This window comes from Coregonus clupeaformis, unplaced genomic scaffold, assembly GCF_020615455.1.
Source record: "Coregonus clupeaformis isolate EN_2021a unplaced genomic scaffold, ASM2061545v1 scaf0125, whole genome shotgun sequence".
In the NCBI taxonomy this organism is placed as follows: domain Eukaryota; kingdom Metazoa; phylum Chordata; class Actinopteri; order Salmoniformes; family Salmonidae; genus Coregonus; species Coregonus clupeaformis.
Window position 1 is genome coordinate 493,946 of NW_025533580.1, and position 226,584 is coordinate 720,529.

Consider the following 226,584-nt stretch of genomic DNA (forward strand, 5'->3'; position numbering starts at 1 on the left):
GTGCGGTAAGTACTACTGTATGATTTGATGTGTAGAGTTTCATCTGATAATGTTCTGTGTAAATCAAGGAATGCAACTTTAGTAAGTCAGCATCCCTGTCTAAATACCTACGTCATCCTCTTACACGTGATGTGCTCTGTATGAAACATGTGACAGGCACAGAAACCCAGGCCAAGTCAGTTTACGTCAGTGTATATATCCGAATATGAGGTGATACTCTACCTGACTGTTTCCAATCCATTTTATAAACTGGCAGTATGCTAGAAAACAGTGTGTGTGTGTGTGTGTGTGTGTGTGTGTGTGTGTGTGTGTGTGTGTGTGTGTGTGTGTGTGTGTGTGTGTGTGTGTGTGTGTGTGAGTGTGTGTCAGTGGGCTTAGCAGGGGGAGAGGGGGACATGGGGGAGGGGAAGGGTGGTATTTGCAGGAGCACCTGTTCTGTTAGTTTGACAGACAGGTCGGTGTGTGCTGGTTCAGCAGGTCAGAAAGAGAGAGAGAGGGGGGAGAAGGAGAAAGGGGGAAGGAGAGAGATAGAATGATGGAGTGGTGGGAAGAGAGGGAAGTAGGGGGAGAGAGTGGACGAGAGAGAGGTAGCGAGAGAGAGGGAGAGAGAGATGTAAGAAGTCAGGACTACAGGAAGAGAGGGGGAGAGGAATGGAAGAGAAGAGAGGAAGGGAAGACAGGAGAGGAAGTTACAGCTAATTAATTATATTATCTGTACGGTAGATCCAGCTGTAGGCTATATGCCTCAGTCCCTTTAATGATTTTTTAATTGGCAAGATTCGCAAACTTAGGCATGACATGCCAGCAACAAATTCTAAACCTACAAATCCATGCATAACTGACCAAATTATGAAAGACAAGCATTGTTATTTTGAATTCCGTAAAGTGAGTGTGGAAGACATTAAACAATTATGGTTGTCTATCAACAATGACAAGCCACCTGGGTCTGACAACTTGGATGGAAAATTACTGCGGATGATATTGCCACTCCTATTTGCCATCTCTTTGATCTAAGCCTACAGGAAAATGTGTGCCCTCAGGCCTGGAGGGAAGAAAAAGTAATTCCGCTACCCAAGAATAGCAAAGCACCCTTTACTGGCTCAAACAGCCAACCAATCAGCCTGTTACCAACCCTTAGTAATCTTTTGGAAGAAATTGTGATTGACCAGATACAATGCTATAATTAACAACAGATTTTCCACATGCTTATAGGGAAGCGCATTCAACATGCACGGCACTTACACAATTGACTGATGATTGGCTGAGAGAAATTGATAATAAAAAGATTGTGGGAGCTGTTTTGTTAGACTTCAGTGCAGCTTTTGACATTATCGATCATAATCTTCTGCTGGAAAAACACATGTGTTATGGATTTACATCCCCTGCTATATTGTGGATTAAGAGTTACCCGTCTAAAAGAACACAGAGGGTGTTCTTTAATTGAAGCCTCTCCAACATAATTCAGGTAGAGTCAGGCATTCCCTAGGGCGGCTGTCTAGGCCCCTTACTTTTTTCAATCTTTACTAATGACCTGCCACTGGCTCTGAGTAAAGCCTGTGTGTCTATATATGCGGATGACACTATACACGTCGCTACTACAGCGAGTGAAATTACTGCAACACTTAACAAAGAGCTGCAGTCAGTTTCAGAATGGGTGGCAAGAAATAAGTTAGTCCTAAATAATTCAAAAACTAAAAGCATTGTATTTGGGACAAATCATTCACTAAACCCTAAACCTCAACTAAATCTTGTAATGAATAATGTGGAAATTGAGCAAGTTGAGGAGACTAAACTGCTTGGTGTAACCCTGGATTGTAAACTGTCATGGTCAAAACATATTGATGCAACAGTAGCTAAGATGGGGAGAGGTCTGTCCATAATAATGCGCTATTCTGCCTTCTTAACAACAATATCAACAAGGCAGGTCCTACAGGCCCTAGTTTTGTCACACCTGGACTACTGTTTAGTCATGTGGTCATGTGCCACAAAGAGGGACTTAAGAAAAGTACAACTGGCCCAGAACAGAGCAGCAAGACTGGTCCTTAAATGTACACATAGAGCTAACATTAATAATATGCATGTCAATCTCTCATGGCTCAAAGTAGAGGCGAGACTGACTTCATCACTACTTGTTTTTGTAAGAAGTATTGACATGTTGAATGCACCGAGCTGTCTGTTTTAAACTACTAGCACACAGCTCGGACACCCATGCATACCCCACAAGACATGCCACCAGAGGTCTCTTCACAGTCCCCAAGTCCAGAACAGACTATGGGAGGCGCACAGTACTACATAGAGCCATGGCTACATGGAACGCTATTCCCCATCAGGTAACTGATGCAAGCAGTAAAATCAGATTTAAAATCCAGTTAAAAATATACCTTATGAAACAGCAAGGACTGAATTGTCACACACACACAGGTACAAACACACACAACATGCACACTATACACACACGTACACCTGGATTGTGTGTTGTAGTAGAGTAGTGGCCTGAGGGCACACACTTAATGTATTGTGAAATCTGTTGTAAAATGTATTTTAATGTTTGCCGTTTTTATTATAGTGTATATTACTACCTTAATCTTTGCTGAACCCCAGGAAGAGTAGCTGCTGCCTTGACAGGAAGAGCAGCTGCTGCCTTGACAGGAAGAGTAGCTGCTGCCTTGACAGGAAGAGTAGCTGCAGCCTTGACAGGAAGAGTAGCTGCTGCCTTGACAGGAAGAGTAGCTGCTGCCTTGACAGGAAGAGTAGCTGCAGCCTTGACAGGAAGAGTAGCTGCTGCCTTGACAGGAAGAGTAGCTGCTGGGGATCCATAATAAACACAAAAACAAATGGAAAAGAAAGGCATGGTCTAAGTTGCACCATTTTAATGATTACTTTCATGTTCAAGAAAGCATGTCAGAGTGCTCTGGTCTGTCTCTCTTTATCACTCACTGTCAATCCTGTGACAGACACACACACACACACACACACACACACACATATACACACACACACACACACACACACACACACACACACACACACACACACACACACACTGATGGCATTGGAAAAGAGATGATGTAATCGTTGTTTCCTCTGGTTGCCCCCTCCCCCCGTCCGGGACTCCCTTTTTGATTATCACCTGTTACCCTCCTTCTTTTTCTCACTCCCTCGCTCCCTCCCTCCCTCGCTCCCTCCCTCTCTCTCACATTCTGAGTGTTAATCCTATACTGTGTCTGGTGCAGGCTTGGTGCAGGACGTAACCTTTCTCTGTTCCTGGTGACGTGAACCTTCTCTCACACACACTGACACACACACTGACACACTGACACACACTGACACACACACTGACATACACTGACACACACTGACACTCACACTGACACACACTGACACACGCACTGACACACACTGACACACACACTGACACCACACAAACACACAATCAGAATCACACACACTTAACAGACACATACACAAATACATGCATGTGCACAGACCTAATTGTGCACTGTGGTAACCTTGTCGTGCCTCTGAATACAGAAAGGCCTTCTCTCTTTCTTTCTCCACCGCCCCCCCCCCCACACACACACACACACACACACACACACACACACACACACACAGTCTGCAGATGTAAAGGAATCCTTTCCTGAAGCCCTCACTGTCCTTAGCAGAGTAATGCATAATGTGGGTACAGCACAGTGCATTATCAGAATAAGTGTGCCCACAAGTGGCCACAGTCTGCAATGACAGGTATTGCCAATATGCTATCACCGTGGCAACCTACACCAATTCTGAAGGCACTGAGTAGAAGACAATCAGCTAAACCTTGCCCATTCTAACCTCAACCACATGGCCATTAGTGGACTTTAATACATAGTAACAGACAACCTTCCATCCTGTGAGTTCTATCCATAGAGCCTGGTCCTTCTGTTCATATATTTAATGTGGAAGAAGATAAAGTAACAGAAGAGGCTGGTGGGAGGAGCTATAGGAGGACGGGCTCATTGTAAGGCTGGAATGGAATCAATGGAACGGAGTCATACACGTTGTTTCCATGTATTTTATGTGTTTGGTACAATTCCATTAATTCCATTACAGCCATTACAATGAGCCCATCCTCCTATAGCTCCTCCCACCAGCCTCTTCTGGTAACAGTGTATGTGCTGCTGCTAAATCTTTTAAATGTTATTTTGTTTGAGTTTGTGAGTGGTAACATAAAGAGCTTTAAAAGGCAACTCTTTCATCCTCCTCTTCCGCCATGTCTACCTCTTCAATCGCTTGGCTTTGAGCCCTGGGCCACTCAGAGGCCACAGCCTGAGCCACTTCACACTCCCTCCCTCTCTCTCTCTCTCTCTCTCTCTCTGTCGCACACACACACACACACACACACACTAACAAAGACACACACACACCACCCCCACAGCTCTCTGTGTCCATCAGTCCATCTGTCTGTCTGTCACTTCTCTTTGAAGCTCTGTCCAAACTGGATGGGGGGACCAAACACACACACACCCACGTGCGCGTGTGTGCATGCACGCACATGCACACAGCTGCACTGAGGCTTTCACACACCCATCCAGCAAAAAAATCATCATCATCATCTCCATCATCATCATCAGACTTTATAAACTGTCTGATTAATTCAAAAGCGTTGCAACAGCCCAATGGCATCAACAAAGGGAAAGAGACTCTTTTGAATTAATTAGTCATTTTTATGGTAGAGTCACATTTAATTAATGACCACATATGACCTCAGTTAATGTACCTCACAGTGGCCTAACATCAGAGAAACTGCAGTACAGCGTGTCTCCAAAATGGAGGGTCAGGAGTCAGGACCCATCATTGGCTCGTGCCTTGTGGGTAAATACAGGGTCGTGACTCGAACAACATTGATTCTGTACTTTGTACATTTGGTGAATCACCAGAAAGGTTAAGGTGGATCGCAGAACAGAACACACATCAAAAGAACACTGCTGTAGTGTAATAATCTAGTAGTAATACAGTATTGGAGAACAATACTGTAGTATAATAATCTAGTAGTAATACAGTATTGGAGAACAATACTGTAGTATAATAATCTATCACTAATACAGTATTGGAGAACAGTGCTGTAGTGTAATAATCTAGCAGTAATACAGTATTGGAGAACAGTGCTGTAGTGTAATAATCTAGCAGTAATACAGTATTGGAGAACAGTGCTGTAGTGTAATAATCTAGCAGTAATACAGTATTGGAGAACAGTACTGTAGTGTAATAATCTATCAGTAATACAGTATTGGAGAACAGTGCTGTAGTGTAATAATCTATCAGTAATACAGTATTGGAGAACATTACTATAGTGTAATAATCTATCAGTAATACAGTATTGGAGAACAGTACTGTAGTGTAATAATCTATCAGTAATACAGTATTGGAGAACAGTATTGTAGTGTAATAATCTATCAGTAATACAGTATTGGAGAACAGTGCTGTAGTGTAATAATCTAGCAGTAATACAGTATTGGAGAACAGTACTGTAGTGTAATAATCTATCAGTAATACAGTATTGGAGAACAGTATTGTAGTGTAATAATCTATCACTAATACAGTATTGGAGAACAGTGCTGTAGTGTAATAATCTAGCAGTAATACAGTATTGGAGAACAGTGCTGTAGTGTAATAATCTAGCAGTAATACAGTATTGGAGAACAGTGCTGTAGTGTAATAATCTAGCAGTAATACAGTATTGGAGAACAGTGCTGTAGTGTAATAATCTAGCAGTAATACAGTATTGGTATTAATAATGAACCAGTAGCTAGCGCTGTAACTTGCTACTAAGGCCATTCATATGGCAGGTTCCATACTCACATACAGGACTCTGGCCTCTCCTCTCTCTCCCTTTTCTTCTCCTGCACAAGAGTGTTAGGGAGATCAGTGAGATCAGCCTAGAGATCAGTGGCGGCGGCCAACCCTGGGCCTGGAAGGCTGCCATGTGTGCAGGTTTTTGTTCTGGCCAAGCTCTAACTTACCTGTTAGTGCTGTGCTGGAACAAAAACCTGCACACATGGCAGCCCTCCAGGATTGAGATTGTCCTGGTCAGTAGTAATGATATGGTCCTGGTAAGTAGTAATGGTATGGTCCTGGTCAGTAGTAATGGTATGGTCCTGGTCAGTAGTAATGGTATGGTCCTGGTCAGTAGTAATGGTATGGTCCTGGTCAGTAGTAATGGTATGGTCCTGGTCAGTAATAATGGTATGGTCCTGGTCAGTAGTAATGGTATGGTCCTGGTCAGTAGTAATGGTATGGTCCTGGTAAGTAGTTATGGTATGGTCCTGGTCAGTAGTAATGGTATGGTCCTGGTCAGTAATAATGGTATGGTCCTGGTCAGTAGTAATGGTATGGTCCTGGTCAGTAGTAATGGTATGGTCCTGGTAAGTAGTAGTGGTATGGTCCTGGTCAGTATTAATGGTATGGTCCTGGACAGTAGTAATGGTATAGTCCTGGTCAGTAGTAATGGTATGGTCCTAGTCAGTATTAATGGTATGGTCCTGGTAAGTAGTAATGGTATGGTCCTGGTCAGTAGTAATGGTATGGTCCTGGTAAGTAGTAATGGTATGGGCCTGGTCAGTAGTAATGGTATGGTCCTGGTCAGTAGTAATGGTATGGTCCTGGTCAGTAGTAATGGTATGGTCCTGGTCAGTAGTAATGGTATGGTCCTGGTCAGTAATTGTCACGGTTTACTAAGCCAGAACCCAGAAGCAGACCAGGACAAGGTAAGTGGTGTCAAAGGTGAGTGTTTATTTAACTGATCCACGAGTGCAGCTGAATAATCCAGGGAACAGAGCGGGCGGCGTGGATGAGTTGTTGAGGGTGCAGTAGTTGGTCCAATGATGGCTCGGCAGCCGCCGACCATCAGGCAGAGGTGGGGTGAAGGTTCCGGACGAGTGACTGCAGGGAGAACAAAACGGAGGTAAGCATACACAAGCAACCAAGGTGCAAAACAACAAAACTAATGCTCTAAGCTCTAAGACTAGATCCGCTGATAAACATACTGTTCATGGCTAACGATCCGGCAGGGAATGGATGTTAGGCCAGAGCCTAAGAAGGGTGATGATCAGGACCAGGTGTGCAGATTGCTGATGGGATGCAGGTGCGGAAATCAAGAGAGCTCCCGCCTAGCAACGTTGCCCGGCAACCAGGCAGGGAGCGTTCCAGAACCCTCGGGAAACTGGAGATCACGAGCAGAAAGACTAGTACACAGACAGGACCCGACTCAGACTGCCGGGATCGTTACAGTACCCCCTCCGGAACGCCACCGGGCGGACTCCCGGAGCGCCAGGATGGAGGCGGTAGAAGTCACGAATGAGGTCAGCATCTAGGATCTGTCGCCGCGGAATCCAACTCCTCTCTTCAGGACCATACCCCTCCCAGTCCACGAGATACTGGAAACCCCGGCCCCGCCGTCTGGAATCCATGATGCGTCGCACCGTGTAGGCAGGACCACCTCCGATCATCCGAGGAGGAGGAGGAGGAGGCGGAGGAGGCAACAGAGGACTGAGGAAAACAGGCTTGAGGCAGGAGACATGAAAGGTGGGATGGACTCTGAGCGTCCTCGGTAGTTTGAGTCGAACTGCCACCGGATTGATCACCTTCTCCACCACAAACGGACCAATGAACTTCGGTAACAACTTCCTAGACTCAGTCCGTAAAGGAAGATCCCGTGTAGCCAACCAGACCCTATCTCCGATGGTATAGGTGGGAGCGGGGATCCGGCGACGATTCGCCTGGAGCTGATACCGGTCCGAAACTCTAAGGAGTGCCTTTCTGGCCCGATGCCAGGTCCGGTGGCAACGACGAATATGGGCCTGAACAGAAGGCACTGAGAGCTCCTTCTCCTGAGAAGGGAACAAGGGAGGTTGGTAGCCATACAGGCACTGGAAGGGAGACATCCCAGTGGCAGATGTAGGGGAGAGTATTGTGGGCATACTCAACCCAAGGCAACTGAGAGACCCAGGAGGTGGGGTTGGAAGAGACCAGGCAGCGTAGCGTGGATTCCATCTTCTGGTTGGCTCTCTCCGCCTGACCATTAGATTGGGGGTGAAAACCAGATGTGAGACTGACTGTAGCTCCAATGGCCAAACAGAAGGACTTCCAGACAGCAGAGGTAAACTGAGGGCCACGGTCGGAAACGATATCACTGGGCAAACCGTGGACCCTGAAAACCTCCCTAACCAGGATCTCGGACGTCTCCGAGGCAGAGGGAAGCTTGGCAATAGGCACAAAGTGGGCGAACTTGCTGAATCTGTCCACGATAGTCAGAACGACCGTGTTCCCCTCAGAAGCGGGCAACCCAGTGACAAAGTCCAGGGCCAGATGCGACCATGGTCGCCGGGGAATAGGAAGGGGGTGAAGTAGTCCAGAGCTGGGCCGATTGGTACTCTTATTCTGCGCACACACTGGACAGGCAGCAACAAAACCCCGAGTATCCTCGGCCATGGCAGGCCACCAAAAACGTCTGCGAAGAAACGCCATCGTCCGAGCCACGCCAGGGTGACAAGCCATCTTGCTGGCGTGGGACCATTTGAGGACAGCAGGACGAACCGACTCAGGCACAAACAACCGACCGGGTGGACCGTTACCGGGACCGGGCTGCGTCCGAAGGGCCGCCATCACCTCCCTCCTCAATCTTCCACATAACTGCTCCCACGACGCAGTTCCGGGGGAGATTGTCTCGGTCTTGGACCCACTCTCTTCCGTCTTGGAGAACATCCGGGACAAGGCGTCCGCCTTGCCGTTCTTAGATCCAGGTCGGAACGTCAGGGAAAACTTGAATCGTCCGAAAAACAACGCCCACCTGGCCTGGCGGGAGTTGAGACGTCTAGCCGATTGCACGTGAAGCAAGATTCTTGTGGTCAGTCCAGACAATAAACGGTTGCTCCGCCCCTCCAACCAGTGGCGCCACTCCTCCAAGGCAAGTTTCACCGCGAGAAGCTCCCGGTTACCCACATCGTAATTCCTCTCCGCAGGCGAAAGGCGACGAGTAGTAGGCGCAGGGATGGAGTTTACTGTCCGTGGAGCATCGCTGCGACAGGATGGCGCCAACTCCCACATCAGACGCGTCCACTTCAACGGCGAACTGACGGGCCGTGTCCGGTTGAGAGAGAATCGGTGCGTTGGTGAATCGCCTCTTCAAATCCAGAAACGCTCGATCCGCCTCCGGATTCCACTTGAAGGTCCTGATACTGGAAGTCAAGGCAGTTAACGGAGCGGCCACACGGCTGTAATCCCGGATGAATCTGCGGTAGAAATTCGCAAACCCCAAAAATCTCTGGAGCTGCAATCTCGTACCGGGCTGGGCCCATTCCAGAACCGCTCTAACCTTCTCCTGGTCCATCCTAATCTCTCCCCTGGAGATGATGTACCCGAGAAAGGATGTCGTGTGGGCGTGAAACTCGCACTTCTCGGCCTTCACGAACAGGCGATTCTCCAACAATCGCTGCAGAACCTGCCGGACATGCTGGACGTGGTCGGAAGGTTCCTTCGAGAAGATCAGAATGTCATCCAGGTAAACAAACACAAAGAGACCGATCATATCTCTCAGGACGTCGTTCACCATACTCTGGAATACCGCTGGAGCATTGGTCAGTCCAAACGGCATCACCTGATACTCGAAGTGACCCATCGGTGTATTGAAACCCGTCAACCACTCGTCCCCCTCTCTGATCCGGACCATGTGATACGCATTGCGTAGGGTCTAGCTTGGTGAACACCGTAGCACCCTGTAAGGAGTCGAAGGCAGAACTCATCAAGGGCAGGGGATACTTGTTCTTGACCGTGATGTCATTCAACCCCCGATAATCAATACACGGTCGAAGAGAGCCATCCTTCTTACCCACAAAGAAGAATCCTGCCCCCAGGGGGTGATGACGAGGGACGAACGAGACCAGCAGCTAGGGACTCCTTGATGTAGGTCTCCAAAGCCTCACGTTCAGGTCGGGAGATACTGTATAACCTTCCCTTAGGGTAGACAGCTCCAGGGAACAGGTTGATGGCACAATCATATGGTCGGTGGGGAGGGAGTGACAGAGCCTTCTGCTTACTGAACACTTCCCCCAAATCGTGATATGTCTCGGGAACCAGGGACAAATCTGGGGGTTTAGCCTCAATCACCTGACTGGGAACCGAATGGGGACAGGCAGTCTTGAGACAGTTAGCATGACAATCAAGGCTCCAACTCGTTACCTTGCCCGTCACCCAATCGAACGTGGGATTGTGTTCCTTCAGCCAGGGGTATCCAAGGACCAGAGGAACATGGGAAGACGGCAGAATGAAGAATGAAATCATCTCAGAATGATTCCCCGACAACAGCATCTTAACCGGTTCAGTCCTCATCGTGATACGTGCCAGACTACTGCCGTCCAGAGTGGTAGCTTCAATGGCTTCCGGCAATTGCTCCTTGGAAAGCCCCAGCTGTTCCACCAACTCGGCATCAAGAAAGCTTCCATCGGCACCTGAATCGATAAAGCGTTAATCGCTAAGCTCTGATTCCTGTTCTAAGGGTAGCCGGAAACGGGGTCTGACAGAGGTATTGAGAGGTCGAAACTGGCTCGCTAAAAGTCCTCCCAACTTTAGCGAGCCGCGCAGTTTGACGACCGCCGGGAACCAGTGGCGAGGTAATGTCCCGAACCACCACAGTAGAGGCAACAGTTAGTCCTACGTCTGTGTTGGCGCTCCTCCTTGGTTAACCCGTGCCGCCCCACTTGCATGGGTTCAGAATCGGGGAGACAGGACCTCTCCACTAATCCTGTGTGGTGGACGATGATCGACGTATTCTGGTCCAATCCCCGACCCGACTGGCACCTGAGAAGCTGATCGGTTGGACGGGACCCATTGCTTCTCCCTCCTTCGCTCTCGGACTCGATTATCCACCCGAATAGACAAGGCTACCAAGCTGTCCAGGTCACTAGGCTCCGGATAGGAGATCAACTCATCCTTGAGCTGCTCCGACAGACCCTGGTAAAAGGCCGCTTGCAGAGACTCCTCATTCCACCCACTCTCCACAGCCAACGTCTTGAACTCGATCACGAAGTCGGCCACGCTGCGAGTTCCTTGGCGAAGCGAAAACAGGCGCCTAGCTGCGTCCCTCCCTCGGACGGAATGGTCGAAGAGCTTCCTCATCTCGGCCGTGAACCCCTGGTATGAAGCCATGCAGGGATCCTGTCGTTCCCAAACGGCTGAAGCCCACTCCAGCGCTCGACCACGCAGCAACTCAATCACAAAGGCTATCCTAGCTTTGTCTGTGGCATAAGAGTAGGGCTGTAGATCGAACACTAATCCACACTGCATAAGGAAGGAACGGCATCTTCCCAGCTCCCCCTCATATTTATCCGGCGTCGGAACCTTGGGCTCACGGAAGGGCACAGCTCCAGACGCGGCAGGCGAGATGGGTGAAACCGGTAGTGGATCCTCCACCGGAAACTTGCGCTGGTTCTGGACCTCCGTCAGACCGGTAGAAAGGTTCCGAACTGACAACGCGATCTCCTGTAGTACCGTGCTATGATGGCCCAACATCTTCTCCTGATGGGTAATGGCATGGCGAACAGAGTCCAGGTCCGCTGGGTTCATTACTGGCCGGATCGTTCTGTCACGGTTTACTAAGCCAGAACCCAGAAGCAGACCAGGACAAGGTAAGTGGTGTCAAAGGTGAGTGTTTATTTAACTGATCCACGAGTGCAGCTGAATAATCCAGGGAACAGAGCGGGCGGCGTGGATGAGTTGTTGAGGGTGCAGTAGTTGGTCCAATGATGGCTCGGCAGCCGCCGACCATCAGGCAGAGGTGGGGTGAAGGTTCCCGGACGAGTGACTGCAGGGAGAACAAAACGGAGGTAAGCATACACAAGCAACCAAGGTGCAAAACAACAAAACTAATGCTCTAAGCTCTAAGACTAGATCCGCTGATAAACATACTGTTCATGGCTAACGATCCGGCAGGGAATGGATGTTAGGCCAGAGCCTAAGAAGGGTGATGATCAGGACCAGGTGTGCAGATTGCTGATGGGATGCAGGTGCGGAAATCAAGAGAGCTCCCGCCTAGCAACGTTGCCCGGCAACCAGGCAGGGAGCGTTCCAGAACCCTCGGGAAACTGGAGATCACGAGCAGAAAGACTAGTACACAGACAGGACCCGACTCAGACTGCCGGGATCGTTACAGTAATAATGGTATGGTCCTGGTCAGTAGTAATGGTATGGTCCTGGTCAGTAGTAATGGTATGGTCCTGGTAAGTAGTTATGGTATGGTCCTGGTCAATAGTAATGGTATGGTCCTGGTCAGTAATAATGGTATGGTCCTGGTCAGTAGTAATGGTATGGTCGTGGTCAGTAGTAATGGTACGGTCCTGGTAAGTAGTAATGGTATGGTCCTGGTCAGTATTAATGGTATGGTCCTGGACAGTAGTAATGGTATAGTCCTGGTCAGTAGTAATGGTATGGTCCTAGTCAGTATTAATGGTATGGTCCTGGTAAGTAGTAATGGTATGGTCCTGGTCAGTAGTAATGATATGGTCCTGGTCAGTAGGAATGGTATGGTCCTGGTCAGTAGTAATGATATGGTCCTGGTAAGTAGTAATGGTATGGTCCTGGTCAGTAGTAATGGTATAGTCCTGGTCAGTAGTAATGGTATGGTCCTAGTCAGTATTAATGGTATGGTCCTGGTAAGTAGTAATGGTATGGTCCTGGTCAGTAGTAATGGTATGGTCGTAGTCATTAATAATGAACATTACCCTGATGATGCAGAGTACAGAGCCAGGCAGTTCATTTAGGAGATGCACTATTTAATGATGTATCATCAGCGAGGTTCTGCTGGCCTAAAGAAGGCTTCATGGGACAGAAAATGGTTGAAAGGAGAAAAAAACTGAAGCCTGCCTTACAAACCCAATTAGACCCTGGAGACATTCCAACTCTGCAGGTCACAAACCTAGCACATATATCAGCTACCATAGAGACCAGGACAGAAAGACCTGAGTGGATTTCACTGTGAATGATGTCAACGTCATTAAAAAATAAAATGCATTATCTTAATAGATTGACAATTGGCCTGAAAGTATTCAAGTTAATCAAGTATTAAACTTGTATTTAACTTGATTAACTTTATGACCTTGTTTCCATTTCTCCATGACCACTGATCTGACGGACTTGATGGATGGTCCTGAAGGAAAGGAGACTGGTGAAGGATGCCAGAAGGATGCCAGGCACACCATGTACAAATCTTGTAATATACAGTGTAGGTACAGTGCATTCAGGAAGTATTCACACCCTTTCACTTTTTCCACATTTTGTTGTGTTACAGCCTGAATTTAAAATGAATTAAATTGAGATTTTGTGTCACTGGCCTACACACAATATCCCATAATGTCAAAGTGGAATTGTGTTTTTAGATTTTTTAAAAAGTAATTAAAAATTAAAAGCTGAAATGTCTTGAGTCAATAACCCCTTTGTTATGGCAAGCCTGTCACACCCGGATCTGTTTCACCTGTCTTGTGCTTATCTCCACCTCCCACCAGGTGTCTCCCATTTTCCCCATTATCCCCTGTGTATTTATACCTGCGTTTTCTGTTTGTCTGTTGCCAGTTCATCTTGTATTGTCAGGTCGTCCCAGCGTGTTTCCTGTTTTTCCCTGCGCTTCTGCCTGCCCTGACCCTGAGCCTGCCTGCCATTCTGTACCTGCCTGATTCTTACCTGGTTTATGAACTTCTGCCTGCCCTGACCCTGAGCCTGTCTGTCGTCCTGTACCTGTCCAACTCTGATCTGGTTACAAACCTCTGCCTGTCCTCGACCTGCCCTTTTGCCTATTTTCCGTGTTATAATAAATGATCTGAGAACTGAACCATCCTCCTCTGGGTCATATCCTGAGTCGTGATAAAGCCTAAATACGTTCAGGAGTAGAAATTTGCTTAGCAAGTCACTAAATAAGTAGCATGGACTTACTCTATGTGCAATAATAGTGTTTTACATGATTTATGAATGACTACCTCATCTCTGTACCCCATACATACAATTATCTGTAAGGTCCCTGAGTCGAGCAGTGAATTTCAAACACAGATTCAACCACAAAGACCAGGGAGGATTTCCAATGCCTCACAAAGAAGGGCACCTATTGGTAGATGGGTAAAAAAAAAAAAAGCAGACATTGAATATACCTTTGAGCATGGTGAAGTTATTAATTACACTTTGGATGGTGTATTAATACACCCAGTCACTACAAAGATACAGGCGTCCTTCCTAACTCAGTTGCCGGAGAGGAAGGAAACCGCTCAGGGATTTCACCATGAGGCCAATCGTGACTTTAAAACAGTTACAGAGTTGAATGGCTGTGATAGGAGAAAACTGAGGATGGCTCAAGAATGTTGTAGTTACTCAGCCTGGTCTCATAGACTAGACGTAACATAGTAAATGTAAATCTGGGACACTCACAATAGTATGATATGTTACGTTCGGTATGGTTACATAAGACAGAAGGTTACTGAAGGCAAAACCAAAAGGAGGGTGGTTGGTCGGGGTGGATGGGTAGGCATACAATGCGAACGTCTAGCAACGCAAACGTTTCGGTTTCGAATCTCATCACGGACAACTTTAGCATTTTAGTAACTTTTCAACTACTTAGCATGTTAGCTAACTCTTCCCCTAACCCTAACCTTAACTCTTTAACCTAACTCCTAAACTTAACCTTAACCCTAACCCCTAGCCTAGCTAACGTTAGCCACAACAAATTAGAATTCGTAACATATACGTTTTGCAAATTAGTAACATATTGTACGTATTGCAAATCCGTGACATATTTTACATTCGTAAATTCGTAACATATTTACGAATTGTAATTCGTAACATATCATACGAAATGGATGATGGACATCCACAAATGTATACATACCATACGAAACGTAACATATGATACTAAATGAGTGTTGCAGATTTACGTACATAATAATACGAAATGCTCTGAGACCGGGTTGTCTAAATGAGTGGGGGAAAAGGAAGCCTGTACAGAATAAAAATATTCCAAACATGCATCCTGTTTGCAATAAGGCACTAAAGTAACATTTTTAAAAATGTGGCAAAGAAATTAACTTTATGTCCTGAATAAGAAATAACGTTATGTTTGGGGCAAATCAAACACAACACATCAGAGTACCACTCTTCATATTTTCAAGCATGGAGGTGGCTGCATCATGTTATGGGTATGCTTGTTATCGGCAAGGGCTAGGGAGTTTTTTAGGATCAAAATAAACGGAATAGGCAAAATCCTAGAGGAAAAGTCTGCTTTCCAGCAGATACTGGGAGACAAATTCACCTTTCAGCAGGACAACCTAAAACACAAGGCCAAATTTACACTGGAGTTGCTTACCAAGACAACATTGAATGTTCTTGAGTGGCCTAGTAACCGTTTTGACTTAAATTGGCTTGAAAATCTATGTCAAGACTTGAAAATGGCTATCTAGTAATGATCAACAACCAACTTGACAGAGCTTGAAGAATTTTAAAAAGAATAATGTGCAAATGTTGTACAATCCAGGTGTGCAAAGGTCTTAGAGACCCAGAAAGAGACCCAGAAAGACTCACAGCTGTAATCACTGCCAAAGGTGATTCTAACATGTATTGACTCAGGTGTGTGAATACTTATGTAAATTAGATATTTATGTTTTCCATTTTCAATAAATTTGCAAACATTTCTCAAAACATGTTTTCACTTTTTCATTATGGGGTATTGTGTGTATGATAAAAAAAATATATTTAATCCATTTTCAATTCAGGCTGTAACACAACAAAATGTGAAATAAGTCAAGGTGAATATACCTCCTGTAGCTCAGTTGGTAGAGCATGGCGCTTGCAACGCCAGGGTTGTGGGTTTGATTCCCACAGGGGGCCAGTATGAAAAATGTATGCACTCACTAACTGTAAGTCGCTCTGGATAAGAGCGTCTGCTAAATGACTAAAATGTAAATGTATGAATACTTTCTGAAGGCACACAGGGAGGTTTAATTGAAATAAATTAACATTTATCAAAATCTTGAATTGAGTGTCATCAATGGTGCAATCAACAACAACAAAAAATTGGTCAGAATTCTGCATTTAACAAATTAGGGCACCTTGTTTTGAAGGCATAGGCAGCAGAAATCACAATGTAAAAACCATGTAAAAAGGACAAATTGGAGGCTATTGTTCTCAAATTTGAACACAAAATCCAAACTACTCACAGTGTCTTTAATAGTAAGAAAGTTAAATAATCTCACTTAATTATAAGTACAGCTCCCACAAGAGAAGAAACATTTTTAGTAATAAAGAACAATGTTACAATAAAACATAGTGACAGCGCTTTTTACAACATAATTTTTTGTACTTTGGTAGTGCTAATCTATTGTTATAGCAGAATGTCAAAGGGTGACCTTTTTAGAATGTCCATGAACATTTTCTGCCCTATAGTTGTGGAAATGACGAAAATCTAAGGAATACTTGATGGGAAATGGTTTGTGAGATCAGTGATCATTTTCGGACCATGTAAGGGAATGGAAATAAAATACATTCAAGAGAAATGTATAAATAAATATAACCAATGTTCTCATTGGAAAGTACCATTCACATACTTATCATTAAAAAGTCAGTTTCAGTCCCTTTCAGTGTCAGAGTTGTCCAAGTTGGACACAGTGAAGCTACACCACCTTTGCTCTCCTCCTCCTCTCCTCCTCTTCTCCTCCTCCTCCTCCTCCTCCTTTCCTCCTCCTCCTCCTCCTCCTCCTCTTCTCCTTCCCTTTATTCAAGAGGATCAGCATCAGGAAATGACCTCAGAATCTGGTTCAGAGTCAGAGTTGTCCAAGTTGGACACATTGGAACTATACCACTCTTCTGTACCCTCATCTTCATCCCCTCCTCCCCCTCCTCCTCCTCTCTCTGTCAGCATCTCCATAGCTGCCTGGTGGTAAGGGTGTTTGCGTTTGGTGTGTCGACGCAGGGTGTTGCGCTCGGCGAAGCGTGTGTGGCACAGCGGGCACTGGTAGGGCTTCTCTCCTGTGTGTACCCTCTGATGGCGCTGCAGCTCGCCCGCCTCCCTGAAGCGCTTGGAGCAGATGGGGCACACAAAGTTCCTCTCGCCCGTGTGAATGTGCTTGTGTCTCTGTTCAGGGTCAAAGGTTGAGGGTCACATTTGTTAGATAATACTATACATTCATGTTAATATATTATGATATGTTTATACCTACTTATTACATAGCAGTCATAACAACATGAAATCTGACACAAAGGACCTAGTTCCACTTCAAACACAATCAAAACAATATGTCATCATGAGCCCACCAAATCACCACACCACAATTCAAACATTTATGAACAACTGAGCTCACCTGCAGATGGCTGGAGCGTTTGAAGGCCTTGCCACACTGCAGGCAGACATGGGGCTTGTTCTGAGAGTGGGTGATGGAGTGACGCTCCAAGTCAGACAGGTAGTAGAAGATCCTGGGGCAGAGAGGGCAGTAGAGGACCCTTCGTGGCCCAGAGGATGGAGAGGAGGCTGGGGACAGGGGGTCCAGAGGATCCAGGGGGTCCAGGTTACCGGGTCCGCTGGAGGGGAAGATGGGGGCGAGGGGAGGGGAGGGAGGAGCGGTGGAGGAGGAGAAGTAGAGATGGTCGTCCCATGGGAGGGAGGTGTGCTTTGACTCTGGGGCTTTTGATTGGTCGGATGCCTCCAAACTGAAGTCAAAGGACAGAGAAGGGGATTGCGGGTGTGTAAGGGGAGGGGCTTTAGTAGGAGATGACCCATTTGGAACAGACTCCATTTGAGTTTCTTCAGTAGATAGTAACTGATGATCAGGGTTGGGGTCACAACAGTTTGGTTCAGTGTGTTTGTGAGGAGGTGAGCTGAGTGGAACTGCTTTAGAACTGCCATCAGCACTGGACTGCTTGTAGGGAAGGGAGGAGACCACAGAGGGGGAGGTCAGGGGGGTGGGAGGGTTAACGCTGGGACTCTCTCTTGATAGGATGGTAGGGGAGTTGTTGGGTGTCAATCTAATAACTGGGTGGGAGGGATTGGAAGGGAGGGATGACCTTGATGTGGCGATCTGACCAGAAGAGAGAGAGAGAGAAAGAGAGGATGAAAGAGAAAGAGAGCATGAAGAGGAGGCAGTGATTTGGGAGAGCTGACCGGTGGAGGGGTCAATGAGAGCGATGGGTGTGGAGGTAGAGAAAGACTGACCGGAGGAAGAGGTAGTGGAGGAGGAGAGGAGGAGGAACATAGAGGTGGAGGTGCTGGGGGAGTTCTGGGTGAGGGAGAGGGGGAGAGAGAAGGACAGGAGGCCTGGGTTGGTATCAGTCTTGGTTAGGGTAGTGGAGGAGAGCTGGGGGGAGGAGGGGAAGAGGAGGATGGGGGTGTTGGAGGAGGGGTTAGTCAGGATCTGGATGGGCTGAGGGGGTTGGAGGGGTACAGCAGAACTAGAAGGTTGGGAAACAGCAGCACTAGCCTCGCTAACAGCTTTCACACCTGAATCTAGAACCTTAGGGGGTTCCACATTCTGTAAGAGTTCTGGGTTCTTTGAGTGTTCTATATTTTTGATAAGTTCTGACTTCTGTGAGGGTTTCATAGACGTAACAGGAGCGGGACATGTGTTTTTCTTGTGAGTGTGTGGAGTTTTTACTAAACTTTGGCTGAGGTAAGTGACCCCTGCTGTGGTTATATGAGACGACCTGTCATCCTCTACCGCCAATGAGCTGGACTGCACCATTGGCTGGCTTGAGGGGGGGTTGTCTGGCCTGGAAGAGTCTATTTGGGGCACTTTGTGCCCTTCAGGGGTGAGTGTGTATGGAATACCCTGGTCATCTATCAGGAGAAGACCTTCACTGTCACAGTCTATGGAAGAGAGGGAGGTGAAAACGGAGGTAGAGAAGAACGAGGGAGACAGGAGAGGTCCCCAAAAAATGTCAGCTCCATCCCCTCTCAATATAGAATCCTCTTCATCATCACCATCATCTTCCTCTACTATGTCCCTATCTCCATCCCCCTCTACCTCATCTACCTCCATAAGCAGTGAGCTCTCATGCCAAAGGCTCCTCTCCTTGATCTCTCTCTTTTTAGGCAAGCTCAAATCCAATACTTCTCCCTCCTCTTCCTCTCTTCTCTCCCCTCCTCCTTTCCCTGCCTCTTCCTCTCTTCTCTCCCCTCCTCTTTTCCCTGCCTCTTCCTCTCTTCTCTCCCCTCCTCCTTTCCCTGCCTCTGTTCTCCCTTCTCTATCCTCTCCTGGTCTCTCTTTCCCACCATGACATCGACTAGGGGGAAGAAAAAGAGGGATCACTCTCTCATCCTCTCTATCTTTCCTTTCTTTCTCCCCCCTTATCCCTCCATCCCTCTCTGCCTTGGCTGTGTCGGAGATGAGAGGCGCTTCAGGGACAATGGGACTACCATTCCTGTCCTGTCTTACATCCCTCTCTCCATCTCTCCTCTCATCCCTCTCTTCTGTCTTCATCCTGTGGAGAGGCTCTTCACTGTGTTCTATCTCTTCAACACACACATCCTCCATCTCGCCCACACCAGTCACCGTAGTGGAGGTTAGGGCATTTGAACTGGTCCCAGACGAAACAGCTCTGGGTTCTAACCTACTCCCTTTAGAATCAGAGTTAAGCACGTCTTTGGTAGAGCTGAGAGCTGCAGAGTCTGTGATTGGCCTGTTGCACAATCCAGGAACGTCTGATTTGATTCTGATTGGTTGATCGCACACACCAGGAAGTCCAGTCTTGACTGCGATTGGTTGGTTGAGCCTGCAGGGTTCAACTGCTTCCTGTAATGCTGGCTGTGTCCCGCCCACATCTGGCGCTCTCCCAGCCCCTCCTCCTTGTTTGGCCTCAAAAGGTTTTGATTGGACACCTGTACTGGAGTACACCTGGGAGCATTATTGGAGGTTACCTGGTGGGCAGGATAAGATCAAGGAGTCCACTGGTTCCTCATGGATCTCTGGCACAGTCCCTGATCTCTTCAAGGATTGGCCGATGCTCCTGTCATCTGAGCCACCATTGGTCAGAACCCCCGTCTGTTGAGAATCCATTTTGGAACATGCCTAAATCTGTAAAATAGGGATAAAATATTGTATAATCTTAACAAGAGATTAATTATTCAAATCAAATAATAAGAGGACTTGTCAATTAAATGACTATAGGCTTCATTGATAAGGAAGATGTCCTGAGGTGGGCAGGTGTCTTTATGCTATTTCACAAGATATCAGAGCAGCAACATTAGGAAGTTGATTCAATTAGTGTTATGTTGTTAGAATATCTTCCTTGTTCTTTCATTGTGCATAATGATATATGCCTAGACTCAAACTATTCAAATAGACTAAATAGGCTATTATGAATTTATTAAACTCCTATTCTTGTTTTACTATAAAAACAGTGCCTTCAGAAAGTATTTACACCCTTTGACTTTTTCCACATTTTGTTGTGTTACAGCCTGAATTTAAAATTGATTAAATATTTTAAAAAATGTGTCACTGGCCTACACACAATACCCAATAATGTCAAAGTGGAATTATGTTTTTCAAAATGTTTACGAATTCATAAAAAATGTATTGAGTCAATAAGTATTCAACCCCTTTGTTATGGCAAGCCTAAATAAGTCCAGGAGTACAGGTCACATAATAAATTGCATGGACTCACTCTGTGTGCAATAATAGTTTTAAACATAATTTTTGAATGACTACCTCATCTCTGTACCCCATCCATACAATTATCTGTAAGGTCCCTCAGTCGAGCAGTGAATTTCAAACACAGATTCAACCACAAAGAAAAGGGACATTTTCCCACACCTCGCAAATAATAGCACCTATTGGTAAATGGGTTTTATTAAAAAATCCCTTTGAGCATGGTGAAGTTATTAATTACACTTTGGATGGTGTATCAATACACCCAGTCACTACATTTACATTACATTTACATTTTAGTCATTTAGCAGACGCTCTTATCCAGAGCGACTTACAGTTAGTGAGTGCATACATTATTATTTTTCATACTGGCCCCGCGTGGGAATCGAACCCACAACCCTGGCGTTGCAAACGCCATGCTCTACCAACTGAGCTACATCGCTGCCGGCCCTTCCCTCCCCTCCCCTACCCTGGACGACGCTAGGCCAATTGTGCGCCGCCCCATGGGTCTCCCGGTCGCGGCCGGCTACGACAGAGCCTGGATTCGAACCAGGATCTCTAGTGGCACAGCTAGCACTGCGATGCAGTGCCATAGACCACTGCGCCACTCGGGAGGGGAGGCCACTACAAAGATGCGTCCTTCCTATCTCAGTAGCCGGAGAGGAAGGAAACCGCTCAGGGATTTCACCATGAGGCCAATGGTGACTTTGAAACAGTTACAGAGTTGAATGGCTGTTATAGGAGAAAACTGAGGATGGATCAACAACTATGTAGTTACTCCACAATACTAACCTGATTGACAGAGTGAAAAGAAGGAAGCCTGTATAGAATAAAAAATATTCCAAAACATGCATCCTGTTTGCAACAAGGCACTAAGGTAATACTGCAAAAAATGTGGCAAAGCAATTCACTTTTTGTCCTGAATACAAAGTGTTATGTTTGGGGCAAATCCAATACAACACATTACTGAGTACCACTCCCCATATTTTCAAGCATTGTGGTGGCGGCATCATATGTTATGGGTATGCTTGTAATCGTTAAGGACTGGGGAGTTTTTCAGGATAAAAAAGCAACGGAATGGAACTAAGCACAGGCAAAATCCTAGAGGAAAACCTGGTTCAGTCTGCTTTCCACCAGACACTGGAATATGAATTCCCCTTTCAGCAGGACAATAACCTAAAACACAAGGCCAAATCTACACTGGAGTTGCTTACCAAGAAGACAGTGAATGTTCCTGAGTAGCCGAGTTACAGTTTTGACTTAAATCTGCTTGGAAATCTATGGCAAGATCTGAAAATAGTTGTCTAGCAATGATCAACAACCAATTTGACAGAGCTTAAAGAATTTTGAAAAGAATAATGGGCAAATGTTGCGCAATCCAGGTGTGGAAATCTCTTGGAGATTTACCCAGAAAGACTGTAATCGCTACTAAAGGTGATTTTTAACATGTATTGACTCAGGGGGTTGAATACTTATTTAATCAAGATAGTGTTTTATGTTTCATTAATTTGTAAAAATAATAATAATACAAAAATGTTAGAATTTTTCTTCCACTTTGACATTACAGAGTATGTAGATTGTTGACACAAAAAAAAGACAATTAAATCCATTTTAATCCGACTTTGCAACACAACAAAATGTGGAAAAGTCAAGGGTTATGAATACTTTCTAAAGACACTTTAGGTTAAATCATCCTATCCCCTTCATAACATCCCCACCACCACCTTCCACATCATCATCGTCATCATCATCACCATTACATTGTCATCATCATCATCATCATCATCATCATCATTCAAACCAGTTCCAATTCCTGCTATTATCTCAATAACCTGAGGCGAGATTTTTTTTTAAAGGCTACAGTATGTGGTTTCATGCTCTACAATCAGTGATCACCTGATATGCTTAATTGCTATGATTGTCAATCTTAAAAATGTAATGCAGCATGAGTAAATGACGCACATATTTGCATTACATTTGCTGTTATTATGGACTTCACTGGTTTTATATAATTTGCTTACCGGGCTCTAAACAAAGTCGCCAATTTAACACAGCATCAACGCGACAGTCTGCAGCGGAGGGTTCAAGAGAGCATGATATCAGCGAAATCAGACTATCTATTTTTCTTTCGATTACAGAATTTCGTTTGTCTGGCATAGTCTAATACAAAATAAGACATTCGTTAAATATTTGGCAACGGGTTTGGGTCGATATCATATTGACAGTATTTGTTTTCCTCCATTCGAACCTTTATCCACCCTCGTACTGTATTTATGTTGGAATAACAAGTGTCGCTGTTCATGGGAGACGCCATTACGCGCAGTCCGAGGTCCGAATAGCCAAACCCTGTTTCATATCAGTGGATGAACTGCGCATCAATGGACACGACACTCGAACCTGGGACAATGTTTGTTAACGGCATATAATGTAATATATTCAGCTCCCTTATTTTAAAAAGACGCCGCGGTATTTGTCTCAATTATGTTGATATTTTTGCCATAATAACTGCCCTTGCTGTCTATGGACCCACAACCAGCCATTTTACAAGTCGAGGGTTCGAGCCCTGTAGGGAGCGCAGCCCGATAGCTGGCAGGAAAAGCGATGTAGGAAACTTTACCGGCATATTGTAATTTATTTCACTAACTTAATTGTATGGACATACGCATGTCAATATAACAGGTGTGGGATGCGTCCGGTATACTGTCCATACATTTAAAACTGGATAATAAACTACATACTCCACCCATAAGACTCACTCGCTGCATAGACACTGGCTTACCCGAGCTGTGGATACTTCCGGAGGACCAAATATGAATGAGAGGCGGAGAAGAGATAGGAGGCGAGATTCTGCGCTCAGCCTGCTGCGCGAGCAGAGAGAGGGGGGAGCTCATGGCGTCGCAGCATTCTGGGTTGGTTAATGCTATCAAGGATTCTTGGGACGTCCCTACCCTAACTTTAACCCCTACCCATACCATAACCCTTACTAAACCCTAACCTTAACCCTTACCTTGATCAAATGTAAACTTCAATGGGGTAGGGACGTCCCAAGGATCCCGATTAGCAATGACATTCTGGGTCCGACTAGAATCAATCCATGTTGAGTAAACAGTGGGCAGCTACTGTATACGGTATGAGATCAGATCAGATCACCATTTAATCCAAAGACATGTAACCTTAGAAAATGCAAAAGATGGATGTGTGCGCGTGCGCGTGCGCGAGCAAGATATCAGGGTGTCCTAATTGTTGTGAGAATCAAGTGTTTATCTCTATTTCATTTCAATTACATGAAATATCATGAAATATCACAATCATTACATCACAAAAAAACGTTGTTTTTATTTCAAACCTTCACATCAATAGAACTTCCAAGCCTCAGAGCTTGGTGTGTCAACAACATAAGGAGGAGGAGTATCCTGAGGGCCACCTTGGGGCAGGGACACACTATGTAAAAACAAAACAACAGGTAAGGTCAGTCAGATCCCACAGTGGGAGGAGTCAGAGTCACACCATAACAACACATGAAGTGAACATTTGAACACAGGAGGCTGCTGAGGGGAGGACGGCTCATAATAATGTCTGGAACAGTGCAAATGAAATGGCATCGAATGGAAACCATGTGTTTGATGTATTTGATACCATTCCACCTATCCGCTCCAGTCATTAACATGAGCTTGTTCTCCCCAATTAAGGTGCCACCAACCTCCTGTGCATTTGAACTATATGAATGATTATTATGACTATATTTTACTTCTGTATTAATGCATGTATTATCATGAACACACGTATTATTAAGACATGTAGAGCCTATCATTGGTACAGGCTGAGAGAGAGGGGGACAGGCGATAGGGATAGGGCTGTTGGGGTATTACTCCAGGTCTGCAAGGGAGCAGGTTTCGATCTCCGACACCAGCCGATGAGGGAACAGTTTGTACTGCAGCCAGGTGGGTTCTGGGACACAGAAGGAGGGAGGTGACAGACATGTTACATCAAATGAAGACAATATAAGTATACCCAGAGGTCTCCTGCCCACTTAACAGTCACATAGAAAGACGAGGAAGGCACCAAGGGTTTACCATAGATAATGGTAGACAGGGCACCAGTTCTGGGGTCCCAACTCACCCAGGTAGCAGAAGGGGGGGTTGAGCCTGCCGTCGAAGCAGGTCTGTGTGTACGGGAAGCTGCACTGCTTCCTTGAGTGTTTACAGTAGAATGTCACGCTCTCCCCGTGAGGAACCACCGAGTCTGTCACGTCATAGGGCCAACGCTTCAGCCCACCAATCAGAACACGGCTCCGCTCCGCTGGGATTGGACAGCGCGCTAAGAACAGGAAGTACAGGATGAAGAACAAAGGTCAATATTCTATCTACTCTCTCTCTCTCTCTCTCTCTCTCTCTCTCTCTCTCTCTCTCTCTCTCTCTCTCAATTCAATTTCAACTTCAATTTCAATTTCAATTTAAGGGCTTTATTGGCATGGGAAACGTGTGTTAACATTGCCAAAGCAAGTGAAGTAGATAGTAAACAAAAGTGAAATAAACAATAAATATTAACAGTAAACATTACATTCAGAAGTTTCAAAAGAATAAAGACATTTCAAATGTCATATTATGTATATATACAGTGTTGTAACAATGTGCAAATAGTTAAAGTACAAATGGGAAAATAAATAAACATAAATATGGGTTGTATTTACAATGGTGTTTGTTCTTCACTGGTTGCCCTTTTCTTGTGGCAACAGGTCACAAATCTTGCAGCTGTGATGGCACACTGTGGTTTTTCACCCAGTAGATAAGGGAGTTTATCAAAACTGGGTTTGTTTTCAAATTCTTTGTGGATCGCTGTAATCTGAGGGAAATATGTGTCTCTAATATGGTCATACATTTGGCAGGAAGTTAGGAAGTGCAGCTCAGTTTCCACCTCATTTTGTGGGCAGTGTGCACATAGCCTGTCTTCTCTTGAGAGCCAGGTCTGCCTACGGCGGCCTTTCTCAATAGCAAGGCTATGCTCACTGAGTCTGTACACAGTCAAAGCTTTCCTTAAGTTTGGGTCAGTCACAGTGGTCAGGTATTCTGCCACTGTGTACTCTCTGTTTAGGGCCAAATAGCATTCTAGTTTGCTCTGTTTTTTTGTTTGTTCTTTCCAATGTGTCAAGTAATTCTCTTTTTGTTTTCTCATGATTTGGTTGGGTCTAATTGTGATGTTGTTGTTGTTGTTGTTGTTGTCCTGGGGCTTTGTGGGGTCTGTTTGTGTTTGTGAACAGAGCCCCAGGACAAGCTTACTTAGGGGACTCTTCTCCAAGTTCATCTCTCTGTAGGTGATGGCTTTGTTATGGAAGGTTTGGGAATCGCTTCCTTTTAAGTGGTTATAGAATTTAACGGCTCTTTTCTGGATTTTGATAATTAGCGGTTATTGGCCTAATTCTCTCTCTCTCTCTCTCTCTCTCTCTCTCTCTCTCTCTCTCACACACACACACACACACAACAGTGGGCACTGTGTGTATCAGGTAGGTCTCACCTCGGCAGTAGGGCACTGCGCTCCAGGTGCCGTTGGACTGGCAGGTGACCCGGTTGGGTCCATCCAGCAGGTGGTTCTTCTTACAGAGGTAATAAATGGCATCGCCCACATCGTACTCAGTCCTCTGTACCGCCACCAGGTACCCCTGGTTCACCTCCTGGGGGGGCGGGCACCACACCCCTGGAACAGGAGAGAGAAGGTCACTGTATATGCACATTTACCAGACCAGGATTGAAGAAAATTGCTGAATGAATTTGCGAGAGATGTTATTCTCTGTTTAGGCCAGAAGGTGGCAGTAAAGTACTATGAAACATAACAACAGAACTTGCAGTCTCTCACTCACACACATAAAAAGACACACACACACACACACACAAAGTAGAACGATTTAGAAGTGCAGAGTACAATAACCTCCTCCGCAAAATACACACACACAAACACACAACCACACATACACACACTCACACTCAAAAGTCCCAATCCATCCACCCACACGCCAACCATCATTTTCCATGGCTCTGATGCTCTCCCTCTGCTTGCCTGCTCGCGCTCTCTCTATCAAACACTATACATTATAAAACACACACACTTACTTTGACAGATGGGGTGAGGGTACTGCCAGGTCTGGTCAATATTACAGAGATTCTCACTGTTTCCCACCAGCTCCCTGGAGAGAGAAGGTGGGGGGGGGCATGAGAGAGAGAATGAGCAAGAGAGACAGAGAGAGAGGGAGAAAGAGAGAGGGAGAGAGAGAGACAGAGAGCGAGGGAGAAAGAGAGAGGGAGAAAGAGAGATACAGAGAGAGAGGGAGAGAGGGTGGTTATATGACTAATTGACTGGTAATAAACTAAGTGGTTCACCTCTCTGTTGGCTCTGTCTCAGAAGGTGTGTATAAGATACATGATTCCAACTGACATACGCATTCGGATGTGATTTGGATGTGACTCCTCTCTCTCTCTCGCTCTCTCTCTCTCTCTCTCTCTCTCTCTCTCTCTCTCTCTCTCTCTCTCTCTCTCTCTCTCTCTCTCGTCTCTCTCTCTCTCTGTCTCTCTCTCTCTCTCTCTCTCTCTCTCTCTCTCTCTCTCTCTCTCTCTCTCTGTCTCAAACCTCTCATCCTGTCTCTCGCTCTCCCACCGTGCCTCTTCCAACCGCTCTTGTTCTCATCCCTACCTTCTCTCCTTCCCTCCCTCCCTCCCTCCCTCCCTCTCTCACCCAGACAGACAGGTGTAGCGGATGGTTGTTCCAGCGACTGCGGATCCATGGACGCTGAAGGTGTCAGTCACCTCCTTAGGTAAAGGACATGAGACCTGGGGGGAAGTGGGGGCTACAGAGGGGGAAGATGTAGAAGCACATGAGGGAGGGAGGGGGGAAGAGAAAGGTGGAAGAGAGGGGAAAAGAGGTTAAGAAGAAAGGAGAGAGGAACAGAGAGAGGGGGAGGAAAAGGGAGCACAGCACAACAAGGACAAAACATCTGTAACAAAACACATTTGTACATTCTGTTCAATTGAGTCACTAGGTTCACACACACACCCACTCAGACACACACACATACACACACATACACACACACGGTGCTGATGATGTTTTGCAGTGCCTTCAGAAAGTATTCACACCCCTTGACCTTTTCCACATGTTATGTTTCAATTTAAAATTGATTACATTTAGATGTTGTGTCACTGATCTACACACAATACCCCATAATGTCAAAGTGGAATATGTTTTTAGAAATGTTTGCTAATTAATAAAAAAAATCTAAGCTGAAAGGTCTTAAGTCAATAAGTATTCAACCCCTTTGTTATGGCAAGCCTAAATAACTTCAGGAGTAAACTTTTGCTTAACAAGTCACATAATAAGTTGCATGGACTAACTCTGTGTGCAATAATGGTGTTTATTAACATGATTTTTGAATGACTACCTCATCTCTGTACCCCACACCTACAATTATCTGTAAGGTCCCTCAGTCGAGCAGTGAATTTCAAACACAGATTCAACCACAAAGACCAGGGAGGTTTTCCAATGCCTCACAAAGAAGGGCACCTATTGGTAGATGGGTAAAAATGAAAAAAGCCAACATTTAATATCCCTTTGAGCATGGTGAAGTTATTAATGACCCTTTGGATGGTGTATCAATACACCCAGTAGCTACAAAGATACAAGCGTACTTCCTAACTCAGTTGCCAGAGAGGAAGGAAACCGCTCAGGGATTTCACCATGAGGCCAATGGTGACTTTAAAACAGTTACAGAGTTAAATGGTTGTGATAGGAGGAAACTTGTAGTTACTCCACAATACTAACCCAAATGACAGAGTGAAAAGAAGAAAGCCTGTACAGAATCGAAATATTCCAAAACATGCATCCTGTTTGCAATAAGGCACTAAAGTAATACTGCAAAAAATGTGGCAAAGAAATTAAAATGTTGTCCTGAATACAAAGCATTATGTTTGGGGCAAATCCAACACAACACATTACTGAGTACCCCTCTTCATATTTTCAAGCATGGTGGTGGCTGCATCATGTTATGGGTATGCTTGTCATCATCAAGGACTAGGGAGTTTTTTAGAATAAAAAGAAAATGAATAGAGCTAAGCACAGGCAAAGTCTGAGAGGAAAACCTGGTTCAATCTGCTTTCCAACAGACACTGGGAGACAAATCCACCTTTCAACTGGACAATAACCTAAAACGCAAGGCCAATTATACACTGGAGTTGCTTACCAAGATGACATTGAATGTTCCTAAGTGGCCTAGTTACAGTTTTGACTGAAATCGGCTTGAAATTCTATGGCAAGACTTGAAAATTACTGTCTAGCAATGACCAACAACGAAGTCGACAGAGCTTGAAGAATTTTAAAAAGAATAATGGGCAAATACTGTACAATCGACATTACAGAGTATTTTAAGTAGATCGTTGACAAAAAATGACAATTAAATCCATTTTAATCCCACTTTGTAACAACAAAATGTGGAAAAAGTCAAGAGGTGTGAATACTTTCTGAAGGCACTGTATGTCATTCACTGCTGGTGCCTATAATGCGATTCATTAATATGCCATTTAGCAGACGCTTTTATCCAAAGCGACTTACAGTCATGCGTGCATACATTTTTTTTTGTGTATGGGTGGTCCCGGGGATCGAACCCACTACCTTGGCGTTACAAGCGTCGTGCTCTACCAGCTGAGCTACAGAGGACCATTCATAGCCTACACACATACAGAAACACACACATTGTTGAAAGACACACACACACACACACACACACATATCAACATGTAACTAAGGTGCATAATAGAATTCATAGAAAAAACAGGAACACAACACAGCAACATAAAAATACACACACAGACACACAGCCACACACATTCACTCTCACACACACACACACACACACACACACACACACACACACACACACACACAGCCACACACATTCACTCACACACACACACACACACACACACACAAAGTAGTGTGTAGCTAATGTGAATTATGGGATTGAGAGCAGGAAACACAGTAAACAGGGATTAGTGGAATGGGGGGGGACTCCTCTTCAGGATACATAGCGGTCAACACCTCACATGTCCCTTTAACTGGCCAGGTCACTCATATAACAATAACCTCTGTAGGTTATAGGTGTTGCAGGTAGTCGTAGCTATGAGTCAGGAAAATGAATATCCTCCGTGGAAAAAAGGAATCTGAAAATAGATGATTGTAACTAGCTGATAAGCATGCATACTGCTGCAGAGAGAGAGAGAGAGAGAGAGAGAGAGAGAGAGTGACAGAGAGAGAGAGTGACAGAGAGAGAGAGAGACAGAGACAGAGAGAGAGAGAGAGAGAGAGAGAGAGAGAGAGAGAGAGAGAGAGAGAGACAGAGAGAAAGAGAGAGAGAGAGAGAGAGAGACAGAGAGAGAGAGAGAGAGAGAGAGAGAGAGAGAGAGAGAGAGAGAGAGTGACAGAAAGAGAGAGATGCGGCATTAGTTGTATAACCGCATGGATTGCTCATTCCTGGAAGTATGAGTGCCTCTCGTTCATGGAAATATAAATATCAAGAGAGGCTCTTTGTAGAGGTGTTGAAGTGACCTCAGATTTATAGGGATGGATGTTGGATGGGTAGTTTGATATGCAGACTAACTACAGCAGGTAGAGAGAGGCTCTCTTCTGTGTAAAACTCTCCCTTAGACACACATGAGCAACATCAAAAGGGGTCAGTTCACTGAGTGTTTTTGAAACATATCTAATCCTATACGTAGCTATATAAATCCTGTGTGTAACTAAGTATGAGCGGGGTGAGTGAGTTGAGTGTGTGGCTGTATGGGGAGTGTGTGTGAGTGCCTGGAGCTGGGTTGGTTCAGTGTTCTAACTGTGGCCCTCTTCTCTGTGCTCTCCAGCCAGCCTGCCTGCCTGCCTGCCTGCCTGCCTGCCTGCCTACCTACCTACCTGCCTGCCTGCCTGCCTGCCTGCCTGCCTGCCTGCCTGCCTACCTGCCTGCCTGCCTGCCTGCCTACCTGCCTGCCTGCCTGCCTGCCTACCTGCCTGCCTGCCTGCCTGCCTGCCTGCCTGCCTGCCTGCCTGCCTCCCACACAGCCAGGGTCCAGTGTGAAACTACTGCTGCCTGACAGGTACATCTGTCTTAAAGGAGTGGTAGTGAAAGCAGAGAGATGTCCAGGTAGCCAAGCTGTGCACCTCTTTCCCAATCAAGTCCACCACACACACACACACACACACACACACACACACACACACACACACACACACACACACACACTGCACACTTCTCTCTACAGCCCAGTTCTGCTTCACCAAACAAACACAGTAAATAGCCCAGAGCTGCTTGCTTGTCCTTGGCTCTCTCTGAGGGGAGAGACCTTATCAGGGGCCTCTCAGATGGAAAAGGATGAGAGGAGAAGAGGATGAGAGGAAGAGAGGTTGAGAGAGGAGAGGAGAAGAGGGAACAGCATGGCCCAGAGCTGCATGAGCAAGAGAGCTCTCTGACTGTGATCCGTCGCCCACACACATCACACACACACACACAAACACACACACACACACACATCACACACAAACACACACACACACACATACATCACACACACACACACACACACAAACACACACACACATCACACACACACAAACACACACACACACACATCACACACAAACACACACACACATACATCACACACACACACACAAACACACACACACACAAACAGCTCTTTGACACTCTATCTGTGATCCACCTCCCACACACATTCAATGTATATACAAAATATCTTCCTTTCTCTCTCCCCCCCCCTCTCTTTCTCTTTCTTTCTCTCTCTCTCTCTCTCCCCCCTCTCTCTTTCTCTTTCTTTCTCTCTCTCGCCCCTCTCTCTCTCTCTCGCTCTCCCCTCTCTCTCTCTCTCTCTCTCTCTCTCTCTCTCTCTCTCTCTCTCTCTCTCTCTCTCTCTCTCTCCCCCTCTCTCTTTCTCTTTCTTTCTCTCTCTCTCCCCCTCTCCCCCTCTCTCTCTCTCGCTCTCCCCTCTCTCTCTCTCGCTCTCCCCTCTCTCTCTCTCTCTCTCTCTCTCTCTCTCTCTCTCTCTCTCTCTCTCTCTCTCTCTCTCTCTCTTAAACACACACACATACACACAGCTATTTGACACTCTGACAGTGATCTACCGCCCACTGCCTTTCAATAAGCACGAAGGAGCACAGCTCAAATAAACTCATAGACAAATGTACAGAATACACACAGGAAGACACCCAGCCAACCTAGTGCCAGTCTGTGTGAAGGAGCTCTGTGAGACTGGGACACGGACACATACACACACATACAAACGCACACATATAACACTATAAGTACACACCCACACACTCACACAATAGTGCACAGAGGACACAAATTCATGCAGACCTTCACACTCCTAAAAGACACACTTGACTCACACGCTGAAACACACAAAGGTTAAATAAAGGTTAAAAGAACACAACCAGGAGGAGATGAACACTAGAACATGCTCTTTCACCCTATCTGGCACGGACACACTGTGAACTAATCAAGCCCTGCCTCTTTCTGGACTGCAGTCCTAGTATCAACAGCTGATAGTCCCGTTGCTAAGGCAATGTAGAGAATGGGCCCTGGTTACACAATGTCTCAGTCTACGCAAGCAGACAAACTGCCAACAAAATAACACCATCACAGAGGCCCATTCCTGAGGTACACACACACACATAAACACACACACACCGCACGCACACCTCACACACAGACACACACACACACAGACGCCCACACACACACACACACACAAACACACACACACACACAGTGCCTTCATTCCTGATTCACCAATACACTCTTAGAATAGAGAGCCCCATAGAGGGTTCTACATGGAACACAAAAGGGTTCTACCCGGAACCAAAAAGGGTTCTCCTATGGGGGCAGCTGAAGAACCCTTTTTGAACCCTTTTTTCTAAGAGTGTGTCACAGATTCAGCCGAGGCTGCACCTCCTCCTTGCTCGGGCAGGCTTCGGCGTTCGTCGTCACCGGAGTACTAGCTGCTACCGATCTATGTTTCTGTGTTCTACTTGTTTTGTCTTCATTGTACACACCTGGTTCCCATTATGTCTATAATTTGTTCCCTATTTAACCCTCTGGCTCCCACTGTGTTGTGTGCGTGTTTGTTCTATGTTTGGTGTTATCGACTGGTGAGCGGGATTGTCCTCCCTGCGTGGAGTTTATGTTCATTTGTTATTTACGAGTAAAGTACGTTGTCTACTAGCTCTGTGTCCTGCGCCTGACTCCGTCCTACCGCTACACACTGACGCCTGACAGAGTGAAAAGCTACCTCTGGGAAAAAATATCAATAGAATAGAACATGATGTAACAGATAGAAACAGACTGAATAGAACAGAGGGGGTTCCATTCCATTCACTGTGCAATCTACAGTATGTGCATTCCATTCCATTCTTTGGGGGCGGCAGGTAGCGTAGCGGTTAAGCGCGTTGGGCCAGTAAACTCCATTGAGCAAGGCAGTTAACCCCCCAACAACATCTGCTCCCCGAGCGCCGATGACATGGACGTTGATTAAGGCAGCCCCCCGCACCTCTCTGATTCAAAGGGGTTGGGTTAAATGCGGAAGACACAGTTGGGTTGAATGCATTCAGTTGTACAACTGACTAGGTATCCCCCTTTCTCTTTCCTATTTCCAGGGTCCTTCCAATGAGCAGAGGTAATGTTATCTAAATTGCATCCAGAACATTCTGCCTCTCTGCACTGTTCTTGTACCCACCTGTGCAGTTGGGATCATCACTGCTCCATTGTCGGTCGCCTTGGCAACGACGGATGGCTGCATCCAAGCCGTTGGGCAACATGTAGCCTGGGTCACAACGCACCTCGAGGAGGGCAGAGAAGGAGGGAGTGGGAGAGAGGAGGGAAGCAACAAAGTTGTTCCCGGAGGGCAGGGGCCAGGGACAAGTACGACCTGGGGAAGGAAGAGATGGAGGAGTGGAAAGGTTGAAGAGGAGAGATAAGATAATCAAGAACAATTTAGAATGGGCCTAGTACGTTTTTGGACAGCTAAACTGAAAAGGAGGCACTTATAGATGGGGCATCACTGGTGATGATGTAAAGCCATGTCGAGTGCCTCATTTCCTCATTTGGAACACACATGAACATGTGCAATGATTTTAAAAAGAGTCCCTCGCAGCTGAGACCCAACTGACAAACCAGAACACACACACACTTACCTGGAGCCACACAGCTGAGGCCACACTGGCCGTCACACAGGCACTGGCGCTTGTTGCCACAGTCCTTGTCCTGTGTACAGGGTTTTGGACACGTCCTTCTCCGCTCGTTACCCAGCAGCCTCTCTGGACACGCCTCAGATGCCTCGACTAGGAGAGAGACAGAAGTGGAGTGATGTGGTCATCTAGCTCAGTTGGTAGGGCATGGTGATTGCAATGTAAGGGTGGTGGGTTTGATTCCCGGGACCACCCAAATGAGAAAGCTTTTTTATGTCCGCATTACTTTAAGTCACTTTGGATAAAAGTGTCTACTAAATGGCATATATTACCATATTATGTCAGGGGTCTTCAACCTTTTCTTGCCCAGGGACCCCCTCCCAGGCAAACTGGCAACCCAGTGACCCCCATCATACGTTAGCCCCCCCAAAAAAATCACGTCTTGTCTTATCATCAGGTGAATGATAACGGCAAGGAGAAGTAATCAACATTTTAAAATGAATAGATTTGGTAGATAGTGTTTCATTATTTTGACCTCCCCACATTATAATTGGAAGAGGAAGTGTAAACTCTAACATAGCCTATAAGTAACTCCAAACACATTTTCGCTAAGAGCAGCTGTTTAGCTGGTTAAACAAAGGTTAGCCATGTGTTGGCAAAAATGGGTGTCCAAGTCAAGTAAGCTTACCAGCAGCCAGCGGCACTTGCCACACCAGTAGCCTATTCACGGGTGCTTTTTCAAAGCCTATGTCAGATACTCCAGCGTAATTGGCTCCAATCATATATATTTTCCCCTCAATATTAGGAGTTGAGAAATAAAGTTGACATCATTAGAAAGAAGATATTCTCCTCTTTTCTACTGTTGATATGTAATTCAAAATGTGTTTATTCTGTTGTTGCTAGCAATATTAATAAAAACATTGAGAGAATATATATATTATTATTATTATTAATCATATATTTTTTGCAGACCGCATGCATTATCTCCGCGGACCGCCAGTTGAATACTCCTATATTATGTATAGGGCCTTCAGAAGGTTTTCACACCCCTTGACTTTTTCCACATTTTGTTGAGTTACAGCCTGAATTTAAAATTGATTCAATTTCTGTCACTGGCCTACACACAATACCCCATAATGTCAAAGTGGAATTATGTTTTAGACATTTTTACAAATTAATTAAAAATGAAAAGCTGAAATGTCTTGAGTCAAGTATTCAACCCCTTGGTAACGGCAAGCCTAAATAACTTCAGGAATAAACATTTGCTTAACAAGTCACATAATAAGTTGCATGGACTAACTCTGTGTGCGATAATGGTGTTTATTAGCATGATTTTTGAATGACTACCCCATCTCTGTACCCCACACATACAATTATCTGTAAGGTCCCTCAGTCGAGCAGTGAATTTCAAACACAGATTCAACCACAAAGACCAGGGAGGTTTTCCAATGCCTCACAAAGAAGGGCACCTATTGGTAGATGGGTTTTAAAAAAAGCAGACATTGAATATCCTTTTGAGCATGGTGAAGTTATTCATTACACTTTGGGTGGTGTATCAATACACCCAGTCACTACAAAGATACAGGCGTCCTTCCTAACTCAGTTGCCAGAGAGGAAGGAAACCGCTCAGGGATTTCACCATGAGGCCAATGGTGACTTTAAAACAGTTACAGAGTTGAATGGCTGTGATAGGAGAAAACTGTGGATGGATCAACAACATTGTAAAGAAGGAAGCCTGTACAGAATACAAATATTCCAAACATACATCCTGTTTGCAATAAGGCACTAAAGTAAAACTGCGAAGAATTTGGCAAAGAAAATAACTTTATGAAATTAACTTTTTGTCCTGAATACAAAGCATTATGGTTGGGGCAAATCCAACACAACACATCACTGAGTACCACTCTTCATATTTTCAAGCATGGTGGTGGCTGCATCATGTTATGTGTATGCTTGTCATCATCAAGGACTAGGGAGTTTATTTGAATAAAAAATTAACAGAATAGAGCTAAGCACAGGCAAAATCCTAGAGGAAAACCTGTTTCAGTCTGCTTTCCAACAGACACTGGGAGACAAATTCACCTTTCACCAAGACAATAACCTAAAACACAAAGACAAATATTCACTGGAGTTGCTTACCAAGATGACATCTAATGTTTCTGAGTGGCCTAGTTAACGTTTTGACTTAAATCGGCTTGAAAATCTATGGCAAGACTTGAAAATGACTGTTTAGCAATGATCAACAACCAACTTGTTATAATAATGTGCAAATATTGTACAATCCAGGTGTGCAAAGCTCTTAGAGACTTACCCAGAAAGACTCACAGCTGTAAGGTGATTCTAACTCTAACGTATTGACTCAGGGGTGTGAATACTTATGTAAATGAGACATTTCTGTATTTAATTTTCAATACATTTGCTAACATTTCTAGAAACCTGGAATAAGTCAAGAGGTATGAATACTTTCTGAAGGCACTGTAGATAGCTTAACCAAATCAGACCTGGAATTGAGTACATTGGCCAGGAGAGAGAAATGGAGAGGTGGGAACATGAAATCAGAATGGAAATGGTAACTGAAGTGTGAATCAGATAGGGATTTTTTTCTATCAAACCTGGTACCCAGGTTTTCAAAGAGGACAATTTTCTTCTGGCACATTTGTAGGGATTCATGTACTCAGGTGAGCAAAGGTTACAGTGCTGTGCAGAATGTAAACCTGGTTATAGTTTGATTGAATAGGGGCCTAAATCTGATTCCAATTTGGACATCTAGTTCTATGATTCCATCTCTTCCTAGGAATCCACTGTATTTTCCTTCCATGTGTTTAACATAAAACACATAATTAATTCATATTCTCAACACAGCATGGACTGTAGCCCAGCACACACACACACACACACACACACACAAGAGAGAGAGAGAGAGAGAGAGAGAGAGAGAGAGAGAGAGAGAGAGAGAGAGAGAGAGAGAGAGAGAGAGAAAGAGAGAGAGAAAGACACGCCCTTAATATACATCACATCTGGAACAGAGAGAGAGGGGGAGAGGGAGAGGAATAGAGGGGTCCCCCAACTCGTGTTCTCTCATGCTGACAGCTGCACATGTGTGACCAATCAACGGCATACATTCATATACTGTACACACAGGCGGACGGGACACACACACACACAACTGTGCAAACACACACATACACACACATTGGCTCTCATACACCTGCAGTACACTCCCCTACCATAGCTGCGGGAAGTAGAGGTCCTGAGGGTGAACATTTTAATTAATTAATAATAATAATACACAAAATTATTACTTCTGTATGAGCGGGGGAAAATAGTCATCAGCAGAGCAGAGAAAAAAAAGGTATTCACTTAAAGTGTATTACATTTAGTTCAGTATTCCGTCCCATATTCCTAGCATGCAATGACTACATCAAGCTTGTGACTCTACAAACTTGTTGAATGCATTTGCAGTTTGTTTTGGTTGTGTTTTGGATTATGTTACGCCCAACATACAGTGGGGGAAAAAAGTATTTAGTCAGCCACCAATTGTGCACGTTCTCCCACTTAAAAAGATGAGAGAGGCCTGTAATTTTCATCATAGGTACACGTCAACTATGACAGACAAAATGAGATTTTTTTTTCCTGAAAATCACATTGTAGGGTTTTTAATGAATTTATTTGCAAATTATGGTGGAAAATAAGTATTTGGTCAATAACAAAAGTTTCTCAATACTTTGTTATATACCCTTTGTTGGCAATGACACAGGTCAAACGTTTTCTGTAAGTCTTCACAAGGTTTTCACACACTGTTGCTGGTATTTTGGCCCATTCCTCCATGCAGATCTCCTCTAGAGCAGTGATGTTTTGGGGGCTGTCGCTGGGCAACACGGACTTTCAACTCCCCTCCAAAGATTTTCTATGGGGTTGAGATCTGGAGACTGGCTAGGCCACTCCAGGACCTTGAAATGCTTCTTACGAAGCCACTCCTTCGTTGCCCGGGCGGTGTGTTTGGGATCATTGTCATGCTGACAGACCCAGCCACGTTTCATCTTCAATGCCCTTGCTGATGGAAGGAGGTTTTCACTCAAAATCTCACGATACATGGCCCCATTCATTCTTTCCTTTACACGGATCAGTCGAAATGCACTCTAGCAAACTTCAGACGGGCCTGGACATGTACTGGCTTAAGCAGGGGGACACGTCTGGCACTGCAGGATTTGAGTCCCTGGCGGCGTAGTGTGTTACTGATGGTAGGCTTTGTTACTTTGGTCCCAGCTCTCTGCAGGTCATTCACTAGGTCCCCCCGTGTGGTTCTGGGATTTTTGCTCACCATTCTTGTGATCATTTTGACCCCACAGTGTGAGATCTTGCGTGGAGCCCCCAGATCGAGGGAGATTATCAGTGGTCTTGTATGTCTTCCATTTCCTAATAATTGCTCCCCAGTTGATTTCTTCAAACCAAGCTGCTTACCTATTGCAGATTCAGTCTTCCCAGCCTGGTGCAGGTCTACAATTTTGTTTCTGGTGTCCTTTGACAGCTCTTTGGTCTTGGCCATAGTGGAGTTTGGAGTGTGACTGTTTGAGGTTGTGGACAGGTGTCTTTTATACTGATAACAAGTTCAAACAGGTGCCATTAATACAGGTAACGAGTGGAGGACAGAGGAGCCTCTTAAAGAAGAAGTTACAGGTCTGTGAGAGCCAGAAATCTTGCTTGTTTGTAGGTGACCAAATACTTATTTTCCACCATCATTTGCAAATAAATTCATAAAAAATCCTACAATGTGATTTTCTGGATTTTTTCCCCTCAATTTGTCTGTCATAGTTGACGTGTACCTATGATGAAAATTACAGGCCTCTCTCATATTTTTAAGTGGGAGAACTTGCACAATTGGTGGCTGACTAAATACTTTTTTCCCCACTGTAAATGAATGCCAAATAATGTATTGTGTCATTTTTGAGTAACTTTTATTGTAAATAAGAATAGCATTTGTTTCTGAACACTTTTACATTAATGTGGATGCTACCATGATTGTGAAAAATCATGAATTAGGATGAGTGAGAAAGTTACAGTAAATATCATACCCCCCAAAGAATGCTAACCTCTGAGAGGTTAGTATGTTTTGTAGGCATGATCTTTGTGCAAAACACAACCAAAACAAACTGCAAATGCATCCAATAAGTTTGTAGAGTCAGGAGTGTATCAGCATGCCCCAACCATAACACACAACCAAAACACAACCTATGTCAATACAACAAAGACAGGAATAAATATTAAATATACAGTACACTCATTGAAAAACAAACGCAAGCTCTAGATTTTTAAATTATCTGAAATAATCAACAGATTTACTAATCTATCCAAGGGCCAATTCAAAGCCCAGCTCAGCCTAGGTGTGACAAGCTCTGTCTAGGCATCACATACAGTTACATAGTGTCATAGACAATGTGTGTGAGAGAGAGATAGAGGAGGTCTGAGCTGAACTTACCTGCAGTCTGCAGAGGAACAGAGCCAGCCAGAGCCCACAGCGACAGCAGCAACAGCACAGAGTCCATCCTTCCAGCCCTGACCCTGGTCTCAGCCGTTATGAAGGAGGCACAACAGGAAACAGAACATTTTGGGGAGATGGGAACAAAGGGGAAAAGGGGGGCGAGAGGGAGGGATAAGGTACAGCCCGGGAACACACATCTGGTTTGCGTTGAGTGTTTAGAACGCGGTGCAAAATTCCATTGTAAGAGACCTTTCACCCATTTATGTTGATAGAGCTGAGAGAAGGGGGTCAAGGGGTCAAATAGAGCAGCTGACATTACCAGTGTCCCACTCACACACATACAAAGACACACACACACACCTGTAATCAACAGGGTCTACAGATCAAACAGTTACAGGTTCTATTATTATTACCTGAGCCAGATAACACACACACCCACAATGATAAAGGTCCATGGACATCTTCTGATGTCATCTCTGTTGGACAGTTGTTTTTATTGAGTCACTTCAACAGCGTTACAATCAAAGAAAAACTATACAGTTTTACAGTTACTACTATAGTCGTCTGTCTGTATAATTTTTTTACATTGAAAGAAAATACATATTTTGATAATAATTAATATCATATTATTTTTATTATTATATGATTATTATTATTCATATTATTATTGTTATTATTATAACAAGTGACCACAAAGCACATCCATCCAAAACAATGTGTGTGTAAGGGGGAGATGTGATACATTAAGTAATTGTCTTGTTTTTATATTTGGCCAAAAACACAACGCCCCAGCACTGAACCATGCATGTTTGGACTATCTGGCTTGATTAGAGAATGTTAGCTATGTGAAACTAAATGAAGATTCATGGGGACTGCTGTTTCACCACATTACATTGTTGAGTTTTAGTTCAATCTATCAAGTGGCGACAGGACATCCCATCAAGAGTAAACAGGTTAGAAGTTCCAAGTTTCACAGTTGATTCGCCACATGCACAGGATACAGCAGGTGTAAAACAGTACAGTGAAATTATTTCCCAACAATGCAGTAATAATAATAATAATAATAATATAATTTAAAAAACACAAGAAGTAGGATATAAGTTGAAGAAACACAAGAATGCAAATATATATATACAGGTCAGTGCCAGCACCTTATTCAGTGTGTAGCGGTAGTGGAGGGGTTGAGGTGGTTTAAACATAAAAAGTGACTAGTAGTAGGATATACATGTAAACAGGGCTGAAAAGTGACTGGTAGTAGGATATACATGTAAACAGGGCTGAAAAGTGACTAGTAGTAGGATATACATGTAAACAGGGCTGAAAAGTGACTGGTAGTAGGATATACATGTAAACAGGGCTGAAAAGTGACTGGTAGTAGGATATACATGTAAACAGGGCTGAAAAGTGACTAGTAGTAGGATATACATGTAAACAGGGCTGAAAAGTGACTGGTAGTAGGATACACATGTAAACAGGGCTGAAAAGTGACTAGCAGTAGGATATACATGTAAACAGGGCTTAAAAGTGACTGGTAGTAGGATATACATGTAAACAGGGCTGAAAAGTGACTAGTAGTAGGATATACATGTAAACAGGGCTGAAAAGTGACTGGTAGTAGGATATACATGTAAACAGGGCTGAAAAGTGACTAGTAGTAGGATATACATGTAAACAGGGCTGAAAAGTGACTAGTAGTAGGATATACATGTAAACAGGGCTGAAAAGTGACTGGTAGTAGGATATACATGTAAACAGGGCTAGAAAGTGACTGGTAGTAGGATATACATGTAAACAGGGCTGAAAAGTGACTGGTAGTAGGATATACATGTAAACAGGGCTGAAAAGTGACTGGTAGTAGGATATACATGTAAACAGGGCTGAAAAGTGACTGGTAGTAGGATATACATGTAAACAGGGCTAAAAAGTGACTGGTAGTAGGATATACATGTAAACAGGGCTGAAAAGTGACTGGTAACAGGATATACATGTAAACAGGGCTGAAAAGTGACTAGTAGTAGGATATACATGTAAACAGGGCTGAAAAGTGACTGGTAGTAGGATATACATGTAAACAGGGCTGAAAAGTGACTGGTAACAGGATATACATGTAAATAGGGCTGAAACGGGACTGGTAGTAGGATATACATGTAAACAGGGCTGAAAAGTGACTGGTAGTAGGATATACATGTAAACAGGGCTAAAAAGTGACTGGTAATAGGATATACATGTAAACAGGGCTGAAAAGTGACTGGTAGTAGGAATATACAAATACTTATGGTAATATACTAATGGTAATATGAACATGTAAACAGGAGTAATAGTGACAGGTAACAGGATAAGTAGATAAATACTAATGGTAATGGCAAACAATAATCAATGAACAGCAGCAGGTAGTAATAAATCTAATCAATAATGATTTTAGCAGCAGTGTAGGTGTGTAGTTGTTAGCCATTTAACAGTCTTATGGCCAGGGGGTAGAAGCTGTTTAGGAGTCTGTTGGTCTGGGCCTTGATGCACCGGTACCGTCTGCCGGACGTGAGCATGGAGAACAGCCCATGTCTCGGTTGGCTGGAGTCTTTGACAATTTTTTGGGCTTTTCTCAGACAGATAGTGTACGTCCTGGATGGCTGGGAGCTCGCCCCCAGTGATACACTGGGCCGTCTGCACCACCCTCTGTAGGGCCTTCCTGTCGAGGGCGGTGCAGTTGCCATACCAGACAGTTCTACAACCAGTTGTAAAAGTTCCTTGTGATCTGAGGGGCCATGCCAAATCGTTTCAGTCTTCTGTGGGAGAAGAGGCACTGCAGTGCCTTCTTCACAACTGTGCTGGTGTGAGGGGACCATGTTAAGTCCTCAGTGATGTGGACAAAGAGGAACTTGAAGCTCTTGACCCTGTCCACTACAGCCCTGTTGATGTGGGTGGCCCCCCTGTTTCCTGTAGTCCACGATCAACTCCTTGGTCTTGCTGATGTTGAGGGAGAGGTTGTTGTCCTGGCAGCGTGTCCTGAGGGTCAGCGTGGTGCAGGTGTTGTTACCTACTCTCACCACATGGGGGTAGCCCGTCAGGAATTCCAGGATCCAGTTGCAGAGGGAGGTGTTCAGTCCCAGGGTCCCGAGCTTGGTGATGAGGGCACTATGGTGTTGAACACTTAGCTGTAGTCGATGAACACCCAGGTGGGACAGGGCAGTGTGTACAACTGAAGATCTGTTGAGGCAGTATGCAAATTGGAGTGGGTTTTTAGGGTGACTTGGATGATGGAGTTGATGTGTGCCATGACCAGCCTTTCAAAGCACTTTATGATTACAAACAATGCTATTAACACTGATAAAATACTTGCTTTCCTTTAAGCCACAAACATCTAGTTCACCTTAAGCCACCTAAATACACAACCACCCACCCTTGCCACCCAAACAGCCCCAGACCATTATTCCACCTCCACCAAACTTTACAATTGGCACTATGCATTGGGGCAGGTAGCGTTCTCCTGGCATCCGCCAAACCCAGATTTGTCCGTCGGACTGCCAGATGGTGAAGATGATTCCTCACTCCAGAGAAAGCGTTTCCACTGCTCCAGCTTTACAACACTCCAGCCGATGCTTGGCATTGCGAATGGTGATCTTAGGCTTGTGTGCGGCTGCTCGGCCATGGAAACCCATTTAATGAAGCTCCCGACGAACAGTTCTTGTGCTGACATTGCTTCCAGAGGCAGTTTGGAACTCTGTAGTGAGTGTTGCAACCGAGGACAGACGATTTTTACGCGCTACACGCTTCAGCACTCAGCAGACCCATTCTGTGAGCTTGTGTGGCCTACCACTTCGCGGCTGAGCTGTTGTTGCTCCTAGACCTTTCCACTTCACAATAACAGGACTTACAATTGACCGGGACAGCTCTAGCAGGGGAGAAATTTGACGAACTGACTTGTTGGAAAGGTGGCATCCTATGACGGTGCCACGTTGAAAGTCACTGAGCTCTTCAGTAAGGCCATTCTACTGCCAATGTTTGTCTATGGAGATTGCATGGCGGTGTGCTCATTTTTATACACCTGTCAGCAACGGGTGTGGCTGAAATAGCTGAATCCACTAATGAAGGGGTGTCCACATACTTTTGTCTATATAGTGTATCTTTAGATGAATGCACTCATGTAAGTCGCTCTGAATAAGAGTGTCTGCTAAATAACTAAAATGTAAATGTAAAATGTGAGTAAATATAAAGAAAACAGACAAGCAGTAAGTAAGAACAATCTTTTATTTGTGTTTTCGGGAAAGTTTGACTACATCCCCATTACCAGCACTGAGTGGGCTGGAACAGTGGACACCACTGGTGCAGATGGGTAGTTGTAGTTCAATAAAAGTCACTATAAGAATTATCATCATCCACGTCAGGGAGATTAGGAACAACATCCAGTTGGGAGAGCATACGTACAGTCACTGAGGTGAAAATAGGCTGCAGAAAACCAAGAGGAAAACTGTGGCTAGTGTGCATAGTCTATACACAGCTAGAGAACTGAACAGACCTGTACAGTCAGAAGTGAATGGGATTCTACCACTGTCATTCTCCAGGTATGAGATGAGCCAGCGAGATTGTGGAATCCATGATCAACAGAGAAACCAAGATGGCCGCCATCCTCTGGGAACTGTGTTTCAGAGAAGTCCGGATAGAAACTGTCCGTAGGGGTTATGAATAAACCAGTGGACCTCGAGGGGCCAAAACAGGATGTACATGGTGCAGGGCAGGAAGTGACATAAAAACAAGGATGCATTTCTGAATAGTTTCTCTGTGAGGGTAGCTTGAGATCAAAGATGCTTCAAAACGCAACAGATCATGTTCATCCAAAGAAATAAAATCATTCAATTATATATAACGGCAACATTAAAAGGGGGTAACAATCATCATAATAATAACAATAATAATAGTAGTGGTAGTTATTTATAACATGGTCGTTGAGGAAAAGAAGAACACTATCACTGGGTTGACTGGGACCTTTTTCTCCCCTGGGTTTAGTGAGTCCGTAGTGAACCATGACACTATGTGGATACTAAGACGATGCTCAACAACACAGAAATGCCGGAAAAATGACAGAAAGTATCAACAACCTTAATAAATCAACATTTTTAATTTTGGCTTTTTTATTAGTCCCAGAAATCTGAGAATTTAACACCATTCCGATCAACGAAGAGAGTAATAATAGCATAATCTCAAATTATAACCTATTCCCTAGGTATAGGGGGGAATAGGGTATAATTTGACATGACACCCTACCACAAACCCCATCTCCTGGAATACATTTGCATATACGCAGTCATACACGCATCTAATCTCTGCAACATTCACACTTAGCATATACCTATGTAAAATAAACAAACTGGTATATTCAATATAGACAATATTTCTCTTCTACCAATAATATAAGAATGCTAACTAAAATCATTAATATAGTACAGTAACACAAGTGTGCTTTTTCCTGGGTAGTTTGTGGACTATTTAGGAGGGTGTGAAGACATTGTGGTATTATGTATACAATCTACAACCACAGAGACCGGTTGTTGGGATTGGTTAAAGGTAAAAGTAGCCTTTTCGGGATTGGTTGTAAGTGACATTAACCGTGCTGGGATTGGATCAATTCGATAAAAAAAACATAGGAAGGAAGAAAACATCACAACGCAGAGAAGATCAAAAAGGTCCACTGTAACCTGGGGCAACAGAACAACTAAAAAATCCTACCAACCCAGCAGTTAGAACTGACAGCAATCCAAAAGGACAAAAAGTGACAGAAAGAGAGCGAGCGGGAGAGATGGCCAAGGGCTCAGCAATATGAGTTCATAGTATACATAATAAAAACGAACAGTCGCCCCATCCATTAGCTGTAGTGTCATTGAATGCCCTGCTTGTCTTAGGGTCACATAATACAATTCTCTATATGACAGAGAAGATAGTGCAGCTATAATCAAATGTGAGAGCTGTTGCACCAAAGCCCAGACATCTAGACAACTCCTAAACAGTCCAAACTGTTAGTAAAGGTTGCAAAAGTTGTGACAATATCAATGACTTGTTATTTACAAGCACAAACACAGGACAAGTGCTGAAGATTGTGCTGAGTTAATAGTGTTTCTCCCATTTCTCTCTCTCTCTCTCCCTCTTTCACTTTCTTGCCATTTCAGCCTAAACCCCATCATTTAGAAACACAACAAAGAAAACAAATTAAGTGCTTGAGTAAAATCCACAAAGAAATGTTGAACTGTACAATTTTAAAATCATTTTGCTCTCTATTTTACAGTTTAAAATGGCCGCCTCGCCTCCCAGTCCCTGACTCTGAATCCTGTCTAAAAATCCCTGTCTAACACCTGACCACCTCTAAAATAGCATCTCCTATATCAATCTACTTTAAAAAGATATTTTGTCATAGCCCTCCATATCTTACATCTTTCCCATTTATATAGAAAATATACAAAAATTATTTCCAAAATTTGCTCCCCCTCTAGCCTTATTTCAGTAATATAAAAATATACAATTCTCCGATATCAAAATCCTCAAAGTCACGTCTTTTCTTCTTTCGTCTAAAGGGGCAACAATCCTCCCTGTCCCTAACCTTTAACCCTGCCCACTCTGACATCATCAAAATGTGACACCTGAGCTTCTTTATATCACCCTTCTCATCGTCTCATACATTCATCATCATCATCATTGTCATCATCATCATGTCGCTTCCATTCCACCCATCAGTTCCTTCTCTTTCTCCTCCTCTTCTTCACTGGTCTCCATGGCGATTCTCATATTTGTTGAGAATGTTGCGGCAGCGACCGAGCTCCTTCCTCATGTCAGCCACTTCCTGTCTGAGTGCCTGGTTCTCTCTCTCCAGGAAGGCGGCGCGGACCGAGATCTGGTTTTCCTTCAAGCGCCGTGCGTCACGAGAACGCTTGGCTGCCTCGTTGTTCTTACACCGCCGGGACCAGTACTTATCATCCTGAAAGAGGGAGACACCGTTAGATATAGTGCTACTGACATTACCTTGTAGAAAATGATCTGACCCTGGACCAGAGGTCAGGGACAACTTCTACCAACTCTTAATACTTCTACCTACTCTCTGACTACCAACCTTGAGGTCTGCTGGCACCAGCATCTTGCGGGCCTTCTTGATCATGGGCTGTGGTTTGAGTTCGTCCTCACTGAAGCGGTGTCTGCGGGGGTCGAAGGCGTCCTGGCCGGGCACGCTGGACAGAGCCACGTCGGCCGCGTCGGGTTCAAAGCCACCCATCACGTCTGGCCCGTTGGATGTGGGCGTCATGAGAGGAGTGCAGGACGAAGAGGAGACAGAGGAGCCGGGCGAGCCGCAGTCGTCATTCATGCTCGACTGACTGCCTCCTGAAAGAGAGAGAATCGGTTGTTCTTTTCTTATTAAACCTTTATATGAACCAGGTGATTCCATGTAGATACATTATGACTCACTGACCTCTCAGATCCACCAGAAAGCAATAACACACAGCAGTGGTCTAAGGCACTGCATCGCAGTGCTAACTGTGCCACTAGAGATCCTGGTTCGAATCCAGGCTCTGTCGCAGCCGGCCGCGACCGGGAGACTCATGGGCGGCGCACAATTGGCCCAGCGTCATCCAGGGTAGGGGAGGGAATGGCCGGCAGGGATGTAGCTCAGTTGATAGAGCATGGCGTTTGCAACGCCAGGGTTGTGTGTTCGATTCCCACGGGGGGCCAGTATAAAAAAATATGTATTCACTAACTGTAAGTCGCTCTGGATAAGAGCGTCTGCTAAATGACTAAAATGTAAATGTAAATGTAAGTCAAGTAAAAGAGCTGTAGAGCTGTTAGGCTGCAGTTACAGTCCCTGTCCACCAGGTGGTGGAAGGGAGCCCACTTTCTGCTCTGAGAAACTAATTAACACAAACGTTTTTCTCCTTGCTTTCAAGTGTGAAATCTACAGCCCAATGTCTTCCCAACTATCTGTTTCAGGTGCTGGATTTCTGTGTGAGCGGCCGTTTCACTTCAATATGAATAAATTATCATGGACAAATTGAACTCAAATGGGAACTTTGCATATGCAAGAACACTTTTCTCAATTTATCTTGTGTATAAACATTCAATATCACCCTTTTAGTAAGAGTATATATTTCAATTATGGTTTAATATTATTATCAACATTCCCAGACTCCTATAAGGCTGGTTTAGACCGTTTTCTTGAAATGTTTTTAAAACTGTTATACAACCGTCACCCCACCCCTTGAAGTCAGTTCCCTGAGTTCTATAGAGCTCACTCACCCCCTTACGGCCTAATGCACATAACACCTTGACTTTCCTATCATAAAGACTCCAAACAGCCTTTTCCTCTTCCTCTTCCTCCTTTAAGAGAACACAATCAGAACACAGCCTACGCTACACCCACCTCGGGTTAAGTCAATGGTCAGGTGTCTGAATGAAAACTCAAATCAGATCATTACAGATACGTTCTCCTGTCTTGCTTCATAATTTGTGTTACACTGTAACGACTATGTAACAAACACAACATCCAACCCGCAATATCAATTTTGGCTTCATCAATGCTTCTTTTACATAAATATCTGATTTGTATTGATAAATGTGAGTGCGTTGTATTTAACTAATGTCTAAACTGGCTAACGTGCATTATTGTGAGATGTGACATTGGAATACAACTGAAATGCAGCGAAGAAACAACCAGTGTATGAAGGGTTAAATACAATGGCTACTGACATTCCCTATCTACTGTATGGCACCATATCTTAATCATGACTCTCTCTGTACTCAATCGCTCTCTTCTGCATTCAAACATTCCATTTGAACTTCAGTATCAGCAGGCAATGGGAACCTCTTCCTCCCCCTCCTTCCCTCCCTCCCTCCCTCACTCTCTCTCGCTCTCCCTCCCACCCTGGTGTGCCTCTCCGCTCCTCCCAGTCCTCCGCTTGGCCCTGCCTCTCTCGTTCTCTTGCTCCAGTGCTCACAGCCTCGGCACGTGAAGGGACGCTGCACGTGCACATTGCTGTAGCGTGTGAGTTGGGGAGAGATTTAAAGACACGCGATCACAAACACTCACTACACTCACCTCCTTCTTCTCCCTCCCCTCCTTATCTCTTGCTCGATCTCCCTGTGTACAGTAAGAACTTAGTGTTCTGTAAATGGCTGGTTGGACCTGAATTTAACATAAAACCGACCAAACCAAACCCCTTTGTCAGTGCTGTGAGATTAATTTGTCAAATGTCACTCCTCTCTTTCTCTCAGGCAGCCTAAATGTTAAACCTAGCTCAGTGTGAAGGGTAGTTTGTAGCCTACAGGAAATTCCTCTCATTGTTTTCTCAACCCCTCCTTGTTGTTCACTCTCTGTCAAGTTAACTCAGCGTTAAGGGATTCCATTTGGCTCCTAAGAAAATGATGCTTGGTCACCATAGGAGGAGTTCAATATGAGGACTGAGGACAACTTAAAGAGCTGAATCACATGATAACTCTGTGCAGACTCTACAGCCTTCTCTCTAAGGACATGGACGTCCTGTATTGATACAGGGTCACCATGGTATCTGACATATCACTGAACCTTCATTTTAGTCATTCATCTAGTTGCCTCTCTACAAGGCCAAAACAACATGGCACCATAATCCTTGCTACATTTGGCCAAACTGGACCACTGAATACATTGCTGATACCATGTAAACAACGATACACTGTGATACATTCACCAACCCCCCACCACCCCCACAATCCCTTTCCATAGAATCACCATAAACCGTCTCAACCTCCACCCCTCTCCCCATTCTCCTATTGAAGATGTGTACAATAAACAGATGTACACTGTTCCGTATCATATTCCATGGGATAAAATCACCACAGAAATCCCTGCATGTTGCCCTCCCCTCCTCCTACACCCGGTTCAGGTAACTCACCATAGTCAAGTCCTCCCTGCATGTTGGATTGGGCCACCTCCAGGCCGATGAGCGATGGGGAAGATGAGGATGACGAGGAGGAGGCTGAAGAGCAGGGTGGGGGCGATGAGGGGGGGCACTGGGAACTCTGATTGGGCACCGCCGACTGGGAACTCTGGGACGGGATCTGGGCTGTACTGGAACTGTTTTGTCCGTGGACACCGCCCATGCCGTTCTCTGTGAGGAACTCCTCCAGGTCCATGTACTGCAGCTGGAAGAGGCCTCCTTCCACCGGCAGGGTCCTCTCCCACAGGAGGGGTCCCAGGAACGCAGACTGGTTAAATCCTCCACCTGATCCTCCACCTCCTCCTCCACTGCCACAGCCGTTACTGCTGCTCACCCCGCTGCTGCCGGTACGCATGTTGCAGCCGCCGTTCCCGCCACCCATGGAGTCCTCATCCATGTCTGTGATGGTTCTGTCTTTGTCTGTGATGGTGGGAGGGAGACAAAATGGAGGATGTTGGTTAGTAACAGATGGACAGGGGTTGGGACATCACGGGAGTTGTTGTTGTCGCATCAAATGTTTGACCCTGGGTGCTGTCAGAGGTGGTTTTGGGATAATTGAAATGTTAGTGTTATGGTATCCCACTAGATCCACTCCCTCAAGTCTGGTTCCTCACAGGGTTGCTTCTGTCTACACTCTTTGCTTTTTAGTTATTTGGGGGGACTTTTTTAGGGTCATATGACAGGATATAATTATCTTACGTCCAAAGCTGTAGGCGTTCTTGTAAACCTATTTCATTTAAGTCAATGAGACAAGAGGCCTCTATGGCCCAAGCCTCATGGCTGTTGAGGTCCAGAGGCACAATTCCACTATAGATGCGTCAACTCAACAGAGACTGAGAGATAGATGGATATCTGTGGAATGGTGTGACAGTTGGATGCATCAGCTGCACTGCTATGCGCACAAACACCAATGAATGCTTCAGTCAGACCGTAACAGATGGTCATACACTAAACTGCACAAGAATCAAAATGAGAATGCTGGATGAAAAGCAATATGATTTTTACTAAATCTATGTATGTCTATGTCTATATTTGGTGAGACAGATTAATTTGTGAATATAGGCATCCATACCACAGGCCTGGCTGGTACTGTTTAGCATGTCAGATATTATACCAAAAGACGTCATCTTAATCTGCATGCTAATCTAAAACTATGCCAGGGGATTGGAGGGGCGGAGATTATAATCCATATGAGAACATCATGCTCAGCTCACAGCAGAGTGCAACGTGGGATGGCACCATCATTCTATTGGACATTTGAGGGTCATAATTGGACAGTGAGTGACCTTTGTGTTTGGATAAAAGTATTTGTTACATCTAATGACCACGTAATAACGTGTTACAGGGATAATGGCATATTGGTTTCCATACCCTTTAAACTGTCTATGGATAAGGTATGACAGCAGTTCATGCATTGGTTTAGTTTCCCTGGCACTGTTTCCACATGCTAATGTTTTAGCATTTGTGGCACAAATCCTATTCAAGTCATGGGACCGATATTAGCATGTCCAAATCATCCAAAAGTATCTCAACGTTGATTGTGAAGCTCAACAGAGTCACTTATAGCTGATTTGAACAGGATTACTATCCCATAATTTCCTTTCTGGTTTACTGCTCTATACTATAGGAGTGGTTGGATTCAATTAACATTTTCCAAAGAGCATTTGATCCTAAACTCTTAGAAAAAAGGGTTCCAAAATGGTTCTTCGGCTGTCCCCATAGGAGAACCTGTTTTGGTTCCAGGTAGAACCCTTTTTGGTTCCAGGTAGAACCCTCTGTAAAAAAAAATTATTATACATTGAACCCAAAAGGGTTCTACCTGGAACCAAAAATAGTTATTCAAAGGGTTCTCCTATAGCGACAGCCGAAGTACCCTTTTAGGTTCTAAATAGCACCTTTTTTTCTAAGAGTGTAAGTTCTGTTCTGAGACAAAGTTTCCCTATTGTGGTTCTGACCAGTATTATCAGAAGTAAAAATACAAAACTGACCCTGAATCAGTTCTAAAGGTCAACTTCCACCATCATGTATATCCTATGGTGTGTGTTAGTTGCAGAATGTCAATCATTAATCATTATTCAGAGCTTAGTTCTGTATTGAAGCACCACACCAGTATACATTCTCTGTTTAGTTTCCAAACAACAAGTCAGACAGTGGTGCATGTGTCATGTCATGTGTGTGTGACAATGGCAGGGCCAGATATTAAGTTATGCAGGTGAACACAGCTGTCTTCACTGTACTGTACTCAATGGAGACAGGCAGGCAATGGAGACTGGTAGATATGATTTCAATTAATGTCACAGGCAATGGAGACTGGTAGATATGATTTCAATGCATGTCACAGGCAATGGAGACTGGTAGATATGATTTCAATGACTGTCAGTTACAAAATATGCAAAATAACAAAAAACGACATAGGCATGCAGTGTCTGTTAGCATAAGTGCAGCAAACTCCATCAGCAACATTGTTGCACTGTAGAGCCGTCAGTTGTAACAGCATAATAACAATGTAACAATCAAATGAAATCAAAGTTATCTTCTCACCTTTAACGTCGCAGCAGTCTTTGACACTTGCACGGTCTCCCTTCATCGGATGCTGCAGGAGGGATTTCAAACTAGTCATGGAGTTGAGGTGTCCACCGCTGATAGAGCCACCAGACTGGTTGCAATTCCCGAACTGCGGGCTAGCGCCGGCTGGGAGGTCCGGGGTCAGGAGCTGGGTGAGCTGCCTGGACATTGTTGGCCGGACCTGGTTATTGATTAGGATCCTTGGGCGCAGGCGGAGTCGAGATGACTGGCAGATTGATATCCGCTATTCAATGAACGAGAATATTGAATTAACATATATTATAGTTAGAATTGGGTACAAACCAGGTGCAATGAACAGTCTGTGATTTGATATGACATTACAAACTTGTTGAAATAATATAAAATGCATATGTGAGTGCATATCTCGACAAGATATGAGAACATTTAATTATGATTCCAAGGCTCAGCATACCAGAGTGTAGCCTAATAATAACATGCAATATTTGCAAAACATGTCCCTTTTATTTGTTTTGAATGTCAATAAACATTTTCTTACCTTTCCCTCTATTTAGGCTATGAAGTGTTCTTAGATCCACTGTTGTATCATTCTCATAGACAGTATTCCAGTCGATTTGTTGCAGCACTATATTATTTTAATTCCTCGGTTCAGATCAAGATGTTATTCTCCAATAGAAACCAGTGGTAAACGTCAAACTAATTGAGTATGACTGGTGCCCATGGTCAATTCAAAGGTGGACAAAATAAAATCCGAGCTGGAGATCAATAAATTGTTGTCGAAAAAATATCCTGATTTGATCAACACCAAAAAAAAATGACGATATGATCTAAATGAAACTCGAAGGAAGGAAAAAGAATATCCTGCTCCAAAATGCCAAATAAACAAATAATGAAGAGCGAGAAGCGGAGAAGGCTGAGTACGCGCGCTATTGGTCGGGTGACAAGCTGTATTACTTTCTTCTTTCGGCTTTCCTGTCTCTCTGTCGTTCTTTCTGGATGGGGTGGGGGGGGGCTCCTCTTTTCCCCCGCGTACTTTTTGTAGCCAATGTACTGAGGCACGGGCTTGGATTTGAGCTGCGCGACGGCTGTCTTCTCAGCTGGAATGAACACGGGCAGTTCACGTGACGTCACAACTCATAGGGCAAGGCGCGAGAGAAGGCATGATTGGCTTATTTGTTCAATATGCATGACACAACACACAACCCCCCTCGTGCCACACCTCGAGGGGGCACGCCACGCACTTGTTGTTTGTGTGCTCATGCACAGAAGGACCAAAACAAATGGACAGTTATCAATCACCCGCCACCGTTATCATCATGACTTTGAATTAACGTCTTTAAATGACACAAGCAACTGAGGGGGCCTTGAGACATAGCCTCTATAGAAAATTAATCTAGGCATAAAGATTATTGCCCAAAATGAGTGCCAATATTATCATTTCATTATAATAGCAATGGGCCTAGCACCATTCTAAGTACAAGCAACTGAGTGTAAACTATAGTTTTCCCAGTCCGCTTGTAATCCAGAGAAAACGTGAGTGGCTGCCGGGTTTTCAGGCGAAAGGAACACAGCAGCACGTTGCTTCCTAAAAGCAGAATAGCTGTTATAGCGCACATGGCCCAGTCACGCGGAGGTGCAACCCTTATGCATGTTGCTCTAGCTGCGATTGGTTGGAGAAAATACTGTCTCCTCCCCTAGTGAGCGCTTATTGGAAAGAACTAGGCCACCCGCCCCGCCCTACGGATTCCCCCCATGCTACGGCCGCGTGAGACCAATTCAAAGCAGAACAGCGCGAGGTGTCTGCAGTACAGTATTTCAACCCACAGCCAGAGCCACAGGAAATTGTTTTCTTTTTTTACTTCTAGTCGGACATAGGAAAAACAATATTTAGACAGATCCCAGGAACAATATACATCCTTATGAGGTTATTACTGTGTGTACCACTCACTTGTTTTCTTTACAAATAGACATATGCCAACAGCATGAGTATAATTAATGGGGAAACAATTGATACATTGATTGATGATAAACTATCACACATTTGTGTTTACTGCAGAAGTATACTGCAAAACCAACCTTGCAGGCCTTTATGCCTGACCTATTTATGATAATGAATCGGTTAGTACAATTTGAGTAGGTTTGAGAGAGCATAGAACAGGCCTACAGAACAGGTAGTTAGACTAGAGAAGAGACTGACAATGACCTTAAATTACATTCAAATTTTCTACAAATTGTTTTCTATTTTAAATCATAATAAATGTTGCTTTAAGCTATAGTACTAAATATATATTTTTGTCTGTATACTCTGTTTATTGTGGCAGCACCATCTCACCAGGTCAAATTCCTGTTGCATGTAAATGTCCTTAGCGAACAAAGGTGACTCTGATTTTATAGGTAGCCTATAATATGCTTCTTCAGCTATAGGCCTACATGACGTGGAGAACGCACTAGCACACGAACAGACCATGGTTTCTAGAAATTAAAATGGTAGTGTTAGCATTTCATGTTTATTTTTGTATTTAGACATTAATTATTGTTGTTTAGTAGCATTTGGTGTTGATACAGTGGGAATATGCATAATGAAGGGAAATGTGCATATCCCTCTATAGCAGTTAGTGTGACAGTGCTGCTGCCACATAAAAAATACTCAAGTCACACCAGAACAACAGACCATAGCTGTCATGTTACTGTAGTCTACGTTACAATAGCCTATATTCACACAAACTAACAGAACTAGGTCAGTAGGACAGCCATAACTGCCTAGCAATTCTGGATGTAGACTATGTATGTTTGTATGTATGCATTTATGTTGATGTTCTATGTGTAGTACACAAATAGATTTATCTCACACTCGCATGCAAGCATGAGTCTGCACACACACACATTTGTACACACTAGGTCACTCAGTCACATTCACACAAGGCTCAGACATGGACACTGCACGTTCTGCCTCTTGAATCCACCCCCTATCGGTGTAAAATCCATGTGACTCCCACACTCTACCACACAAGGGCCAGAGTACAGTGAGCAGAAATGAGGTGCCTAATGCCATCTAGTGGATTTAACATAGTACTGTAGGCTGCAGAAGTCCATTCATTATTTATTTTGGGTGGTTGTGAGTTGTGGCCATTTCAAATTGGGGTCATGGAAAACAAAGCAAAAAAAAATGCATTTCTAGTCAAATATACAACATGAATTGGAATGACCTGCCAATAAGTGGATAACCATAGTTGTGCTAAGTTGAAATGTATTTGTATATCCATGATGACATCCTCTAATCCATCAGGGCCACACAGCTATTCAACTATATATCTTCAAAACTACTATACTGATTTTGGTATTTGTAACATTTTACTCATTATAGAGTCAATACCCACATGATTAGTTATCAGTAAGTATCCAGTTCGTCATCATTAGAATTGCATGATACATGGAGAAAAAGCACAGCGGAGAACACTTATGTTTTATTCAATGCTGAAGTATAATCAACAACTATCTTTGTTTTAAGTAAATAAAGTGATAGAAATGTACTTAGAACTATTATTTTTCTTTAGAAGATAAAACAAGGCTTGACAGGGGTATGAACATGATTGCAACTCAGCAAAAAATAAGAGCAGAGGAAAGGATGAAATCCGTGTTTGGCAGGTAGACAGATGGAGTTACACACATTAATACATGTCATCAGAACCGTTTTTGCTACTATGACAGCTCCTAGCCTTTAACCCATTATAAAGAAGGAACAGTAAAAGCGAAAATAAAGTACTTTGTGAAAAGAAAAACACAGCAGTGATAAGATATTAACACAATATACGTTACAGTAAGCATTTTTCATCCTGTCTTGATCTCAATCTCTTGGTATAAAAGCTACAGTTGTTTCCACAGGCATGAAATTAAATAAAGTGATCATGATTAGCAAGGCTTTTTGTAAGATACACTTTTTTGTCTGAAAGTGGTATTCACTTCAATCTATTAAGATTCTCAAATTTATTTTTAAAGATGTGATTAAATCACTGGGGAAATTTTTCACGACTTTGTTAACTTACGCTAAAAACACATCCTTTTTGGATGTACTGAATTAACCGTTACATTCTGAATTCACAACCTCTGCAACAAACTGACCAAAAAACACACATGCACCGACAGACAGACTGCCTCTCTACCAACCAGAAGTCTGTGTCCCCCCCCTCTCCCTACTCCTACTAAATGCACTTTTTACATTTAAAAAATCCCCAAAAGGGCTCTAGGTGAACATCAACAAGACATAGTACACAGCAGAGACAGAGTTATCGTACAGCTAGGGATATAGCAGGGATGCTAGTAAGGCGGAGGGGGTAGAGTTAAATTAGCAGGTCAAATCACCTAAACGTGTCTAATAACTGCACAGTGTCAGCCAAGCATAGTGTCAATGCACTTAAGGGTTAATGATCATGTGAAAACAGCAATGTCTTTCAACATCCTCCCATACAGTTTGGATGGAAGAATTCCAGGTGATCCTTGGTTGATCTACAGTAGTTCATGTTGTTAAAACACTCGTTCTAACAGTCAGTGAGTTGAGTTGATGAGGTCCAGACAGACACCAGACCAATTCAATGCCCCCACCCCCCACCCCAAAGGCTTTTTAAAGTCCATCTTCTTCTATGTATAGTCCAAAACTGATAACCTCTCCCTTTCCTATCAATTAAAATTTAAACGCCACTACTTTAGAAGTCAGCAAGCTCAGTATCTGTACTCTGTAAGCAGGGAGTGCGACATCTCTCTCCGCTCCTCTCCGCTCTTCCTCTCCCCCGCCCTCTTGGATGACTTCAGGCTGATAGCACCACCTCGTGGCAGTCCCTTGGCCCTATGTCGGCAGGTCACCTTGTGCCTGCGGAGGAGGGGGGCGTTCCAGAAGCGAGCGGAGCAGCGCCTGCAGGAGAAGGACCCCCGATGAGTCGCCCGGTGGATGAAGGATTCCAGGAGCCTGTGAGACTGCTTCCCACACACACCGCAGCAGAGACGCTCCTGGGTGGACAGGACTCTCTGGGTGTGTTTAGCTGCCCTGTGGGCTAGCAGGCCAGCCTTGCGAGCGAACATGGCGTGGGGACAGATGGAGCAGGCAAAACGTTTCACTGGGACTTTGAGAGATGACAGGATTTGTAACTTCATCCCTCTTGTTGTGACCAACTCATATCCTCCCCCTCCCGCTTCCCCCCCTCGTCTAATCTTCAACAGCAGCTTTTTCTTCCTCAACTGTTTTTGGAAAACAGACCTCCTCTTCCTCTTGTCTTTCCTCCCCTCGTCTCTGAGGAAGCCTGAGGACTCCCCCCACATGTCCCCCCTCCCCTCGCTCCCCTCCCTCCTGTCTGACTTTTTCTTCTTCTTCTTGTGCCTCCTCATGTCATCGTGTGATTGGATGTTCCTGTGGTGTTGTTGCTGGGACTGGGGCTCTGAACGGTGGTGGTGATGTGAAGAATGGTGGTGGTGGTGGTGGTGGTGGTGATGATGGTCGGACGGCAGCTCCGTGAGGGGCTGGAATGGAGCCGTGGTGTGAAGGGTGTGACTACTGGACCCAGCTGGGTAAATGTGCTCCCCTTTAACCCTTGCTGGGGAATGCTGGTGCTGAGGGGGCATGATTGTGGAGTTTGGTGGCAGGGGCTGAGAGTAGGGAGGGACGCTGGAGGCTGAGGAGTGGGCCGTACCAGCATCATAGAAAAGGGGGGAGTAGCCAGCTGGGGGCTGAGGTGGCTGTTGTTGATGACTGTGGGTGACAACACTGTGACTCTGCTGCCCACCGTGGCCCTCAGTGGAAGGTGCCATCTGAAGGAGGGCGTTGGTGGCTGCCTCGCTCTCTGACGCAGTCCCACTCACTCCACCACCAGCTGCACTGTTTCCCCCTGACCCACTGGCGTCCCCTTGTGTGTTGTCAGGGCCGGTGCGCGCCAGGCCGTGCTGTGACAGCCTGTGTCGCGTGAGGCTGTTGGAGTAGGCAAAGGCCTTCCCACACACCTCGCAGCTGAACAGCTTCTCACCTCCGTTCTCATGGACCGTCTGGTGATGAGCCGTCAGGTGGAAGTGATGGCGGAAAGACTTCCAGCATATCGCACAGGTGTAGAGCCTGGGTGGGGGCTGGCTGTTGGAGCCTTGAGGCTTGACATCTTGGGGGTATGAGTAATAGGAGGAGGAGGTGTTTCCTTGGTTCTGTTCCCTGTCTTGGCCCATACCACATGAGGGGTTTGTGTTGAAGTTGTTGAGGTTCTCCCCTCCTGGTGTTGTGGGCACCTCTTCCAGCTCCCCTTTCTGATGGAGCTTCCCGTGCCTCTTGAGGCTCTGGGAGTAGCCAAACTCTTTCCCACACAGGCTGCACTTGTAGTTCTTCTCCCCAGAGTGAACTGTGTGGTGCTTGGTGAGGTGGAAGGCCTCTCTGAAGTACTTCCCACATGTACTGCAGCGGTGGGGCTTCTCCCCAGTATGGACGCGGTCGTGCCTACGGAGGGTCTCGCGGCGTGCAAACCCCCTGCCGCAAACACTGCACAGATATGGCCGCGGGATGTTGCTCGACTCTCTGGGAGTTCTGGGGGTGTACTGCCTGCGTTTAGGAGGAGCGTTGGGGTCTTTGGGCTTTCTGGGTTTCCGGGGACGTTTTGGTTTGGCAGCAGGGTTCTGTGGATCACTCCCCTGCTGTTGGTTGTGGTTCATATTACCACTCATACCATCCTGGTTCCCTGCTCCTCTATAGGTCTTATCCATCCCAGATGTTGATGAAGGGGAACCCAAGGGGCCTAAGTCCAGCCCCCCCAACAGCCCTCCGATGATATCCCTCCTATCGTCGCCTCTGTTCCCACTGTTCATATCACAGTTGGCAGCAGCTGCGGCGGCGATGGCTGAGATGGCGTTGTTGACAGAGCTGGTGACGTCGTCTTCAGAGTCATCCAGGAGAGAGGACAGGGGGAGGTGAGGCTGCTGCTGCTGGTGGTGATGTTGGGTTTGACTCTGAGGGTGGGGGTGCAGCGTCGGGGCCAAGGGCGCCTTCCTCAGCGCCGGGCCCGCCATCCCGCTGCCACAGGGGGAGGCTCCAGAGTAACACGGAGACGGGTTACCTTGAGAACGGTGGTCGTCATGGTAGCCTGTGTAACGATTCCGAGAGTAATCAGTGGGGTATTTACCATCTGGCCTGTCCCTGCTGTTAGCATTCCCTCCCCTCTCTGACTGAAACAGACCACCATCACACCCTAGCCTTGACTTCTGAACCCCCTCACCTCCCATGATCACACCCTCTTCCTCTTCCTCAGTTTTCCCATAAATTACCCCTCTACCACCCTGGTAATCCCCCACTCCACCTTCTCCTCCGCCCCCTCCTCCCATTCTGCTCTCACCTACAGCTCCTTCCTTGCTGCTGCCCTGTGGTTTTGATGTCCTACCTGGCTTGCCGCATGTGCCAGAGGCAGCATGGTTGAGTAGAGAGGTGCTCTCACGGAAGCATCGACCGCAGGCTGGGCAGCGGAAGGGCTTGTCCTGGTGAATCTTCTCGTGTCGCGTCAGCGACTCACGGCGGTTGAAAGCCCGGGAGCAGATGCTGCACCCATACGGGCGAGCCTCTGAGTGGATGACGCCATGTTGGAGGAGGTGCCCCTTCTTCTTGAAGTGCTTGCCACAATCTGAGCAATTGAAGGTCTTGTCAGGGCTGGGGCAGGAGGAGGAGGCCTGGACTGAGTTGGATGATTGTTGGGAGGACAGCGAGCTAGATTGAGAGTTCAGATCCTGGGTGGAGTGTGGGAGACTGGGGTCAGTTGGTGGTTGGATATGAGTCGGGTTTGGGTTAATGCTGGCATTATTGCTAGTACCTGCTGCCGTAGACTCATGCATGCGCAGGTGCCTGCGAAGGCTGGAGAGGTGAGTGAAGGTTTTGCCACACTCACCACAGTTATAGAGGGGCTCAGTGTCATCCTGTGTAGATGCAGATGGCATGGAGCCCATGTTATCAGCTTTGGATAGGTGAGAACCATTAGTAACCAGGACTGATGCTGCAGTGGAGGAGGGGCCAGAGGAAGAGGAGGATGAGACAACTGATGATGATGAGGATGATGAAGAGGCAAGGAGGGATGGATCTCCTCCCAAACCTGACATGCCAACCCCTCCGCCCCCACCCCCAACCAGCCCTGGGGATGGGTCGTGGCCCAGACCCCCTGTACTGCTGCTAGCATTGGGGTTCCCACTGCCCTGGCCGCTGCTGCTGTTACTGCCGCCATCTGACTTCCTCTGTGGTAGGTAGCCAGCCATCGCTTTCTTCCTCCTACTGCTGCTGCTTCCGCCCCCACTGCTGTCCCCCTTGCCGTCATCCTTGGAGAGGGACAGATGAAGCGGCAGGGGGAGCGGCAGGCCTGCTTCCTGCTGCATCAGAGAGGCCAGCTGGTTGGAGGAGAGCACTGGGATGCCCTGGAAGTCAAAACCACCCAGGGAGGACGGCTGGGATCCTGGGTGGAGGGGGTGGTGAGGGTGGGAGTGAGAGTGGGGGTGGGACAGGGTATGGGGAGGCAGCTGCTGCTGCTGTGGAGGCTGCTGCTGCTGTGGCTGAGCGGTAGAGAGGCCATGTGAATGAGAGGAATGAAGAGCTGGAGGTGGAGCAAGGCCTGAGCTGGATCCCTCACTCTGACCTAAACCTATCCCCAGGTGGTTGTGGGTTCCCTGCTGAACCAGAAACTGCTCTAAGCTAGCATTAGCAGGCACCCCAGAGAGAAAGTACTGATTAGCAGCTAGCATGCAACTGAACTGCTGGTGAAGGCTCCGTGCATCAGATTGGGCCCCAACCAGCTGGTGTCCCAGAGAGGTGACTGCACTGCTACTGGGGGGATTGTTAGATACCACTGAACTAGAGGGGGAGGGGGAAGAGGATGAAGGGCCAGGTGATGCTTGGGGGACAGAGAGGCCTGGATGCAGAGGGGGTGGTGGAGGGGGGCAACTCCCAACCCCCGGCACCCCCACCACTGCTACCCCCAGCAAAGTGCTCGGGCGGCCGACCCCAGAATGCAGTTGCTCCTGTGCCAGAGCTGCCTCTGTCGGGTGGAAGGAACGCAGGAACTGTGGGTAGCCCGACACATGGCTTGAGCTGCTGCTGCTACTCATCTTGCTTGACTTGGATCTTGAGCTTTGTGAGGACGAAGAAGGTTGCTGTTGTAGAGGGGGTGGAGGAGGGGCGCTCATTTTGGCGAAAATAGAGGCAGAATCGGAAAAGGCGTTGCTTCTGGCCCCTTGGAGGGACCCAAGGCCTAGCCCAGACAGGAGAGCTCCTGAGGTCTCGGCCTGTTGTTGTTGCTGCTGCTGGAGCTGGTGCTGGTGAAGCTGCACTTGCTGCTGATGCTGTAACTGTCGTTCTAACCCAAGGCCTTTGAACTGATGGGCCTGGTGTCCGCTTAACATCTCTATTATGTCCAGATTGTATTTTCCAAATTGGAACATCTCCCACTCACTGGCACATGGGGGTGCAGGAGCCACACCTCCAGCGCCAGGAGCAGCGACAATGATCCCACCACTGCCGCCAACAGATGAGCTTCGGCCGAGGGATCCTGCAGTGCCACTGTTTGACCTGGAATTGCCTGAGTCGCCTCGGCTCGATCCCGAACTCCGCCCGATAACACTGCCGGTCCCCCCTGTTCGCGCACTTCGGCTGCTGCTACTTCCGCCCGATCGCCCACTGCCCCCACTCTCCATCCAAGAGGAGAGGGAGCAAGTGTGTGGAGAATGGGGTTATATAGTGTAAAGTTGGGGGGGGTGTCTTTTTTCTCAAACGCAAACAGTTCTTACAGTTATTTTCAACGTGGATACCGTATTCTCTTTTTATCTTGATGGGTTGGTGCCATTTTATTTAGTCTTAAACACTTTGAAATGTACAGTTTCATGGGGAGAAAATGCCTTGTTTTGGTGTGCAATTGTTGTTGGTCTGTTGTTGGTTGTTGGTCTCGGTGTTTTATGGCACAGAACAATCTTTATTAAAGAGCAGCTCAGTCAACAGCTGTTGTTTGGCTGTTTCAGTTACAATGTTTTCATCCATATCATTGTTTCCCTCATCCACTCATTCTCTGGGAAGAGATGATGTTTCCTTCTTCTCACTGAAAAACAGAGACTACATTAGTCAAAATACAAATTTCTGATTGATAAAAACTGCTAAATTGAACGGCTGACATTTGTAAATACACCAACATTTGTACCATGATGATACACCAAAGTATGCATGATCAAATTACATTTTCTTTAGCTTAACATAAAACACTATATACAGTACCAGTCAAAAGTTTGGACACACCTACTCATTCAAGGGTTTTTCTTTATTTTTAATATTTTCTATATTGTAGAATAATAGTGAAGACATCAAAACTATGAAATAACACATATGGAATCATGTAGTAACCCAAAAAGTGTTAAACAAATCAAATATATTTTATATTTGAGATTCTTCAAATAGCCAACAATTGTTTACAGTCAGATTATTTCACTTATAATTCACTGTATCACAATTCCAGTGGGTCAGAAGTTTACATATACTAAGTTGACTGTGCCTTTAAACAGCTTGGAAAATTCCAGAAAATGATGTCATGGCTTTAGAAGCTTCTGATAGGCTAATTGACATCATTTGAGTCAATTGGAGGTGTACCTGTGGATGTATTTCAAGGCCTACCTTCAAACTCAGTGCCTCTTTGCTTGACATCATGGGAAAATAAAAAGAAATCAGCCAAGACCTCAGAAAATGTTTTGTAGATCTCCACAAGTCTGGTTCATCCTTGGGAGCTATTTCCAAACGCCTGAAGGTACCACGTTCATCTGTACAACAATAATACGCAAGTACAGTGGGGAAAAAAAGTATTTAGTCAGCCACCAATTGTGCAAGTTCTCCCACTTAAAAAGATGAGAGAGGCCTGTAATTTTCATCATATGTACACGTCAACTATGACAGACAAATTGAGGAAAAAAAATCCAGAAGATCACATTGTAGGATTTTTGTTATGAATTTATTTGCAAATTATGGTGGAAAATAAGTATTTGGTCACTTACAAACAAGCAAGATTTCTGGCTCTCACAGACCTGTAACTTCTTCTTTAAGAGGTTCCTCTGTCCTCCACTCGTTACCTGTATAAATGGCACCTGTTTGAACTTGTTATCCGTATAAAAGACACCTGTCCACAACCTCAAACAGTCACACTCCAAACTCCACTATGGCCAAGACCAAAGAGCTGTCAAAGGACACCAGAAACAAAATTGTAGACCTGCACCAGGCTGGGAAGACTGCATCTGCAATAGGTAAGCAGCTTGGTTTGAAGAAATCAACTGTGGGAGCAATTATTAGGAAATGGAAGACATACAAGACCACTGATAATCTCCCTCGATCTGGGGCTCCACGCAAGATCTCACCCCGTGGGGTCAAAATGATCACAAGAACGGTGAGCAAAAATCCCAGAACCACACGGGGGACCTAGTGAATGACCTGCAGAGAGCTGGGACCAAAGTAACAAAGCCTACCATCAGTAACACACTATGCCGCCAGGGGACTCAAATCCTGCAGTGCTAGACGTGTCCCCTGCTCAAGCCAGTACATGTCCAGGCCCATCTGAAGTTTGCTAGAGTGCATTTGGATGATCCAGAAGAGGATTGGGAGAATGTCAAATGGTCAGATGAAACCAAAATAGAACTTTTTGGTCAAAACTCAACTCGTCGTGTTTGGAGGACAAAGAATGCTGAGTTGCATCCAAAGAACACCATACCTACTGTGAATCATGGGGGTGGAAACATCATGCTTTGGGGCTGTTTTTCTGCAAAGGGACCAGGACGACTGATCCGTGTAAAGGAAAGAATGAATGGGGCCATGTATCGTGAGATTTTGAGTGAAAACCTCCTTCCATCAGCAAGGGCATTGAAGATTAAACGTGGCTGGGTCTTTCAGCATGACAATGATCCCAAACAAACCACCCGGGCAACGAAGGAGTGGCTTCGTAAGAAGCATTTCAAGGTCCTGGAGTGGCCTAGCCAGTCTCCAGATCTCAACCCCATAGAAAATCTTTGGAGGGAGTTGAAAGTCCGTGTTGCCCAGCGACAGCCCCAAAACATCACTGCTCTAGAGGAGATCTGCATGGAGGAATGGGCCAAAATACCAGCAACAGTGTGTGAAAACCTTGTGAAGACTTACAGAAAACGTTTGACCTGTGTCATTGCCCACAAAGGGTATATAACAAATTATTGAGAAACTTTTGTTATTGACCAAATACTTATTTTCCACCATAATTTGCAAATAAATTCATTAAAAATCCTACAATGTGATTTTCTGGATTTTTTTCCCTAATTTTGTCTGTCATAGTTGACGTGTACCTATGATGAAGATTACAGGCCTCTCTCATCTTTTTAAGTGGGAGAACTTGCACAATTGGTGGCTGACTAAATACTTTTTTTCCCCACTGTATAAACACCATGGGACCACGCAGCCATCATACCGCTCAGGAAGGAGATGCGTTCTGTCTCCTAGAGATGAACGTACCTTGGTGCGAAAAGTGCAAATCAATCCCAGAACAACAGCAAAGGACCTTGTGAAGATGCTGGAGGAAACAGGTACAAAGGTATCTATATCCACAGTAAAACGAGTCCTATATCGACATAACCTGAAAGGCCACTCAGCAATGAAGAAGCAACTGTTCCAAAACCGCCATAAAAAAGCCAGACTACGGTTTGCAACTGCACATGGGGACAAAGATCGTACTTTTTGGAGAAATGTCCTCTGGTCTGATGAAACAAAAATAGAACTGTTTGGCCATAATGACCATCGTTATGTTTGGAGGAAAAAGTGGGGGCTTGTAAGCCGAAGAACACCATCCCAACCGTGAAGCACGGGGGTGGCAGCATCATGCTGTGGGGGTGCTTTGCTGCAGGAGGGACTGGTGCACTTCACAAAATAGATGGCATCATGAGGAAGGAAATTATGTGGATATATTGAAGCAACATCTCAAGACATCAGTCAGGAAGTTAAAGCTTGGTCGCAAATGGGTCTTCCAAATGGACAATGCAAGCATACTTCCAAAGTTGTGGCAAAATGGCTTAAGGACAACAAAGTCAAGGTATTGGCGTTGCCATCACAAAGCCCTGACCTCAATCCTATAGAAAATGTGTGGGCAGAACTGAAAAAGCGTGTGCGAGCAAGCAGGCCTACAAACCTGACTCAGTTACACCAGCTCTGTCAGGAGGAATGGGCCAAAATTCATCCAACTTATTGTGGGAAGCTTGTGGAAGGCTACCCGAAACGTTTGACCCAAGTTAAACATTTTAAAGGCAGTGCTACCAAATACTAATTGAGTGTATTTAAACTTCTGACCCACTGGGAATGTGATGAAATAAATAAAAGCTGAAATAAATCATTCTCTCTACTATTGTTCTGACATTTCACATTCTTAAAATAAAGTGGTGATCCTAACTGACCTAAGACAGGGAACTTTTACTAGGATTAAATGTCAGGAATCGTGAAAAACTGAGTTTGAATGTATTTGGCTAAGGTGTATGTAAACTTCCGACTTCAACTGTATATACACTACCATTCAAAAGTTTGGGGTCACTTAGAAATGTCCTTGTCTTCGAAAGAAAAGCAATTTTTTTGTCCATTAAAATAACATCAAATTGATCAGAAATACAGTGTAGACATTGTTAATGTTGTAAATGGCTATTGTAGATGGAAATGGCTGATTTTTAATGGAATATCTACATAGGCGTACAGAGGCCCATTATCAGCAACCATCAGTCCTGTGTTCCAATGGCACGTTGTGTTTGCTAATCCAAGTTTATCATTTGAAAAGGCTAATTGATCATTAGAAAACCCTTTTGCAATTATGTTAGCACAGCTGAAAATTGAAGATCTCGTACAACGCTGTGTCCTACTCCCTTCACAGAACAGTGCAAACTGGCTCCAACCAGAATAGAAAGAGGAGTGGGAGGCCCCGGTGCACAACTGAGCAAGAGGACAAATACATTAGAGTGTCTAGTTTGAGAAACAGACGCCTCACAGGTCCTCAACTGGCAGCTTCATTAAATAGTACCCGCAAAATACCAGTCTCAACGTCAACAGTGAAGAGGCGACTCCGGGATGCTAACCTTCTACGCAGAGTTGCAAAGCAAAAGCCATATCTCAGACTGGCAAAAGAACATAGACACTGGACAGAGGAATATTGGAAAAAAGTGTTATGGACAGACTAATCGAAGTTTGAGGTGTTCGGATCACAAAGAAGAACATTTGTGAGATGCAGACCAAAATAAAAGATGCTGGAGGAGTGCTTGATGCCATCTGTCAAGCATGGTGGAGGCAATGTGACGGTCTGGGGGTGCTTTGGTGGTGGTTTAGTGGGAGATTGGTACAGGGTAAAAGGGATCTTGAAGAAGGAAGGCTATCACTCCATTTTGCAACGCCATGCCATACCCTGTGGATGGCGCTTGATTGGAGCCAATTTCCTCCTACAACAGGACAATGACCCAAAGCACAGCTCCAAACTATGCAATAACTATTTAGGGAAGAAGCAGTCAGCTGGTATTCTGTCTATAATGGATTGGCCAGCACAGTCACCGGATCTCAACACTATTGAGCTGTTGTGGGAGCAGCTTGACCGTATGGTACGTAAGAAGTGCCCATCAAGCCAATCCAATTTGTGGGAGGTGCTTCAGGAAGCATGGGGTGAAATCTCTTCAGATTACCTCAACAAATTGACAACTAGAATGCCAAAGGTCTGCAAGGCTGTAATTGCTGCAAATGGAGGATTCTTTGACGATGTCACGATCGTCATACACAGTGGACCAATGCGCAGCATGAATTGCGAACATACTGTCCAGGAGCCAACGCCAGAGGTAACTCTAGCGGATATCCACTTCGACTGGGTTAAGCAGCGTGTCCAGGAGCCAACGCCAGAGGTAACTCTAGCGGATATCCACCTCGACTGGGTCAAGCCGCGTGAGGAGGAGAGAGGTTGGACTTGGGAGCAGAGGCTGGAGAGTCTGGCGAGAGCCATGGAGGCCATAGCCACGGGGGAGAGACGAACCCAATACATTTTTAGGGGGGCTCACACCGTGGACGACGGGACTGCTGGAGGCAGATAAGGGGCAAGTTAGTGGACGAGGAGAGAAGGCCACCGGGTTACGGGAGCCATTGGCGAGTAGAGGGAAGGAGAATGTAGAGGCACGGCGAGAGGTACTGAGGTGTGTTGCTAGTCCGGTCCGGCCTGTTCCTGATCCCCGGGTAAGGCCAGTGGTGTGTGTTCCCAGTGCGTCCGGCCTGTTCCTGTCCCTCGCACCAAGCCTGTGATGCGCGTCGCCAGCCTGGCCTGTTCCTGCCTCTCGCACCAAGCCTATGGTGCGCGTCGCCAGCCCGGCCCGGCCTGTTCCTGCTCCCCGCACCAAGCCAATGGTGCGCGTCGCCAGCCCGGCCCGGCCTGTTCCTGCTCCCGCACCAAGCCAATGGTGCGCGTCGCCAGCCCGGCCCGGCCTGTTCCTGCTCCCCGCACCAAGCCTGTAGTGCGCTTCGTCAGCCCGGTTCGGCCCGTCCCTGCTCCCCGCACCAAGCCTGTGGTGTGCGTCGTCAGCCCGGTCCGGCCCGTTCCTGCTCCCCGCACCAAGCCTGTGGTGCGCGTCGTCAGTCCGGCACAGCCCATGCCTGGGTCACCGGTGCCTGGTCAGGTACCGGTCAGCTGCTCCACATCGGAGCCTAAGCAATCCGCTCCACCGATGTCCAGTCCAGCTCCAGCCAGCGGGGCCAGACCGGACCAGGGGCGCTACGGAGGGTGGTGGTCAAGCCCGGAGCCGGAACCGCCTCCGAGGAGGAATGCCCACCCGGCCCTCCCCTGTTCGGTTTATGTTTGGCGCGGCCTTTGGGGGGGGGTACTGTCACGCCCTGGCTCTGGGACTCTGTTATGTTGAGCCAGGGTGTGTTGTTTCTATGTGTTTTGTGTTCTAGGTTGATTATCTAGCTCATGTGTTTCTGTGTTGGCCAGGGTGGTTCTCAATCAGAGGCAACGAGTATCAGCTGTTGCTTGTTGTCTCTAATTGGGGACCATACTTAGGCAGCCTGTTTTCCACAGTGTTTTGTGGGATCTTGTTCCGTGTTGGTTTTGTATTGTAACCAAGGACTTCACGTTATCGTTTTGTTTCGTGTGGAATAAAATAAGTATGTTCACTCATCACGCTGCGCATTGGTCCACTTCCTCCAACGATCGTGACAGACGAAAGCAAAGTTTGAAGGACACAATTATTATTTCAATTAAAAATCATTATTTCTAACCTTGTCAATGACAACATTTCCTATTCATTTTGCTATAGTTCCTATTCAAACTCAGTTCATGTATGTTTTCATGGAAAACAATGACATTTCTAAGTGACCCCAAACTTTTGAACGGTAGTGTATATATATATATATATATATATATATATATATAAACTTGCGGTCAAAAGTTTTAGAGTATTCAAGGGTTTTTCTTAATTTTTACTATTTTCTACATTGTAGAATAATAGTGAAGACATCAAAACTATGAAATAACACATATGGAATCATGTAGTAACCAAAAAAGTGTTAAACAATTACAAATATTGAGATTCTTCAAATAGCCACCCTTTGCCTTGATGACAGCTTTGCACACTCTTGGCATTCTCTCAACCAGCTTCATGAGGTAGTCACCTGGAATGCATTTCAATTAACAGGTGTGCCTTGTTAAAAGTTAATTTGTGGAATTTCTTTCCTTCTTAATGCGTTTGAGACAATCAGTTGTGTTGTGACAAGGTAGGTGTGGTATACAGAAGATAGCCCTATTCGGTAAAAGACCAAGTCCATATTATGGCAAGAACAACTCAAATAAGCAAAAATAAACAACAGTCCATCATTACTTTAAGACATGAAGGTCAGTCAATACGGAATATTTCAAGATATTTGAACGTTTCTTCAAGTGCAGTCGCAAAACTATCAAGCGCTATGATGAAACTGGCTTTCATGAGGACCGCCACAGGAATGGAAGACCCAGAATTACCTCTGCTGCAGAGGATAAGTTCATTAGAGTTACCAGCCTCAGAAATTGCAGCCCAAATAAATGCTTCACAGAGTTCAAGTAACAGACACATCTCATCATCAACTGTTCAGAGGAGACTGTGTGAATCAGGCCTTCATGGTTGAATTGCTGCAAAGAAACCACAACTAAAGGACACCAATAATAAGAAGAGACTTGCTTGGGCCAAGAAACACGAGCAATGGACATTCGACCGGTGGAAATTTGTCCTTTGGTCTGGAATCCAAATTGGAGATTTTTGGTTCCAACCGCCGTGTCTTTGTGAGACGCGATGTGGGTGAACGGATGATCTCCGCATGTGTATTTTCCACCGTAAAGCATGGAGGAGGAGGTGTTATGGTGTGGGGGTGCTTTGCTGGTGACACTGTCTGTGATATATTTAGAATTCAAGACACACTTAACCAGCATCGCTACCCCAGCATTCTGCAGCGATACGCCCTCCCATCTGGTTTGGGCTTAGTGGGACTATCATTTGTTTTTCAACAGGACAATGACCCAACACACCTCCAGGCTGTGTAAGGGCTATTTTACCAGAAAGGAGAGTGATGGAGTGCTGCATCAGATGACCTGGCCTCCCCAATCCCCCAGCCTCAACCAAATTGAGATGGTTTGGGATGAGTCGGACCGCAGAGTGAAGGAAAAGCAGCCAACAAGTGCTCAGCATATGTGGGACCTCCTTCAAGACTGTTGGAAAAGCATTCCAGGTGAAGCTGGTTGAGAGAATGCGAAGAGTGTGCAAACTGTCATCAAGGTAAAGGGTGGCTATTTGAAGAATCTCAAATATAAAATATATTTTTATTTGTTTAACACTTTTTTGGTTACTACATGATTCCATAAGTGTTATTTTATAGTTTTGCTATCTTCACTATTATTCTACAATGTAGAAAATAGTAAAAATAAACAAAAAGCCTTGAATGAGTAGGTGTTCTAAAACTTTTGACCGGTAGTGTGTATATATATATATATATATATATATATTATTTTCATTTTTTTTTTTTATATTATTGAAAAGGGATAAAGTAGGTGATGGAAATGCAATCATGAACCTTGAACATCACATTCATAGATGCCACAAAACAAATTACACATGGTTTTGTTAACAATGTGTATATTTATGTTGTAATATCCAGGGCGCATTTCAAAAAGAGACCTAGGTCTCAATATGTCTTCCCTGTTAAAATAAAGATAAAATAAAATAAAACTTTGTAATGATATTTTTTTCAAATGTCAGTCTCACTAAAATGTATAGTTTTCCAAATATAAGTATAGTATGCCGAATTACTATTTTATTACTACTGTTATTATAATGTATTTATTGTTTATTACTAGGGTATTACCACTGCATAAAGTTTCCTATGAACTGAGCACTGTGTCACATTTTTTAAGTCCCCCTAACTGTAAATAAAATATATTAATTATTATTGCATGTTTATAAGACGTCGGAGATATATTGATCACGTTATGGAAAATCTTACCTTTGAAGTTTGACAGATGTCAATTAGTCAAAATATGTGTTCTCCCAACAGCGGAGGGAGATAGATTTTATTTCACAATCGCATCTTTTTGATTGCCTTTCACATTATGTAGATGACCAATCCTGTGGAGGACCGAAATTCAGAATCAGCAACTGTTATTCAGCCACTGCAAAAATTGCATAATGGCTCGTACTAGCTAGCTACGGGAACTACTAACTTCAGGTTGCACGATTGCTTTGACAAACATTTGGGTTTTTGCAAAAACGAGCTTACATGCCCTGACTGACAGCTTTTGGTATAATATTCTGCTATTTAGCTAGCAGATTTCGCATGCAACCCATACAAATACACAACACACACTGCTTGCTATCTATAGCATCAAAAGAATATGCATTCAAAAGACAATGAATGCCTCTCGGCAGAATGAAATAGAAAAATGCTTCTTTACCTACACATCAAGTACACGCTCAGGATGCGGCCTGTCACGCCTTCCTACCATCTAGCTACCATTCGCTTAGCTCTCCATTTCTGCGTACTGTTTTCGACTCGTTAGCCATAGCCATGTTCACTGATGCTGAGCTAGGTGAATGCTCGGCTCCCTTTCGCTCAAAATACTCAGTATTTGAGGCTGCAACCTTTTCCACGCCATTTGACAGCATCAATTCCCATTAGTAATGATGAGTTGGTGATGTTTTTGTCGGCTTAAATGTTTTGGACGGTCGGTTATAATTTTGGGGGGTAAAAGGGAATGACGTGTGCTCACTTAACATTGGTCCTTTCCGGCCCGTGTAATATTTCCGGGTAGCATAACCTGTCGTTCAGTAGTTGTTTTGGATAGCAAGCATGCTATCTATATCTAACTGATATTTTGCATTGAAATATTCTTATTTCCATTTGGTAAATATTTTAAATGATATATTATTGTCAAGTCGTCACCCGTGTAGGTATCCGAATGACAAATAATGTGATACAAATCTGTCAGAAATAGATTCCGACTCTGCGTGAGGTTGAAGCCATTTTAACTGGCTTCATGCTGCAGCTGGGCATAGCATTCACCAACCAGACTTGTTAAAATGGCTGCCGTGTATTTGCTAACTGTTGCATTTCATTGGATTTCATATAAAATATTTAAAAAATGCCTAGATGTTTGGACACACAGTTGTATGCTTGTCATTCTGGCACGTGCGGGGTGACAGGCTTTGTCATGCAAATTTGTTGTTTCATTGAAATGGCAATGTTTCCCTGGATAAACGGTAACTCCTGAAGGCTACAGGTGCAGGCTTCTACTCCAAACCCGTGGTAGCATACCTGATTCAGTTAATTATGGTCCTGGGGAACAGTTAAAATTTCGTTGAAATTAAGGCTTGCAGGACGGTATCTCTCCAGGGGGGCGGTTGCCCTATTAGTTAGTAATTTAGTTGTAGCCTACTGTAGATTTAGGAACAACTTCCCACAGAATGTCTTAACATTTATTCAATCTTACCTGTCAGGAAAGTCACTTCATATGGGAATAGTTGAGTAGGATGGCTAGTTTATCACTCCCAATATTATACAATTTATTCAGTACTTGAGTAAGACCCTGATGAAGGAAACAAGTCTGACAACCTTTTCCACCAACTTTATTTTACAAATGTAGTGTTCGATCACTGCTGTATCCAAGGGGATCAAAATGCATTGGATAAATTAAAAGTAGGCATTTATATATGAAAATTAATAATAGTCATGAAAACATTCATGAAGTTCACATGTAAATATCATCCCATACAAATCTATATAATCTCATACAAATCTAGATTTAGATTTATCCTTCCTCGTTCTACATAGGTTTAAATGAATTCATGATGGTGTCGAAACATACACCTATTCATTCATCTCTTTGTGTCTTATTTTATTCACCATCTATTACATGTGTTATTTGTCATTACTCATCAAAAATATCCCTGTTGCCACATAATAGGCTATATAGAAATATGTTAAATGTTAAGCATTTGGGTGGTCACTGTACATCCACTAAATACTCACATATAATTTGTTGAAGCCTCAAATTAATGTGTTATAGAAGAGAGCCACAACCCATTAGAATATTCTGATTGTACTAGCTATACAAAATACAATATACTTACACAAAAAAGGTTTACCATGTACAAAATAATGGAAGAAGTGTATGTAATGACTGTTTCGATGGTTATGGCTTGTGGAAATAGTACAGACATTGCTACAGACTTTCTGTGACTTTAATACAAATCTAAAACTAGGTTAGCTGTCCTAATTCCCTGAAAAAAGACACTGTTACTGAACATTCAGGTAGTTACTGTTATACCCTTTTTACCTACCTGTGTTTGAGACATTCATGTAAACACATACATTGTGACATAATGTGTTGTTAACCCTTTGGGTTTTATTGGGTTAGGCTGTGGTATTAGCAAGTGTTTCAATTTGGTCCCAGACCCAGAACCTATCCCTCCCTAGTCCCTATCAATATTGTATGACCTTGTGAACTGTGAGTATAATGATTCCACCCCAACATGTGGAACGAACACAACTTTTGTTAATACCTATGCAATCTTTTCAAATAGTCTAGATAGAAGGCTCCATCTAGGGAAAGGAACTAGGGATAGGTTTGTAATTAGGCCATTGTCTCAAAACCTACTGTAATAAAACCCTGTATTCAGGAATATTGTCAATGCATTGCCAAGCCATGGAGTTGACATGCATCAAGATTAGACAGTGTTAGTTTTAATCCCCATTTTGTGTTCAGATGTAACAAAAACAAACAAAATGTCATGAGAAAGATAAGTATCTAAAAACAAGTAAACACTTAAAATCTCACTAAGAAAAATAACACCAACATCATAACTATAAGATAACCATTAATTATAACAACAATTATAATAATCATTAATAATAACACTTGTCGTAATCATGACAATAACCGACACGGACTACCCAGTGAGCACCGTTTGACGCCGACATCCATGGACGTCTAAAATATGTAATTTTGCTCACTGGGTAAGTTACCATTGTGTATAGGAAGATTGTCAAAAGAAAATCTGTATCAACATGTCAGTAATTTCATCTCCTGAATTATGTCAGATTTGTTTCTTCTGTCCATTTGTAAGCAATATGAGACAAGTTGTATACTGTAGATGATATATACAGTTATACTTCTCTCTTAGTCTAATACAAGTCTCTTAATTTTCTTAAGTCCCTTAAGTTTATCACACATACAGCCTCGCGCATTACCAGTGACAGTGAGTGTCCTTTTTTGCTGAATGTAAACCGCGAAGACGTGATACAAAGTATGCCTGTCTGTATCTGGTGCAAATATCGGGATTGTGCAAAAACTTTTTTGTCTTAGTGTTTCCCTCTTTGAGCTGTGCTGGAAAAAAAACTGCTCATGGTTTTGTACAAGTTTAACTCCAGGTATCTACAGAACATTAGTACTCACACGTCAGTGACAATATCAACACCAAAAATTAAGTGAAAGCGTCAATATGCTGTATTATATGGTCCAAAGCCACACATGTAGAATAGGATAGCCCTTAATATTAAGCGTTATTATTGATATTATGACATTTCTACCTAATAGAGAACGGTTGGAGTGTGTTACTACGAAAAAGCAAGGTCCTCTTCTAATGAAGGGCATCCTAACCACCCAAGTCCCTTCTGAGTCTCAACCTCCTATCTGACGGCTTGATCATTGGAGTCATCCTATGCACTATAGTCCACTGCCTTGTTACAGTCAATTCCCTAGACACACACACTTTGGCTTGCTCTGAAGCCAATAATTTGTATTGTCCTGTAGAAATGTTGGCTTGTGTCGGTTCTCCTCTGGTGAGAATAATAAAATGGTGATTGTCAGACGTGCTTTCTCTGTGCTATTCTATTTGTATCCCAATGCATGGCTTTGAAGGTCAGTTGTATTATGAAGTGCAACACCTGCATCATACTGTACTTTTTGTGCTCTTTGAAAGAAAAGACCCTGTAGTTACAGTGGCTAGTCATCCTATTGGAAGGCTGACCAACTCAGAAGTTCCTAGTCAAACAAAGTGACTCAGGGCTCAATCAGATTTGGTTGTCCTGATGAAGACAGTTGGGTCACAGGGGAGTTCCAGGTAGAAGTTGCTCTTAGGCACAGATTTAGGATCAGCTCAACCTCCCCAAATGCTGAGTATAACTATTAGGCGGTGGTGGGATGCAAAACTGACCTTAGATCAGTTACTGGGGCCAACTAGAGAATGTGTGGAAGCTGATGCGCTGTCCTGCCGATGGTGTCAGGAAGTGGTGGCTCTGTCTTCAGACTGCAAACTGCAACCCCCCCCCCAATCTCCCCAAGGTCACTCATTCATTCACACAAGAAGCAACTATCGACATCGATTTTCCTGCGTCAGAATGAGGCGGGCTCACTCGTACACCGCTCCCCGGATTCAAAACCCCACATCATCCGACATTCTACATCATAGGTCATGAAGATCATCAGTTCAATGCTCCATGAGGATAAACAGTCTGGCCGTACACCACCCTTCCCTCTCTATCATACTTCGATGTATTATCTTGGTCCCTCCTTTCTAATATGGCTCAAAAGTTTATTTATTCTGTAAAACATTTAATATAAAACACAAGGTTATGCATGAACAAACCACTTTCTTAACTAAGTCCTAGCTATCTAATTTCTCCCACATTTGTTATTTTTCAGTTATTCATGGCACCAGTGTATGGCAATATGGCACATTTAGATATGAAATATGGCTGATGTATCACATAAATAAAATGGCAGGATAATTCCATTCCTCTACCATTTTAACCAGAAAACTGAAGTTTGCTAGTTGATCTCTAAGCAAGTCCTTCATCTCCCTTTATGTACAGATTGATTCACCACATTTCCTTCTCTACCTTTCCCATTCTCATATGTCTACTCTCTTCATGAAGACCACACACACAGTAGGTAGAAGTTGCCCTAACCACTGATACAGAGTCAGATATTTTTTCATCCCCCTAATGGTTAAGGGTGGGTTTAGGGGTGAGATAATCTGACCCTAGATCTGCAGTTGATAAGCAATTTCTACCTGGAGCCCCTCACACCGTCACCTCATTCTTACTGCCTGTCCTGATGCCCTGACTGCCTCCTCCTCCACTTCCTCCTCCTCTACTTCCTCCTCCTCCTCCTCCTCCTCCTCCTCCTCCTCCCGCTCCTCCGTCGCCCCCTCCTGGTATAAAGTGTAACTGCTCGATAGTGTTCTGCCTCTTGGCAGCGAAAGCCATCCTCTTGGCGCTGTGGCCCCCTAGCGTCCCTGTTCCCATGACAACCCCCGCCCCAGGCATTTCGCTACCACCCCAGCCCCCCATGCCTCCCCCCATGCCTCCGCTCATATGCCCCGTCATGCCCTGGCTTCTCTCCTGCTCCCTCCCGGAGGTGGGGTGAGAGTTCATCTTGATCATGTGGTGGCGGTCCAGGGAGGGTGTGGCACATACATTCTGCTGGGACTGGGCTTTCTGCTGAGGAGTGAGACCACCCCGGGGGAGAGTGGGGACCATGCCTCCCCCGCCTCCATGGGCATATGGATCCGGCACACCCACTCCCATCCCTCCGACCCCCATCCCACCGACCCCTCTACCCATGCTCTCCTCCAGGTGATCTGGGGACATGAGTAGACGATCCTGAGGACGCTCCTGAGGCCGCTCCTGGGGCCAATCCTTGGGCTTCCTCGTCAGGGTCTGGTTGTTGGACTGAGGCCGCTCCTGGGGTCGATCCTTGGGCTTCCGTGTCAGGGTCTGGGTGTTGGAGTTCTTAGTAGCAGCAGCCATGGCTTTGTAGTACTGGTGCTGCTGGTTCTTGGACATCCTGGAGAGGGTCCCAGTGTTCCCAGGGACGTCCCCCATGTTGAGCAGCTGGTCCTGCGACATGACCTTCCTGGCAGGCTTGGACAGGGTGTCGTAGTTGGGGTTGTAGTGCTGCTCGGTTGGGTCCAGGGGGTAGGGGTTGACCGTGGGGGAGACGGGGGGTAGGCCGGTGGGTTGGATCCAGGGTCGGGGGGCGTGGCGGGGGAGGGTGCCCCTCCCACCCATGGTGTTGTAGTCTCCGCCACAGGGGATGTGGTGACTGGAGGACTGGAGAGCGGGCTGGGCCGTGTGGGGACGCCTCTTGGTGGTGCAGTATCCCGATGAATATTCATCAAGACCACTCTTTTCTGCAATCAAAAGAGGAATAGTGAAACACATAAGTTGTAGAGCTGTTTTCTGTGTGACGGGGTCTATCTCTACGTTGCTGCATGGTACACTACTCACCCAGGCGTTTGAGCGAGGAGTATCTGTTGAGCTCTGGCTTGGTGGCATTCTCGTAGGATGGGGGGAGCTGTGCCAGGTTATGGAGGGAGTGGTGGAAGGAGGGCTGCCCTTTAGTGTTGTTGTGTTTGCTGGACAGAAGAGTGCCTCCAGCCGCCAGCTGGGCGTTGTTCATACGGGGGGCGCGTTCTGAGGGGTCAAAAGACAGCTATGTTAGCGTGTGTTTGTTTCTTAATGCGATGTTGTTGTTTTTTGGATAACCTTTATCTAACCAGCTTGGTATCATTGACATCCAATACATTATTGTGAGTTTAATAACTGTAAAACACGGAAGGGCACCAGATGCATACATTACAGTATGTCACTGGAACCAACCATTTACACCACCAGTTGTCTTACCGATGGTAGCAGTGTGATTGGGACTGGTTCCTGAGTGGATAAAATTGTGTTGAATATTCCCCACTGCAAAACAAACAAATAAACAGTCATCAGCTGTGGAGCAACAGTGTGTACATAATGTGTGTGTGTGTATGTGAGTGAGACATCAGAGGGTTATACTGTATGATGTGTTAAATTGTGGATGTTATCAGGCGATTTCCAGCTTCATGGTGTATTAACCACATTAAGATCAAGGCATCCATCCTCTTTTACATTACCTGGGCCAATTCACCTTTACATGCTCACTCACTTATCATTTATTGAGCCTGTGGGAATCAACCAAGGTATTGCACTGTGTTTCAAATATACATAACTGTCCCTCTATGAAAACTTTGAGTTCCATGGCGTACACATCTCCGATGAGCTGAAATGGTCAAACCACACGGACACCATGGTGAAGAAGGCACGGCAGCGACTCTTCAACCTCAGGAGGCTGAATAAATTTGGCCTGTCTCCGAGGGCCCTCACAGTGTTTCACAGGAGCACCATCGAGAGACTACTGTCAGGCTGCATCACATCCTGGTACGGCAACTCCATCGCCACTGACCGCAAGGCACTACAGACGGTGGTACGCTCAGCCAAACGCACCATTAGGTGCTCACTGCCTGCCCTCCAGGACACCTACAACACCAGGTGTCGCAGGAAGGCCAAGAAGATCATCAAGGTCCTCAGCCACCCGAGCCATCATGGCCTGTTCTCCCCGCTTCCATCACTCGCTTCTCTTTTTTTGACCTGCACTGTTGGAGCTCGGAGCATAAGTATTTCACTGTACCCTGCGATTACATCTGCAACCCTGTGCATGTGACTAATAACCTCATCTAATCTAATCCCTTTTATACCTTCCCCTTTCTTACAAGACAGTTTGAAATAAGCCTAAAGCCCAACAACAGCACAAAACAGGAGAAACGACTTTGAAACAGAAGTGTACTATGTGAGCTTGTCCTCATTTCCCTTTTTCATTTCAAAAACATGTTTCCTGTTTGTTCCAACTGAATGCTCCCCTGGCCACTCACGTCTGTTGTCCTTGCTGGGCAGGCCAGGGGCGTAGAGGTTTTTGGGAGGTCTGCCCAGCGTACCCTGTCCCTCCCCTGAACCACACAGAGCCACGCTGTTGTTCCTCTCATCCTGCTGCACTGGACTGGACTGGTGACGCAACATGTCCACCAGCGCTCTGAGAGAAGGAGAAACCAAAAAGAGAATGTAAAAAATGTAAATGTATAAGTAATTAGCTGGTGTAAAATGTGTTTTATTGCCTGGAGTAATAACAGTTCCCCCCCTGGCATCAACAATATTATATCTTGTCTGATCTTATGAATGCTATATAAACATGTTATAACAACATTATGAAATTACTAAAGAATCTGTGTTTGTCTGTCTGTCTGACTGTCCATCTGACTGTCTGTATGTCTTATGCTCTGCCTGTCTGTCTGGTCTGTGACTGATTGATCCCTCCTCTCACCTGGGCATGTTGATCTCTCCGTTGTTGGCCTGCTGCGACACCTTGTTGAACATTATCTTAATCCCCACGGCAACCGCTACCATAAACACAATAACGCCTCCAATCACAAAGCCTGTGTTGTGGCTCAGTGGCTGCAGAGGGTCCAGTTCCGGCACATCATCGTCCAGGGGTATGGCGTTTGGCGGCTGGGTCTTGGCCCAATCCGGGGAGTCGTAGTTGGTACAGCTGCTCTGCTCCAGACGGCGGGTGGGGTCGGGGCAGCAGAAGCGGTAGTGGCAGCTGCCACAGCAGTAGATGAAGCTGTCCTTGGAGCAGTTGAAGGTGTTGTCCAACTGGCCCATGACGTCATAGTAACCATGGCACACGTCCACATCCACCAGTCTGCGGGGAGGAGGAGCCACCTGGGCCGCGCCCAACGGAGGAGCCAGGGCTCCCGCCGCCGCAGACGTCACGTTCTTGGGGAACATGATCTGGGCCAGGGGTCGGGGAGGGGTCTCCAGAACCCCAGGGGATTCTGGAAGTTTCTCTGGAGCTTTGGGCCTGCCCTGGAGGGCAGCGGGGCGGAGGTTGGCATGGATGGCCAGGAGGAGGAGAGGGGGGCTGGGGGTGGACTGAGGGGGGTCGGTGGAGCCCCCCTGGCGAGGCCGGGGGTCGGTACGTAGGGGAGAGGGAGGGGGAGAGGGGGAGCTGTCCTCAGCTGTGGTAAGTGGGGCAGCAAGGAGAGAGAGGAGGGAGACGGCGAAGACTTGGAGATTGGTGGTGGGCGTCATCTTTACATGACTAAGAGCTCTATTTTCTGTTGTCGACTCAACGCTGTTACAATGCTGTATCCTTTTTTCAGAATTAACCCACTAAAACACTATTTGAAACATTTAGGTAGCAGGTATGAGTTGTTTGGTGCTCATAGTTTCAAAATATCTTAATTTAATAATAAATATGTCTGATGAACTTTGTGAATTAATTATAGATACGCTTTAAGAGATGGAAGTCATGATAAAAGAGAAAAGAACTCCACTAATATAAAGTTGTAAGTGTCAACCATTGGTGACAGAGGTATTTACATGGCTTTCATTCTGTTACTATTATCTTGAACATTTCCTGTGATAATATTTTGCAGTCCATTACAATAAAATCAGATCTGTATAAGCCTCACAGAGTAAACAAGGGTAAATTGAACATGATGATCTTGATCAAACCTGGATCGTCTATTTCTTCTCCTAGATCTAGAATCTATCTACCATACAAAACATAGCTTTGAAGCAAAAATACAAAGATAGATGGAATCTCCTTGGATGAAAGATCAAACAGAAGGTTTTGACCTTCACCATCACGTTTTCCTGAATACGTTGTGCTTTGTTTTGCTGAAGACAAGAAGTAAGCTTCCTCAATTAGTTATGGCAATTTTATACATTTCCTTTCGGTTATGGCACTTATAAAATAATATGTCACAAAATGACACATAACCTATGTTTTTAAGGGCAACAGTCCTCTGTAAACATTGTTCCTAAAATGTAAACAGTTAATTTTCTGTTAATGATTCAATTATGTCCTTTTGGCACTGGATACATTCCAAGTCTGTACTTAGAATCAACCTGTAAACTAATATTCTCTGAAATAGTAGCAAAATCTCTACATATAAATGTTTCAATCTTGTGCTAAATAAATGATTTGTACCAAATAAATCTTGTGCTAAATAATTCTAAATAATTAGTGTTCCTGTGCTTTTAGATGTTGCAGACCCTTTGAATGGCAGTTGGAGAGGTTGTGGTTCTTAACGGGTCAGGGCACTGAATGGCTGTGGCGTAGTGTAAACATTACTGTGTGACTGTAAAGCAGGACATTGCCCTTCCAGGCTTTTAAACATCACAGGTCACTAACTACAGATATGCATTGGCCACTTATTTACTTAAATGTTTTATGGTCTTATCTAAAATGCATAGGCACTTACTGTTCCTCTGATTGGGCTGAAGGCTACAGAGCCAGCGCCCGACATTAAGGACAGAGGACAGTGAATACCGCAAATGAGGAGAAAATATACAACGGTACGACAAATCGTATTATATCAAATAGACAGCTGAAAAAGCCGTTTTCATTTTAGCTAGTGGCTTGGTGGGTACCTCTGTTTTTAGATGTACAAACTTAGTATGTATGGTCTAGTATAGAATATACAACGAAAAGAGCTTGAGATGTAGATGTAAATCTACAGATTGAATTCAGTTTTGTCTCATTATGATGGTTGAGGACTGAATAGCACATTGTTCACATGAGCCATTCCTTCAATAACTCTGATTATTCCTGATTTGGTCCTAAAACTGAAAGAAAAACATTTTGTTTGAGATAAATATGTAAATGTGGGAAGTTATTGTGTCTGAGGTTACAGGTGATAATAGACAGAGACAGCTCCGTCTCCCACACAAATTATAATTACATACAATTATCAAAACAGTCCCTATCTGTCGCTGAGCATGTAGGCATGGATAAGGGAGGCGGGGGGGGGCTGCTGAAATCACTGATGGCTCTACTTGTTTCAATACATGTGAATAAAAACAATGGAGAATACAACCAGCAGGTCTCACTGTTGGAGAATACAACCAGCAGGTCTCACTGTTGGAGAATACAACCAGCAGGTCCTACTGTTGGAGAATACAACCAGCAGGTCTCACTGTTGGAGAATACAACCAGCAGGTCTCACTGTTGGAGAATACAACCAGCAGGTCCTACTGTTGGAGAATACAACCAGCAGGTCTCACTGTTGGAGAATACAACCAGCAGGTCTCACTGTTGGAGAATACAACCAGCAGTTCTCACTGTTGTTCCAAATCACTTTTTTATAAAGAACTCTTCTGTTCCCTGAAAGTTCTGCTTGATTTCATGGATTGTCTTCACATTTGGATGAAGGGGGTCAGGCCTGGAATGTCTTCACAGATTTGTGGATCCTGTATGGAACACAGAAAGAATTGATTAGGAGAGTGGACTTCAAGCCCCCCCCTCCCCACCCCACACACACAAACAAACACACTCGCTCGTATCCTAAAGCACCAACACACACCACAGCAACACACAGACAACACACTCTGTAAGACACTCAGAAATTGCTATGAATTTCTAGCTATACATTTTGAATTGAACTTGTCAATAAGTGTGCACCATGCATGCTTGTATGCACCTGAATTTGTGTGCTGTTGTGTGTGTGCGTGTAGGTATGTATGCTACGTGTGTGTATGTGTGTGTATGTATGTGTGTGTGTGTGTGTGTGTGTGTGTGTGTGTGTGTGTGTGTGTGTGTGTGTGTGTGTGTGTGTGTGTGTGTGTGTGTGTGTGTGTGTGTGTGTGTGTGTGTGTGTGTGTGTAGGTATGTATGCTATGTGTGTGTGTGTGTGTGTGTGTGTGTGTGTGTGTGTGTGTGTGTGTGTGTGTGTGTGTGTGTGTGTGTGTGTGTGTGTGTGTGTGTGTGTGTGTGTGTGTGTGTGTGTGTGTGTGTGTGTGTGTGTGTGTGTGTGTGTGTGTGTGTGCGTGCGTGCATGTCTGTGTGCAGGACAGCCAGCCATATGCACCTGAATTTGTGTGGTGTTATGCGTGTGACATAGCTGGCCGATGCCCTCACATTGATGAGACAGAGATAGTGATATCGGAATAAATAGCTTCTTTTTATTAAAAACTTGCAGACATCCCAGCAGTCCCACACACACACAGAACACCATCCTCCATTTAAACAAACTGAAGCGCCTCAGGTTGCAGGCCACAGGTGTGTGCAAGTGCAATCAGCTAATTAACAAGGCTTGAACGCAGTCAGCTCACACAATTAAAGGAGAATGTCACTCATTCTAACATACAAACTAACAGGTAAAGGTTGAGCTGATGAATAAAGATCAATTAACTGGAAGGATGTGATAATTAATTGACAGTTTAGGATCCTATATAAATAAATACACAATAAATACAAGGCTACTCCTTCACAGTGTGTGCGTGTAGGTATGCTACGCGTGTGTGTGTGTTAGTGTGTCTCTGCCTTTTGCAGGAGCATCAGCTCCTGAAAAGCAGATGAGCGAGGGAGAGAAAGAAAGAGAGAAACAGAGAGAGCAGGGGGATAAATGTAGGGTCGGGATTTAAATGTGCAGAGAGAGTTGGTGGGGAGCGGGAAGAGCCAGAGGTATAGACGCAGAGACGGTCGTGAGTGGGAGGGCGGTGTGTGGGTGGCACAGAATCAAGTACATTTCTCCCAGCACTTACCAATATAACACCGCACACCACAGCACACCACAGTTAGACAGACCCACAAATGCACAACCCAGACAACATAACAAGATAGGGTGACACAGCCAGCATTAAATAAGATGGAAGACAGTGGTTTGGATGTCCTTTCACTTGCATCTGCAAGATCTGATCTGCACAATGCACAATGTTAAAGCTGTTGTTGAAGTGGCAGCATGTATGTCAGTCAGAGAGATTGTGTGTGTGTGTGTGTGTGTGTGTGTGTGTGTGTGTGTGTGTGTGTGTGTGTGTGTGTGTGTGTGTGTGTGTGTGTGTGTGTGTGTGTGTGTGTGTGTGTGTCTGCAGTACACTCTACAGGCATTCTGAACCTTTCTGTAGTCTCTCCCTCTCTCCTTTCATTCCTCTCGCTCTCATCTCCCTCGTTCTCCCTTTCTCTCTCTTTCTCAGATTTGGTGCGTGGGTTGAGGCAGCTAACTCTCTTAGAATAGCACTGCAGCTCTGTCTGTGTGTAAGAGAGAGAGAGATAGATGGGGAGAGAAAATGAGGTTGAGTCCAATCTACACCTATCAGACAATTCTCAAACTTCTACCTCCATCATCACTTGTTCTCCATGGTACCATGATCTCTTCCATTTCATCCTCTATCCATACATTATCCTATCTCCATCACCACATTCCTTATCACTTCAACTAACAACATCTACTCTCATGAAAAGGCATCCCGACCTGCATTTTTCAGCAGGATATACTAATCCAAAAGACTTGTCACGACTAAAGACGCAAATTAGAGTGAAACATCAGGCAGTTATAATTTCTGTAATGTATCTCCAGTATCCTAACACACCTAAGAGTAAAAATGTAAAAATGCCATATGCAGTGGCATCATAAGTTAGATGTCTCTATAGTTATATCTCTATAGTTACCACTATATACTGTAACATCGTAAGTTATATGTCTCTATAGTTATATCTTTATAGTTACCACTATATACTGTAACATCGTAAGTTATATGTCTCTATAGTTATATCTCTATAGTTACCACTATATACTGTAACACCGTTAATGTTAGATTTCTCTATAGTTATATCTCTATAGTTACCAATATACGCTGTAACATCGTAAGTTAGAAGTCTCTATAGTTATATCTCTATAGTTACCACTATATACTGTAACATCGTAAGTTAGATGTCGCTATAGTTATATTTCTATAGTTACCACTATATACTTATATGTCTCTATAGTTATATCTCTATAGTTACCACTATATACTGTAACATTGTAAGTTAGATATCTCTATAGTTATATCTCTATAGTTACCACTATATACTGTAACATCTTAAGTTAGATATCTCTATAGTTATTTCTATAGCTACTACTGTATACTGTAACATTGTAAGTTAGATGTATCTATAGTTATATCTGTATAGTTACTACTATACACTGGCCAGTTTATAAGGTACACCACCCCGTTCATGAAAATGATTTGCCACTACAGACTGAGTCACATGGCTGTGGCTTACTATATAAAGCAGGCATCGAGGCATTCAGTTACTGTTCGATTGAACGTTAGAATGGGCGAAACGAGCGACCTAAGAGACTTTGAGCATGGTATAATCGTCGGTGCCAGGCGCGCCGGTTCAAGTATCTCAGAAACGGCCGGCCTCCTAGGCTTTTCACGCATGACAGTCTAGGGTTTACCAAGAATGGTGCGACAAACAAAAAGCATCCAGTCAGTGGCAATCCTGTGGGCGAAAACAGCTTGTTGATGAGAGGTCAAAGGAGAATGCCAAGAATCGTGCAACAGGCGGATCACAAACAGGCATATAATGGCGCAGTACAACAGTGGTGTGCAGAATGGCATCTCAGAACGCACAACTCGTTGGTCCTTGTCACGGATGGGCTATTGCAGCAGACGACCACACCAGGTTCCACTCCTATCAGCTAAAACCAAGAAGAATTGGCTCCAGTGGGCATGCGATCACCAACACTGGACAATTGAGGAGTGGAAAAACATTGCCTGGTCCGACGAATCCCAGTTCCTGTTGCGTCATGCTGATGGCAGAGTCAGGATTTGGCGTAAGCAGCATGAGTCCATGGCCCCATCCTGCCTGGACAGGCTGGTGGCGGTGGTGTAATGGTGTGGGGAATGTTTTCCTGGCACACGTTAGGTCCCTTAATACCAATCGAGCAACATTTCCATGCCCCGAAGAATTCCGGTTGTTCTGGAGGCAAAGGGAGTTCCGACACGGTACTAGATGGGTGTACCTTAAACTGGCCACTGAGTGTATACTGTAACATCGTAAGTTAGATGTCTCTCTATAGATGTCTCTCTATAGTCATATCTCTATTGTTATGTCTCTTCCTGACTAGAAGCATTGCAGTTGCATAATGAGTGGGGGCAGGAGGCCGGCCGTCTCACATACATTGCTGTACGCTAAAGGATGGGAGGGAGGAAAGGAGGGAGGGAGTGAGAGAATAAATGGGAATGAAAAGTGAAGGACAAAACACTCAGTGTTGTGCATATCATAATGATGCGTCCATGAGTTCCATGTCCACTGAAGGAAGGACATGACACTAAACTTATTCAGAACAAACACACAGGATTAATACTGCATGCCATTGTATCACAGCAACAGCATCTTGCTTATTGATTCATGATACTATAGTGTGAAGAAGATGCAACAAAACTTGTCCATCATGACTCATTGCACTGAATACTAATCAATCCAAGCAGGGGGTTAATGTAGAACAACCCATAAGGGTTTGATGCAATCAGGGTGTGGAGAGGCAAATATCTCCACACCCTGTGGAGAGCAAAATGTTAAATGTTCACATTTGAACAACATTTCTTTCATATTCCATATTGAAAAACAATAGAGTATAATGTGCACACTGCACAAAATAAAATGGCTATAGTTCTGATAAAAGGCCAGCAGAGAAGTAGCCTAGTGCAAGCAGACTGAATTCTGAAATGCCCATAGTGAGTTTAACTGCGCAATGAACCTGCTGCTGCTTGTGTACCCATATCTGGCTGTAACCGGTCTGTGTATGAATGGACATCGGCACATCTATCTGTTTTACAGGTGAACAACTTGTAGCTCAGCCACTGCACTTATACATTATTGCATGTAGGTTACGGATGTATGACTTGCATGTATCATTAAGAGTGCGTGGGTGTATCAGAACCCGAGTGTGTATACACTGACTGGCTGCGTGTGTGTAGTCTAATCACATATGAAGTATCAATGTATAAAAACTGTGCCAATGTGTATCAGCTGCGTCTTATAAGCGTGTTTATGCGATAAATTGATTTCTATGGCGCAGCTTTCAGATCAATCTGTTTTGTTGCTGTATCCTATATTTATCCATATTGATAGCAAATCACTTTGTGCCATATGTGGAACCCGAGGTAATGAGAAACATGAAGACAATTTAAACTATTACTGAGCATTTGTTTCATGATGTTCCTGTATCAAAAAAGGTTAATATATTGTCATGTCTTACCTGGGCGTTCTGCCGGATAACAGCTGGGGAGACCGTGCGCACTGGATTGCTGTGATAAATACACTGTGGTTAGGCTGTTGAAGGAAGACTGCTGCCCAGTGTTGTGTTCCAGCATATCCGTCGACAATATGACATATCTGCACTATTTATTTTTACTAGCCTAGGTTACAATTATTTTTGTTTACTCTATCGATGGAATAAACTATTATTAGAATAGCCTACAAGCTGTGCAATGGCGAGTTTATGGAAATATTGTCCAACTTTTCCTGGTAAAATAAATGTTCGTAACTAAACGATGTGCATAAATTCCATGTGTTGCACATATAATTGTCTGGTAAAAAAAAAAATCCCTAGAAGAAAACGCAACTCTAGCTATCCTACAAAACTCACTATAGCGAGCAAGTGCAGCACAATAGGCCTATCACACCGTCAAAAGGAAGGTCGCCAGATACAATTGTTTCGTGAATTAAACTACACATTTTTCCTTTGCAAATTTACGTTCCCGTTATTCCACGCCGATATAAGAGTTCCTTCAGAAATTCCGACCGACCCCGATCATACAATGCCTATGGGATTGTGCGACTGGTCTCACTGAGGTCCGCAAAGCTCAAACGCGCTCTCATTGGTCGCTCGAACTGGTGCTGATGAGAGTTCTATCCAGCGCTTTCGGATGTTGAATTCCAACCCATCCATGATGGTCTGTAATTGGCTTAAGGAAGTGATTATGGTTCCAGTACGATTGGTTCCAATACCAGCAAGACTGTATACAGAAGACATGAGCTATCCATCTCAATGATACGCTGCAACTGCTATACAGAGCGGGGTTATGGACCATTATGGACCAGCACACATGTGCCGCGGGGCCACCGACTTCCAGGGGGCTCCCAATATAGCATATGAACATCTCATAAGCAATGGCAAAGTGTGTAGATTTGCAGGAAATCAGCTTTAAAACTGCAAAGTTTTCTCTCAGCATCATGCCAAAATGTGTGGAATAGCAGGAAATTAGCTTTAAAAGTGGAAATATTTCTCTCAGCCTCATGGTCAAATGTGAAGAATAGCATGAGATAAACTATAAACAGCACATTTTTCTCTCTGCCCCATGGCAAAATGTGTATAATTGCTGCTATGCAGTGTCACAGGTGTTAGAATAATAAAATGGAGATAAAAACTAACAGCCATCAGTCCTCATAGTGCTGCTGGTCATCAGATGATAAATGTGCAAAAATACATCAAAATGGGGGCCTTTGATATTTTCTGCCTTGATACATTCTCTCACTATCATTTTTGTGTATGTGGGTATTAAAAGAGAGCAAGAGAGAGAGCAAGAGAGAGAGAAAGAGAAAGAGAGAGAGAGGTGCACCAACGGTTGCCACAGCAACTGTGTGATTATGTTGGTGGCAATTATGAAAGGGATGAAAACGGGGTGGGGGAGAGGACTGGCGCAATCCAAAACCAGAAGAACACTGATGCGCATGAGTGAATCCATGACCACTAGGCCTAGAATTTCTAAATGTGATAAGACGCTGATGTCTTCAGAGAAGTGAGAGAAGTTTGACATCCCTAATTCGATGTAGTGAACATAACACATAACGAAGGTCTTTTTTTGTGAGTGTTTCATTAGATTTCATATAATAATGACTATGTTAATTTATTTTTGACAAAGCACACCATACTCCCAGATTACAGTACTTTCTCTTGTAGCCTCTCAGCAAACAGTAAAGCATGGGGCTTATTGTTAAACCTCGCAGATAATAAGAGAAAACAATAATAGCCCTGTATGACATATGTCTGTTCTATACCTCTATGAGCGGCCTGAAACGTTTCCCCAAATGAATAAGCCCATGCTGTGAAAAACCCCGAAAGAGAGAACAGCATTAGGTTGTGGGTAAAATGGGGTGACAGAAGCCAGCAAGGGGGAGAGTGGCGCAGTGGTCTAAGGCACTGCATCGCAGTGCTAACTGTGCCACTAGAGATCCTGGTTCGAATCCAGGCTCTGTCGCAGCCGGCCGCGACCGGGAGACTCATGGGCGGCGCACAATTGGCCCAGCGTCGTCCAGGGTAGGGGAGGGAATGGCCGGCAGGGATGTAGCTCAGTTGATAGAGCATGGCGTTTGCAACGCCAGGGTTGTGGGTTCGATTCCCATGGGGGGCCAGTATAAAAAAATATATATAATAATATGTATTCACTGCTAAATGACAAAAATGTAAAAAAAAACGTAGAATGTAGACAGAAATTGTTCCCAACCACTGATACAGCAGGGTCAGATATTTGGCTCGTTTGAGTTGTAAGGCGAAAGCAACAGACTGTAGACGAAGGTTGAGGAGTGAAATTGGGGGAGGTGCATCTGCGACAGCCAAAAGTGTACACTGATGTGGTTTTCCTACAGCAAGGCTCAGTGTAACATGGCAGTGTTCCCATTGTTTAGAAAAGTTGTTATTTATAATGTCGAAATAAACACATCTCCAACCCCCATATCACACACGCACAAACTGAAAATATATGTGTGTAGATTATACAATCAATTGGTAAGATATCAATTAATTTGTACATATCCACATGAATTTCGGCAAAATTGGTTCCTGTTTCAGGCATGTCTTTGGTTACCTTCCGGTGGGTCATATAAAAACACCCTAATGATTGGTTGACAATAGAGCCTCCCACAATGCAGGTGATGGCTGCAGGATGAAATTGGTTAAGAGCATCTGCAGAAACTTACTGTCGACTGCAGTCAAAACTTCATGACCTTTGATCACATGATTTTTGTAAAGTTGGGCACGTTCAAGTGGATCACTTTTGTCAAATCGTGACCATCGTTGGTCACTGCCTTTTAAAGTGTGTTGCATTATGGTTATACAAATGGTCTGCCTTGTGCCTACATGTTGACTGCATGAACCATGCAAAAATCATGTGATCAAAGGTCATGCAGTTTTTGATGAAGTCGCCTTCAAGTCGCTGTAGTTGCTTCTCACCAACTGCACCATGCAGCCATCACCTGCATTGTGGGAGTCACTATTAGTATGTTTTTGTATGACCCACGCGAACGTGGCCAAAGACATGACCAATTTGCCACGATTCGAAAGCTACAGGGTTTACAAATGAAAGTGATATTTGAAACTTTCTAAGCAATTAAATGTACACACATTATGTTTTCAGTTTGTGAGTGTGTGATATAGAAAAGTTTATTTCGACATTTATTCAGAAAAACTTTTGTAAACAACAGCAGCTATGTTGACACTGCCATGTTAATCTGAGCCTTGCTGTTGGAAAACCACTAGTGTCCGACTTTCGGCAGTCGCACCTCCCCAGACTTCACCCGAGGACTTTCGTCTACAGTCGGCTTCGTTAGGCTTACCACCCGAACACACCCATTTTCTAGGCAGAGGCTGTGAATAATACTTTTTTGGACCCCTCTTCCCGACAGTTAAAGGCCCCGAAGCTTCTGCACATGTGCAGGATTCTGTACTTTACAGTCTCTGATCTACTCGTAGAGAACCTCCCTTCACATTTCTACTGTCAATCGGGATTTATAATTAAAGTATTACCAGTGAAACGTCCATGCAGTACCTGCATACCAACCATTTTATCGGTTTCATGGGGACATGCATTTTTAGATCTTCTTGAGTTAGTGTTGTTTCGAAGTAGCCTACATTGTTTTATGTTAAAACTGTAGCATAACCTAGCTGTGCTTAGTTAAAACTAAAAGCACATATTTTACCTAGTGGCGCGCTGTTGAGTTGGAGAAAAATGCAACCATAATCTCATAAGAAATTAGGTGGTGTTTGTCTTACAGTAACATTATGGTATTATATATGATTATGTAGAATACTATAATTGTGTCTTTGCAGACATTGTTTCAGCTTTGATCTAACTTTATCTAAACGAGCACCATTCGCCAGAGTAGCCTGTTCTTTAAGAGTAGAGCCGAGACTGTGTAGATAATTCCGCAAATGCGCAGAAGCTTCGGGACCTTTAGCTGTTGCAACGAGGGGGGCAGAAAAGTTGGATCCGCAGCCACTCCGTATCAACCTCTCCACTGAGCGGGTGACTAGAAGGTGAAAAACATTTCTAAACGGGGGGTTTCATAGTGTCACATCAAACCCAAACCACAGGTGTCTGAGGGTCTGATGGTAATTACCAGGATGTCAGGCAGCTATTTCCACCCAGGTGGGTGGCTGGTTGCTTTGCATGCTGCTTACTGCAGTAAGGCCAGAGGAAGGAGCCCTTCATTATGTACGTCAAATGACAGCCTGCTGGCTGGGGGCACATTCCACTAGACTACACAGGTGTGCATGGAATTCATGACAACATCGGTGGAGCTCAACAGTGTAAAGAGGCTCCCTCCCTCGACTCGTCTCCCTTGTTGCCTTTTCACCCATCCTGTGTTCTCAGACCTTTGCAGATGAAGAGGACATAAATCATGTTCATACTATTAATATGCCCCAGATAGACAGCCTACCTTTGCACTCTAAAAATCTAATTTCTCACTTCCCTGTCATTATACTACTTTTTTTGTTGTACCACACAGAGCAATGCTATTCCCACAATAACATATTCCATATCTTACCAACACACTGAAGAACGAACTAAATGATTCATTTTTCACTTTTTTCCCCAAATAATTCTCATTTATTAATTTAAATAACTTAAAATGGACACAAAAATACCCACCCGTTAAGTTTCGCACAATGACTGTTTCCCAGGCACCTTTTCCCACCTAAGTAAAAGACAACAGTTGAGTGTTTCCCTGGGAAATGTAGGCGCCAACATGCATTTAGAACTGAGGGAGAAAACATGCCCAGGAAACGCAGCCAGATGAGCGCATCGAGTGGGGAGTTCCTTTTTACCAAATCTGTTGAGGCTTCCCTGTTGAGAAATACATTGTTTTTCCAAATATGGCCCATATGGGAACAGGATAGGCGCTGGATAGTGCATATGACCGGAGCAGGTATTTGATCCATACAAATCAAAATATTTGGCAAATTAGTACTAAAGACCAGATGTGCAGCTATGACCATTAAAAAAAAGATCCATAATTATATATGGGATATAATGAATAATCCATGATATGCACAATCCTGCACCCTAACCTACTCCTGTATGGCCAATAATCTACTTCTCCATACACGCACCAAGACGTCTGAATATAGGCATGTCACTTTAAAACCACTCTTGCAAATACTGGACAATGAAAGAACAAACAAAACAATGACAGTTATGTAAAAACGTAGAAACAGAAGTCATACAGGGGGAGAAACGTGTACAAAAAAAGGGGTGAAATACATTTTTAAAAGTAATAATCAGACCAAATGTTGCTCCCTTCGTGTCCCTCTCATTTCAATCACTACTAGACAAACATTTTCTAGGAAAACTGCTCATTGTTGCTTCCTCATTTGACCACCCAATGAATGACCATCATCGTGTTTTGTTACACTATGAACCAAAAAAGTAGAATAATCTTCTAATAAGTCCTCCACCCTTACTCCCTTCCTGCTATTCAAGCACGACAACCTGATTTCGTATAAGGTAACTAAACTCAGACATGACAAAACATCTTAGCAGTTTCCCAACACGAGGCTAGCTGGGCAGTACACAGTACCATTTCAGCATCAGGAGCCATGTCAAGAAAGGGGGGGGGGGGGCAATTTGGGGATAGAAAGAGGCATTTTCTGTTCCTGCAAAATATCTAAGACATTTTGTTTAGTGAACACTGAACAGAAAGAAGCATAATTTCAGATAGGGGAGATGAGTCAGACTGAAGCCAAAACAATCTTGAGCAGGGTTGCTACTGTTTGCTACTGCATGACATACACACACAATCACTAGTGCTGTGTGTGAAACACAATAAAACCATTCTTAGATCATGATAGTTCTCTCCATGGTTCCTTACTAACACACAGCGGTAAATCCATTTGAATCAATCACTTTTTGACAACATCCCTTTTGTTTTAAACAAAACTTTCCATACATGTTGGCCCACGGAAAAAGTGGTCAGAAGGTGACTTTTTGGACCTGAATGCCAAAACATTTTGCATACCCCACCTTACCATGAGACATCCATGTCACATTTTTTTGAATATTTTTAAAAAATAAAAAAATACTTATTACAAAACATTTTTTTTCCCCCAATAAATTATTAAGAAGTCCGACAACCCTGTTTGCAAGCTTTAAAATTTTATCAAATCTCAACCGATTATCTTTTCCAGTGATGAAGACATGGATGTCATTGTATGGTGCGGGTATGCAAAAGGAGTCAAATATGAGCACGTATCTCTTGCATGTTTTGGCATTCAGGTCAAAAAAGTCACTTTCTGAGCACTTCTACAATGGGCAAATATGAATGGAAGGTTTCATTAAAATCAAAATGGGGTGCAGTCAAAAAGTGATTGAATGCAAATGGATTTATCCACAGGAGATTGGGAGGAGAATATATGGCAATAAGGAATGAACAGGGATACAAGATGCAATGAGTACAAAAGGGACAGTACTGAGTCAGGGGGATAGAAAGAGTCAGGGAGAGTGGAACAAAAAAGCAGTCTGCTCACTTCAATATTTATATATACACACACACACACACACACACACACACACACACACACTGAGAAGTCTCCTAGCAGCATTAGAGTCGCCTCAACGCTCGCTTTTTATCCGTTTTCTTCTTCCCTACAACATTACTATTGCTGCTACTACTGCTTCCATTGGCTCCGTTACCCAGAGCTGCAGAAGGGGCAACCCCTGGCCCAATCGCCCTCTTGGTAGGGTCCCCTGCGTGTTTTTTGGGCTGGGGGCCATCGGCGGGGTCCTGAGGCACCCCCGACGTCCCTCCGTGCCCCCCCATGGCATGGATCTCAGTGAGGAGGCGAGCACGGGACGCATACTCTGTATAGTCCTCTAGGAGCAGACGCCCTGCCTCCTCGTTGAGAGCCGACTCAGGGTTGGGATGGATCATAAGGCACTTGATAGTCTGAAGGGAGAGAGAGAACACCAGTGAGTCATCAGGGTATATTTCAAGGTTTTCCTTGAACCAAGCAGAGATGACTATACAAAATGTTAATATGAAATGCACTAGATACAATATTTTCTTTCACCCATTGCTATTTTGGATTATTAAGAACCACCAATAGAGATGTTTAAATGTCTCTTACCAGTAATACATGTCTGAGTCCCAGCTCTGCCCTCCAGTCCCTCTTCAGGACGTTGACACAGATCTCTCCCTTGTGGCCCACATTTGGGTGGAAGATCTTGGTTAGGAAGTAGCCCTTCGGAGGTGCAGCAGGGAAGTCCTTCCCCAAAACCAGGCGCATTCGGAAAACACCCCCGGCAAACGGGGTTCCTTCTATTGAAGCACAATAAATAAACCACGTCAAGCAGGGGTTGACATTAACAGTTGCCCAGGGCAGGTAAACTGAACAGTGGGGAAGGTGGAATCTGCTTTGTGGCTGGCCGAACGGACATGTGAAATTTTGTCCTGAAGAGTAGCGTTCCTTCAAGTGTGACGACCCTCCCACTCTGTCTGCCGTATTCTCTCTTTGCTCTTGTTTCCTTATTAGGATGCCGGTGGGCGGAGTTGGGAGGGTCGTCAGCTACATGGGAAACACCTTGGCCGGGTGTGTCCCAGCATAAATGGAACTCTTCCACAGTCATTGAGGAGACTCTCTCCAGGCAGATACTTTGATTTTGGTTGTGATATTTTTGTGGCCTTTTTTGGGTTGTTTGCTTTGGCACTTATCAACACTTTTCTATATTACATTTATGCAAGCAAACACTCACTTACACTACTGATTACTGATTACACACCCCATTGTTATTTCAGTTAGTTACTTTAATTAATAAATATATACTTTGAGTACTCCTTGTCTCCACGTGTCTCCCTTTTGTTACGAACTTGAGCCGGTTCGTGACAAGTGGGGGCTCGTCTGGGATTTTGAACTGGTTGTGTTTGGGAGAACGTGGAGTTAATGTTCAATGCTGTAGGGTTTTTCTTTGTAAATTTTGTTAGTTTGTTTGAGTTTGATAGGCCAGGATTGGTTGCCTTTGGGTTTTGTACTGCGTTGGAGAGAGTACATTGGTTAGTTTCCAGTCCCTGCCCAGCCTGGAAACTCTTGCTCTACTCGCTGTTGGGACATCGGTCTGAGGTGAGTACAATCGGCTGTGTACCTCAGTGGGAGATTGGGTAGGGTAGTGACATTTGCTACCCGGAGCTATAGCTTTTTCCCCTGATAGGCTTAGTGACGTGTTTTGTTTGGGATACGTTGGGCATGGTTAAATGTTTGTTATTTTTGTGTGGTGTCAGTGGACTGAGCAGTTGTCTCGGGGGCACATCCGTGGCTTGGGGAAATCTACCAGCGTGCTGGGGGTTTAATTCCTTGCCAGCGGGCTACAGTGCGTAATTACCCACCGCGAATCTGCACGAAGACTAGGGTTGAGTTATTGTAGGTTGGGGAAGCTCCATATCCCAGCTCTCTTCTGTGGTGCTCGGTGTGATTGTCATTTCTCTTGTGTCTGGTGTGCTCAGCAGAGGGGTTGAGCAAGATTATTATGATCTATATATATATATTTTTTTTCTTGATTATGGCGTCTAATGTAGATGAGTTCATTCGCTTTCCATCAGAAGAACTGTTAGAATTATGTACTAAAGAACAGCTGTTGAAGGTTGCTGAACACTACAAGGTTGAAATTAGTGATAAACGCCTAAAAAAATTCTATTAGGTTAATATTGAAGGCCAATTTGATGGAGAGTGGTATTCTGGATGTTACCACTGGGGCAGCCTCTGCTGAGGACACGTTGTCTCCCGATATGTTACAATGACCGCTCCATCGGTTAGTCATGGTGGTCTTCTTTTTGAACAGCAGAAAGAACTGCTTCTGTTACAGCTAGAGCATGAACAAGCTAAAATGGAGCATGATCGTGTAAAATATGAAAGGGAATTGGAATTTAAACAGGATATGGAGCGTGCTAAAATCAAGCTGCAACAAGAGCGACTAGAGTTGGTTAGGGAAGGAAAGCTCTCAGGGGAGAGTTTGCTCTGGGAAGGTGACCCAGAGTTACCTAGGGGTCGTTCCTCTTTTGGTCGTAATCCAGAGACATTTGATGTTGTAGGGAATTTACGGTTGTTGCCCCAGTTTAATGAAAAGGACCCGGAGACATTCTTTTTCGTTGTTTGAGCGTGTTGCTGACGCTAGGAGTTGGCCTGATTCTGATCGCACTTTGATGTTGCAGTGTGTGCTGACTGGTAAAGCGCAAGAAGCATATTCAGCTCTTAGCGTAGCAGACAGTGTTAGTTATGAGAAGGTTAAAACGGCTGTGTTACAGAGTTACGAATTGGTCCCTGAGGCTTACCGCCAACGATTTAGAACTTTAAAAGGGATGATCAGCAGACTCATGTTGAGTTTGCGCGAATATTATCTTCACAGTTCAATCGCTGGTGTTCTGCCTCTGCAGTTATGACTTTCCAAGGGCTGTGTGATCTGATTATGTTAGAACAATTTAAGGACACAATCCCTGATCGTATAGCGACGTACATTAACGAACGAAAAATAAAGACTGTTGCTGAAGCTGCGGTTTTGGCAGATGAATATGTGTTGACTCACAAAAATGTTTTTGCAGAACCCCGTATTCGGAGTGAGTGGGGGCGTTCGCAGAGATTTGGGCCTCGCTCGCCGAGATACTTCGGTTCCCGGGCAGAGTTTCATTCAAATAGGGTTGAGCCTGATACCCGTGGTAAAACTGACGTTGGTCAAGAGTGTCACTACTGTCAAGAATTAGGTCATTGGAAAAATGAATGTCCGATTCTTAGGTCTAGGGGTAAATTCAGTACAGGTGCTTATGGTAAATCGAGGCCTGCAGCGTTAGCCGCGCCTGTTCCACATCAGTTCACTCATGACGCATTGTCTCATGCCCGGAGTCAGGTGAAGGGTTATATTGATCCCGACTATTTACCTTTCGTTACGGAGGGTTTTGTGTCTATGGTAGGAAGTAAGAACCTAGTGCCAGTAAAGATCCTAAGAGACACAGGTGCCTCTGAATCATTTGTGTTGGAATCTGTGTTACCCTTCTCTGCGGAGACTGATTCGGGGAATAGTGTTCTAATTAGGGGAATAGGTTTGAACCCTCTGTCAGTTCCATTGCATAAACTGATGTTGGATTGTGGACTGGTGAAAGGTGAGGTTGTTGTGGGGGTGCGTCCTTCATTGCCTATTGAGGGTATTGACGTGATCCTTGGAAATAACTTGGCTGGGGAGCGTGTGTGGCCTATCATGTCTCCATCTTTAGTGGTTTCCACTAAGCCGTCAATTGTAGGGATTCCTGATGAGAGTGCGCAGAATTTCCCAGAGGTGTTTTCTGCGTGTGCAGTGACGCGTTCTATGATACAGGACGACCTGGTCACGGAGCTGGCTAACGAGAATACCATAAAGAAGTCTGTTACTGTTTTCCCTGTTATCCCGTTATCTGTATCCCGCTCCGATTTAATCGAGGCGCAACGGACTGACCCTACATTAGAAGAGTTGCGGGACCAAATTGTGTCTGTGGAACAGTTGGGAGATGTCGCACAGGGCTATTTTCTCCAAGAGGAGGTCCTGATGAGAAAGTGGATGTCTCATGGTAGTTGTTTTCTGGGGAGGCGATTAGTCAGGTTGTGGTACCAGTTAAGCTTCGTGAGTTGGTGCTGACAACTTCTCACAACGACGTTGCTGGGCATATGGGTGTGAGAAAAACCTACAATCGCATATTACGACATTTTTTTGGCCAAGATTAAAGAGGGATGTTTCTGATTTCATCAAAACTTGTCACACCTGTCAATTAACTGGTAAACCTAATCAAGCTATTAAGCCGGTACCACTGTTCCCTATTCCTGTACTCAGTAAACCTTTTGAGTATCTGATTATTGACTGTGTTGGTCCTCTGCCTCGTTCCAGAAAGGGTAGTAATTATTTGTTGACGGTGATGTGTCAGACCACTAGGTTTCCTGCTGCCTATCCTCTCCGGTCTATCACGACTAAGTCTGTGTTAAAGGCTTTGACTCAGTTTTTCTCACTGTTTGGAATCCCTAAGGTCATTCAAAGTGATCAAGGATCTAATTTCACCTCTAATCTCTTTGTACCAAACTCACTAAAAGTGGCAGTGATAAAGCCTCTCTTGAAAAAGCCAAACCTTGACCCGGAAAATATAAAAAACTATCGGCCTATATCGAATCTTCCATTCCTCTCAAAAATTTTAGAAAAAGCTGTTGCGCAGCAACTCACTGCCTTTCTGAAGACAAACAATGTATACGAAATGCTTCAGTCTGGTTTTAGACCCCATCATAGCACTGAGACTGCACTTGTGAAGGTGGTAAATGACCTTTTAATGGCGTCAGACCGAGGCTCTGCATCTGTCCTCGTGCTACTAGACCTTAGTGCTGCCTTTGACACCATCGATCACCACATTCTTTTGGAGAGACTGGAAACCCAAATTGGTCTACACGGACAAGTTCTGGCCTGGTTTAGATCCTACCTGTCGGAAAGATATCAGTTTGTCTCTGTGAATGGTCTGTCCTCCGACAAATCAACTGTACATTTCGGTGTTCCTCAAGGTTCCGTTTTAGGACCACTATTGTTTTCACTATATATTTTACCTCTTGGGGATGTTATTCGAAACATAATGTTAACTTTCACTGCTATGCGGATGACACACAGCTGTACATTTCAATGAAGCATGGTGAAGCCCCAAAATTGCCCTCGCTAGAAGCCTGTGTTTCAGACATAAGGAAGTGGATGGCTGAAAACTTTTTACTTTTAAACTCGGACAAAACAGAGATGCTTGTTCTAGGTCCCAAGAAACAAAGAGATCTTCTGTTAAATCTGACAATTAATCTTGATGGTTGTAAAGTCGTCTCAAATAAAACTGTGAAGGACCTAGGCGTTACTCTTGACCCTGATCTCTCTTTTGACCGAACATATCAAGACTGTTTCAAGGACAGCTTTTTCCATCTACGTAACATTGCAAAAATCAGAAATTTTCTGTCCAAAAATGATGCAGAAAAATTGATCCATGCATTTGTTACTTCTAGATTGGACTACTGCAATGCTCTATTTTCCGGCTACCCGGATAAAGCACTAAATAAACTTCAGTTAGTGCTAAATACGGCTGCTAGAATCCTGACTAGAACCAAGAAATTTGATCATATTACTCCAGTGCTAGCTTCCCTACACTGGCTTCCTGTTAAGGCAAGGGGCTGATTTCAAGGTTTTACTGTTAACCTATAAAGCGTTACATGGGCTTGCTCCTACCTATCTTTCCGAGTTGGTCCTGCCGTACATACCAATACGTACGCTACGGTCACAAGACGCAGGCCTCCTAATTGTCCCTAGAATTTCTAAGCAAACAGCGGGAGGCAGGGCTTTCTCCTATAGATCTCCATTTTTATGGAACAGTCTGCCTACCCATGTGAGAGACGCAGACTCGGTCTCAACCTTTAAGTCTTTACTGAAGACTTATCTCTTCAGTAGGTCATATGATTGAGTGTAGTCTGGCCCAGGAGTGTGAAGGTGAACGGAAAGGCTGGAGCAACGAACAGCCCTTGCTGTCTCTGCCAGGCCGGTTCCCCTCTCCACTGGGGTTCTCTGCCTCTAACCCTGTTGCAGGGGCTGAGTCACTGGCTTGCTGGTGCTCTTTCATGCCGTCCCTGGGAGGGGGTGCGTCACTTGAGTGGGTTGAGTTACTGACGTGATCTTCCTGTCTGGGTTGGCGCCCCCTTGGTTTGTGCTGTGGTGGAGACCTCTGTGGGCTATACTCGGCCTTGTCTCAGGATTGTAAGTTGGTGGTTGGGGATATCCCTCTAGTGGTGCGGGGCTGTGCTTTGGCGGAGTGGGTGGGGTTATATCCTTCCTGTTTGGCCCTGTCCGGTGGTTTCTTCGGATGGGGCCACAGTGTCTCCGGACCGCTCCTGTCTCAGCCTCCAGTATTTATGCTGCAGTAGTTTATGTGTCGGGGGGCTGGGGTTAGTTGGTTATACCTGGAGTACTTCTCTGTCTTATCCAGTGTCCTGTGTGAATTTAAGTATGCTCTCTCTAATTCTCTCGTTCTCTCTTTCTCTCTGAGAACCTGAGCCCTAGGACCATACGTCAGGACTACCGGGCATGATGACACCTTGCTGTCCCCAGTCCGCCTGGCCTTGCTGCTATTCCAGTTTCAACTGTTCTGCCGTCGGCTACGAAACCCCTACCTGTCCCAGACCTGCTGTTTTCAACTCTAAATGATCGGCTATGAAAAGCCAACTGAGAGACCTGAGCCCTAGGACCATACGTCGGGACTACCGGCCGTGGTGACTCCTTGCTGTCCCCAGTCCGCCTGGCCTTGCTGCTATTCCAGTTTAAACTGTTCTGCCTGCGGTTATGGAACCCCTACCTGTCCCAGACCTGCTGTTTTAAACTCTAATGATCGGCATGAAAAGCCAACTGAGATTTATTCCTGATTATTATTTGACCATGCTTGTCACTTATGAACATTTTTGAACATCATGGCATGGTTCTGTTATAATCTCCACCCGGCACAGCCAGAAGAGGACTGGCCACCCTCATAGCCTGGTTCCTCTCTAGGTTTCTTCCTAGGTTTTGCCTTTCTAGGGAGTTTTTCCTAGCCACCGTGCTTCTACACCTGCATTACTAGCTGTTTGGGGTTTTAGGCTGGGTTTCTGTACAGCACTTCGAGATATTAGCTGATGTAAGAAGGGCTATATAAAATAAAATTGATTGATTGATTGACAGGTTCTCCAACAACTCCATATTAAACACAACTTGTCTAGCGCTTATCATGCCCAAAGTCAAGGAGCACTGGAACGTTTCCATCAAACGCTTAAGTCTTTGTTGAGATCTTATTGTACTGAGATGGATAAGGATTGGGAGGAGGGGTTGCCTTGGTTACTGTTAGCTGCTAGGGAGGTTTCACAGGAGAGCACAGGTTTTAGCCCAAATGACCTAGTGTTTGGACATAAGGTGCGTGGGCTTTTATCTGTTCTCCAGGATGACTGGAAGTCTCCCGAGCCTCCTCAGTCCCTGTTATCATATGTGTGTGATTTTCGGCGACGCTTGTATGCCGCTGGTGAAATGGCTAAAGAGAAGCTATCATCTTCACAGGACAGGATGAAGAGCATATATGATCGGCGAGCTGAGCCTCGTCACTTTAGTCCAGGTGATCAGGTTCTGGCTCTGCTGCCAATTGTTGGTTCTCCTTTTCAAGCCAAGTTTCAAGGTCCATATACAGTGGTGCGCCAGTACACTGAGCAAAATTATCTAGTTGCCACTCCAGAACGGAGGAAAGCACACCAACTGTGCCATATAAATTTGTTAAAACCCTATTATGCACGTTCCTCTGAGACTGAACAGGGGAGTCTACAGAGGACGGTAAGGCTGTTCTTTTGGCTGATACTGTTTATTCCCTGGATTCTGGTCATGCTAGGTCTGTGCAGGAGCAGGAAGATGTTTCTGGTCCCGACGATTGCATACTGCAGGGTAGATTGAAGAATTCAGAGACACTGGAGATTTTAGATAGTCTTCTTACTCATCTACCTGTTGATGGGCGGAAAGAGATGGTGGGTCTGATTCGGAGATTTCCAGGGTTGTTTTCTGATACACCAACACGTACAAACTTAATAGAACATGATATTGACATTGGAGATGCTGACCCCATTCGTCAACGGTTCTATAGAGTTTCTTCAGAGAAACTGTGTTGTCTGGATGCTGAGGTCAGGTACATGCTGGAGAGTAAAATAGCAGAGCCTTCTTTCTCCAGTTGGGCTTCTCCCTGTATCTTGGTCAGTAAATCGGATGGAACAAACAGATTTTGTACGGACTACCGTAAGGTAAACGATGTCACTAAGCCGGATTCATTTCCTCTTCCTCGGATGGAGGACTGCGTTGATCAAGTCGGCGCAGCTAAGTTTGTGAGCAAATTTGACCTGTTAAAGGGCTATTGGCAGGTGCCACTGACGAGTAGGGCACGTGAAATCTCTGCCTTTATTACACCTTTTGGTCTGTACTCGTATTCGGTTTCGGGCTGCGTAATGCGCCTGCAACTTTTCAGCGACTTATGAACAGGGTTGTCTCTGGTCTGGCCGGGTGCGCTGTTTATCTGGACGATGTAGTGATATATGCAGATACTTGGGAGGAACATCTGTCCCGTATTCAAGCCTTGTTCGAACGTCTGGCTGCGGGTCGTCTCACGATAAATTTGGCTAAATGTGAGTTTGCTCAGGCGACTGTTACATACCTTGGAAAGGTGGTTGGGCAGGGTGAAGTGCGTCCTGTTCGGGCTAAAGTGGTAGCTATTGATGCTTTTCCACTACCAACTACTAAAAAGGAACTGATGCGTTTCTTGGGAATGATTGGGTATTATCGTGGTTTTTGTAGGAACTTCTCTACTGTGGTCGCTCCCTTGACAGATTTGCTGAAAGCTAAGGCTGTGTACGTATGGTCTTCTCATTGTCAACAGGCTTTCGAAGATGCAAAGAGGTTGCTTACTTCAACTCCGGTACTGGCTGCTCCTCGTGTGGATTTGTCATTTACCTTGCAGGTGGATGCTAGTCATGTGGGGGCGGGTGCAGTGTTGCTGCAAGCAGATCTTTCCTGTTTGTCCCCTCCTAGTCTTGTGTTTTTCTTTCCTCTTAAAGGTTGCTTCCTGTGTAAAGGTTGCTGAGGTCTGGAGAGGAGGATGATGGGTGGGGCAAGTGGAGGGGTGAACATGTACAAATTGTCGGTTTGGGACGCAGGGGCTGGTACGTTGGTCCGGGGTCCTTGTTGGTCCCCGGTCTTATGGGGGGGGGTGTGACGACCCTCCCACTCTGTCTGCCGTATTCTCTCTTTGCTCTTGTTTCCTTATTAGGATGCCGGTGGGCGGAGTTGGGAGGGTCGTCAGCTACATGGGAAACACCTTGGCCGGGTGTGTCCCAGCATAAATGGAACTCTTCCACAGTCATTGAGGAGACTCTCTCCAGGCAGATACTTTGATTTTGGTTGTGATATTTTTGTGGCCTTTTTTGGGTTGTTTGCTTTGGCACTTATCAACACTTTTCTATATTACATTTATGCAAGCAAACACTCACTTACACTACTGATTACTGATTACACACCCCATTGTTATTTCAGTTAGTTACTTTAATTAATAAATATATACTTTGAGTACTCCTTGTCTCCACGTGTCTCCCTTTTGTTACGAACTTGAGCCGGTTCGTGACACAAGTCAACTCTAGTGTTCCATTTGTTCATGTGCATAAGCGACTCACAAAAAAAAAAAAATCAAAGCCAAGTGATCACACAGTTCTCCCTACATTCTCTTACCTCCGTTATGTGTCTCACTCAATTTAGATCCGACCGCTCCCGCCACACAAACGCATTGGGCACCCAAGCTCCCATTAGAACTATAGAACTTACTGCCTATAAAAATTGATCAAACTGATAGCATACACAAACAAAACCGTAGACAAGCTACATTCCTCGCCAAAGCACGACAGATTTATCACATATTCAAAATGGACTGGTTGATTAAAGTAGGGAAATATGTGTTCCAACTACGAGCTGCAGTTTTGGAAAAATAAATGCATCTAGTCTATTTTGCGAATTGCTAGTGTGTCATTTAGAATAGGTTACAGATGGAAATATGCAACAAAAACATTGTTTTGATGAAGGCAAACAGCATATTCATTAGTCTACTTTGTTTCATGTTTAACAAAAGCCTGACCGCCATGTTTAAAAAAAGCCTGACCGCCATGTTTAACAAAAGCCTGACCGCCAAGTTTACACTCACAAATCAAGAACAGGGCAAAAGAAAAACAGCCACCAAATGCAGTTATCAAATAGTTAAAAAGGGAAGAATTTTAGCTTTCTAATAGTGTCAACTGAATGTCTCAACTCCCAATAATAAGCAAATTACACCCTGTTAAAACAGGAGTAGGCTAAACATGCAGTGATATTGATGAGAAAGATGCACCTGTTTCAGTAGCAAAAGTCAGGGCTCAAATGGCGCTTGCAGTACTTCATTTAACAAATTACCTTGCAACTCAAGTAGGCCTAAGTGTTTTCCAGTTTAGCCAGTGAAGATAGGCCTAAACATTCGATTTAGTTGTCCATTGTGCCAACTGTCTCTAGTTGTGTGCTAGTTAGCCAATGTCTAACCTGAATTAGCCACGAAATCTCTAGTTTGAAAGCGACCTTTCTGGAAGCTGTGCTGCACCATTTACCCTACATTTTACCCCACGTGGGCCAGCCCCTAGCAATTAGTTTCAGCCAATGAGCTTCAGCTCCTCACCATTTGAGTGACAGCTAGCAACAAGATACACACAGCAGAGCGAGAGATATGACATGGTGCACATATCTGCACGTGACAGTATGCAATTTCGAAGTACCACTTTTGGCTGCTGAGCGCTACTTTCAGAACTACTGGCTAAAAAGTACACAAAAGTACCGGAGACTAGGAGTGGGCGATATACCGGTTTGATAGTAAAAACCGGTATTGTGCCGCGCCATGATATGGATTTAGCAATATCATGGATACCGCGATTTATTCAGAATTCATAAATTCGAATTTTGCATCAATATTTTTTTGTTCCAAATTTCAACTGAGTGATAGTACTAAGTAGCTACATCTTTTTTTTTTTTTTTTTTATCCAACCTTTCTTGGTTCTTACGAATAAAAGAATGTATGTTAATATGTTGACCTATTTTTATGAGCGCACGTCGCATGCACTTGTTGCACGCATGTAGTGCTAGCAACAAAGAAGTGTGCAGGCAGCTGCAGTTAGGAGGCAGGTTAACTATTGGGGGAAAACTTTACAATCCAGGATGAGCGAAAACACAGAAATTGATGTTGCTCAAGAGCAGGAGGATAAATTGGTTAAGAAGAAAGGGGGCACCTCTGTTGTTTGGAACTGGTTTGGCTTTAAAATCTCCGACCCGACCAAAACACTACCCTATGCAAGTTGTGTCGTCGTGTTGTCTTAGCAAAAGGTGGAAACACGACCAACCTGTTCAATCACTTAAAAAACATACATGTCCGTGAGTATGAACAATGCACCAGAATGCGTGAGACAGTAAGCCCAGGAGCTCGCCCGAAGACAAGCCAGACTCGCACTCAACAATCAATTATATCATCATTTGCTGCCGGTACTTGCTATGAGAAGACGAGCAAAAAATGGATAGACATCACAGCTGCGATTACAAATCACATAGCGAAGGACATGGTACCGATTCAAACTGTGGAGAAAGAGGGGTTCAGAAAGTTGATTCAAACTCTGGACCCAAGATATGAGATCCCGAGCCGCAAATATTTTAGCCAAAAATGCCTGCCACAGCTTTACACAGAATGCTGGGACAGAGTTTACAGTGAGATAAATAACATTCCATTCTTCTCCACTACTGCCGATCTATGGTCAAGTCGTACCACAGAACCTTATATAAGCCTCACAATCCATTACATAGACGGTGACTGGAAACTGAAAAGTAAGTGCCTACAGACGTCTTATTTCCCAGACGACCACACCGGGAAATAATTGCAGGTGGGCTGAGGGACATACTGTCGTCCTGGGGATTAAAAGAGTCGCGTCAAGTTTGTATGACGACCGACAGCGGATCGAACATGATCAAGGCATTGCAGCTGAACAAGTGGGCAAACCTTGGATGTTTCGGACACAGGCTGCACAATGCTATTGGTAAGTTTCAGGACTGTAGCCTAGGCCTACCCTGTATGATGCTTATTATTAAGAAAAATACAGCTCACATCAGCCATGTACCGTAGGCTAAATCTAAGCACATCAGATTTGTAAAATGTGTAACAGTTGAATGTAAATGCCGTAAATCCTCAAACAAAGATTAAAAGTTATATTGTATTGTGATTTCTATATAAAAATGCATTATTATTAATTATTATTGTATTGTGATTCGATTATTTTTCACCCTATTATTTTGATTTCTTATTCCCAATTTCCAGAGAGGAGTGTCCAAAACGCTCCCGGGCCACAGGGGTGTGCGATTTCCCGGGCCACAGGGGTTTGCAAAAAGGTGGTTAGCACGTTCTCATACAGCTGGAAAAAGCAGAAGGCCCTGATGACAGCACAGAATGAACTAAGCCTGCCCCTGCACAAGCTCATCACAGAATCTCCGACAAGGTGGGGATCTCGTCTGAAAATGATGGAAAGAGTCCTGGAGCAGGAAAAGGCCATTACACAGGTCCTGGCAGGGGACAAAAGACACGGCACCTTGTACCTACCTGGCAAGACATCCAGGTCTTGGAATCAGTCACAGCAGCACTGAAGCCACTCCAGGACTTTACAGATGCCCTGTCAGGAGAAGCGTATGTGAGCGTGTCCTATTTGAAGCCTGTCATCAATCTGTTAAATGCAGAGGTTCTAAATCTGAGCAAGGACGATACAGAACTGACCAAAGAGATCAAGATCAAGGTTCTTGATTACTTGAATAACAAGTACACTGACCCTGCAACAGATGAGCTGCTCTCCATGGCTACCTTTCTAGATCCAAGGTTCAAGACCAGGTACATGTCCGCTGAGAAACTGGAGGACATTAAGGTATTTATTCATTTGTTCTTGTTTTATTGCTTCAAATGTAAAGCACTTTGGGCTGCATTTTATGTATGAAAGGTGCTATACAAATAAAGTTTAATTATTTTCATTTTTTAAGGTGAGAGCTGCCTCAGAGACCGAAGCCCTCCTGGTGGAGAACACAGCCCTGGGAAAATCGTCTCTTGCAGAGGATCACACTGACAGGGAGAAAGAAGCTTCCACTGCTCATCAATCAGGCAAGAAGCCCAAGAAGAGCCTTGGGAGCTTCTTTAAGCAGACCAGCAGTGCACCTGCCTCATGTTCAGAGAGGCAGATCATTGAGCAAGAGCTGAATAGCTACATTCTGGCAACGGCAGCAGACAGCGAGTCTGATCCTTTGGAGTGGTGGCGATTTCACGGATCTAATTTTCCACGTGTGAGTTGTCTGGCAAAGAAATACTTATGCATCCCTGCCACAAGTGCCCCCTCTGAGAGGGCATTCAGCACTGGGGGCAATGTGGTGACATGTCACAGGGCAGCACTAAAGCCAGAAACAGTCAACATGCTGGTATTCCTGGCACGGAACTTGTGAAGAAAGTTCTAGTGAAGATTTGTTGATATTGTTGATAATTGATGGTTGAGGCTTGAAAGGTTTAGTTTCAAACGGTTAGTTTTTACATATCTACGGACCGTAGCCAAAACAAACACACGTATTTGAATTTGTAATTACCTTATTTTCTTTATCTCCTGTTATTTTTTATTTAATTTTACTTAATATCTAATTTATATATATATATATATATATATATAGGCCTACCTACCTCATGTTTACGGAATGCATGTTTGCACAATACAAATAAAAACTTTTCAGGTCCATACGGTCCAATGCCTCACTCTTTCTGGTTATATAAGGTTCAAATACATATTTTTCCTTAACTAATATAATTTAACCAAGAAGGGATATTAAAATGTGATTCATATTTTTTTACGTCATATATCGTGATATCATATCGATATCGTCTGGACAGTGGAAAATATCGTGATATGAATTTTAGCTCATATCGCCCACCCCTACCGGAGACCCTCTTAAATTTCATGCCTCTATGGAGTATTTTACATCTGTGATCATTACTTCATACTTATAACTTTAACACACACTTTAACCCTTTTCATCAGAAGTCTGTCAGAGTAAAGGCGTCTGCATGCTTCCCAGCCGAAACAGCTCGGAAAAGTTTGTACATATATTAAGACAATATTTTGTGACTTTTTTTGTTAGTGATTGGCCAACAGTAGGGATTCTTCAGTAAATTCTGTTGTCATTCAACGAGAGACGACTCGTTTTCATTTTAACATTTTCATTGAGAAATACTGCACCAAACATCTTAAGTTAGATGTAAAATTGCGTGACTAAGATCTCCTTGGCAAAAACATCAAAATTAATGACAGAGTTATCTTAGATTAATTCTGACTATTTTGAGGACTGGCTACAGCGTCTCAAAATGGACAAACAGTACTATTTCCGCTTTTTACTTGTTTTTCAAGCGAGTGAGCACACTCGGTTGTTTCAAACAATGTTAAAATGAAAGGTACTTGAAATTTTAACAATTTGTGCGTGTAACAGACCATTTTTGTTTTTTGGGCAAGTGACCATGACCTTTGGGCAAGTAAAACATTACCTGTACTTGCCCGATGGGCAAGTGCCTTTGGTTAAGCATGTTCTACACTACAACTTCCCTAGGCAGACAAAACATTTCCCATGACAGAGGTATGAGTTACCTGGTCCCTCGATGGCTGTATGGAGTTCTGTGATGTCTTCTTCGCTGGGGTAGATCTTGATGCCCTCAGGGGGATCTGCAGCTAGTGCAGACACCTCTTTGTACACCAGACGCAGAACCTGGGGCGGCAAGTTCTCTACATTGGAGTTCTAGACGTGTGGGGTGGGGGGGGGAGAGAGAAACAGACATTACTATTCTGTCCTACTACCAACAGAAAGGTGCAAATATGGTAAATACTATGGAAATGGCACCTACACATCCCATGACCCCAAACACATTAATAACAAGAACATCTCGGTAGAGGGAATATTTCAGTAAAGCTGTCACCAAAAAGGATGGCTCAGAATCAATGTAGCTAGCTACTGTCTGATAAGCCGGGTAGCCGAGCAGTGACTAGTGTGGGCAGAGTGCAGCTCCTTAGTCACATAAAATCAATTTTAATAAAAAACTACTGATTTCAGCACCCAAAGAATAGCCCACAATTACACACGACATTTTTCTACGTAATTGCGGGCTATTCTTTGGATGCTGAAATTAGTAGTTTTTTTATTTTTAAAAACGTCATTGTATGTGACCAAGGAGCTCCAGTCTGCCCACACCAGCCGCTGCTCAACTCTATCGTAAATCGTGGAGTTTAGTCGGCTACAGGCCAGGTAGTGATTCACGATAATATCATCATGAGTGCAGTGGATAAGCTATCTGTCACACAACTGACAACTGCGATTTCAACCAATGTCAGGCCGTTTATTCATTGAGAAATGTACAAACCTGTCAAAGTTAGGATATTTTATTAGCATTTTCTAGCCATACAAAACGGACATCAAGTTAGCCATTCTTTCTTTGTCAAATAAAGCTAGGTTGTAGCTACCTAGCTAGCTAATTAACAGCCGAAAGCTAGCTAACGGTAGCATTGCTGGCTAAAATTACTGACTAACTCACATCATTGTCAAGTCAAATATCTACTGTACCATTAAATCGCCCAATCGTGTGACAGATTAATGTAGTTCTTATTACAACTCAATTTAGCTAAAAAATATAAGAACGGAAGTATGATATATAGCTAGCTAACGTAACGTAAGGTAGCTAGCTGGCAAACCAAATCATCATCGGTTGGCTAACTAACGTTAGCTAGCTAACTTGTATAGCTAGCTACATACGCCAACTTTGGGGTATGCTAACGTTATGATAGTTAGTTACTTTGCTGACAATCGTGAAGAAGTTAATCAGTTAGTTATGTTGGTCAGTTTGCCATTTCAAATGTGTTCGGGAGAAGTGTCAACTGTCTGAACTACCCTGCAAAAGACAATCGTAGCTAACGTTATATCAGCTAACTCTAGCTAGCTAACGTTATATCAGCTAACTCTAGCTAGTTAACGTTAGCAAGCAAACAACCAACTAACGTTAGTTACCCAACTTCACCAGCTAGCTAAGGTAGGTCTCGGCTAAGTAACGTTACTATAGTTAGCTAGCTAACTAGTTAGTTAACGTTAGCTAAACAGCTGGCAAACAATTGACTTGCTAGGTTAGTTAGCTAAATAACCAATGATTGTATCCATTTATGAAAGTGTTTGTAAACAAATATGACTTACCATGTCTTCAGAAAAATAATAGTATTCAGGTGACTGGGGCTAGCTAGCTCTCAGTGATCCTCGTCGAAATAGTAACGGTAGCTAGCAACTAATAAATGTTTGCAGCTTATGTTTGATTGACGAGAAAGTGGTCCACGACACCTCAAATTAGTGAATAGATGCAGTTATTAACGACTATTTAGATCTCGACTGGCCAAGCAAGCGATCAAGTTATGCTAACGCGTTATCCAGCTGCAGCTTGCTAGCTGAAATGCTTCTCCTCAAAAGTTCCGATACACTTATAGCAAGTAAACTCCAGTTCGTTATTTTGCTAAAAACAGCCTGCTTGTTGGGGGTAAATAACGTATGCAGTGAAGGGACGCGAGCTACTGGAATAAAGTGTTTTTAGCTAAAGTTATGCGGTGGCCAAGTGCTAGAGTAGCTAGCTAGCTACTATTTTCGTTGACACGGAACAAAACTACGATCTCCCAAATGAAGTTGTGTTGTCTTGACCAATCGGCATTTTAGCCATACAACACGTGTACAAACAACGTAACCGACATGACCAATCACATATCGTAGGTGCTCTGTCGTCATCATACTTGGCATTTCCACCAGCCATCCAAAGCCGAGAATGTCAAAAATGCTTCCAAGCCATAGGTGCGTTTGAAAAACTCATACCCACCCAGAGGGTGGCCTTCATCTTGACAGACAGCCGCACACGATATAAACTTTTTTTAAACTTCAATTTAAACTAACCCCAGTGAACCTAATCCTACCATACAATATATCTCTATAGACGGCGGTGTCGGTGTCAGAGGAGGGCCCAAAAAATTGTCAAAGAGTGTTCTCTCTGCTGCCGCAAGCGGTACAAATCAAATCAATGCACCAAGTCTGGAACCAACAAGACCCTGAACAGCTTCTACCCCCGAACCATAATACTTCTAAACAAGACTGCTAAATAGCTAATCAAATGGCAACCCGGACTACCTGCATTTACCCTTTTTTGCACGCCACACACGCACTTTCATACTCACCACATATGCTGCTGCTACTGTCTATTATCTATCCTGTTGCCTATTCACTTTACGCCCACCTATATGTACAATACATACAGTGAGGGAAAAAAGTATTTGATCCCCTGCTGATTTTGTATGTTTGCCCACTGACAAAGAAATGATCAGTCTATAATTTTAATGGTAGGTTTATTTGAACAGTGAGAGACAGAATAACAACAAAAAAATCCAGAAAAACACATGTAAAAAATGTTATAAATTGATTTGCATTTTAATGAGGGAAATAAGTATTTGACCCCCTCTCAATCAAAAAGATTTCTGGCTCCCAGGTGTCTTTTATACAGGTAACGAGCTGAGATTAGGAGCACACTCTTAAATGGAGTGCTCCTAATCTCAGCTTGTTACCTGTATAAAAGACACCTGTCCACAGAAGCAATCAATCAATCAGATTCCAAACTCTCCACCATGGCCAACAATAAAGAGCTCTCCAAGGATGTCAGGGACAAGATTGTAGACCGACACAAGGCTGGAATGGGCTACAAGACCATCGCCAAGCCGCTTGGTGAGAAGGTGACAACAGTTTGTGCGATTATTCGCAAATGGAAGAAACACAAAATAACTGTCAATCTCCATCGGCCTGGGGCTCCATGCAACATCTCACCTCGTGGAGTTGCAATGATCATGAGAACAGTGAGGAATCAGCCCAGAACTACACGGGAGGATCTTGTCAATGATCTCAAGGCAGCTGGGACCATAGTCACCAAGAAAACAATTGGTAACACACTACGCCGTGAAGGACTGAAATCCTGCAGCGCCCGCAAGGTCCCCCTGCTCAACAAAGCACATATACAGGGCCGTCTGAAGTTTGCCAATGAACATCTGAATGATTCAGAGGAGAACTGGGTGAAAGTGTTGTGGTCAGATGAGACCAAAATCGAGCTCTTTGGCATCAACTCAACTCGCCGTGTTTGGAGGAGGAGGAATGCTGCCTATGACCCCAAGAACACCATCCCCACCGTCAAACATGGAGGTGGAAACATTATGCTTTGGGGGTGTTTTTCTGCTAAGGGGACAGGACAACTTCACTGCATCAAAGGGACGATGGACGGAGCCATGTACCGTCAAATCTTGGTTGAGAACCTCCTTCCCTCAGCCAGGGCATTGAAAATGGATCGTGGATGGGTATTCCAGCATGACAATGACCCAAAACACACGGCCAAGGCAACAAAGGAGTGGCTCAAGAAGAAGCACATTAAGGTCCTGGAGTGGCCTAGCCAGTCTCCAGACCTTAATCCCATAGAAAATCTGTGGAGGGAGCTGAAGGTTCGAGTTGCCAAACGTCAGCCTCGAAACCTTAATGACTTGGAGAAGATCTGCAAAGAGGAGTGGGACAAAATCCCTCCTGAGATGTGTGCAAACCTGGTGGCCAACTACAAGAAACGTCTGACCTCGAGTTGCCAAACGTCAGCCTCGAAACCTTAATGACTTGGAGAAGATCTGCAAAGAGGAGTGGGACAAAATCCCTCCTGAGATGTGTGCAAACCTGGTGGCCAACTACAAGAAACGTCTGACCTCTGTGATTGCCAACAAGGGGTTTGCCACCAAGTACTAAGTCATGTTTTGCAGAGGGGTCAAATACTTATTTCCCTCATTAAAATGCAAATCAATTTATAACATTTTTGACATGCGTTTTTCTGGATTTTTTTGTTGTTATTCTGTCTCTCACTGTTCAAATAAACCTACCATTAAAATTATAGACTGATCATGTCTTTGTCAGTGGGCAAACGTACAAAATCAGCAGGGGATCAAATACATTTTTCCCTCACTGTAGCTACCTCAATTACCTCGTACCCCTGCACATCGACTTGGTACTGGTACTCCCTCGTTATTCACTGCATATGTATTCCTCGTGTCACTATTTTATATTTTATTCGTATTTTTTTATTTGATCTTTAACTCTGTATGTTTGGAAAAGGACCCATAACCAAGCATTTCACTGTTAGTCTACACCTGTTGTCTACGAAGCATGTGACGAATCAAATTTGATTTGATTTTAATAGAATACAACTAGTCTGGGTACCAGTCTTTTTAGCTAACATTCAACTCCTTGCCACTCCTGTCATTTGCTTTGGCAAGGATTGGAATGTAATAGCTGAACAGAGATGGAAACCAGGCTAGAATGCAACAAATCAGAGAGAATTTAGAACGTTCAGTGCTATCAGAAGCATGAACTATTAGTCAAAATGTTAGATATGCTTGGGAATTGCCAGAATATAAACTTTGTGTAACAATATGGTCTTAATTCTAATGTTCACACATAACACCATCCATTCCAAAGCATTTACAACAAATGTAGCTATTTCTCAAACCTGTCCACATTATTTTTAATGATCTTCCACAAATCACCATTTCACTCTTCATGACTTTGGTGAGCAGCACAATAAAATCTGGGTACGTAACCCCTTTTTGCATAAGGTAAAACATTTATTTGCTCATGGTTTAGGTACCAAACCATCAAGCACTGGCATCCAGCATTATAATAAGGGGTTAAATATCTGTACCTGTAAGACTCTTATCACATGTATTACTTGCAGGGAGGAAACTTTTACAGCTCACAGCAAAACTAATGTAACTGTTGCTCCCGTACAAACAAACAACAGCAAACAACACAGCCTGCCAACCCCAGTCTACTGACATCAGTGTGTGACTGTGGGGACATGAGCTCAGACTGAATTTGAAAGCCCCTGGCCCTGACCAACCATCCTGAGAACTATGGCCAAAAAGGCCAGAGAGGGAAAGTGCCTACCATGTGCCAGAGACAGAAAACTGCCTGTTATTTAAAAGTAAATTAATGTTGATGAGTGATTATTAATGCCATCCTCAAGATACCTTGATACACCCTGAGATTTGAAAAGTTACATTCCAAATAAGATTACATTTAAATTATTCCTTGTATCCATCATTTTGGAAGGGAAAGTTTTGGCCCCCAACCCTCACTGATACTTTTTCCTGCAGCATTTCTATTGACCACTAGAGTGCGCCTCATCACTACATTGTCTGCGTGTTCTTATTTTCGGATTCTGGTTCTGGATGTTCTCTTCGAATTATTTGTAGGAAAACTGTACAGAGATTTTCCCTGATACAGGGAGTAATCAAAAAATGTTTTTCGATTAATAATTTTTGTCAAATGTGATTTTTATGGCTGCTAATTACGATATTGTACAAATACAATGAAATACAATAAAGTAATTAAATCATTTTTATTCACAGTTAAACAGTTTATACTAAGGCACTAACTTGTAATGCTCATTTGGACAAGATGTTTGTGTTTTTTCCCATAGAAATAGATAGAGGACTCTAGTGCCTAAAAGTATATTTTAGAATGGGCAGCGCCATTGAGCACTTTCACCATTTTGAAGTAGTTACTGGGTGGGACTTCCTATGGGTTAAGGAAGGATCACATAATTCCAACCAGGTCACCAGGAGGGATCAGCCAATTCATTATACTTCCATAACTGCAGGTGGCAGTAAATCGCCAAGCTTTATACCTGTTCAAACAACGCACTCCAGGTGGCAGTATGAACCAAGAGGCCATGGTTCCGGACTTGAAGCATGGTTTCGACTGCTCCTACAGTTTTGCTTCGGTACTGCAGTTTTAACTGACGCCAGGCCCAGAAAGACAATTTCCATACATTGCCACATAGAGAAGTCAGATTTGAAAATTCCTAATAATACACTTAGTCATCACCTTTGTGCACAAAACATCCAATTAATTATTTAAATAACTGTTGCTGAGGCTGATTTTTTTCAATCACTCACAGCAGAAGATATTTAAATGTTATATTCATCCAACGTCTGCTCTGTTTTTGGATGACGTGATGACATCGTCGCTGCTTGCGCTGCTCCCTGTGTGCACTGAGTGCTACTGCGCATGTGATGTTGGTCCGTATAAACCGGATGCAACACGGATATAGACGGTCCATGAAATGAATAGGCGTATGCGAAAGTGAGTAGATTACCTTGAAAACAACGGGCGGACATCTTAGATGCAGTCCTCAGTTCTTATTATACCTCAGTGGTATGCACACTTTCAGTTTGTTTGCCAACTCATAGAAAATGGACTACTTCAAAATGGAGATCGCGCTGCCCCTGCTCTCACAGACGCCATGATGGGACAGATACAATGATGCGATGTCTATCTAAGTCTATGGGCTTTTCCAGACGCGCCATCTTTGCTGTCACCGCGCATAGTTCCTCGCTTTCAGCGCGCACTAATCACTGATTGGATAGCCTGATGCGCGTTGCAGCGCAATTCAGCGGGGACGAAAACAACGCTCGCTCCAATTTACGGGGCGTGACAGCTGAACAACAACAACAATCAAGCTTCCGGTTTCTCATTCTTAGTAGAGAATTCACCAGCATGTTCTTGTGAGCGTAAAATCGCACAATCAGCAAGTTTATGTATAATAGATTTACGTGTACACTAGGTACATTTTATTATTTTGTTTGTCACGGAATAAGAGCACTGAAAGAGCTATTACTGACTTTGATACACCACTTTATTTGACCATTACACTGCGGACAACTTCCAATACGGTAACGACTGATTTAGCTAGCTAGCTAATATATGAATGAAATGAAGAAGTATTATATTGGACTTCGAATGCACGTGTTTTTTCTAGAATATTACAGTGGAGATAGCTATTGTTTTACTCCCTGGAAAGTGTTTCATTCATGCCCTTTTCACTGTTGTTTTGTTGAAAGTTCATATACGTTATTCAACAATGTATTGAACAGCTGCAGTCAATATGCGAATGTTTTGTTTATTTTGTCCAACAGGGTTATTATGAGCGAAGGAGAGGTATTCCATGAGAAGCAGCGACTGGAGTTGTGCGCTATTCATGCTCTGAACAACGTGCTGCAGGAGCAAGTGTTCACCAAGGAGGCGGCAGATGACATCTGCAAGCGGTGAGGTCACTTGGGTCAGGCGATGTGTGTGTAATGTCATCTGTAGGGGGCGGTTGCTTTGGCTAAACAGGGTTCTTTGTGTCAATGATAACAACACAGTCTCTTCAATATGCAATCTCTGCATGTAAATCATCAAGTACTGATATAAGCCTGTGATCCAAAGAGCACCTCACCACACATTCTCCATGAGTTCCAAGAGTATGTGAATCTGTTTTTACCACGTGTTCCCCTCTTACCCCTTCCTCCCCAGGCTAGCTCCACAATGTGTGGTGAACCCTCACCGCTCGATGCTGGGCACAGGGAACTATGACGTCAACGTCATCATGGCTGCCCTACAGAGCAGAGGGTTGGCTGCAGTATGGTGGGACAAACGCAGGTCAGACACTTCAATACCTCAGCACCAGGGCCAGACAGATTTGGTAGGAGAATAAATGATTGGCAATGAAATACACCTGTAGAATGAATTCAAATCAAACCTAGTACTGCTACAGGTCACGAAGAGCTACAGTTTTATTGACCAAAGAAAATATACTGATAAGGAAACTTCGCCACAGATCCTGCCCTAGTTTTATCACTGTTCCTGTGCCCCCCCTTCTCCACCACTGTGGCTCTGTTGATTTTAAACCAAAATCTCCTTCTCTTTTTCTATTTCTCCCTTCCTCCCTCAGATCAGTACAGAGTCTCTGTGTTGACAAGGTCCAGGGGTTCATCCTGAACGTTCCGTCACGTGTCTCTCTCGGAATTGTGTCCCTCCCCGTCAGGCGGCGGCACTGGCTTGCAGTGCGCCAGGTTAATGGACACTACTACAACCTCGACTCCAAACTAAAGAGTCCTGTCTGCATTGGGAACGAAGCAGATCTCCGGTGAGGGGGGCTGGCTGGCTGGCTATGCACAAATGCAGACATGTATTGAATAACTCCTAATCAAAGACACAGTATCTCCAACTTTACAGCCGATAGTGATAAATGCAAAAATATGCAAATGCTCAACTTGTCATGCATGTTGTTTACAAACAGAAATGTCCCTCTGTAAATGTTTTACATAGAGTAATCCTGTCAGGAACGCAGCCCACAGAATTTGACTGTGGTAGACTACTAGTCTGTTAGAGCTCGGTCTCATTGGATCTCATCCTGTTGGATGAGTGGTCACATGGGTCTTACCACAGTGTCTTTGTCACAGTTTGTACTTTGCACTCTTGTAAACCAGTCTCTCTCTCTCTCCCTCACCCCCCCCTCTCTCTCCCTCACCCCACTGCTCTTCTCTCTCTCAGTACATTTCTCAGTGAACAGCTGTCTCCGGACGTGGCAGAGATGCTCCTGGTTGTGAGGAGGGATGTGGAGGAGTACGGAACCTGGCTGAACTCTGATGACCTCAGGAAGTGATTCCTCTGGCCTGGGCATTCATTCATTCATTCATTCATTCAGCATGGGACTCAAACTCCTGCTCTACTCTGGAAAAACAAATAACATTTAGGAAAACAAGAGACGCTTAACAAAAAGGACATCTTTCAGGAAATGCATTACTGGTCGCTGAGGAGTGTGGACACACACACACACACACACGAAGTTCCAAAGAGAATTTAAGATGACGAGGGATTTCTGTCCCAAATGGCTTGTTTGTAACAGTTTACTGGCCGTTGTTTGGATTGCTACACTACAGCTGCATCTATATCTTCTTTCCTTCTCTCTCTTCCTACTTACGCATCTATGCACTGCACTGTCGAGGTAGACCAGTTAGAACTGGTTTGTCTTTTAGTTATTCTATGCACCGAGGAGGTACTGGATGTCGTGTTGACAACCGACTGTGTGTAAATAATACTTCTATGTTCTTGTGTTCTGTCTGCGTCTCCATCTAACTATGCATATCCAAGTGAATGGGAGCACTGTCTTTCTGTTACACGCGCTCAAACTATAAACACACAGACTCTGAGGATATGACAAAAAAATTAAGAAAATGTGTGTTATTTATATATAAGAATGTGTTTCGTGTTGTCTTTCAGTGTGCATACACATTCTTTCAGAGGTTCAGCAGTACAGTTCATTCACAGTTTAGTGATTTACACAAGTAAGGCCAAAATGTATTCATTGTTATTATTTTATTTATATTAGACTCTGGAGTGAAAAAGGATGCCATTCAAAAGGAGCATTGATTATACCTTACAAACGCAATTCAAGGGTTAACAAGGTCAGTAGGCAAGGACGGGGTTCAATTAAATCTCTGACATACCATATTTATATACATAACATCCTATAGAGACCTCAGAAACCCACTGCTATATAGATAGTTATTGCTATTTACAGTAGGGCTACTGCAGCACCAGTGGCAGGAGTTTTATTGCTATGTACCTGCAGTCATTGCATGGGATTTGTAGTTCTCTAACGGTCTCGTGGCTGGGAGTTGTAGTTCTCCATTCAACCTACAGAGAGGCGGTACTATAGCCCTGTCTTGAATGTTATTTTTAAGAGCAAAGTTTCATGATTATTTAGATTAGGGATGGGCAACTCCAGTCCTTAGGGACTTGATTGGTGTCACACTTTTGCCCCAGCCCCAGCTAACACACCTGACTCCAATAATCGACTAATCATGATCTTCAGTTTAGAATGCAATTAGTTTAATCACCACTCCAGCCCCCAAGGACTTGAGTTACCCATCCCTGATTTAGATAAAATCAACAGTGAAATGTACAGTATAGTATCAGAAGGTAATACAAGGGAGATACATAATTTTCACCTATAAAAAGTAAATTTTAAAAAATAGCACGTTGAATACCAAGTGAGGGGACTGCATATTCATTCACCCCAAAATGTGTCTTGTTTCTACGTGTCAGTGTTTCTCTACAACAATATATAGATATAAAAACGTGAAAATAAAGTGGTGATACATTTAAAAATATAGAACTACAATGTAGTAACGTCAATACCATTCTGGCTCACCGCGCAACTGTTGACACTGGACAGACAGGGGATTGTAAGGGGTGACTTTGACCGAGTGAACCTGGTTCAGACCTCTTCATAATCATGCTACCTACTGTATCTATCTGACATTAGCTTACTCTGAGGTTCTACAGAAGTCCATTCAACCTTGTTTGTTTGTGATTTTAATCATAATACTCCACGGTACTGACGTTACGCACCTTTAATTTACATATAAAGCTCAGTTTTTGGGGATTAGTTATTTTTTCTTCATCTCAGTAAAGTGTCCATTCATAAGAAAACAAAAAAAATTCTATACTTTTTTAAACATTAAAAAAAGTTAACGTGAATACAGGTTCCTTGAATGGGCAGAGTTGGGGTGTGTTTGACTACCCCCGTAACCAGTCAGCATGCTGGGAGAGTACTGTACTTTCAGAAACAGCGTTTTGATTGGATAAGGGGGAGCCGCCATTGAAGATCCACAGAGGAGGGTGTACAGAGAGAAGGGAGACAAGAAAACAACAAGAAATCTCCATTATTCATCTTTGTTTCAAAATCATCTCACGTATGAAGATGAGCACTCACGTGGTCACGTTATGCCCCCAACAACAGGAGTAGAGGAGGTAGAAGTTATCCACAACCACTGATCCAGGGTCAGTTTTGTCTACCTCCAAATGGTTAAGACAATGGGTGTCAGGTAATCTGATCCCAGATCAGAGGTGGATGGAGGCTACTTCTACCTCAAGCACCAGGGACTGTTGTAAAGTTAGGACTGGGATGGTAATGCTAGAAAGGACAAAGGTAGGGTAATGGTCAAGGGTTAGGTCTCAGATCTGTGGTCAGAAAGCACTGTATTTACATCCTTTCTAGCATGTCCAGAGTCAGAGAGGTGACAACCGACGGAGTCAGTTGTTAGGGGCAGAAAGTGAGCTTTCCCATTCAAGAGATAGTACACATACTTTAGGTTAGTTGAATAAAAAAAATAGAATGCCAGCCTACAGCAGGTGCGTAGACAGAATTTAGTTGGTAGGTGGGCCTGCAGAAATGTGGATGGGCCTACGCCACCCAGGCCCACCCATGCCTACACTCCTGGTCTACAGGGTCCTGTGAGTTTGGAGCCACACCACCACCATCACCACCACTACCATCACTACCACCACCATCACCACCACCGCTACCACCACCACCACCACCAGTTAGTTAGATCCAGAATGTTTATTATCGACTAACGACAAACGTACAGGCAAATAACACCTCGAGGGACGGTTTACACGCATAGTGATGACAAATGCCACAGATTAGGATGTCACGAATACAAAGGAACTCACAGAGGGGGGTGGGGACTGCCTGTCAGTCAGGGGTAGGCTCTCATAGCCAGGGTTGCCATTGGAGGAAACGTTTGGAGTCCTGTATAGAGACAGAAAGAGAGAGGAAACAAAAGGAAAATTGGGAGGAGGAGGCAGAAGAGGAGGAAGGGGAGCAGGAGTGGAGAATGAGTGAGAGAGAGGGAGACGAAAAGAGGTAGGTGGGCCAAAGGAGGGAACCGAGGTGGGGTAAGGAGAGAACGGGAGGAAGAGCGATTAGCGAAATGGTGATGTAGAAACGGACCTCCTTATAACTGGTGGCATTAGTGTTATTAGGGCACTATGTCTACGTAGGCAGCGGGATAGCTGGTGGTTTCAGCATGGGGGACAAGGATATTATAGACACAGTCCACTCCTGATAAGTGCACTTTGGGAAATGCAAACTCATGTACAATGATGAAGTGCACATTTGTGTGCAACATGTAAGTGCATTGTAACTTAAAACTTGAGACTTCACCAGTCCCAATTCAAAATACATTCATTTTTAATTGCTCTGGATATCCACATGCTCCACTTTAGTGCATGCTTTCCAGACAGCCCCAAACCAGAGCATTTATCAGGAGTCCACTGCATTCTTATTGTTTATTTGGTGACTGGAATCTGAGTTACTTTACTCTGGGCAGTTTGGTCATGATACTGTTACTATTAGATCTAGGCTAGGGACACTGATGATCACAGTGTTTACAGCGCCTGTATACACCAACTGGACTTGGCATTTAGTTATGTTGTACATGCTAAGGCATAAGGTAGGAAAGTACACTTCTTAGGGCATTAACTGGACTTGCAAAGTATAGAAAGAAAGTGAAAGAGAGAGGAAGACAGTGAGAGAGGGAGTGATAAAGACAGAGAGAGAGAGCGAGAGAGAGGGAGTGATAAAGAAATAATAAAAGACAGAGACAGAAAGAGAGAGAGAGGTGAGAGTAAATTGAGAGACTTGATAACATGAGACTTGGACACCACAGTGTGGATGGTGGGTGGGAGTGATGGGGTTTTTACCTAGGTCAACCTGAGCCTCATATCGCCGCAGTATTAAGGGCTGTGTCTCAAATGACCCTATTCCCCTTATAGTGCACTACTTTCGGATACTTGGCCCAAAGTAGTGCACTATATGGGGAATAGGGTGTCATTTGAAAAACAGCCAAGATCTGTGAGTGATCGATCGGACCGGTCTACGTCTGTCTTGGAAGGCTCGACAGACCGATAGACAGACACACAGAAAGACAGACTTCTGGAGTTGTGTCTGTTTCTCTGCCTACCCTGCAGTCCACAGTAGACCTGTCTGTGTGTCTGTTTCTCTGCCTACCCTGCAGTCCACAGTAGACCTGTCTGTGTGTCTGTTTCTCTGCCTACCCTGCAGTCCACAGTAGACCTGTCTGTGTGTCTGTTTCTCTGCCTACCCTGCAGTCCACAGTAGACCTGTCTGTGTGTCTGTTTCTCTGCTTACCCTGCAGTCCACAGTAGACCTGTCTGTGTGTCTGTTTCTCTGCCTACCCTGCAGTCCACAGTAGACCTGTCTGTGTGTCTGTTTCTCTGCTTACCCTGCAGTCCACAGTAGACCTGTCTGTGTGTCTGTTTCTCTGCCTACCCTGCAGTCCACAGTAGACCTGTCTGTGTGTCTGTTTCTCTGCCTACCCTGCAGTCCACAGTAGACCTGTCTGTGTGTCTGTTTCTCTGCCTACCCTGCAGTCCACAGTAGACCTGTCTGTGTGTCTGTTTCTCTGCTTACCCTGCAGTCCACAGTAGACCTGTCTGTGTCTGTTTCTCTGCCTACCCTGCAGTCCACAGTAGACCTGTCTGTGTGTCTGTTTCTCTGCCTACCCTGCAGTCCACAGTAGACCTGTCTGTGTGTCTGTTTCTCTGCCTACCCTGCAGTCCACAGTAGACCTGTCTGTGTGTCTGTTTCTCTGCCTACCCTGCAGTCCACAGTAGACCTGTCTGTGTGTCTGTCTGCGTTGCGTGTGTTTCCTTCCCCTGACGAAGCTATCCTTATGTGTCTATATGGAGGCAGAGTGATTCTAACGACTCCATTACTGTACATGTACGGGTGGGTGTGAGGTAGAACTATATCCAATGTATTCCCTATGTCAAACGGTTTCCATGTGTGTTCATGTACGCTAACATTACAGGGTGTGGTGAAGTAAATATGTGTGTGTCTCTGTTTTGTGCCTATCTATTAACAGAGCAGACTTAGTCAGTAGGTCTGTCTGTGTGTTCATGCATGCTCCACTACTCTATACTGGGCCTATATGAGTATCATGATCTTGTTGGCTTCAGTTGGGAGCTTCGAGTTGAAGTTGTACCAAGGCACAGATCTAGGATCAGCTTACCCTCCCCAAGTCTTCATCCTCAACCACTACAGTAAAAAAACTGACCTTAGATCAGTGACTAGGGGCAACTTCATCTTACTCCCGGGGGATCTCTCTGAGGCAACTCTGTCTGTCTGTCTGTCTGTCTGTCTGTGTGTCTGTGTGTCTGTGTTACTCACGGGAGGGGTGGCGCGCTAGAAAAGGGGGGAGTCCACCCGGCCCCCTGGTAATTATAGAAGGGGGGCAAGGCCCCTCGCTGAGACCCCGCGGCCGGCTGTCTACGTGCCTGATGGGAAGTGAAGGGGTCCTCGCTCTCGCTGTCCGAATCTTCATACTCCTCGGAATCACTGTCGCCCATCGGAGAGAGGAGAGAGGAGAACAATAATTGTGTGTTTTGGTAACACTTTCTATGAACCTGTGACATCCAATGCAACTGATATGGAACACACTGTACATTTGTGGAAGACAGCCAAAACATCTGTGAACTTTTTGGTAAAATAATAATATGTTAAATGAATTGGTTTGTGATGGTGCATTCAGCAATGTCCTTTGGAATACATACCTCCTGTTAATTTTACATCAATATTCGCAAATAGAAAAAAATAATCCCCTTGTTGATCCCTTAATCTTTTTTTCCCTTCATGTTTCTGGCTGTGACACAGCTGGAAGCTGTTTACTACAGACAGACAGAAGCTCTGACAGACCTGGAGGTACAGTAGTGAACTACACATTAATAATAATAATAATAATAATAATATGCCATTTAGCAGACGCTTTTATCCAAAGCGACTTACAGTCGTGCGTGCATACATTTTTGTGTATGGGTGGTCCCGGGGATCGAACCCACTACCTTGGCGTTACAAGCGCCGTGCTCTACCAGCTGAGCTACAGAGGACCACTACATTCATCCAGTACGTCAAACCACACCTAGAGATGCACCTCAATATAGTACAATCATACCTTACTGCTGAGCATGTTCCGAGAAAATGTTAAACTACGATGTAGAAAACGTCAGCAACATCAACAACAACGTTATGACATCAATAACATATCTCGTTCTCTATCTCTCTCACACACAGACACACACAGACACACACACACACAGACACACACACAGACACACAGACACACACACAGACACACAGACACACACACACACACAGACACACACACACACACACACACACAAACACAGACACACAGACACACACACACACAGACACACACACCTGGGGAAGCTTCTCCAGGCGCCGGGCAGGGAACAGAGGATGGCAGTGAAGGCCAGAGCCGAAAGGAAAGAGTAGAGGGAGAGGTAGAGCAATCCCTCCATCCCGTCATAGCACAGGCCTTTCAAAGAGTCAATATAATCCTAACAAACAGAGACAGAAAGAGCAAAAAGATTTGAGAAAACAGCAAGAACACACCAGAGATCATTACACCCCATGTTAAACACTAGGCCTACCTTGTTGAGACCTCGACAGTTGAGTAGCGCCACTAGCTGGTGAAAGTTGCCCTCTGTGGCATTGAGAATCCGCTGAACCTCCCTGAGTGACTTCTACAACGACAATAGGTAAGGATAATATCACACTCAGTTTCATAAACATATCACTGTGCTTTGATATATTTGGCAGCCACTTTGTGTCATGGGTTGCACCCAGGTCCAGTGTGACGTACCTCTGCCTTGGGGACCTGTGGGAGAGCGTTCCGGTCCAGGCTGGAGAGGTGTAAGTGGATGCTGGAAAGGGCCCTCTGTGACTGGGTCAGCAGCTGCATACAACAGGTCATTGAAAATATTGCTTAGCATCATCATGCTAACACTGTATATTCTGTAAACATCCTGATTAGTACCTATCAGATAATACAAGTTTACTTACTGTCCTATATCAGTGCCACCAGGGTTGGAATTATAGAGTTGCCCAGAAATAATACTAACCCCCATATATTTACATTGGTCCAGCCCACTAATTTCAGGGCACTCAGAAGAGTCCATTTGTTATTGGAACCCTGATCCCCCTACCACCACTACATGAGACACAGCATCTACAGAGAACAGTTACTACCTGCTGGAATGGGCTGTTCATACGTCTGCTGCAGGTCAGGTAATAATCCAACACGTCTGGATAGGACAGAGGACAGCAGCACACCATCAATCAGCAATGAATACAGTGTGTCAGGGCATTTCAGCATCAAAATGAAAGGCTATAAGAATGAAATGAGCCGAGACTCTTTGTTAGTGTGGAGAGATGCACTACTGCACCTGAGCTGGTCCCAGAGTTGAAGTGGGTGGAGTTGAGCACAAACTTGTTGGGATCTGTACAGAAGTCACTGACAGCCTGGAGATGCAGAGAGAGAGAGAGGTAGAGGGGGAAGAGAGAGAGAGGGGGATATAGAAAGAAAGAGAGAGAGCGGTAGAGAGGGGAAGGGGGAGAGAAAGGGAGGGAGAGATCACAGGGGAAAAGTTATCAGAGACACACTGACCTCCTTAGATATCTGACTGCAGCACTCGGCCCACTGCCTGCTCCATTAATTTACTGAGTGAAACACATGCTGTATAGACCTACTGTCCCTCTCCACGCTGTATAGACCTACTGTCTCTCTCCATACTGTATAGACCTACTGTCTCTCTCCATACTGTATAGACCTACTGTCCCTCTCCATACTGTATAGACCTACTGTCTCTCTCCATACTGTATAGACCTACTGTCCCTCTCCATACTGTATAGACCTACTGTCCCTCTCCATACTGTATAGACCTACTGTCTCTCTCCATACTGTATAGACCTACTGTCCCTCTCCATACTGTATAGACCTACTATCTCTCTCCATACTGTATAGACCTACTGTCCCTCTCCATACTGTATAGACCTACTGTCTCTCTCCATACTGTATAGACCTACTGTCCCTCTCCATACTGTATAGACCTACTGTCCCTCTCCATACTGTAAAGACCTACTGTCTCTCTCCATACTGTATAGACCTACTGTCCCTCTCCATACTGTATAGACCTACTGTCCCTCTCCATACTGTATAGACCTACTGTCCCTCTCCATACTGTATAGACCTACTGTCTCTCTCCATACTGTGTAGACCTACTGTCTCTCTCCATACTGTATAGACCTACTGTCCCTCTCCATACTGTATAGACCTACTGTCCCTCTCCATACTGTGTAGACCTACTGTCTCTCTCCATACTGTATATACCTACTGTCTCTCTCCATACTGTATAGACCTACTGTCCCTCTCCATACTGTATAGACCTACTGTCTCTCTCCATACTGTATAGACCTACTGTCCCTCTCCATACTGTATATACCTACTGTCCCTCTCCATACTGTATAGACCTACTGTCCCTCTCCATACTGTATAGACCTACTGTCCCTCTCCATACTGTATAGACCTACTGTCCCTCTCCATACTGTATAGACCTACTGTCTCTCTCCATACTGTATAGACCTACTGTCCCTCTCCATACTGTGTAGACCTACTGTCCCTCTCCATACTGTATAGACCTACTGTCTCTCTCCATACTGTATAGATCTACTGTCCCTCTCCATACTGTATAGACCTACTGTCTCTCTCCATACTGTGTAGACCTACTGTCTCTCTCCATACTGTGTAGACCTACTCTCTCTCCATACTGTGTAGACCTACTGTCTCTCTCCATACTGTATAGACCTACTGTCCCTCTCCATACTGTATAGACCTACTGTCTCTCTCCATACTGTATAGACCTACTGTCCCTCTCCATACTGTATAGACCTACTGTCTCTCTCCATACTGTGTAGACCTACTGTCCCTCTCCATACTGTATAGACCTACTGTCCCTCTCCATACTGTATAGATCTACTGTCCCTCTCCATACTGTATAGACCTACTGTCCCTCTCCATACTGTATAGACCTACTGTCCCTCTCCATACTGTATAGACCTACTGTCCCTCTCCATACTGTATAGACCTACTGTCCCTCTCCATACTGTATAGATCTACTGTCCCTCTCCATACTGTATAGACCTACTGTCCCTCTCCATACTGTATAGACCTACTGTCCCTCTCCATACTGTATAGACCTACTGTCCCTCTCCATACTGTATAGATCTACTGTCCCTCTCCATACTGTGTAGACCTACTGTCTCTCTCCATACTGTATAGACCTACTGTCCCTCTCCATACTGTATAGACCTACTGTCCCTCTCCATACTGTGTAGACCTACTCTGCGTTTCTCTTTCCATCTCACTCTTTCCCTCTACCGCTCTCATCCTGCTTTTCTCCTCTCTCAACTGTTTCCTCCCTTTCTCTAGCACTATCATCCTCTCTCTCTCTCGCTCTTTCCATTTACATCGATCCCTTCCTTTTTCACCTCTCCTGCCAGGATAAGAGTGTCTGCTAAATGACTTAAATGTAAATAATGTGAAAAGAGCTCGAGGCACACAGACACAGAGCAAGGGGCAGGCTGGCCAGGAGAGGGAGTGAGAGACCCAGACCCACACAGAGAGAGAGTCGGTCCAGGGCAGTATAGACCCACAGCTGGGTCATTGTTTCCCTCTCAGTGGCCAGGGACAGAAGGGCTCTGTGTGGACTGCTGGATGGGCTCTGACATCTCCAGCCAGCTCCACATGACACTGGTCTGCTTGAAACAGACGCACAACTCTTAACTCTCCCCCCAGTCCTAGCCAGCAACACTGTCGTTTTTTAGACTTTCATCCTTCTTTCACAGACACAGGGGCACACACACAAATGTCTCCCCTCCCAATGCCCCTCTCTCCTGACAAACTTCCAAGGCATGGATTTGGAATGGGACAGTTGCAAGAAAGAACACTCCCTGCCAGTTCTAAGCCAAATGTCATCAACAGTTCTATATTCTCATCTCGCTGCCAGTTCTTTATCACAGCAATATTGATTAAAGATCTCTATGTTCTCTATTCCCTCCAAATGCCATAATAATATGTTGCTGTGACTGCAATGATGTGTTGTGGTAGGCATCAATCAATGGAATGGCCAAGATTCTGTCATAGCGTAGAATGGAATGGTGCTTTTACTGTCACACTAATACACCACCCTAAACAAACACTTTCTCCCAACCCCCTCTCTCTGGGTTTATGGGGGGCTTATGTAAGTAGTGCATGTAAGCACTTGTGTGTGGGCGTATGGCTTGGAGGGAGGGAGGGAGAGAGAGAGAGAGAGAGAGAGAGTCTCCTCTCTCTCTCTCTCTCTCTCTCTCTCTCTCTCTCTCTCTCTCTCCCTCCCAGTCATTCTGTTCTGCTCTGGCCAGGACTTCTTTAAGGCATTCCTTAGATACTCTCTAGCCAGCCATGAACAGTCAACTCTCTCCCTTCCCCTCAACAACACACACCACCCCTCCTCCTCTCCTATCTTTATCCGTCAGTACTCACCACCACAGTGGCAGTCTCCAGGCCCAGGGAGCCCCAGCTCATGAACAAAGCCAGCCAGGCCAGCACCGTCATCCTGGGATGGGAAACACCACACACACAGGGGTCAGCTAAGCACCAAACACACCTCCTAGGAACCATCAGATATTATACAGCCCACATGACACAGAGTCACAGAGCATTTCAAAGCTCAGTGTTGTTCGATACAATACACCACACAGGGTTTAACTGTCTGTCGGTCTCTGTGTGTGTGTGTGTGTGTGTGTCTGTCTCTCTGTGTGTGTGTGTCTGTCTGTCTCTCTCTGTGTGTGTGTCTGTCTGTCTCTCTCTGTGTGTGTGTCTGTCTGTCTCTGTGTGTGTGTGTGTGTGTGTGTCTGTCTGTCTCTGTGTGTGTGTGTGTGTCTGTCTCTCTGTGTGTGTGTGTCTGTCTGTGTGTGTGTGTCTGTCTGTCTCTGTGTGTGTGCGTGTGTGTCTGTCTCTGTGTGTGTGCGTGTGTGTCTGTCTCTCTGTGTCTGTCTGTCTCTGTCTCTGTCTCTCTCTCTCTCTCTCTCTCTCTCTCTCTCTCTCTCTCTCTCTCTCTCTCTCTCTCTCTCTCTCTCTCTCTCTCTCTCTCGCTCTCTCTCTCTCTCTGTGTGTGTGTGTGTGTGTGTGTGTGTGTGAGTGTGAGTGTGTGTGTGTGTGTGTGTGTGTGTGTGTGTGCTTACAGGATGAGGAGCCAGCGGGCCTGTTTGGCTAGGCCCAGAAGGATGAACAGACACACTAGGAGGTCTAGCAGCAACAGCAGCACGTAGGACAGCCACCTACAGCACAGGAGATAACAGAGAACCACACAATGCAGGGAATACACTTCCAAATACATTGCTATGGTGCTTTGAACGCAAAACTCAATCTTTCAGCAAACCACAAGGGAGTGATATACTGGCGCACGCTGTGTGTGTTCTTAACAACCAATTTGAAACATTGAAGAAGACACTCCCACTCCCTTCCCTCACCTGTAGTCTTCGTTGACCATCAGTGTGTTGGCTGCCCAGCCAGGGGAGAAGGGGCTGGGCATGGCCCCTCCGGCTGGTGCCACTGTGGGGGCCATGGAGGGTGGCACAGGGGTGAGGGCCGCTATGGGGGGATCACTGCTGCTGTTACTGCTGTTCCAGGCACCCCCGTCAGAGGATCGGGCCATGGTCAGAGAGGTGAGCAGGGACACCACGTTCTCTGACAGTCTCCTACAGTTCCGGGTGGACACCAAGTAGGGCTTACTGCCTGTAAACAGCTCCTCCATGGTGGTCAGGGGCCCAGCGATAGACAGCTGCAGCCCAGAGATGGTGTCTGAAACCTGGGGAGGCGGAGAGGGAGGGGTGGGCAGGACAGAGAGGTGGAGGTTATGAGTCATACAATCAATCTTATGGTCATGTAATCATAGAGAGTTTGTAGTTGTATAATCAACAACATGGGGTGGGAGGAGATTGTTTTTCTTTGTCATTTAGGGGGGTTAAAAGCATGTAAGAGAGAAGTTCCATACTTCCATCCAGCCTGTGAATGAGTGTAGGATTCCTCCCTCCATCATGTACAGAGGAAAGAGGGCATCCATCACCCAGAAATATAAAGCACTGAGTGACCGCATGAGGACAGACAGATCCATATCATGCCTGACACAAGTTTACACCCCACTTTCTCTCCCTCTCCGCCAATCTATCTACCTCTCTCTCTCACACACACACACACACACACACACACACACACACACACACACACACACACACACACACACACACACACACACACACACACACAGTGCAGGGTAGATATTGTGCATGTCTGAAATTTGCTGGGAGAGAGGAGCTGTAGCACTCACCAGCAGATCGATGGAAGCTAGTGTGTAATTGGCTGTGAGAAGAGACGAAGTCAACTGATATATCCCATCATTAGCCTCACTGTTGCCGTAGAAACCAACGCCTATGGCGACACTGCGAAAAGGGGAACAGGGATTGAGGGAGAGAGATTCATGTTTAATTCAGTTTGTACTGTATGTACATATTAAATTAATTTGACACTACAAGATAGAACTGGTGAGAGTGATGTGAAACGTGAGAAATGGATGAACGAACGACTGAAGGAAAACTACAAAATACAAGATAGCTTCGAAGAGTCTTAGCAGTGTCAGCATCTGCAGTCTTCAGTCAGCGTGGTATTAGAAACGTCAAAAATAATCACATATATATCTCTGTTATTCAAATATTCAGATTAAGGCTTAGGCCAGATGTTCACCAAATCCCATCGCCCCCGAGAGCAATGGTATGACCCAATCTCCCACAAAGTATGTGACCCAGATTAGAAAGCGGGGAAAAAGAGGGGGGGGGTTTCATACAGTCAAACGTATATGTTTTTCTATGACAGCATCACGTATGTACCGGTACCCCCTGTATATAACCTCCCTACTGTTATTTTATTTTACTGCTGCACTTTAATTATTTGCTATTTTTAAAAAGTTCTTAAAAACTGCATTGTTGGTTAAGGGCTTGTAAGTAAGCATTTCACTGTAATGTCTACACCTGTTGTATTTGGCGCATGTGGCAAATACAATTTTATTTTATTTGATATATGTGCTCTGATGCACTACATGAAGAATAGGGTGTCATTTGACATTTTCCCTCAATGCATTTCTAAAACTAAGATGTCTACTACCAAAAGCAGAAATCACAATGTCTCCCCTTTTTCATCCAAACAACAAGAATGTCATGTATCAGAGAGAGAGAGATGACATCATCACGGCCCGCGGGGGGGAACAGGACCACCATAACGCAAACGTCTGCATAATGATGACATCACTGAAGCAGAAATCAGATCTGGAGCACACTGTGCTGTTTGATAAAGCAGTGACATCAACTGAGGCTGACAATGCAATCCGATAACATGTGACATATGACAACGCTATGCTGCTGAGATGGGAGAGGACATTAAACATCATACAGTGTCAGAGCTGAAGGTGTTTAACTGTAGGTTTTCTATACGATAACCCAATCTGACTTCTAATCTGAACGTCTAACCCAGTTCCACTGCTCTTTATCTTCATTCCTCCCCTCTAATCAGGGACTGATTAAGACCTGGGACACCAGGTGGGTGCAATTAATAATCAGGTAGAACAGAAAACCAGCAGTACTCCGAACCTCATAGGGTAAGATCTGAATACCTGCTGCAATCTCCTCATGCAAACTCAAAATAAACATCCCGTCACAATGTGACTAAATGCCCTCCTGACAGTGGATGACAGCATGGTCACCAGAGAGAGCGAGAACAGAGGAGAGAGGATTCAATACGCTGAGGTGGGACTTCTGACATCATCGTCACATTGATAGGAAACCACGATTCAATTTCTAAACCACAAACATGTTGTCACAAGCCCAAAACCCTAACCTCAGTGGCCTAGTCCCTGTGGTCAAATCACAACTTGACCACGGTCAGCTAGGTCAACTGTCTGTGTCAGATATTGCCAGGAGCAAAATACTAACACATTGTAAAGAAGCGACAGTGCTTTTCTACAGTGCTCTGAAAATCACTTACATCAAAACACACATGGTTATTGGACCATTGGGAAATAATATAAGTTAGGTGGTAATTCTGTATTATAGAAAGGATTCCATTTCCTCTTTCCTTGTGACAAATGGTCACATGGTTTGGTCATATGATTTGACCACAGTTCATGAATACAACACTCATGATGATATTGATGTCACAAAGACACCAGGACATCACAATGACCCTCATAATGACATCAAAATGACATCACAATAACCCTCACGACATCACAACATCCCAATGACCCGCATAAAGAGGTCACAATGACATCACAATGACCCTGGCAGTGACGTCACAATAACCTCTCGATCTCACCAGCACAGTGTGACAGCCGCCACCGACACCCAGGTGACGCAGCAGATACCCCGCCCCTTCCTGCCTCCGTATCCGTGGCCCGTGCTGCCCTCTTCATCATCCTCCTCTTCCTCAGATCCCTCGCTCCGGTCACCACGGCGACAGCAGCAGTAGTGTATAAGGAAGGAGATAATGACAAGGAGGGAGAGAATGAGAGCAATGGCTGAGAGACTAGAGAGGACCAGTAGAGTCTGAGAGAGAGAAAGAGGGGAGGGGGGTTAGAGGAGGGTCAGTAAATCAAATAAAACACAGCACTTTACAGACTGATGCTTATGGTAACACTGTCATTGTACTTGATTGTATAATGGAAAATGCATTGCTAAGTAACATTATCCCTCTGGGCAAAAACCTGAAATAACGTAAAATCAATGTCCATATTTGGTTGATACTTAATTGCGTTGTCAACAAACGTGAATTATATTTGAAATAAATCAACCCCTTGAAATTCTGTTGTTGATTTATAGTTGAGATCTGGTTAGAATTTGTATACGTTTTTTTCTTCGTTTTCCCACCCCCCAAAAAGTGTTTTCAACCTAAAATTGTTGACAGACGACATTGATAAAATGTTGGTTCAACATATTTTTGCCCGACGAAATAGAACTGTATTTCACAGATACATCACGCACCACTGTCTTACTAATAGAAGGAGTGACATTCCAATGAGCCTCCTCCACACCATTTGAGAGTGAAATATTGAGAACAGACTGTAGCAGCAAGGGTTGGGTCAATGTCTCAATATACTGTGATATGGATAACATCAGGGATTCAGAGCAGCTGGGAGGTGCTCATGTTAGTCATGAAGACATCTTTGAATTCCCAGCCTTCATCATGCAAACCTCAATATTCTGCAATAATCCCTACAGTGTATTTATGCAAAATAGCACAGGTCGATATTGTGATAATGAAAATCGCAATATTAATATACCGTATATGTCATTTAGCAGACACTTTTATCCAAAGCATACATTTTACGTATGGGTGGTCCCGGGAATCAAACCCACTACCCTGACGTTACAAGCGCCATGCTCTACAAACTGAGCTACAAAGGACCACAACAAAGTACCACAATATTCTTAGGTCCTATAATTCCACCGTGACAAATGGCGGAACCTACCCAAGCAGTGGAAGTGAAAGGTGATTAGAACATAAAGTGTATAAAGTTATCCAGGGGACATCAACTAAAAAGCTGGAGGCTTTTTTCACACCGCACGCACGCACACACACACACACACACACACACACACACACACACACACACACACACACACACACACACACACACACACACACACACACAAATCTGTATGGCTCCATACAGAAGAGCATACATACTACAAACATTAACCAGTAATTGAATGTAATAATATAATTAATTCCTGACTGTTTAACAGACATACTGAACATTAGTAAGGGTTAAAAGCTGCCTTGTATCTCCACACTACTACCTCTGCTGCAAGCTGTAGTGAACATTAACAGTACCGTTACTAAGCCCTATCACATCTCTCCTGCAGCTCATCATCAGCCTGCACTCTGACATACTAACGTCTATCATACTCAACTTTACTGGAGAGTGCATTTAGCCAGAACACATATCTACAGCATTATCCCTCTCCATCTGCCCGTCTCCCTCCCTCCCTCCCTCATTTTCCTCTCCTCCACCTTATCTCTTATTCCTCTCAGCTGCCTCCTGCTCTCTATAACCCCCTACCAATCCATGTTCCCCACTTCTCCCTCGCCCGCTTTCTCTCTCTCTCCTCCCTCCCCCCTCTCTCTCCCTTATTCTCTCTCCCCCTCCCTCTCTCCCCTCCCTCTCTCCCCTCCCTCTCTCTCTCTCCCCTCCCCCTCTCTCTCCCCCTCTCTCTCTCTCTCCCTCCCTCACTCTCTCCCTCCCTCTCGCTCCCCCCTCCCTCTCTCTCTCCCCTCCCTCTCTCTCCCTCTCTCCCCCTCTCCTCCTTCCACTTTCTCTCTCCCCTCTCTCCCTCTCTCCCCCCTCTCTCCCCCTCTCTCCCCCCTCTCTCTCGCTCCCCTTTCCACTTCCTCTCTCCTCTCCCCCCTCTCTCTCTCTCCCTCCCACTTCCTCTCTCCTCTTCCCCCCCTCTCCCTCTCTCTCCCTCCCTCTCTCTCCCTCCTCCCTCCCTCTCTCTCTCTCTCTCTCCCCCTTCCCCTCCCTCTCTCTCTCCCCCCTTTCCCCTCCCTCTCTCTCTCCCCCTTTCCCTCCCTCTCTCTCCCCCCTCCCTCTCCCCCTCTCCCTTTCTTTCTATCCAGACCACTAAATGTCTATTAATAATCGGTGACCTATTTAAATACATTCACTGCCACCCTCCCTTTCTCTCTCCCTCTCCCTTTCTCTCTCCCGCTCCCTCTCTTTCTGCCACGTCTTCTGTTCCTCACTACCTCCTCGCCTTACTCTCCCTCTCCCTTTTCACTCTCTCTTTTTCTCTCTCCAAGCGCTTTCCATTTATTTTGTCTTTCTCTACTGGCGGATCATTTGAGAATCCCTCTCTCGGTACTGTAGACATGTTGTAAACATTGAATGTGTGTGACGTAGGGATTAGGGACTCAGAGGAGGCCTTTACATGTCACCAAGCCCACTGAAACCTAGAAATGAACAACACAACAAAATGGTGTGTTTTCTACCACAAAGACAATATTCTGCTACTTCTACATTGTCTCCAGATTAAGATCCACTAAAACCAAATCCTACTCAAATGCGAAACCGTACTGTGTAACTTTTATAATTGCATGTCGATGATGAGAATTGAACGTGAAATAAGATGGAGTCTGTAGTGGAGCTGAGGGATGTAAACTGAACTGTGGTGGAGATGAGAACAGAACAGTGTAATTAAGTGGAGCTGAGGGGTGTAAACTGAACTGTGGTGGAGATGAGAACAGAACAGTGTAATTAAGTGGAGCTGAGGGGTGTAAACTGAACTGTGGTGGAGATGAGAACAGAACAGTGTAATTAAGTGGAGCTGAGGGGTGTAAACTGAACTGTGGTGGAGATGAGAACAGAACAGTGTAATTAAGTGCTAACAGCTTTGAGGAGAGACAGCCAGATGGTGTAATATTTTTGATGAGTTGAAATCCAGGTCAAGATTCTTCTGAGCGGTCTGGGCTTGTTTCCCTGTCAATAACTAGGCCACTTGCACCACTAGCATGAATAAGCTGTTTAAATGCTCTAATAATACCACTAGGATTCTGCAGATGCCGCTGCGCAAAACAGAGAGGGCTCTTTATGGTGCAGTATTTAACATGGGGGGGGGGGGCTGTATCATTGCGGTATCAGATTTGGTTGTCATTCTTACCAAGTGCAATACATATTTTTAATTGAATCTGTCTTTTATTGTCGATCTTGTTGTTTGAACCAAGAGATTACTTAAGATAAATATGAATCAATCAGTCGTGCTGTGTGATTGGCCAGATGTAGTTTGTGATGGATGTGATTCGCTGTTGGCGTTTTCTGTTACCTGTTGGTACTCCCAGCTGTCGGGGATGAAGAGGTTGTCTCTCATCGTCATGGTGAGGTCCAGCCGGGGGAGGGCGTGGCACATCCTCACCCATAGCGAAGGAGTGTAGCTGGGCACGGTCGCCATGGCAGCCATACTCTATCGCCTAACCCCCCCTCCTCCACCCTGTTGGAAGGAAGTAAGAGGAGAGAAGGGTTAGAAAAATCAAAGGTGTGTGAGTGATACATATATTCCAAATCTCCACTTCACATCACATACTCTTATGCAGTATGTGATGCCGGGTGATGGCTATTGCAACTGAAATATTGTCTGTCTAACACCCTTTCTTACACACTGTGGTAGAGCCAGGGAAGAAAGTTGAGACGGTTCAGAACAACCCTGCCAAGGGAGGGAGGGAGGGAGGGAACTAGGGGACATCAGGTCACCAACCACCCCCTCCTCCAGTCTGTGGTTGAACCGTTGTCAGCCATGCTCATGTTCACTGAAACTTCCTATTGCATCAATCAGTGTACTGTAGGTGGGTCAGGACAATGTGAAGTTGCCTCTAGACTCTGATCTAAGGTGAGGTTTACATTGTCTTCTCCTAGACTCTGATCTAAGGTGAGGTTTACATTGTCTTCTCCTAGACTCTGATCTAAGGTGAGGTTTACATTGTCTTCTCCTAGACTCTGATCTAAGGTGAGGTTTACATTGTCGTCTCCTAGACTCTGATCTAAGGTGAGGTTTACATTGTCTTCTCCTAGACTCTGATCTAAGGTGAGGTTTACATTGTCTTCTCCTAGACTCTGATCTAAGGTGAGGTTTACATTGTCTTCTCCTAGACTCTGATCTAAGGTGAGGTTTACATTGTCGTCTCCTAGACTCTGATCTAAGGTGAGGTTTACATTGTCTTCTCCTAGACTCTGATCTAAGGTGAGGTTTACACTGTCGTCTCCTAGACTCTGATCTAAGGTGAGGTTTACATTGTCTTCTCCTAGACTCTGATCTAAGGTGAGGTTTACATTGTCGTCTCCTAGACTCTGATCTAAGGTGAGGTTTACATCGTCTTCTCCTAGCCAACATTCCACGGAGGTCCGAGTGTCTGCGGGTTTTCGCTCCTCCCTTGTACTTGATTGATTAATTAAGGTGGTTGTCTAGGTCTTAATTGAAAGGAAAAAAACAAAACCTGCAGACACCGTGGAATGAGTTTGACACCCCTGTCCTAGACTCTGCTCTAAGGTGAGGTTTACATGGTCTTCTCCTCATGCTTAAGGTAAAGAATTGTGAAAGTCAAGGTAATCTAATCCTAGTCCCCTGTAGTTCAGTTGGTAGAGCATGGCGCTTGCAACGGCAGGGTTGTGGGTTCGTTGAATGTATGCACTCACTAATTGTAAGTCGCTCTGGATAAGAGCGTCTGCTAAATGACTAAAATGTAAAATGTAGATCAGAGCTATGCCTAAGGGCTTCTACCTGAAGCGAGGAGGTATGCAGGGTGAAACCAGACAGATCTTAAATAAAGATAACATTGTGGAGCAGAAACCAAAGAGCAAGAGCAGACATTCACCTTCTTTTCATTGCTAGATATTTTTGTTCAGCTTCAATGCCATGTTTGGATCACGGTCGTGGGCAATTCCATTCCAATTCATTCAAGAACTGAAGTGAAATTCATCTGGCTGAACTACAGTGAGGGGAAAAAGTATTTGATCCCCTGCTGATTTTTGTACGTTTGCCCACTGACAAAGAAATGATCAGTCTATAATTTTAATGGTAGGTTTATTTGAACAGTGAGAGACAGAATAACAACAAAAAAATCCAGAAAAACGCATGTCAAAAATGTTATAAATTGATTTGCGTTTTAATGAGGGAAATAAGTATTTGACCCCCTCTCAATCAGAAAGATTTCTGTCTCCCAGTTGTCTTTTATACAGGTAACGAGCTGAGATTAGGAGCACACTCTTAAAGGGAGTGCTCCTAATCTCAGCTTGTTACCTGTATAAAAGACACCTGTCCACAGAAGCAATCGATCAATCAGATTCCAAACTCTCCACCATGGCCAAGACCAAAGAGCTCTCCAAGGATGTCAGGGACAGGATTGTAGACCTACACAAGGCTGGAATGGGCTACAAGACCATCGCCAAGCAGCTTGGTGAGAAGGTGACAACAGTTGGTGCGATTATTCGCAAATGGTCAATCTCCCTCTGCCTGGGGCTCCATGCAAGATCTCACCTCGTGGAGTTGCAATGATCATGAGAACGGTGAGGAATCAGCCCAGAACTACACAGGAGGATCTTGTCAATGATCTCAAGGCAGCTGGGACCATAGTCACCAAGAAAACAATTGATAACACACTACGCCGTGAAGGACTGAAATCCTGCAGCGCCCGCAAGGTCCCCCTGCTCAAGAAAGCACATATACAGGCCCGTCTGAAGTTTGCCAATGAACATCTGAATGATTCAGAGGAGAACTGGGTGAAAGTGTTGTGTTCAGATGAGACCAAAATCGAGCTCTTTGGCATCAACTCAACTCGCCGTGTTTGGAGGAGGAGGAATGCTGCCTATGACCCAAAGAACACCATCCCCACCGTCAAACATGGAGGTGGAAACATTATGCTTTGGGGGTGTTTTTCTGCTAAGGGGACAGGACAACTTCACCGCATCAAAGGGACGATGGACGGGGCCATGTACCGTCAAATCTTGGGTGAGAACCTCCTTCTCTCAGCCAGGGCATTGAAAATGGGTTGTGGATGGGTATTCCAGCATGACAATGACCCAAAACACACGGCCAAGGCAACAAAGGAGTGGCTTAAGAATAAGCACATTAAGGTCCTGGAGTGGCCTAGCCAGTCTCCAGACCTTAATCCCATAGAAAATCTGTGGAGGGAGCTGAAGGTTTGAGTTGCCAAACGTCAGCCTCGAAACCTTAATGACGTGGAGAAGATCTGCAAAGAGGAGTGGGACAAAATCCCTCCTGAGATGTGTGCAAACCTGGTGGCCAACTACAAGAAACATCTGACCTCTGTGATTGCCAACAAGGGTTTTGCCACCAAGAACATTTTTAACATGCGTTTTTCTGGATTTTTTTGTTATTATTCTGTCTCTCACTGTTCAAATAAACCTACCATTAAAATTATAGACTGATAATTTCTTTGTCAGTGGGCAAACGTACAAAATCAGCAGGGGATCAAATACTTTTTTCCCTCACTGTAACTGAATAGAAATGGGACCTGCCCACACCTGGATTGGATGAGTGTAATTCCTCTCTTATCCAGGGGACATCAACTAAACTAACTCCCCTGTCATTATGTATGAAAAATGTATGCACTCACTAACTGTAAGTCGCTCTCGATAAGAGCGTCTGCTAAATTACTCAAATGTAAAAAAAAAAAAAAAATGTCATCTCTACTAACAACCTAATTCATCATCCTCCTTCACCTACGGGAGCAGAGTAGGGGAGATATGGGGAGGCCCAGTGGCAATCTCAGCCACACCACACAACCAGCACTATATAATGGAGGCAGAGTTGGGTCAATACAAGAGGGAGATTCAACCGCCATCAGACCAACTATCAACACACCACCCCTCAACCATCCTGGAAATGAGAAGATACTATGAGAGATAATAGTATGTCGACAACAATGATGCACTGTAGCAGCCTTCACACAACCACCCTCCAAAGGGAAGGAGAGAGGGGGGAAAACCACGGAGAATAGGACATTCTTCATAGCCAAACTCCACCACCACACCCTGCTGAGAGACACTGCTTCCCCTCCTTTCCTAAAGCCCTGCCGAGGGGGAGAAAGTAGGGTAAATACAAAGGGAAATCTGGTTAGCCCAAACAGACACTATGCAATCTACATTACAATCACAGAGCTATGTAGAGGGGATGAGGGGGAGGGTAAGGGGGCCACAACACTGATTGTGCAGATTAAGAGAATATCAGGGTTTTACAGTTGAAGACAAGAGGGTTTCAAGAGAGCCTAGGAGATGAGATCAGCACAGACTAGATCATTGACAGGAGTTGTACTGAGGAGTAGAGACGGGGGGTTGTACAGTCCTGCTCTACATACAGGGAGACAGACAGATGGACGTTGAGTCAAGATACAATACTGTATTTGATAGTGTCTAACAGGGAGGGATTCTTAGATTTGGATTCTGCACCAGGCTCCTATCTTGGTTTTGCTGTCTTTGAATGTTGCAGAACATTCAACATTGTCTCACATGAATTCTCAGCCTTTTTAATGATCCATCTGTATGAGCACACAACTCTACATTTGAATAGAGGCACTAGACACGATAAAGAATCAGATATGACCATATCTGATCTATTTTATAAATATCAATCCAGTCTTTTTACTGTAGCAGCCATTTAAAATCAATGATGTCTCCATGGACACAGTCCAGGTGTTGGGGTCATTGTTTGGGATGTGTGTGTGTGGTGTGCATGAATGTGGATTTGCGGCATCCCTGGCCCAGAGAGGGTTATACAGACATCCCAGACAGTCAATCCCAAGCTCATTAGAATAAGACAGTTTGCCTTAATGGCTCCAAACCCCCAACTGTTACTAACAAAACCAATGCCAACACTCCATTTCACTTATGAAACCAGCGGGGAGCAGAATGGTTTCTCACACTGCCGTCCATCTCCTCACACTGAGGCTGTCAACAGATTCATGTTATTGTTGTAGTCTTACATTGTTATGGCCAGACTCAGATGGTAAATCAACAGACAGGAGTTTCATGTTATAGTCTTGAATTATTAGGCTGTGAGGTTGGTAGAGGATACTGCCACATTAGGTCAATTATAGGAATGTTATAGTGTGGTTAGACTATAGTGTGGAAGTGTGAATTGAAATTCAATTCATGTTACAATTTACGGAGGGAGGCAGGGAGGCAGGCTCAAGTTGACGTGATGCTTCCTGCCAGCTTGTTATCATGCTGGTTACCATTGCATAACTGAAGGCAAATAACTGGGAGTTTGCGCTCACATGATAGAGGGAGCAAGGAGAGAAGGGGAGAGGAGATGGAAGTAGAGAACCCAAAACATTGCCTTCTGTGCTGTGCACTAGCTGCTTCAAAACCAACAAGAGACTCTCAGGAACAACAAAGCTGAGGGGAAATGGATATAATACAGTAGAATAGACGTCAACTATCTGTCACTGCACTGAACCAAGCTGACTGAATCAGCCCTGGGAATGTCTCTGTTTTGAAACAGTCAGTCAGGTATTTGTATTGAGTGAGACTCCAGAATGTGTTTCTCTACGAGGCCATTTTGTAAGGTGGTTAATGAGGAAGATGTGCAGCTGGGAAGAAAATCCTCTTTGACAGTAAAGCCACCTTCTCCTTTATCATGTATTGAACCACACATTATCATTACTACACATCACAAACAACAGCTTTGATCTGGGTCACTGGGTATGAATAATGACATGCAACAGAAATCATCATGCCACACGTTAAGGCCCAATGGTCCCCTTAATGATCACTTAACGACACTCTTAATGACTGCAGTTTATGAGACAGCTATCTGACCCTGTGATGATGCACACCACAGCCCAGTTATCGTCAGTCAGTGGGGACATGAACAGCCCATTCAGTGTGTCTGTGTGAGGAGTCCTGTATCTATAAATACATATCATTTTCAGAACCACAAAAACAGACTATACTAGAGGTTTAATTGTTTTATATAAAACTCATATTCAAGTTTCAGTTGAAATTCATGTTTGTGCAAACAATTTCCCACCAGGATCACGCACACACGTTTTAACAATCATTGTGGGTAACAAACAATTGATTTCCATTCAAAATCCTATTTTTCCTAACCCTTAACCTAACCTTAACCCACAACTAACCCTAACTCTGACCCTTATTCTAACCCTAACCCTAATTGTAACCCTAACCCCTAAGCCTAAAATTTCATTTTTTCTTGTGGGGACCAGCAAAATGTACACACTTGTCCGATTTTTGGATACAAGGATAGTTCAACCAAACCATACACACACACACACTTCCCCAAATCAATGAGATATTGAGTGCATTTGGCTGCAGGGTACTCAGTGCTGTAGAGTCAATAAATCCAACATGGAGCTTTGGAGTGTACAAGAGGACAACATACGGTACCAAGAGGATAGACAAATGCTCCCACACGAACAAGCTCATTGAGAATCTTGCACAATGTGAAATGTAGCATTTGAGAGAGGCTTGCTGAAGATTAGCCAAGCAAACTATTCAGTGACATAAAATGTGATATTTTATTAATATAAATAAACTCTTATCATTCCCTCCCGAGTGGCTCAGTGGTCTAAGGCACTGCATCACAGTGCTAGCTGTGCCACTAGAGATCCTGGTTCGAATCCAGGCTCTGTCGTAGCCGGCCGCGACCGGGAGACCCATGGGACGGTGCGCAATTGGCCCAGCGTCGTCCAGGGTAGGGAATGGCCGGCAGGGATGTAGCTCAGTTGATAGAGCATGGTGTTTGCAACGCCATGGTTGTGGGTTCGATTCCCACAGGGGGTATGAAAAAAAATAATAATGTATGCACTGTAAGTTGCTCTGGATAAGAGCGTCTGCTAAATGACTAAAATGTAAATGTAATAAAGTCGAGATTGACAAAACAATTCAAAACAGAGTGAATCAAACTAACATCGTTCAACCTCAATGTTTTATAAATCATTTCCTAATTTCAACATCAGCCAATGCACACATATTGTGTAAAAATCCAAACAACCTTTGATGTAAAACCCAGGCTTCTCTCCACTTTCCATCATTGAACATAAACTGCAATGGCCTAACAGTGCATGATGAATCTATTTCACTTGACTGCCCATTAATCTTGTAGAATACAGAGACAATTAACCCATGGTGAATGAGTGATTGGAGAGTGATCCGTTTCTTACCTTTGACTGTAGCGTTGGGAGAGTGTTCTGTTATCTCCTACTCTTCTCTGGGGTTCCGTCAAATCTACACACTCACTGAGGTATACCGTTGGCAACCATCAGCGCTGGATCCTCTTGAAAAAAACTCATTCTGGAAAATATAGGCTTCGGGACATGAACCCCAAAAATATGATAAAAGGGAAAAAATGACAAGGTCTGTTTTTGGTTTTGAAATATTAAACAGCCTGTGATTGTTTGGTTGTCTGGTCACAGTGGAGAGGTGCTTGTGTTGATGGATAAGAGAGGAGCCCTCAGTGAGTGAGTGAGTGAGTGAGTGAGTGAGTGAGTGAGTGAGTGAGTGAGTGAGTGAGAGTGAGAGAGAGAGGGGATTAGGATTGAGAAGACACCCCAGAGGGACCCTTATCGTTGTGTCGGAACCCCATGCAGGCAGCAGATCGCTCAGCCAGGCGACTTCACAACAAGGCAGCGACACGATTGTGCCCAGCGATAATTAATCTGTTAACGGGGATTAGGGTTCCGTCCCCTCTCAGCTCACACACATTATGATGCTGCTGGGCGACACAGACACAGCTCTAACTGAAACCCCCATCAACACTCAGTCACACACACAACATACCAATCTCTACACTCTCAGATTATGCAAAAAAATTGACAAAAATCAACAAATCATCACAAAAAAATCTAAGATTGTCTAAATGCAAAACGAGAAAAGGTCCAATGATTCGAGTTTGAGTTACATTTCAGATTTCTGGACAAAAAAAGCAAAATCCACAAAATATTTGTTGAAGAAATCTCCTGTCTGGTTAGGCAGGGCAGTGTTTTGCTGTGTTGTGCAGAGAGGAGGAGAGAGGGAGAGGTAGAGATGCACATATATTTAGACAGAAGCAAATAAGCACACCACTTAGATGGATACTGAGGGCAAGAGAGAAGGGAGGGAGGGAGGGAGGGAGGGAGGGAGGGAGGGAGGGAGGGAGGGAGGGAGGGAGGGAGGGAGGGAGGGAGGGAGGGAGGGAGGGAGGGCAACAAAGATATTGTGAATAGGAAAAAAGATGGGTTGTCAACTGGGCAATGAGTGAGCGTGAGAGAAAAAGGGAGGGATGGAGGGAGGTTGAGCGATGAACAGAGGGAGAGGGGAGAAGTGACATGCAATGGATTTGTAGGCAAAACCAGTTTCGAGTGGAGACTGCGAAATAGTAGCAAATCCATGATTCAACAACAACCAAGAAAAGCAGAGATAGAGAGAATAAGAGAGATGGGAAGATAGGAAGATGATAGATGGTCTTCCATGACCGTGGGTGATTTGACCGAAAAAGAGGGGGATTACTAATAAACAATAAAAACAAAGTGAGAGTGGGAGAGTGAGAGACCAGCGTGTTTGTGTGCCATTGGAGGATGGGGAGAGTGAGAGAGCGAGAGGGAGGGGTGGGGTTAGTTTTTCTGTGTCACTGAAAGGGAGTGGGGGAAGGGAGTCAGAGAGATAATGCGAGCAAGGGAGCGTACAGGAGTGAGTGAGAGAGAGAGAACACACTGACTCATATGTATAGTGTGCGTGTATCTAGGAGGAAAAGGGGGGAGAGAGACAGAAAATGGTATTATGTATGCAAGAGTTACTCAGAGAGAGTTAACCGTGCCTCCATGGCTCTCATTCAGACCCAGCACTATACTGTAGCAGCCCATCCTCTCTCCTCTATCTCCTCTCTTCATCCCTCTCCTCCCTTCATCCCCTCTCCTCTCTCCATCCCCCCTCTCTCTCTCCTTTCTCATCCCTCCCTCTCCTCTCTCCATCCCTCCCTCTCCTCTCTCCATCCCCCTCTCCTCTCTCCATCCCCCTCTCTCTCTCTATCCTCTCTCCATCCCCCCTCTCCTCTCTCCATCCCCCCCTCTCTCTCCTTTCTCCATCCCTCCCTCTCCTCTCTCCATCCCTCCCTCTCCTCTCTCCATCCCTCTCTCTCCATCCCTCCCTCTCCTCTCTCCATCCCTCTCTCTCCTCTCTCCATCCCTCTCTCTCCTCTCTCCATCCCTCTCCTGTCTCCATCCCCCTCTCTCTCTCCTTTCTCCATCCCTCTCTCTCCTCTCTCCATCCCTCTCTCTCCCCATCCCTCTCTCTCCTCTCCCCATCCCTCTCTCCTCTCTCCATCCCTCTCTCCCCATCCCTCTCTCTCCTCTCCCCATCCCTCTCTCTCCTCTCTCCATCCCTCTCTCTCCCCATCCCTCTCTCTCCTCTCCCCATCCCTCTCTCTCCTCTCTCCATCCCGCTCTCTCCCCATCCCTCTCTCTCCCCATCCCTCTCTCTCCTCTCTCCATCCCTCTCTCTCTCCATCCCTCTCTCTCCCCATCCCTCTCTCTCCCCATCCCTCTCTCTCCTCTCCATCCCTCTCTCTCCCCATCCCTCTCTCTCCTCTCCCCATCCCTCTCTCTCCTCTCTCCATCCCTCTCTCTCCTCTCCCCATCCCTCTCTCTCCTCTCCCCATCCCTCTCTCTCTCCTCTCTCCATCCCTCTCTCTCCTCTCTCCATTCCTCTCTCTCCCCATCCCTCTCTCCTCTCCCCATCCCTCTCTCTCCTCTCTCCATCCCTCTCTCTCCTCTCCCCATCCCTCTCTCTCCTCTCTCCATCCCTCTCTCTCCATCCCTCTCTCTCTCCTCTCTCCATCCCTCTCTCTCCTCTCTCCATTCCTCTCTCTCCCCATCCCTCTCTCCTCTCCCCATCCCTCTCTCTCCTCTCTCCATCCCTCTCTCTCCTATCTCCATCCCTCTCTCTCTCCATCCCTCTCCTCTCTCCATCCCTCTCTCTCCTCTCTCCATCTCGCTCTCTCCATCCTCCCTCCATCCCTCTGCTGTTACACAGAAATATCACCACTCAGACATTCACAAAAATAACCAGTTCAATATTTAATGTCCTTGGCAATCCAAAGGTCATAATTCTTTGCAAAAGCAGATATTTTACATTATCAATGTTGCACCGATCAGTGGATTATATTAAAATATTAATATTAAATTATTACAATTATAAAATCATATCTGCAGCCGCAAAGCAAGAATTGATTGGTTGAGATCCAGTTCCCCTGATGGAAAGATAATATTTCAGTCATTATTATATTAAATAAATTACATTACTAGATTAGTATTAAAGTCTGCAAAATTAAATGTAATGTGGGTGTCCCTCCCTGTGAAAGCTATAGAAATGGTACAATAAATTAGTAATTACAATTACTGCTGCTTCATCATGGTCTGTAGCAGATAGTGGCACTTCAGGAACATTGGGATTTCATATTTAATCAATGAAGTAATTTTCAAGCTGCAATATGCAACTTTTAGGCTGACCCAACCAAATTCACATAGAAATATTAGTTATAGATCTGTCATTGTCATTGTAAGCAAGTCTAAGAAGCAGTAGATCTGTTCTATGTGTGCTATTTCTATGCTTCCCATTCTTAAGTTTCATTGTTGCCTTTTACTTTCGGTTTTGTACACCAGCTTCAAACAATATTTTTGGTTATAGAAAATATATTTCCCAGCGGTTTAGATGGTATAATGATTCTCTACACAAAACAAGCAATGATTGCTTGTTTTGTCACATAAATTGAAATTAGGCAAACTATTTGAATTTTAGCAACCAGGAAATGGAGAAGCGATTTCTGCATATTGCACCTTTAAATGTGAAACCATGCAGACTGTGAGGTGTGGAAATGTAGGTTCTTCTGTGCACATGTAGCTCTGTAAAAGAGCACCTCCATACCTAAACAAACACACACCTCCATCTTACCAGAGATTGACCAAACACAGTGTCTCATAAAACCCATCCCCAGTCATCCCCATGCTACACAGGTGCAGCCTATTTATAGGCAGTCGCCCAAAATTCACCCCCTTACCCACCTTCAGCTCCCCCACCCCCTCAAACACCCTCGCTCCCTCCCTGTCCTTCACCTTGGCCAGGGTGAGGTGGTAGCGTGGTGTGAAGGAGTCCCTGTGCAGCCAGCCCTGCTCTCTGAAGGCCTCCTGTAGGCCAGCGTTCAGCTGCTGGAGGTGGCGCTGAGGATGGGGGCTCAGGTAGAGAACCTTCCCACCAAAGTGCTTCAGTTTCAGGGGGAAAGAGACGGCCACGGGGGGGTTGCGGTCCAGGTAGGCGAAGCGTTGGAGCATCTCCCCAGCGGCGGTGACCTCGGCTGGGCCGGGGAGGACCAGGAGACAGAGGGTGACATGAAGGGAGGAGGGGGGTAACCAGTGAGGGGCGGATGAGGGGAGGAGGGAGGTGAGCTCCTCCTGAAGGCGCTGGAAGGAGGAGAGGATGGAGGGAGTGTTGGCCCGGAAGGTGATGAAGTGGGTGGGCTTACGTTTGGAAGGCCGGCCTCCACCCCTCTCTGTTCTCTGCTCCATCCCTCTCTCTCCTCTCTCCATCCCTCTCTCTCCCCATCCCTCTCTCTCCTCTCTCCATCCCCCTCTCTCCTCTCCCCATCCCTCTCTCCTCTCTCCATCCCTCTCTCTCTGGGCTAGGTCTGGGCCTTTCTCTCCATCCCAGTAATCTTTCCATTCTTCCTCCCCACCTTCCTCCCCCCTGCTCTCTCTTTCTCTCTGGGATAGAGAGATCTGGTCTGCTATGACGACTAAAACGGAATCCTTCCCAACTTCCTCTTCCGAGGGTTCTGATTCTCTTCCTACTTCCTGTTGGTTCAGTGGAGTACTTCCTGTGCCTGGTCTGATCGACTCAGGCATCTGAACACTTGTCTTGCTCTGATTTCTTTCCTCCAAGTGTCCGTTTTCAACATCCTGTTTTATCAGGTACTCTTCACTCTCTTCTCCCTCCTCTGTAGTGACGACGCCATCTTGTTCTTCTCTTGGGTCTTGTTGTTTAACATCTTGTGTCCCTGTTCCTGCCAATAAACAAGCAGATTTTGAAGGGTAACCAAACATTATGACAAAAACATGTTATAGACTAACAAAGTGAAATAGAACAGTATGTTAATCCAGGTTCTAGAGCTGTGTAAATCCCTCACCCTCTCACTCTCCCTTCCTACCTTCCTCTCTCCCTACCTACCTTCCTCCCTCTCTCTCTCTCTCTCTCTCCCTACCTTCCTCCCTCGCTACATTCCTTCCTCGCCCTCTCACCTTCCTTCCCCTCGCTCCCTCACCCTCACTCCCTTCCTCCCCCTCTCTCCCTCTCCCTTCCTCCCCCTCTCTCCCTCTCCCTTCCTCCCTCCCTCACTCCCTCCCCACCCTCCCTCACTCCCTCCCCTCCCTCACCTGCTCTCCCTTCCACCCTCCCTCACCCTCTTTCCCTTCCTCCCTCTCTCTCCCCTCCTTTCCTCACTCCCTCACCCTCTCTCCCTTCCCTCCCTCACCCTCTCTCCCTTCCACCCTTCCCCCCTCACTCCCTCCCTCCCTCCCTCACTCCCTACCCTCCCTCCCTCACTCCCTACCCTCCCTCACCCTCTCTCCCTTCCACCCTCCCTCGCCCTCTCTTACCCTGCTCTTGCTCCTCCTCCTGCCCAAAGGGGGGCGCCAGACACTGTCCAGTGGATCCAAACACCCTGTCAGTCCTGTTGTTGCGGTCCCAGACTCTACGCCCTCTATGGGTGAAGTACTGGATCCTGTGTCTGGGCAGGGCTAGCTCAGAGGAGTAGTCACAGTCGCAGGGGTCGGCATCCCAGTTGAACTCAGAGAAGGGGCGCTCCAGCACCCCAAGGAAGCGGTCCACGTACCCCACCACGAAGTCCGCCGCCTCCACCGACGGGTCCCACAGGATCCGCGAGATGACGTCATCGGCTGTGCGCATGCGGGGCTTCTTGGTTGATTCTGAGGGGAGAGAGAAACACGTTTGTCAGCTAGTTATACTTAGTTTGCAGTAAATTTTAGTGGGTTCTCATATGTTCAGTTAGATTTAATGGAGGGAAATTGTACCTTTTCCCTCTGTGTCTTTTGGCTGGTTTGTTTTACTGCCTTTTGCTTTCTTCTTGAGTTTTCCCTCCTTTTCTCCATCATCCTTCCTGTTTTCCTGGTCTATAACAGCCTCTGGGTCGTCTAATGTTGGAGTGCTGAGGAAGAGGGAAGGAGAAAGAGGGATTTTATTCATCACTATGGTCAATGTAAGAGCTGACCTGTTAGGTCTACCTCATACTGATAGGACAGTGACCCCTTAGATGGATGTATTTTAAGAGGTTTATCTAGATGTCTAAACAGATGCATTCATTTAACTCAGCTATTCTTTACTATTCTACCTCTTCACTTACCTATGCTATGGAATTAACTACCTATCTATCCTATTTCTATTGTGCTACATAATTGATTACCACTTGGTTCAGAGGCTCTGTCTGCTGTGAGGGCATCAGCCAACATCACAGATACTGATTCTCACAAGAGGGAAAACAACATCTTCTTCTGAAGATTCCACTGTCACCAGGCAGAAGGCTTAGTAATGAGAGGGAGGACTCAGATTCTGAGGGCCATCTGTTTAGGGCTGGCAGCTATATGCTTTGAAGATTTCTGTCTTTCTGTCTTATTTTGTTGTTCAAGTGGTTAGAAGTCTGAAATATACTGAATATTGAGTAAAATATTAGCCCCTAACCCCTGGGCATTTTCAGCTGTTCTAGGGCTGCACAAACATTATACATCAGACAATTTAATTCATGTTTTTTTAACCATTACATGAATGTTAAAGAAATGTTTAGACATCACAGTAACAATGTCATCATGGCACCATCAAAAGTCGAAATGCAATGTTACTTAGCCATTGCCCTGTCAAAATTCCTGGTATATAACATTATGTTCTTACAGGTCGGTGGTGAGCGTGTTAGCTACAGACCTGTGAGATCGACGACACCTGTTTCCAAAACGACACTTTCCCAACAAGAAGAACTGACAGACACCTGCTCCCTCCTCCTGGCCTAGTACATCAGAGAGAGAGAGAGAGAGGGGGGGAACAGTTATTTTGCAGACTGTTTCATCCAAAGTCAGTTACAAAACAATACAAATAATGAGCTGAAATATACTGATTCATATTCTCTTGAGGCCTTATATAATATGTGGATGGTAGTTTGTCCTTCCCAGTGTTATCACAGTGTCCTTGGATTTGCCTAGTTTTAGATTTTCCATTGAGAACAAATGTTAAATTCCCATGTATTGGTCCACCAAGACCAGTGTGTATATAAAGAAGGAGACTGAGCCCAGTAGACTACATTAGTTCTGAAGAGACATTGTTTCAGAATGAGGGGTGCTGTAGCTCTGCAGGTGTTGCTGTTCTGTCTGTCTGGGACATGGGCTCAGGGAGAGAGTGGAGGGGTTAGGGAGAATGACATCACTCAACAGGGTCATGATTACCCAGAAATTACCCCCAGACACGCAACCTACCAGACCAGCCAACCTGACACAGTCTTTACTGAACTGAAGGAGCTGAGAGACATGGTGGTGGAACAGAGAGTGGAGCTGAGGAACATGTGGGCCAGTGACAGCTAGTGAGAGCCAGGTGGACGAGCTGCAGAAAGAGGTGGTGAACCAGAGAGTGGAGTGTCACTTTGACTGAACTGCACTTCCACAAGAACAAGGTGGAGGAACTGGAGGGAGCCAATTCAGGTAAAAAAAATAATTTGCTAATATTTAAATCGAACAGACAACGAACAAAATACCATTCTGTTACTTAATATTGTTCTGTATGTTATTGCAGTCTCTGAAATCAAGATTAAAGAGCTGAAAATAGAAAATGCAGGTAACAGTTTAAGGACCTACAGCTCTCAAAATATGTTCTCCGTTTTTGTTCTCTCTAATTCCAGGCCAAGCAGCAGAACTGTCAGCCATGCAGGCCAGTGACAGCCAGTGAGAGCGAGAACTGATGTGGATTTTTACATTGATATGGATTTTTTAGATTGGTACATCGCTGTTGCTAGGCAAGACCTTAATTAATTCCTCTCACTAGGTTTGTGTGTGTGTAAAATGGGCATCTGACCTGTCATCGGGTCAAATTCTACAGTTGTCTTATCTTATCAGTGACTGAAATCAGACTGTGACCCTGTGGCTCTCCTTAGGCATATCCCTGGAACAAGCCAGGGTTGAACAGAGTTCAGGCTAAACCCTTTGTCTCTCCTTGGGCATCTTCTTGATTAATTACAGCATGACGGGTTGGGCTTGGGTATGTTTGAGAGATTGATTGTGGACCTGCCATGTCCACAATCAATCTCCAGGTCAAGCCAGGGTGAGCCGGGGTTGAACAGAGTTCAAACTGAACATGATTTTGCATGACAAGCCTTATTTGGTCAAGAGGTGAAAACTGGAGACAGAGGTGGTGGAACCAAAGAGGGAGGGGTTAAGCTAAAATGTATGTAAAATTACTATATAAACTGAGAGCTGGGAGGTGGAAAAGGAGATGCTCTGCAGACCACTCGGCTTTGTCCATTGTAATAAAGTCTATCTTAATTCTACAAAAACTCCGGAAATACTTTGGTTCTTTGATCAATATAAGGACGAATTTGCCACAACAGAACACAGGTACAGTATTGAAAGAGCTTATTGATGACAGATGAATCATTTGTTTACAGTCGGTAGGATTTTTCCTTTCCCCCAGTAGATCATTGAAGAGTTAATATTTGCTCTGAAATGTCTCTCTAGCCCAGGAGGCCAGACTGAGTGCCAGTGAGAGAGGTGGAGGAGCTGAAGAAGGAGAATGCAGGTTAGAAAACACACAAATGTAGTTAATGTGCCACACTGACATTTTCTTCACAGGTGTAGGATTACTGTGTATACTATATCATATAATGGGAAATAACATACACTACCGGTCAAAAGTTTTAGAACACCTACTCATTCAAAGGTTTTTTCTTTATTTTTACAATTTTTCTACATTTTAGAATAATAGTGAAGACATCAAAACTATGAAATAACACATATGGAATCATGTAGTAACCAAAAAAGTGTTAAACAAATCAAAATATATTTTATATTTCAGATTCTTCAAATAGCCACCCTTTGCCTTGATGACAGCTTTGCACACTCTTGGCATTCTCTCAACCAGCTTCATGAGGTAGTCACCTGGAATGCATTTCAATTAACAGGTACGCCTTGTTAAAAGTTAATTTGTGGAATTTCTTTCCTTCTTAATGCGTTTGAGCCAATCAGTTGTGTTGTGACAAGGTAGGGGGGTATACAGAAGATTTGGTAAAAGACCAAGTCCATATTATGGAAAGAACAGCTCAAATAAGAAAAGAGAAACGACAATCCATCATTACTTTAAGACATGAAGGTCAGTCAATCCGGAAAATGTCAAGAACTATGAAAGTTTCTTCAAGTGCAGTCGCAAAAACCATCAAGCGCTATGATGAAACTGGCTCTCATGAGGACTGCCACAGGAATAGAAGGCCCAGAGTTACCTCTGCTGCAGAGGATAAGTTCATTAGTGTTACCAGACTCAGAAATTGCAGCCCAAATAAATGCTTCACAGAGTTCAAGTCACAGACAAATCTCAACATCAACTGTTCAGAGGGGACTGTGAGAATCAGGCCTTCGTGGTCGAATTGCTGCAAAGAAACCACAACTAAAGGACACCAATAAGAAGAAGAGACTTGCTTGGGCCAAGAAACACAAGCAATGGACATTAGACCGGTGGAAATGTGTCCTTTGGTCTGGAGTCCAAATTTGAGATTTTTGGTTCCAACCGCCATGTCTTTGTGAGACACGGTGTGGGTGAACGGATGATCTCCGCATGTGTATTTCCCACCGTAAAGCATGGAGGAGGAGGTGTGATGGTGTGGGGGTGCTTTGCTGGTGACACTGTCTGTGATTTATTTAGAATTCAAGGCACACTTAACCAGCATGGCTACCACAGCATTCTGCAGCGATACGCCATCCCATCTGGTTTGGTCTTAGTGGGACTATCATTTGTTTTTCAACAGGACAATGACCCAACACACCTCCAGGCGGTGTAAGAGCTATTTTACCAAGAAGGAGAGTGATGTATCAGATGACCTGGCCTCTGTGAGAGCAAAATTACAAGATTATGTTCTAATACTGTTATTACATCAAATGGTTGTTTTCTGCAATAGAATAGGGTTCTTAGAACTCTCATGTGTCTGTTAACACTGACAGTAGATTTACGATGCCTTAGGTGATAAACCTAACAAGCCACATTCCATTCATGTGAGGAAGATGGCTCCAGTCTGACTGAGCCTGCAGTTTATAGACCCAATTGGTGTTTGTGTATAATGAGGTACAAGGGAGAGATGGCTCGGGTATGGCTAATGATGAGAGGAACCTTGTTTTGGGGGCCAAACTCTGGTTTCTGTACAATAAGAACAGTCTTCATGGCAAATCCTATCTGGCTGGGGGATACTCCTTTCTCAAATATCAAGTCTCACCTTGTGACCCATTCCATACATCTGTTATTTGTCATGTAGACTAAGAGAGTGTATCTTTGCTATAAAATATATTTGTATTCTTTGTGTCAGGGCTCTCAGCCCAACAGTCAAGAGTGTTGGGCCGACCAGCCTCGTTATTGCAGAGCTTTTCAACCCAACAGTCAAGAGTGTTGGGTCGACCAGCCTCGTTTTGAATAAAGTCATATCCTGATTGGTGATTGACCTTGTCTCTCCTCATTATTGATTACAATTTCCACTACACCTCCACAATCCCCCGACCTCAACCAAACTGAGATGGTTTGGGATGAGTCGGACCGCACAGTGAAGGAAAAGCAGCCAACACGTGCTCAGCATATGGTGGAACTTCTTCAAGACTTTTGGAAAAGCATTCCAGGTGAAGCTGGTTGACAGAATGCCAAGAGTGTGCAAAGCTGTCATCAAGGCAAAGGGTAGCTACTTTGAAGAATCTCAAATATAAAATATATTTTGATTTGTTTAACACTTTTTGGGTTACTTGAGGTACAGTGAGGGAAAAAAGTATTTGATCCCCTGCTGATTTTGTACGTTTGCCCACTGACAAAGAAATGATCAGTCTATCATTTTAATGGTAGGTTTATTTGAACAGTGAGAGACAGAATAACAACAAAAAAATCCAGAAAAACGCATGTCAAAATTTCTATAAATTGAGTTGCATTTTAATGAGGGAAATAGGTATTTGACCCCTCTGCAAAACATTACTTAGTACTTGGTGGCAAAACCCTTGTTGGCAATCACAGAGGTCAGATGTTTCTTGTAGTTGGCCACCAGGTTTGCACACATCTCAGGAGGGATTTTGTCCCACTCCTCTTTGCAGATCTTCTCCAAGTCATTAAGGTTTCGAGCCTGAAGTTTGGCAACTCGAACCTTCAGCTCCCTCCACAGATTTTCTATGGGATTAAGGTCTGGAGACTGGCTAGGCCACTCCAGGACCTTAATGTGCTTCTTCTTGAGCCACTCCTTTGTTGCCTTGGCCGTGTGTTTTGGGACATTGTCATGCTGGAATACCCATCCAAGACCCATTTTCAATGCCCTGGCTGAGGGAAGGAGGTTCTCACCCAAGATTTGACGGTACATGGCGCCGTCCATCGTCCCTTTGATGCGGTGAAGTTGTCCTGTCCCCTTAGCAGAAAAACACCCCCAAAGCATAATGTTTCCACCTCCATGTTTGACGGTGGGGATGGTGTTCTTGGGGTCATAGGCAGCATTCCTCCTCCTCCAAACACGGCGAGTTGAGTTGATGCCAAAGAGCTCGATTTTGGTCTCATCTGACCACAACACTTTCACCCAGTTCTCCTCTGAATCATTCAGATGTTCATTGGCAAACTTCAGACGGGCCTGTATATGTGATTTCTTGAGCAGGGGGACCTTGCGGGCTCTGCAGGATTTCAGTCCTTCACGGCGTAGTGTGTTACCAATTGTTTTCTTGGTGACTATGGTCCCAGCTGCCTTGAGATCATTGACAAGAGCCTCCCGTGTAGTTCTGGGCTGATTCCTCACCGTTCTCATGATCATTGCAACTCCACGAGGTGAGATCTTGCATGGAGCCCCAGGCCGAGGGAGATTGACAGTAATTTTGTGTTTCTTCCATTTGCAAATAATCGCACCAACTGTTGTCACCTTCTCACCAAGCTGCTTGGCGATGGTCTTGTAGCCCATTCCAGCCTTGTGTAGGTCTACAATCCTGTCCCTGACATCCTTGGAGAGCTCTTTGGTCTTGGCCATGGTGGAGAGTTTGGAATCTGATTGATCGATTGCTTCTGTGGACAGGTGTCTTTTATACAGGTAACAAACTGAGATTAGGAGCACTCCCTTTAAGAGTGTGCTCCTAATCTCAGCTCATTACCTGTATAAAAGACACCTGGGAGCCAGAAATCTTTTTGATTGAGAGGGGGTCAAATACTTATTTCCCTCATTAAAATGCAAATCAATTTATAACATTTTTGACGTGTTTTTATGGATTTTTGTTATTCTGTCTCTCACTGTTCAAATAAACCTACCATTAAAATGATAGACTGATCATTTCTTTGTCAGTGGGCAAACGTACAAAATCAGCAGGGGATCAAATACTTTTTTCCCCTCACTGTACCTACCTACATGTATGAACATGAGAGTACACTCTGGGCCAGCTAACGTTACTGAGTGCTGATGGAAAGTGTTGAACTCTTCCTGCTCCCTGTTTTTCCTCTGATGCAGGTGTCTTCACAGCACCAGTGAGAGGAGTCTACTACATCAGATTCACTGCCAGTCATGCCCCTAGCCCAGGAGACATTGGTGTTTACATGTACAATAATGACAAGAGAATCATGTTTAATTATGCACACAATCCTGGTGGAAATCGTAGATTTGTGGTAAATGCAGTGACTCTAGAGCTGAAGGAGGGGGATGTGGTCTACATGAGTCTCCCCTCAGGCATGGGGCTGTATGATGATTCAGATAACCTCAACACCTTCAGTGGCTTCCTACATTTACATTGTGACGTCACGAGAGGCTACACAGCTTTCAGCGGGATTGCTCAAGTAGTGCAAGGAGACAAGGTTCAAACAACACAAGGATTTTATTATAGGTCTTGGGAAGTTAACGAAAATATAACAAAATTCTGTTCTCTTGTGGCTTTTTAAGGGTTAACAGTTCAGGGATGTCTCTTCCACATCCAAAATCATAATTCTCACTCGCTCAGATAACTTTTCCACAGCCTTACTGTAGTCCACGTTGCAGCTAGTGGCCAACCCAGCAAAAAGTCCTTCCAAATGTCTCTCCCGTATTTCCACAGGTGCATATATCCAAAGGTGAGCATTTCCCAAAGGTAAGTATCTCCAAATCCTTATATTCCTCATGGAAGTGGACGTGCAGCACTCTTGTCCTCCAGAGAGCCCCCGGTTGGAGACTGTGTCTCTTCCCTTTCCCAACCTTCAGCTCATCAGCTCCTCATTTGTTTCAGCTGCGTGGGAAGATTGGCCATAGAGGGGGTGGAGTTCCCGACCATACCAGCAGATGGAGCCATAGCTGTCTGAGTTTGCAGCCACCTCAGGGGGATGTAACGTCCCTCCAGGACACAGCCTCTCGTGACATCACACATCCCCCTCCTCGGGACCGACGTCCTCGTCGGGGTAAAGGCAGCGAAGAAGGCATCACGCCGGGAGAGGGCGTCCGCATTGCCGTGGTGCTTGCCAGCCTGCTCTCTCTTCAACTCCTCCACCTCTAGGACCAGGGACTCAGCCTCCTGTTGTCTCTCCTTGAGTTTCTTACTGAACGCATCAGCCTTGGTTTTAGCAGAGTTTAGCTTCTGTTGAGCAGCTTTCAGTTCCTTCTCTCTCTCTGCCTCCGCATTCTTCATCTTGTTCTCCAACACCTTGTACTTCTCCTCTGCCTTCTTCTGGACCTCCTTACTACTGCGCAGGGTCTCCTCACACTCCTCGATGGTCCTGCGCAGCCTCTCCAGCTCCTCCTGTTGCTTATGGAAGGAGCTCTGTTGGAGTTTAGCCTGGAGGATATCTAACTCTTCTGTCTTCATGTCTAACTGTTGCTTTAACAAACGATACCTCTCAGCGGTCCCCTTCAGACCAGACAGTTCTTTGTCCAGATTCTGTAGCTCCGTCTCTGTGTCGGTCTGGGCACCTGCCATCCCTATCAGAGCCCGGGCGGGAGTGAGTAACTCGGAGGATTGCACCGGAGCCTTCCCAGGATGAGTCTTGCCTCTCCGTTTCCGAGGTACTCGGGTTATCCTCTCCTGAGACTCTCTCCAGAGTGGGTAAAAGGCTGGGCAGTCTCGTCCAATTAGGACAGGGACGGGGAGGGAATCAACCACCCCCGCCGTCGTGTGTATGGTTCCCCGTGTGCTGGTCATTGTAAGTTCAGTAATGGGGTATTCTCTGGTGTCCCCATGGACACAGGAAACTGGGAGGACTTTCCCCGGGGTCAGACACGTTGGGCCCACCAAATCCTTACGCACCAGGGTGGCCCGGCTACCAGAATCCAGTAAGGCCTCCACATCATGGTGATTCACAGTTACCGGGCAGGTGGGGGGTCGATCTGGGCCGCCATCTACGACTCCCAAGAGCGAGGCAAAACGGTGTGTGGGTGCTGAGCTGGAGGACTCCGCAGTGGGCATAGGTTCATCGGCTGGTTTCCCACACTGCCAGGAGATATGTCCCATCTCCCCACACCGGTAACACTGTCGAGTTTCCCCCTCCTGGTGTACTCTTCTTGGACCCGCCTGGTTTCTGGCTCCCCCTGGAGCCGGGATAAGTCCTGACGTGGCTGGGTTCGAGACCTTGGGGGTCCTTTGGACGGGTTCTTCCCATTTGTGGTGGGGCCGCACTCCTGGGGTCTTTTCGGGAAGCATTCAGCATCTCCGCTGTGGCCTGGTACTTTTCCACAGCTTCCACGGTCAGATCAGCCGTGGTCAAGGCCTGTTGACTGATGAACCGTTTTGCCTCATAAGGCAGGGCGCGTAGGTAACGATCCACCACAACGGCCTCCACCACCGCCGCTGCTGTATTCCTCTGCGGATCCAGCCATTTCCTTGCGATTCGGACAAGTTCATGCATCTGCGCCCGAGGAGGTTGGTCTGGTTGGAAGGTCCAGCTGTGAAAGCGCTGGGCCATACCAAACTTTGTGAGTCCATATCTGCTGAGGATCTCAGACTTCAGGGCATCATAGTCAGTAACCTGGTCAGGGCCCAGGTCCCGGACAGCATTCAGCGATTCCCCGGTTAGAAAGGGGGCTAACAGACCAACCCACTGTTGCTTGGGCCAGGCTTCCCCTAGTGGCCGTGGCCTCAAATGCATGCAGGTATGCCTCAATGTCATCGGTAGCTCCCATCTTAGATATAAAGTCACTTGCCTTTATTGGGCGGGTATTTTGGACAACCCTCTGTCTCTGCAACTGCAATTCCTCTGCCTTCAGAAGGTTGGCTTTCTTTTGCTCCTCCAAGAGAGCCACGTTTGCTTGCATCTGGGCTTGCTGGCCAGCAACAAGGGCTTTCAATATGTCCTCCATTTCAGTCGGCGGGGAGCCTACGGCCAACTTGGAAAACTGGGTGATCAAACCTTCGGTATCCTCCTCTGACATGCACTATTAACGCTTGAGCGTGCCCGTATTCTCCACCATCTGTGACGTCACGAGAGGCTACACAGCTTTCAGCGGGATTGCTCAAGTAGTGCAAGGAGACAAGGTTCAAACAACACAAGGATTTTATTATAGGTCTTGGGAAGTTAACGAAAATATAACAAAATTCTGTTCTCTTGTGGCTTTTTAAGGGTTAACAGTTCAGGGATGTCTCTTCCACATCCAAAATCATAATTCTCACTCGCTCAGATAACTTTTCCACAGCCTTACTGTAGTCCACGTTGCAGCTAGTGGCCAACCCAGCAAAAAGTCCTTCCAAATGTCTCTCCCGTATTTCCACAGGTGCATATATCCAAAGGTGAGCATTTCCCAAAGGTAAGTATCTCCAAATCCTTATATTCCTCATGGAAGTGGACGTGCAGCACTCTTGTCCTCCAGAGAGCCCCGGTTGGAGACTGTGTCTCTTCCCTTCCCAAACCTTCAGCTCATCAGCTCCTCATTTGTTTCAGCTGCGTGGGAAGATTGGCCATAGAGGGGTGGAGTTCCCGACCATACCAGCAGATGGAGCCATAGCTGTCTGAGTTTGCAGCCACCTCAGGGGATGTAACGTCCCTCCAGGACACAGCCTCTCGTGACATCACAACATTTACATCATTTAGCAGACGCTCTTATCCAGAGCGACTTACAAATTGGTGCATTCAACTTATAATAGCAAGTGGGACAACCACTTTTTTTATTTTATTTTTTTATGGGGGGGGGGGGGGAGGGGGGGTAGAAGGATTGCTTTATACTATTCCAGGTATTCCTTAAAGAGGTAGGGTTTCAAGTGTCTCCGGAAGGTGGTCAGTGACTCCGCTGTCCTGGCGTCGTGGGGGAGCTTGTTCCACCATTGGGGTGCCAGAGCAGCAAATAGCTTTGACTGGGCTGAGCGGGAACTGTTCTTCTGTAGAGGTAGGGGAGCTAGCAGGCCAGAGGTGGATGAACGTAGTGCCCTCGTTTGGGTGTAGGGTCTGATCAGAGCCTGAAGGTAAGGAGGTGCCGTTCCCCTCACAGCTCCGTAGGCAAGCACCATGGTCTTGTAGTAGATGCGAGCCTCAACTGGAAGCCAGTGGAGTGTGCGGAGGAGCGGGGTGACATGAGAGAACTTGGGAAGGTCGAACACCAGACGGGCTACACCGTTCTGGATAAGTTGTAGGGGTTTAATGGCACAGGCATTAAATGGCACAGGCAAGTGCCTGGATTAGGACCTGTGCCGCTTTCTGTGTAAGGTAGGGTCGTACTCTGCGAATGTTGTAGAGCATGAACCTGCAGGATCGGGTCACCGCTTTGATGTTAGCAGAGAACGACAGGGTGTTGTCCAGGGTCATGCCAAGGCTCTTTGCACTCTGGGAGGAGGACACAATGGAGTTGTCAACCGTGATGGCGAGATCATGGAGCGGGCAGTCCTTCCCAGGGAGGAAGAGCAGCTCCGTCTTGCCGAGGTTCAGCTTGAGGTGGTGATCCGACATCCACACTGATATGTCTGCCAGACATGCAGAGATGCGATTCGCCACCTGGTTCAGAAGGGGGAAAGGAGAAAATTAATTGTGTGTCGTCTGGTAGCAATGATAGGAGAGACCATGTGAGGATATGACAGAGTCAAGTGACTTGGTGTATAGAGAGAATAGGAGAAGGCCTAGAACTGAGCCCTGGGGGACACCAGTGGTGAGAGCACGTGGTGCGGAGACAGATTCACGCCACGCCACCTGGTAGGAGCGACCGGTCAGGTAGGACGCAATCCAAGAGTGAGCAGCGCCGGAGATGCCCAACTCGGAGAGGGTGGAGAGGAGGATCTGATGGTTCACAGTATCAAAGGCAGCGGATAGGTCTAGAAGGATAAGAGCAGAAGAGAGAGAGTTAGCTTTAGCAGTGCGGAGAGCCTCCGTGACACAGAGAAGAGCAGTCTCAGTTGAATGACCAGTCTTGAAACCTGACTGGTTTGGATCAAGAAGATCATTCTGAGAGAGATAGCAAGAGAGTTGGCTAGAGACGGCACGCTCAAGAGTTTTGGAGAGAAAAGAAAGAAGGGATACTGGTCTGTAGTTGTTGACATCGGAGGGATCGAGTGTAGGTTTTTTGAGGAGGGGTGCAACTCTCGCTCTCTTGAAGACTGAAGGGACATGGCCAGTGATCAAGGATGAGTTGATGAGCGACGTGAGGTAAGGGAGAGGTCTCCGGAAATGGTCTGGAGAAGAGAGGAAGGGATAGGGTCAAGCGGGCAGGTTGTTGGGCGGCCGGCCGTCACAAGTCGCAAGATTTCATCTGGAGAGAGAGGGGAGAAAGAAGTCAAAGCATAGGGTAGGGCAGTGTGAGCAGGACCAGCGGTGTCATTTGACTTAATAAATGAGGATCGGATGTCGTCAACCTTCTTTTCAAAATGGTTGATGAAGTCATCCACAGAGAGGGAGGAGGGAGGGGGAGGAGGAGGAGGATTCAGCAGGGAGGAGAAGGTGGCAAAGAGCTTCCTAGGGTTAGAGGCAGAGGCTTGAAATGTAGAGTGGTAGAAAGTGGCTTTAACAGCGGAAACAGAGGAAGAGAATGTAGAGAGGAGGGAGTGAAAAGATGCCAGGTCCGCAGGGAGTCTAGTTTTCTTCCATTTCCGCTCGGCTGCCCAGAGCCCTCTTCTGTGAGCTCGCAATGAGTCGTCAAGCCACGGAGCAGGAGGGGAGGACCGAGCCGGCCGGGAGGATAGGGGACAAAGAGAGTCAAAAGATGCAGAAAGGGAGGAGAGGAGAGTTGAGGAGGCAGAATCAGGAGATCGGAGGGAGAAGGATTTAGCAGAGGGAAGAGATGATAGGATGGAAGAGGAGAGAGTAGCGGGAGAGAGAGAGCGAAGGTTGCGACGGCACATTACCATCTGAGTAGGGGCAGAGTGAGTAGTGTTGGAGGAGAGCGAGAGAGAAAAGGATACAAAGTAGTGGTCGAGACTTGGAGGGGAGTTGCAGTGAGATTAGTAGAAGAACAGCATCTAGTAAAGATGAGGTCAAGCGTATTGCCTGCCTTGTGAGTAGGGGGGGACGGTGAGAGGGTGAGGTCAAAAGAGGAAAGGAGTGGAAAGAAGGAGGCAGAGAGAAATGAGTCAAAGGCAGACGTAGGGAGGTTAAAGTCACCCAGAACTGTGAGGGGTGAGCCATCCTCAGGAAAGGAACTCATCAAGGCGTCAAGCTCATTGATGAACTCTCCAAGGGAACCTGGAGGGCGATAAATGACAAGGATGTTAAGCTTGAATGGGCTAGTGACTGTGACAGCATGGAATTCAAATGAGGAGATAGACAGATGGGTCAGGGGAAAAAGAGAGAATGTCCACTTTGGAGAGATGAGGAATCCTGTGCCACCGCCGCACTGACCAGATGCTCTCGGGGTATGCGAGAACACATGGTTAGAGGAGGAAAGAGCAGTAGGAGTAGCAGTGTTTTCTGTGGTAATCCATGTTTCCGTCAGCGCCAAGAAGTCGAGGGACTGGAGGGTAGCATAGGCTGAGATGAACTCTGCCTTGTTGGTCGCAGGAGGGTAGTTCCAGAGGCTGCCAGAGACCTGGAACTCCACGTGGGTCGTGCACGCAGGGACCACCAGATTAGAGTGGCAACAGCCACGTGGTGTGAAACGTTTATATGGCCTGTGCAGAGAGGAGAGAACAGGGATAGACAGACACATAGTTGACAGGCTACAGAGAAAGGCTACAATAATGCAAAGGAGATCGGAATGAAATGAACTAAAAATCTGGGAAAGCGAGAGAGCGGGGCCTCCCTCACTTACGTTTCACTGAAACACTCAAATATAACTCTCCCAACTTCCACTTTAGAAATTATAATTGTTGTAAACTACAGCGGTTCAATGTTTCTAGAAATAGACTCTAACTTAGTTCATTCAGCTAGCTAACTTGGTACACCGAATCATATGACGCCAAAGCCAACTAGCATGCCAGCCTCCAATAACACGGTTTAGCACCAATACTCGGTTACAACAAACCACCAGTGTGTTAACACGGCAAGCAGATCATTCGTGTCCGTGTCTAACGTTGTGGCTTCCTACTCTTCCCTATGTGAGGGGAATGATTTCAAATCATAGGCCCAATAACACTATGTAACTACCAATGAAAATTCTTAATACAATTATATTCAGAAAACTGATGGGAGTGATATCTAATCTAAATCACATACCACCACACCTTGAATGATGTCATAGTTGAGGTTTTAATGAGACTGCTATTGTGCAACTTCTGATTAGGACAACCAGGACTCATTATGTCAGGGGTGTCAAACTCATTCCATTCAGGGCCTAGAGTCTGCTGGTTTTTGGTTTTCCAAAATACCTAGACAACCAGGTGAGGGGGAGTTCCTTACTAATCAGTGACCTTAATTCATCAACAAGTGAAAACCTGCAGACACTCAGCCCTCCGTGGAATGAGTTTGACACGTGCATTATCGCCTTTCCATTCATAAATCTCTCCCAACGTATTAGCTTTCACTGATTTCCCAACATGAATGTTAAACAGTATCTGACACACATCTACAGTATTACTGGTGTGTCAGGCACGTAATTTGTCCTTAGAGGAGGGGTTTCGCATAAGAAGTATGATAGTGCATAAAACATTGCAAGTGTAATTCCATCCATTCTTGGCACTGACAACATTTGGACTGGACTGACTTGGCTCGCAACCTAATGACACTAGAGGGGGTACACAGACAGTTTGGTTGGTTTCTTCCTTTCCCAAAAGTAGGAGTAGGATGAACTCACCCCTAGACACTGACCTAGGTTAGTTATGTTTTCCTTAGAAGTTAGCAAGAGTGAGCTGATCCTAAATCTGTGCCTAAGAGCAACTTCCACCAGGAGCTTTCTGAGAGAGTGGGGGAGTAACAAGTGGGAAAATCACAGCTTTCTCCCAAATATCAAATTAAATGTTATTAGTCACATGCTTCGTAAACAACCGGTGTAGACTAACAGTGAAATGCTTACTTATGGGCCCTTCCCAACAACGCAGAGAGAAAGAAAATAGAGAAATAATAGAAAAGTAATAACACGTAATAATAAAAGTAGCTCTCAGAGAGATCACACTGTCTGATGAATGCACCTAAGATCTACTCACAGTGTGGAATTTCTGTGGAACATATTATCGTTACTTACGCAAACCCAGACTTCCTTTAGGGAAGATGAGGATGGGGTGAACACCAGTGGAGGCTGGTGGGAGGAGATATAGGAGGACGGGCTCATTGTAATGGCTGGAATGGAATAAATGGAACGATATCAAACACATTGCACATATGAAAACCACGTTTGACTCCGTTCCAATAATTCCATTCAAGCCATTACAATGAGCCCGTCCTCCTATAGCTCCTCCCACCAGCCTCCATTGGTGAACACCCAACTTCCTAGGTACCTCGATATTAAAAACGGTCCTTCATAATTTGATCATACCTAGAAAAACTTCAGTGTTGTGTAATTATCAAAACATTAACATTTTCTTTCGCTGTCATTTCTGCTCTGCCTCTAAAGAAGCATATATATGTTCTAGTTAGGCCTACATCTCATACGAGTACATAACTGTAAGTCGCTCTGGATAAGAGCGTCTGCTAAATGACTAAAATGTAAATGTACCAGCAGTGCACACTGAAACCAACTGAATGACAAAACATTACCTGCTGTCACCTGAGGTCCATCTTGGCTGTGACGGGCTGGGACCTCTGTCTTTGGCCCCTCTGTAGATCTATGCTCCTGTGCTCTCCTGTCCTCCAGGTTCTCAGCTGAGTCCAAAGGCAGACCTGTCTCCTCTGACGCCATAGTCAATCAACCTGTGGGTGTAAAAGGTTATTATACAAAAGTTGTAACTCTGTTTCTGACTGTTAACATAACATTACAAGCACAACCAGTTAATAAATCAATCACTTTAGCAAATATTGATTTTGGAAATACAGTAGCTAGATATTTAGAAGTAAGTTGTGCTAAAATAGCTAGTAGCTTGCTACCTAAGCTAAGGAGAATGGAGAGAGGTAGCCTGCTCTAATGAAGAAGTACGTCGCTACAACACACCCAAGAGTCAAGATAACAAGTTATAAGTTACAATGCCTCCCAAATGTTGAACATTAATACAACGAGAATGTAGTACTGTATAATATATGCATTATGATACATTATTGTTGTTAGTTAGCTGAATGAACACCCTCTGACTTATAAACAGATACGTCACAGATTCTGTCTGAAGCTACCGTAAATATGCACTTTGACCTTTGCTATGTTTGTACTGAGGGGGCTTATGGGAAATGTAGGTCTATGAGAACCCTATACCTCAGCGATGACAACAGGCTTTCTTCTCTTCGTTTATTCGTTTAAATAATCATTCAAATCCTCAAAACAATTGATACTATAACATTTTCTATACTAGGCCGTTTATAAATTGACGATAGTTTGTTATAATTTCTTACCGAAGAGACTTTACCAAAATTGTGCGTCATCTGTGCGGTCCTCCTGGATCCAAAGCTCGTGACTCCCCTCATCACATGACGACTACCACCAACCAAGAGAGCGAGCGTATGAAGAAAGATCAGTGGAAAAAGTATAAACAAAGGCGAATACAGCAACAAGACAACTTTTGTGAATTAATTAGAAATTAGAACTTGCGTGTGCATTGGCGACTTATTTTCCATGCTTTTAAGAAAAGTGATCATGATCTATTTTCGAGACATTTGGCGGTACTGTGCTAGGGGTTAGCTTGTCAGCAATGTCCTTATGTGATGTTTTCATGCAATCTGATCGCCTGTAATTTGTTGCATTGATTGTTCACGCTGCTTTAATCAAGGTAAGTGTGCTTGACTTATAGGTGTCCATTTAGAAAGGTTGTAGCCTTTAAAATTGCAAGTAGGAAACTTTCACCAGCAATGAAATTGTATTACCTTTCTGTGTAATCAATCATCAATGTTTACACTGTGAATCTAAAGACAAAGTATTGACAATAACACACCTCTGATCACCAGTCAACTCTCGCAGGCCAGTTTTTTTTAAAGACCTTTATTTAACTAGACAAGTCAGTTAAGAACAAATTGTTATTTACAATGACGGCCTACACCGGACGACGCTGGGCCAATTGTGCGCCGCCCTATGGGACTCCCAATCACGGCCTGTTGTGATACAGTCTGGAATCGAACCAGGGGGTCTGTAGTGACATCTCAAACACTGAGATGCAGTGCCTTAGACCGCTGCGCCACTCGAAAGGTACTCGGGAGGTACTGGCCGTTCTGCCGCGGTAGGCAAGGCTAGTAAAATAAGATGTTATTGGTCAAACACGTGTTTAGCAGATGTTATTGCGGGTGTAGCGAAATGCTTGTGCTTCTAGCTCCGACAGTGCAGTAATATCTAACAATTTCACAACATATACCTAATACACACAAATCTAAGTAAGGAATGAATTAAGAATGTATACATATATGGACGAGCAATGTCAGAGCGTCATGGACTAAGATACAGTAGAATAGTTTAGAATACAGTATATACATATGAGATGAGTAATGCAAGATATGTAAACATTATAAAAGTGGCTAGTGTTCCATTTCTTAAAGTGGACAGTGATTTCTAGTCTATGGCTATAGGCAGCAGCCTCTAATGTGCTAGTGATGGCTGTTTAACAGTCTGATGGCCTTGAGATAAAACCAATTTTTCAGTCTCGTGGTCCCAGCATTGATGCACCTGTACTGACCTCACCTTCTGGATGATAGTGGGGTGAACAGGCAGTGGCTCGGGTGGTTGATGTCCTAGATGATGTTTTTGGCCTTCCTGTGACATTGGGTGCTGTAGGTGTCCAGGAGGGCAGGTAGTTTGCCCCCGGTAATGCGTTGTGCAGACCGCACCACCCTCTGGAGAGCCTTGCGGTTGCGGGCGGTGCAGTTGCCGTACCAGGCGGTGATACAGCCGGACAGGATGCTCTCAATTGTGCATCTGTAAAGGTTTGTGAGGATTTTAGGTGCCAAGACACATTTCTTTAGCCTCCTGAGGTTGAAGAGGCTCTGTTGCGCCTTCTTCACCACACTGTCTGTGTGGGTGGTCCATTTTAGTTTGTCAGTGATGTGTACGCCAAGGAACTTGAAGCTTTCCACCTTCTCCACTGCGGTCCCGTCGATGTGGATAGGGTGGTGCACCCCCTGCTGTTTCCTGAAGGCCACGATCATCTCCTTTGTTTTTTTTATGTTGAGTGAGAGGTTATTTTCCTGGCACCACACTCCCAGAGCCCTCACCTCCTCCCTGTAGGCTGTCTTGTCATTGTTGGTAATCAAGCCTACTACTGTTGTGTTGTCTGCAAACTTGATTGAGTTGGAGGCGTGCTTGGCCACGCAGTCATGGGTGAACAGGGAGTACAGGAGTGGGCTGAGCATGCACCCTTGTAGGGCCCCAGTGTTGAGTATCAGCGAAGTGGAGTTGTTGTTTCCTACCTTCACCACCTGGGAGCCAGGAAGTCCAGGACCCAGTTGCACAGGGTGGGGTTCAGACCCAGGGCCTCAAGCTTAATGATGAGCTTGGAGGGTACTATGGTGTTGAATGCTGAGCTATAGTCAATAAACAGCATTCTTACATAGGTATTCCTCTTGGCCAGATGGGATAGTGCAGAGTGATGGCGATTGCATCGTCTGTGGATCTATTGGGGCGGTAAGCAAATTGAAGTGGGTCTAGGGTGGCAGGTAAGGTAGAGGTGATATGATCCTTGACTAGTCTCTCAAAGCACTTCATGATGACAGAGGTGAGTGCTATGGGGCGATAGTTGTTTAGTTCAGTTACCTTTGCTTTCTTGGGTACAGGAACAATGGTGGCCATCTTGAAGCATGTGGGGACAGCAGACTGGGATAGGGAGAGATTGAATATGTCCGTAAACACAACAGCCAGCTGGTCTGTGCATGCTCTGAGGACGCGGCTTGGGATGCCGTCTGGGACGGCAGCCTTGTGAGGGTTAACACGTTTAAATGTTTTACTCACGTCGGCCATGGAGAAGGAGAACCCACAGTCCTTGGTAGCGGGCCACGTCGGTGGCACTGTGTTATCTTCAAAGTGGGCGAAGAAGGTGTTTAGCTTGTCCGGAAGCAAGACGTCGGTCTTGGCGACGTGGCTGGTTTTCCTTTTGTAGTCCATGATTGTCTGTAGACCCTGCCACATACGTCTTGTGTCTAAGCTGTTGAATTGCGACTCCACTTTGTCTCTATACTGACTATGTGCTTGTTTGATTGCCTTGCAGAGTGAATAACTACACTGTTTGTATTCTGTCATATTCCTAGTCACCTTGCCATGGTTAAATGCAGTGGTTCGCGCTTTCAGTTTCGCGCGAATGCTGCCATCTATCCACGGTTTCTGGTTAGGGTAGGTTTTAATAGTCACAGTGGGTACGACATCTCCTATACACTTCCTGATATACTCAGTTACCGTATCGGTGATTTAGTCTAAATTATTTTCGCAAGCTACCCGGAACACATCCCAGTCCGCGAGATCAAAACAATCCTGAAGCGTGGATTCCGATTGGTCAGACCAGCGTTGAATAGTCCTTAGCATGGGTACTTCCTGTTTGAGTTTCTGGCTATAGGAAGGGAGAAGCAAAATGGAGTAGTGGTTAGATTTGCGGAAAGGAGGGCAGAATTGTCCCAGTAAACAAAATGACGTTGAAAAGACATCTAACATACGTCTTTTCCAGACGTTGAAGTTAGGTTTATTTTAGGTTATGAATGAAAGGTGAAAAGACGTCTTGAGTGGAGTACATTAGAGTAAAGTAGGGTACAATACAGTATACTGTACTATACTGTGCTGTACTATTGTACTGTACTGAACTATACTTTACTTTCCTGTACTGTGCTCTACTGTATTGTACTTTTCTTTACTGTACTGGCCAAACTTGTGAAACATAGATGTCTATGATTGGTACAGATTTGGTCCAGTAAACTGTTTGGGCCAAGTCGAGGCCGGTCCGTACCGGACCAAATCTGAACCAATTATAGACGTCTATGTTTGGGCAAAAATACAAAAACAAGACGTCCAAAAGACATTGGCCCGTGCTTACTGAGGTGTGGCCTACAGTTTAGGCCCCAATTACATTTAAAAAATGCCCAACCATGTGGTAGGCCTACCTTTTGTAAAAAGGGCAATTGCATTGGCTTTATTAGTACTGATTCCTGTGACTAGTCATTTTGGCTCATTTAAGCTCTGAATATCAGCTACCCAACTTTATCAGAAGTTATCCTGAGCCTATTTGCAATGAGAATCAACGTGTTTACATAGCGGGAAATGCAGAAGTATTTAATTTTTCGCTATGATCATCTTGTCAAAAATGTATGGATACAAACTTGAAACCACTGATTATCATGACAATTTAGCCCACTGGGTGAAACTCCTAGACAGTAGGCTTGGGTGGTATCCAGATTGTCATAACTTTATATGGTCCCGTGTGGCTCAATTGGTAGAGCATGGCACTTGCAACGCCAGGGTTGTGGGTTCGATTCCCATGGGGGACCAGTACGAACAAATATGAAAATGTATGCACTCACTACTGTAAGTCGTTCTGGATAAGAGCGTCTGCAAAATAACTAAAATGTTTTTAAAAAATACCAACCTTGTGCCATACCGGGAAATTCGGTAATACTGCCACTGAACACCTGAACACAAGGGGTGCTTTTTTCAAACCCCACTGATACACTGAAAACGGAAGGTTTGCTAACGAGCTAATTTCGAAAAATGTTGTGCAGTTTCTGACCTAAACTATACAAGTAACTCAGAAATGCTGTTCACAGTTTGCTGCACGCAACAACAACAAAATATTAGCCAGCAAGGCTCTTGATCCAGGAGGGGAGTCTCTGCTGTTACCAAGCGAATGCTTGATTTTGGAAGAAGCTAACCACTTAGCTAGATAGATAACTAGCTACTAAATTAGCAAACCAAATGCACAACTTTAGAGAATTTAGCACATTTTAGACAGTTAACTTAATAGTTACAAGATATCTAGCTGGCAAACATTTAGTTGTGAATTCCATACTGTATAGTGCCTTGCAAAAGTATTAATCCCCCTTGGCGTTTTTCCTATTTTGTTGCATTACAACCTGTAATTAAAATTGATTTTTATTTGGATTTCATGTAATGGACATACACAAAATAGTCCAAATTGGTGAAGTGAAATGAAAAAAATTACTTGTTTCAAAAAATTATACAAAATAAATAACGGAAAAGTGGTGCGTGCATATGTATTCACCCCCTTTGCTATGAAGCCTCTAAATAAGATCTGGTGCAACCAATTACCTTCAGAAGTCACATAATTAGTTAAATAAAGTCCACCTCTGTTCAATCTAAGTGTCACATGATCTCAGTATATATTCACCTGTTCTGAAAGGCCCCAGAGTCTGCAACACCACTAAACAAGGGGCACCACCAAGCAAGCGCACCATGAAGACCAAGGAGCTCTCCAAACAGGTCAGGGACAAAGTTGTGGAGAAGTACAGATCAGGGTTGGGTTATAAAAAAATATCCCACGGAGCACCATTAAATCCATTATTAAAAAATTGAAAGAATATGGCACCACAACAAACCTGCTAAGAGAGGGCCGCCAACCAAAACCCACGGACCAGGCAAGGAAGGAGTGCATTAATCAGAGGCAACAAAGAGACTAAAGATAACCCTGAAGGAGCTACAAAGCTCCACAGCGGAGATTGGAGTATCTGTCCATAGGACCACTTTAAGCCGTACACTCAACAGAGCTGGGCTTTACGGAAGGGTGGCCAGAAAAAAGCCATTGCTTAAAGAAAAAAATAAGGAAACACGTTTGGTGTTCACCAAAAGGCATGTGGGAGACTCCCCAAACATATGGAAGAAGGTACTCTGGTCAGATGAGACTAAAATTGAGCTTTTGGCCATCAAGGAAAACGCTATGTCTGGCGAAACCCCAACACCTCTCATCTCCCCGAGAACACCATCCGCACAGTGAAGCATGGTGGTGGCAGCATCATGCTGTTGGGATGTTTTTCATCGGCAGGGACTGGGAAACTGGTCAGAATTGAAGGAATGATGGATGGCGCTAAATACAGGGACATTAAATTTTAGAGGGAAACCTGTTTCAGTCTTCCAGAGATTTGAGACTGGGACGGAGGTTCACCTTCCAGCAGGACAATGACCCTAAGCATACTGCTAAAGCAACACTCGAGTGGTTTAAGGGGAAACATTTAAATGTCTTGGAATGGCCTAGTCAAAGCCCAGACCTCAATCCAATTGAGAATCTGTGGTATGACTTAAAGATTGCTGTACACCAGCGGAACCCATCCAACTTGAAGGAGCTGGAGAAGTTTTGCCTTGAAGAATGGGCCAAAATCCCAGTGGCTAGATGTGCCAAGCTTATAGAGACATACCCCAAGAGACTTGCAGCTGTAATTGCTGCAAAAGGTGTCTCTACAAAGTATTGACTTTGGGGGGGTGAATAGTTATGCACGCTCAAGTTTTCTGTTTTTTCGTCTTATTTCTTGCTTGTTTCACAATAAAAAATATTTGGATCTTCAAAGTGGTAGGCATGTTGTGTAAATCAAATGATACAAACCCCCCCCAAATCAATTTTAATTCCAGGTTGTAAGGCAACAAAATAGGAAAAATGCCATGGGGGGTGAATACTTTCACAAGCCACTGTGATTAGATCACCTGGCACATGCTGCACAACAGTGAGTGACTCACAAGGCTCCGGTCTCTCGTCGTGGTGTGCTTGTAAACAAACACCACGTGACTGGAGACTACAGTAAGCTTAATAATAATGTGGTAGGTGAAATGAAGAACGCAATGTTATTTATCTCCTAACGTATTGTTGACTGCAGGTATTTACTTAAAAAGTTGCTAGAAATATTCAAATGTATTAAAAAACTTCTAAGATATAGTTTCAACAGTATTGATAGTATTGAAAAATCATCCAGTGGCTTTTCCCAAATACCCTGGTATACGGTATATACGGTATGTACGGTGTACCGCCCAAACCTACTAGACAGCAGTTGTGAGTAGCCTGATTGTCCATTCCATATTGTTGATTTTACTTTGACCTGCCTTGTTTTTAAGGTATGATGTTTGTTAACATGCCATATTCACATTGAAGCACTTTTTTTTGTTTTGATTGGGTGCCATTTAGGTTACGCTATTTGATTGGACAAACGTGCATGATGTAAAAAGTGTCTGACTCATGACATTGTCATAAATTTGATCTCCACTCCAGCCTGTTTTATACAGAAAAGGCCATATACTCTTTCTGCCATAGGCTATAGGCTACATTATTTATGTTAGATAATTTTTTGATGGAATGTTGGTGGAGCGCCGCAGCGGTGCATCTCTCCAACAGCACCCTGGAGAGACGCGCTCGGCATGGACAAGCAAAATATGCTTTTGACAAAGTGGGCACTGCTTATCACGGGGCGGCATCGGCACTCACCTAAATAGCACATATGCCACTGGGTGAGATAAATTGTCATTCTTTTTGGGCAGAATTATGTGAAGTTTTATGTGTTGTTGGTGCGTCTTGGTCAGTTTATCTTGGAAAATGCCGCCCTCGTCAATCTGCCGCTGTAGGCGGCCGCCTAATCCTGCCTAAAGGGCGGGCCCTGTTCTCTCCCCCTTCAGATGAATGCTCTGGTAGCGCTCTGTCACTTCTGTGAGCTCCATGGCCCCCGGACCCTGTTCTGCACTGAGGCTCTGCACCCCCCGTCCCCCACACCCTCCCAGGCTGGCGCCCCCATACCCGGGGACAGGGAGTCGGACAGAGAGGGAGAGGGACTCACCATGAGGGCGAACAGCTCAGCTACACAGAGGGGAGACATGTGTGAGGTGAGTGGGATATTTGTGTGAGAGATGAGTGAAGGGCTGAACGGACAGAATAGAAATGACTTTGACTAATTAGTTTTGTCTAATAACTATTCTTTCTGGCCATCTCTCGTTTTCTCTCCCTCTCTTCCCCTCTCTCTCTCCCTCCCTCCCTCCCTGTCTCTCTCCATCTCTTTGTCAGGGCTGTCGGTCTCTCCCAGCGTCTCACCCAGGCTTCGTCAGTGTGGACAGTGAGACAGGCATCCGGTTCCTCAGCCACCAACACCCCAGACAATCCCAGCTCTTCAGTGTGGTCCGCCAGGCCTGCGTACGCAGCCTCAGCTGTGAGGTAACCACCTGTGTGTTCGTGTGTGTGTATACAGTGAGGGGAAAAAGTATTTGATCCCCTGCTGATTTTGTACGTTTGCCCACTGACAAAGAAATGATCAGTCTATCATTTTAATGGTAGGTTTATTTGAACAGTGAGAGACAGAATAACAACAAAAAAATCCAGAAAAACGCATGTCAAAAATGTTATAAATTGATTTGCATTTTAATGAGGGAAATAAGTATTTGACCCCTCTGCAAAACATGACTGAGTACTTGGTGGCAAAACCCTTGTTGGCAATCACAGAGGTCAGATGTTTCTTGTAGTTGGCCACCAGGTTTGCACACATCTCAGGAGGGATTTTGTCCCACTCCTCTTTGCAGATCTTCTCCAAGTCATTAAGGTTTCGAGGCTGACGTTTGGCAACTCGAACCTTCAGCTCCCTCCACAGATTTTCTATGGGATTAAGGTCTGGAGACTGGCTAGGCCACTCCAGGACCTTAATGTGCTTCTTCTTGAGCCACTCCTTTGTTGCCTTGGCCGTGTGTTTTGGGTCATTGTCATGCTGGAATACCCATCCACGACCCATTTTCAATGCCCTGGCTGACGGAAGGAGGTTCTCACCCAAGATTTGACGGTACATGGCCCCGTCCATCGTCCCTTTGTTGCGGTGAAGTTGTCCTGTCCCCTTAGCAGAAAAACACCCCCAAAGCATAATGTTTCCACCTCCATGTTTGATGGTGGGGATGGTGTTCTTGGGGTCATAGGCAGCATTCCTCCTCCTCCAAACACGGCGAGTTGAGTTGATGCCAAAGAGCTCCATTTTGGTCTCATCTGACCACAACACTTTCACCCAGTTCTCCTCTGAATCATTCAGATGTTCATTGGCAAACTTCAGACGGGCATGTATATGTGCTTTCTTGAGCAGGGGGACCTTGCAGGCGCTGCAGGATTTCAGTCCTTCACGGCGTAGTGTGTTACCAATTGTTTTCTTGGTGACTATGGTCCCAGCTGCCTTGATCATTGACAAGATCCTCCCGTGTAGTTCTGGGCTGATTCCTCACCGTTCTCATGATCATTGCAACTCCACGAGGTGAGATCTTGCATGGAGCCCCAGGCCGAGGGAGAATGACAGTTATTTTGTGTTTCTTCCATTTGCGAATAATCGCACCAACTGTTGTCACCTTCTCACCAAGCTGCTTGGCGATGGTCTTGTAGCCCATTCCAGCCTTGTGTAGGTCTACAATCTTGTCCCTGACATCCTTGGAGAGCTCTTTGGTCTTGGCCATGGTGGAGAGTTTGGAATCTGATTGATTGCTTCTGTGGAGAGGTGTATTTTATAAAGGTAACAAACTGAGATTAGGAGCAATCCCTTTAAGAGTGTGCTCCTAATCTCAGCTCGTTACCTGTATAAAAGACACCTGGGAGCCAGAAATCTTTGATTGAGAGGGGGTCAAATACTTATTTCCCTCATTAAAATGCAAATCAATTTATAACATTTTTGACATGCGTTTTTCTGGATTTTTTGTTGTTGTTATTCTGTCTCTAGACTGATCATTTCTTTGTCAGTGGGCAAACGTACAAAATCAGCAGGGGATCAAATACTTTTTTCCCTCACTGTATGTATGAGCGTGGGCGTGTGTTGCCGTTTTTCTTGCTTTAAGACTCATCACTGTTTGTCAATACACAAGCCTTTAGTTAAGGGAGGCCGGTAGTCCCCTGTAGCTCAGTTGGTAGAACATGGTGCTTGCAACGCCAGGGTTGTGGGTTCGTTTCCCACGGGGGGCCAGTATGAAAATGTATGCACTCACTAACTGTAAGTCGCTCTGGATAAGAGCGTCTGCTAAATAACTAAAATGTAAAATGTAGATCAGAGCTATGCCTAAGGGCTTCTACCTGAAGCGAGGAGGTATGCAGGGTGAAACCAGACAGATCTTAAATAAAGATAACATTGTGGAGCAGAAACCAAAGAGCAAGAGCAGACATTCACCTTCTTTTCATTGCTAGATATTTTTGTTCAGCTTCAATGCCATGTTTGGATCACGGTCGTGGGCAATTCCATTCCAATTCATTCAAGAACTGAAGTGAAATTCATCTGGCTGAACTACAGTGAGGGGAAAAAGTATTTGATCCCCTGCTGATTTTTGTACGTTTGCCCACTGACAAAGAAATGATCAGTCTATAATTTTTTTTTATGTAACGTCCCGAGCTACTATGTTCTTTCAAGCTTTCAAATAGGCACATTCTCCTCTCCCCTGCAACTCTTCCCCGGGTCCTTAGTGTACAAAATAAAGTAGTGCACTATATTTTCTGTCAATATACCTGCCAAAATAATGGTTAATAAACAACTCTAAGGGGGGGCCCTATAAAATATTTTATATACAGCATACAGTGGGGGGAAAAAGTATTTAGTCAGCCACCAATTGTGCAAGTTCTCCCACTTAAAAAGATGAGAGGCCTGCTCCCACTTAAAAAGATGAGAGGCCTGTAATTTTCATCATAGGTACACGTCAACTATGACAGACAAATTGAGAAATTTATTTCCAGAAAATCACATTGTAGGATTTTTAATGAATTTATTTGCAAATTATGGTGGAAAATAAGTATTTGGTACCCTACAAACAAGCAAGATTTCTGGCTCTCACAGACCTGTAACTTCTTCTTTAAGAGGCTCCTCTGCCCTCCACTCGTTACCTGTATTAATGACACCTGTTTGAACTTGTTATCAGTATAAAAGACACCTGTCCATAACCTCAAACAATCACACTCCAAACTCCACTATGGCCAAGACCAAAGAGCTGTCAAAGGACACCAGAAACAAAATTGTAGACCTGCACCAGGCTGGGAAGACTGAATCTGCAATAGGTAAGCAGCTTGGTTTGAAGAAATCAACTGTGGGAGCAATTATTAGGAAATGGAAGACATACAAGACCACTGATAATCTCCCTCGATCTGGGGCTCCACGCAAGATCTCACCCCGTGGGGTCAAAATGATCACAAGAACGGTGAGCAAAAATCCCAGAACCACACGGGGGGACCTAGTGAATGACCTGCAGAGAGCTGGGACCAAAGTAACAAAGCCTACCATCAGTAACACACTACGCCGCCAGGGACTCAAATCCTGCATAAGCCAGTACATGTCCAGGCCCGTCTGAAGTTTGCTAGAGTGCATTTGGATGATCCAAAAGAGGATTGGGAGACTGTCATATGGTCAGATGAAACCAAAATAGAACTTTTTGGTAAAAACTCAACTCGTCGTGTTTGGAGGACAAAGAATGCTGAGTTGCATCCAAAGAACACCATACCTACTGTGAAGGATGGGGTGGAAACATCATGCTTTGGGGCTGTTTTTCTGCAAAGGGACCAGGACGACTGATCCGTGTAAAGGAAAGAATGAATGGGGCCATGTATCGTGAGATTTTGAGTGAAAACCTCCTTCCATCAGCAAGGGCATTGAAGATGAAACGTGGCTGGGTCTTTCAGCATGACAATGATCCCAAACACACCGCCCGGGCAATGGAGTGGCTTCGTAAGAAGCATTTCAAGGTCCTGGAGTGGCCTAGCCAGTCTCCAGATCTCAACCTCATAGAAAATCTTTGGAGGGAGTTGAAAGTCCGTGTTGCCCAGCGACAGCCCCAAAACATCACTGCTCTAGAGGAGATCTGCATGGAGGAATGGGCCAAAATACCAGCAATAGTGTGTGAAAGCCTTGTGAAGACTTACAGAAAACGTTTGACGTGTGTCATTGCCAACAAAGGGTATATAACAAAGTATTGAGAAACTTTTGTTATTGACCAAATACTTATTTTCCACCATAATTTGCAAATAAATTCATGAAAAATCCTACAATGTGATTTTCTGGAGAAAAAAAATCTCATTTTGTCTGTCATAGTTGACGTGTACCTATAATGAAAATTACAGGCCTCTCTCATCTTTTTAAGTGGGAGAACTTGCACAATTGGTGGCTGACTAAATACTTTTTTTCCCCACTGTATATTCCCAAATTATGTTCTCACCACACAGGCAGACAGGGGAAATATTGCTGGAAATTAATTAGCTTAAAAAGCCAAACCGAACACGGGATAAAATTAACTTTTTGGTCCACCAGCCACTGTGGCCGGTAGATTTAAAAATCTACCGGCCACTCAGAAAATATTTTTCCCCCGCTAATATTACACCAACAAAACACAAAAAAACGGATGACATGCTTTGTAATTTTCTAAAACAATGAATGTATTGCTAGTCAGAAGCAATGTGGTATATTGTTTAATTTAATTTTTTGTGACCTGAGTCTTTTAACCAAAATATCACAGATGAGACAAAATTTCACCTGCCCCTTTAGGGTGATTCGATTCGGGTCATGTTTGTGCCTGTGAGATTGTCTAACTAGTAGAAGCGTTGTCTTCGCTTCCCTAAAAGTTGAAACTCAAACATAGAAAAACAACCTAGCTTGTGAACAAAACAATGTAAATAGCCAAGAAACACAAGGACAAAGTTTCACTTCAGTAGACTTTCATTTCAAGGAAATTAGACCAACTTTTATGCTTATGCGCAGCGCTTCTAAAAATGAATATTTCACTCCGCTCTTCCTGTGCGCACAGCCCCCAGCCAGGCAGTGTTGCAGCACGAGATGGAGAAGACAGAGGCCTCCATCATTCTTAAATGGAAGAAGTTTCGAACCACCAAGACCCTTCCTAGAGCTGGCCGCCTGGCCAAACTGAACAATCGGGGGAGAAGGGCTTTGGTCAGGGAGGTGACCAAGAACCAGATGGTCACTCTGACAGAGCTTCAGAGTTCCTCTGTGGAGATGGAAGAACCTTCCAGAAGGACAACCATCCCTGCAGCACTCCACCAATCAGGCCTTTATGGTAGTGTGGCCAGACGGAAGCCACTCCTCAGTAAAAGGCAAATGACAGCCTGCTTGGAGTTTGCCAAAAGGCACCTAAAGGACTCTCCGACTATGAGAAACAAGATTCTCTGGTCTGATGAAACCAAGATTGAACTCTTTGGCCTGAATGCCAAGCATCACGTCTGGAGGAAACCTGGCACCATCCCTACGGTGAAGCATGGTAGTGGCAGCATCATGCTGTGGGGATGTTTTTCAGCGGCAGGGAGACTAGTCAGGATCGAGGGAAAGATGAATGGCTCAAAGTACAGAGAGATCCTTGATGAAAACCTGCTCCAGAGCACTCAGGACCTCAGAATACCTAAAAGGTTCACCTTCCAACAGGACAACGACCCTAAGCACACAGCCAAGACAACGCAGGAGTGGCTTCGGGACATGTCTCTGAATGTCCTTGAGTTTGCCCAGCCAGAGCCCGGACTTGAACCCGATCGAACATCTCTGGAGAGACCTGAAAATAGCTGTGCAGTGACGCTCCCCATCCAACCTGACAGAGCTTGAGAGGATCTGCAGAGAAGAATGGGAGAAACTCTCCAAATACAGGTGTGCCAAGCTTGTAGCGTCAAACCCAAGAAGAATCGAGGCTATAATTGCTGCCAAAGGTGCTTCAACAAAGTACTGAGTAAAGGGTCTGAATACTTACGTAGCGGGGATATTTCCGTTTTTAATTTTTAATAAATGTGCAGAAATTTCTAAAAACATGTTTTTGCTTTGTCATTATGGGGTATTGTGTGTAGATTGATGAGGGATGTTTAAAAAAAATCCATTTTAGAATAAGGCTGTATCGGAACAAAATGTGGAAAAAGTCAAGGGGTCTGAATACTTTCCGAATGCACTGTAGATATACAGTACCCGTCAAAAGTTTGGACACCTACTCATTCAAGGGTTTTTCTTTATTTTTACTATTTTCTACATTGTAGAATAATACTGAAGACATCAAAACTATGAAATAACATATATGGAATCATGTAGTAACCAAAAAAGTGTTAAACAAATCTAAATATATTTGCCTTGATGGCAGCTTTGCAGGGTGGCTAATTGAAGAATCGCATAAAATATATTTTGATTTGTTTAACACTTTTTGGGATGCTACATGATTCCATATGTGTTATTTCATAGTTGTGATGTCTTCACTATTATTCTACAATGTAGAAAATAGTAAAAAATAAAGAAAAACCCTTGAATGAGTAAGTGTGTCCAATCTTTTGACTGGTACTGTATGTGTACAGTTGATGTCGTACATTTACATACACCTTAGCCTAATACATTTAAACTCAGTTTTTCACAATTCCTGACATTTAATCCTAGTAAAAATTATCTGTCTTAGGTCAGTTAGGATCACCACTTTATTTTAAGAATGTGAAATGTCAGAATAATAGTAGAGAATTATTTCTTTCAGCTTTTATTTCTTTCATCACATTCCCAGTGGGTCAGAAGTTTACATACTCCATTAGTATTTGGTAGCATTGCCTTTAAATTGTTTAACTTGGGTCAAACGTTTCGGGTAGCCTTCCACAAGCTTCCCACAATAAGTTGGGTGAATTTTGGCCCATTCCTCCTGACAGAGCTGGTGTAACTGAGTCAGATTTTAGGCCTCCTTGCTCGCACATGCTTTTTCAGTTCTGCCCACAAATGTTCTATAGGATTGAGGTCAGGGCTTTGTGATGGCCAATACCTTGACTTTGTTGTCCTTCAGCCATTTTTTCACAACTTTGGAAGTATGCTTGGGGTCATTGTCCATTTGGAAGACACATTTGCGACCAAGCTTTAACTTCCTGACTGATGTCTTGATGTTGCTTCAATATATCCACATAATTTTCCTTCCTCATGATGCCATCTATTTTGTGAAGTGCACCAGTCCCTCCTGCAGCAAAGCACCCCCACAGCATGATGCTGCCACCCATGTGCTTCATGGTTGGGATGGTGTTCTTCGGCTTGCAAGCCACCCCCTTTTCCTCCAAACATAACGATGGTCATTATGGCCAAACAGTTGTATTTTTGTTTCATCAGACCAAAGGACATTTCTCAAAAAAGTACGATCTTTGTCCCCATGTGCAGTTGCAAACCATAGTCTTGCTTTTTTATGGTTTTGGAGCAGTGGCTTCTTCCTTGCTGAGCGGCCTTTCAGGTTATGTTGATATAGGACTCGTTTTACTGTGGATATAGATACTTTTGTACCTGTTTCCTCCAGCATCTTCACAAGGTCCTGTTCTGGGATTGAGTTGCACTTTTTGCACCAAAGTACATTCATCTCTAGGAGACAGAACAAGTCTCCTTCCTGAGCTGTATGACGGCTGTGTGGTCCCATGGTGTTTAAACTTGCGTACTATTGTTTGTACAGATGAACGTGGTACCTTCAGGCATTTGGAAATTGCTCCCAAGGATGAACCAGACTTGTGGAGGTCTACCATTTTTTTTCTGAGGTCTGGCTGATTTCTTTTGATTTTCCCATGATGTCAAGCAAAGAGGCACTGTGTTTGAAGGTAGGCCTTGAGATACATCCACAGGTCACCTCCAATTGACTCAAATGATGTCAATTAGCCTATCAAAGCCATGACATCATTTTCTGGAATTTTCCAAACTGTTTAAAGGCACAGTCAACTTAGTGTATGTAAACTTCTGACCCACTGGAATTGTGATTAAGTGAAATAATCTGTCTGTAAACAATTGTTGGAAGAATTACTTGTGTCATGCACAAAGTAGATGTCTGCTAAATGGCATATTATTATTATTATTATTATTATTATTATTATTATTATTATTATTATTATTATTATTATGTCCTAACCGACTTGCCAAAACTATAGTTTGTTAACAAGAAATTTGTGGAGTGGTTGAAAAACGAGTTTTAATGACTCCAACCTAAGTGTATGTAAACTTCCAACTTCAACTGTATATACAGTGGGGAGAACAAGTATTTGATACACTGCCGATTTTGCAGGTTTTCCTACTTACAAAGCATGTAGAGGTCTGTAATTTTTATCATAGGTACACTTCAACTGTTAGAGACGGAATCTAAAACAGAAATCCAGAAGATCACATTGTATGATTTTTAAGTAATTAATTTGCTTTTTATTGCATGACATAAGTATTTGATACATCAGAAAAGCAGAACTTAATATTTGGTACAGAAACCTTTGTTTGCAATTACAGAGATCATACGTTTCCTGTAGGTCTTGACCAGGTTTGCACACACTGAAGCAGGGATTTTGGCCCACTCCTCCATACAGACCTTGTCCAGATCCTTCAGGTTTCGGGGCTGTCGCTGGGCAATACGGACTTTCAGCTCCCTCCAAAGATTTTCTATTGGGTTCAGGTCTGGAGACTGGCTAGGCCACTCCAGGACCTTGAGATGCTTCTTACGGAGCCACTCCTTAGTTGCCCTGGCTGTGTGTTTCGGGTCGTTGTCATGCTGGAAGACCCAGCCACGACCCATCTTCAATGCTCTTACTGAGGGAAGGAGGTTGTTGGCCAAGATCTCGCGATACATGGCCCCATCCATCCTCCCCTCAATACAGTGCAGTCGTCCTGTCCCCTTTGCAGAAAAGCATCCCCAAAGAATGATGTTTCCACCTCCATGCTTCACGGTTGGGATGGTGTTCTTGGGGTTGTACTCATCCTTCTTCTTCCTCCAAACATGGCGAGTGGAGTTTAGACCAAAAGCTCTATTTTTGTCTCATCAGACCACATGACCTTCTCCCATTCCTCCTCTGGATCATCCAGATGGTCATTGGCAAACTTCAGACGGGCCTGGACATGCGCTGGCTTGAGCAGGGGGACCTTGCGTGCACTGCAGGATTTTAATCCATGATGGCGTAGTGTGTTACTAATGGTTTTCTTTGAGACTGTGGTCCCAGCTCTCTTCAGGTCATTGACCAGGTCCTGCCGTGTAGTTCTGGGCTGATCCCTCACCTTCCTCATGATCATTGATGCCCCACGAGGTGAGATCTTGCATGGAGCCCCAGACCGAGGGTGATTGACCGTCATCTTGAATTTCTTCCATTTTCTAATAATTGCGCCAACAGTTGTTGCCTTCTCACCAAGCTGCTTGTCCTGTAGCCCATCCCAGCCTTGTGCAGGTCTACAATTTTATCCCTGATGTCCTTACACAGCTCTCTGGTCTTGGCCATTGTGGAGAGGTTGGAGTCTGTTTGATTGAGTGTGTGGACAGGTGTCTTTTATACAGGTAACTAGTTCAAACAGGTGCAGTTAATACAGTTAATGAGTGGAGAACAGGAGGGCTTCTTAAAGAAAAACTAACAGGTCTGTGAGAGCCGGAATTCTTACTGGTTGGTAGGTGATCAAATACTTATGTCATGCAATAAAATGCAAATTAATTACTTAAAAATCATACAATGTGATTTTCTGGATTTTTGTTTTAGATTCTGTCTCTCACAGTTGAAGTGTACCTATGATAAAATGACAGACCTCTACATGCTTTGTAAGTAGGAAAACCTGCAAAATCGGCAGTGTATCAAATACTTGTTCTCCCCACTGTATATTTTTTTTAAATGTATTTTATTTTATTAAAAACAATGAATAAACTTTGGCCTCTCTCCACCCTTTCTCTTTCTCTCCCCCGTCTCCCTTCCTCTCTCCCTCCCTGCCTCTCTAGGTGTGTCCAGGCCGTGAGGGTCCTATCTTCTTTGGGGATGAGCAGCATGGTTTTGTGTTCTCGCACACCTTCTTCATCAAGGACAGCCTGGCCCGGGGCTTCCAGAGGTGGTACAGTATTGTCATGGTAGCCATGGACAGGATCTACCTCATCAACTCCTGGCCCTTCCTGCTGCGCCACCTCAGACTCACTATACAGAGTCTACAGAACACAGCACTGAAGGTAAGGACACACACACACACACTAACACACCATGCTAAATGTATGGGACACAGTTATATACACACACATTAAAACAAACTTACGGTCACAAATACCCAAACTCACTTCCATACATAACGTGAACATAGAACATAACACAAACAAACATGCACACAAACACTTACTGCCAACCAGAATAGAGGGGCCATGTTTGACTTCTCTCCCGCTTATTTATCCTCCATCCCCCTATCCTCTATAGGTGTTTGACAGTGAGCAGTGTGTGTGTCCTCAGAGGGCGGTGAGGATGAACAGTGTGTTCTCTCCTGCTGTCTTCCCCCACCAGAGGAGTGGTAACGCGGCCCGCTCCCTGCCCTCCCTCACCCAGCACACCAACCTCTGGGCCAGCCTACACTCCTCCTTCAGCTGGTGAGATAGCTAACACTCGCTAACTGTAGCTAACGATCACTAAAGTTACTAATCTAAACAATAGCAGACATACAGTCAACATCAGGCATGGTCATGCAGTGTCTAACCCAGTTGTTTGACACACTCTCTTGTGTTTTCTCCTCTACTGCAGGTTACTGAAGGCGTGTGGTAGTCGTCTGACAGAGAAGCTGCTGGAGGGTGCTCCCACAGAGGACACACTGGTTCTCATAGAGAGACAGACAGGTACACACTGGTGCTCAATTGCTCATAGGCAGCCGGATAGGTACACACTGGTGGTCATAGAGAGACAGACAGGTACTCACTGGTGCTCATAGAGAGACAGACAGGTACTCACTGGTGCCCATAGACGCATAGGTAGGCAGACAGACACATGTATACTGGTGCTCATAGAGAGACAGACAGGTAGGCCGAATGGTAGACAGATAGACGGGTACACGCTGGTGCTCATAGAAAGACAGACAGACAGACAGGATAACTCTAGGGGAGGGAGACACGGAGACCAGTTTAACGCTAGTCAGAAGGACATATTACCCCATATGGCTCAAGTTAAAAGAAGTGAATAAAAAGGGTGTGATCTGATTTTTGTCCTTCTGGGTAAAGTGTTCCTGACAGCGTTGTCATCAGAAGTCATGTGTTTGCCCAGTGTGTCACAGTGGAACAGGAGCCCGTGTCTACAGTACAGTTTTTTGGCCACAGTTTTTTTTCCATTGCTCCCCCCCTTCGGCTCTGATATGCAAGTCACTATTACACTTCAAATAAATAAAATGAAATAATAAAATATATACACTACCGTTCAAAAGTTTGGGGTCACTTAGAAATGTCCTTGTTTTCGAAAACAAAAGCACATTTTTTGTCCATTAAAATAACATCAAATTGATCAGAAATACAGTGTAGACATTGTTAATGTTGTAAATGGCTATTGTAGCTGGAAATGGCTGATATTTTTTAATGGAATATCTACATAGGCGTACAGAGGCCCATTATCAGCAACCATCAGTCCTGTGTTCCAATGGAACGTTGTGTTTGCTAATCCAAGTTTATCATTTTAAAAGGCTAATTGATCATTAGAAAACCCTTTTACAATTATGTTAGAACAACTGAAAACTGTTGTGCTGATTAAAGAAGCAATAAAACTGGCCTTCTTGAGACTAGTTGAGTATCTGGAGCATCAGCAATTGTGGGTTTGATTACAGGCTCAAAATGGGCAGAAACAAAGAACCTTCTTCTGAAACTCATCAATCTATTGTTGTTCTGAGTAATGAAGGCTATTCCATGTGAGAAATTGCCAAGAAACTGAAGAACAGCGCAAACTGGCTCTAACCAGAATAGAAAGAGGGGTGGGAGGCCCCGGTGCACAACTGAGCAAGTGGACAAATACATTAGTGTCTAGTTTGAGAAACAGACGCCTCACAGGTCCTCAACTGGAAGCTTCATTAAATAGTACCCGCAAAACACCAGTCTCAACATCAACAGTGAAGAAGCGACTCCAGGATGCTGACATTCTAGGCAAAGTTGCAAAGAAAAAGCCATATCTCAGACTGGCCAATAAAAAGAAAAGATTAAGATGGGCAAAGGAAGACAGAGGAAGATTGGAAAAAAGTGTTATGGACAGACTAATCGAAGTTTGAGGTGTTCGGATCACAAAGAAGAACATTTGTGAGACGCAGACCAAACGAAAAAATGCTGGGGGAGTGCTTGATGCCATCTGTCAAGCATGGTGGAGGCAATGTGATGGTCTGGGGGTGCTTTGGTGGTGGTAAAGTGGGAGATTTGTACAGGGTAAAAGGGATCTTGAAGAAGGAAGGCTATCACTCCATTTTGCAACGCCATGCCATACCCTGTGGACGGCGCTTGATTGGAGCCAATTTCCTCCTACAACAGGACAATGACCCAAAGCACAGCTCCAAACTATGCAATAACTATTTAGGGAAGAAGCAGTTGTGGGAGCAGCTTGACCGTATGGTACGTAAGAAGTGCCCATCAAGCCAATCCAACTCGTGGGAGGTGCTTCAGGAAGCATGGGGTGAAATCTCTTCAGATTACCTCAATAAATTGACAACTAGAATGCCAAAGGTCTGCAAGGCTGTAATTGCTGCAAATGGAGGATTCTTTGACGAAATAAACGTTTTGAAGGACACAATTATTATTTCAATTAAAAATCATTATTTTTAACCTTGTCAATGACTACATTTCCAATTCATTTTGCTATATTTCCTATTCAAACTCATTTCATGTATGTTTTCATGGAAAACAAGGAAATTCCTAAGTGACGCCAAACTTTTGAACGGTAGTGTACAGTGGGGAAAAAAAGTATTTAGTCAGCCACCAATTGTGCAAGTTCTCCCACTTAAAAAGATGAGAGAGGCCTGTAATTTTCATCATAGGTACACGTCAACTATGACAGACAAAAAATCACATTGTAGGATTTTTTATGAATTTATTTGCAAATTATGGTGGAAAATAAGTATTTGGTCACCTACAAACAAGCAAGATTTCTGGCTCTCACAGACCTGTAACTTCTTCTTTAAGAGGCTCCTCTGTCCTCCACTCGTTACCTGTATTAATGACACCTGTTTGAACTTGTTATCAGTATAAAAGACACCTGTCCACAACCTCAAACAATCACACTCCAAACTCCACTATGGCCAAGACCAAAGAGCTGTCAAAGGACACCAGAAACAAAATTGTAGACCTGCACCAGGCTGGGAAGACTGAATCTGCAATAGGTAAGCAGCTTGGTTTGAAGAAATCAACTGTGGGAGCAATTATTAGGAAATGGAAGACATACAAGACCACTGATAATCTCCCCTCGATCTGGGGCTCCACGCAAGATCTCACCCCGTGGGGTCAAAATGATCACAAGAACGGTGAGCAAAAATCCCAGAACCACACGGGGGGACCTAGTGAATGACCTGCAGAGAGCTGGGACCAAAGTAACAAAGCCTACCATCAGTAACACACTACGCCGCCAGGGACTCAAATCCTGCAGTGCCAGACGTGTCCCCCTGCTTAAGCCAGTACATGTCCAGGCCGTCTGAAGTTTGCTACAGTGCATTTGGATGATCCAGAAGAGGATTGGGAGAATGTCATATGGTCAGATGGAACCAAAATATAACTTTTTGGTAAAAACTCAACTCCAAAGAACACCATACCTACTGTGAAGCATGGGGGTGGAAACATCATGCTTTGGGGCTGTTTTTCTGCAAAGGGACCAGGACGACTGATCCGTGTAAAGGAAAGAATGAATGGGGCCATGTATCGTGAGATTTTGAGTGAAAACCTCCTTCCATCAGCAAGGGCATTGAAGATGAAACGTGGCTGGGTCTTTCAGCATGACAATGATCCCAAACACACCGCCCGGGCAACGAAGGAGTGGCTTCGTAAGAAGCATTTCAAGGTCCTGGAGTGGCCTAGCCAGTCTCTAGATCTCAACCCCATAGAAAATCTTTGGAGGGAGTTGAAAGTCTGTGTTGCCCAGCAACAGCCCCAAAACATCACTGCTCTAGAGGAGATCTGCATGGAGGAATGGGCCAAAATACCAGCAACAGTGTGTGAAAACCTTGTGAAGACTTACAGAAAACGTTTGACCTGTGTCATTGCCAACAAAGGGTATATAACAAAGTATTGAGAAACGTTTGTTATTGACCAAATACTTATTTTCCACCATAATTTGCAAATAAATTCATAAAAAATCCTACAATGTGATTTTCTGGATTTTTTTTCTCATTTTGTCTGTCATAGTTGACGTGTACCTATGATGAAAATTACAGGCCTCTCTCATCTTTTTAAGTGGGAGAACTTGCACAATTGGTGGCTGACTAAATACTTTTTTCCCCCACTGTATATATCTTGGAATAAGTCCCGATATTGGGTGTTTGGATATCTTTTTAACAAAGTCCTGTTTTCTTCTCAGAGCAAGAGGAGGAAATGAGTTGCTGGGAAGGAGCAGAAGGGGGTGGGTCTAGACCCCAGTGCCAACAATCGGAGTGCGAGCTGTACAGAGACTTCTTGTTTGACGAGGGGAAAGCGGAGGTGTATCCTGGTCCAAAGTTCAGGTCCTTGAGACATTTAAGACAGGTAAACATTGGTGTGCCTTTCAATAGTCTTTTTATTTTCTTTCTCCCACATCATGAACACTTTAATTTCTAGCACATCACACATCGTACTTAATTCTGTTAACCACTTGGTTTCAAAAGAAACAACTATGTGGATCAGTTGGTTGAAGAGGGAAACCAATATCCTCCTCTTCTTTTGTGAGTGCATTTCTTGTCTGTTTCCTAGTGATGATATCTGTTATCTGGTCCACAGGTGCTCGGGACCACTGATTTCCGCCAGCTAGCGTGGCACGTGCTCATGGGAAATCAGGTCATATTGAGAGGGGCGGACCCAGGGCTCATCCATTCAGCATTCACCATGCTGAAGGTCAGCTAATCAAAAGTTTACTCATCGTATCCCCCTATAAAGAATATTCCTCCATAACATAAAGTTCTAAAATGTTGCAAGACATTGCCATCTTGCGCAAACTACTGTAGAAATGCCATATTACAGTAGCTGGTAGAGGTCTGTCATGTTTACCTCGTCACTGAGGGCCAGTAGTTTTCACTGACCGTATGTCATGACCAGGATAAACTAGGCCCTACTCATCACTAACCACATGGTTTTGTATATATCCCATCAGGCCTTGCTCCCGGTGGGCTGTGTCCGCTCTGTGCCTTACAGCACCCAGTATGAGGAAGCATACCGATGTAACTTCCTGGGCCTCAGCACTGACGTTCCCATCCCCACACACGTCAGCTCCTCAGGTACACAAACCCAGAATACATCACTGTGGTCTGCTTATAAACTGCTTATAATCACTATTACATATGATAGTAATGTGTTAATAATAAAATACTGTATGATAATGATATTAATTATAAGTGCGAACAGAACAACGTTTTTCTTATCCCTAAAATATGTCCATCTTGCTGTGTCCCTTCCCAGAGTTCTCAGTGTTGGTGGATGTGGTCAGTGTGGAGAGGGGCTCTCTGTACTCTGCTGCTTGTGGTGAAGACATCGTCTCACTCTACCAGTTCAACATCAGCAGTGCCAACTCACAGCCCACAGACAAAGGTGAGGAAATACCCCAACTGGACAATATACAGTGCCTTGCTAAAGTATTCATCCCCCTTGGCATTTTTCCTATTTTGTTGCATTACAACCTGTAATTTAAATTGATTTTTATTTGGATTTCATGTAATGTACATACCCCAAATAGTCCAAATTGGTGAAATGAAATGAAAAAAATAACTTATTTCAAAAAATTATACAAAATAAATAATGGAAAAGTGGTGCGTTCATATGTATTCACCCCCTTTGCTATGAAGCCCCTAAATAAGATCTGGTGAAACCAATTACCTTCAGAAGTCACATAATTAGTTAAATAAAGTCCACCTGTGTGCAATCTAAGGGTCACATGATCTGTCACATGATCTCAGTATGTCATATGATCCCGAGCCGACTAGGTGAAAAATCTGTCGATGTGCCCTTGAGCAAGGCACTTACCCTAATTGCTCCTGTAAGTCGCTCTGGATAAAATTTAAATATACACCTGTTCTGAAAGGCCCCAGAGTCTGCAACACCACTAAGCAAGGGGCACCACCAAGCAAGCGGCACCATGAAGACCAAGGAGTTCTCCAAACAGGTCAGGGACAAAGTTGTGGAGAAGTACAGATCAGGGTTGGGTTATAAAAAAATATCTGATACTTTGAACACCCCACGGAGCACCATTAAATCCATTATTCAAAAATAGAAAGAATACGACACCACAACAAACCTGCCAAGAGAGGGCCGCCCACCAAAACTCACGGACCAGGCAAGGAGGGCATTAATCAGAGAGGCAACAAAGAGACCAAAGATAACCCTGAAGGAGCTGCAAAGCTCCACAGCGGAGATTGGAGTATCTGTCCATAGGACCACTTTAAGCCGTACACTCCACAGAGCTGGGCTTTACAGAAAAGTGGCCAGAAAAAAAACATGACTTAAAGAAAAAAATAAGGAAACACGTTTGGTGTTCGCCAAAAGGCATGTGGGAGACTCCCCAAACATATGGAAGAAGGTACTCTGGTCAGATGAGACTAAAATTGAGCTTTTTGGCCATCAAGGAAAAAGCTATGTCTGGCGCAAACCCAACACCTCTCATCACCCCGAGAACACCACAGTGAAGCATGGTGGTGGCAGCATCATGCTGTGGGGATGTTTTTCATCGGCAGGGACTGGGAAACTGGTCAGAATTGAAGGAATGATGGATGGCACTAAATACAGGGAAATTCTTGAGGGAAACCCGTTTGTCTTCCAGAGATTTGAGACTGGGACGGAGGTTCACCCTTCCAGCAGGACAATGACCCTAAGCATACTGCTAAAGCAACACTCAAGTGGTTTAAGGGGAAACATTTAAATGTCTTGGAATGGCCTAGTCAAAGCCCAGACCTCAAGCCAATTGAGAATCTGTGGTATGACTTAAAGATTGCTGTAAACCAGTGGAACCCATCCAACTTGAAGGAGCTGGAGCAGTTTTGCCTTGAAGAATGGCCCAAAATCCCAATGGCTAGATGTGCCAAGCTTATAGAGACATACCCCAAGAGATATACGTAAAAATGTATGCACGCATGACTGTAAGTCGCTTTGGATAAAAGTGTCTGCTAAATGGCATATTATATTATTACTTGCAGCTGTAATTGCTGCAAAAGGTGGCTCTACACAGTATTGACTTTGGGGGGGTGAATAGTTATGCACGCTCAAGTTTTCAGTTTTTTTTGTCTTGTTTCTTGTTTGTGTCACAATAAATAAAAAAAATGCATCTTCAAAGTGGTAGGCATTTTGTGTAAATCAAATTATACAAACCCCCCAAAAATCCATTTGAATTCCAGGTTGTAAGGCAACAAAATAGGAAAAATGCCAAGGGGGGGTGAATACTTTCGCAAGCCACTGTACTATATACAGTCATGGTCAAATGTTTTGAGAATGACACAAGTATTGGTCTTCACAAAGTTTGCTGCTTCAGTGTTTTTAGATATTTTTGTCAGATGTTACTATGGTATACTGAAGTATAATTACAAGCATTCCATAAGTGTCAAAGGCTTTTATTGACAATTACATTAAGTTTATGCAAAGAGTCAATATTTGCAGTGTTGACCCTTCTTTTTCAAGACCTCTGCAATCTGCCCTGGCATGCTGTCTATTAACTTCTGGGCCACATCCTGACTGATGGCAGCCCATTCTTGCATAATGTCACGCCCTGACCTTAGAGATCCCTTTTATTCTCTATTTGGTTAGGTCAGGGTGTGATTTGGGTGGGCATTCTAGTTTTTCTATTTCTTTGTTGGCCGGGTATGGTTCCCAATCAGAGGCAGCTGTCGATCGTTGTCTCTGATTGGGGATCATACTTAGGCAGCCTTTTTCCCACCTTAGTTTGTGGGATTTTGTTTTTGTGTAGTGGCTTTCTAGCCTGCAGACTTTACGTTTGTGTGTATTTTGTTGTTTTGTCTGTGTTAATCGAATAAAGTAATATGTTCGCCTACCACGCTGCACCTTGGTCCATTCCGTCAATCCACGAGCGTGACACATAATCAATGCTTGGAGTTTGTCCGAATTTGTGGGTTTTTGTTTGTCCACCCGCCTCTTGAGGGTTGACCACAAGTTCTCAATGGGATTAAGGTCTGGGGAGTTTCCTGGCCATGGACCCAAAATGTCAATGTTTTGTTCCCCGAGCCACTGTTATCACTTTTGCCTTATGGCAAGGTGCTCTATCATGCTGGAAAAGGCATTGTTCGTCACCAAACTGTTCTTGGATGGTTGGGAGAAGTTGCTCTCGGAGGATGTATTGGTACCATTCTTTATTCATGGCTGTGTTCTTAGGCAAAATTGTGAGTGAGCCCACTCCCTTGGCTGAGATGCAACCCCACACATGAATGGTCTCAGGATGCTTTACTGTTGGCATGACACAGGACTGATGGTAGCGCTCACCTTGTCTTCTCCGGACAAGCTCTTTTCCGGATGCCCCAAACAATCGGAAAGGGGATTCATCAGAGAAAATGACTTTACCCCAGTCCTCAGCAGTCCAATCCCTGTACCTTTTGCAGAATATCAGTCTGTCCCTGATGTTTTTCCTGGAGAGAAGTGGCTTCCTCGCTGCCCTTCTTGACACCAGGCCATCCTCCAAAAGTCTTTGCCTCACTGTGCGTGCAGATGTACTCACACCTGCTTGCTGCCATTCCTGAGCAAGCTCTGCACTGCTGGTGCCCCGATCCTGCAGCTTAATCAACTTTAGGAGACGGTCCTGGCGCTTGCTGGACTTTCTTGGGCGCCCTGAAGCCTTCTTCACAACAATTGAACCTCTCTCCTTGAAGTTCTTGATGATCCGATAAATGGTTGATTTAGGTGCAATCTTATTAGCAGCAATATCCTTGCCTGTGAAGCCCTTTTTGTGCAAAGCAATGATGACGGCACGTGTTTCCTTGCAGGTAACCAACGTTAACAGAGGAAAAACAATGATTTCAAGCACCACCCTCCTTTTAAAGCTTCCAGTCTGTTATTCTAACTCAAACAGCATGACAGAGTGATCTCCAGCCTTGTCCTCGTCAACACTCTCACCCGTGTTAACAAGAGAATCATCCTTTTGTGGCAGGGCTGAAATGCAGTGGAAATGTTTTTGGGGGATTAATTTCATTTTCATGGCAAAGAGGGACTTTGCAATTAATTGCAATTCATCTGATCACTCTTCATAACATTCTGGAGTATATGTAAATTGCCATCATAAAAACTGAGGCAGCAGACTTTGTGAAAATTCATATTTGTGTCATTCTCAACTTTTGACCACGACTGTACAACATCAACATGAAGGTATACATTATACATGCCTTCTTCAAGGGCCTCTAGTTGAAAACAATGAGGGCAAAGTTCAAAGAGATGCAATTAGTCGTGTGAAATTTCCTTCCATTAACTTTCTAGTGTCCATCTATTGACCTGAATTTCTCTTGCTCTCTCCCTGTCTCTCTTCACCTCTATCACTCCCCCTCCCTTGCTCTCTGTCCCTCTCTCCCGCCCTCTCTCTCTCTTCCCCCCCACCCCTCTCTCAGGTCCCACGTTGTTGAATAAGATCGAGGTGGCGTTGTCCAATGAGAACCTGTCAGTGGACGTGGTCTCTCACTGTCTGCTGTGTCTGAAGGAGGAGTGGATGAAGTGAGTAACAACAACCCTTCTGATAAGCAGGGAATTTCCCTAAACTTTAAAGTTTCACTTCTTTTGCTTTTTCTAAACAGGTCATGTATTATGTAGGTGTGCAACTGTAGATATTGGGGCATTAAACAATCAAACAAGGCCCCCAATGAAACCCCCCAAAACCCCAGACTGGTTACATTGGCTGTGCAGTACAGGATGATGTGGAATGCTTAATGTAGTCCAGAATCATTGGGAAATTCCAATAACTCCTCCCACCCCCCTCTCCCTCACTCTTCTCTCCATACCCATCCTCCCCTTAACCCAACCCCCCCCATCCCTTCAATTCCTTAGTAAAGTGAAGGTGCTGTTTAAGTTCTCCAAGGTGGATGGGCGAGGGAGGGAGGACACCCAGAAGGTGTTGGCCCTGCTGGGTGCCACAGGGCCTGGGGAGGAGGACAACGTCAGGCTGCTCAAGTTCTGGATGACAGGACTCAGCAAGACCTACAAGAGCCATCTGATGACTGCTGTCAGAGGAGGGGAGAGGCCCCTTAGCCAGTGAGAGAGCAGTGGGAGAGACCATACAGCTGGAGTGAAATATACTGCATCTCAGCATAGGAGGCTGGTGGGAGGAGCTATAGGAGGGTGGGCTCATTATAATGGCTGGAATGGAATAAATGGAACGTAGTCAAAAATGGTTTCCATATGTTTGATGTGTTTGATACTGCTCCATTTATTCCATTCCAGCCATTACAATGAGCCTGTCCTCCTATAGCTCCTCCCACCAGCCTCCTCTGCGTGTATCTCCTACTGTATCTGGACAGACGGAGAGAGAAAGGGAAAGAAAGCGAGTGGGAATCAGTGAGGAATGACAGATCGACTGACTGAGGGATGCGTTTGGGTCCAGGTGGTGACTATATTAAAACTCATCCTTCACAATAAAGAACAAAAATCCACTCCATGGTTCGGTTTCAAATTAATAATTTATTCAGATACTAATTACTTATTACGTTTTACATAATGTATCTGGTTTTTTATTTATCAAAAGGGACTTCTTATAGGAACACTGTCCACAATTGTATGTGTAACTTATTATAAAAGTGTCAATAGTTTGTTAACACATTGTACAGAGATATTCAAATAAAAGAACTGCTTGAGCTGAAACTGAAATATTGGTGTGATATTCATCCTTTTCCCCGACTGGCACCATCTTGTGGAGAGTCATTAAATCAAAGAAAGAAGGGAGAAAAAAGTAGGGGGGGGAGGGGGGATAAACTGGTGTCCTTTGCCAGCTCCCACTCACATGCTTTTTTACAATGAGTGGCTGTCAGCCAAGAAACCTCAAGTGGTGTAAAACAACAGTCCTAGGTCTTCGGGTGTCCCGCAACATAAAAACCCTTGCATAATGAGCTCTCAGTCCCTCAACATATCATTGTGTTATATTCTACCACATCAGCAGGGGCTTCTTCCCTAACGAGCTAGTAACTCATTATTAAAACTAAATAACTGCAAAGCGTTTTGTGTTTTCGCAGTTATTTGATCTCTTTCAGAAGGCTTTTGCTGAAGTCTGCAGACTTGTAAAATCCACTGGCACGAGGCTTTGATTTTATTATTTTTACTGCGTATGTATATAATGATTGTGCAAATTACTGCATATTATAACATACATTTTTGTGTGTAGTTCTACTTGTATTGTAGTTCTTAAAAAGACTGGGTGAAATTTGAGAGCTAGTTTTTTTTTGAATAAATGGAAAGTACCAGCGAATCATACATACTTAAAGAGCGTTTCCAACACAGAACAAAGAAATCCAGTTGGTTACACATGACCCAGTCAATGTTTGATTTGATATTGTAAACTGTTGGCCAGCCCGCTGGTGGAACGTTAGGTCTTATGATATAGTAGAGTAGATAATAAAACAAAGTTACAGACGCAGAAATATCATATCCCTAAGACATGCGAACATGGGAGGTTAGTATTTTTGGTGGGGTATGATATTTTTGCATCTGTAACTTTTTCAATCATCATTATTTACGATTCATTCAGGACTATCCGTAATCATGGTAGCATCCACATTAATGTAGAAGTGTTTAGAAACATATTATATTCTTATTTACAATAAAAGTGACAAGCTTGATGTAATAATTGCATGCTAGGAATATGGGACCAAAAACTAAACATTTGACTACTTTAATACACATATAAGTGAATTTGTCCCAATACTTTTGGTCCCGTAAAATGTGGGGACTATGTACAAAAAGTGCTGTAGTTTCTAAACAGTTCACCCGATATGCAGGAAAAAAAATTCAAATTAAAGCTGACAGTTTTCACTTTAACCTCATAGTCATTGTATCATCCAAAGTGCTGGAGTACAGAACCAAAAGAAGAAAAAATGCTTCACTGTCCCAATAATTACAGAGGGCACTCTGGGTAGAAGCTCAGACACAGATCTAGGATCATCTTATCCTTCTCACATCCTAACCTGAACCATAAAGGAAGAATATGCTAAACTGACCTGAGATCAGGGATCATCCTACTGCCCTATGCAGAGGACCAAGGTGAAAAGGGTTAGGACTGATGGTGCCTCTGGGAGGCTGAAGAATGTTGGTCTGATGGACTGCAGAACTCTGTCTTCCTTTTCCCTTTGGACCTCTAGAACATTCATTGTTTCTCTTGGCCCATGTTTAAAATGTAAGTGACACAAGAAGTAGTACTACAACAATTACTACGTAAAACCTGAACATGACAATGTACTAATTGATCAACTTCTGATCACCCCTCACTTTCCCAATACTAGTTTGTCATATTGGGGGGGGGGCATGACTTAAGCCTGCTGAGGCCTCGTTTGGATTTGGGGGTGGGGTGCAGAGAGAGAGAGGCAGACCTGGCACACTGCCCACAAAATGAGGTGGAAACTGAACTGCACTTCCTAACCTCCTGCCAAATATATGACCATATTAGAGACACATATTTCCCTCAGATTACACAGACCCACAAAGAATTCGGAAACAAATCCAATTTTGATAAACTCCCATATCTATTGAGTGAAATACCACAGTGTGCCATCACAGCAGCAATATTTGTGACCTGTTACCACAAGAAAAGGGTAACTAGTGAAGAACAAACACCATTGTAAATACAACCCATATTTATGTTTCTTTATTTTCCCTTTTGTACTTAACTATTTGCGCATCATAACAACACTGTATATAGCCATACTATGACATTTGAAATGTCTCTATTCCTTTGGAACTTTTGTGAGTTTAATATTTATGGTTCATTTTTGATATTTTATTTCACTTTTGTATATGAACTATTTCACTTACTTTGGCAATGTAAACATATGTTTTCCATGCCAATAAAGCTCTTTGAATAGAGAGGTGAAATGACTGGTGGTGGGAGGGTCTGAGAGACTAAAAGGGAGCAGATAGCAAGCACTTTCACTTTCAGGCTAGCTTCTGTCTGAGCTCACACAGACAGACTGCCCAGAGAGAGGGAGAGATATTGGGTCCATTAGCCAATATAAAGGGTGAGAAGAGAGTGAGGTCTGTAATATACTGGATCATTAGGGAAACAGAAAGGGGAAAGCGAGGAAACGGGAAAGGCTGCTGTTTGACAGGCTGATAGGTGGGGAAATCCAAAGTGAGAGCGCAGTGCAGATTGCGTGAGAGAGAGAATGGGGTAAAGAGATTTGGAAAGTACCAGGGAGACAAAAGGAGGAATTCTAAAAGAGAGGTCAACGAAGCTGGAGTCTCAACTGTAGTAGAAGAAGAAAATACAGAGCTCAGAGCTCTCTCTCGTTTGTGTCACACACTTGAAGGAGCCGCAGAGGAAACTTTGCCTACTCAGACCAGAGGACTTATTTGATCTGCGTATTGCATGCTTTCAACCACAGAAATGGAGAAGTGGCCTTTCTCATGAAGATAAAAGGATGTCACGATCAGGTAAGAGGAATTCAGTGATGACCTCAATTCAGAGTATGCAAAAAGTGAATTGATTTATTAGTGGATTTGTATTTGTTTAAATAATTTCACCACATTACCATTGTACTGTAATTCATATAGTGGTTCTGTAATTTAGGTTTGTAGTTCATTTGCTCAAACTATTAATTAAAGCAATAAGTTAACATGAAATCATGATGTTTCTCAATAAGCATGTGGCTGGAACCACATGGGCAGGACACATAAATGTTCCATCCATTAACCTGCTGCATTGCTCTGTCGCTCTCTCTCTCTCTCTCTCTCTCTCTCTCTCTCTACTTCGATCTCTCTCACACAGTTTTACTGTTGCTATCAATATTGACAGTCCAAGGTAGTGGATGTGATGACTTTTTGAGGGGGATCGTCAAGAATCTTCAAACCACCATTAACTCAGACCACGCTGGATTTGTGAGTTTAACATTGTGGCTATCCTGCATGCACCCTGAGTAATGACAGTGGTTTAAACAAATATGCTTTCACTTCCTAGTGGTTACATTTTTTGTCAATTAGATTGTTTGTCTATTGGCATAGATGCTCTTGTGTATACTGTGATTCCTGAACCATTTTTTTCCTCCAAGCGTAAGGTGTTCCCTAAAGACTATCGGATTTCCCACCACTACAATGACAACCTGCTGTGTAACACTGATCCCGTGAGGCACCATCTATTGATTAAATGACACCATTTGAGTAAATGATTTATTTTCGTGTTTTATACAAACATGTCACACTTAGGGTATCTGATATATATATCATTAAATCCTTCATTCTGATTCTCTGTTGAGCAATACGGGAGGACGGCTCGTGGTAACGGCTGGAGCGGAATGAGTGGAATGATATCAAATATACAGTATCAAACACGTGGTTTTCATGTGTTTGACGCCATTCTATTCGCTCTGTTCCAGCCATTATTATGAGCCTCCACTGGTTCCAGTACTCGAAAGTCTACCTTTGTGTTGTTGTCAGCGTTACCGGGGAGGATAATCAATAACTCAGCACAATGATGATCAGCTCTGTGTTGTGCTCCGTTTATCCAAATCATCAGCGTAACCGCTGTGTCTAAAATCCTACCTCTGTCTCGGCTGTCCCTCCAGTGTTGTGTGTTTCGTGCTGCGACTGTTCTCTCTGACTCCTGGCTCAGGCTCCGCAGCCAGCTGTGGCCAGAGCACCATAGCTTCGAATTCATCTCCAACCTTATACAAGCCCTGGATGACAGGGGTATGACAAAAGGGGTACGTATACTTTACCATCTCGTGGACATACTCTAGCCATAGTCGCGGGAAGTATGGGTGCTGCAGCACCCCCAGAAAAACCAGAATAAAAAAATAAAACATGTTCTTTTTTCACAAAAGTAGTGCACTGGTCCTTTACTAGTCCTGTATTAGTGGACCGATATAGCCCTCTGTAGTGCCGGCAAAACGTTCTTCCCCAAACTACTTCCCAAGGCTATGACTCTATTAGTCTGTATGAACTGTTTTGGATAGAGAGAGTGTACTGTAGGTTGCCATAGGGGGTGAACAAGTAGCAGCATGTACTCAACAGAGACTGACACAGCAGCCTTAAACATTTTGGACTACTGTAAAAATAAAACATAACTGTGCCTTGGCAAATGCAACAAAACACTATAAAGATGTGTTGTTGTTACAGTCAAAAATGACAGAAAAGGGCTAAAACAAGGGAGGTAACGTTTTTTTTCCTGACCATGTGGCCTGACTTATAACCAGCGCATAGTTTTCCTGTTCAGGTCACCTATAATGTACGCAATGTATATAACAGAGGTTAACTCCCCAGAGAAATGGCTATCAATCAATGACGGAGCACTTGCACTTGTTTGTTAAATAACCACTCCTCTCCTCCCTTATCCCCCTTTGCTCTCCTCCCTTATCCCCCTTTCCTCTCCTCCCTTATCCCCCTTTCCTCTCCTCACTTATCCCCATTTGCTCTCCTCCCTTATCCCCCTTTCCTCTCCTCCCTTATCACATCCCTCTCTCACAGAGATTCGATGATCCTGACCCTTCTGTTCTTCCCTCCGCCGCCTCCTCTCTGGAGGAACTTCTCAACTTCACTTCATTTGTTTTCTCCAAATGGCTGGAGCTGGGGTGCTCGACCTCGGTGGACACTTGTTCCTTCCCCACTCTGGCCTCTCCTGCTGTGGAGGAAGAACGGGCAGATCTGGAAAGTAAAAAAGTGAGGTTGTTAACCACACGTGCAGTTCACATGCAACACAGGGAGAATGGAGGGGAAACCGGGATGAAGTTATACATCACACAGCCACCAACCAATAGCAGCCCACCATCCAATGGGCTTCCTGGTTCTACTAGGATCCTCCTGTTATGTGGACTAACCTGGATGCTACTGTACAGAAGTTGCTATAGTTACTGAAGTGGATCTCTTCAATGGCGCACACAAAATGCAAAAAAAATAAAAATAGAATCCCTGCTTTTGAAAGAATACGTCCTTTTGTTTTTGCAATGTGTTTTGGAGCACTGGTTGGCTTTTTCTTCTCAATCTGTCCATTCTAGCTGTTGTAATGCAGTAAGCTTTGGCAATCAAGTGACTGACATGCACATTCAATTGTTGCACTGAATGTACAACTGCAGTCAAGTTTATGTATAGAATAACAACATTTTAACTCACTGTCTGCACACCAGAGTTCTATTATCATAGCCATAAGAAACCGTTACGTACCTATACAACATACCCATACAACATAGCCATATGTATTAAAAGCCATATTCTACTCAAGCTAACTAAACACTAACAAGTGTTTTATATTGAGTAAGCTACAGCACATCAAATATTGTCCAATATTTCCGAACAAATTCATATGATGTTTACAATGTTTGTCTGTTGGTCTTCAATTAATGTTTTATTTTTTTTCTGTGAACTTTTGTACATACTGCATCTTGTAAATAAAAACCATGCAGCCGTTATGAGTTTCTCTGATGTCGTCGTGTGTAGTGATCTCTGAGTACTATACTCCTGAGTGGCGCAGTGGTCTAAGGCACTGCATCGCAGTGCTAGCTGTGCCACTAGAGATCCTGGTTCGATTCCAGGCTCTGTCGTAGCCGGCCGCGACCGGGAGACCCATGGGGCGCGCACAATTGGCCAGGGGTAGGGGAGGGAATGGCCGGCAGGGATGTAGCTCAGTTGGTAGAGCATGGCGTTTGCAACACCAGGGTTGTGGGTTCGATTCCCACGGGGGGCCAGTTTGAAAAATAAAAAAATAATGTATGCACTCACTGCATTCTCTTTCGCTGTCATTTCTGCTCTGCCTCTAAAGAAGCATATACAGGTAAAAGTCAGTAAATTAGAATATTTTGAAAAACTTGATTTATTTCAGTAATTGCATTCAAAAGGTGTAACTTGTACATTATATTTATTCATTGCACACAGACTGATGCATTCAAATGTTTATTTCATTTAATTTTGATGATTTGAAGTGGCAACAAATGAAAATCCAAAATTCCGTGTGTCACAAAATTAGAATATGACTTAAGGCTAATACAAAAAAGGGATTTTTAGAAATGTTGGCCAACTGAAAAGTATGAAAATGAAAAATATGAGCATGTACAATACTCAATACTTGGTTGGAGCTCCTTTTGCCTCAATTACTGCATTAATGCGGCGTGGCATGGAGTCGATGAGTTTCTGGCACTGCTCAGGTGTTATGAGAGCCCAGGTTGCTCTGATAGTGGCCTTCAACTCTTCTGCGTTGTTGGGTCTGGCATTCTGCATCTTCCTTTTTCACAATACCCCACAGATTTTCTATGGGGCTAAGGTCAGGGAGTTGGCTGGCCAATTTAGAACAGAAATACCATGGTCCGTAAACCAGGCACGGGTAGATTTTGCGCTGTGTGCAGGCGCCAAGTCCTGTTGGAACCTGAAATCTCCATCTCCATAGAGCAGGTCAGCAGCAGGAAGCATGAAGTGCTCTAAAACTTGCTGGTAGACGGCTGCGTTGACCCTGGATCTCAGGAAACAGAGTGGACCGACACCAGCAGATGACATGGCACCCCAAACCATCACTGATGGTGGAAACTTTACACTAGACTTCAGGCAACGTGGATCCTGTGCCTCTCCTGTCTTCCTCCAGACTCTGGGACCTCGATTTCCAAAGGAAATGCAAAATTTGCTTTCGTCAGAAAACATGACTTTAGACCACTCAGCAGCAGTCCAGCTCTTTTTTCCTTAGCCCAGGTGAGACGCTTTTGCGCTGTTTCTTGGTCAACAGTGGCTTGACACGAGGTATGCGGCAGTTGAAACCCATGTCTTTCAAGCGTCTCTTGGTGGTGGATCTTGAAGCCCTGACTCCAGCAGCTGTCCACTCCTTGTGAATCTCCCCCACATTTTTTAATGGGTTTTTTTTCACAATCTTGACTAGGGCGCGGTGATCCCTATCGCTTGTACACTTTTTCTGACCACAGTTTTTCCTTCCCTTTGCCTCTCTATTAATGTGTTTGGACACAGAGCTCTGAGAACAGCCAGCCTCTTCTGCAATAACCTTTTGTGTCTTTCCCTCCTTGTGCAATGTGTCGATGGTCGCCTTTTGGACAGCTGTCAAATCTGAAGTCTTCCCCATGTTTGTGTAGGCTTCAGAACTGGACTGAGAGACCATTTAAAGCCCTTTGCAGGTGTTTTGAGTTAATCAGCTGATTAGTTTGTGGCACCAGGTGTCTTCAAAATGTAACCCTTACACAATATTCTAATTTTGTGACACACGGAATTTTGGATTTTCATTTGTTGCCACTTCAAATCATCAAAATTAAATGAAATAAACATTTGAATGCATCAGTCTGTGTGCAATGAATAAATATAATGTACAAGTTACACCTTTTGAATGCAATTACTGAAATAAATCAAGTTTTTCAAAATATTCTAATTTACTGACTTTTACCTGTATATGTTCTAGTTAGGCCTACATCTCATACGAGTACATAACTGTAAGTCGCTCTGGATAAGAGCGTCTGCTAAATGACTGAAATGTAAATGTATTGACTGTTACCATTCCTAGTGTTGGGAGTATTGCGCAATTGCTGCAGAGCTGCACTGCTGTCTGATTCTGAACAGCTATCCTTTTTCTTTGTCTTCTACAGGAAGACTTTTGTCAAAGTAAGTTGTAGTTCAATTTAATTTTTATGTATTGATCTACATGTTATTAAGTAATTTGAATCAGGACTATCAGGCTGTTTTTATTTGCCCAATTATTAGCAAAAGAGCTGATCTGATTGGTCAAAAGACCAATTAGTGAAAAAAAATTCAGAATTAGGCTGCCTGTGTAGACGTAGTCTTACAATTTCTGTTTATTACAATTCAATCTTTGATTTATGTGCCTTATCTGCAGTTACTGGGTAGGCCTACAACTGAGTCATTCCACTCTGGTTACTAAAGCAGTTCCAAAGTAACTGAATGGCATGAAGGGTAACTCAATGTAAAGTGTTGCCTAACGGTCTATCATAGACATTAGTAAGAGAATCCAGGGCCTTTTTTTTTTTTTTTTTTTTTTTTTTTTATATAATATTTTTTTATTTATTTTTTTATTTTTTTTTTTGTCATTTAGCAGACGCTCTTATCCAGAGCGACTTACAGGAGCAATTAGGGTTAAGTGCCTTGCTCAAGGGCACATCGACAGATTTTTCACCTAGTTGGCTCGGGGATTAGAACCAGCAACCTTTCGGTTACTGGCACAACGCTCTTACCCACTAAGCTACCTGCCGCCCCAACTTGATCTTGGCCAGAACAATGTGTCATTCTCTGCTCAGCTTCCAGGCTGATTCCTGTGAGTATCACACTGACTGAACAGTTGCAGCTGCAGAGCTGAAGAAGGGAGCTGTTGGGAATGCACTTTGCATGGAATGTAGCTTCACAACTCAATTATAGGAGATCTTTCTTCTCACACAAATCACTCATGCCCATGCATGCACACACCCTGTCCTACACACACACACACACACATGCACACTTGCAAAATCTTTGCTACAAAAAGAAGGAGCCCCTTTTTTCCTGCTGTTTAAGACAGAACTTCCATTAAACTCAGCCAGGTGCTTTATTTAATACACACAAACTTTCAAAAGCAAGGCTCATAGACCAACAACAATACCCCCAAGACATGTCTCACTTCCTTTTGTAAATATAGAGGTAGCAGAATGAGCATCAGCCTTTCTGAGAAACTACGATAAACCTCTGCAGACACAGTTGAGCGAGAGAGAGACAGTTGAGAGAGAGAAAGAGAGAGCGAGAGAGAGAGAGGATGTAAAGTAAGTGCATCAGAAGAGGAATCACAGCCAGGAATGTTGCACAACATCAAAACAGACAGTGAGAGTCAAACAAACAGATGCACACAGCTAATGTTTGCTGTCCTAGTATGAGGAGAGGACAACCACAGAGAGGACAGATAGATCACTTTCTGTTTTTCTTTCTGTTTTAATTAACTGCTTCATACCCCCAGGGTTGGGAAATAACATAAGACAGCAAAAGTACAAATAACCTATGCAAATTGGACAGTAAAGTTGTGTAGGGCCAAGGGATCTCAGGGGGACTGCAGTAAATACCGTAGAGATAGATAGAGGACACGTCTTTGTATCCGAGCCATTATAGCACCTGTGACAGCATGGGCAGCGCCATTGAGGCTATCTCCATTTTGAAATAGTCAACTTTCTTCTTCACGATTGGCTGATCCCTCCTGATGACACGGTTGGACATGACTCCAACAGGGTCACCAGGAGGGATCAGCCAATGAAGTTGGAAGTCCCACCCAGTTGACTACATTAGAGAGAGATAGTAATGGTGTCTTTTTGTAGGCACTAACTCCGCCATGGTTAGTTGGACAAAGCCTATGGGGAAATGAATGGAATTTTTGGAGGGTTTTTGGATAAACGCCGAAAATAAGGTCTGTGGTTAATACTGGTTTAGGAGATTTGATACGTTTTGTTCTATGAGAATCTTCATCAGCTAACATCACTTTTTGTGAATTTTGAAGCATTTATGTAATCAAAAATACACATAAAGCACAGAAAAGACTTCATCATTCATAAAGGTCATGTTAGCTGACTGATATTATCTCATAGAAAAAATGTATAAGATCTCTGATCTTCAAAGTCTGTGTTAACCTCAGACCTTATTTTTGCCGTTTATCACAAAACCCTGTTCTTTCCCCATTCATTTTCCCAATAGTAATGGCTGAACGAACCTGAGGTAACTCATTTCTGTTTTTGACGACTACAAGCTGGCGAGCTCTATGGCGCTGCCCATGTTAATACGACCTTTTGGACACTAGAGGCCTCTATCATTCTCTATGGTAAATACCCATCACCATTACACCAGAAGTAAAAATGTTGACCAGTTGGTGGCATAGTATTGATATTGCATGACTGAAATTGCAATGATAATGCTCAGGCTCAGCAATGCAAGTTTGGACAGTAGGCTCAGTGGCGATTTTAGCATGTAAATCTTCGTGGGGCAAACTCGCAAAAATGTTTTTTGATGCATGCCAGCAAAGCCACTACACTACACAACACAACACTAAACAATACATTAATTGCACTATAACGGTGGCAAACGGTGCCACACAAAGGGTGCCTCACAAATTGTTAGGGCCTACATAAAGCTGGCCGAACAGCAGAGCTTTCCTTTCAGCACCATGGAGTGAATCCTTACCGATGCTACACGTGGCTATCAGCTGAGCCTTGTCTGGCAGCGAAACAGTTCATTCAGCCTCATTTACTGACTTTTTAATAAGCATAGTTGATATGGCTGATTTGCTTAAACAAATGTGGTTTCTAATGACAATTGAGATGTACAAACTATGGCATAAGGGAACGATGAGTGGATAAGAGGCAATCCGTAATTTCGAACAAGACATTAATGAGCGTGCTAAAACGGACGTAGTCAACATTACTATTTGTTCAGCACTTTTGAAATGTACAGCCAAAGAATTCAGAACATGGGCCGTTCTGACAATATTATCCTTGTACACTAAGTCAGAACCGTAAGATAAATAAAGGGGGCATATACATTTTTTACATTTTAGTCATTTATTTTTACTTTTTTTGTTAATAATAAATGCACTGTTGGTTAAGGGCTGTAAGTAAGCATTTCACTGTAATGTCTGCACCTGTTGTATTCGGCGCATGTGACCAATAAAATTTGATTTGATTTGATTTGATTTAGCAGACGCTCTTATCCAGAGCGACTTACAGTTAGTGAGTGCATACATTATTTTTTATACTGGCCCCCCGTGGGAATCGAACCCACAACCCTGGCGTTGCAAACGCCATGCTCTACCAACTGAGCTACATCCCTGCCGGCCATTCCCTCCCCTACCCTGGACGACGCTGGGCCAATTGTGCGCCGCCCCATAAGCAGACAGTGAAGCTCTTACAATATTCGATGATGACATTTCTCTAAAACAGGCTATACGCTAGATGTGCACCACCAAGTCAGAACAGTAGTACTAAGTTATGAGGGGGAAAGGTACCAAATTATTAGGGTGAGGCACATGAGCTGCTAACAGCTTACTACACAACATACACTTAGTATTACTTTCTTAGCTACAGAATACATATTTCCCTGGCATATTACATAATTTATGCAGCAGCATACAATACATTTTTGGACTCACCGTTGTGCTGTGCTCACTTGAACAGGAAGGTGGCACGGCGGTCCTTATTGTGGGCAAATTTTGTCAATAAACTTTGTCATCAAAGTCTGGCATTCTCTGTATTTATGGTGCTTTCAAGACAACTTGGAACTCAGAAAAAAAACAAGGTTGAATCATGACATTAGTGATCTTCAGGTCGGAGCTCTAGAAAGATGCTGAATTCCCGACTTGGAATTCCGAGTTGAATGACCGTTCAAAACGTATTTTCCCAGTTGGAACTTGTTTTTTTCAGAGTTCCCAGTTGCCTTGAACTCATTACATTTACATTTACATTTACGTCATTTAGCAGACGCTCTTATCCAGAGCGACTTACAAATTGGTGCATTCACCCTATAGCCAGTGGGATAACCACTTTACTTTTTATTTTTTATTTTTTTTGGGGGGGGTAGAAGGGTTACTTTATCCTATCCCAGGTATTCCTTAAAGAGGTGGGGTTTCAAATGTCTCCGGAAGGTGGTGAGTGACTCCGCTGTCCTGGCGTCGTGAGGGAGCTTGTTCCACCATTGGGGTGCCAGAGCAGCGAACAGTTTTGACTGGGCTGAGCGGGAACTATGCTTCCGCAGAGGAAGGGAGCCAGCAGGCCAGAGGTGGATGAACGCAATGCCCTCGTTTGGGTGTAGGGACTGATCAGAGCCTGAAGGTACGGAGGTGCCGTTCCCCTCACTGCTCCATAGGCAAGCACCATGGTCTTGTAACGGATGCGAGCTTCAACTGGAAGCCAGTGGAGTGTGCGGAGGAGGGGGTGACGTGAGAGAACTTGGGAAGGTTGAACACCAGACGGGCTGCGGCATTCTGGATGAGTTGTAGGGGTTTAATGGCACAGGCAGGGGAGCCCAGCCAACAGCGAGTTGCAGTAATCCAGACGGGAAATGACAAGTGCCTGGATTAGGACCTGTGCCGCTTCCTGTGTAAGGCAGGGTCGTACTCTCCGAATGTTGTAGAGCATGAACCTGCAGGATCGGGTCACCGCCTTGATGTTAGCGGAGAACGACAGGGTGTTGTCCAGGGTCACGCCAAGGCTCTTCGCACTCTGGGAGGAGGACACAACGGAGTTGTCAACCGTGATGGCGAGATCATGGAACGGGCAGTCCTTCCCCGGGAGGAAGAGCAGCTCCGTCTTGCCAGGGTTCAGCTTGAGGTGGTGATCCGTCATCCATACTGATATGTCTGCCAGACATGCAGAGATGCGATTCGCCACCTGGTTATCAGAAGGGGGAAAGGAGAAGATTAGTTGTGTATCGTCAGCGTAGCAATGATAGGAGAGGCCATGTGAGGATATGACAGAGCCAAGTGACTTGGTGTATAGGGAGAAAAGGAGAGGGCCTAGAACTGAGCCCTGGGGGACACCAGTGGTGAGAGCACGTGGTGCGGAGACAGCTTCTCGCCATGCCACATGGTAGGAGCGACTGGTCAGGTAGGACGCAATCCAGGAGTGAGCCGCGCCGGGAGATGCCCAGCTCGGAGAGGGTGGAGAGGAGGATCTGATGGTTCACAGTATCAAAGGCAGCAGACAGGTCTAGAAGGACAAGAGCAGAGGAGAGAGAGTTAGCTTTAGCAGTGCGGAGAGCCTCCGTGACACAGAGAAGAGCAGTCTCAGTTGAATGACCAGTCCTGAAACCTGACTGGTTTGGATCAAGAAGGTCATTCTGAGAGAGATAGCAAAAGAGTTGGCTAAAGACGGCACGCTCAATAGTTTTGGAAAGAAAAGAAAGAAGGGATACTGGTCTGTAGTTGTTGACATCAGTGGGATCGAGTGTTGGTTTTTGAGAAGGGGGTGCAACTCTCGCTCTCTTGAAGACGGAAGGGACATAGCCAGCGGTCAAGGATGAGTTGATCAGCGAGGTGAGGTAGGGGAGAAGGTCACCGGAGATGGTCTGGAGAAGAGAGGAGGGGATGGGGTCAAGCGGGCAGGTTGTTGGGCGGCCTGCAGTCACTAGTCGCAAGATTTTATCTGGAGAGAGAGGGGAGAAAGAAGTCAAAGCATAGGGTAGGGGCAGTGTGAGCAGGACCAGCAGTGTCATTAGACTTAACAAACGAGGATCGGATGTCGTCAACCTTCTTTTCAAAGTGGTTGACAAAGTCATCCACAGAGAGGGAGGAGGGGGGGGGATTCAGCAGTGAGGAGAATGTGGCAAAGAGCTTCCTAGGGTTCGAGGCAGATGCTTGGAATTTAGAGTGGTAGAAAGTGGCCTTAGCAGCAGAAACAGATGAAGAAAATGTAGAGAGGAGGGAGTGAAAAGATGCCAGGTCGGCAGGGAGTTTAGTTTTCTTCCATTTTCGCTCAGCTGCCCGGAGCTCTGTTCTGTGAGCTCGCAATGAGTCATCAAGCCACGGAGCTGGAGGGGAGGACCGAGCCGGCCGGGAGGATAGGGGACACAGGGAGTCAAAGGATGCAGAAAGGGAGGAGAGGAGGGTTGAGGAGGCAGAATCAGGAGATTGGAGGGAGAAGGATTGAGCAGAGGGAAGAGATGATATGATGGAAGAGGAGAGAGTAGTGGGAGAGAGAGAGAGCGAAGGTTGCGGCGGCGCGTTACCATCTGTGTAGGGGCAGAGTGAGTAGTGTTGGAGGAGAGCGAGAGAGAAAAGGATACAAAGTAGTGGTCGGAGACATGGAGGGGAGTTGCAGTGAGATTAGTAGAAGAGCAACATCTAGTAAAGATGAAGTCAAGCGTATTGCCTGCCTTGTGAGTAGGGGGGGACGGTGAGAGGGTGAGGTCAAAAGAGGAGAGGAGTGGAAAGGCAGAGAGAAATGAGTCAAATGTAGACGTAGGGAGGTTAAAGTCACCCAGAACTGTGAGGGGTGAGCCATCCTCAGGAAAGGAACTTATCAAGGCGTCAAGCTCATTGATGAACTCTCCAAGGGAACCTGGAGGGCGATAGATGACAAGGATATTAAGCTTAAATGGGCTAGTGACTGTGACAGCGTGGAATTCAAATGAGGAGATAGACAGATGGGTTAGGGGAAAAATTGAGAATGACCACTTGGGAGAGATGAGGATTCCTGTGCCACCACCCCTCTGACCAGATGCTCTCGGGGTATGCGAGAACACATGGTCAGACGAGGAGAGAGCAGTAGGAGTAGCAGTGTTTTCAGTGGTAATCCATGTTTCCGTCAGCGCCAGGAAGTCGAGGGACTGGAGGGTAGCATAGGCTGGGATGAAGTCAGCCTTGTTGGCAGCAGAACGGCAGTTCCAGAGGCTGCCTGAGACCTGGAACTCCAGGTGTGTGGTGCGTGCAGGGACCACCAGGTTAGAGAGGCAGCAGCCACGCGGTGTGCGGCGTTTGTGTAGCCTGTGCGGAGAGGAGAGAACAGGGATAGGCAGAGGCATAGTTGACAGGCTGTAGCAGATGGCTACAATAATGCAGAGGAGATCGGAATGAAATGAACTAAACATCTGGGAAAGGAGAGAGCAGGGCCTCCCTCACCAAAAAAATATAACTCTCCCAACTTCCACCTCAGAAACTATAATTGTTTCACTGAACCACCCGAATAAAACTCTCCCAACTTCCACTTTAGAAATTAGAATTGTTGTAAACTACAGCGGTTCAATGTTTCAAGGAATAGACTCAACTTACTTTATTCAGCTAGCTAACTATGACGCCATAGCTAACTAGCATGCTAGCATCCAATAACACACAGTTTAGCACCAATACTTGGTTACAACAAACTACCAATAGTGTGTTAACACACTAAACAGATAATTCGTGTCCGTGTCTAGTTCTTTCATAACGCAGCAATAATTAAACGTTGGCTAGCTAGCACAAAGATATTGTATTTAGCTACTACAGTACAGCTAGCTGGTAGTGTTGGCTAGCTAGCAATGGCTGCTGTGTTGACTTTGTTTGAAAAACGGCGTCGCTGCGAACGAATGTAGCTGGCTAAAAGGATATTGTATTTAGTTGCTACCGTTGCTAATAGCTACTCGCCAGCTAGTCCAGGAGGTGAGTTAGCTAGCTAGCTTCGTGCTACACCCGGCACCGCCGAATACAAAAGTAACCTACAATAACTACATACAACAACTACCCACAACAGCCCACGATGCCTACCTATAATACCTAATAATATACAGCCCACGATGCCTACCTATAATACCTAACTACAATCTAAATACATAGTTTAAGCCTTACTCGACAAAGCCCAAGCTATGTATAAAGCCAAACTTACCCGACGCCAGCTGTCTGGGTGGCAGACTGCAATCAGTAGCTGTAATTAAGTACAGCAGCTACCAACCACCTAACGTTAATGCCTCGGATAACAAGGTTAGAAAAACAGCTGAATGGTAGGTAGCTAGCTGGCTCAACCACAGGTACTCTTAAGCGTGAAATAACATTGGAAACAACTAACCACAGTTGCTAAAAGTTACCAGTAGCTACCCGCTAGCTAGCTAGCTTTGTTGGTCCAAGTAGTGGGTTAGCTAGCCTTGTGCTTCGCCGGGGTCCGCCGAATACAATACTTACCTACAATAATTACCTACAATAACCTACAATAACTACCTAAGTAAACTACCTATAATACCTAACTACAATACCTACCTACAATCTAAATACATGGTTTAAGCTTTACTCAACACCATATAAGAAGCCAAGCTTACCTCCTGCTAGAGAAAACACAACCTCTCCCGACCACCTCCGACTCCACAATTAGGGACGATTAAAGACTGAGATCACCCAGTTCCGAGTTTCCAGTTGTTTTGAACGCAGCAGAAGTCATGCTGGATTGACAGCATGGACAATGTATTCAACCATTTCTGGCCCATGGTGTTGCATGTGAATGTTTATCCTTTTTAAGCTTGGAAAAGAGACCCTTAAACCCAGACTTGGACCACACACCCTCTCCACCGAATAGAAGGCTAGTGATTGCTTTGCAACACTTGCAGTTAGTGACTGATTTCTTCCAAACCACTCTGATGAATTTGCGATTTCCAACTTGTTGTGTAATGTTTATGTCCAATGGCCGATGAGCACTGATACGTTTTATCTATAATTTATCTTCATATAACAAGGATTGAAAAGGATTTGCCAGTAGATTGTCGACTTGATTCTTGATAATGACTGCTTGTCTAGCTTGCTAGCTAAGATTTTTAAAGTATGATGTTGACATGGTCCTTCCAATCAAAGCTATGGTAGATATAACGTGATTTGATGTAATTTTATCTGTGGCCAATGACCTTGAGCCTTCTTGGATGGGCACTTCTAATGTAAATCTATGGCAGCAACCAAGGGGCTTGAACTTTCTAGCTCTCCCTGTAGATTTTGCGGTGACGTAGTGTCCCCATGAGTGACAGAACACTGAGCAAATCACGGCACAACTAGATAAGATTACCAACCCCTACGCTCTGTATTTCCTGCTGGCTGCTCCTGCACCACAGAAAGCACTGAGCTAGGCTGAAACACCTGCATTTTGGAGCTGCCTTACTCAAGAAAGCAAAAAAGAGATCATGTTTGTATGCGGCTCTGACCCACCTGCTCTGAATGGGTGGCCACTGAGTAGGCTAATGCCTACTGTTTTCACAATCAGCTATTTTCAAATGTGGTTCACTTTACATTTTGTAATACTTTTTGTTTATCCATAAGATTACAGTAATTCCTTCCTTGGTTAGATGCTTTTAGAATTAGTGGACTTTACTGGCAGTATCAAGGGTCAGGCAAAATTCCAGACTGTCTGCCAAAGAGGTCAGGAATCCACATCAGCTGAATTATTGTAAATGAGAGCGAGAGAGAGCGCGACCACGTGATCAATCCACCGGAAGTAAGCAAAGCCTAGCCCCTCTCAAAATGTCGGCGCCCAGAGAAGACACGCTTCCGAACGAAGATGGAGAGATGGAGGAGATGGAAGGGGGTGGCAGCGACGAAGACGAAATGGAAGAAGAGGGAAAGTATGGAGAACAGCAAACTCAAGTTTATGTCCCCGGTATACAGCCTCTCCAACCCGGAGAGGAGCTTGAGATGGACCGGTCGGCTTACCGCATGTACCACGAGTGTCAGACAGGTTGGTCCAACAGTTAACAGCTAATCGGGTTATTTTATTGCCATCAAACAAATCAATTTGAATGTTTTCATCAAACAAATCAATTTGAATGTTTTAAACTGACAATGTCACGAACTGTTATTTCAAATGTATTGGATAGCTTGTTAGCTAACGTTATAGCATTCGTTTGTAATTCACCAAAGATTGATCTAGATGGGCACAGCTTGCTGATTGTTTTGCTTTGTCACCATCTACCCCCTCTCAGGTGCTCCTTGCCTGAGCTTCGACGTGTTGAGAGATGCGAAGGGAGACGGCAGGGAGCAGTATCCCCTCTCTATGCTGCTCTGTGCAGGCACACAGGCCGACGCTGCCCTCAGCAACAGGTAGCTGTCACACCCACCGATCCATAACAATGACATTCAGCATACCCTCAGACTGCCTACCTATTGTGAGGCTGGTGTAAAAGGATCCCCAAATACTCACATTGAACATACTTTTTGCACACCCCGCAATTGGTAGTCCTTCATTGCCCAGGCCTCGTTGACTTATCCTACCATACCTTTTCTCCTCCTTCCTCTAAGACTGGTTGTCATACGCATGCACAACCTCCACGGTACTACGGAGAAAGAGAAGGAGGGGGACGAGAGCAGTGATGGAGAGAGTGATGAAGATGATGATGATGATGAAGATAAGAAGCCACAGATGGAGCTGGCCATGATGCCTCACTACGGAGGGATCAACAGAGTCCGAGTGAGTGAGTTTTGTCGGAGAGTAGCTGAATGTCTCTTGCACCCTCCGTTTGTTATTCTGTACATGCACCTTGATTGGACTGTGTGTGATGTGAGGCAGTAGTATACTGTGGTTTGAAAGGCTCACCATCAATGTTGTCTGTTTCCCCACCAGGTGACCCATCGTGGAGATCAGTCATTGGCTGCTGTCTGGTCAGAGAAAGGTCAGGTGGAGATATTTGACCTCCGATCCCAGATGGAAGCCGTCCACAGTTCAGCTGCCATGTCATCCTTCGTCAAACAGCAGAAGGAAGCTACGCCCCTCTTCAGTTTCTCAGGTCACATGACGGAGGGCTTTGCCATTGATTGGTCGCCCAAAGTACCTGGTGAGTTGATCCATTTCCATGTCTGATGTTTTAGTACCGCTGTGTAGATACCGTTCTATGCATTAGGGGACGTCTACGCTGTCGGCTTAAATCCCAAATTAATGTTTTGTCTAAAAGGTCGGCTGGTCAGTGGCGACTGCAAGAAGAACATCCACGTGTGGGAACCGCGAGAGGGAGGGACTTCCTGGCAGATCGACCAACGGCCTTTCAGTTCTCACACCAAGTCAGTGGAGGACCTGCAGTGGTCACCCACAGAAGCCACGGTATGAGGGGAGAAGCAGTAGGATGTTAGGCTGAGTGACAATATCAATAGGCTTAAAGAAACTTTAGCCTTTTTTAATGTCAGTAGAAGCAGACATGAAATGAGGTCAGTTGCAGAATTACAGCTAAAACGGCAACGTTCTGTCTCATTGTCCTCTTTTTCTTCCTCCTCCCTCTTTTTCACCCTCCCCCAGGTTTTTGCGTCCTGCTCTGTGGATCAGTCCATCCGGGTCTGGGACACCAGAGCCCCGCCCAACTCCATGCTCTGTGCCAATGAGGCACACTCCTCAGACGTCAACGTCATCAGTTGGAACAGGATTGAACCATTCATCCTGTCCGGCGGGGACGACGGACTCCTGAAAGTTTGGGACTTGAGGCAGTTCCAGGTAAGAACTGCAGTAGGGTTAAGTTGCTCCTCGACATTAGTCTAAGGTTGGGATTTAGGGAGGGTCAGCTGATCCTATGGCACGAACCAGGGCCAGTTTCCCAAAAGAAACTTAAGGCTAAGTTCATCGTTAGAACCTTTGTAGGAGCATCATTAAATCGCCTAAATATGTGTACGCGACCAATAGAATTTGATTTGACCGTCTTAGACCACTTGAACAGCTAAGTGTGTCGTTAGATGCTTTTTTGCCCATTGACTTCCCTTTATGCACAAAGTTCTCTGCTAAACACAGAATCAAGATGTTTAGGCCATCTGTCTCTCTGCAACCGCCAATAAATTCCGAACGAAGTTGACTACAAATACAAAGTTGCCAAAGTTTTTGCATTTTTTACAAACTGATGATAAAAATATGCTTCAACTGAAAACTGAGATGACTGCATTAACAGATGAATAAAGTTTAGGCTACATGCCTATATATTTAAATCATATTGAAATCAATTTCATGTTAATTAGGGACGGAATGATACTATTTAGTATCATGGCAAGGAAACAAAACACAAAGCAGATTTAGCTTCTTTAGGAAAACAGCCCTAATGTTGGAAACCAACATCATTATGTTGTCAACCAGAGTCACATTTATTTATTGTCCAAGCTATAGCACACAATGTTTTTCATACAGCAGGTTTTTAAAGGACTGAAAGTTTGGCCTGCGTCGTGTTTTCATTTTTGCCATGGAGAAATATTGCAATACTGGTATTTTCACAGCCCTAATGTTAATTGAGTTGAGTTCTATTTTGCTAATTGTAGGCTACTGTTTGTAGTTTTTGCCTCCATATATTTCATGGTGTGTAACATTTGCACAATGATGTGCCAAATCTTTATCTGGTGCATTATTATAAGGTAATTATAGGGTAGGGCCTAATGCATATACCCTAAGCAGTAGTATAAGCAGCCTCAATGTTGGCAGTTAAAGGTGATCTAGAAGCTGATCCGTCATCAGTATTGTGGAATAATTCTAATGTAAAGGTAAGATTTAAATGGAGAAAGCTGATCTTTGCGCATCGCTGCTTTTCTTTCGGTCCAATCAGTATCGACACATGCCTCAACAACACACTTAGCAAACATTCTCTCTGCGTGGTGTTTTGGGAAAAGCATGTTACATCTTCGGCCGTTGTAGGAACAATGCATCATAAGCCTAAATTCCATCGCTATCGGTAAACTGGACCCTGGACATGTCATCATGGCCTTGCCCAATACCCATCAGCAAGCACTGTGGGGGAGTATTTCACAAAGCATTCCAAGTTAGCCAGTTAACATAGGAAAAACCTGTCATAACTTATTTTGATAAAGGAAGCCGCAGTTGATGCTTGGTTAGTGAGTAAAGTCTCAATACTTGTTGGAGAAGTTTGTCATCATAGCTACTGCAACATGAGACTAGGGTGTAATACCGGTGACTGGTATCCCAGGACTTCCCAACCAAGCTCCTTCCCATTTCCCGAGAAAAAGATTGAGGGGTCCCGTGGACCAATGGCGTAATATAATTTTTTTAAGCAGCACTAATGCAAAATATGCACATGAGAATAGCTCCTCCCAGAGTGCGAAGAGCCTTGGTGTGACCCTGGACAACACCCTGTCGTTCTCCGATAACATCAAGGCGGTGACCCGATCCTGTAGGTTCATGCTAAATATTCACATGAGAATAGCTCCATGCATGAACCGGACATACCAACTCTGGCTTCATTCATAACCTACATTAGACCAGTCATCACAACGCTAGCAGCCTACCATATTTAGTCTATAGACCTACTCAACATAAAGTCTTCAATAGAAAACTTCACATTCATAAATTGCATTGCTGACTATCGTGTAGGCTACACGCAACCTCTTGACACAGTTACTGAAGACAATCTCAAATTCACAAATCTCCAAGGTATCTGTGTGGCACTGGCAAAGGCTCACAATATAAACTGCAGCTACTCACTGTTAACAAAATGGCAGGTACATTGTGTGCACAAACACACTCAAGGAAATAGACATTTGCAACATTGTTCCATTACATTTTACATTTTAGTCATTTAGCAGACGCTCTTATCCAGAGCGACTTACAGTTAGTGAGTACATACATATTTGTATTTATTTTTCATACTGGCCCCCCGCGGGAATCGAACCCACAACCCTGGCGTTGCAAACACCATGCTCTACCAACATCCCTGCCGGCCATTCCCTCCCCTACCCTGGACGACGCTGGGCCAATTGTGCGAGTTGCCAAACATCAGCCTCGAAACCTTAATGACTTGGAGAAGATCTGCAAAGAGGATTGGGACAAAATCCCTCCTGAGATGCGTGCAAACCTGGTGGCCAACTACAAGAAACGTCTGACCTCTGTCATTGCCACCAAGTACTAAGTCATGTTTTGCAGAAGGGTCAAATACTTATTTCCCTCATTAAAATGCAAATCAATTTATAACATTTTTGACATGCGTTTTTCTGGATTTTTTTTGTTATTCTGTCTCTCACTGTTCAAATAAACCTACCATTAAAATGATAGACTGATAATGTCTTTGTCAGTGGGCAAACGTACAAAATCAGCAGGGGATCAAATACTTTTTTCCCTCACTGTATTGGTATAATCATGTCAGATTTCCCCCCTGCTGTTATATGCTTTTAAATAGCATTTCCGGTTTGAACAGGAATACTAGTATATTACCGGGATGGTTGCATTTTCTGAAAGGGATTTTTTGAAGATTTTCTGGAAAATATGAAACCCTACATGAGACTAACAACCACATAAAAAGGAATGGAAGCAATGCAAACACCGTAAATGGCATCTTTGCATCATTATCTCACCATCTGGGTTGGTTAGTTTGTGTTTAAAATGGCTGCATTCGCAACTTAGTCTTCACTGCACGCCACTGCTGTTGAACAATCACACACTAGCATCAATCTCTACCTGTGTTTTCTTCGCATTGGACAATGATGCGATAAGTTCTCCTCTTGTCTCCCCCACCGCTTCTCCTCTACACCCACAGTAATCCTGTCTTATCCTGTATGATGGCATTTCAAGATGTGGGTGGAATGCCGAGGAAAAGTTGGCTCCCACACACTGGCCCGCTTTTTTTAGCTTAGAGGTTTAGAGATTTGATATCACTCATTGACGTGCCGGAGGAGCACCAAATCAACACATGGTCTGCCTCGTATTGCGCTTTAGAACCCTTAACTTGGGAGGTCGTGCATAGGACTGGTCTGAGGCCAGTGTGTGTTTGTCAAGGCAGATCTTAGACATAGTTATGCAGTTAATCTAAACCAGAATGTTCACAACAGAAGTGAGGAGAGATGATGCTAAACCGTAATATTATCTACTTGTGCTTTCAGTCGGGCCGGCCGGTGGCTAACTTCAAGCAGCACAGCGCGCCAGTGACATCAGTAGAATGGAACCCTGTGGACTCCAGCGTGTTCGCCGCCTCTGGAGCGGACGACGTGGTCAGCCAATGGGACCTGTCGGTGGAGTCATGCGATGTGGGTGCGAGGTCGGAGGGGGTGAAGGACCTGCCCCCCCAGCTGCTGTTCCTGCACCAGGGTCAGACAGAGGTCAAGGAGATCCACTGGCACCCGCAGATACCAGGGATGATGGTCTCTACTGCTCTGTCAGGCTTCAACGTGTTCAGGACCATCTCTGTATAGTGGGGTGTGTGTGTGTGAATGGGTGTCTATGGTGTGTGTGTGTGCGTGTGAGAAAGGGTCTAAGTGTGTGCCTGTGTTTCTGACTACAGTTATCAGTCCCCTCACCGCTCTGTTGGCATGCATTTACCATGTAATGTGCACATATATTACAGTTTGACTGACTACAACTCTCCCCGTTTATCATTGACCTTATCTCTAATAGTTTAGAAGTCATGTAGATGACTGTTCCTTCTGGCCTATACATGTTGCATGTGTACCAACATGTACACAATAAAACACATTACTCAATTATTGTTAGGTATTCCATTATTTTCTCAACCCAACAAAATGCCTGTTGATGTCCTGTTGGTTGACATGGTGAAGGAATGAGCTCAAGATCATGAGTTATTCATTTCCATTGATATACACTTCCCTATGTCTGTATTTGTACGGTGATGCTAAAATTAAATTTGGCTTTGATATCAAAGGGTTTAGTACAGAATGTCACCTTTTTATTTGAGGGTATTTTCATATACAGTGTATTCACACCCCTTCCCGTTTGCCACAATTTCTTACGTTACAGCCTTATTCTAAAATTGATAAGTATTTTTTCCCCCTCATCAATCTACACAATACCCATAATGACAAAGTCAAACAACAGGTTTAGACATTTTTGCAAATTTATTAAAAAATAACAGAAATACCTTATTACACAAGTATTCAGACCCTTTGCTACGAGATTCGTAAATGGCCTCCGGTGCATCCTGTTGCCATTGATCATCTTTGAGATGTTTCTACAACTTGATTGGTGTCCACTTGAGGTAAATTTAATTGATTGGACATGATTTGGAAGGGCACACACCTGTCTATATAAGGTCCCACAGTTGACAGTCCATGTCAGAGCAAAAACCAAGCCATCTCCGAGACAGGATTGTGTCTAGGCAATCCAAAACATTTCTGCAGCATTGAAGGTCCCCAAGAACTCCGTGGCCTCCATCATTCTTAAATGGAAGAAGTTTGGAACCACCAAGACTCTTCCTAGAGCTGGCCGCCTGGCCAAACTGAGCAATCGGGTGAGAAGGGCCCTGGTCAGGGAGGTGACCAAGAACCCGATGGTCACTCTGACAGAGCGCCAGAGTTTCTCTGTGGAGATGGGAGAACCTTCCAGAAGGACAACCATCTCTGCAGCACTCCAACAATCAGGCCGTTATCGTAGTGGCCAGACAGAAGCCAATTCTCAGTAAAAGGCACATGACAGTCCGCTTGGAGTTTGCCAAAAGGCACCTAAAGGACTCTCAGACCATGAGAAACAAGATTCTCTTGTCTGATGAAACCAAGATTGAACTCATTGGGCTGAATGCCAAGCGGAATGTCTGGAGGAATCCTGGCACCATCCCTACGGTGAAGCATGGTGGTGGCAGCATCATGCTGTGGGGATGTTTTTCAGCGGCAGGGACTGGGAGACTAGTCAGGAACGAGGGAAAGATGAACGGAGCAAAGTACAGAGAGATCCTTCATGAAAGTCTGCTCCAGAGCGCTCAGGACCTCAGACTTGGCCGAAGGTTCACCTTCCAACATGACAACGACCCTAAGCACACAGCCAAGATAATGCAGGAGTGGCTTCGGGACAAGTCTCTGAATGTCCTTGCGTGGCCCAGCCAGAGCCCAGACTTGAACCTGATCGAACATCTCTGGAGAGACCTGAAAATAGCTGTGCAGCAATGCTCCCCATCCAACTTGGCAGAGCTTGAGAGGATCTGCAGATAAGAATGGGAGAAACTCCCCAAATTCAGGTGTGCCAAGCTTGTAGTGTCATACCCAAGAAGACTTGAGGCTGTAATAGCTGCCAAGGGTGCTTCAACAAAGTACTGATGTAAATGTAATATTTCAGTTTTATACATTTGCAAAAATTTCTAAAAACCTGTTTTTGCTTTGTTATTAAGGGGTATTGTGTGTAGACTAATAAAGGGGGAATTGTTTTTAAATCCATTTTAGAATAAGGCTGAAATGTGGAAAAGTCCAGGGTTCTGAATACTTTCCGAATGTACTGTAGGTTGCCAGAGGGGATGAACAAGTAGCAGCATGTGCTCAAAAGAGACTGACACAGTAGCCTTAAGCATTTTGGACTAAGTACTGTAAAGAATAAAACATAACTGTGCCCTGGCAAATGCAAAACAAAACACCTACAGTTGAAGTTGGACGTTTACATACACTTAGGTTGGAGTCATTAACTCGTTTTTCAACCACTCCACAAATGTCTTGTTAATCTATAGTTTTGGCAAGTCGGTTAGGACATCTACTTTGTGCATGACACAAGTAATTCTTCCAACAATTGTTTACCTTATAATTCACTGTATCACAATTCCAGTGGGTCAGAAGTTTACATACACTAAGTTGACTGTGCCTTTAAACAGCTTGGAAAATTCCAGAAAATTATGTCATGGCTTTAGAAGCTTCTGATAGGCTAATTGACATAATTTGAGTCAATTGGAGGTGTAAATGTGGATGTATTTCAAGGCCTACCTGCAAACTCAGTGCCTCTTTGCTTGACATCATGGGAAAATCAAAAGAAATCAGCCAAGACCTCATAAAAAAAATTGTAGACCTCCACAAGTCTGGTTCATCCCTGGGAGCAATTTCCATACGCCTGAAGGTACCACGTTCATCTGTACAAACAATAGTACGCAAGTATAAACACCATGGGACCACGCAGCCGTCATACCGCTCAGGAAGGAGACGCGTTCTGTCTCCTAGAAATGAACGTACTTTGGTGCGAAAAGTGCAAATCAATCCCAGAACAACAGCAAAGGACCTTGTGAAGATGCTGGAGGAAACAGGTACAAAAGTATCTATATCCACAGTAAAACAAGTCCTATATCGACATTAACCTGAAAGGCCGCTCAGCAAGGAAGAAGCCACTGCTCCAAAACCGCCATAAAAAAGCTGGACTATGGTTTGCAACTGCACATGGGGACAAAGATCGTACTATTTGGAGTAATGTCCTCTGGTCTGATGAAACAAAAATAGAACTGTTTGGCCATAATGACCATCGTTATGTTTGGAGGAAAAAGGGGGTGCTTGCAAGCTGAAGAACACCATCCCAACCGTGAAGCACGGGGGTGGCAGCATCATGCTGTGGGGGTGCTTTGCTGCAGGAGGGACTGGTGCACTTCACAAAATAGATGGCATCATGAGGAAGGAAAATTATGTGGATATATTGAAGCAACATCTCAAGACATCAGTCAGGAAGTTAAAGCATGGTCGCAAATGGGTCTTCCAAATAGACAATGACCCCAAGCATACTTCCAAAGTTGTGGCAAAATGGCTTAAGGACAACAAAGTCAAGGTATTGGAGTGGCCATCACAAAGCCCCGACCTCAATCCAATAGAAAATGTGTGGGCAGAACTCAAAAAGCGTGTGCGAGCAAGGAGGCCTACAAACCTGACTCAGTTACACCAGCTCTGTCAGGAGGAATGGGCCAAAATTCACCCAACTTATTGTGGGAAGCTTGTGGAAGGCTACCCGAAACGTTTGACCCAAGTTAAACAATTTAAAGCAATGCTACCAAATACTAATTGAGTGTATGTAAACTTCTGACCCACTGGGAATGTTATGAAAGAAATAAAAGCTGAAATAAATCATTCTCTCTACTATTATTCTGACATTTCACATTCTTAAATTAAAGTGGTGATCCTAACTGACCTAAAACAGGGAACTTTTACTAGGATTAAATGTCAGGAACTGTGAAAAACTGAGTTTAAATGAATTTGGCTAAGGTGTATGTGAACTTCCGACTTCAACTGTATAAAGGGCTAAAACAAGGGATGATCAAGGTTTTTTTCCTGACCATGCTATAACCAGCGCATAGTTTTCCTGTTCAGGTCACCTATAATGTACGCAATGTACAGTACCGGTCAAAAGTTTGGACACACCTACTCATTCCAGGGTTTCTTTATTTTTACTATTTTCTACATTGTAGAATAATAGTGAAGACATCAAAACTATGAAATAACACATATGGAATCATGTAGTATCCAAAAAAGTGTTAAACAAATCAAAATATATTTTATATTTGAGATTCTTCAAATAGCCACCCTTTTCCTTGATGACAGCTTTGCACACTTGTCATTCTCTCAACCAGCTTCATGAGGTAGTCGCCTGGAATGCATTTCAATTAACAGTTGTGCCTTCTTAAAAGTTAATTTGTGGAATTTATTTCCTTCTTAATGCATTTGAGCCAATCAGTTGTGTTGTGACAAGGTAGGGTTGGTATACAGAAGATAGCCCTATTTGGTAAAAGACCAAGTCCATATTATGGCAAGAACAGCTCAAATAAACAAAGAGAAACGACAGTCCATCATTACTTTAAGACATGAAGGTCAGTCAATCCGGAAAATGTCAAGAACTTTTAAAGTTTCTTCAAGTGCAGTCGCAAAAACCATCAAGCGTTATGATGAAACTGGCTCTCATGAGCACCGCCACAGGAAAGGAAGACCCAGAGTTACCTCTGCTGCAGAGGATAAGTCCATTAGAGTTACCAGCCTCAGAAATCTGCAATTATCTGCACCTCAGATTGCAGCCCAAATAAATGCCTCACAGAGTTCAAGAAAGAGACACATCTCAACATCAACTGTTAAGAGGAGACTGCGTGAATCAGGCCTTCATGGTCAAATTGCTGCAAAGAAACCACTACTAAAGGACACCAATACGAAGAAGAGACTTGCTTGGGCCAAGAAACACAAGCAATGGACCTTAGACTGGTGGAGATCTGTCCTTTGGTCTGATGAGTCCAAATCTGAGATTTTTTTGTTCCAACCGCATGTGTGGTTCCCACCGTGAAGCACGGAGGTGGGGTTGCTTTGCTGGTGACACTGTCTGTGATTTATTTAGAATTCAAAAGCAGCCAACAAGTGCTCAGCATATGTGGGAACTCCTTCAAGACTGTTGAAAAAGCATTCCTCATGAAGCTGGTTGAGAGAATGCCAAGAGTGTGCAAAGCTGTCATCAAGGCAAAGGGTGGCTACTTTGAAGAATCTAAAATATATTTTGATTTGTTTAACATTTTTGTGGTTACTACATGATTCCATATGTGTTATTTCATAGTTTTGATGTCTTCACTATTATTCTACAATGTAGAAAGTAGTAAAAATAAAGAAAAACCCTTGAATGAGTAGGCGTGTCCGAACTTTTGACTGGTACTGTATATCACAGAGGTTAACTCCCCAGAGAAACGGCTATCAATCAATGACAGAGCGCTTGTACTTGATGTTTGTTTAATAACCACTCCTCTCCTCCCTTATCCCCCTTTCCTCTCCTCCCTTATCACATCCCTCTCTCTCAGAGATTCGATGATCCTGACCCTTCTGTTCTTCCCTCCCCCTCCTCCTCCTCTCCAGAGGAACTTCTCAACTTCACTTCATTTGTTTTCTCCAAATGGCTGGAGCTGGGGTGCTCGACCTCGGTGGACACTTGTTCCTTCCCCACTCTGGCCTCTCCTGCTGGGGAGGAAGAACGGGCCGATCTGGAAAGTAAAAAAGTGAGGTTGTTAACCACACGTGCAGTTCACATGCAACACAGGGAGAATGGGGTGGAGACAAGATTAGGTTATACATCACACAGCCACCAACCAATAGGAGCCCAGCGTCCATAGGGTTTCCTGGTTCTGGTAGGATCCTCCTGTTATGTGGACTGACCTGGATGCTACTGTACAGAAGTTTCTATAGTTACTGAAGTGGATCTCTTCAATGGCGCACACAAAAAAAAAAAATAGAATCCCTACTTTTGAAAGAATACGTCCTTTTGTCAGGAGGTGATGTGTACGCGGCGAGTGAAGTCAGACGCAGGACACAGAGAATCAGGTTGACTACTTTACTGAGCGTTACGCACAAAACAAACGTCTCCAACACTGGAGGGAAAAACACCATATGCGTAATCCGAAGTAGTAGCTAGGCCGAACATCAACAAGACAATGAACAATAACACACAAAGCCCAAACGTAAAACAAGGGAATTTATATGCTAAACAATCAACACTAATATGCAACAGTTGTACTAACTAGACAACACAAGACAAACACCGAAAACATCGATCGGCAGTAGCTAGTAGTCCGGGGACGACGAACGCCGAAGCCTGCCCGATTAAGGAGGAGGAGCAGCCTCGGCAGAATCCGTGACACCTTTTGTTTTTGCAATGTGTTTTGGAGCACTGGTTGGCTTTTTCTTCTCAATCTGTCCATTCTAGCTGTTCTAATGCAGTAAGCTTTGGCAATCAAGTGACTGACATGCACATTCAATTGTTGCACTGAATGTACAACTGCAGTCAAGGTTATGTATAGAACAAAAACATTTTAACTTACTGTCTGCACACCAGAGTTCTATTATCATAGCCATAAGAAACCGTTACGTACCTATACCACATACCCATACAACATAGCCATATGTATTAAAAGCCATATTCTACACAAGCTAACTAAACACTAACAAGTGTTTTATATTGAGCAAGCTACAGCACATCAACTATTGTCCAATATTTCCGAACAAATTCATATGATGTTTACAATGTGGTTGAATGTTGATCTTTTTTTGTGTGTCTGTTGGTCTTCAGTGAATGTTGTTGTTTTTAACTTTTGTACATACTGCATCTTGTAAATAAACACCATGCAGCCGTTATGAGTTTCTCTGATGTCGTCTTGTGTCGAGATCTCTGAGTACTGACTGTTACCATCCCCAGTGTGGAGAGTATTGCTGCAGAGCTGCACTGCTGTCTGATTCTGAACAGCTATCCTTTTTCTTTGTCTTCTACAGGAAGACTTTTGTCAAAAGTAAGTTGTAGTTCAATTGAATTTTTATGTCTTGATCTACATGTTATTACACGTTACCTAGTAAGTAATTTGAATCAGGACTATCAGGCTGCGTTCTTTTTGCCCAATTATTGGCAAAAGAGCTGATCTGATTGGTCAAATGATCAATTAGTGAAAGAATATCAGAATTAGGCTGCCTGTGTAAACGTAGCCTTACAATTTCTGTTTATTAAAATTAAATCTTTGATTTTTGTGCCTTATCTGCAGTTACTGGGTAGGCCTACAACTGAGTCATTCCACTTTGGTTACTAAACCAGTTCCAAAGTAACTGAATGGCATGAAGGGTAACTCAATGTAAAGTGTTGCCTAACGGTCTATCATAGACATCAGTAAGAGAATCCAGGGACTTGATCTTGGCCAGAACAATGTGTCATTCTCTGCTCAGCTTCCAGGCTGATTCCTGTGAGTATCACACTGACTGAACAGTTGCAGCTGCAGAGCTGAAGAAGGGAGCTGTTGGGAATGCACTTTGCATGGAATGTAGCTTCACAACTCAATTATAGGATATCTTTCTTCTCACACAAATCACTCATATTAATTACAAACATCAGGTACATGTATGCATGCCCATGCATGCACACACCCTGACCCATCCATGCATTCACACGCACACACACTTTAAACAGAACACTTGCAAAATCTTTGATACAAAAAGAAGGAGCCCCTTTTACCTGCTGTTTAGAACAGAACTTCCATTAAACTCAGCCAGGTGCTTTCTTTAACGCACACAAACTTTAAAAAGCAAGGCTCATAGACCGACAACAATATCCCCAAGACATGTCTCACTTCCTTTTGTAAATGTAGAGGCAGCAGAATGAGCATCAGCCTTTCTGAGAAACTACGATAAACCTCTGCAGACACAGTTAGGAGAGAGAGAGAGACAGTTGAGAGAGAGAGAGAGAGAGAGAGAGAGAGTAATAGTGAAGGTGTAAACTTGGCAGTAGAAAGCCTAAACAGTATATTTGACCTTTCACCTTCCCTATCAAATCAAAAAATTGAAAGCAGACAATCTACCAGAATCTGAAGTCAAATGTCTACTGTTTGCTGATGATCTGGTGCTTCTGTCCCCAACTAAGGAGGGCCTACAGCAGCACCTGGGGCTCAATGACGGGTCGCCACTAAATGACAGGTCCCCACTGAGTAGGCTAATGCCTAATGTTTTCACAATGTGATATTTTCAAATGTGGTTCACTTTACATTTTGTAATTATTTTTGTTTATCCAGAAGATTAAAGTAATTTCTTCAATGGTTAGATGCTTTTAGAATTAGTGCACTTTACTGGCAGTAGAGAGAGAGAGAGAGAGAGAGAGAGAGAGAGAGAGAGAGAGAGAGAGAGAGAGAGAGAGAGAGAGAGAGAGAGAGAGAGAGAGAGAGAGAGAGGAGACCCCTTCTCCAAAGACTCACCGGAACCCAGAGAGAGGGGGTTGGAGAAAGTGTTTGTTTAGGGTGGTGTATTAGTGGGACAGTCAGTGACAGTAAAAGCACCATTCGATTCTACGCTATGACAGAATCTTGGCCATTCCATTGATTGATGCCTACCACAACACTGCTGTGTTCTACAAACAACACCACATAATTACAGTCACATCATTACGCTCCGCGTTAAACGAATGGGGGCAAGAGATGTGAATTGTTTTGCTCTCAAGAAAAGGGCGCCATTGAAAGGAGTGATTACTGGGGTAGCGGTAAATGTGAAAGTTGACCAACTGAAGGGGAAGATTCCCAGTGTTTGTGATGCTCGTCGTTTGGTGCGACGCAGACAGGGTTGCGTGAGTGGTGAAACAAAAGAGTCGTTGTCTGTTCTTTTGAATTTTGCTGTTGAGTCTTTGCCCGACAAAGTGAAATTAGGATATATAAGTTATCGTGTACAAGCTTTTGTGCCGAATACATTCCGTTGTTACAGGTGTCAAGCTTATGGGCATGTGCCAGCAGTGAGTAGGAGGGAGGTTCCTAGGTGTGAGAAGTGTGCAGAAGGGCATGAGACAAAGGAATGTGTAGCAATGGGGAAAGTAGTGATATGTGTTAATTGTAGGGGTGCCCATGGGGCTGGGGATCAGAAATGTCCTGTGTGAGAGAGGCAGGATTAGGTTTCCAGGGTTAGAGTAGTGCAGAAGTTGTCATATGCTGAGGCAGTGAAGAAAGTAGAGGAAGGGGTCAAGGGGTAGGGATCCTGAGAGGAGTGGTGTGAGTAGTAGAACATCCACGTGTGGGAACCACGGGAGGGAGGGACTTCCTGGCAGATCGACCAATGGCCTTTCAGTTCTCACACCAAGTCTGTAGAGGACCTGCAGTGGTCATCCACAGACTCAAAGAAACTCTAGACTTTTTTTTATGTCAGTAGAAGCAGACATTAAATGAGGTAAGTTGCAGAATTACAGCTAAAATGGCAACTTTCTGTCATCTTTTTCTTCCTTCTCCCTCTTTTTCTTCCTCCTCTCTCTTTTCTTCCTCCTCCCTCTTTTTCTTCCTCCTCCCTCTTTTTCTTCCTCCTACCTCTTTTCTCCCTCCTCCCTCTTTTCTCCCTTCTCCCTCTTTTCTCCCTCATACCTCTTTCACCCTCCCCCCAGGTTTTTGCGTCCTGCTCTGTGAATCAGTACAACGCCATGCTCTGAGCCAATGAGGCACAATCCTCAGACGTCAACGTCATCAGTTAGAACAGGACTGAACCATTCCTCCTGTCAAGTTTGGGACTTGAGGCAGTTCCAGGTAAGAACTGCAGTAGGGTTAAGTTGCTCTTCGACATTAGTCTAAGGTTGGGATTTAGGGAGGGTCAGCTGATCCTATGGCACGAACCAGGGCCAGTTTCCCCAAATAAACTTAAGGCTAAGTTCATCGTTAGAACCTTCGTAGGAGCATCATTAAATCTCAGAGATGTTTCCCAAAACCATCGTTGCTAAAGTTAAACTTGAAAACACTTTTTATTTAGCATACAGGTCCATTAAAGCTGGGACTGAGAGACTGAAAAATAGCTTCTATCTCTAGGCCATCAGACTGTTAAATAGTCACCACTAGCCGGCCTCTGCCCAGTACCCTGCCATGAACTTAGTCATTGTTACTAGCCCTAACCCTTTTTTGGATTTGAGTGTTTTGTATTGTTAGGTATTACTGCACTGTTGGCGCAAGAAACATAAGGATTTTGCTGCACCTCCGATTAAAATCTGCAAAATATGTGTACGCAACCAATAGAATTTGATTTGACCGTCTTAGACCACTTAAACAGCTAAGTGTGTCGTTAGATGCTTTTTTGCCCATTGACTTCACTTCACACACAAAGTTCTCTGCCAAATCTTTATCTGGTGCATTATTATAAGGTAATTATAGGGTAGGGCCTAATGCATATACCCTAAGCAGTAGTATAAGCAGCCTCAATGTTGGCAGTTAAAGGTGATCTAGAAGCTGATCCGTCATCAGTATTGTGGAATAATTCTAATGTAAAGGTAAGATTTAAATGGAGAAAGCTGATCTTTGCGCATCACTGCTTTTCTTTCGGTCCAATCAGTATCGACACATGCCTCAACAACACACTTAGCAAACATTCTCTCTGCGTGGTGTTTTGGGAAAAGCATGTTACATCTTCGGCCATTGTAGGAACAATGCATCATAAGCCTAAATTCCATCGCTATCGGGAAACTGGACCCTGGACATGTCATCATGGCCTTGCCCAATACCCATCAGCAAGCACTGTGGGGGAGTATTTCACAAAGCATTCCAAGTTAGCCAGTTAACATAGGAAAAACCTGTCATAACTTATTTTGATAAAGGAAGCCATAGTCGATGCTTGGTTAGTGAGTAAAGTCTCAATACTTGTTGGAGAAGTTTGTCATCATAGCTACTGCAACATGAGACTAGGGTGTAATACCGGTGACTGGTATCCCAGGACTTCCCGACCAAGCTCCTTCCCATTTCCCGAGAAAAAGATTGAGGGGTCCCGTGGACCAATGGCGTAATATAATTTTTTTAAGCAGCACTAATGCAAAATATGCACATGAGAATAGCTCCTCCCAGAGTGCGAAGAGCCTTGGCATGACCCTGGACAACACCCTGTCGTTCTCCGATAACATCAAGGCGGTGACCCAATCCTGTAGGTTCATGCTCTACAACATTCTGAGAGTACGACCCTGCCTTACACAGGAAGCGGCACAGGTCCTAATCCAGGCACTTGTCATCTCCCGTCTGGATTACTGCAACTCGCTGTTGGCTGGGCTCCCTGCCTGTGCCATTAATCCCCTACAACTCATCCAGAATGCCGCAGCCCGTCTGGTGTTCAACCTTCCCAAGTTCTCTCACGTCACCCCGCTCCTCCGCACACTCCACTGGCTTCCAGTTGAAGCTCGCATCCGTTACAAGACCATGGTGCTTGCCTATGGAGCAGTGAGGGGAACGGCACCTCCGTACCTTCAGGCTCTGATCAGTCCCTACACCCAAACGAGGGCATTGCGTTCATCCACCTCTGGCCTGCTGGCCCCCCTACCTCTGCGGAAGCACAGTTCACGCTCAGCCCAGTCAAAACTGTTCGCTGCTCTGGCACCCCAATGGTGGAACAAGCTCCCTCACGACGCCAGGACAGCGGAGTCACTCACCACCTTCCGGAGACACTTGAAACCCCACCTCTTTAAGGAATACCTGGGATAGGATAAAGTTCTACCCCCCCTTACCCCACCCCACCCCACCAAAAAAAATAAACATATTGTAAAGTGGTTATCCCACTGGCTTAGAGGTTTAGAGAGGGCGGAGGGGGTGATGGACCTGCCCCCCCCCCAGCTGCTGTTCCTGCACCAGGGTCAGACAGAGGTCAAGGAGATCCACTGGCACCCGCAGATACCCGGGATGATGGTCTCTACTGCTCTGTCAGGCTTCAACGTGTTCAGGACCATCTCTGTATAGTGGGGTGTGTGTGTGTGTGTTAATGGTTGTCTATGGTGTGTATGCTTGTGTGTGCGTGTGAGAGAAAGGGTCTAAGTGTGTGCCTGTGTTTTTGACTACAATTATCAGTCCCCTCACCGCTCTGTTGGCAGGCATTTACCATGTAATGTGTGTGTATTTTACAGTTTGACTGACTACACCTCTCCCCGTTTATCATTGACCTAATCTGTAATAGTTTACAGAGGTCATGTAGATGACTGTTCCTTATGGCCTTCACATGTTGCATGTGTACCAACATGTACAAAATAAAACACATTACTCAATTATTGTTAGGCGTTTAGTTTTTTTTCAACCCAACAAAATGCCTGTTGATGTTCTGTTGGTTGACATGGTGAAGGAATGAGATCAAGATCATGAGTTATTCATTTCTATTGATGTACACTCCCCTATGTCTGTGATGCTAAAATTACATTTGGCTTGGAAATCAAAGGGTTTAGTACAGAATGTCACCTTTTATTTGAGGGTATTTTCATATATATATGTCCACAGTTGTTGTGTACGAA

General features: G+C 44.6%; 12 protein-coding genes across 26 annotated transcripts; 4 read left to right on the forward strand and 8 right to left on the reverse strand.

Annotated features, from left to right (window-relative positions):
• Positions 1 to 16,725: 16,725 nt before the first annotated feature.
• On the reverse strand, positions 16,726 to 19,174 carry LOC121556471 (transcription factor Sp9-like). The gene is made up of 2 exons (XM_041870358.2): positions 17,364 to 19,174; positions 16,726 to 17,137 (listed from the first exon to the last, which is right to left on the reverse strand). The coding sequence occupies exons 1-2, from the start codon at positions 19,032 to 19,034 to the stop codon at positions 16,796 to 16,798; spliced, it is 2,013 nt and encodes a 670-aa protein (XP_041726292.2). The 5' UTR covers positions 19,035 to 19,174; the 3' UTR covers positions 16,726 to 16,795.
• A 4,779-nt stretch (positions 19,175 to 23,953) lies between these two features.
• On the reverse strand, positions 23,954 to 39,479 carry ntd5 (ntl-dependent gene 5). The gene is made up of 8 exons (XM_041870363.2): positions 39,349 to 39,479; positions 33,879 to 34,025; positions 33,422 to 33,613; positions 27,366 to 27,477; positions 26,747 to 26,820; positions 26,154 to 26,333; positions 24,762 to 24,959; positions 23,954 to 24,590 (listed from the first exon to the last, which is right to left on the reverse strand). Exons 1-8 carry the CDS (start codon positions 39,413 to 39,415, stop codon positions 24,508 to 24,510), a joined length of 1,053 nt encoding a protein of 350 aa, XP_041726297.2. The 5' UTR covers positions 39,416 to 39,479; the 3' UTR covers positions 23,954 to 24,507.
• Positions 39,480 to 46,058: 6,579 nt separating this feature from the next.
• Positions 46,059 to 52,986, reverse strand: LOC121556502 (hepatic leukemia factor-like). Of its 2 annotated transcripts, none has more exons than XM_041870387.2 (5): positions 52,378 to 52,986; positions 51,837 to 52,104; positions 49,251 to 49,715; positions 46,430 to 46,710; positions 46,059 to 46,312 (listed from the first exon to the last, which is right to left on the reverse strand). In XM_041870387.2, exons 2-5 carry the CDS (start codon positions 52,027 to 52,029, stop codon positions 46,097 to 46,099), a joined length of 1,155 nt encoding a protein of 384 aa, XP_041726321.2. In that variant the 5' UTR covers positions 52,030 to 52,104; positions 52,378 to 52,986; the 3' UTR covers positions 46,059 to 46,096. The 2 variants fall into 2 exon arrangements, with proteins under 2 accessions (XP_041726321.2, XP_045069513.1); XM_045213578.1 differs by having other exon boundaries at positions 46,445 to 46,710; positions 52,378 to 52,973.
• Positions 52,987 to 54,922: 1,936 nt separating this feature from the next.
• On the reverse strand, positions 54,923 to 71,439 carry LOC121556507. Of its 5 annotated transcripts, none has more exons than XM_041870396.2 (3): positions 70,806 to 71,439; positions 70,354 to 70,475; positions 54,923 to 61,921 (listed from the first exon to the last, which is right to left on the reverse strand). In XM_041870396.2, the coding sequence occupies exon 3, from the start codon at positions 61,521 to 61,523 to the stop codon at positions 56,556 to 56,558; it is 4,968 nt and encodes a 1,655-aa protein (XP_041726330.2). In that variant the 5' UTR covers positions 61,524 to 61,921; positions 70,354 to 70,475; positions 70,806 to 71,439; the 3' UTR covers positions 54,923 to 56,555. The 5 variants fall into 5 exon arrangements, with proteins under 5 accessions (XP_041726330.2, XP_045069514.1, XP_045069517.1 ...); XM_045213579.1 differs by having other exon boundaries at positions 70,802 to 71,439; XM_045213582.1 differs by lacking the exon at positions 70,354 to 70,475.
• Positions 71,440 to 74,414: 2,975 nt separating this feature from the next.
• LOC121556514 (protein shisa-7-like) lies at positions 74,415 to 86,888 on the reverse strand. The gene is made up of 7 exons (XM_045213588.1): positions 86,247 to 86,888; positions 78,533 to 81,468; positions 78,087 to 78,244; positions 77,035 to 77,097; positions 76,639 to 76,824; positions 75,578 to 76,541; positions 74,415 to 74,433 (listed from the first exon to the last, which is right to left on the reverse strand). Exons 2-7 carry the CDS (start codon positions 79,300 to 79,302, stop codon positions 74,415 to 74,417), a joined length of 2,160 nt encoding a protein of 719 aa, XP_045069523.1. The 5' UTR covers positions 79,303 to 81,468; positions 86,247 to 86,888.
• Positions 86,889 to 90,845: 3,957 nt separating this feature from the next.
• LOC121556475 (ubiquitin-conjugating enzyme E2 S) lies at positions 90,846 to 109,613 on the reverse strand. The gene is made up of 4 exons (XM_041870360.2): positions 109,138 to 109,613; positions 107,550 to 107,697; positions 93,393 to 93,583; positions 90,846 to 93,211 (listed from the first exon to the last, which is right to left on the reverse strand). The coding sequence occupies exons 1-4, from the start codon at positions 109,138 to 109,140 to the stop codon at positions 92,867 to 92,869; spliced, it is 687 nt and encodes a 228-aa protein (XP_041726294.1). The 5' UTR covers positions 109,141 to 109,613; the 3' UTR covers positions 90,846 to 92,866.
• Positions 109,614 to 114,101: 4,488 nt separating this feature from the next.
• On the forward strand, positions 114,102 to 116,933 carry LOC121556497 (josephin-2-like). Its single transcript, XM_041870385.2, has 5 exons — positions 114,102 to 114,728; positions 114,972 to 115,100; positions 115,351 to 115,476; positions 115,769 to 115,963; positions 116,371 to 116,933. Exons 2-5 carry the CDS (start codon positions 114,979 to 114,981, stop codon positions 116,480 to 116,482), a joined length of 555 nt encoding a protein of 184 aa, XP_041726319.1. The 5' UTR covers positions 114,102 to 114,728; positions 114,972 to 114,978; the 3' UTR covers positions 116,483 to 116,933.
• A 247-nt stretch (positions 116,934 to 117,180) lies between these two features.
• On the reverse strand, positions 117,181 to 142,211 carry LOC121556495 (protein tweety homolog 1). Of its 6 annotated transcripts, none has more exons than XM_041870379.2 (15): positions 141,333 to 142,211; positions 134,462 to 134,626; positions 130,956 to 131,185; positions 128,920 to 129,031; positions 128,063 to 128,400; positions 127,775 to 127,870; positions 127,074 to 127,146; positions 123,940 to 124,015; positions 123,743 to 123,798; positions 123,357 to 123,449; positions 123,145 to 123,237; positions 122,912 to 123,051; positions 121,862 to 122,029; positions 119,341 to 119,419; positions 117,181 to 118,436 (listed from the first exon to the last, which is right to left on the reverse strand). In XM_041870379.2, the coding sequence occupies exons 2-15, from the start codon at positions 134,594 to 134,596 to the stop codon at positions 118,353 to 118,355; spliced, it is 1,773 nt and encodes a 590-aa protein (XP_041726313.1). In that variant the 5' UTR covers positions 134,597 to 134,626; positions 141,333 to 142,211; the 3' UTR covers positions 117,181 to 118,352. The 6 variants fall into 6 exon arrangements, with proteins under 6 accessions (XP_041726313.1, XP_041726316.1, XP_041726314.1 ...); XM_041870383.2 differs by having other exon boundaries at positions 118,353 to 118,436; positions 121,969 to 122,029; positions 141,333 to 142,209; XM_041870384.2 differs by lacking the exon at positions 117,181 to 118,436 and adding an exon at positions 120,135 to 120,151 and having other exon boundaries at positions 119,349 to 119,419; positions 121,969 to 122,029.
• Positions 142,212 to 144,912: 2,701 nt separating this feature from the next.
• LOC121556504 (leukocyte receptor cluster member 9) lies at positions 144,913 to 163,313 on the reverse strand. Of its 5 annotated transcripts, none has more exons than XM_041870391.2 (6): positions 163,231 to 163,313; positions 162,448 to 162,600; positions 148,129 to 148,210; positions 147,228 to 147,361; positions 146,793 to 147,122; positions 144,913 to 146,200 (listed from the first exon to the last, which is right to left on the reverse strand). In XM_041870391.2, the coding sequence occupies exons 2-6, from the start codon at positions 162,587 to 162,589 to the stop codon at positions 145,092 to 145,094; spliced, it is 1,797 nt and encodes a 598-aa protein (XP_041726325.2). In that variant the 5' UTR covers positions 162,590 to 162,600; positions 163,231 to 163,313; the 3' UTR covers positions 144,913 to 145,091. The 5 variants fall into 5 exon arrangements, with proteins under 5 accessions (XP_041726325.2, XP_041726324.2, XP_041726323.2 ...); XM_041870390.2 differs by lacking the exon at positions 163,231 to 163,313 and adding an exon at positions 162,839 to 162,997; XM_041870389.2 differs by lacking the exon at positions 163,231 to 163,313 and adding an exon at positions 162,775 to 162,997.
• Positions 163,314 to 163,317: 4 nt separating this feature from the next.
• Positions 163,318 to 191,446, forward strand: LOC121556505 (folliculin-like). Its single transcript, XM_041870393.2, has 13 exons — positions 163,318 to 163,604; positions 170,408 to 170,611; positions 170,790 to 170,936; positions 180,434 to 180,655; positions 180,894 to 181,060; positions 181,212 to 181,303; positions 184,995 to 185,158; positions 185,390 to 185,503; positions 185,760 to 185,883; positions 186,065 to 186,193; positions 190,198 to 190,300; positions 190,631 to 190,886; positions 191,062 to 191,446. Exons 2-12 carry the CDS (start codon positions 170,408 to 170,410, stop codon positions 190,836 to 190,838), a joined length of 1,674 nt encoding a protein of 557 aa, XP_041726327.1. The 5' UTR covers positions 163,318 to 163,604; the 3' UTR covers positions 190,839 to 190,886; positions 191,062 to 191,446.
• Positions 191,447 to 193,711: 2,265 nt separating this feature from the next.
• Positions 193,712 to 197,184, forward strand: LOC121556467. The gene is made up of 5 exons (XM_041870354.2): positions 193,712 to 194,218; positions 194,553 to 194,662; positions 194,833 to 194,904; positions 195,346 to 195,483; positions 196,247 to 197,184. The coding sequence occupies exons 1-5, from the start codon at positions 194,206 to 194,208 to the stop codon at positions 196,631 to 196,633; spliced, it is 720 nt and encodes a 239-aa protein (XP_041726288.1). The 5' UTR covers positions 193,712 to 194,205; the 3' UTR covers positions 196,634 to 197,184.
• An 11,461-nt stretch (positions 197,185 to 208,645) lies between these two features.
• On the forward strand, positions 208,646 to 214,607 carry LOC121556466 (glutamate-rich WD repeat-containing protein 1). The gene is made up of 7 exons (XM_041870353.2): positions 208,646 to 208,899; positions 209,144 to 209,261; positions 209,460 to 209,628; positions 209,782 to 209,992; positions 210,110 to 210,255; positions 210,448 to 210,639; positions 214,011 to 214,607. Exons 1-7 carry the CDS (start codon positions 208,686 to 208,688, stop codon positions 214,317 to 214,319), a joined length of 1,359 nt encoding a protein of 452 aa, XP_041726287.1. The 5' UTR covers positions 208,646 to 208,685; the 3' UTR covers positions 214,320 to 214,607.
• Positions 214,608 to 226,584: the final 11,977 nt, after the last annotated feature.

What these genes read in the sequence shown, in the direction of transcription:
- LOC121556466 (XM_041870353.2), top strand. Translation starts at nt 208,686, where the DNA reads ATGTCGGCGCCCAGAGAAGACACGCTTCCGAACGAAGATGGAGAGATG. An exon ending in GGTCACCCACAGAAGCCACG is followed by an intron (nt 210,256 to 210,447) that starts GTATGAGGGGAG and finishes ACCCTCCCCCAG; the next exon opens with GTTTTTGCGTCCTGCTCTGT. An exon ending in GGGACTTGAGGCAGTTCCAG is followed by an intron (nt 210,640 to 214,010) that starts GTAAGAACTGCA and finishes TTGTGCTTTCAG; the next exon opens with TCGGGCCGGCCGGTGGCTAA.
- LOC121556497 (XM_041870385.2), top strand. Translation starts at nt 114,979, where the DNA reads ATGAGCGAAGGAGAGGTATTCCATGAGAAGCAGCGACTGGAGTTGTGC. An exon ending in GTATGGTGGGACAAACGCAG is followed by an intron (nt 115,477 to 115,768) that starts GTCAGACACTTC and finishes TTCCTCCCTCAG; the next exon opens with ATCAGTACAGAGTCTCTGTG. An exon ending in GGGAACGAAGCAGATCTCCG is followed by an intron (nt 115,964 to 116,370) that starts GTGAGGGGGGCT and finishes TCTCTCTCTCAG; the next exon opens with TACATTTCTCAGTGAACAGC.
- LOC121556504 (XM_041870391.2), bottom strand. Translation starts at nt 162,589, where the DNA reads ATGGCGTCAGAGGAGACAGGTCTGCCTTTGGACTCAGCTGAGAACCTG. An exon ending in AAAAGACACAGAGGGAAAAG is followed by an intron (nt 147,123 to 147,227) that starts GTACAATTTCCC and finishes CTCTCCCCTCAG; the next exon opens with AATCAACCAAGAAGCCCCGC. An exon ending in GGAGGAGGAGCAAGAGCAGG is followed by an intron (nt 146,201 to 146,792) that starts GTAAGAGAGGGC and finishes GTTTATTGGCAG; the next exon opens with GAACAGGGACACAAGATGTT.
- LOC121556514 (XM_045213588.1), bottom strand. Translation starts at nt 79,302, where the DNA reads ATGACGCCCACCACCAATCTCCAAGTCTTCGCCGTCTCCCTCCTCTCT. An exon ending in GCCCAGCAAGGACAACAGAC is followed by an intron (nt 77,098 to 78,086) that starts GTGAGTGGCCAG and finishes TTTGTTTTGCAG; the next exon opens with TGGGGAATATTCAACACAAT. An exon ending in CAATCACACTGCTACCATCG is followed by an intron (nt 76,825 to 77,034) that starts GTAAGACAACTG and finishes TTGACCCCTCAG; the next exon opens with AACGCGCCCCCCGTATGAAC.
- LOC121556467 (XM_041870354.2), top strand. An exon ending in ACTCAGACCACGCTGGATTT is followed by an intron (nt 194,663 to 194,832) that starts GTGAGTTTAACA and finishes TTTTCCTCCAAG; the next exon opens with CGTAAGGTGTTCCCTAAAGA. An exon ending in TGCTGTGTAACACTGATCCC is followed by an intron (nt 194,905 to 195,345) that starts GTGAGGCACCAT and finishes CTGTCCCTCCAG; the next exon opens with TGTTGTGTGTTTCGTGCTGC.
- LOC121556507 (XM_045213582.1), bottom strand. Translation starts at nt 61,523, where the DNA reads ATGGAGAGTGGGGGCAGTGGGCGATCGGGCGGAAGTAGCAGCAGCCGA.
- LOC121556505 (XM_041870393.2), top strand. Translation starts at nt 170,408, where the DNA reads ATGAATGCTCTGGTAGCGCTCTGTCACTTCTGTGAGCTCCATGGCCCC. An exon ending in AGAGGGGAGACATGTGTGAG is followed by an intron (nt 170,612 to 170,789) that starts GTGAGTGGGATA and finishes TCTCTTTGTCAG; the next exon opens with GGCTGTCGGTCTCTCCCAGC. An exon ending in TACAGAACACAGCACTGAAG is followed by an intron (nt 180,656 to 180,893) that starts GTAAGGACACAC and finishes TATCCTCTATAG; the next exon opens with GTGTTTGACAGTGAGCAGTG.
- LOC121556471 (XM_041870358.2), bottom strand. Translation starts at nt 19,034, where the DNA reads ATGGAGGTAGATGAGGTAGAGGGGGATGGAGATAGGGACATAGTAGAG. An exon ending in AACGCTCCAGCCATCTGCAG is followed by an intron (nt 17,138 to 17,363) that starts GTGAGCTCAGTT and finishes GACCCTGAACAG; the next exon opens with AGACACAAGCACATTCACAC.
- ntd5 (XM_041870363.2), bottom strand. Translation starts at nt 39,415, where the DNA reads ATGGACTCTGTGCTGTTGCTGCTGTCGCTGTGGGCTCTGGCTGGCTCT. An exon ending in TGTTCCTCTGCAGACTGCAG is followed by an intron (nt 34,026 to 39,348) that starts GTAAGTTCAGCT and finishes TCTCTCTCCTAG; the next exon opens with TCGAGGCATCTGAGGCGTGT. An exon ending in CGCAGTGCCCTACTGCCGAG is followed by an intron (nt 24,960 to 26,153) that starts GTGAGACCTACC and finishes TCCTGTTCTTAG; the next exon opens with CGCGCTGTCCAATCCCAGCG.
- LOC121556502 (XM_041870387.2), bottom strand. Translation starts at nt 52,029, where the DNA reads ATGTCCAGGCAGCTCACCCAGCTCCTGACCCCGGACCTCCCAGCCGGC. An exon ending in AGACTGCTGCGACGTTAAAG is followed by an intron (nt 49,716 to 51,836) that starts GTGAGAAGATAA and finishes CCACCATCACAG; the next exon opens with ACAAAGACAGAACCATCACA. An exon ending in TCAAGGTTGGTAGTCAGAGA is followed by an intron (nt 46,313 to 46,429) that starts GTAGGTAGAAGT and finishes TCCCTCTTTCAG; the next exon opens with GATGATAAGTACTGGTCCCG.
- LOC121556495 (XM_041870379.2), bottom strand. Translation starts at nt 134,596, where the DNA reads ATGGCTGCCATGGCGACCGTGCCCAGCTACACTCCTTCGCTATGGGTG. An exon ending in ACAGCTGGGAGTACCAACAG is followed by an intron (nt 131,186 to 134,461) that starts GTAACAGAAAAC and finishes TCTCTCTCTCAG; the next exon opens with ACTCTACTGGTCCTCTCTAG. An exon ending in CACAGGTCCCCAAGGCAGAG is followed by an intron (nt 123,238 to 123,356) that starts GTACGTCACACT and finishes TTGTCGTTGTAG; the next exon opens with AAGTCACTCAGGGAGGTTCA.
- LOC121556475 (XM_041870360.2), bottom strand. An exon ending in TACAGCCATCGAGGGACCAG is followed by an intron (nt 93,584 to 107,549) that starts GTAACTCATACC and finishes GTGCTTCAATAG; the next exon opens with AAGGAACCCCGTTTGCCGGG. An exon ending in GACTCAGACATGTATTACTG is followed by an intron (nt 93,212 to 93,392) that starts GTAAGAGACATT and finishes CTCTCCCTTCAG; the next exon opens with ACTATCAAGTGCCTTATGAT.